The sequence below is a fragment of the Jaculus jaculus genome, chromosome 12 (assembly GCF_020740685.1).
Source record: "Jaculus jaculus isolate mJacJac1 chromosome 12, mJacJac1.mat.Y.cur, whole genome shotgun sequence".
NCBI classification, from domain to species: domain Eukaryota; kingdom Metazoa; phylum Chordata; class Mammalia; order Rodentia; family Dipodidae; genus Jaculus; species Jaculus jaculus.
The window spans coordinates 109,671,466-109,959,823 of record NC_059113.1 but is presented as its reverse complement, the minus strand read 5'-3'; the positions used below and the strand labels follow the sequence as shown (position 1 = coordinate 109,959,823).

The 288,358-nt window shown below is 38.5% G+C and overlaps 1 protein-coding gene across 12 annotated transcripts; it reads right to left on the bottom strand.

The window, feature by feature from the left end:
* Nucleotides 1-59,605: 59,605 nt before the first annotated feature.
* Nucleotides 59,606-243,998, bottom strand: Mbnl1 (muscleblind like splicing regulator 1). 12 transcript variants are annotated; one of them, XM_045131083.1, is made up of 11 exons: nt 243,980-243,998; nt 188,933-189,918; nt 96,352-96,522; nt 88,644-88,844; nt 79,199-79,456; nt 77,996-78,049; nt 76,958-77,111; nt 70,496-70,531; nt 69,725-69,819; nt 66,685-66,759; nt 59,606-63,048 (listed from the first exon to the last, which is right to left on the bottom strand). In XM_045131083.1, exons 2-10 carry the CDS (start codon nt 189,104-189,106, stop codon nt 66,703-66,705), a joined length of 1,200 nt encoding a protein of 399 aa, XP_044987018.1. In that variant the 5' UTR covers nt 189,107-189,918; nt 243,980-243,998; the 3' UTR covers nt 59,606-63,048; nt 66,685-66,702. The 12 variants fall into 12 exon arrangements, with proteins under 12 accessions (XP_044987018.1, XP_044987017.1, XP_044987016.1 ...); XM_045131082.1 differs by lacking the exon at nt 243,980-243,998 and adding an exon at nt 221,292-221,310; XM_045131081.1 differs by lacking the exon at nt 243,980-243,998 and adding an exon at nt 220,401-220,535.
* Nucleotides 243,999-288,358: the final 44,360 nt, after the last annotated feature.

Below are 288,358 nucleotides of genomic sequence, written 5' to 3'. Positions count from 1 at the left end.
AGAGAGGAATTTTTTCTGAATTTTGATAAAGATTCTGTTTGAATCTATAGCTTGACTTAAAGAAAATTGCCATTTTAACAACACTTACCAATAAATAAATAATGACTGGGAATGGGATGCTTATTGTAAGTTCTCTTTCATTCTTCTTGGCAGGTTTCTAATACACACTGGAAACTTTGCTCATTAACTTGGCAGAGTCATGTACGAATAAGTTCTTTGCATCTCCATGTGCTGAGAACATTTTTCAATGGAGGCTGGATTCTCACGAGTGCTGCTTCTGCATTTATCATAATAATTATGTACTTTGCCCTTCCCTCTAGTCGAGTGGTGTATTGCATTAACTGGCTTTAGATATGAAGCCAGTCTTGCATTTCTTAGGATGTGTTATATAGCCTGTTTTATGGTTTATATTGTGGAATTGTTTTGTTAATATTTTATTAAGGAGATGTGAATTTCTGTGATGCCATTTTTCTCTGTAATATCTTGCCTTTGGTGCCAGCATCATACCAACCATATAGGATGAGATGTGCCTACTTATCCTCTGTTTCCTGAAAGAATTTTTTTAATTACTTGATAACCTTTACCAGTGAATCTGCCTGAGGCTGGCCTTTCCTTTAAAGAAGGATTGCTAGTAACCAATTGAACTTTGGAAATATTATATTTCTTTCTGCTTCAATTTCAACAATGTGTCTACTAATAAAAACTTATCTGTTGTATTTAAATAATTTACATTCACAACTTTATGATATTCCCTTAAAATCCTTTTTAATTTCTACATAGTTGTCACTGTGATCCTTCATAGGTTAGGAGAAATGTGAGAAGCAGTAGGAATGGTATCAATTTGCAACAATTTGATACAGTACAAAGAAAAATGTTTTAAAATACATACTAGCAACTACACATATATCAAGAAAGAATTAAGCATTCACATCAAGGAGGTGAGGACAAAACAGGTATGGCCCTCAGCAGATATCACCCATCCACTCAGCTCAAGTCTCTCATCTCTGATTCATTGTCTCCCAGAGGCTGAAGAAAGCTGGAGAAGAATTTGCTGAGCAGTTGCCAATAATGTAAAGCAAAGCCAAAGTACCAAATGAGCTAGCAGACTAAATCCAGGAACTCTTCTTCCAGTTTCAAAAAGGAAGAAAAAGGACAAGATAAAAGACATACCTCTTCAGCCTGAGAGAAACTCTGGATAAACATATGGAAGTAACTATTGAATTAGTAAAGCAAGTGACAGGCAAGGGACTTACCATGGATTCAGAAAGAACAAATTATTCCAGACTACTGTTTTTCTGAAAGTTACTTAAATAGTAAGGGGTGACTTCTTGCCAAAATTGAAGTTAGAGGGATCATGCAATTCCTATAAAATAAATAATAAAGAAAGATTAATGACAATAATAAAAATGTCACAGATGTATTTATCAAATAAAACTTTTAATAAATACAGCATCAGGAGAAAATATGTTAGCATTACAATTTGTATTCAGCTATTTTCTTTAATTCTGTTTATTTTTCCATAAATTGTTCAGAAAAATATTCTCTGGTATTCTCTGTTGAGACAGGTTCTATCAGGGTATTTATGAATTGAATTTTTGCTCATTTCATTTTTGTAGGTTATATCAAATCACAAGAGACTGAAGTAAGATGACAGATAGAAAATTAATGCACAAGTTCAAGAACATTTGCAAAGTGAAATGGCATTCATTTAGAATCATATGAGTAATTCACAATAGCAAAAATCATATAATCCTCACACAAGGGGCTGGGGAGATGGCTCAGTTAGTGATGCACTTACCATGTGAGCATAAAGACCTACATTTAGGCCCCCAGACCCCAAGTAAATGCTGAGCAAGCAGGGAAGCATACTTGTAATCTCAGTCTTCAGGAGTTAGGGACAGGGGATCCCCACAGCAAGATGATGAGCCACACTAGCCAAGTTGGTGAGCTCTGGTTCAAGTGAGAGCCTTGTCTGAATAAATAGGCTGTCAAGGAAGATGTCTGATGCCAATCTCTGGCCTCCACACGTAGGCACATATATATGTATGGGTCCCCTACACACATGTATACATAAATACATACATGCACATATACCACACATGTGTACACATGAAAGAACCCTACATTATTACAATGAATCTCTCTGGAGGAGCTAAATACAATGATCAAGCATCCCAGGAGTCAGCCGTGCCCTAGTGAAGGAAAGCAGCGGTGTGCTTATGTTAACTGTGCTCAAGCTTCTATTTGTCTTTCACTCACGTCGGGTCCTTCCTTGTCACTTGACATAAATGTTCCATTGTACACCTGGAATTAAAAAAATATTTTAACGGGTTTGAGAGAAGGCTTAGTGGTTAAAACATTTGCCTGTGAAGCTAAAGACCCAGGTTTGGTTCCCTAGGACCCACATAAGCCAGATGCACAAGAGTAGCACATGGGTCTGGGGAATGTTTATAGTGGCTGAAGGCACTGGTATGCACATATTCTCTCTCTCCCTCTCTCTCTCTCTCTCAAAATAAATAGAGCAAATTTAAAAAAATTAAAAATATCTATATTTAAAACATGTAAGAAAATTCTATAAAGAAATAAGGAAAGGGGCTGGAGAAATGGCTCAGCAGTTAAGGTACTTGCCTGCAAAGCCTAATAACCCAGGTTTGACTCCCCAGTACCTACGTAAAGCCAGATGTACAAAGTGGCACATGCATCTGCAGTTTATTTGCAGTGTGTGGTGGTTTGATTCAGGTGTCCCCCATAAACTTAGATGGTCTGAATGCTAGGTTCCCAGCTGATGGAGATTTGGGAATTAATGCCTCCTGAAGGGAGTGTATTGTTGGGGGCTGGCTTATGGGTATGAAAGCCACTTTCCCCATGCCAGTGTTTGGCACACCCTCCTGTTGCTGTGTCCCACCTTATGTTGGCCAGGAGGTGACATCCACCCTCTGCTCATGCCATTGTTTTCCCCTGCCATCGTGGAGCTTCTCCTCAAGCCTGTAAGCCAAAATAAACCTCTTTTACCCAGAAGCTGCTCTTGGTTGGGTGATTTCTACCAGCAATGCTACCCAGACTGCAACACAGTGCCTATTCTCTTTCATTCTCTCTCTCTTTCTGCTTGTAAATACATAAATAAATAAATAAAAATATTTTTTTAAAAAAGAAATAAGGAGAAATTGCTCTCCAAGTTCCAGAATATCAACTGAGTTTTGAAAATATAGTAATGAAAACATTATGGTCTTGTGGTCAAACAGTTAAATGGATAAAACAAATTAAAGTTTAGTTTAGAGGTTTCTACCTGGATGACAATCATGAGTGTCTTCCTCCTTGGTACTGAGTTAGTGACTTTTTCCTTGCTCAAGGAAGGTAGAGTTGTTTTGGTTTACATTTCCAGGTATACAGTCCACTATGACATGGGCGACAGGCAACAGGAGCTGGAAGGTGCCTGATCATCTCAGATCTGTAGTCAGAAAGTAAAAAGCAAACAGAAAGTGGGACCAGGCTATGAAGCCTCAATATCCTCCGCCAGTGAACCCCTTCTTCCAGTATGGCTACACCTTCTAAAGGTTCCATGATCTCTCCAAACAGTGCCACCAGCTGGCATCCAAGTGTTCAAAGCCATGAGCCAGGGAAGATGGTGGGCATTTACATTCAAACCACAGCAAACCATCCTAGTGATTTAGGGTCTACTATGAGCCAGCCCTATTTCTGAGGTATTTATGCATAGACTCATTTATTACTCATGATAATTTTGACTCCTAGACCTAACTTTGCTTTTACCCTTCAGTATTCAGTATGATCAGCCCTGCAGCACAAAGTGAGTCTAATGAAAGACAAGAAAGAAAGATAACAAGAGCTACTCTGAAACAGAACACACTGCTTGAGCGGTGGTTGGGAGCTTCCATGTACCCCTTCAGTTTCGTCCTGGGAGACAAGCACAGGACTCCGTGGTCCACCCAGCAATGAAGGCAGCAAGATTCTTCCCCACAAGCAGGTTCATGTCTGAGCCCCAGCATCACTCCCAGAGAGGAGCAACAACATACATCCATGGGAAATCTTGATTTGTGGGCTAAATGCATAAAAGAAACAATGTGTAAAACAAGCTCAGGACTCCTGATAAGAAGCCCTAACTTTGTAGTAAAGTCACCAACACATTAATAAACTTGAGGAACCACAATGTAGGGTCAGCCTTTGGAGGCTCTTTCAAAGCACATATGTTTAAAATGTCTTGATATGGAATCATACATTATGGAACCTGAAGAATTTTCACTCATTAAAAGTCCTCCAGTGATAGAGTAATTTCTTCTGACCTGCCTTTTGAGTGGCCACAAGCTGAAGGTCTCTCAATACTTCTTATTTTACTGTCTGGACAGACTCAGCACTCTGCTGGAGTTGGTGGATCATGTAGCTATAACAATGCAAGTCTATAAGGGCCCAGACTCAGAGAAAGCATGTTGGGGTTTGTTAGAGAGATTCTCTTTGTGAATGAGATTTATTTATGGATAAGGACTGAATTTTACTTTCTTTCCTTTTCCTTCCATTTCCTACTACTTCAGGTGGCCAGAAGAGTAAGAGAATGTAGAGAAAGGAGCTCAATTCACAGGTGAGTGTGATCATTTGAATCAAATGTTCTCCAACACACGAGTATGTGTTTTGATGCTTGGTCCCTAGGCCATGGCAATTTGGGGAATGGGAGCTTGCTGGAGGAAGTATATTTCCGGGGATGGGTTTTGGGTGTTATAGGCAGCTCCCCCTTGCCAGAGATCAGCTCACTCTCCAGCTACTGTGACAGAGCTGATGTCCAGCCTCTGCTCTAACACATTTTCCCTGTTACCATGAAGCTTCTCCTGGAGACTATCAGCCAAAATAATCCTTTCCCCCCATGAACTGCTTTGGGCAGAGTGATTTGTCTCAGCAATATGAAGGTGACTAGGAGAGTGAGTGATAGATGATCAGCATGACATAGTAAGAACTCCCCAGGAACTGCCAGAAATACTGAGAAAAAATTAATTCTCTTCCATAATTAATCAAGCAAGGATTTTGGAAGGCTAGAAATATTAGTGCAACTTCTTATAAAACTTATTTGTCGTGTTGGAGAGATACCTCAGTTGGTAAAATGTTTTCCTTGAAAGCATGAAGACTGAGTTCCATCACCATGTAAAAAAAAAAAAAAAAACAGTCAAGCATGGTAGCATGTCCTTATAATCCCAGTGATGGAGTGAAGGGGTTCTCAGTGCCTGAGAAACAGTAGCCAACAACGTCCTCTGGTCTCCACATGCATTCACACGTGCATGCATGTGTGTGCACACACAAATGAAAACAAAATCACCTATATGTGTATGTGGGGCACTGCCCGACACAGGCTGGAGCCTTCAGACGATGGGTCTGATCTGCCAGGCAAGGTTAAGGACCCCAGGGCTACAGGAGGCCACTCCCTTCTCCAAGCTCAGCACACCTGAACTTAGGCTTGGCCCATAGCCCTGTGACCTTTGGTCAGTTTCCTGGGAAACTCCTTATCAACCAGCAGCCTTCACACAGCCCATCCCCCTTGGCCCTCTTTCTGCCACTATGGAAATCACCTGACTCTCTCCCTATGTGCTGAAATGAACCTCCCTAGGCTAGCAGCCTTTGAACCAATCCCCTTAGGACCCTCTTCCCACTCTCAACTGCTTATAAACCCAGTTTCCTATTGAATAAACTGAGCTGTTCACAGAGACTGCCTCCTGAAAGCAGTTCTTTCGTCCTGGTCACCATGGTTGCCTGGATGCCTTCAGGGAACTGTGGCCCCAAGGATACAGGGATCCACATGTGTACACCTTCTAGAAGTATATTATTCTATATGAACTAATGATGCAATTCATTAACTACCCTTTTATTACTCTTGCATCTCCTCACATTATATATTTGTGTTATTTGCTGTGAAAAAGTTAACTTTCTTCTCCACAGGCTCCCTCCTTTCCACATTGCTGGCTGGTATGCAGCTTCCTTCCCTAATATACTGTAGCTGATTTGGAGCATCCCCTCTCCAAAGTACAGCTACATATAAATATGAATGCATGCATTCAATCTAGATAATTCAGGAAGCCAATATCTAGAGGGAATTCAAATGCTCACCAACATTAATAAATTGCTTTAAAATGTGTTATGTACAGGCAGGTAGATAGATGATAGATAGATAGATAGATAGATAGATAGATAGATAGATAGATAGATAGATAGATCCTGAAGCATTCCCATCTGTAAATGAACTTCCAAAACCTTATGCTCAGTAAATGATGTCTGATGGAAAAGTCCTCATATTTAGTGATTTCACTTAACATGAAATGTCCAGAAGAAGGAAGTCAGCCCAGTGATTGCCTGCCTCAGGGAAGTAGAGAGGTCTGGTGGTAAAGGAACATAAGAGGCCATCCCGCAAGGACAGCAATGGTGTGAAACTAGATTGTGATGATCTGTGACAATTCAGTAAATGTACCACTGTCTTTAGCATACATAGAACACAGTAGGTTTATGTTTATGCTATATGAATTACACTTCAGTAATGCTGCTTCCCTCTAGATTCTCAATGGAATAGGACACCCTCTCTAGTAACAGAGCTCGCAGCATAATCCACAGACTTTTGGGCAGTTTAAATATTAATGCAAAGTGGGATAGTGGATAGGGGTGTCATTTTGTGCCCACTCAGGAATAGTCAACAACAGCTGCAATGTCCTTGGTAATAGTAAGTATACAACTTGTTTCAAAAATTTTAGTGTGCAAGAGATATCATACTCTTTTTCTCCCTCATCAAAATCAATTTCTATTTTTAATCCTCACCCTGAATGATTGCTGAAATAGTTATCCCTAGCACTTAATGTGTTTTTAAGTTCCCACTTCCTGCTAACCCCTGGAGTTAGGCTGTAGGCCAGAGAATTAGTGGTTGATAAACCCTTGTTCTTTGGTCACCAGCCTTCATATTACTGGGGCTCCTGCTACACAGCACTTTCATGGCCACAAGCCCCTGCTTTCCTGGTCCCTCCCTTGGGTACAAGCCTCTTGCTGTGTTGGTTTGTCCTCCAACCTAGACTAAGGGGTGCATGGAGGCACATCTGGCCTACACATGTGCTTTCTTTGGCCTTAACTACAGTTTTAAAACATTTAAGCCAGCTTTTAAGTAATGAAAGTTTACTTGAAAAATCAGTTTATAGTTTCTCTTGAACAGTCAGTCTCTAGTAATAGTGGGCTGCAGACACTAAGAATGCTGACCTCTCTTGTTTGCCATGGGCCTTTAGACACCACATGCCCCCGATGCTGAGGCTGGGAGTCAGCTGAACTTGCTGTAATATTTGCATGGATTCTTTATTGTAAAAGCTCCTATCCTTTAATAACTATATAACCAGCTATATTAGGTATTTTCTTATTGCTGTGACCCTAGCAGGATGTTTCACATTTAAACCCCATGGTTTTGCAGATACCTGCAGTGGGTGTCTGACAAATGGCCCAGCATTATGATGCAGCTATTCCCTTGACTGATGCTCCAAGGTCACCCAGACAGCTGGATGCTATGTGTCACATGTTTGGGTCCCTTCAAAATTCACATCTTGAACTATTAAGTACAAGCCTAAGAGAGTGGGGCCTCTGGGAGGTAATAAGTCCTGAGCATGGAACTCGCCCAAGAGAATTAGTGCTTTCCCAAGGAGATACACGAAAGAGCTGCTTTAGCTTTTTTTTTCCCACATGGACAGAGTGAACCCTCCCAAGACAAACCAAATATGCTTATACTGTGAGACACGAAAGCGTGTTGTGTGAGCCACTCAAGCTGTGGTAATTTTCTGTGGCAAACTTCCTTAGTCATCTTGACGCTATGAGTATGTCCTCAAATCTCAGATTCTTGCTTATATAGAAGGGAGAAGTGTGTGTGTGTGTGTGTGTGTGTGTGTGTGTATAAAATTTGTATTTAAAACAGAGAGAAAGAGGCAGATAGAAAGATAAAGGGGGTGCCAGAGCCTCCAGCCACTGTTCATGAACTCCAGATGCATGTGCTGCTTTGTGCATCTGGCTTTACATGAATACTGGGGAATCAAACATGGGTCCTTTGGCTTTGCAGGCAACCATCTTAACCACTAAGCCATCTCTCCAGCCTGTGGATATATTTTGAAAGACAGGTTAAGATTTCAAAATGTTAAAATGTTGGGCCTTGAAAGGCCCAGACGTGAGGCCTAGTGGAACTTCCTGAGCCTAGCCAAAGTTTGGCAATCTGCCTCTGGCCAGCTATGACTCAGCAAGATGCCTAATGGCCTCTGGCCTGTTATTTCTGCATAGGAGTTGGAATTCCCACCCGTGTGCACACTTAGAACCAATCATTTCAAAAGTCGCAGTATACTATTGGCCCTTACCTCTCCCCCCATCCTAGAATCCCCACCCTCGTTCTCAACGCTGTATAGGCAACCGCCTGTAACAATAAAGTGAGTTCCTGCTTCGACGAGACCCCCGGCTTGGTGGTGTGTTCCTGGCCATCGATGCTCATCCTCCTCCTCAACCCCTTGGGAGGAACCAGCGGGCCTGGTCCTTCCTCAGAAGTACCTGCCGGGAGAGCCTGGCATTAAAACACCAGAGTGACTTTGTTTTCAGATGTCTGATTACAAGAGACATCATTTGAACCACACAGATCATTATTAATAACACATCCCGTTTTTCATTTGGGGTCAAAGCATATTCTGTTCTGTGATATGATGGTCCCTGTACCCGCAGTAGTATTGTGGTGAAAGTGCTATTGCTGAGGAATGTGCAGTTATATAAGTAGATGCCGAGCTCTCCTGCCATTGTGGGAAGGATGCTCCAGCGGGGATCTTGACTGGGAATCAGCTTGCCCTGCCTATAAACCAACAAGCCAGGGTAGTGCTGGGATGCACGGAGAGTGCAGACCAGCAGGCAGGGCAGAGGTCTGCGAGGCTGAGGTGGCAGCGCATGCCTGTAATTCCTGTACTCGGGAGGTGGAGGCAGGAGGATTATGAGTTCGAGGCCAAAATAGGCTACATACTAAAACCTTGTTTTAAACACAAACACACAAAAAAACTGGGCTAGGGAGATGGCTCAGTGGTTAAGTCTACTTCCTGAAGTTTCAGAAACAGTAAGAGACTCAGTAGCAAGGGAAAACTGGCAGGGGAGTGGTGGAGTGGGACAACCAATGTTGTCCTGTGACAGGCAAGCCCATGGGGCACCACATACATGTTCCTACAGTACACACAGCATACCACAGCACACAGACTATGCACACATGCAATAAAAAAAAAAAAAGAAAAAGAAAACCTTAAAAGAGAACCAAACAAGGAAATTCTGTGCCCAGTGGCCATTCATGTCGCAGTAGAGAAATTCCACAAGACAGTATCAGGCTGTCAACAGTTTAGCCAAGAACACTGGTGACTACAGTTAGGGTGAACTTGGAGCACTTACATATGGGATGGCCAGGGTTACATGTCACCAGACATGACTGCCCAGAAACAAAGACACTGCTTCCCAGTAGAGAACATCACCAGGTCATGGGAAGGAATCTGCTGGGCTAACACTGACAAACAAGAATTCCATGCCAGAGTAGAGACGATCACTTCACCGTCTGCTAAGTTGAATGCCAGGCCCTAGCAGAATCTGGCCTGGAGGTTATAGGAGGTCCCTAAGGGATGTGCAAAGCTCTTATGCCAGGCTTAGGCTTTAGTGACCCTACCTATACCCATTGGCAGAAAAATACATAGACCGACCTCCTCTCAGCTACTGGAACAGGGCTTCTAATCTACCTACCCACAGAAGAAATTGCTAACTTTGTTTTGCACCTGTATTGGCAGGGCTCAGTTGTTTGGGAGTGGTTCAAAGTATTATGCTAGAGAGACAGGTGCCCACCTTCATATGACCTTCATCAGCTCACCTTCCCCCGATTAGCTTGCTCACCTGGGCGATAACCAGCAGTTATTCAGAAATTAACGTTTAAGCATTACCTAAGGTCAAATGTATTTTAACACTTTGCTCATAAAACGTACTACTTGTTCATGTATTTCTAATTTTTGACTATTCAGTGAAAGTGCCGATGAGTACCTGAACACAGAAGAAGCCACAGTTACCACAAGATCAGAGCAGTGGTGTCATCAGATGCAGCAGGTTTACTAACGGCTTACACTGCACTTCAGCTTCTTTTCCCTTAGGCTGCTGCTAAAAGCCGTCTTCCCACTTTTGGGTAGAAAAATAACAAGGGTTAGTCTATTTATTAGGCTCTGCTCCTAGAGGCAATTTGCCTACTTCTAGACAGGAAAATTCCAGAAGTTACTCTTCCATAAATTCAGAGCTGTGACCCACACTCCCCTCAACTAGGGCAACATGACACAGAAGAAAATTAACTCCAAAGCCCTGGAGCAAATAGAGACTCTGCACTGCGTTGTGACAGAGTGAACTCCTGTGTGCTTCCTTTCTTAAGCCAATGAAGAATCCATTATACAACAACAGCCAGTTAGGGAGCCAGAGACCACATCAGACAGAGAAGCCATAATTGAACTAATATCTCATTCACTTATCCCATTCCTCTCCTAACCACTCTTTTACTGGCAGCAAGGAAATGAATGTGAGGGTCTATCAGTAGCTATCTATTCCTGTAAGAAATGCTACAACTAGAAACATAACTGCAAACCGAATCCATGGGTCCACAATTCTTCTAGCAATATGGACTAATCCTCTCCCAGATCTTCTTAAATGCCTCACCCCAACTGGAGGACCTTGGGGACAATGAGACAGATCTCGTATTTAACACCCTTCAGACCCATGCTGTACTTTGGAAGGGAGTTACAGCCCTGCAAGCCTTGGAGATTGCACACACTGTTGCAAACAAAGCAAGTGTGCTGGAACATGGGGCAGAACCTCTGCTTCAGGACCTTTTGCTGTGTGTTCACCAGCTTACTTTACCTGTTTCTGCGGTGATGACCTGGCTTAATAGCTATTGTAGCAGCTATCTTTGAGATACTGGGACAAAACACACAATCAGAATCTGTTGATTTTTCAGCTTACAATTTCTTGTTTTAAATATTTTATTTTTATTTTACTTATTATTTATTTGACAGAGAAAGAGAGAGGGAGGGAGAGAATGGACATGCCAGGGCCTCCAGCCACTTCAAAGAAACTCCAGACATGTGCACCCCCTTTTGCATCTGGCTAACGTGAGTCCTGAGGAATCAAACCTGGGTCATTTGGCTTTGCATGCAAACACCTTAACTGCTAAGCCATCCCTCCAGCCCTCAGCTTACAATTTCAAGTGAAAGTTTCATGGTATCAGGGAAAGCATGGCAGAGCAGGTAATCAGGGAGTCACATGCTATCACACCATCAGGAAGGATGTCCTCTTAGGGTAAGATAGCTCTGAACACCCACTGAGGCAGACAAATATACCTCAAGGTCTGACCCCAGGGACAAGCAACTGCCAGTGGAGCTCTACCTACCAAAGGCTCCACAGCATGAAATCATCAACTGCTGGGGACCTAGTATTGCAAGCACATGAATCTTTAGACATCATTTCACATCCAAACCAGCACAGTCATGGTTTTGTGTTTTATCATGTGATAGAGCAGTTCACTTCTTTAGAAGTGTCTTGAATCTTCTGGACCCTTTGCTTTCCCATTTAAGTTTCACAACCAGCCTAGGAAGTTCTAGGAAAAACCACTTATGTGACTTGGAATAGTTTTTCTGCTGGGGGCCATTATGTATATGTAGAACAGCTGCTAAAATGATGAGGTAATAGAGATGGTTAAGAGAGGGAGGGGGTAATGAACATTAAAAAGAGGATGTAAGGACGGAGTCTGATCACAGGCATTTGTCTCTTCCAAGTTTTTACTGTTTTATGAAAAAATAAATTATATCTGTCCATATCCTTTAGGACAGGTTGTAAGGAGAAAGGACAAAAAAAGGAAATGTCTTGAAAATTAAGCTTGATGGTTGAAGAATGTTATTCATTTTTCTATGCTGTTGAACAAGGAAAACTGGAGAGTAGCTGTACTTATAGATTAAAGGGAAGAATCAGGCAATAGGATGTCTGTGAGAAAAAGATGACCAAGCTTAGCACAGCCCAGTGAGTATAGATGGAGTTGAATACGAGAATAAGAAAATTTTTTCTCTCTCTCTCCTCCAGCTCTCTGCACAATAGTATTCAGAAAACGCAATTTCAAGGATTTAAAATACTAAGAAGATAAAATATCTAATAAAAATCAGTGCCTTCTATTGCTCTTTGTGATTGCTCCAACGCAATGAAGAATCATTAGATTTGAGGAGATTGATAAATTGTAGGTTCAGAAAATTATTGCAGCCATCATGACCCATTTCAAAGGAATTTTCAGATATATGAAAAATTATTTATATCTTTACAATTAGTCAATGACTCTTGGGAGCATCCTGAGTTATTGCTCTGAGCCACTTTCATGATGGTTAACACAATTCCATAACATCTACTTTAATTTCTAGGTATAGGTACAGTTTTAGTTATTTTATCAAAACTATTCAAAGAAGCCGGGCATGGTGGTGCACGCCTTTAATTGCGTCACTTGGAAGGCAGAGATAGGAGGATCGCCATGAGTTCAAGGCCACCCTGAGACTACATAGTTATTTCCAGGTCAGCCTGGACCAGAGTGAGACCCTACCTTGAAAAACCAATGTGTGTGTGTGTGTGTGTGTGTGTGTGTGTGTGTGTGTGTGTGTTTTCAAGGAAAAATTCTCACCATTAAAATTCAAGAATATTTTCATAATTAAACATGTGTATTCTTTTTGTAAAAATTAAGAATGAAGCAAATAAAATTGTCAGAAGAATATTTTCATGATTAAACATTTGTATTCTTCTTTGGAAAAATTAAGAATGAAGCAAATAAAATTGTCAGATCACTCATCCTTCAAATGCAGAATTTTGCAAGTGTATAATAAATGGAACTTGTCTAACAATCAAATAATACTATAGAAATTCAACAAATGTTGAAAAAATTAGAAAAGTTTGGGCATGTTCAGAATGGTGTGGACATAGATAATCTTGAAATTAAATGACACTTTTCAGCTCTTTGGTCATAGAGCATTCAATTTCAAAATGCCTCAGCATGAAGAACATTTTTCTCTTGGTGCAGGCATGAACACAGAAAAGATATTAATAATATAATATTTATCTTATGGCATTGGAAGACGAAAACACTAAACTTAAAACAAATGGGATAAAAATTAGGCATCAAATAAAAGGTCCAGGACAACAAAAGTTGGTTATGACCAGAAACTTGACAAACCTGTATCTATGCTGATTGAAAAACATTTGCAAGCAGAGAAAAGAGGCAGAGAATATAGGTGTGTGAGGTCCTTTAGCCACTGCAAATGAACTCCAGGTGCATGTGTCACTTTGTGCTTTATGTGGGTATTGGGGAACTGAACTCAGGTTGTTAGGTTTTGTAGGTGAATGCCTTAACTGCTGAGCCATATCTCCACCCCTCCTCCAAGTTTTTTAAATCAACAATCTTATCCATTAGTTTCACTGCAGAAAAAATAATGTGCACTATATGTATTAGGTCTGCTTCAGGCTGCTCTCGGGTAATTAATTCATATCTTGTCAAATGCTGACTCCAGATGGTACATTAAATTAGCCTTTGAAATTATTATTCTAAAACTTCTTCACCTTGCAGTACTAAGACTTTAAGCAGTTTCCAAATTGAAACAAGCTATTCCATTATTTTACCAGGATTAGGAATACTCTCTACAGAACTATTCATTTTTTAAAATTTTCATTAGTTAATGTGCATTTGGGACCACTACTGCTTCAGCTATGTCTAGACATATAGATGGTTTTGACAAGTTCATTTTAAAGAGGCCAAGTTCAGGGAAATGACCAATTATTTTCTTAAACTAAGCATATTTTCTTCTAAAAATTTCCACAAAAAGGTAATCACTGAATTATTCACTTTTCCATGAATTATTCTGGTGCCATGTAGCTCAGCAGCCTCTTGTCCTATTATGTATAATGTTGAGTAAAGCAGACTTGGTTAGAGCCTGTTTTTGTTGGAAGTGAAGGTATCACTGGGTTAATAAATATATCTGATAAATAAATATATCTACCATTTTCTAAGAAAAAGCATATCAAAAAGTGAAGCAGCGTTTTATTTCTAAGGAAATCGGAAGGCACTATGGATATTATTCTTTATACAATGGAAAAATCCTTGTATAATAGATAATAGACATGACCAAAGGTGCATCTCTCTCACGTGGAAGAAACTCGGGTTTATTTACTGCCACAACGAGATAAAGGGCAGAAAATAACAAGTTGCCACAGCACACCTCTCGGCAGACTCAGACATGATTATTTCCTACTTCCTACATCAGACATGCTGCTGGGTTCCAAACTGAGAAAGCGTGTGCCTTGCCCACTCCTCCTGGCCTGAGGACACAGAAATTGGTGTTTCCTTGCTCTTTCATTTACTCAACAAATGAGGGAATAAGTATTTGGGAGCATCAACCATATGTTCAAAATCAGGTATACAACATTTCAAAACTTTCTGTAATTATAGGAGTCAGTCTGTGACATAAGAAACAGCATCTTGAATATTACACAGCTCAGCCCGGCATGCTCATTAGTGATAGAACCAGGAGAGATGGCTTGTAAGGATGAGGATTTTCTATTTTCTAATTTGAGGATATTTCTTTAAAGACATTCTTATTTTAATTTTCTAAATGATAAAGTTAGAAGTGATAGAAGAAAATAGTGCATTTTCTAACAGTAATGTTTTTAAACAATAAGAATTCACAACTTCTTCTTCACATCTTTCTGTACTCATACATCTTAGTCCATTCTTTCCCTGTTCAGCTTTCCCAGAAGCTCCCACAGCTCTGAAGACCAGCAGCTCATTCCTCTTATGGTGCTCGGGGCCTGTGCATTTTCACTACACCGCAGAATACCAGCTTTTGTGTTTAAATTCACATGGGTAAATTTATACATCTGCCAACTTTATTTGTATGTAGTGTGATGGGTTGATTCAGGTGTCCCTCCATAAACTTAGGTGTTCTGAAAGTTAGACTCCACAGTTGATGGCAATTGGAAATTAAATCTTCCTGGAGGCAGTGTATTGTTGGGAGCAGGCTTATGGGCATTATAGCCAATTTCCCCATGCCAATCCACCTGATATTGGCAAGGGGGTAAGGTCCACCCTCTGCTCATGCCATCATTTCTCCCTACCATCATGGAGCATCCCCTCAAGTGTGTAAGCCAAAATAAAACTTCCCCCCCACCTAAAGCTGTTCTTGGTAGCGTGATTTCTATCAGCAATGCAAACCTTACTGAAACATATGGTAGAACACTTATTATTTCATTTTAAGTTAATAATTACAGCAGCATGCATTTAAACTCCTATGCACAGATGTAAGGCAAATACAGACTCAGCTGTGCAGTTAACTGTCTGGGGGAGAAATGCAAACAGAACCAGCTTCTGACTGTAAGGGAGTCCTCCCCTTGGGACAAGCCCATGGCCCATTGCTAACAGGACCTGCTTCCAACTGTAAGGGAGTCCTCCCCTTGGGGCAAGCCCACAACCTTTGCAAACAGAACCTGCTTCGGACTGTAAGGGCAGTCCTCCTTTTGGGAGAAGCCCCCAGGCCTTTGGAGGCTCCAGTTCAGTTGCAAGGAGACAGTGATTTCTCAGGTGTGTGGGTCACGGTGTAGAGAAACCCCCCTTTGTCACTCCGTGTGACTCCTACAGCAGTGACTGCATACCATCCCAGGAGAGAACGAATTGTTAACATCAGGAGTCATCCTCAGTTCACAGATCCTTGGGTTGGAAATGGTGGACAAGAAGACAAGACTGTGAAAACCAAAGGGTACCTACAGCAGTAGGCTGGGAAATGCATGGGGAGAGAGTGAGGGGGTGTCCTGTGCACCGTGGTCAGGAGCAGATCTCATCCACCCGGGATAATCGTGGAGTTTGGCAGCTCTGAGGCCAAGGACAGCAGGTGGACCAGCCTCTCAGCCAACTTCCTACCTACCTACCACCCAGAGCGGGGGGCCTTCCACTGAGCCGCACGCCTCCGGAAGGGTGAGCTGGGTGTGGGGCAGGCCTGCGTCTGCCTGCGAGGACCCCAGTGCTCCTGCTACCCAGGCTCACAATGCGCTGGGAGGCGCCCCCACCACAGCTAGCCCCGGGAGATGGCGAGACACTGCCAGGATGTGGGATGCAGACCTGAGTGTGCTCAGCAGAAGTCCTGATACAAAAAGAAAAATCACCTTGCGTGTACACATACGCACCCACATCCAGATGGTTTTGACTTTATGGCATTTTGAGATAATATTATGATTTTAAATTTATTTTCTTGTCTTTGTCTGATTTTTGTTTTTGAACACATTTACATTTTTAGTTTGGGGAAAATATCTCTTTGCTTTACTGTGTTTTTCTTTTTTGTCCAAACTCTTGCTCTTGTCTCTTTTTCTCCATGTCGTTCTTATTTTCTTTTTCTTTTTTTCTCAATTTTTATTAACATTTTCCATGATTATAAAAAATATCCCATGGTAATACCCTCCCCCCCCCACTTTCCCCTTTGAAATTCCATTCTCCAACATATCCCCTCCCCATCTCAATCATTCTACTTACATATATGCTAATGTCATGTTTTAAGGTTTTTCCAATCAACATAATCATATATAATTAAATTTATATTGATACATGTTTCCATATTTAACATTGAAAAGTAGTTTTACTTATTCGCATGTAAAATGTACTATAAAGGTTGATGCTGCCAAAGAGGCCGCTGCAATGTGAATTTCCACCATTAGATGGCAATAGTTGTGTCTGTAATTCAGGAAGTGAAGTTTGGTAGCTTTGTTTCTTCACTTTAGAAACTTCACTTCAAAAGTCCTGTTTTGTTTTGGGTTGATTTGTTTTGTCTCGCTGTCCTTGAACTCTAGATCCACTTGCCTCAGCCTTCCAAGTGCTAGCATTACCAGTGTGTGATATTATGCCTAGCTTAAAAAACAAAAACAAACAAACAAAACCACATGGGTTTGATTTAATAGCATCCCACAAAAAGAGAAAATATCGATCCAAATTAACACAGATTGAATTAAGAGTTTTAGATGTCTAAACCAGAGACAGTAGCATGTTTACTTGATCATCTACAAGTCTTTAATAAAAAGTAAAACTGACATATGCAAAGATATGACAAAATTCTGAAGGTTAAATCTCCCTCAGTCCCTTGCTCTAACCCTCCTGCCTAGCGCATTCCCTCTCTCCTTGCTCTAACCCTCCTGCCTAGAGCATTCCCTGTCTCCTTTACATTCATCTGTTACTGAGACACTGTGCTTAGTGCCCTCTGATCATGCCCAGAGCACATTCCCCTGACAACTGGATAGCCTTGCACCAGCCCAGGGGTAAACATTCCATAATTCCAATTCAGGCCTACAGTCCAAGGGTTACCAGTTGCCAGTTCTGTAGTGGTTGGTGTTAATTTTTTACTAAATAATTTACTTTTACCTAAATTAACACACATATACATACTTTTCTTTTTTTAATTGCTGACTGTTAAAGTAATTGTAGAGTATTTAAAGTGTCACAGGAGTCTGCTTTTGTTAGAAAATAATGTCTTAGGGCTGAAGAGATGGCTTGGCCTTTAAGGTGCTGCAAAGCCAAAGAACCCAGGTTCAATTCTCTAGTATCATGGAAAGAAAAGAGAGAAAAGAAAGTCCAGAGAGCTCCTGCCATGTAGGGAGCTGGAGGGAATAAAGAAACCTTGTGGAGAGTAAGGGTTGGGGAGGGGGAGGTCCTACCCTCAGTTCAACTCTGGGCTGGAGCCCAGGCACAGCCAAGGGAAAAACACCCACAGCTGGAAGTTTCCAGGTGGTCAGAGAGCCTCCCTTCCCCTTGCAAAGATATTTATAAATTTTTAGTAGAGGTGGGCTGTCTTCTGGCCCAGGTGAACCTAGGGGCTATCTCAGGAAGATGTTAGCCCTGACACCAAGTTCCAGGGGCTAAACTTGACCAACCACAATGATTAAATCCTATAAAAGGCCTCCCTTCCAGGAGGGGTCCTGGTTTTTTGTGGAAAAACAGGCCTAGGGAACTAGGCAAGGGGTAAGAAGTCAGATAATATTTGATTTCCAACAAGTACAGACTTTCCTGCCTTTTCAGAACTTTGAGGGATTCAGTCACTCTAAATGTACCCCCTCTCAAAAGTGTGCTCTAAAACTGAACATTCTACCATAATGTGGTTTCAGACATGAATCAGTCTTCAGCAAAAATTTATGATCATCAGTACAATCTGGTATTTTGTCTTTTGATAACTTATCATACTTCCCACTGGAAAAGCATAAACCAGGATTCTCTGGAAGCCATGCCTTCTCCAGCTGGTATCACTAAAGCATGTCACTTGCTTGTGCTTCCAAATGAAGTAAGATGATGAGTTCATAAACAAAATAGATATTTGATTTTCTTTCCACTTCCTCACACTCATATGAAATATTTGGCAAACTTTGAAATAAAATTTTTCTGTGAAGGCGTTTGTCAGATGGTGTACAGCCTGAAGGCCCACACTCAATCAGGTGACAATATTGATCATGATCTGATTATTTCAGCATAATTTTGTCACTATTTTCAAAATATGTCTGACAGAAGTTTTAAAAGGAATATACAATGCCAATTAGTGAAAAGTAGATTAAAACTTTTCTTCTTTAATTGGTGACTATTTCTGAGGTTTTGAGTATGTACGTGTGTGTGTGTGTGTGTGTGTGTGTGTGTGTGTGTGTGTGTGATATAGGAAGTGAAAAATGATTAACAAGGTTAAAATATCAGAATGAATTACTACCATTACTACCCATCAGGTCTTTCCCATGGGTCAGGTACTGTATAAAGCTAGACTATTCAATTATCAAAATCATTCTATTGTTTTGCCAATTGAGTTGGATAGAAGAAAAAAATGTGAAGCATAGATTTGCCCAAACTCGTGAAGCTAAAAACTTGAGGAATAAGGATTCCATCAAAGCAAATAGTGTCTAGCTTAGGGTATCCATCTTCACTGAACAAGGCCTTGTGGAAATACATGATAGAGAAATATAAGGAGGGGCCGAGATGGTCTCTGTGAGTCATATGGGGATTTTGCTTGTCTGTAGTTAAGTAGGTCAGAAAAATTAAACCAGCCCAGGCCTTGGGTTGAAAATGATAAGTTTTAGTCCATCACCAGATCCTCACATTCCCTTGAATCTTTTTCCAAACAAAACAAGTGCATTTTTCCATATTTTTGTAAGAATTGTCTATTTATGTAGAAAGATGTATGTGTGGTATCAATGTTGTTTTGCACGTGTCTGTGTGGGGGGTGTAGGGGGTATGTATATGCTATGGTAGGTGTAATGCATACATATGTCTGTGCAGATATTCATGGTCCATGCATGTGTGTGTAGAGGTCAAAGGGGAACTCCAGATGTCCTTCTCATATCACTCATTTACACATTTTTTTCCCTTGAGATAGGGTCTCTACCTCAGCTCTGAGCTCTGGTCCCTCAGCAAACCCCAGCAATTCGCTGACCTCTGCTTATGTCCATTACAGACTACATATGTAGACATGCATGGCCATGCCCAGCTTCATGTAGAGAGTCAGGCTTAGCAGTTTCTGGTCTGAGAGGCCATCCTGCTTCAGCTGTAAGTGGAGTTAATGGCTGAGTTATCTCCCCAGCCTTATGGGATATAGGTTTACACAAAGGATGTTTTACTCAATTCTCCATATCTTCAGCCTTTCCATTTAGCAGTATACCTTGGAGATTGTTCCATATTAGTAAAACCAGCCCAGTTTTCTGCCTTTGGTTGAGAAGTTTTACTTACCATCGTGAGAATCAGCAGGATGCTTAGAAGTAATGATACATTCCTTCTAAAGATTGCCAACCAAGAAGAAAACTCCCTTCTCCTTCCAGTGTTGTTTGGGCACAAATTCTCATTTTGTAGAAATAAGACCTCAGATAAGCTAGAAACCAGGTAAAATTATGACAGTTCTCAAATTAAAATGGTTAGAAGAGTAGTTTTCAGTTTTACAAAGACTTTCATGTGTTTTATGACCATTTTACATTTTCTTTTTTTTTTAAAGATTTTTAAACCCTTTAACTTTTTAAAATTTTGTTTATTTATTGATTTGAGGGAGAGAGAGAAGAGACAGAGATGTGGATAGAGAGGGAATGGGTGCACTAGGGCCTTCAGCCACTGCAAACACACTCCAGATGCATGCACTACCTTGTGCATCTGACTTTACATGGGTCCTGGGGAATCGAACCTGGGTCCTTTGGTTTTGTAGGCAAGCACCTTAACTGCTAACCCATCTCTCCAGCCCTCCAGTTGCCATTTTCACCTCCACTAATGGTTAGAGAAAGAACAACTCCAGTTGGTTACAGGAGAAGTAACAAAATATTCCCCTTCATTCTTGTCAACAAACTATCTTTATCATGCCATCCACTATTTTACAAAAGGAAATGTTATATTAAAAAATACTTGGGCTGGAGAGATGGCTTAGTGGGTTAACCACTTGCCTGTGAAGCCTAAGGACCCCAGTTCGAGGCTTGATTCCTCAGGACCCACGTTAACCAGATGCATAAGGGGGCGCACGCATCTGGAGTTTGTTTACAGTGGCTGGAGGCCCTAGTGTGCCCATTCTCTCTCTCTCTCTCTGTCTCTCTGTCTCTTTCTCTCTCTGTCACTCTCAAATAAATAAATAAAAATAAACAAAATTTTTTAAACCTGTATTATTTTTCTATTGGTTATCCATGTGTTTGTCTATGTAGGCATTCAAAATCTTATTTATCTGATAGTGTGAATAATGAAGGATATCGATAATCAGATGTAGCTTTTCTTTATTTTGCTGGCTTTTCTTTGACTTAATTTTATTTCTCATATGCATTGTAGTTTTGGGTGGTGAGCTAAAGTTTATAAACTTCATAAGTGGATGTACAATGGTCTCTCTGGTGACTGGTCATCTCTCAAGAGAGTACTTTTCCCTTGCATGCATGTGGCAGATGTGGAACCATATAAGTCCAGCATGGGTTTCCTGGACCATGCAGGATGCAAGAAAGTAAAAAAAAAAAAAAAAAAAAAAAAAAAATGATAATTTTAACCCAGATCCTCCACCAAGATTGATAAGGCTTCTTGCTTTCTTTTTTCTGGTAAGCAGGTTTTATATGTCCACCATTCTCTGAAAATGTAGGAAGTCACAACTCTCAGGTGTAGATGGGTATTGAGTCTAGATCCCAGTTTATGTGCCCTAAAACCTTATTTCCTAAGGCTCTGGAACATCAAGATGTGAAGATATGCTTGACAGTGTGATTTTTCAAGAGTCACCATACTCCACTCAATGTTTCTTTCCTAAGAGATAGCTTCCATTGCATGAGCCAAGCTTTTCACTGAAAATATACAGTGTGAAGAGAGGAGGTGCTCAGTGGTCCAAGGCACTTTTTTTAAAATATTTTTTTAAATTATTTATTTATTTATTTGAGAGCGACAGACACAGAGAGAAAGATAGATAGAGGGAGAGAGAGAATGGGCGCACCAGGGCTTCCAGTCTCTGCAAACGAACTCCAGACACGTGCGCCCCCTTGTGCATCTGGCTAACGTGGGACCTGGGGAACCGAGCCTCCAACCGGGGTCCTTAGGCTTCACAGGCAAGCGCTTAACCGCTAAGCCATCTCTCCAGCCCCAATCTAAGCCTTTTTAATGAACCTCTTAGGTTCTGGGCATCAGAGAAACATTTAAATTTATAGAATAACATCACCTACATTTTTAAGAACAAAAATGAAAATAATAAATATTATGTTCAAGGCAACAAAGAAAACATGGGAAAAGGAGGTTGTTCAGATGTTGAAGGGTCTTATAAAAGGTATAGGAGGGTCATACAGATGGCTTAGTGGTTAAGGTTCTTGCCTGTGAAGCCTAAGAACTCATGTTTGAACCTCCAGGTCCCACATAGCCAGATGCAGTGAGGCAGGCATGCAATGTAGCAAATGCACCACAAGGGCACACATATCTGGAGTTCATTAGCAGTGGCTGAAGGACACCCCCCCCCAAAATAAATAAATGAGGGCTAACTCTACAATGCATGACCCATATACCTCAACAAGGAGGGGCTAACAATGGTACCAATTTGACTATATTCACTGTGTACAAAACTAATTAATAAAAATAAATATATAAATAAAGGCATAGGAGAAGGGAGAGGATTTGAAGTGAGAGGCTTCTTTGAGTTTGAACCTGGTTTCAGGCCACTGCCTTCAGACTTTGGTGAAGGAATTTACTTTTCACCTCTTTTATGGATCTATTCTAAGAAGTAAATGAGTCAAGTGTGGGAGTATCTGGCAGGGACCAGCTATTCCTGGGGCTGAGCTGAGGCATCACTTGACACCAGGAGCTAGGGACCATCCTGGTCAACATGGTAAAACAACACCTAAATAACCAACTGTAATAATTTACAAAAAAAAATTAAAATACCCAAATGTGAGCTGCTTACTGACATTGACTAAATTATGCACTTAGCCAGCTCTTTGTAATATCATTGGAATCAGAAAATTTGTGACTGATGTAAGAAAAAAAAATCCCCATGAGGCTACAGTAAAGTGGAGGGAGTTAGTTCTACTGAGCAGTGCTATGATAGGACACAAATGGCAAATGCCTCACAGCAGACCTCCCATAAGCAGTAGAGGGTCACTGCTTTCAAGAGAAAGGAACAGGTTTCCAGTGAAGGGGCATCAGAGATGTTCTAAGTGGTTGGTTCACAGCAAGAGTGGAGCATCTTTGAGCCAGACCTTGAGGAGCAACAAAGGTTAGCTTATTCTAAACACCATGGTCTGCCTCATCTATGGCTAGGAGAAGTTAGTGTGCAAAGCAGGCAGGTTTTCAATGGCTAATGATAGGTTTACTGGTGGTTACATTTAAAGTAATTGAACATGTCACAATTTTGATGGTGGTGTTGACAAGATCTGAGTGGATGGCCCTGCATTTGGTGAAGAAGGAAACCTAGGAGCTGACAGGGAGGGACTAACCTTGAACTGATACAGCACACACACACCCATATGTATGGACATTCCTGAGCATCCACGATGCACATGCCCCCCCCCACCACATGTCATTTTATTTTGTTTGGGGTTGGGTGGTTTGCTTCATGGTGGTGGTCTCATTTATCACTCAGATCCATTCTCTACCATCTCCACCTCTTGTTTGTCCAAAAACATGACATTTTGTAGACATGCACCTCATGTTTCCTTCAGTTCAGATCTAGTTAGAGATCAAGAGAGAGGAAGGATAGGTTGAGGTGTCTGTTATTTGTATCCATCTGTGAGTGTGATTGACAGTGGCTCTTTGCAGTACAGAAATCTAGTCCTCGCTGCACCTTAGCCTTCTCTTCCAAGGACTGTGCTTTCCTTCTGCCTCTCAGCACCTCTCTCCCTCCTTGATTAGGACTTTAGATCCACACTCCTCTGACGTAATCCTTCACTCCATTGTCCTCTTGAGTCTCTGCAGAAAAGAAAGGATCATCATTCAGTCATGCACATTAAATCAAATTTGTAGTGCTAGAATACAAGTTTCTTTCTCTTTGCATACTTCAAACTATGCATTTAAGACTAAGATATTTTGAAGTATATAATACATTCACATAGCTTACAACAAAAGAGAATAACTATAAAAGTTTAAAAGTATAAAAAAGAAAAAGTTCTTTTCTTCTAATTTTGTCCCTCCTCTAGCCACAATGTCTCTTCCTTCCACATTGAAATTATATTTTTTAGAGTAGTCTAGGGACCTTTCCAGAATAATGCATATATAAAAATATATAAATATAAAATTTTATTTTATCTTATTTTAAACAGGAGGTATAAAATATATACTATTCTGACTTACATGATTTTAGTTTCTGACTTCTTAAGTATAACATTTTAAAACTCAATCATAATTTCTGGGGCTGGAGAAATGGCTCAACAGTAAGAGTGGTTTCCACACATGCTTAAGGGGGAGCAGAGGCCATCTGGCTCCCAGCATCCACAACACCCACTTGAACTGCTAAGCATGGCCATGAGACTCTATAACCCCCATCCTATGGGGAGGAAAGAGTAGAGAATTATTAGGACTCATGAAAAATATATGTATATATATGCAAGCTCTGTAATCACGGATAGACTCCAGCTCAAGGGAACTGGGCGAGCAATGGACGATGTTCTCTGGCACACCACTGACACCACACCACCCGTATTACACACGTATATGCAAGCTGCCCCACAGTTTCCTTAACCAGTCCTTATTGACGTATTTTTAAATGATTATAGCCATTTACTGTTATGCAAGAATGTTACAAAGAATAAAATTGAATCTTGCCTCGGCCAGCGGGGAGTTGAACAAGGACCCGAAATTAACCTGGATGAGAGACAAGAGACACAAAGAAGGAGACCAAGTCTATATTCCAATCAAGGTCTCTGAATATTTATTTTTTACACAGTAGTTATATAGGGGAAGAACAAGGGGGGAATAAGCTGGCTGATGTGATTTAGGGCCTTGGAATTGTCAGGAAACCTAGAAGGGATGTAATCAAGTGTTTATCTAATCTTGCCTCAATGGCTTAACATCCTGACTGCACCAGGCTTCACAGCCTGACCATAAACTGGCTTTTTGCAAAAAAAGGTCTGCTGACCGACATTCCAGAAGTACCTAACAGAAAGCTGGATGGACCAGCTTTCTGAATAATGAGTCAACTTACGAACAGGCCCAGTCACAATGGAGAGGCTTTTGCTCTATGGCTCTTGACAGAATCTGTGTCATTTACTATGCTTACAAATATTTCTGTAAAATATGCTCCAAAATGTAGAATTACTGGATCAAAGATAATTAGCATTTGTAATTTAGCTGGGTATCATGGAGTTCCCTCTTAATAACTTACACTCTCTGCACCAGAGTGCTGTTTCCCTGTGCTCTCCCACATAGAGCAGATGCAAGCAGTCTATGTAGAAAAGAAGGCATGCAGTAGCCTAAAATGATGCCGGCTATACTGGGGATGTTTCTTTCATTTCCTAGGTAGTATTGCATCCTTATTTCCTGAGCATTCCTCATTGTTTTTGACCTTCCACATAGTGGCAGTCACTGGGTTAGTGAAGGTTTTCTTTTCTCATTACCTTTTCTCTTCTTACTTCTTTTACCTCCTCCTCCTTCTTCTTTTTTCTTTTTCTTTCTTTTTCTTTTTTCTTTTGTTTATTGTTTTTGTTTTTCAGGGTAGAGTCTCACTCTGGCCCAGGCTGACCTGGAATCAACTTTGTAGTCTCGGGGTAGCCTCAAATTCTTGGCGATCCTCTTACCTGTGCCTCCTGAGTCCTGGGATAAAAGGTGTGTGCCACCACTCCTGCCCAACTTCTCCTTCTTTCAATGAGAACCCAAACTGAACAAGATGAGAACAGATTTATTAGTACTTGAGGAAGAGCATGTTGAAGTTTTTCTCTTGTGTCTTTCTCATCTATAGTTTTGCCTGGCTTCCCAAAGGACTAGACTTTATTTTTTTTTCTCAGAGCTAAATGTCTGGTCATGTTGGTGGTGATCCCAAGACAAGGGTTGCAAAAGTATCAATATTAGTTTCATCTCTTCTAATGCTTCTGCATACAGTTATGTTAATGAGACATGAGTTGTCCCTACTCTCATCTCATTACTGGCCTTGGTTAGTACAGCAAACTTGTGGCAAGGAATTTGAAAACATTAGAAGGCACAATGTACTGGCAAATGTATAAAACCTACATGGAAAAAGATCCTCATCTTTGTTAACTAACTTCATGATACAAATACTTTCACTATAGACAGAGTTAAGGCTAGTCACTGAATGTAGAGTTGGAAAAAGATGTGCAGTAAATGCCATTGTATACATGTCCATTATGCAGTGTTTTTACATATTGATACATACAACAGATGCCGTGGCATGGTTCTCTGTGCATTCATCTGTGATGCTGTATTCTCACCAAATAAATACAATAAATGTGCATACTGCAACAGCACACATAATAGCAAATAGTAATTAACTAATTAGGGAGTGATCTAAGTCGTCACTATCTTTATTTCAGTAGAATTTATTTAATGCTCTTTAATTCAGTAGAATTTATTTAATGCTCTTTATTTTATTAAATTTAAAGGGAATGGCTACATTTCATCATTGGCTTGTAGAATTACCAAATATTATTCAAATGACTCTCACAAGCTGATATAATCTGGATGTAGCAGGATGCTAAATGGGAATTACTGAAGTCATAAAAAAAAAATCACTTCAGGGCTGGGGAGAAAGCTTAGCAGTTAAGGTGCTTGCCTGTGAAACCTAAGGGTGCAGGTTCAATACCCCAGGCCCCATGTAAGCCAGATGCACAAGGTAATGCAGGCATCTAGAGTTCATTTGCAGTGGCTGGAGGCCCTGGTGCACCCACTCTATCTGCTTCTTTCTCCTTCCCCTCTCTCTCACTCCAATAAATAAATAAAAACAGCACTTCACAGAAAGGCCACTAGTTTATTTTAGATCTTCAAACAATCACAGTCACAGTACTGACAAGGAAACAGAATGCTTATTTTCTTATCTAAAATCAAAAGGTTAGCAATTTTTCCACATAAAATATACTTTCCATCTTTTCTTAAACATAAAAGGAAACATAGGAACAAGTTCAGTCCAGTGATATTTGGACAAAATGAGGTCATTCTGAGGATATAACATTCTGTGATGGATGGCCAAGTAAGAGATGGAAATATTCCCAAGTATGGATAATACAATGGAGGCAATGTAACAGTCAGCCTTTGTACTTCAGTACACATGAGAAAAGTTAATGTATTTTTAGGTCATTTTGCAAAATCACAAAACATTCATAAATAACAGTGCATTTATTGAACACATACTATATGCCATATATCATCTTGATTGGCTAGTATTGTATTTTTATTTATTTACTTATTTATTGGTTTTTTGAGGTAGGGTTTCACTCTAGCTCAGGCTGACCTGGAATTTACTATGTAATCTCAGGGTGGCCTCAAACTCATGGCAATCCTTCTACCTCCGCCTCCCAAGTGCTGGTATTAAAGGTGTGCACCACCACACACAGCTTTTTGTGTTTTTTTAATATTTTGCTTATTTATGAGAAAGAGAGAATGAGATTGGGTGTACCAGGGTCTCTAGCCACTGCAAACAAGTGCTAGATGTATGCACCACCTTGTGCATCTGGCTTATGTGGGAACTGGGGAATCTAATTGGGATTCTTAGGCTTTATAGGCAAGCAAATTAACCATTAGACAATCTCTCTAGACCTTTTATTTTAAAAAGATAATAGCACTCTGTACATATTAGACAAAATTTGTGAAATCAACTAAGTCCTTTGTCTTCAGGATTGATTAACTTTAACTGTTCTTACTTCCCTTTAGCAGAAACCTTATAAAAATTCTAGAAGTTATATTTATTCTGTTGTGTCACAAGAAGAATTTAGCTTTTGCTAAAAGAAATAACTACAGAATACATAATGCGATCATATTGAGCCTTTACTCATCATTCAAGTACTCAGTTCTCCACTTGTAATAGCAAATCCAATTCCCAATGGCAAGGAGTTCCATTTGATCAAGTATATGAATGCTTTCTGTATATCTATAGCTGATGTTCTATACTTTCTTATAGAATTTAATGCTAATTTTCTTCCATTTCCCCATAGAGACTCAATGTTGTCTAAAAATTTATATGGAGTAGACATGTAATCCCTGCTGGAATTGTAGACATGAGGACTGAACATTTCGAGTTATTTCCAATGAGTTGGTGATAGTGCCTCAAAATGTTTTCACTCTTTGAAACCTGTTCTTGGATGGAGCAGTTGGGAATCAGTGAGCAGAATGGAATCTCAGGTGCTTGTCAATCATCCCTGTTGTTCCACCATGTGAAGGGTGGCAATCAGTTCTGAATCACATCTCTCAGGGAGAAAACTGGCTTTTATTTTCACTTATTTTTTTTTTTTTCAGAGGGACGGGTGATGGGGAGAGAGAGAATGGACATGCTGGGGCCTCTAGCCACTGCCAATGAACTCCAGATGCATGCACCCCCTTGTGCATCTGGCTTACGTGGGACATGGAGAATCGGACTTGGGTCCTTGGGCTTTGTGGGCAAGTGCCTTAACTGCTAAGCCATCTCTCCAGCCCTTACTTTTGGTTTTTTCGAAGTAGGGTTTCACTCTGGCCCAGGCTGACCTGAAACTCATATAGTCTCAGGATGGTCTCAAACTCATGGCAATCCTCCTACCTCCATCTCTTGAGTGCTAGGATTAAAGGCGGTACCACCACCCCCAGCTCTGGATTTTATTATAATCAATCTTTTCCTTAAATTTAACTTGTCAAAAGCACCATGATTCGTCTTTGCTGAAATACTAAGGATTTGGGGGAATGATCTTATCTCACTTACAGGTTAGATGATATTTTATGCTTTTTGTAAAGGCTGAAATTATTTGTTTTTGTTTTAGTTTTCTTTAGGGTTTTTGAGTCCAGAGGAAGGATCCATGAATATTTATTGCCACCTCACAATCTTGAACAGATGTCTCTATGGTCTCCCCTTCACCCAACAGCATCCCTCCAATTTATAGCAGTACAATAACATCCTGAGAGAATAAGAAAACTAAAGAAACTATGAAGACACAATCCAAGATTTCTGTTCATTTTCCCTTGTGTTTCTATGAAATGACTATTAAAGATCACCTTCGCTAAATTACTTCCATTCTTCAGTGCATGAAAATTTCAGGACAAAGACTTGTGAATTAATTATGATTTTCTACTTTGAATTATGAGAATTCTTTTCCATTGTGAGAATTTTAAGATAGTAAATGCTAATGAATAAATACAAAAGGATTTGCTTAATAGGTTTATTGGGAAAACAATTATGCTTGAAAAATCCCAGGTTTGCATGAGGTAACTAATACAAGTGAGAACTGTAGCTTTTCAGGTGCTTGTGGCAAGAGGAGAGTGGACTGAGAGAGAACCCTGGCCCTCTGGGGTAAGTTATGCAGTGCTGTTTTTTTGGGTTTTCACACAGTGTTGTATAATAATAAGCAAGTATTTTTTTTTAAGCATTGTATTTTTATTTATTTATGTGAGTGTATGTGAGAGAGAGACAGAGAGAGAGAAAGGCAGAGAGAGAGAGAGAGAGTGAGAATGGGCATTCCAGGGCCTCCAGCTGCTGTAAATGAACTTCAAATGCATGTGCCACCTTCTGCACCTGGCTTACGTGGGTCCTGAGGAATCGAACCTGGGTCCTTTGGCTTCACAGGCAAATGCCTTAACTACTAAGCAATCTCTCCAGCCCATAAGCAAGTTTTGATGCTAACTAAGTCCTTCTATATTCCAAGTACTACCCTAGGAACTTAATGATAATTTCACTTCAGCTTCAAATGTACCTAAGAATCAGTTAAAGTTATTGTCCTATTTCACCAATAAGAAGAAACAAGTTCTGTCACAACTGTGATCATAGTAAGTGGCAAAGGTTAAACTCTAGCTTTTTAATACCAAGGTCTTTAGAGTTGATTCTCAGTGCCATCCCATGAACATTAGGAGATATTCAATGTGTGCTTGAGAAATTGCATGGTGGAAAGAAAGACTGCAAGAAACACACCCACTCTAAAGACTCCATCAGGCATAAGTCTGCGCTGGGGGCACAGCCCCAGTTATAGTCAGTCATCTATCCTTGCACTACACGCTTGTAAAGACCGGCACTCTTGGTGTGAATTCCTCATATTTGATGGTTTCCTTCCTGCTTGAGACAAGCAGCCTGAGGTTCTAGCGACTTGCTAATGAAAGAAAGAAAGTGAAAGAAGAATGGAAGGTCACCTATATGCAGTGGCAGGCCTCGTGTTGAGATATCCCAAGGCACTGAGACGTGGCAGAAATAGGGAGAGAAGGAGAGAGACAGAGGGGGAGCAATCATCAGGAGTATGCATATTTCCCTCCCACCAAGGTCTGTTTGACCAAAGCAGAACTAACTGCTGATTCACATGTGGCTCCTCAGCAGTAGGTGCCTGGCATGTCTTCTGCATGTAGATAGGTAAACACATAATGCCATTTGAAATTACACTGTGTTTTTCTTTAAGAAAATCTAAATGATACTGTCCATGGTCTCCTTAAAGGTAGAATTTTATTCTATCAACAATTAAAGGTTGAGATTCCTATAAAACCAGCCAACACATAAACACAACCTAGGATACAGAAGGTGAGCAAATCCCTAGGAAGCTGGAGGTGGATGTGTTTGTGTGCTGGCTGCTGTTTACAAACAGCCAGCTCTGAGCTTGCTAGTCTGTTCTAGTTCCTGTCATGAGCTGTAATCATATTTTCACAAAGATTTTCATCTACTAAATATAGAAGTCAATAAAATTCATTCAACAAGTTTAAATGTTTTAAGCATTAAATAGGAAGAATATCCTTTGAGTTATTGAAAGTTTGTTGGCTTATAAAAACTAAAATAAACATAATCTATCCACAGATCATTTTTAATGTTTAAAAATAATACTGAAGAGCACAGGAAACTGGGGAAGGTATAAATAGGAGAACCATCTTAACCACTGAAAGGCAGCATGTTCAGAAAGAAAGCACATTATTGAAAGATTAGAATCTAATCAGAAGCTTTAGAGTTTGATCTTGGTGTCTTTTGTGGAGTTTCTGAATTACAAGAGTAATAAACCTACCAGAGGTGTGTTTGAAATTAATGTGCCATTTAGTTCACCTGTTTTCTGTTTGTTTCTTTCTTTCTTTGAGTATAATTGCAGTTAAGTTTCCTTTAAGGGGGATGTTCTATGGTTTAATATAAAATTAAACTTTAAAATAAAATAAAAATGAGTGAAATTCATATTTCCCACAAGACTCTTATTCAGTCTGCATAAATACTAATGAAGTGAAATACATTTATTAGAAATAGAAATTCCTAATGTTGGTGATAACCATGACTAATAAGAAGGTAGTAATAGGTAGTTAGTAATTATTACCAACTTAAAAATATGATTTTTAAAATAATATAGTTTAATTGAATGCACAAACTCTGAGATGACTATAATAAATAATTTAAATATATTTACATCGCTAATATTGCTATTATGTGTTTTAAAATATTTTATTTATTTTTATTAGAGACAGTGAGTGAGAAAGGAGGAAGATAGGGGTGAGAATGGGTGCACCAGGGGCCCCAGCCACTGGAAACAACCTCCAGAGCCATGTGCCACTTTGTGCATCTGGCTTTGAGTGGGTCCTGCAGAATCAAACTCAGGTCCTTAGGCTTTGCAGGCAAGCACCTCGTGGTAGTTTGAATAGATGGCCCCCAATATATTCAGTGCTTTATTAGTTTGCAGTTTGCATCTGCAGCCACCTGGCTGGGGGCAGTGTCACTGGTTGCATCTTGGGGTCTAGTCCTACAGTGTGGTGATGGGTTTGAAATTCCAGTCAAAAGATATGCAAACTGCCTACTTTCTCCTGGAGTTCCCGAAGTGTCCTGTGTGGCTTTTGGTTCGTGGCTTCTCTCTCTCTCTCTCTCTGCTTGGCCCTGTGAAAGCAGGGCCAGCTTCTTCTGCCATTATGGAACTTCTCCTGGATCATTAAGCTTCAAGAAATATTTCGTCCTCCATAACTGTGCCTGGTTTGGAAGTTCATTTCAGTGAACCTGAAGCCGTCTGCTACATACCTTAACCACTGAGCAATCGCCTTTTCTTTTTCTTTTTCTTTTTTTTTTTGTTTGTTTGTTTTAGAGTAGGGTTTCACTCTAGCCCAGGCTGACCTGGAATTCACTATGTAGACTCAGGGTGGTCTTGACCTCCTAGAAATCCTCCTAACTCTGCCTCCTGAGTGCTAGAATCAAAGGTGTGCACCATCTTATCTGGCCTATCACACTGTTTGACTTGTAGCATTTCATGTATGAATAGTGACTTGTAGAGCATTTTTGGACTATGTTGAGCCAAATATCCAACAAGAGTACAAATTCAGCCAGGTGTGGTGGCACATGCCTTTAATCCCACCACTCAGAGGCAGAAGTAGGAGGATCACCATGAGTTCAAGGCCACCCTAAGACTTCATAGTGAATTCCAGGTCAGCATGGACTAGTGTGAGACCCTACCTTGAAAAACAAAACAAACAAAACAATGACAACAACAACAACAAAAGAACACTTGTCTCCACAAATCTATCAGGTAGAAATAATAAAATAATATAAATTACAGCTTACAAATTAAACAATTGTAAAATATATTGAACTAATGCTATTGCTTGAATTCTAATTTAAAATATCTACCTGGCACACGCCTTTAATCCCAGAACTCAGGGGCCAGAGGTAGGAGGATGGCCATGAGTTCAAGGCCACCCTGAGACTACATAGTTAATTCCAGGTCAGCCTGGGCCAGAGTGAGACCCTACCTTGAAAAACCAAAAAGAAAAAAAAATGATAATAAAATATCTGCCTGCCTGCCTACAATCCCCATTTGGAGACTGCATGGCATACAAGAAAGAAATTTAAGCTTTAGCTTTTTTCCTGCATAAATTTACCACTCCCAACCTCCCCCACTTAGTAGATGATACAATCATTATTCCTGTTGTCTGAGGTCAAATAATTATTTGGCTGGATATACATATATACATATATTATATATATATATATATATATATATATATATATATATATATATATATATATGGTGTGTGTGTGTGTGTGTGTGTGTGTGTGTGTGTGTACTTTCTATACATTCAATCCAGTAATGAATCACATAGGCTCTTCCTTCCAAACATCTAGCATTAGACCACTTACCTCTGTTATCAACTTGGTATGTCTCCATCCCCTTTAGCAGGCTCACAAATGATCACTCTATTCCTCCTTGGTGGTATTATCTTTGCTATCAGAAATAATGGACATTTTCAGTCAGAGAGAGTTCCCATCTCTTTTTTGCTCAAAACCTTCCACCACAGACTTCAAAATCTTTCTATCTTGACCTTCTACAAATCTTCCCTCACTCTTCTACTCTGGTTCCATTATCTTGTTGCTACTATTTGCCCACACCCACCAAACTCATCTCCTCCCAAATCTTTTCATGTGTTTTCTCTTCCTGGGACTTTCAGAAGACAGTGTAATATAAATGAATATGTCCCTCTTCTTTCTGGGGTCCCAGATCTAAAGTTGCACAGGAAAGTAGTATTCATTACCCCTTTCCAATCTATCACTTATTTGATTTTTTTTTTTTCCTGTAGGTGCTGGGGAACTAAACCCATGACTTTGGCTTTCTAGACAAGCAATAACTTTTCCACTGAGCTAAATCACTAAGTAAATGTATTTATTTTGAGAATCTTTTGCTATGTTTCTGAAGCTACACATTTTTGTGGGTATCCTATTTAGAGACATTTTACTTTTTCTAAAATAAATATCTAGCATGTGTGTATGTGTACGCACATGTGTGTAATGAGAGGAGAAAAGGAAAATAATGTAATTTTACTGAATAAAGACATGTTTCAGTAATAGAGCCATCTGGAAGTAGTGATAAGCAGACAGCTTTTTCTTCTAGATGTCATCCTCCAGATGTCAGGGAAGCACCTGCAGGTGGTTGTATTCAGGACATTTGATCAGGGTTGCATGGAAGGAATCCCAAGGTCTCACAATACGAGTACATGTATTTCATTGGAATTTTAGTGATAATGGCAAGTCCCTGGCTTATGAGTCTTCGCAGTAGTGTAATTCATGCTCAGTTTGACTAGACCATCCATCTCAACATGCCTCACTGAGGGTATGCCAGCAAGATGTCTTTGGTAAACAAAGCAAAAGACAGATTTATCTTGAAGCATTCATTATGTGTATGAGCTCTTGATTAGAACTTTGGCAACGGGAAATAAATAATCTCTTGGAAGTTCATTACCAAATGATGCTATCATGTTCCAAACAAGCACAGTGTGAATTTCAGACTGACTAATTAATCATTTTAGACAACTCTATTCAGTGGAATGTGACTCAAACTTGATGTTGGGGCAACTGTAGTTGATTTAAAATAGTAGCCAGTTAAAAGAAAAAATTAAATGATTAGTAATAAGAGAGGAAAACCTTTAAATCTTAAGATAAATCTCAATATATGACTTGATTGTTTAAAATTGAATTATTTAAAACTTAGAGTGCTCTAGCTCTAAGAATTAAATCTTTCACTGTGGTGATCAGATGTCAATCTAAGTGTAGTAGAGACTGTTTTCTCCATCTTACTGCCGAAACCAAATCATACTGGGGCTATGATACCCTCTTGCCATGGTCGCCCACCTTCACAGTAGCTAGGTGACAAATTCTGAGTAGTGGGCTTTCATTACAAATGTTTATCAGAAGCTGGCTCTACTGGGAAGTGTGCTCTTTCTGCCTTAACCCTGCCTTCTTCTACTTACTGAAAATCAGATTTGACAGATAAGGTTCCAGATACTGTCTGGAAGGGGGTTATGAAGAGGGAGGCCAGCTAACTGTCAGATGATACTAGGCACCTAGCTCTTCAATGTGAGCGAGAAATAAATTTCACCTGTACTTAAGCTACAATGGTTCCAGTTTTCAAATGCATGGTATATTAGGCTCGATGGTACTATTTTGTGGTGCAAGATAGAAGAGAATTGCAACGAGTGCAGGAGTGATCTGTCTGTCATAATTACTTGGCTAGCATCCATCCTCTTCAATAACACTATGTCAATTTTTTACAGTCATAAAGTTTCTCTTGACCAGGTTCTGAAACAAGATTCCTTTGCTTCTGAGCAACAGGTGTACGTGTGGCTCTGACCTTGCTCTGTGAGCACCAAATGTAGAAAACATCTGAAGGCCAGTCATCTGCCATCTTCCCAAGAGCATATCAGGTTGAGATGCTCAGCAGTTTCAGGCTCTTTTATTGCATTTCAAATAAGAAAAACATTATACTTCTCTTGTCTGGTTGTTACATGAGCTTGGGCATACAGATAGTTAAAAAGCAAGCTCACAAGCTTACCTGTTGAAATGTCCTTCAAGGCCCAGTCCTTCTGATCTTTGTGCACTTGCAAGTTTGTGATCAGTTGGGATTGTCTGTACTTCATGTAACAGGGTCCTAGGGATTCAGGGATGTTGTTGAACCCCAACCCCTAGGTTTGTATCTAATTTGAATCAAAGAATTGAATAAAATCAAAGCGATAAGGATAACTACTTTATTATTATATTTATGGCAGTACAGAGCCAAGGGAAGAACACCCACGTGGTTTGAGAGCCTATGTAGAGGACCAAAAAAAAAAACGTGAAAAGGACAGAAAAGAAAGTTCAAAGAACACCAGCCATCAGGCCATGTGGAAAGCAGGAGGGGTAAAGAGCCCATGTGGAGAGTAAGGGCTGGGGGAGTCACCAGAAGCTGGAGAAATCAGGCAGCACAGAGAGCATGCTCCCATGCAAACATATTCATACCTTATGGTACTTGGCCCTACCTTCCAGCTCAGGTTGAGCCAGAGGAACAGCTGATTGGTTTGGGCTAGAGGCTGTCTCAGGAAGAGGCTAGCCATGATGCCAAATTGCCAAGTTCTGGGAGCTGAACTTGACCAACCACAATGTCAGGATTAGGAAAATGGACCTTCCTCCCCAGAGGGTCCCAACTTGTTTGGGGACAAACAGATCTCCTTCAGGCAAGAGATAAGAAGTCAGATTATCCTTTGAGCTCTCACAAGTTTATATTGTGGACCTTCCCACCTTTTTACTTTCAGGACACCCTAATTGCCTAACAAAACTCTCTGACCCACCCCGCCCCCTCCATTAACACACAGCAGCTGGTGTGCACTTACCTCAAAACATTTCTCTTGACTGCTCCTCATTGGGTTGGATAGGCTGTAGGTTTTCAATTTTTTCTGTTTGGCGGTCTTCAGAAAAGCATTCCATTTCTACCCTTTCTAATTGTAATCTTTTTCAGGAATAAAATCTTATAGGTTGTTTTGATTTGAGTAGTTGATATTGCTTTCAGACAGTTGTGGTTAACCATGCCTGATTTCTATACTTTGTCTATGGGGAGATCCATGCCACCATTCTGACATTAGCAGAAACCATGGAGCACCCACACAGGCCAGTTGCCCCACTGCCTTTGCTGCCCCTTCCACCCCCCACCCCCCCACCCCCCATAACAAAAGTGAAGCTCTAAGCCTAGAGGATTCTACTAGTGAATAAACTTTAAAAGGTCCACCTCAGAAACAGTCTGGAGAGCCATGGTCTGGTTTCATTTTACTCAAACAAATTGCCTAACTGCCCTGTATCACATTGTTCTCATCTAAAACTGAAGAAACTGGACAGGGTACACAATCACTTGTGCCAATAAAGTTCTAAATTGTTCCCCAAAGCCAAGTCAGCAAATGAGACCTCTGCCCTCTGCTCAGTGTAACTCTAGGCATGGGGACCTCTCGTGTCCTGGTTCACATTGCCCAGCATACCTGCTACTGGTTGGCGGTGGCGTTCTCGGGACTTGAATGAAGCACTTATTCATTTCTCTGCAGCTCTGTTTTCAATTTAGATGCTAGCATGGTCAATAGGCTCATTACTCTCAAGGTGAATTTTGCAATGTTCTCTAATTTCCCAGCCAGAGCATCTCATTTTTCTTCCTCGATTTGCTGTCAATTTTCTCCTTATCTTAGTATCTTTGCTATCACTCAACTCTAATTTCCAATTCCTTCTCAGGATTTTATTTCACATTGCATTGTTCCTACACAAAAGAAAAACTACTGCTGCCTGTCTCAGCCCAGAGAATTTTTATATTTTGTACAATTTAAAAGATGGATGCTGAGCTATATTTTTCTGTGCTGGATGGCAAAGTCAACAAAATAAAAATACATATCAAGAAAATGTCAGGTGTTCAAAAGAAATGGAAAATGAAAAAGTGAACAAAGTTTAGGGTGGGTTCTTCCACAAATAAGCTATAAGCAATGAATAATCATTTATTTTTGTGTTATAAGCATAATAAGTAATATTTATCTTGTTTGATTAACTTATTTGCAGAGAGGAAGAGCGGATACAGATAGAGACAGACAGATGATATATAGACAGGTGCCCTGACACATGATTGTTGCCAATTCTCAGGCCTCAGGGTAGCTTAGTTTCAGACTGCCTCTGTAGATTGGGTCATGCTCTCTCAGCCATACAGAATGGCAAGCTTGGATACTATTGTTAGTCTTAGCAGTTTAGAGGTGACTGAAGCCAAGTATGGAGAGGACAAATTACCAAAGTTCTCCGGAGGGATAGGACTAATGAGATACAGATAACTGATAGTTAATAGATAGATAGGTAGACAGATGGTAGGTAGAGAAACAAATATAAATATGCAAAAGGAAATTATTCACATGATTATTAAGGCTGAGAAGTCTCAAGATAGACCATCTATAGGCCCTAGAACCAAAGAATCTTAGAGCATGGTACAGTTCACTTATTATTAATATCAATTATTATTTATTTATTATTATTAGTAATAATTATTATTCATGGCCAGCCTGGGCTACATGAGACTCTATCTGAAAATTGAAAAGAATAAAATAAGTTCCCAAACATTGAGTAGTCAAGGCTGGAGAGATGGCTTAGTGGTTAAGTGCTTGCCTGTGAAGCTTAAGGATCCCCATTCGAGGCTTGATTCTCTAGGACCCACGTTAGGTTAGCCAGAGGCACAAGGGGCCCTGGCTGGAGTTCATTTGCAGTGGCTGGAAGCCCTGGCATGCCCATTCTCTCCCTCTCTTTCTCTCTCTCTCTCTCTCTCTCTCTCTCTCTCTCTCTCTCTCTCTCTGCCTCTTTCTCTCTCTGCCACTCTCAAGTAAATAAATAAAAATGAACAAATTAAAAAAAAAAAGACTTAGTAGTCAAATAACAGAAATTTAATGCTGACAGTTCTGAAGGATGGATATGTAGTAATAGAGCAAGACTCTCTTTCATTTCCTGGTTATGGAATTCTTACTAATTCATAGATGGCCATCTTCTCACTACCATCCTCACATGATAGAGAGAGAAAGTTTTCTGTTCACTGTCTCACCATCCTCTAGTTAGGGAATCCCATCTGAAGGTATCTACCTTCTAGACTTGATCTAAATCCACTTATCTTCCAAAGGGTCTACCTTTTAAATACCATTAAAATTGAAAGTGAGTGGACGGATTATAAATATGAATTCACTTTAATCCCAGCACTCGGGAGGCAGAGGTAGGAAGATCGCCGTGAGTTCAAGGCCACCCTGAGACTCCATAGTGAATTCCAGGTCAGCCTGGGCTAGAGTGAGACCCTACCTAGAAAAACCAAAACATAAATAAATAAAATAAATAAATAAATAAATATGAATTCAGAGCAGACATGAAAAGGCCATAGTAGGTATGACCAAAAGAAAAACAAACTGAAAAAAGCAAACCAAAAAAAAAAAAAAGATATATATACATATATATATATATATATATACATATATATATATATATATATATATATATATAGCAGAAATACTAAAAATATATCGATATGCACTTGAACCCACCAAGGATAGATTGGTTGAGTTGATGTTGGGTCTTGTATGAATCCTCATGCTCATTTATTATTAATCCACTGACCAACCACAGGAAATTATTTAAGATTCCAAATTCACAATGAAGAAAGGAGCTCTGAAGCTTCCCTTGGAGTGAGTGAGACCTATAGGCAATGGCACTTGGGCAGGGCTTGGTGTCCAGTGGGTGCTTAGCAGGTAGTTGCCATTTTTGTGTTTACTTTCCAAGACAGGATGGGTGTGGCATGCCAAGTGTCTCCAGGTGATTTGCTGAGGCACTGTCAGTCCTGAGAGTCACATAAGAACTTAAGTCTTGCCCAGACTTTAATTGGTAGAAGATAACTCATTACAGCACGTCTAACAAAGACTCACACCTTGGAGACTTTCCAGTTGGACGAAATTGCTCTCAGTATGATTGCAATCCTCCAAAATCTCTGTACCTTGGCGGCATTCATTGTGTAAATTCCTGAAATGAGCTTAAATAATTGATGGAGGAAAAGATTAGGGAACCTCATACTGTTAACAAGATTGGATTTTGACTCCTATGAGTCTAATTACATCCTGGAAAGTGCACTTTTGTCTTTGAAACTATCAGCTAGGTCTCGAATTTGTTTCTGCTTGTTATCTATTGGTATTTCTCCAAAGGAGGTAGGGAGAGTGGACCATGACTTTTAAATGCAGGATAGTTACAGCCTCATCAAGTGCTCTGAATACTTCTTTGGAAGTAACATGTTTTATACATTTCTGATTTCATGATTTTTAAGGAGCTGCCCAAGGAAACATATTTCTATACAGCAGTCCTATTTTCTTGTATTGTTATGCAGTAACTAAAGTGAAGGTATTTATTGTCCCTAAGAATGGATAATTTCCAAAGAATGCCACACTTAGGAATTAGAATGTGTTTATCTGCTCTTGTTCATTCACTTAGACATGGTACAAAAATATTTTGTGAGTGCTGAAGAGATGGCTTAGCAGTTAAGGTGTTTGTCTGCAAAGCCAAAGTACCAAGGTTCAATTCCCCAGGACCCACATAAGCCAGATGCACAAGGGAGCACACACATCTGGATTTCACTTACAGTGGCTGGAGGTCCTGGTGAGGCCTTTCTTCCTCTCTCTTGCTCTCTCCTGCCTATTTCTGTATCTCTCTCTCAAATACATAAATTAAAATAAAGTATTTAAAAATATTTTTTGAAATTTGAAATAATGTGTTAAGCAAAAATAGTCCAGGTTAGCTACTTTTTAATTACACAGTAATATTATTTAAAAATTCTTTGAAGTGGGCTGGAGAGATGGCTTAGGGCTGGAGAGATGGCTTAGCGGTTAAGCGCTTGCCTGTGAAGCCTAAGGACCCCGGTTCGAGGCTCGGTTCCCCAGGTCCCACGTTAGCCAGATGCACAAGGGGGCGCATGTGTCTGGAGTTCGTTTGCAGAGGCTGGAAGCCCTGGCGCGCCCATTCTCTCTCTCTCCCTCTATCTATCTTTCTCTCTGTGTCTGTCGCTCTCAAATAAATAAATAAAAAATGAACAAAAAATATTAAAAAATAAATTCTTTGAAGTGCCTCCATTCAGTTTTGATTAAAACTGTCTGGGTTTGGGGCAATCAATGGCCATGTAATTACAGTGATAACACATATTCTTACTGAGAATGTTTGATATACCGCCTTGTACTGTAAGGCATAAAATCATTGGATAAAGACATTCTTACTCACTTTATGATATTTCAAAAGACTTTCAAACTGTATTCTGTCAGAATTACTCCCTAGATATAATCCTTTTGCATCTGCTCAACATTTATATAGTGACAAGATATTGATAATATCTAAGCAGTTGTTTGGATTTAAAATATTTTAGAAGAAATAATTGTTTCTCTGAGAGACAACTATTTAAATTGGATAGTCTATCCAAGGAACTAAACCCCAGATCAGACACTTCTCGAGAAGTGGAATTATCAAGAAAAAAACACTTGGTAGAGTTTTGAAATTTCATCTTTTCTAAAGAAACAATATGGAATACCGGTGACACAAATATGATTGGAATGCTCCCTTCTCAAAAGACATACATTAAGCATGTGATAATATGGAACCTCATGTAATAACTAGTATCTAGTGCACCCAGTTATTATACTCTGTCCTTAGCAACCTATTACCTTACCCACTAGTGGTGAAAGAGATAACCTTTGCACATTTTTTAAAATTTATTTATTTATTTATTTGAGAGTGACAGACACAGAGAGAAAGACAGATAGAGGGAGAGAGAGAGAGAATGGGCGCGCCAGGGCTTCCAGCCTCTGCAAACGAACTCCAGACGCGTGCGCCCCCTTGTGCATCTGGCTAACGTGGGACCTGGGGAACCGAGCCTCGAACCGGGGTCCTTAAGCTTCACAAGCAAGCGCTTAACCGCTAAGCCATCTCTCCAGCCCACCTTTGCACTTTTTATCTGCATCAGTACACAATTCATGTCTTGACTTCACTCTTGTTTGGTTTATCTCTTCAGCCTATCTCTGATCTTGGTTTGAAGTGTGATGAGCATCACACAAAATCAAGAACCTATATTGATCCATGTCTCTATGATACCTATACCTGCCATAGGTATCAAAGACTGTGCTTCATGCATGTGGATGTGACTGGGATTATAAGCCTCATTGACATGTAGAGGAAAGAGAAAATAAGTATCAAGAGCTTATTAAAAGTGGTTATATTTTTCCTTAGAATCTTCATATTTTCCAAAATGACTTTTTGGCAATTCACTGTTCACTTACTGTGTGTAGTGAGTACAGAATCAAGATAAATATGAATACTCAGATCTTTTCTGAATTGCAAGTTTGATATTCTCTCTGCTGCTAAGTGTCTGTTCATATAAACTTACCTAGGTATGCATCTGCTACATATCTTCAAAGGAAATATGAAATCTGAGCATGCATATGCAGCAGTGCCCTTCTCATCACTGGGACAAACACCTGCTCAGAAAAAGCTGCTGGGAGGACAGAGACGCTTCAGTTCATAGTCTTGAAGGGAAGCTTCCTCATGGCAGGAGAGCTGGGAGGACAGAGACGCTTCAGTTCATAGTCTTGAAGGGAAGTTTCATCATGGCAGGAGAGCTGGCATCATATCTTGTCACATCTTCTGGTGTAGTACCAAGAGTGAGCTAGCTGTGGCAAGGGAGGGGTGCTGGACTGCAACACCCCCAAACCCACTCTAAGGTACACATCTCCACCAGGAAGCCTCTGCCTCCCATGTTGCTTCTAAACAGGTGCAGATGTGATTGGAAAGAGAAGAAAATGGACCCTCACTTGGAGTTTTGTTGAGTGGGTGGGGAGTGGGGTGGCTACAGTGAGAAACACCCTAATGCAGGCCTTTCTAGCAGCCTATCCAGATACAGCAAGAAGAAAAAGAGGGGAGAGACTTATCTGTCAGGAAACATAAAAAAATGGAACTACTTTTATTATAATAGCATGCTCAAATAATCACTTGCCAAGCAACTGAGTACATCTCCCAACACATGTTGCTTCCTGCAACCTGTATTCGGGGCATTACAGAACCCTGGTTACAGTGTTGCCTTGGAGCTTGTGCTCTTGCCTCATCCCCACGATGGTTGAGCCTTTGCATGTGGTTAATGCGGAGTTGTATTTGTCATGCCAGAGACAAAAACTAAAACAAAATCTTTACTTTTTTTTTTTAAAGATATTTGACATTCAGGCATGCTATTCTGAAATTTTGATAATTCAGAGGAAGGAAGCACTAAAATGATTCCTATTTTACTGTTGAGAGGAATTTTTCATTTTCATTTTTTTTTTTGTTTGATTCTTTTTTGTTTTGTTTTTCAAGGTATGGACCCACTCTAGCCCACGCTGACCTGGAATTCACTATGTAGTCTCAGACTAGCCTCATACTCACAGTGATCCTTCTACTTTGCCTCCCTTCTGAGTGCTGGTATTAAAGGTATGTGCCACCATGTCCGGCTTTCCAATTCCTTAGTACACAGACATGCCTACATAAATTTGGGCTTTACATAGCAAGTCATTTTTCTCTGTATGTTATAAAATCACTCATCTCCAATTGATTATATGATAAGTATCATTTAGGCTCAGGTTGCTGGGATTAACTTCCAAATGTGGCACAGTTATGAGAGGAAGGGATTTATTGAAGTTTACAGATCTCAGGGAAGTAGTCCCATAATGCCAGAGAAGATGGTCCACATTCACAGGCCCAAGAAGAGAGAGAAAAGCCACAAGCAAGCATTTTCCAGGAATCCTAGGCAGAGCTCAAGCACTTTTCATCTCTTTATACTGGAATTTCCCAGACACACCTTGGGCTGGACCCTAGGATCTGCCCACAGTGACAGGTGGCTGGAGATCTAAGTTGCAAGCTTGAACAAACTCCTGAATGTACTGGAGGACATCCATTCACACTACAACACATGCATGCACAAATAGATCTGTGAGGAAATGCTCACAGGTGATCTGCTGATCTGCTTTACATCCTTGATGCTAAATGGAATGTCACATGAGCTTGTTTAAATGGTGGGACTCAGGAACGCTGACAGTTCCCCTACAGAATAAGACTGACATTCTAAAAGAACTCTAAAAACTGATAAAATTAAATGTTGGTATTCGTATAGAATCCAGCATAGAATTTTTAATGTATCTAACCTCTAGGCCTATACCTCTTTTTCTTCCACTCAAGAAGGTATTTCAGAACAAAAATAGAGAAACATTGTGCTTGTTTCACTGATACCCATTTACATATTTGTTGTAAGGTGTGTCTTCGTCTCTCTGTTTGTCTAATGCAATGTGGGGCTGAGGGGAAAATTACTGTAACTTCATTTAGTTCCACTATTAGAATTCATTTGTAAGCATGAAGCCTCATTCCCTTGGCTGAGCCTTGACTCTGGTTTGCCATGTGACGCTTCTCTCTTTGATCTAATGTCTACCAAGGTTCCCACTGGAGAGACCAATATGATCAGGGAAACAGCTTGATATTTGTTACATAATTAATTTGGACAATTTGAATATAAACCTCAAGGTTTCCTTCTGTCTCATATACCAAGACAGCTGGTTTTAGAAATAGCTTATCAGCTTCTCTTTGGATAAGCTAAGTATTCTACATAATGAAGGTGTTTTGTAGAGTTAAACAGTTACAGAAATGAACTTGCCTTACTCAAGTTTAGTAAAGTTTTTATTCAGAGCTAGATTTATAGGTAAAAAGCTCGAAACATCAGTTTTACATACAGTTTACATACATAAATGAGAAATATAGGGGTCTTCAATAAATGGCTTATTTCCTAAAAGAAAAACAATATAAGAACTGGAATAATATATTTTATATTCTTTAAATTTTTTCATATATATAGTCACAATTATTTAATGATAGAAGAATCAATAGATATTATACATCAGTTTTTAGTCTTGGTATTAAAAAGGTTTTGTTTTGATATCAATTTCTTGTCTTCAAAGGAAAGTGTGTGTTACAATGCTTGCTTATACACACAAATCAGTAAGAGTAATTTTAATGGAGGAGAAACAATACTATCATATATAGATAATATAGTCAAGGTACTAGTTTAACTTTTATTTATTTTTGTTATTTTTAATTTTTATTTATTTATTTGAGCCAGGGCTTCCAGCCACTGCAAACGAACTCCAGATGCGTGCACCCCCTTGTGCATCTGGCTAATGTGGGTCCTGGGGAATGGAGCCTTGAACCAGGGTCCTTAGGCTTCACAGGCAAGCGCTTAACTGCTAAGCCATCTCTCCAGCCCTTAACTTTTATTTTTAAGGTAGGTAAAACTGATATGTCTATTTTTTAAACTATGTAACTGTGGTGGTTTGAATAGATGCCCCCCAATATATTCAGTTGTTTATTTGTTTGTAGTTTGCATCTGCAACCACCTGGCTGGAGGCAATGTCACTGAGTGATCTTAAGGTGTGGTGGTGGGTTTCAGGTTTCAATCTAAAGATATGCAAAGTGTGCCTAGCTGGAGTTCCTGAACTGTGCTGTGGCTTTTAACCTTTAGGCTTGTACTTCTCTCTCTCTGCTTGGTCCTGTGAAGGCAGGCAAGCTTGTTCTGCCATTTATGGAACTTCTTTTGGATCTGTAGGCTTCAATAAATATCCCTTCCTCCATAACTGTGTCTGGTCTGAAAGTTCATCTTAGTGAACCTAAAGCTGTCTAAAACAGAACTTGGTATCAAAGAGTGGGCTGAGATGAACCTGACCATGTGGATGTTGATCTTTTGGAACATTTGTTTTGGAGGAATAGGCATGGACTTGGTGCTTGCAACTGAAGATGCCTTCTGGAGTGGTAAGCCAAGTTTTATGGACTATTCTGATGAGAGTCTGAGAATGCTAAGTGCAGACAACATTGAACTTTGAGGCTTGGCTTATGAGCTTTTTAAGGGGAAGGAAAGACTACAGAGGACTTTGTTGGAACTGGACTACTGGCATAAGGGCTGGCTGAATCCTGCTGTCAAGGCTCCAAGAGTTTAATCAAGGTTAAATTTGTAATGGACTGATGTGCTTGGCTAGAGATTTTGGACTGAGAGATTTAAGATTTTAAGCTGGAAAACCTCAAGCAAGTTAAAATTACAGGCACTGAGACTGGTTTTAGGTTACTGAATTTGCTATTGTCAAACACATTAGCAATCTTAAAGGAAGATGGTCCAGTTGCTTTACCATGGAAAGGATGCCTGAGGAAAGATGATCATAGAAATGCAATCACTTTTGGGAAGAGTTGACTGGAGAAGGAACCTGATTTTCAAGGTTATGAATTATTTTGTCTGTGAATTAAGAATATGGCTGTGTCCTAAACACCTGGTATTAGTTTCAGAAGCATGAAAAATGTGAGCAGTGGTTGTGAATTGCACACGGTTCCAGGAGCTGCTGCTTAGATGTGGCGTGAGGTAGGGCCTGATGCCCTGATAGGCTGAAAGAGCTTTTGGAAGATGGACCATCGTTTGCATGAAGACATGAAGATATTTTGGATATACCAGAACTATGCAAGGGGTACCATAGAGCTCACTGTTGGCCTGGGATGGAAGTGTTTCCTGGCTACTCTGCCCAGCTCGAGGGGCAGAATTGGAAAATCTGTAGACTGTCAGTCTTTGGTTATATTGGACTTAAATTGCAGAAGTTTGATGTTTGTTTGATGGTGGTTGAGTTTACATTGTTTTAGTTTCTCCTTGCTATGCCTTATACCAGTTGAAAATATTTACTCGGTGCCTTTATATGTTAGAAATGTTTAACTTGTTTGATTTTACAGGTCTTAATGTCTTAAAATGGTCAAGACTGTAGGGACCTTTGAAATTTAACTAAGTATAATTTACAATGTGTGATGGCTATAAATCTATTGGGGGCCAGGGGCAGAATGTGGTAATTTGAATAGATGCCCCCCAATATATTCAGTTGTTTATTTGTTTGTAGTTTGCATTCTGCAGGCACCTGGTTGGAGGCAATGTCACTGAGTGATCTTAAGGTGTGGTGGTGGGTTTCAGGTTTCAATCTAAAGATATGCAAAGTGTGCCTAGCTGGAGTTCCTGAACTGTGCTGTGGCTTTTAACCTTTAGGCTTGTACTTCTCTCTCTCTGCTTGGTCCTGTGAAGGCAGGCCAGCTTCTTCTGCCATTTATGGAACTTCCTCTGGATCTGTAGGCTTCAATAAATATCCCTTCCTCCATAACTGTGTCTGGTCTGAAAGTTCATCTCAGTGAACCTGAAGCTGTCTGATACAGTAACATAATGAATTAAAGAAAAAAAGGAAAAAAAGAAAAAGAAATTCACCTATTTTTTATATTCTGAGACTGTTTTTCTTTTGGGAAATGTACAATTTATGGAGAATTTATGTTAAATAGGTTTTATCGTAGGGCATAGAGAAATAGAGTTGATTTTGAGAAATCAAACCTCTTACAAAAATTATGATAGAAAAGAAAAACAAATCCTATAAATAACATGTGATTCAGATGATTTAAAAGTCTTTATGAGATTCTGTCCCCCAGTTGTAATATGGTTGAGGCTCTTTGGGGCGGAGAACTTTGAGTTGTTATGCACAACAAAGGCATATCAGAAAGGGAGATGCCAAGGATAGAAAATTAGCATGTTTCTTCAGCCTGCCGTCCAGGCTTAACAAAGCATAATTTAGGAAGAGAAGGAGATCTCCTGAAATTTATTCTTTCGGCTTCCATCTGTATGCACATAAGATAAAACTCCCTTAAGGTTAGTAAGAAAATTCACAGCATTTGGACAAGAAGTGCTTTCTACTCTCTGCTTTGCATATTTAGTGCAGGAGGCAATTGGGTGACCTGCGGAGCAGCACTAGAACTTCTCATAACCAGGGAGAGATGGGTTTAATTACCCACCCCTGTTGGACTGTGGTGATTGTGAGCCTGGCTCCCTCCACCAACTAGTGTGGAAACTAGAATCAAGAAGCCTGTGAGGGATGCAGGCAGCAGCTTTGTTCCTACATATGCTAGAGTGTTGCTTAGCAACCATGACTTCATAAAAGTCAGAAGAAAGGAATGTAGAAGGTGGATAAAAAGTCGAGTGGTTTCTATAAGACTATGTGAACAGAACTTCCCAAAAAGTAGGGGAACCCTGCAACGAGCACCCTACAAGAATGCTGGATTAGAACTCCAATGATGGTGGAGCTGTTGTAAAGCTGTGTGTCCACAGTCAAAATTATTTTATTCTTTCTCAGTCCCTTAAATGTCCATTTATCATCCACCTTTTCATGGGACCTAACATCCTGTAAGTACTAAGCAAATCATTTTGCAATAGACCCCTCGCTTCCATCAGACTGAAGGTGCCATCAGATGGCACCTGGAGCTGAGAGCAGATATCTCCACTCTCTGTGATCTGCCTACCTGATGGAAAGTGCCCTGATGTATATGATCTTTTATTCTGTAACTTTAAAAACTTCATGAAACTGCCATTCCATTGTAACATGGCATTTGGGGTGATACAAAATCTGTGTTCTTGGGTTATAGTCACTCATATTTGGGTCCAGAATATGCCAGCTCAGATTCCCTATAAGTAGAGAGCTGTGTTTGGTGTGTTGACACTGGGAGTTTGTCCTTTTCCTGACAAAAGCAGCTGTGCACTGCTGTGGTTGCAGTTAACCTTCCCACCTGTGGGACACAACAACTGGCAGTTGCCTTCCCATCGCTGGGACCCAGTGACCTATTCCAAGCAGCGGATGGGAGGAAAGGCTTTGTTCCGACTAATAGGCTGGATAGCCAGAGAAAGATGGTAGAGCAGAGAGGCTGGACCTCACCTCTTCACAACCAGGTTTGGAAAACAGCAGCCTGAACAATAACCCAAGGTCTACAAGGAAGAGCTGAGCTCTGACACCTCAAAGACCCTCCCCTGCCAAGGCATGCCTCCTCCAGCAAGGCTCTCCCTCCCAATTGCCACCAGCTGGAGAACAGCCATTCAAAGAACCTGAGTTGTGGGGTAGGAGGGTGGGGGGCGAAGCATCTGACTCGTTCTATCACAGCTTTCCTGGTCTGGGATCAGTTCCAGATGTGTTGCCACAGAAGCAAGGCTCTGTCACCTAGTCACTAATTTATGTTGTTCTGAGAGTGACTAAACTCAGGTGGAGTTTGTGGGTCAGGGTTGTTGTACCATAGTATGTTTTAACTTTTTTCCATGTTCCTTTGTTATTGTCAATGAAATAAAGTAACAACAAAAAATAGCTAACTGAGGATTTACCATGAACTACACAGTATCCTGATTACTTTAGGTAGATTTTCTTGCTGCACTATAAGTATTTTGTGATAGAACTTAACTCTATAATTGCCAGACTTTATGCCAACTAAGCTCTTCTACTTCTTTGGTACTTATTAGTACAAAATATATTTTTCTAGGATAAACTTATTCGGATTCTTTGAACTGTATTCTTGGAAGATATTTAAGAGCAGGGATAGGAGATGTGTATTCATTTTGGAACAAGATAATAATCATGAAGGGACTTATCACATATCTAGATACTATTGGATAATGCTGAAGCTATAGCTATTATCCAATCAATTAAGAAGCAACCATTCAAAAGAACAGAATTCTCCACAGTGCCTTTCCATACTTCACAAGAATGGAAGTTTTGTGAAGTATTATGATTATCTTGAAGGTAAGACCCCACATTGGAGACTATCACATCACACACCAACACTGACATTTACTGGAAATGCATACTGTCCACAATTCCTACAACTGGTTAATAAACAAAAATATTCACAGGAACAAAATGTTAAGAAACTAGTTAAAAATCACCTTGAAATCCAAGAAAAGTAAATGTGCAACAATCTTGAGTATTTATTCTATTGAGCATATTATTCAGCAGACAAAACTTGAAGATAAGCCTACCTGTGGATGTATGACTATGAATATCTCTAACCCCAGTATGATCCAAACAAATGCGTTTGATGTTTTTCAAAGTAAAATGTAATGCATATACATTCATATGAGGGATTCAATTGATTTTTACTTCATGTTTCATAAATAACATGGTAATAGTGTGTTGTGATGGTTTGTTTTATTTAGCCCATTTCCATCAGTTTCACTCCTCCTGTCTCACTTGTAACAGTGATTAGGTATTTGGATAATAGTCAACTTCTTTCTACATAACTTTTAAGTATAATCAAATGCAAAATATTTCAATATAGATTTTTATTCACTAAAATATTTCAGTAAGGTAAAAATATCTGAGGCAAGGAAATTATTTTTTTTTAAATTCAGGAAAAGAGTATGTGTAGTTATCTGTCAAAGTCAGCTACTGGTTTCTGTGTTGAGAGGTTTCTATGTTTTCTTCTTAATTCACTTCAGCTCATAAGTTCTGTCCATGTTTGCATTATATTTGTCATTGGAGCTGGGAAGATGGTTTAGTAAGTAGAGCTTTTGCTGCAAGAACAAGGGCAAGAGTTCAGATTTCCAGTACTCATGTAAAGAGATTTGAGCATAGTGGAACATGCTTGTAATTTCTGTTCTGTGGAGGAAGAGATAGCAAATCCCTGGGGGCTTGCTAATCAGCTAGTCTAGTTAAATTGGTATGATCTGGGTTAAGAGAGAGAGGGAGAGAGAGAGAGAGGAAGAGAGAGAAGGAGAGAGAGAAAAGAGAGGAGAGAGGCTGTCTCTAGAAAATAAAGAATGATAGAATAAGCCATTCCATGTCAAACTCTGGCCTCCATGTACATATACACACACACACCTGCTCATGTACATGCACTCACATACATATGAACACATGCACACACACATGTGAATACCACACATATACATAAGAAAATGCAAAAAAAAATTCATTTTGTCTCTGCATAGAAACTTCAGAGCCATTCTGTGTACTCTTTCCTTTCTCCCTCCATGTCTAATCAATTTCATCGCTCTCTCTAGGTATCCCCACAGCAGCTCCAACAATGTATACATTATAGCTACAATTTCTGTACAATCAACTGGCAGTCCACACATCATGTCTCTTAATTTTCCTCCACATTCATCCCAAACACATACTCATGGACCACCCCATCAATGCCAACCCAATATGCAAGATGCTTTCTTCTGTAATGGGCTATTTTGGTTTGGAGATGCATTTGGGCATGGCTGACACTTTCCTTTACTTGCCTTGTAGTCTGATACTCTTTTTACTCTGTTACCTTTCCTCCCTGGTTCCTTTCACTCGAGGATTATTTTTATGTCATCTTCTTGCTTCTTTGATGCGTTCCCCACTAAATCTTGAAAATTTTATCCACTTTCTACAAAAATCCAGCTAATAGACATCCTAACTAATGCACTGATATCATATAACCAATTTCACAAATCCTCTGCCTGTGGTAACCAAAATGTTCTACTCATCTATAGCTACTTTCTGAAAATATGAAATCTTTGCAGTGGTGGTGGGTTGCTCAAGAAGTCTCTGTGATAATTGCCTTTCCCCTCTTAAGCGTCTCTATTCATTCCCTCCACTTTACATTTTTAGGATAATGAAATCACACCTGTCTAAGCCTCATTTTGCACTCGTTTCCTTTTTCCTTAGCTAAAATGGCTGCCCGTGCCTGGGATGATCTCTCACCTCCTTATCTAGATACAAGGATTCATCTGGTGTAATCATATCAAAGAGTATGTCCCATAATGCAGCTATAGTGCTGGATCACACCTGCCACCTTACCACCTTAGTACTGGTAAATCTAATAACCTACTGCCTTTATGTCTTTCTCTCCAACTGAGCTGTGGTTGCCATCCAAGTAGGAACAATACCTTAATCTCATCTCCATATGCCTTGGCTAGCACAGGCTTGTCTCAGAATAACCAACAAGTGTTAAGTTCTTACAATTCCTTAATTTAAGTTTCTATTCTAATAGAAATTATTTGTTCAAATATTTTTCAATCATTAAAAGACAAATTAATTGTACTTCAGGGAAATGCCAAAAATAGAAAAGTGATTTTCCATAACTTTATAATTTTATGGTTAAAGAAACAGCAACTAAAGGGTAAGTAGCAGAAGAAAAACAAAATCATTTTGGAGTGTGTCTATTTTTTGTTGATAAAGACGAGGAAACTAAAGAAGGCAATATTATGTAAGTCTAACATAAACTCTGAATTCCTTGGCTATTTAGTTTATTAATGAATTTTTATCAATATTTGAAATAAGACTAATGAATTAATAAAGTAGTATTCTCTTTTGTAGTGTGGGGAAATTTAATGAGTTGAATATTTCTTCATATTTTCTTATATGTATTTTTAATAGATTTTAATTATTTATACATTTAATGTCAAGTATGCATTTGATATTCACAAGTGTAAGAATTTTAAAAGATATCTACATGATGGCAACAAATCAAATCAAGTCAGAGTCCATCAGAGTTTCTGGGCTCAAAATGTGCATGATAATTAACTTTATCAGCTTAAGGTTTGGGTATTGCACAATCCCAGAAAGCATATAGCAGGACTCCCCTTACATTAATGAGCATGGTCATGTTTACGAGGTTCCATGGACATTGAAAACCATGGGGAAAACTGAAGCTTGGAAAAATTAATTCTGTAAACCCTACAGCTGATTTCCAGCTCTTTTCCCCACCTCTCCCCAGAGCCAGTGACTTCTCTCTCTCCTCTCCCTGGCCTGCCCTTCCAGTCCTACAGTGTGGCTGTTTTCAGTCGGTGGTTTAACTCTTTGTTGACACCTGTGCTTTGCGTACCCTTCTGCAAGTGTGTTGACACACACTTGAGTTCATCATATTTTTCATAAATGTGTGTGATAGTACATGTTTCCAGTTAGAATTTTGTAAACTCTAGAAAGAAGAGAATAAAAGGATAAAGATGTGGGATGAATGGAAAAGGAAATATAGAAAATTAAAATGAATTTAACCAATTTTCTACTGTTTCTTACAGTATAAAACATAGTTACTTATAAGATTACAAAAACTAATCCAGTAATGGATTATTAATTAGCAATGAACCAATGGGTACAGGGTAGGGCTTCCTAGACTCCTAAAAACCATATTAAATTAGAAATTCTCAACACCTTTTCAAAACAAGGATACTTCTAGGAATTAAGATATCCTAAAATAGTAATCAAAGCTTTGTGTTAATCTGTAAATGGAATAAAAAGAAAGAAAATTAATAAAACAAGATAAATAATAATTAAGAAGCACTGAGGCTGCAGGATGTGTATTCAGTACGAATCAGTGTCCACTGCAATAATTACATACTGACAAGTAGACTACATTTCTTTTGTGTCTGCTGTTGATCCTTCTCAACACAGGCTTGAGGTTCCTGCTAAAGAAACAGATCCATGAATGCAAACAGCTCAGCAGATGGCAAGGGCGGTTTTTATGTTCTCAGCAGCCAAGTCTCCATTTCAAATAGGAGAATGGGGGGGGGGGGAGGGAGGGAGAGAGAGAGAGGGAGAAAGAGAGGGAGAAAGGGAGAAAGAGAGGGAGAGAGAGAGATGCAACTGATTCCAAGGAGAGGTGGGGGAGAAGAACTGAAAGGCACATATATGGCTATACATCTCTACCCAGCTTCAGATGTAGAAAAAGTGCAAAGGAATGTCTCTTTTGCTACCAATTCTTTAAAAGAAAATGTTCATGATGTTTCTAACATATGACAGAATATCACACACAGACCTTGAGTTAGATTATCACATTTTTCTATTGCAGAAGTAAGGAGTTTTAATAAAAGCACATTCTAGGGCTGGAGAGATGGCTCAGCAGTTAAGGCACTTGCCTGTGAAGCCTAAGGACACAGGTTAGACTCCTCAGTACCCACATAATCCAGATGCACATGGGGGTGCATGTGTCTGGAGATCATTTGTAATGGTCAGAGGCCCTGGCACATCTCTCTCTCTATCCCTCTCTGTCTCTCTCTGCCTCTTTCTCTCATTCAAATAAGTAACTTTAGAAAAACCACATTCTAGATTATTCTATTTAGGATTCTGATAGGGAGACTCGGAGTGTGCATTGTACTGGGAATACCGTTTCATTCCTCTAGGCCATGTTTTCAGGTATGAAAGGTTCTGGGAACCTGCACTACTTCTACACATTCTTTGACCACAGTCTTTCAGCTGGAAAAGCAAAGTGTGATGATAAACTGCTTCCAATCGGCACTTTAAGTAAAGGTTAAAAGACAGGTTTAATTATGTAAACAACCAGTGATTACTAATACAAAATGAAACACTCGGTACTTGGGTATAGAGATTCCAGACTGTAACCAGCAATCCTGTAACATCACAGAGGGCACATTGAGAACAGAGCAAGAAGTGAAAGCAACGGAGATATTGTGAAAGCAAAGGAAGAGGCAGCCTACGTTGCCTTCATCACCACTTTCGGCAACAGTGGGACCACAATGTTGCTGTACCAACAGAGGAAACTCCCCCAGGCAGGTCTTGATTCTCAATGTTGAAAAATAATTCGTAATGAGTCAGTATTCAGCAGAGTTGGAATTTATTAAGAAAGAGTATGTTGTGTGTGTGGGTGGGTGTTTTGTTTTGTTTTAAGCTTTGTGTGGTGCTGAGAATTAAGTGCAGGGTCTTGCTCATGGCAGGCAAATGCTCAACAAAGTACTTGCTTTAGATTCAATTGCAGACATACACACACACACATACACACACACACACACACACACACACCTTTAGAATACAAATACATACATACACATATACATATACACGTGTGCATGTAGCCTTTTAAAGTTATACTGCTCAAAAGATATGATTTATTATTAGGAAAAATGATTAAGGAAAATTTAAAAGTCAAAAATATGAGCTAGAGATGGACATGATGACACACATTTTTAATCACAGCACTTGGGAGGCAGAGGTAGGAGGATTACTGTGAGTTTGAAGCCAGCCTGAGGCTACACAGTGAATTACAGGTCATCCTGGGCTACAGCAAGACCCTACCAAAAAAATAAAGAACTGGTTTCTTCTCTTTTCTTTTATCTTAAAGCACTTCATCATGTGAATAAAACCATAGGGTGTTTAATGAGGTTTATTGCTTAGGGTTGCAACCTTAGAGTGCTGACAGGGTCACACTCCGTGTACGTTTTGGCTTTAAGCATGGTTCATTAGCTTTTCTAACAGTGGTGTTTGGGGTAGAATAAAGGAGTATTGTATCTGTGAAGACACAATCAGATGTGCTGCTGCTCCGGAATGGGAGCCAGGAGGACAGCCACACTAGATCTTGCAGGTGAGGTGCTCCTTTCCTTCCCAATCTCTCTCCCTGCCTCTCTTTTTTGAGGTAGGGTCTCACTCTGGCCCAGGCTGACCTGGAATTAACTCTGTAGTCTCAGGGTGGCCTTGAACTCATGGCGATCTTCCTACCTCTGCTTCCCGAGTGCTGGGATTAAAGGCATGTGCCACCATTCCCGACTCTTCCCATGTCTCTTAGTTGTTCATCTTTTCTTTCGTGTGTGTGTGTGTGTGTGTGTGTGTGTGTGTGTGTGTGTGTATTTATTTGCATGTGGGTGCATGTTGAGGCAGGTATACCTACACATGTGTATTAGCCATGTGGAAGTCAAAGTTTGATGTCTTCAGTCTTCCTTGATCACTTTATAGTATTCCTACTGAGCAGGGTTTCTCACTTGAACATGGAGCTAACGGATTTGACCAGCCTGCCTACCCCGCTTGCCCCAGGGATCCCCCTTCTCCACCTCATCAGCCTCTATGCCCGGCGTTCAAGTGGGTAGGTGCTGGAAATAGGAACCCAGGTCCTCCCACTTGACTAATGAGCTCTTTGTTCATGTGGCCCTCTCCCCACTCTGTCCCTGTCTCTTTGTATTGCCCTTCAGGAATGAGGAGACTTCCTCTGACTGAGGCAGTATTAATTAAGCAGCATGGCTGAGCCTGTACTCAACCTTGTGATGGCCAGGAGTCTTCCACTGGGAAAATGCCATGTGCCCTTCACTTTACCCTGGACTTTGCCCAAATATCACCTGGTGAGCACCTTGTTATTTCTCTAGTTGCTATAATTAAATTACCTGCTAGCAAATCTTCCTACAGTCTTATATATACAATTGATTTTTTTTTTTTGGTTAAGGCAAGCCCAACACACTGACAATTTTTTAATGAGAGAGAGAGAATTGGGGCATGCCAGAGTCTCCAGCCACTGCAACCAAACTCCAGATGCATGTTCCATTTGTACATCTGGCTTATGTGGGAACTGAAGAATTGAACCTGGGTTCTTAGGCTTCACAGGTAAGCGCCTTAACCACTAAGCCATCTCTCCAGCCCAATGAAATGATTTTTTAAAATATTCTTTGTAAATACTTAATGTTAGAAAAACTTGAATTATCCTGGTTAGCAAAACATACACCAATACTAGATTTTGTTAAAACAAAAATGCTGCAGTTAAAAGTTCTTGCTTGCAAAGCTTCCTGGCTCATTTTCAATTCCCAAGTACCCATGTAAAGCCCAATGCCAGATGTACAAAGTGGCACAAAGATGCCTTTGGAATTTGTTTGCAGCAACAATAGGCCTGGCATGCTCATACTTTCTCTCACTCTCTCATATATCAATAAACAAACAAAGGAGTGAAAAGACCAGCACACGTGCTACAAGGCAACTGTGAAGTGCTGTGTCTCTTGAGACTGAGATGATACTGAATGTGTTCAGCATAAAGAAATGATATATGCTTGAGATACGTTTAATCTGACTTAGACACTACAGAATATACCCATGTTTCAAGCTATCACTGTGCACAATTTTTATCTTATACATTAGTAAAACAAATTTAATGAGCCTTGGAGGGCATTGTGTAAGAAGCATGAAAAGTGTGTAAGAGCCATGGGGTGAAAAGGAATTCTTTGAGGCATTATCCTCTGGACATGAGCTGACTGCTGCTATCAAGTCCTGTACAATTCTGAGCCCACCAAGAATTGACACAGAGGATGGAGGAGAGCAAGAAGATTGAGATCTTAAAACAGAAGAAAGCACTTGGAAAGAGAAGGGTACTCAGTAAATAGGAGTGGGAAGACGGACAAAAGAGGGTCATAGGAAAGGAATATGATCAAATTATAATATGTTCCTATTAAAATACTCAAAAATGTTAAAAAAATAAGTTTAATGAAAGAAATCTACCATGGTCCTTTCCCTCTCCCTCCCTCCCCTTTAGCTCTTCCTCTTTTCCTCCCTTCCTTCCTTGAGAAACTATGTAGAATGCCAGTGTTCTGACTTTGGAGGCCTTCATCTTAGACACAGAAACATCTTCCTCATGCTCAAGTGGTTTTGATTCTCATGAGTTTAAGAAAGTTTTCAGTGCACATTTTAACAATAAGCATTTTGGGGTTGGGGAGATGGCTTCATAGATAACAGCACTTACCATGCAAGTATGATGACCCAAGTTTGGCTCCCAGCATCTTCGTGAAAGCTGGGTGCACTGTGGTCTGTGTGTATAATCTTAGCACCCAGATGGCAGAGAAAGGCTCTCCCTGAAGCAAGCTGGCTAGGTGGCCTCAGCAAATTGGCAAACTCTGGGTTCAAATGAGAGTCCTTTCCTCATTAAATGCAGTGGATGGTCATTGAGAAAGTCCTGACTACAGTAACCTCTGGCTCCTAGAAGCATGTGTACATACATGACCACATGCATGTGAACAAACATGCACACACATGCATGCTCAGCACACACACATACACTATTGTTGTTTTCCTGTAGTTTGTTTCTAACCAGCCTCTGTGGCATGGGCCTCTCTAGGTCATATCTATCTTTCTGTGCACAAAGTGTTGAAACCAGACCTTCTCCATCTCAGCGGATCAACTTTCCAAATGCATTTGTTTATTCTTAGAGCTTGCACCTGGGAGTTGGCTGGATTTAAGAAAGGCAGGACCAGTGGTGAGTCAAACCAGCCAAGCATGGGATCCTTCCGGTCACCAAGGTCCCTTGTCAGCGTCGGTTTTAACTTAGACGTGACTTACTGAGGCTCCTCCACTGCAGGCTGTCACTCCAGGCTTCTTTGTGCCTTCTTCCTATACCTGAAGTCAGGTCATACTGCAGGATGGCAGAGGTTGAGATTTTGCCTAGTTTTTCCCACTCTATTATGTCACTACAGGAAAAGGAATTACAAATTTTCCTGATGAAAGATGTCATGCCACATCGACTTTGGAGAGCTGCTTGGCTAAACTTAGTTCCTTCAACAAAATTACATTTAAGCAGGCCCTTCTCCTGCCGACTATATGCCCAGAATTGGAGAGCTACCGTGCCAGCTGGTTTCTAAGTCCATTGTGACATGGTGTTCTCCTATAGCTATAGGTGATCTTGGTCACAGTTGTCCTCAGAGCCTGCTGGTCTAGTGACACTGGGCCACTGAGCTGGATGAGTCACATGGTGGAGGGGTCATGTCTTCCAACGGAAAGATTATAGTTTTAAATATATTTAAATAAATATATGATTATTTATTTATTTATTAGAGAGAGAGGAAGAAGGAGAGAGAAGGGGCATGCCAGGGCCTCTAGCCACTGTAAACGAACTCCAGATGCATGCACTATTGTGTACATCTGGCTTACATGGGATCTGGAGAATTGAACCTGGATCCTTAGGCTTCACAGGCAAGCGCCTTAACCACTAAGCCATTCCTCCAGCCCAGAAAGACTATTTTTATTCCCAGGGGACACACTTGTGGCCATTGTTCTCACAGTGACTGCCGTGATTTAAAAAAATAAGTCCTCACAGGAAACTGTCCATTGCAGATTACACAAGCCAATCCAAAGATACAGTTTACTATCACCATGGATCTATTCTAACTACCAAGTCCAACCAAGCATTCCTGAGTGGCCTCTGAGAGTCACATATGATCAAGGAAGGCAGCTGAGATTCACCTAACAACCTGGTGGCTATGTGCTTGGTCACCTGTATGAAGAACACTGCTACTGAAGTAGGCATCAGTAAGATCATAGACTATCTCATGTCACTTGCCTTTAGGGCCATTTCAAAGAGTAAAGTTTGTGAATCCCTAGGTGTGTATTGAGGTATAACGTCTACCAAATGATTTTGCACTGTGAAAAAAAAACAGACTTGTAGCAGATGTCCAATTTTATGGACTGAGGCCCCCTAGTGGGCCCTAGTAATAACTCCTGAACAACAAGTGTCTAAAGAAAACTACACTTCACTTTTTAGGTGCATTTATTTGCTTTCATGATCAATATGACAGGATTTCATGTAGAGTGCTGAAAAAATAATAATGGGTTTTTGCTATCTTTTTTATAATTTTGCTTTTAGGAGATACTAGAGACAGCTAAATCCTGAGCTGAGGTGATGATTCTATGGTTAAAGGAACTTGTTTGCAAAGCCTGCTGGCCCAGGTTCAACTCATGTAAAGCCAGATGTATAAAGTGGTGCATGCTTCTGAGTTTATCTGCAGTGGCAAGAGGCCCTTGGCATGTTCATTCTCTCTCTCTTCTCCACGCCCAGCATCCTCTATGCATGCACCAATAAATTAAAAAAAAAAAAAAAAAAGAAAGAAAAGAAGGACTTTATGCTCCTCAAAAATGTTATAAACCCATAATAGCACAGAATAAACATTCACACTGCAAAAGAAGGCACTGGGTATAACAAGGAAAAACTGAACCAAGACAAGATTTAAATAAACTGGGCAAATATTAAAAAAAAAAAAGATTGTGAACCTTTCTACTTTTGATCGGTGCCATGTAGAACACGAGGCCCCTGCTGATAATAGGAGCTGGCTCACCGAACTCAGCCAAACTAGAACTGCTGAACGTGAACAACACACTTGCTATGTCACAGTTTGAGTAGGAAATAAAAGGCATCAGCCTCCAAAGGGAAAAACAATTCAGACTCTGACCAAATGCTCAGGGCCTAAGTCAACATATACGACTGCTAGATGATAATTCACTGGAACTTTGCCTGTCTACAGCTATCTGTAGAGAGGATAGCGATTATGAAGCCTATTACTGGATTTTAGACCTCACTACAAGGGCTTCAGTTTAGCTTTCAACAGGTTCCATAGACATGCAAACTCAGGATCAGCACCGTAGCTTGAAGGGCTAGGGGCTAGTTGTGTATGCAACTTTACTCTTCTGACTCAAGGGCTAGTATCTGTGATAAGCCATGGTTTAGATGGTTTGGTTTCTAGTGCTAGTCAGGCCAACCAGGCAAGCAGGCCTTCCTTCAGAATTGATGAGACATTTTACAAACTGACATTGCTCTCTCCCCAGTCATTTCAACTAGCATTTAAATCATCCGTGGGGAAGAGGGAAGGATTTTCAGAAAACACTGGGCACTGATGACAATATCTCTAGGTTCAGATTCCTGCTATCAAGAGATAGTTGGTACCAAAGAGATCAATACTTTCCTTGCAATCTTTAATACCAAACAACAGGCATGGAGAGATGGCTTAGCAATTAAGGAATTTGCCTGCAAAGCCAAAGGACCTCAGTTCAATTCCCCAGGACCCACGTAAGCCAGATGCACAAAGTGGCACATGTGTCTGGAGTTCCTTTGCAGTGGCTGGAGGCTCTGGTGTGCCCATTCTGTCTCTCTCTCTTTCCCTGTCTTGTTCCCCCACCCCCGAAAAAAAGCAACAAACTCACACATCAATACATCCGTCAAAACACACGCACACACACGCACGCACACACACGTACACACATGCACATGAATCCATGAAATGCAAAGAAATAACTCATTACTCAACCTCAGATACACAGATGTACTTAAGAAAGAGAAGTTTTATTAGGGCATTTTCACTTTATTTTTTCCATACAGCAAAGTCAACTACTGCAGTAATAATAAAATAAGCATAAAACAAATCGCAGCCCTAGACAAAATACATAATTGTAAGCATCTACAAGCAGAAAGTAAGTTGTGATTACCTAATAGTAAAACCCAGCACATCTGTCCTTTCAGCAGGGGGCGTGGCAGGACTGCGTGAGGCGCAGCGTCCACAACCTGCCGCGGTGACTAAGTCTTCCACTAAGTGCCCATCGTCATGTCTCGCCTTTAATTTTTTTTTTTAGTGCTTCTGAATTGAAAATTAAAACCATGAAATTTGAACTATGTTTTGTTATTTTTTTTCACCTGCTGAAAGAACGGATCTATAGCAATTAAACAAAAAACAATCATATAACAACTATAGCTACGGTGTGCTGTTTGGTTTGCCTGTTTATGGTTTAAATTTTGTGAAACTCAATACTTGTTTTGAAGAATTCTTTTTTTGTGTGAACAAGAAACCACTGGAATTGGCAGAAATTGATTTGAATAACATGTGTCCTTAGTATAGTTCTGTCTTTCCATTTTTTCTTTTGTTGATGTTTTTGACATGCAGGAATTTTGTAAAAATGTGAGGAGTTTTGATCCATGATTTCACATAATGGTTGAAGTACCTGTTATTGTTTTTATTTTTTTGTTGCTTTTTTATTTTTTATTTTTTTTAATTTTTGTTTGGTAATGATCTTCAGGCAGATTTGGCCCAATGGAGTTTGTGTCAGTCATGAGGTCTGAAGGATGGCATATCTCTCCAGCTGAAAAAGTCCTGGCAAACTACAAGCTGACCACAGAAAAGCAAAGCGACATGTTTGAAGGGGAGGAGTGCTAACTCTGTGCCACGTTTGCAGCAATTTTGCTCAGTTTGTCATTTATTAGCCTTAACAAAACTCCTTGTAATTATAGACGTTTTTATTCAAAATAAGATCTTACTATGATACAGGTTTCTCTCTTTTGACTATATACAGAAGTGCAAAAAGTCAGCCTTCTCTTCAGACTTTCCAACACATTAAACTGCAGCATAATCAACCCTCAAGAGTTTGCACACACGCCAAAGTTCTCATTACGTAAACTTTGAGTATTTGGATTATCAACAAGTCCCTTGTTCTATTTATTGATTATGCAGCTTATTTATAACAAGGCCTGATATTCAGGGATTTCAAAAATATTAAACAATACTTTAACATTTGAAATGGATACAGTAGAAAATAAATTTTATTCTAATATCTAGGATCTAGATCTTCTCATAATAACTAATTACAAACAAAATAAATCATCAAAATATTACTCAATTGTCTGCCAGGATTGTTGCCATAGCAACAACTTAACTTCTTACTTAGCAATGATTATATATTTATAAGATATCCATATAAAAGATCTTTGTTCTTTTAATGAAAACTAGACAAGAACTAACAATGACTGACATTCTTACACTGTAATATTAAATCAGTAAAATATAAATCATTTAGTTAACAATAATACGAATATTCATATGACACTACATGTAATTTAAAACAGTATGTTATGAAGAAAAACTACTTTAATTTTTTTTTGTATTTTGAAAAATTCATCGGTAAAATCTAACAAAACAATAGTCTATAAACTGAAATGGTATTCAATTGTTAATAGAAAATGAAAATCTAATAAATGTAGGAAATGAAAAACTACATTTTAACAAGAAAAATAAGTAATATTCTATAATGGAACTAACTACAATAACGTGTGAAGTCACCATCACTCTCTTAACATGATTGAAATTACATTGGTATGGGTTCCAACCCGTAATGTAATAATCTAAGGCTTTGATAGATGTACAGTACAATCAGAAAATCAACACACCAGTCTCATACTAGAAAGCGTCTCTCTCAAGCATACAAACTTGCAGTAAACGTGGAAGTACGGGGAGTTCTACAACTGAACCGCCACTTCTCCCATTCCACACTAGAACGACCAGTGACCTGGCCCCTACTGCAGCAATTGTCAGAACTGCTGAACAGGGCAAAAATATCCTTCACCAGCTGCAACATCCAAACCACAAAAAAGGAACTCCTTTGGATGAATCCATTCTTAAAAACTGAATGCACATCTATTTTTAAAATTTTTTAAAAGGCTTTCTAAGGCTATAAGCAGTTAATCGGAACAAAACAAAACAGAAAGAATCACATATAAAATTCACCCATGTACGTAACCCACCCAATGACTAGGTTAATTAAACATTTCCCATTTCCATATTTTGGTTTATCATGCATCGGATGACAGCGCGGCTTTCTCCTTTGTTTAGAGTCACGGTTTTGAAGGTGACTTGATGAAGCGTTCAGAAGCAACGTGAACCCATTCTTGCAAAGCATTTATAGTCTTTTGACTTTTGACAGAGGCTATAAATAGAAGCAAAATAACTTCCTCAAACTTTTTTTTTGTTATTGTGTCTCAGAAATGGCATATCCCTTTTGAATAACATGTTATATAGTAGAGTATGCATAAATATTACACTAGAATGCAATTAAAGTCATTTTCTATATCTATTGTACATCTCCAGTATGTGTGAGCTTATCTGTACGGAGAGACTCGTTGTGCTGTCTATTGTTACTGTGAAGTTAAGTTGGCCATTTCTGAGACAGCTTTGGTTTCAAAACGAAAAAGAAAAAATAATGGTGCCCTTTGATTGATTAGTATGAGCAAATAAGCAACAAAGTGTGGCTCTGAAAATAATAACACTGAAGAATAACACTCTAATTTCATGTACAGTCTATGGCACTTCTTGAAAACCCTTAACAACATGGTACTTAAAGCCATGATGTGCTTTAAAATATACACAGTTGTGGTTTTGATTGGCACATTCATCTCTGTCAGACCCCTCCCTCACCACCTCTTACAATCTATTACATTAAAAATATTACTCTTAAACAAAAATGGCCGTGCATGCACTCTCTCATCTATAATGGCAATTTAAATACAAGGTGCACCTTTGTTATTTGTAAACCTTGAAAGAAATAAACTTATTTTTTTTTAAAAAATTATATCTTGGTCTACAGACGTACCAATACATAATAGAGTCATGATTACAGCACAGTCTGTCTTTTCAAGAGGGTGTGGGTATATCGGAAACTAATTAGGTATGCATCTTTGAATGCATAACTGTGCTACAAAAGAAACAATGTTGTTCTTTTAGACAGGAATACCACCTCAGCACAAATGTCAATTAAATGTACAAAGTGTATAGGCAACAGTGTGCAGTGGGTTCCCATGTTGTCTTGTCTCCTGGTTAACATGCAATATGTGATGTCTGTGGCTGAGGGACTTGTGTGTGTTGCTTGACGGTATATACAATATGGCTAATGACCTTGTCCTTTCCTCTAACCAAGCACACTGTCCTTTTTCTCTTTAGTATCATCTACAAGGGAAAAAAAAGACAAATTTTTGGTTAACATAGAATTATTTAAAGTGATTTCTAACACACTTAATAAAAAAAAATATACTTTATTTCCTGATTAAACAGTAGTTTTACACCATTGTTATTGTATCAATGTAAAAACAACAACAAAATGCAAATTAAAAGCACTAATGGACATATCTGTCATCTCTGTGAATAAAATAACACCATCACTTTAATAACATTATGCATTTTGAAAAGGGTAAAACGCATGGGGCGTAATGTGTTTGACACTTGCACAACTATTGTGGGGGTAGAAAAAAACTGGATTTACTTCCTTCATTTTCAATAGTATTTGTTTATTTGAGATAGATCAATAAGAGAGAGAGAGATCAAGAGAGACCCTTTAGCCACTGAAAACAAAATGCAGAGGCATGCGCCACCTTGTGCATCTGGCTTACATGGGTCCTGGGGAATTTGTCCCGGGTCCTCAGGTCTTAAGCCTTCACAAGTAAGCACCTAATCTGCTAACCTACCTCTCCAGCCTGTTTTACTGTCTTTCTAAAGTTTAATAGGCTTCAGTAGTGATTTGATCTACAAAATTAAAGTCCATGGGCTACAGTTTTTAGATGAGTTAAAATTTGTAGGATTTTATTCTCTCTAATGTTAAGAAAATTAAAACCATTGCTAGTGAATTAAATAATCTAATGAAAAATTAAAAGATATACCAATGTATGTGAGAATTAAAAAATAATTTCCCCACAAAATTTATTCTCATGAAAGGTTCTTTATAGTTCAAAAGTCACAGCTTTACATAAAAATGAGCATTTTAAGAAAAACAGAAGTTTGAGCTAATACTTGAATAGAGTCAAGTCCCCTGGTTTACTGTTAACTGATAGCTTACAGTGGGCATCATTCACTGATAGTCTCATAGTGATGGGTCTTGTTTTGTGCAACTTGGGCTATTGCTAAAAAGTGGAGCACAGTTGCAAATATATGATAATTAACTAAATATAAGAGCTGGAAACAGATTTTGTTTTAGGATAGGGTTTCTTTTCTTTCTTTCTTTTTTTTCTTTCTTTCTTTTCTTTTTTTTTTTTTAGTTTTCTATTCAGCAAATACAGGCAGTTTGGTACCAATATTAAGCTCATCCATGACCAACCCTCCCCATTGGCCCCTCCTTGTTGAGGTATATGTGTCATGCCTTGTGGAGTTAGCACACAGTTATTGGTATGATAAATGTCTCTGCATATCATGACCCAACATGTGGCTCAGACATTCTTTCTGCCCCCTCTTCTGCAAAATTTCCCTGAGCCATGTTGGGTTCATTTTTGGTCTGCTTCAGTGCTGAGGTGTTGGGGGCCTCTGAGGCTCTGGCTCTCTGATTTGGTAGGAGTTCATTTTTCTCTGTGTTGGTCTCCTCCCTTGTGCTGGTATCTGGTTCATCAGGAAATCAGCACCCTTGCTTGTTTCACTAATTTTCCTTAGTTTCAGCAGGGGCCCTTTTGAGGTGTGATGGGATTTCTTTATGCAGCCTGGGAAGTTCTGAAATCTTCAGTTCTCTTACCTTAGCATCTGACAGGTACGGTTAGGGACACATGGTACTAAGGCTGGCTGGATACAGTTTTTTTTTTTTTAAAAAAAAAACTATACATTTTTTATTTATTTGAGAAAAAGGGAGGCAGAGAGAGAATGAGCATACCAGGTCCTCTAGGCACTGAAATTAACTCCAGACACATGTGCCACCTTGTGCATATGTCTTATGTGGGTACTAGGGAATTGAATTTGGGTCCTTAGACTAAACCGTCTCACTGACCCTGGAGATATATATATATATGCCAAAAGAATTTCTTGTAAATTTATGTACTTCAAAGTAAAGAACTTGTTCTACAAATATGACTGTTGTTTAGGACTAGAAACCTTTCCATCAGAACTGCTTATGAAACTGAAAACAAATCAACTTTAGAAATGTGTGCTCGCAGCACGTTTTTGGAAGGAAGTATTTGATCATTTCCTTGTTTGGCTCTCAAATGTTGCCTGTCTTCCTTTACACTGTGTCTCACACTGTGAAGTCCTCCTGCTCTGGGCGTCTGGCATCAGGACAGCTCAGCTGGTCTTCTGAAATGTCACTCACATGAAACACCACACTGTCACTGCTTTTGCAAGGCCCTTGCTCCTCCCCCATACAAGATCTCCATTGTCCTAAATGCTTCTCTGCTGACTACTGGGTGGAGTTGCTCCTTCGCTTTTGCCCCAAGCGAAACTTACAAATCCCACATATCCCCATATATAAGCCTGAGATCATTTACGTCATTATGTTATTGGCATAGGAATTGATACAAAGTAGCAACAAAGTAGATATGTTGATGATAAAATTAATCACTGAGTAAATGTTACCTACAATCATGTTCACTAGTATTTGCTGGATTCAGGTGCAAATGTGACTCTCTGCACATGTGAAAAATAAGTAATTATCAAGATTCTGAACACAGGGTGTAACTTGAACTTGGATGTGTTGAGTAGATATGTCCTCTAGGCATGAAAAAAGGCCACTTTTGCAAGGACTTAAGGCAGATTTTCCAAAGGCAAAACATAAGACTTTTGTAGTGGTCTGAATGTGAAATGTCCCCCGCAGCCTCATGTGTTTGTGATTTGGCCTCATGGTCATTCCCCAGCTGGTGAAAATTCAAGGGGTGGAACCTTGCAGGATGAGGTGTGCTTCTTGGGGCAGATCTTGGAGGGTTAGGATCCAAGACCCCTTGCTAGAGAGAGCTCCCTCGTCTTGCTCCCTGTCGGCTGCTGAAGCAAACTGAGGTTCCCAGCCTCTGCTCTGTCATGCCACTACGACACTTCCTCTCAAGAGCATCAGCTGAAGCGAACCCCTTCTTACCATAAGCTATTTTTGGTGGAGTATTTTGTCTCTGCAACAAGGAGGTAACTTCTACAACTTTCCAAGCATTTCTGATGATTTCACAATTATGTCACCCTTTTCAGGTAGCTACTTAAGTACTTAGCCATTTGAAGTACCTAACTGTTCAACTGACATGCAAACGTGCACCCACATATAAGTGTATATAATAATTGAAAGCTGGACATATATAATCAGGTGTGTATGTTATCACTTAGGATATAGCCAAATCAAATTAAGGATCTATGTCAGTAGTCATGAATCTACTGTCTGAGAGCCAAATCTAGCCAATTCCATTTGTAAACAAAAGTTTGCTTAGAACACAGCCAGACTCATTACACGTCAGCTGGCAGCTTCCGCACAATGCCGAGAGTCACAGAACTGCAGTAAAATAAAACTAACTGGTCCACACAGCCAAAAACATTTATTTTTCTCTCTGACCTTTTGAGAAAAAAAGTTTGTCAACTGCTCAGCCATAACTTCTAATAACTTTTAAGTCATATTTTATTCATGCTTGTCCTTCTGGTGTGAAATAAAATGAGAATTTATTAACCTTTGGAGTTTTGTATTTTAAATGATATTAACATATACACTTTAAGTTGGTCTTATAACACTATTATTATTCACCTAAGATAAAAGTATAAGCTCTCTATAAATAATTTTTTTTCTGAAAAAAATCCAAAATGTTAATTGCTACCTTAAAGGGAAAACACTAACGACACAGAGGACATCTTCTGTCAGTAACTTACTGTTGGGTGATGACAGCTCTACATCTGGGTAACATACTTGTGGCTAGTCAGATGTTCGGCAGATATTATGGGTATCTAGCAAATAAAAAATTATTTAATGAATGATTCATGCAAGCAAGCCACCTGCAAGATATGAAGACATCTCAATATTAAACTTTTAGAGACAAGTGAGGTTGAGCTGTGAGGTAATAGTATTTATCTAGTCAGCATGACGGTAAATTAATGTAAACATGAACGCCAGAGAAGCAGATCACGTCTTTTAATAGTCAGGTTAAATACTATTCTATGAATGACACCAGGGACTCAGGAGACTAGTAAGACCGCTGAAAGTTCATGCAACGCAGTCACTGAAAGACGCCCGTTTTGTTGGCCTACACACACAAGCAAGTACCCTGTGCGTCCGGTTATTTACGATGGATGGAGAAATCAGAGTAGGAAATGCCTCACCTAGTTTCTGTGCAACCAAATTTCTAACATTTTCATTCAGATTAGGTTACTTCACTCTTCCCCCCAAATTAAAGAGACTAGGTAAGAATGTCACAGTAGGAATTCAAAAAGTACTGAGTATAAGTTTGCTCTGTAGAACTTCTGAACCCCAAATGTACATATTACTGTATTTTAAATGGGCAAGAGAATCAGAGAACTGAATAAAAAATACAATAAGAAACCAACATAGAAGTCATTTTTTTAATAATCCCCAAAGCCAAGAATTCAAATTTGTGACTCAGTATTTCTTCAACACAACAGGTATGGATGGTGTGGTGGTTTGATTCAGGTGTCCCCCATAAACTTAGGTGTTCTGAATGCTAGGTTCCCCAGCTGATGGCAATTGGAAACTAAAGCCTCCTGGAGGCAGTGTATTGTTGGGGGTGGGCTTATGGGTATTATAACAAGTTTCCTCTTGTCAGTGTTTGGCACACTCTCCTGTTGCTATTGTTCACCTGATATTGGCCAGGGAGTAATGTCGACCTGCTTATGCCATCGTTTTCCCTGCCGTCATGGAGCTTTCCCTCAAGTCTGTAAGCCAAAATAAACCTTTTTCCCCCACAAGCTACTCTTGGTTGGGTGATTTCTGCCAGGAAGGTGAACCTGCGACAGGAGGTAACACAGAAGAGGCAGTGGAGAAACAGATCCTGAATGTCTGAAAGTACATGTTCTGTCTGAAGCCCCTACTTCTTCTTTGGTTATGTGACCTTGAGCCAAGCAATGGCTTCTGGCAAGTGACACTAACCCCGTTTTGGCAATGTGGGTGGGGAAAACAATGAGTTTAGATACCTAGACTAACTCAACCTATTATAATACGTAGTCTGAAGGACAGATTAGTATATTCCTTTTTAGTTCTGTTTCTCAGGTGACATTTTCACACAATTTCACAGCACTGGCAAATGGCACAAAAATGTGCTCCAAGCATAATAAAGCTCCTCATACCATTTTTCCTGCTGCTGTAGGACAGGATGGTGTACTCAACAGTGTGGAAGCGTCAAGGATGGGGCTGTCGGAACATACCAAGGACCTTCAACACCATTCGATGCAGATGAAGGGCCACCTATCAACCTCTGCATGCATGCAGGATGCTGTGTGTGGAGCCAGCTATGTCCAGCATTGCTAGTATACTGTAGGCATATACATATGCATGTATATGTAGATATAATATATGTGTATATATATATCCATTCCCTTTTCTTTGATTCTAAAATAATACGAAGACCCAAGATTATGCATGAGATGATCACAGCACAATGCAAAAGGTAAAGTGTCCCCTACAATCCAAGTGGCCAAGGGCATGTTGAAATTTGCTTTGCTATAGTTCTGTTTACACCAGCAATTCTGTGGTTGTACATGGTACATCCAGGTGAATCCAGTATCATTGATCTGTGCCATAGAGGGATTGCACTGAATCCATTAACATATTTCTGCCAAAGATTACTGAATATCATGCCACATATGTACTACCCAGCATTCTTGTAAATAAGTCTGATGAAACTCAGGATTCCTTGCCAAGAAATGTTGAAAGATTTTAAACTTTAAAATAAATCCATTTAGAATTATGCTATTGATTGTTTTTCATAGCTGAAAATTAAATCAGCAGAATATGATATAGTGAAGAAACAATGGGTTGCCCCTGAAGAGTTACCACAGGTCTTGATACAGCCTATGGTTAGAGCTAATCTTATGGTCCTAAGAGAGAACAGTGGTTCTTATGAGACAATACACTGAGCTGTATGTATTGTCCTCGACTAGTGGCTCATCTGAAATCTGCCATAATGCTTTTTAACCTGACCGAATTTTGGTTTCAGAACAAACATATCTATAATTTTAAGTCCAAGCTTTTATAAAATTGTGATTAATTCAAACAGTATTGTTAGAACATACTATTTTAAAAAGGTCAGAAAATATTGATGAGATCAATATCAAATTTTGAATTTTGTTTTTGGTTTTTCAAGGTAGGGTCTCGCTCTAGCCCAGGCTGTCCTGGAATTCACAATGTAGTTTCAGAGTGGCCTTGAACTCACAGTGATCCTCCTGCCTTGATCTCCCAAGTTATACTCATTAAAAATCAAATTATAAAATTTCTTAATAAAAAGCTCTATTTACAAGAGTGGTCATGTGTGGCATAAGAATACATTTAATTATTTTCCTTTTTACTAAGAATTTAAATAAGAACTGAAGAATTTATATGACAAGTGTTTTCATAACAACCTTACAATGGTCTTCATTTTTGATTGACCAAAATATCTGTACAGTTGGTTAAAGGCAAATGAGAATTGCTTGTGTATGAGTTTAGTAGCTTCAGAAACGGAGCTGCGACAACTTTGGAGCATTTGTAAGTGGCATCAAAGCAATTTGCTGCTCACCATAGAGAGAATGTGTAGACCAACAAGAGGCGTCTCCGAACCCCCATGCCCGTCAAAGCGACCTTGACAGCTCTCACTACACACGGTTCCCACTGATCACATGGGAGATCCACGTGCGCTCAGGCTGTTGGATCGAGCTCTATTAGAATTTTTTTTTTAAGAAACAAAGCTGTAAATTAGCAAACCTGGTTGGCTGTGGCTGTTGCAGCGAAGGGAACACTTGTGGCAGATGTTGTAGCCGCGGACACAGTGGCTGGCGTAGCACCGTGCACCATGGGAACTTTCGGAGGGAAGATCATATAAGCAAACGTACAGAAGAGAGTAGCAGTATGGAAACCATGGCAACATGGAGGAGGTCATTGGGCATGGTATTTATCATAGCAGTAAGCCATGTGACAGGATATCATCATCAGCAAGTGACATGCAAGGGCAGCGCAAAGCAGGACAACATTCCAAGGAGACAAGGGGAGGCGGGATGAAAGAGAAAAAAAAAAGGGAAAAAAAAGCTTGTTACCATCAAATCAAGAAAATTGACATAAACAGGCTTAATTTGCTAAGTCAAAAACAAGAATTTTATATAGTGTTCATAGATATTCAAAAGTCTAAATCAAAATACAGGTGTTGACTTAATGTATATACAGTTATTCATTTGAGTTAAGATTTATTTACTATGATGAACATATACAGTTATTACTTTTATGAGATAGATTTGTTTTTACACACCAGAACTCACAGTCCAATCAAAATCCACCAAAGTGACTCAAGGAAACTGTCGTGTGCAAAGGAGACATTGATGTGAGCCCGTGTCAATTAAATAGGAAATGACATTTAATTGACAGGTGTTAGTAAAAGGGAAATGGATTTGCCCAACAGATCACAGCTAAACGTGGTGGTGGATTTTGAGGGGCTGTGAGGTGCACCATAGGTTTAAGGTAAACAAGAAACAAAGCACCTACCAACACTTGCAGCGGGTGTCATGCACAATATTGAGCCTGCCCATCATGCATTGCAACAGGAAGGTGGATTTGAAAAGGGAAAAGAATTAAAACAACCCATCACACGTGTAATTAGAAAATTCATTTGAACAAAGAAGAAAAATTGTTATTTCGGGAACAGTGGCATGTAACCGTCAGCACAATCAATTGGTAAAACAGCACAGTGATCAATTAGAACTGGTCTCGCGGTGAAGAATGAAGGCATTCAACTGTGTGCTGGTAGACTTTGTTTCTCTTAATAGATGCCTATCAATAGAGCATTTTGGCGAAAAGCTGAACCTGATTCATTCTTTTAAAAGTAATTTTGTCATTTCTTTTGTTTTCCTCAGACTACTAGCCATCTGGCTACTTTATGACTCTGACCCATGAGTATACTAACATTTTCTTTAGTCTGAACACATGCTACATGGCTAGTGAGAGTGTTTATTATTAGGATGCTAGACAATTCAATGCACAAAACTGAGAGAATAATGTAATGAAAGCAGAACCTCCATCTACTCCTTGGGCTTCATTTCTCTGTTCACGGTAGCAGCGACCCTGCATACACAAAAGAGGCTGCACCCATCAAGACAGGAATGATATTTGGAGTGATATGAAGCAATAAACTGCACATACAAAGAAAGCTTTATAAGTTTCATTTCTTTAGGATGAAGAAATAGGAAATAGTGGGGCATAATTTATCTCTTAAAGTGGTTTGGTTGGTATAGGTATCTGGAAAGATAGATTGATTTCCACTGCTGGTTTGGGCATTCAAGGATACTTAGAATAGTATATGTTTTATAAAAAAAATTACTTGCATGAATTTACTAATCAGAGGTCAATTAAAAAGCCTCAGGGGAAGATAACCAAGGTACAGACATCACAAATGGAGTTGTTCACAATTGTGTGGCCATGGGAAATAAAAACAAATATTACATATATAGCTCCTGGCTTTTTTGCAACATAAATATTGAAAATCTATTTTTAACAAGTATGGGACACTTTCACATATGAAAAATTACTGTTCTTTCTATGAGATTATTTTAGGTTTTTATGTTTTAAAATATCAAATAATTTTATGTTTCTATCTAAATCTACAAATCTTTGCAATCCTGCTTAAATGCCAGCAGCATCTGGGATGAACATTTGTCAGAAAAATATCTGCCAAATGAGTCTCGTTGCAGATAGTCTTATACAACAAAACTGAAGTGAATCTTAATTGGAACACAAGTCCCTCAATTGGACTGTGGATACAGCAGCCAGGGATTAAATTTAGTCATGGATCTAGGGCTGGAACCTATCAGGTCAACTAACTGCCAAGCATCACTTGAGATACTTGGATATCTCCATCATTTGCTGCTATGATCAGCCAAAGACTTATAAGAGGCAAGAGCAGAAACAAAACAATGAAAATAAGGAATTAATTCAGACAGCAAAGCAAGCAAAACTGAACACTGGATCTAGATTTTGTGAATCTATTACCCTTCAGGGTGGGAGAATTGGGAAAGAGGAAACGATCATACTAAGTGAGATAACCGAGAACCATAAAGACAAAACCCACATGTTCTCTCTCCTTTGTGGAGCCTAACTTTTCATGTTTCTACACATGTAAACGGATTTCAGAGTGGCTGGGTACCGACTAAGAAAGGAGACATGAGGGGGACAAAGGGTATTTAAAATGTTGAGGAAGAAAAGACCCTGGGAACCCAAAAGCAGAACAGAGGTGGGGTGAGTATGGGAGGAGCAGGTAGAGGAGAAAAGGAGGGAAGAGAAACAAAAGCAAAATTAGTATTAAAAAGTATGAAATGAAGCCTAATTCTTTATATGGTAATAAAAAAATAAAGTTGTAAATTTTTTTAAAAAAGTAAAGGTATATGAAAGAGAATAATGTGATACTTAAAGAATATCGAAGCCAGTGTAAATTTTGTATCTGTTAAAGGATTTAAATGTATTTATTACTCTTCAATTTGCCTACTGTATTTCATTTTATGCACAATTAAGCCTGCCTATGCTGGAAATGAGTTAACCTCGTACAATCTCTGTAAAACCCTAAAGCTTTTATAATTTGCATCTTAGCTCGAGTTATCTTCCTCATTTACCATTATGACCAATGCACACAGCTTCGAGAGGGATTTGTAGCAACTAAACATAAGGCAGCGATAAGAATACTAGCCAGGGTGCAGTAACTCACAGATATGAAGACATCATGCTGTAGGACCCACTCGCCACAAACAAAAATCACTTTGAAGTGAGCATAATATCTTCCTTTATTTCAAATAATGATGCACAAAGGGCCAATTTAAATGCTTCCTCCATATCTAGCACAAGGCAAAGTTTAAGTGAATGTATTTGTCAATTTCCAATTTCCCCTACAACGATATCTGCATGGCCGATAGTATGTTTCTGGGGAGCATTCTATGTTAAGTAGATGACTTTTTAAATTAAAGTTTTAATTGATCCATGTGAGAGGACAGGTGTTCAGTGAAGAGTAATTCCATTCTTTGAAATTTTTGTGTGGGGGGGTGTTATTTACATAATCAGCTCAGATACTGAGTGACAGACCCAGGTCCCCTGACCGGAGTTCAAGTTTTAGTTAAATCTTTAAAACAATGTAATTTGGTGACAATTTACTACAATTAACTAGAGACAATATTATCAGTTGATAATATGGACATACCAAGCCGAACTTTGGGGTTATTTTGAGGAAAACAGTAAGGTGACTGATGTAAGTCACTAGGGGAGCATGACACGTGGTGATTCCTCAATAAAAGGCAGCACTTGAAAAACATGTGGGGAACAGGCTTCCGGAAGGGGTGGAAACTAATGTGTATGTGATCTACCTACAGGGTTTACACCTAGATTTTAGTTAAATGGACTTAGATAAATAATATATTCCTGGACATTTGATTTTCCCCTAGAGCCATGAGTTTTGTATGCCTAGTGTAAATACTAGTATACATGTGGTACATAATAACTGAATTGATGCATGGATGGATGTAAAAAGAGAAGAATGGGGAGAGGGAGAGATGTAGGGAAGGAAGAAGGGGATGCGAAGAAAAGGGGGAGATGAAGATAGATACAAGGATGGATGGATTCCTGTGTGATGAGCTATATGGATAGATGTCATATTAGTCTATTCTTAGAAGTCAGTTAAAGAAGTTTTTATAGTTAGATATCTGGCTTGACAATGAATCCTAACATTTTGCCAGCTACCTAGTCCTTTTATAAGTAGGCATCAGCTCTATAGACCTAGTCAAGCATGCTTCACTGTGACATGAGTGAACTGTATCTACACAGCTCTGTTATTATTGAATCACTACATTCCAGAGCTATAAATACCTGAGCTGAGAATGACCCTTCTTTTCCTCCCAGAACTAGCCTTAGGGTATACCTTCCCAATTACTATATTGTGATGAAACAGGATGCTCTAATCTTACAATATAATATTATATGTTGATAGCTTAACCTAAATTTTGGGAAATGAACCTGGGTTCTCTGAGATATTATACATGATTACATGTGAATCTATGGTAGAATGAACTTCCTGCAGTTCTCACAGGTGGTTTCCTAGAAATCAAATTAGTTGACAAATTTTTTTTTTAAAACTTGGGGATTTCACATAGAAACACAATAAAATCCATAAAATCTGCAGAACATCATTGGATGTAGCCACTTGACCATGTATGTTCATGTTTTTCCAGTTCAAGAGGCTCAAATAGTTCTGTCTCCACACACTCTGGTGTACACAGAACTGCACAAGGCATTCCCTCAGTGCACACTAGGCACCATTTTTGAGCCAAGTCTCAGGAGATGCTCTAGACTGTGTCGGGGCTCCCCATGGCCTTCCAGAGTCCTCGGCTCTCTGCTGAGTTCCATCTATGACACAGTTCCTTTCTGGACCCTGTGCTGCACGTTTTGACTGTGAGAGTTCTTTCTTTTATGTCTTTCATACAAAGTGGCTTGGCAGAAATAAGGGTATTGTAGTGTCATTTTCATGTGAATGCAGACACATATAAAAATTAAAATATTTTTACACATTCATGAAGAGCACCCACTTCTTGGTTCTGTGGCTAGTGAGTAGGCCAGCCTGAAGTCATTCCCCTTAAAACTGGGCTGCAAAAAATGTTATTTCCTATTAGTACTTTCATAGTTTCATATTAGTTACAAAGATTAAGAACTGATTGTCTGACATAAAATGCATCATAATAGAAAAATATGTCTTAAAATGTCGAGCTATTTTCAAGTATTATAGCATATTTTAAACTAACAATGTTTGACTTCCAAGAGCAGAGGGGCAATTATATCTGAGTCACAGGTGTCCTTATTGTTTCCCTAAACAGACCTGTTTGTAGGATCAAATCCTATTAGAGGGAGATTGTGGTATTATAACTAAAAGTCACATGTTATGCAGTTGGTGATTATACTGTTGTAGAAAGGAATGCACTCATTTGAATGGTGGAGAAACTTCAAAACCTATTTGATGAGACAGGTCATTTGAAGTTTCCTTAAGTATCATGTGGTAGAAAATAGATTTGATTTTATATTTTAAATAAGAATTTACCATTTATCTTTTAAAAATATTTTACTGTTATTTATTTTGAGAGAGAGAGAAAGAAAGAGGGAGTGAGGGAAGGAAGGGGAGAATAGGTGCACTAGTGCTTTCAGCTGCTGTGAAAGAACTCCAGACATGTGTGGCCCCCTTGTGCGCATTGCAACATTGTATGCTTGTGTTGCTTGTGTGTCTGGCTATGTGGGACCTGGAGATTTAAACATGAGTTCTTAGGCTTCACAGGCAAGTGCCTTAACTGCTAAGCCATCCCTCCAGCCACCATTTCTTGTTGCAATGTTTTATTCATTGGAATAAGTTCACAAAATAATTTTTAAAAATTCTTCCAGGATATTCTGATAATACCTACAAACTGGCTAGTAATATGTCATATAAAAATTGATTGTTCAGCCTGAAGAGATAGCTCAGTGGCTAAGGCATCTGCCTGCAAAGCCAGATGATCTCCGTTCAATTCTCCAGTACCCACGTAAGCCAGATCACAAGGTGGCGCATGTGTCTGGAGTTTGTTTGCAGTAGCTTGACGCTCTGGTGTGCCCATTCTCTCTCTCTCTCTCTCTCTCTCTCTCTCTCTGTCTGCCTCTCTCTCTGTCTTTCAAATAAATAAAAAAAATTAAAGATATTGATTGTTCATTGAAAATTTAAGCTCATAGAAACTTACAAAAAGCAAAAAGAATATTTTCTAGAAGTCCCTAAGAAACTATACATTGAGAAGAAATTATCTTATGATACAAGGTTAATTTTTCCCTAAGAACACAATGAAAATGTTGCAGATTAAAAATATTCAATTTCTATTCTAATATGGACCAACCCAATTGGAAAGATGCTATCTTGAGCTTACCTATCATTTTATTTATGTGTCTGGCCACACACTATTTTAATGAAATATTCTAGCTAATTGAATTGAATGCTCTCCATATTTATTCTACTTTTGTTGCTGTTGTTGTTTTATGAAGGTAGGGTCTTGCTGTAGCCCAGGATGACCTGAAATTCACTATGTAGTCTCAGAGTGGCCTTGAACTCATGGTGGTCCCCCTTGTTTCCCAAGTGCTGGGATTAAAGGCGTGTACCACCACACTTGGCTATTCTACATTATTTTAATGATTGCATTTATAACATTCTATTTATAGTGAAGAGGGAAATGAAATTAAACTATGATTAGTTAAATTCAAAGTATATGGAGTTTAAACATTTCTGAAATAATTCAATATATAAAAGTAAATTTCTAAACATCTAAATGAGTTGTTAGTCTGTTTTTAATTCCTAAATCCTTATGAATTGATCTAGATTATATGTATGGGATTAAACTGAAAGTAAACTCAAATTACAAATGTTTGCTTAACAATAAAGGTGAACATCATTGGAGCACAGGGCTACTTAAATCAGTGTACAAACAGGAATAATGTTAAATAAAGTTCTGATTGGTACTGAGAGCACATTTTCAGAACTTGATGTTTTTGATTGTCTTTTCTCAAACAAAAAAATTGAACAGTAGTCAATACTGAATCATTTCATGGAATTGGGAGATCACAGAGGCCAAGGGGTCTTACAGCATGAAGGTGTCATAAAATAGCTTGACAAACATATAACAGTGTTGAAGAAAGAGAAAAGAGAGATGACTTAAATTCCATATAACATAAACACAAATAAGAATATAACACACCACTAAACCTTTCCCCATGTTTCCATAGGCTTATATTCTAAGCTTGTCAGGAAAAGCATATAAGAAAATACAGATGTTTGCACTGCTGACTACCTTACCTTATGCAGACCTTATCTATGATTCCCATCAAACCTGGGCTGTGATTGGTCCATCTGCTCTAATGACATATCTCTATACTGCTCAACAGATTCCTTAATTAGCAAGCCCAAGCCCTTACCTGGTGGGAGAAATGCTGTATGCTGTTGTAACTGCATGTTGGCTAGAGCCTGTTGGTACTGGAAAATACCAGTATTAAAGACTGCGGTGGCACCGTTGGTTTTTTCAAGAGCAGGCCTCTTTGGCAATGGGGGGAGTACAGCTTGAGGAATTCCCTGTTTAGTAAATGAGTATAAAAAACAAATACCAGTAAAAAGAGAAAAAGAAAAAAAAAAAGAAAAATCAGTTGAAGGCTAAAATTGTTAGGAAGCATAAGCCAGCAAGCAGTGGAACCCTGAACCACCCAAGGGAAAATCCAGTCCACAAAAAAGAAAAAAATAAATAAAGAAAGAAAAAAATAAAAGCAAGATCAAAGCTTTAAGGAAGCATTATTTTTGTCCACGCCAAACCCCACTAGTAGGAGAGCACATGTTATAATGAGTTAAGGTGTTTAATGTTTAATGTCCCATAATGCTTCAGGCTTTCCGTGAGAAGCCATTGATTGGGCAAGAGGAAAGAGCTGCACTGCGAGCTTCATGAGGATTGACAAGTATAAGCGATGTTAATCGTTAATTGTAAAGTGACTGAACCGAGGAAAATACAGACCTACCCGCTCTGCTCCTCCCCAGATCTGCCTACACATGCAATGTCCCAGGCATGCAAAGTTCCTTCTAAATACTGAACTAGACATATTAAGGAGTAAATAACTATCACTAAAGCCATGCTAACCAAACAGGTACATAAATATACAGTCAAAACCACACTTTCATGTCCTCCAAGGATTTCTTTAGAAGGTTTTACAATGTAGTTAAACTGAATGTGGGCTGCTGGGTGTTCAGTCTTTCACTGTACCATATCCATCTATGTTTATAGAACATTCTTTCCAGTCATTTTTGTCAGGAAGCCACACTCAGTTTTTCATTGTATTTTAGAACTTTATAACAGAAAAAGGAATATATGTATATATATATTTAAATTGCTATAAAAAACAAAACAAAACAAAAACCTTGTATCTACAATAAAGCTACATGCCAAGCTAAAAGGTGAAAGGTCATAGTACCAGGTCAAAGGTTGCCTCGAGGGGTCGCTTCAGTGATTTGACAGCCGACTGAGTCTTAATTAGCAGGCAGCGAGCACATGATGGCAATGGGCCAGTGGGGTTCAAGCGCATTAACATAAACAGCAAGCAGAGGTGCATCATGGGGGCAGCAGTGCATTTTTGGGTAGGTGAGAAAAAAACAAATAAAAAAACAAATCATCGGAATGCCATATACAACGAATAACAAGACTAAGCATGCACAATAAAGGCGCGACTGAGTTGTTATTGGGAGGAAATCTCCTCTTCATAGTTAATTACAAACAAGATACTCTAAGGAAAAAAAAAGAGTGAAGGGAAGAGAAAAGGAGAGAGTCTGCCTTCTGTATTTTTGCTCAAGTATCCATGAACACAGAAAAGGTCTCTCTCATGATCATTTTACTGTGCTATGATAGTCTACCCAGTGATTTTTTTTATAAATATATAAGGAATAAGTCATATATTTATATAAAAAAGGATGACATTAACAGCTAAGCAAATAAGAAAGCATGGACTCATAAACCCAGCTATTAGTCACATTAAAATTTACCTCATGACTATCACTTAGTATCTATTTGTAATGACCCAAATTCTTCTAACCACTGTCATTCTCCCTCCTATAAAATGGCATAGTTAAGCTTCTGAACTTTTATACTTGTTTATGCCACAGCATTATTTCAGAGTATCTGGATAGCATACAACTCAAACTCCTGTAGCTAACATAGAAATGGCTTTGTGGAAGCAATTCTCTTGAATAGTTCCAGATTACGTTATTGTTGAATGTAAACTATTAATGGAGAGAAGACCCTTGATGTGTGAAAGAACACACCCAGGAGAACAACAGCTGAATAGATGACACATGGAAGTGAGAGACCGAAAATGGCAGAATCACTAAACTGAAAAAGAGACACGTGGGTCTTCATGAAGCAGAAATTTCAGAAACCCTACATCCAGAGTGAGGCAGAGGATTAGGAGTTAGTGAGAGGACAGAGGATGGGCAGCCTGCACCCTGTCCAGAGTTACCCCCCTTCTGTGAGTGGTAACGTCTTTAGCTATTTTTGAGGATACCTGAACAAACATATCTTCAGCAAGAGAAAAAGGTTAATGGATGAATAGCTTGTGGTCAACATAGTCGCTCAGTTTACTCTTCTGACCACTGACAAGGAGGGCGCCAAAGCATCCACTCACCATGGCAGCTGCGGTGGCTGCGGCCTGAGCTGCTGCAGCCTGGTTGACCTGGTATTGGGCAGCCTTGATCTTGGCCTGAAGATGTGCAGGAGGGTGAAAGTACTTGCACTTTTCCCGAGAGCATCTCCCCTTGATGTAATCCATACAGACTGTGACCGTGTTGTCGTTGGTGTCAATCATTGTGCTGTCGGCTGGGTGGGCGAACCGACAGTCGTTCTCCCCTCGGTTGCAGTTGCCACGCTGGTACTCTCTACATACCTGTGAGGTCATGGAGTGCAGGGCGTTTAGTCAACACTAGCAATGGTGTCTTCCCGAAGACAGTAATACATAATACCTAAGGTGGTGAGAGCGGTCAAAGATAGTTGCACAGTGTGCGACAGAATAACTTCGGCAATGTCCCATTCAGTAAAGAAACATGAATCCTATTTCAGTAAATGACCTTGAGAAAGAAAATATTCTCATGATAAGTGGAAAATCTACGATAAAATGTTTAACTTAATAGTATGTTAATAGGTGTAATTACCAAGGGAGAAGCTTACAGTAGAGAAAGCCGGGAGATATCACTTTAACCAAGTGAACAAAATTAACATTACTTGTTACAAGACACAAGGACACCTATGAATTTGACTCAGCAATGACACAGCCCAGCATTTGTTTTAAAGTTAATCATCTGCAAGCATCAGACAATTCAAATAAAATATGTTTTACAAAATCACCAGCAGTCTTTCAAAGGCTCAAGGTCATAACATATGATTATGTGGAGTCAAACAAGGATGCTGGTAAGATAAATGATGAGATATGGTGAAAGGCCATAGATACATATTAAAAGTAGGATGTTAGTATCAATTTTCTGGATTTAGAAGTGATACCAAAAATTACATTAGATGTTAATATTTAGTTCACTGAAGTTCAGGCAGGAACTTTTCTTTCATTTTCAGTAACTTCTGTGTAAATATAAAATTACTTCTGAGTTTAAAAGCATATATATGATTAGAAGTTGATAGATTCTTTTTACTCAAATGATTCCAGGAGTTAATTTTCATCATTACAGATTCACTTTGTAGCTACAGAAAACATGGAAAAGAGGGTAGTGTGTGCTATTTTGTACTTGTTTAAACAACTGTGAATTACTTTATGGGGCCAGGATCCTAGCAAAAAGTGAAAATGGATTTGCCCTCCTTCTGCTCCATATGATTTTTTGTTTTGTTAATTTTTTGTTTTTCAAGTAGTGTCTTACTTTAACCCAGGCTGACCTCCTAATGCTGCCTGCCCCCCCCCCCCCCCCAGTGCTGGGATTCAAGGCAGGCATGGGCCACCATGCCCGGCCCACGTGATTTTTTTTCTTTTCTTTCTTTCTTTCTTTTTTTTTTTTTAAATAAAAAAGTTTCCATCAGCTTTCCTTTGGGACAGTTTGATCTTTTTACCACAAGAGGGCCTTCTTAAACACAAAACATCTTTAATACTCGGGTGGTACAATTTCAAACCTCCCAAACCTGCCACAACACATGCTTCAGGGAAACATATTTCATGCTCCAAGAATTTTCTTTCTATCGCAGGTTGTGTAAACACAGAAACGGGCATTTTATTGTTTTTAGTTGAGAAAGAATCTGTAAACTTGCTATGATTTAATAAGTATGGATTTTCTTGAATTTAGATAAAAATGTTTATATTTAAATCTCTTGTCCCTATTCTATTGATATCCTCTTGTTGAAGAGAGTGGTTCAGAAGACCATTCTAGTTTTTTCTATACTAAAACTTCAAAAGAATGGTATACATGATGTCTTACATGATTTGGAGACTTTAAGCTAGCTAAACATGTATATACCACATGAATAACATATTTAATGACAGGCCAAGTGCACTTATCACCTGGTTCAATTAATTTTTAAGTATACTGAATAACTACCATGTATTAGACACATAGGGAGATCTAAAAATATAAAACCTATTTAGGAAGTCCTACAAGACTATTTATATTACTGTATTCTTCTCAGTGAGTGGAAGAAAAAAAACAAGCAGAAGCAAGAACTCATAATTAGAAAGCAAAAGTGACCAGGTTGTTTCCAGCACAATCTTCCTCCCCTTTGGTTTATCATCACAGTACTGGAATTTTCCAAAACAGATTCTGCTGCCTATACCACACTATTAGGTCATCATTTCCCCCAGGGAGAGAGACACACCTAAATAAGTGAAAATTAAAATTTTGCATGCATGCACCTAGAACTTACACTATTTTATACCAGCCTAGACAAAAGGCTATTTCTCTGTCTCAGCAAGTCTTTTAGTATGGTTTCATCAGACTGTATACTTGGGCCAAGATGTGACCGCTTAGTTTTCATAAATTAGTACTCCCCTGAGATTGCTCAAGAAGGAATAACAATAGGTGACCCAACACTCTTATCTTTCAACAAACTTACTTTTTGTCACATTGGCCGGAAGCTCAAGTCAATCTACGTGTAAGTCTTGTGTACAAGTATTTCATTTCTATAGATTAAAGACTGGCTTGTTACTATTTTATACCTTGCTCTTTTGTGGAATTAAATCAGTGAGACTTTTGCAAATATTTAAAAAGAGCTGATAAGTAAGAATTAGTTTAGAGTGTGTTATAAAGCCAGACTTCTCTGAGGTTTCAAAACAACTATGTAACTATAATGTGTACTCCTGGCTTTCATATGTTTTTTTTGAAGGCAATATTCACTAGATCATGTAAATTCCAAGTTCTATTTCCAAGAAAATTGTTGTGGGTCAATTACAAACTTTAAATAGTCAACAGATAAGTAACCAGAAAATGTTCCCAAAGATGGCTGAAGAGAGCTCAGTGGGTTAATCATTTACCACACCAACTTGAGGACCTGAATTTGGATCCCAAGCATCCATCCACCTCAAATGCCAGGCACAGCAGCATGTGCCATAATCCCAGTGCTGGGAAACAGAGGCAGAAAGATCTGCCTAGCTTATTTAGCCAAATGGGTTCAGTGAGAGATTTTTATCTCAAAAATAAGGTGGGAAGTGACAGAAGAAACCCTTCCCCCAATGTTGATTTCTGGTTTCTGCACATGTACCCACACACATGAGAACATCCCAACACACATAAACACCTAGACGTACACACATAAACACCACATGTACACATATATAGACATAAAAATTCTCAAAGAAATGTGAGTAAAAGGCATTAAATAGCAGTGGTTGAGTAGAAAGAGGATGCAGCTTAGAGTCAAGAAACTGACATTTAGTTTGCATCCCTTCATAGTTATAGAATCTTCAAAAGGAAAAAAAAAACTTAAAATTAAACAAAAATAACAAAAATGAAAACACTATGAAACCAATCTAAAACAGTTATGAATATTTCATAAGATAATGTACAGCTTGGAACTCAATCTGTTTACTTTAAGTGATTTCCATTTTTTTCAATCTTAAGAACATTTCACAATGTTCAAATTCACATCATACATATACATATACATACATATATATATATATATATATATATATATATACACACACACACACATACACACACACATACACATACACACACACACACACACACACACACATCACTTAATTTCTTCAAGTTAAGGGATCCTAAGAAAAGCCAGGTCAATGTTGGAATCAACTCAACTCAACTCTGACTGGAGAGTCACTGCATTTTTATTTTATTTTTTAATAAGCAATCCTTTGAAGTCCTTTATTTTGTGTTCACTGTGTTTGTGTAATTAACTCAGCCATCTTTGGAGAATAACATCCAAAAACAGGAATGGAAAGCTAATTACAGTGGGGACCGGGGACTTGGTCTAGTTTAACATTTTGGGAAATCAATTTAAAATTAAATGACCAATATTAGGCACTTACTGAGAGAAAGACACTTATGTTGTGCCATAATAAGGCCTCTTTTTCTATTAAGCTTCAACTAAAAGCAGTTTTAAGAATGAGACTGGACAGTCAATGATTTGATCACAAGCGTCCTTAGCATTTTTGGTCATGAGTTTATTTTCCAGTACAAAGAAATAACCTGTGTTTTCAATTGAAAATATGGTTAGGTAAACTGATCATACTTAATTTCTTTACAATTAATTGTATTCCTCGGCTAAATATCTAATGATGGCATTTCTTTTTTTTATTATTTTATTATTTTTTATTATTTAGTTTTGTACTCAGTGAATACAGTCAATTTGGTACCATTGTTAGGCTCATCCATGTCCTACTCCTCCCCCTGGCCCCTCCTTGTTGAGGTACATGGGTCATGCATTCTGCAGTTAGCCCACAGTTATGGGTAGGATAAAAGTCTCTGCATATCATGACCCAACATGTGGCTGTGACATTCTTTCCACCCCTTCTTCCTCAAAATTTCCCTGAGCCATGTTGGTATTTCTTATCTCGGTTAGTTATACAATGACTGTAAAATTGGATTCATTTTCCTCTAAAACAAAGTGAGATGCCTATTTTAAATACCTCGTAGGATTTTGGTTAAGATAAAATACGAATTTCATTGGAATAGAGATTTTTGGAAAAATTTAGTGGAGTGACAGTAGAGAATGAGTGACTCAGTCAAGATTAGAAATTGTTTTTAACATGCAAGTCTATAATTACTAAAGCAAAACTCAAATTAATTGTCGAAATTAATAACTGGTCAAAGAAAGCATAGCATTAGATATTTTAGAGGGGCCTGTAGCTGTATTTTTAGAAGTCATTCAAAGGTTTTCACAGACTTAACAAACTGAAAACTACTTGTACATAATGTCTAAATAGTTCTTGATACTTTTCCAGAGAAATTAAAATATTACAAAGCAGTAACTGTACATCCTCTACATAAACACAAAATTAAAACTACCAACAAACAATTTCTGTATCATTAGAAATATCTATTTAAGCCAGGCATGGTGGCACATGCCTTCAATTCCCTCATTTGGGAGGCTGAGATAGGAAGATCACAGTGTATTTCGTGCCAGCCTGGGGCTTCAGAGTGAGTTCCAGGTTAGCCTGGGCTACAGGGAGCCATACCTCCAATTTCAACAATTGAACAGTATTGATAGAATCTCAGAACCACTAAAAATAAAAATGTAAAACATCAAAATATTTCTGCTTTTCTAAGTATTTTAAATATACATATTTAATTTTTCTCTTTCTAGTTATTTTTCTTCATTTGTAATAAATAGAAACTTTATATACTATGCAAATTCATTAAGCATATAAAAATCCTAACCTAGGTACCCCCAATTATCCTGCTCAGCTTTGGAATGCTACTTTTTGATAGCTTATAGATTTTATATTAATTTATGCCTATATACAAAGGGTTACTACATACTTTCATTTCAATGAATAATGGTTACTGGGACAGTCAACAGTAGCTTGAAAGGGAAGCCTGATTCACCTAATAAAAAAAAATAATAATTCCACAGAGTAAGTACTTAAAGAAATCCCAGCTTAAAATATAAGAAGCAAGGTGGTTTATCTACCTTGCCTACAGCATTCAGTATGTTTTCTCATGAAGACAAAGGATGTAAGTAAACAAATAGCAATAGGATGTCTTAATAATAAGCATTTGGGCCAGGCATGGTGGCACACGCCTTTAATCCCAGCACTCAGGAGATAAAGGTAGGAGGACTGCTGTGAGTTCGAGGCCACCCTGAGACTCCATAGTGAATTGCAGGTCAGCCTGGGCTAGAGTGAGACCCTACCTCGAAAAACCAAAAATAATAATAATAATAATAATAATAATAATAATAATAATAATAAGCATTTGGAATACATGCACTTCTGTTTGGTCACTACTCTGTGATATCAACTACCTTAGGATATGCTTATTTATTTATGAGACATAGTGAAAGAGACAGACAGAACAATAGTAAGTATGGGTGTGGTAAGGCCTCTTACCACTGCAAATGAACTCCAGATGCATGCACCACTTTGTGCATCTTGCTTTACATCGGCACTGAGGAAACCCCTCCAGGCTGTCAAGTTTTGCAAGCAAGTGCCTTTAACTACTAAGCCATCCCATCAGCCTATTAACTGCCTTAAGAGTTATGGCCATTTACCTAAAATTCTTCATTGGTCTGGGCATAGTGTTCCCATCAAATTAGCAGTAAGCAGAATGTGATATGCCTTCATATAGGCAGGGTTTCATCTCAGAATAACAAATAACTGTACATGAAGTGATCATGAGCAGAGAAAGATTAAATAGCAAGTGTAGCATTTTCCAGAGCACATGTTCTGTTGACTGTGTGCATTTACAATCACTTCACTGGTCTGTCAGGAAAAGATTCTGAGCCCTCCTAAACACCTGCCATATACGACTTCTAAGCAAGGGATGCATCTTTATGTGATCAACTAACTACCTTAATAAACAGCTGGTGCTTGAAAATTGTAAAATAGATCATGAAGCCACCAAATAGAAATTTAAAAAACTCAACATGTGAGTGCCCACTTTAGAAAAAACTACAGAGTCTTAATATTATAGTACAGAAAGTATATGGCTGTGCAGTCTTGGTGACAATATTCAGCAATGAACATTTATACATACTGATATAAACTCATCCATGTACATGTTATATGCATATACTATATACATATCCATATATATAATTATAAAATAAGTTTCAACATCTTGTAGCTGGTACTAAAAGCATGAAAATGAATTAAATGTCCCTTGAATCTGCTAACTGCTAGAGATACAACACTCAAGATTTCTATATGAGTAGTGTGACATCAGATCCAATCTGATGACCCAAGCCTGTGTGTTCATATGCTGGCTGGCACATTTGTGTAGGTATGCATGTGAGTGTGAAGGTCAGAGGTCAACATTAGGTGTCTTCTTAAATTATTCAACACCTCCCTTTTTGACACTGGATCTTCCAGTGATCTCAGAATACAGCAGGTCATCTGCACAAGCTTGCCAGCAAGTCCAGGGGATTCTCCTGTCTAAGCCTTTCCAGCATGAGGAGTACAGGCATGTGGCACCTCAAGCCCAGGCTCAACGTGGTTCTGAGGGTCTGAACTCTGGCTCTCATGATTACGCAGAAGTGTTTTACTGACGGAAATATCTCCCCAGCTCAAGTTGGTTCTTCCTTTTTTTTTTTTCTTTTGGTTGTTTTCTTTTAAAATATAGTGTCATATTGGTCAATATATATAGGACCTTTAGGATCTTTAACCAATGATATAAGACTCAGAAACATTTTAAAGTAATAAGAAGCTGTGGAGCATTGTGTAGTATAGTACATGTCTTTGATCCTAGCACTAGGAAGCCTTCCCTGTGAGTTCAAGACCAGCCTGATACTACAGAGTGAGTTCCAGGTCAGTCTGGGCTAGAGTTAGACCCTATCTCAATAAAACAAAACAACAACAAAAGAAGTTGTGGTAAAAGGGAAAAAAAAGTTGCAAGAAAAATAAACTATTACTCTACATTAGATAATTTTTACTTCAGAAGAAAATTGAAGTTCAAAATGTTTTAAAATCAAATATGAGTTTAAACTCAAAAAAGAACTGTGTAGATTCCTACACCCCAACTAGCATATGGGGAAGTAAACTGGAAGTACAACTATCAGAATCACATCACAGAGTATAGCAGAAAATGGTTGCTCACTGGTTGCAACTGTAAGTGTCTGGGGTCCTGTGAGCAGGGGCGGGATTCTACTCAGTTGTGAGGAGTGCAGAAAAGGGACCCACCCTGACAGGAAGGAGAGGTGACAGCAGCAGGGGACACCATTCTGACCACAGCAAACAAACAGACAAAATGCACAAGGCAGCTCTTTACATAAAAGGAAATACAACCCAGACAAAAGGCTCCATTTCAACTGAACACCACAAAATACAAAGATGATAAGCCACCTAACCTTTCAAGAGGGTTAAAACGTTCTGAACCCATAGCTTAGTCTTGTAATGTCCATTCGGACTTCCAGTGGACGCTGGCGTCCATTCGGGGTTTTGAATAGTCACCTGTTAATAACTAATTCATCAACACGCCTCCCAGACTGCCTCTTTGGTTCCCATTAATCAATCAGCAGTTATGCATTAAGAACCCAGAGCTTGCTTTTGGAATGCCAGCTTCAAATGCTGAGCACACAATTTAAAAGATTTAAAAGTCATTGTTTTGTTCTATGTTGTCTACAAACCTCACTAGGTAATTAGAGGAGCAACTACAAGTGCATAATGACAGACCACCTGAACGTCAAGGTGTGTATCTCTGAAACTAGGACAAGTCAGCTCACATCTCTTTCCCTAAACTAACTTCCTTGTAAAGTCAGCGGAATGACGGGCTTTTTCTCCAGAGTGTTCTGAAGGTTGAAGTAAGAGGTGTGAATTGAGAAGATACATTATTACCAATATGCTGAATTTTTCTTTAATATTGCAGTATAATTTAACAAATAAGGTATTGGTGCTTATTATTTAATAAATAAATACATTTTATTTAATAAATAAGATGTTGGTGCTTATTATATTATAGCTAAACTGAAAAATTATTAGAATTTATATTAATAATTATCTTCATAAACTAGCTTTTCTTGGCTACTTTTTGAGAGACCAGTACACACATGGATTGGCAGCCCAAAGTACTACCGAACCAGACAGACCAGGAAAGGCACTTCCACACCAGGCCCGAACTTTCAATCAATGCTTCTGTTGTCCCCACATCTACCATTTACCATCCATTCATTCTCACCATGCTGAAAGCCTAGAGAATCATTTCAAAATAAGTTTCATAACTTTTGTTTCTTTTTCATGTAGCCATAGTGAAGCTCATATATCTGTTCAATCTCAACTGTAAGACTTGAAACATCAAGGCATTTTCTATGAAAAATACTATTATGCTGAGTGTGATGCTGTACACCATTAATCCCAGCATTGTGGAGGCAGAGGTCAGAGGACTGCTGTGAGTTTGAGGCACACTGAGACAATATGGTGAATTCTAGGTCAGCCTTGACTAGAGCAAGATCCTACCTCTAAAAACCATGCACACATTTTTTATAAATATATCACATTTTACAAGCAAAATATTGTGTAGGTTACGGAAAAGAAACTTGCAAAAATAAGTTTTAGAATTTCTCATACACAGGAGGCCAATACTTAATACCCTTTGTGAGACTCTTTTGGTATCAACACCACGGTGTTTGCAGCAACAACAATCGACATTTAAGAAGCCATGCTCTGTGCCATACATCTTTTTTCTCATTCTTTGAGGTAAGTGCCATTATTATTACCATTTTGACTGTGAGGAAACTGAGGCACATTGAAGAAACAGCCAGCCTGATCACATAGTCCCAGCATTTATCCACTAGTCTAAATAAAAATACTGTGGTTTGTATAATCATTACATTCATTAAAAATAAAAAGGAGTACCACCATAACTATTTTGCAGCAAAAATACAACATAGACTAAACGAAATCTTGGCTTGAGTTTTTAAAACCAACTTTGAGAATTTGGATGGAACCAAATCATCACTCTTACCTCAAGTCTGTCCGTCCGCATTAACTTCTGGGCCGCAGCCGCAGCAGCCGCAGGAACGGGGACTCCCGGATTCCCTGTAACCAACATCGGTGCAGTCGGCAAGATCTCTGCTGGAACCAGGCTTGGAGAAACAGGCCCCAGGTAGGGGTTAAAGGCTGCAGATGCATTGGTGGCTAAGCTAGGTGCAACTGAAAACATTGGCTGAAAAATAAAACAAAACAAAATAAATTGGAGGCCTCAGTTAAACTGGATACCCTGCATTATACCCTTATCATTGGTTTATCCAGCCACCACTCATTCTTACTTTCTTCTCTCCTTCCCCTTAATCCTGTTTTCATTTGCGCTAATTGTAATAAGAATGTTTTAGTTAATAAGTATTCATTAAATCATCGGTTTTCTTAAGTCTAAACAGGTAAAATATACATTATGTCCTCATGAGCAAAGAGCAATGTGGAAAAGTTTTCATCTCTCCCCTAACTTCTACTGTGTCCTGATGTAACCCTAGAAACTCATATAGGATGAACATTTCATAATTGCTGGGTCAGATGTGCTTGATGTATCTGTTCACAAGTGTTAACAGATTGCAAGTGTCCTATTATCTAGAATATACACAGAAGAAATCCCAAGGTTTTACCAAAAATGTGGGCTGCTAATAAATCTCCTGGGTATGTGAAAGGTGATGAAGACACTGTGTCCTTTGAGCTCATAGGGAAAATGCCAGATTCACTTGAGGCCTGTTTTTCAGAAGCTATAAATGTTCTGTGGTTCATCATATTCCTATGAGATATTCAACACTGGAATTTGCTTCAGTAGGGAGAAAAAAAAAATCAAATGTGAAATCTGAAATGAAGGTATTTCCCAAGAAATATTTCAGAATTATTCAAGGAATGCATGCTATAAATTATCACCAAAATATCTGTTGTCAATGCTTTGATAGATCTTCTCACTGACTTAGAACTTTGCATGCCATGAAATAGGTTTGTTCTTGAATAATATGAGTCTGTTCAGTGCAAAAGAACATAATTTCCGACATTACTATTGTACATATTCAATAGTTTCAAGTCTTCAAGTTTAATGATTTTATGAAAAATATTTTATTTATTTATTTGAGGGAGAGAGGAAGAGGCAGATAGAGAACAGACAGGCCAGGGCCTCTAGCCACTGCAAATGAACTCCAGATGCAAGTGCCCCCTTGTGCATCTGGTTTATATAGGACCTGGGGAATCAAACCAGGGTTCTTAGGCTTAGCAGGCAAATGCCTTAACTACTAAACCATTTCCTCAGCCCAAGTTTAATGATTTTTAAACAATGCCTATTTATTGAACTCAGAAAATCTCATGAGGCAAATGTAAACTTCTCTTTAAGAACATTTCTAACAGTTAAGTTTCTTCATCTGGTAGTAACAAATATACTCACAGAACACTATTGTGCTGAGGGAACATTATAGTAAATTAAAATGTAGCCAATTCTTCCCTCTGATAGGAATAAGAAGTTAGAAGATGTCAGGGTATATGTAGGACCAAGAGAAATTTGGGATACAGCTTTGTGTGTTACTAAAGAAATTTTTATAATGTGAAATTAATAAGTTAGAAATCAAGTGTCCTTTTTCTAGTCTGGCTGTGGCATTTGGTACTCATAAGAATACATTAGACCTCATGTATTTCCTTTCATATTCAGCAGGGGTTCCCAGCTCAAGGTGATGATGCCTCCCAGGAAGCATCTGGAAATGTCTGGAGACAATCTGGGTTATCATAGAGGGATGGTCTCATGCTATCTCACTTAATGGAGAAAATACAGGGATTTTTTAAGGGTCCTACAATGCAGGGCAGTGTCCTGTGATAAAGCGCTAGGCCCCCAGGCAATGTTGCAAAGGCTGGGCATGTCTGTTCAAAGAGTCATCATTCTTTTGATCTCATACATGTTCTGAACATCTTTGTAGCTGCACACACATTACTACTAAGAAGAACATAGAAAATAGAATATTTAATATGGAATTTGATGCTGGGGATACATAACAAAACATGACTCCTAAACGTGTTAGTTTGAACGACATGATTAGGTGCTCTGCAAAGGTGGAGGTTCTGGCCTACAGAGGCAGGAAGATTAACACTGCACCTCCAAACCCCAAGCCTGTCCCAGCCCAAAGCAGCTGGGAGTGGACGGTGAGTCTCAAGTATTAACAGCTGACATGCCTGTCCCAAGTTAGGCCAGGTCCACTGCTGTCCACCAACATTACCTTGAGCCCCAGGGACCCTCCTGTCTCCCCCGCATCACCATCAGGATCACATCAACTTCCACGATGTAAAACATCTAACAATATTTACTGGGCTGGAGAGATGGCTCAGTGGTTACGGCATTTGCTTGCAAAGCTCAATGACTCAGGTTTGCTGTCCCACTACCCACATAAAGCCAGACGTACAAAGTGGTGCATGCATCTAGAGCTCAACTTCAGTGGCAAGAGGCCCTAGTGTGCCCATGCTCTTTCACTCTGTTTACAAATAAATAAAAAATAAATAATATTAGACACATTTATTTATGTGCATGTGTGGGTGGGTGTGACTATGCCTGTGTGTGTGTGCATGCATATGCATACACTGGGTCTCTCCCCAATGCAAACCAATTTCAGGTGGCTTGTGTCATTTTTTGGGTCTGGATTTGAGTCTAGATGCTGGGAAAATCTAGCTTTGAAATGAAGCACCTTTAAATCTAAGCAATCTCCCTAGCCCCAGTATAGAGCACTTTTATGTGACTTCTGGGGACCAAATTCAGGTCTTCATGCTTGCAAGGCAGACACTTTAATACTGAGCTATCTTCCACAATCCACAACGCTTACTTTTTTTTTTTTTTTTTTTAACAAAATAAAGCCAACAGGCCAAAAAAAAAAATCCAGTTTTGTTAAATCTGGTCAGATAAAATACACTGAACATCTATGATACACACAACACAGCTGTTATAAATTATGAATAAAATAATCCTTTTATGCTATAGAAGACTAATCCTATTAACTGGCACCAATCTTCCATCTGAATTGTTTCCAGAACCAACATTTGAAGGTTTTCCGATTTAAGTCAGCAGAGTTGATTCAACTCTGAAGCACTTCTGGCGGGCACTGTCCCCACGTGGAGCCTATAACAGCTTCTAAATACCCTACGCATGGATGGTCTAGTAAGCATGGTCTCCATTGTTCCCTTTCAGGTTAAGGGCACTACTGGCTGAGGCTGCAGACAATTCGTGATAATAGCTTCATGTTCTGGAACCTGATTCCACCTGCTGTAGAGAAAACGGAGGCAACACTTTCGAATTCTTTTCAGTTTGTGTACATTTGTTACACTGTTTTTGATACAGGATGTTTCAAAGAGCACTCCATGGGATGTGGGTCACTACCTGTCCCTCAGAGCATCCATCACTCAGATTAGGAAGGCACTAGACTCCTGCCGTCCATAGCCACTGCTCTGACTCCGAAGCCACTCTACAAAGGGCTCCACAGAGCTCAAAGACCGCTATTAATAGGGTGTTATTGTAAGTGGTACCCTACTTTGTCTGGAGTATTGACGAGATGATATATCAACATATAATAGGTGTATGTGGTACCAAGTGCATACTTCTGATAATGATATACAGGCATCTCTGTTCCCAGAAGGCAGAAGGAAAGTGGTTTTAATATTACCTGCTGCCCTTGATCATCTTCAGTAAAGACAAATTGCAAATTACTATTTCCTGTGCTGTTCATGGGTTAATCACCTGTTTGTTTTAAAGGAGATATTCTGCTTACATTTAGGTAATGAGGCTTCATTATAAGTGAATTTATTATTCAATTTCACGTAATGATTCTAGTTAATGATACAAACATGATCATTACCAGAAATTCCCCATTTGTTGTGTGTCAGCCTTTTGGTAAGCATTTTATTTATTTTATAGTTAGTCTTCTAACATAATTCCCTAGGTAGATTTTTATTTCTTTTTTTCCCTTTTCTTATTGGGGGCTAGGGTGAGTGGGGAAATATGTGTTTAGTTCCCTAACAAATCCCCAGATCGCAGAGCAATGTTTGGCTCACACGAGGCACTGCATGAGAATTTGTTGAGTCAATGTTTGAAGGATTGAGTGAGTGCACAAGTGATTCACAGCCTTGCGCCAATTTTCAGATAGCCATGCTCACACAGGTTATGTGCATCATGACATATGAGTGAAGGTAAGGACTGGGGTCTGGATCCAGATGGATCTCTTTATAAACAGTTCCTGGACTAGCTGCCCAGTGAAGTTACCTGGAGGATTTTTGTTGTTGTTTGTTTGTTTTTGTTTTTCAAGGTAGGGTCTCAATCTGGCCAATTCACTATGTAATCTCAGGGAAGTCTCAAACTCATGGAGATCCTCCTATCTCTGCCTCCCCAGTGCTGAGATTAAAGGCATACACCACCACACCCAGCTCACTTGGAGGGTTTTTAAACTGGGAAAGCCTTGGTCATTTCTCCTCATCTGAATCCCCAAGAATGGTGTGCAGGTGACAGTGTTCTTTGGAAAGCTGCTAAGTGATTCTGATTTTATGTATTTTGTAGTCCTGAATAGAAATAAATTCACTTTCCTGATTCAACATAAGGTCTCACTGAGGGATGTTCTGTTAGGGTCCTCTTCTTATGACCGCCCTACTGTTTAGTTTCTAGTCATGCTTCAGGAACCCACCCTCCACCGCCTGAAGTTTCTCCAATGCAGCACTTATCAATAAAAGCCCTGCATCCCAACCAGACTGTAGGTTCCCAAAGGGCAGCCTTTACCTTGGGCTGCAAGTAGCATATGCGCCAGCGCACTTGCACGCACGTGCACACACACACAAACACACACATGGATCCAAAGAGAGTGGCGTAGTACCTACTTCTTTCCTCGTGTGCTTTCATTTGCTTTGGGCACAGTCCACTAACTTAAATCTACTACCATAGTCCATTCGATGTTGCTGTCTTTCACTGGCCTTGTACTGAGTTATAGTTCTGGCTTTGAGTTATATTTCCTTTCATCCTCAGGGCAGAGAAACTACTCTGAACCTGTGTCTGAAGCTGAGATCTTTGAGAATCTCCTTCACTCTTTCTTTTATTTGCCAAGCAGTTAAAGACCGCTGGTCTCTGCCAGCACTGCGTGCTTCCACATCTCTCCTCACTACTCCTCTGCTCCTCATGCTGGATTTAGTTAGTGTCACCTTGGTTGGCTCTAGAGAACTACGATGTTGTTCCCTACTTGAACACAAGCCCTGCCACTCAGACGGTCCTCACACCCCTGGCGCCTTGGCTCTGCCTACAGGATCGGTTGCTTTGACACTGCCATGACCTGGTTTGTATCTTCAAACATCCCCATCTGCAATGGGCTCTGGCTGGGTGGCAGCTCTTCTTCACGATAGTACCTGACTGCTTCCAGCTGTTTTAATCCCCACTGTCAGCCCACTCTCAAGTCCTACCAAGCAGCTGGTTAGGACCATCCTACTCTCTCTGGAATTTTCAAGACATTATCCTCATCAAAATAGGACTGACTGCTACAAGGACCCAAAAGTCTCAGGTGGGGTTTTGAAGGCAAATTTATTGGATTAAAGCCTTTTCTACAGTCATTAAAATCTAAATGTTTTAAAACTGACTAATTTAAACTCTTTTAATACTTATTTCAAAACACCACACTGCAGAGAGTATATTTAGTTATGATCTCATGATGCCTGTTGTAGAGAAGAACCCACATTCAGATGTAGTGATGTGAAGGAAATCAACACAAAGCCTGAATGTGGCCAGAGCTAATGAAAACAATTCTTTTGTTTAAGAAGGGAAGTTTGTAACAAAAGATCCAGAAAATATTAGCTTCAGCAATTTGTGATTTAGTGACTGTGTAACCAACATATTTCAAGGAAGTATTTCAGAGTATAAAGATCATTTATAGTTTGCCAAAAGCTGTTCACATCATCACCTTGGATTGTCTTTGAGAGTGGGTCAGGAGAAAGGCCAAGACTATTCAGAAGAACTCAAGGCCATTATATGTATGGTCCACTTTAAGGTTGACTCACACTTGCCTTTCTCAGAGGCGCCCTGGGCCACAGAGGAAATACAGCCTCACAGTAAGTATACTATAAAAGCTTGAGTGTCTCTCAACAAGGAGAATCTTATTGGTTGGTACTAAGGTAGTAGCTACCCCAGATCTACGAAGATCAATATGAGGGCCAAATGCAATAGACATATTTTCTGTCATAGAGAATGGTTTTAACTAATGCTTTTTTAAAGACATAGTTCATGATGTTTATTTTTAAAATATTTTAAATAATAGCTTATTTATTTATGTGAAAATAGAGATAGAAGAGAGACCTGCAGAGAGGATGGGCACATCAGAGCCTCCTAAAACTGCAAATGATCACAAGATGCATGTGCCACTTTGTGCATCTGGCTTTACATCATGTGTACCAAGGAACTGAACCTGGATCATTAAGCTTTGCCTTAACTGCCGAGCTATCTCTCTAACCCTGTAACTAAGGCTTTTAGCCAAATGGAAATATTTTGGCTATCCCAACAGGCGCATGTGAAATGCATATATGTCATAAAATATCATATTTTCACTGAGCCCATAATAATGGAGTACAAGCATCCAGTTTAAACAGATACAGAATTAATTATCATGTTCCCTGTCCTTAGTTGTACAGTATTGAAGAGTAGTATTTTAACCACAGGATGGTGAGTGCTCTCACCTTGAAATTCAATTTCCCCCTCTCTTTTGGAATGACTGTTGCATTACATTCTGAGAATAATAATTACATTGTAGGTTTCAAAGTGTATCAGAAAAAAATAGCACACATACTACAATCAGCACACCAGACAAATGTGGGTCTTTATATTTCCATGACCACAAAATAGCATATATAATTCAGTGATTCATCATGGACACATAATTCTGGTCATTACAAATTTCATTATATTTTAAATAATTTAGAATTGCTACATAATAATTCATACAAATACCTGCTAAACCTAACATTAACTATCATGAAGGCTATTGTCACATACACATATAAAACTGCAAACTTTTAAACAAGTAAGTGAATTTCATGAGCAAGGGTTACCCACACGCACTACTAGGCAAACATTAACTTCCCAAGGCCACCCATAGCTTGTCAAATTTAATTCTTATTTTAAAAGCCCTTGGAGTTCTGCCTTTATGATGAGATTTCCTCAGATTTCCTAGTCCGTGGTAATGATTCACCCTATCAGAAGCTGCTGAGCATTGTAACTAGAAAATAATTTCAATTTAAGGTTTTTAAAAGAAAGTCTCCTTTTAAAGAAAAGAGCTGCAGGCATCTTTTTCAAGGAGGAGGAAAGGAAGAAACAGTCTCAAAATTAAAGAAGATATAAATACCAGCTTTAAAAAAATAAGTCATCATGATTGCCTTTCAAGGTATCATGAAAATGCATTTAATAAAACTAGTGGGTTTGACCATCTTAGCAAATAACCAGCTGATTTGTGTGGGTCATATGACTACGTCTGAAGAGCATTTGAGAGGATGGAATGCTAGAATGTAAACTTGATATTTCTTTAGCAAGAAGGGAACATCCCAGTGAACATGCTCCAGGGCTTGATATTAAATTTTACTAAAGAATGCTAAGTAACTGATACTGTTACCTTTGTTTACAGGCTTCAGAAGGAAAACCGCACAGGTGGAAACACACACGCATTTGGGGACACAGGCACGCTTACCACAGGCTGTAACGGGGCACCGGGCATCATGGCGTTGGCTAGCTGCATTTGCTGGGCCAACATGGCCATGTTCTTCTGCTGAATCAAGTTATTGCGCCCATTAATCTCCAACTGTGTTTTCAAGTGTGGGGGTGGGTGCAGGTATTTGCAGTTCTCCCTGGAGCAACGACCCTAAAAGAGCAAAAGCAACAACCACCATGAAGTTGGATAAAATCAGTAAATACAACAACAATGACAAAAAACAAGCACTTGAGCTTATCTTGAGTTTTTCATAATGTATGCAAACATTTATTATACCTTTAGGACAAGTAATGAATTCAACCAAATGCATTATTAAATTTAGGAATTAAGATATTTGAAAAGTTTAAAGTCTGATGAAAATATTAAATTCAAATTTAAAAGTCTAAAAACTTGCAAGATAATACTACAACTTGGAATGTCAAATGAAGAATATTGAACTTCTGTCATATTACTTTCTTTGTTAACATCATGCATCTGTGAAAATAAATAATGATCCTTTATCACCTATTTTTACATGCACTGAATTCTATAAAAATGATTTAAAAAATATTTTAGTTATTTATTTGAGAGAGAGAGAGATGCCTATAAGAGTAAGGAAGGCCTATATACACTGCAAACAAACTCCAGGTGAATGTGCCTCCTTCAGACTCTGGCTTCATATGGCTACTGGGGAATCAACCCTACCTAGTTCCTTAGGCTTTGCCAACAAGCACCTTAACCATTGAGCAATCTCTTCTGCCACTAAGAAACGACTTTTAAAGACTCATGACACACTATCTTCTTCAATTAAAATAAAAATTTCTACCAAACTTTATAAGGCCATGATACATTAGGAAATTACTGCTTCAAAAAAAAAGAGCCGGGCGTGGTGGCACACACCTTTAATCCCAGCACTCGGCAGGTAGAGGTAGGAGGATCGCTGTGAGTTCAAGGCCACCCTGAGACTCCATAGTGAATTCCAGGTCAGCCTGGACTAGAGTGAGACCCTACCTCGAAAATCTGAAAAAAAGCAAAAAAAAAAAAAAAAAAAAAAAAAGGCAGGAGAGATGGCTTAGCGGTTAAGTGCTTCCTGTGAAGCCTAAGGACCCCAGTTCGAGGCTCAATTCCTCAGGACCCACATCAGCCAGATGCACAAGGGGGTGCACACGTCTGGAGTTCGTCTGCAGTGGCTGGAGGCCCTGGCATGACCTCTCTGTCATTCTCAAATAAATAAAATATAAACAATTTTTTTAAAAAAGAAAGAAAACAATGCCTATGTGCTCCTAGTGCACAGAGAGATTTACTATATAGTGAAATCTTGATAAGAAATGCAGCCTTTAACCTTCTACAGATAAATATTGTCTCCACCACCCAAAAACTATAAAAATGATCAGAAATGGGCTTATTTGAACTTTGAATAACTGACAGTGAAAAGGAAGAAACAAAACAGTATTTTGCAACAAAAGTATTGGTATAGCTTTTTCATGTGATGATTATTGAACACTGCATATTAAAGTCTATAATATACATATAATACTCATATTGACAATAACTCATCAACTACTTTGACAACTGTTTTTCGCCAATAAATCTAAATAGAATTGTCAGGGTACCAGAAAGATTAAGCCATTAACCAGTTTCTATTGTTTATTTATTTTTATTTTTTAAACTTTCTATAGAAAAGTCAACTTAGTTTAATTTGACTTTATAATATAACTTGTCATAGAAAACTGATGGTTACATTTATAAAAAAAAAAACCAACCATCACAGTTCTAGTTTGAAGCCTCTGTCTTGGTTCTTACATTGTCAGGTTTTAGGACTAGGTCTGTACACGAGGCTGATCTAGGAGACTGCCTGGCATTTGAACACTCCTCATGTAATTCTGAAATTAGCGCCACACAGGTCTCCACACCTGAGAAGGGGGCTGGCTTTCCCATTATTAGTGGCACAAGTTGTCTAGGACAAGAATTTCTTTAATTATGAGGTACTTTGTTCTATAAACCTGTATTACTCCCACCACAACTTAAATAACAAACAGAAAAACAAAACTAAATCCTGGCAAGAAGTTATTTTTCCATTATCTACCAGCAATGGCTATTAATATGCCCACAGGTCAGCCATTCCTTACATATAATGATTTAGTACATATAAAATCACCACTCATGATATATGCTGAGCTCATGGGAACATTACTAGCAAAAAAGTGTTTAACTGCAAAACAACTTAGAACCATGAGATAACTCAATTAACTCATACGAATGGCCACAGAGTGTCCTTATGTCTGCAGCTGGACAAAGTTTCTTTCAAAGAGCGGCTTTGTCACTCACTTGCTGTGTAACCTCGTGTGCATTAGTGAGACCCTCTGTGTCTTTCCTGCAGACAACAGAGCCATCTGTCACGATGACACATGAGGTTGAGCAGGAGTGTGGTCCAACTTGACACAGGGTGACAAGTGTAATAGGTGCCATCAGTAAGTGGCAAATATTTTCCTCCTTTCTTACATTTCTGAACTGATAATAAGCCCACATTGCTCAAGTAAGCACCATATCTTTCAAAAGTACTAAAAATAATGCAGGTAATGAACCTTAGTGCCAATGTCTGTCAACCATTAGTGACAGAAGAGGGTGCCTCTTCTTAATCATCAGCAACCAAAGAAAATGCCTTTCCAGTGCATTCCTTAGGGTGTTAGGTTTCTCTGCTTCTGCTAAGTCCAGTGAAGTATTAGGTTCAGAGAACTGACTGACTAAATGATATAAGTGAATCAAAAAATGAAATTCTCATTTTTATAATGTTGAAATTTGTTCAGTTCTCAATTTAAGGGTGATCTCATTCAGCTTTTTAACTTGTAAGAAATTTTGTGACTTTAAGAGAAGGTATATGTTTAAACCAACTGATCTTCAAAGAACACCTAGTTCATTTTTAAACATTATAGTTAAAAAAAGGTTGTTTTAAAATAATTACACATGTATACAGAGTACATTTAACTAAAAATCATACGAACGTGATACAGACTATGATGGAAGTTAGGTAATTAATAGCAAGCCAGAGTAAGCCTAAAACTAACTGAACCTGCAGATGGTAACTTAAAGAAATGCTATGTATTTTTTTGTTGTTTGTTTATTTCTTTGAGAGCGACAGACAGAGAGAGAAGGAGGCAGACAGACAGAGAGAGAGAGAGAGAGAGAGAGAGAGAGACAGAAAGAGAGAGAGAGTGAGCAAGTGAGCGCCAGGGCCTCCAGACACTGCAAATGAACTCCAGACACTTGCACTCCCTTGTGCATCTGGCTAACGTGGGTCCTGAGGAATTGAACCTTGAACTGGGGTCCTTAGGCTTCACAGGCAAGCGCTTAACTGCTAAGCCATCTCTCCAGCCCAATGCTATGTTTTAAATTTATTTTATGAGAGAGGTGAGAGAGGGAGAGAGAGAGGGAGGGAGGAAGGGAGAGAGAGAATGTGAGTGCACCAGGGCCTCCAGCCAGTGCAAACCAGTCCAGACCATGCATCATCTTGTGCATCTTGGCTTTACATAGGTACTAAGGAATCAGACTGGTATCCTTATGTTTTTTTTTTTTTTTCTTTTTTTTCTGGCAAGTGTCTTGACCACTTAACCATCTGTCCAGCCTCCCTAGCTATTTTTAATACTTGTTTATAAATCAGTTAACAATTACAAACCAAACAAAATCTTAGAAGTTGGGTAAATTTAATAAAACAAAAGCAATCAAAAGTGCATATGACAACAGAAAACTGGTTTTCCATTTCAAGATACTCTTCCTTTGCCTAAAAGGGATTATTGTGATTTATGAAGTCAAAATTTAAAAAGGCATGCTGTTATGGAGCCAAATACTAGCTCTGGGTAGGATTAAAATTACCAAGTCCTATGTATGTAGATTCTGAAAATAAAGAGGTATTGAAAATATTATAGGATATCTCAATAGTCTTAGCCAGCCTTTCTGGGAATACTGGTTTTCCAGTAACACTGTTTAAACGGAAACCATTTACTTTGGCTGTTAAAACAAATCCAATATTTCCTATGGGACAGCATAGACATGCAAAGTCTTTAAAGCACTTTCTGGAGATTTTCATTGCTCAGACATTGGCCAGAAAATATGGCTAGGAAACTAGGTAGCTTCATATTGAAAATTCTTAGTTTTTTTTTCTAGCTGATAAAATTTTGGCCAAAAGAAGCCCCTTGATAACAGCATTAGCCTTCAAAATTCATTATTTTTCATTTGCAAAAAAAATGTCTTCTCATGGATATACCATAATATCCAGTTATTTGTCCTAATGGTCTTCCATGACCTATGGTGATATTAACATATATACTTATTTGTGATAGTATCTAGTAGTAGAAATGGATCTAGCATGATGTATAGTTATTCTAATGCTATTCTGTGACATGCTATATGATGTTAACATACATATTTACTTTTCAGTGTTAGTATATAGGAGTATGAAATTTCCAGCATCTACAAGGCGATTTACCTTAAGAAAAAATACTGTATTTTAACCACATAAAATGAGTCAAACACCAGGTGTGGTGGTACCACCCTCTAATTTCAGCACTTGTGAGGCTAAACTAGGAGGAATCCTGTGAGTATGAGGACAACAAGGGATACAGAGTGAGTTCCAGTTTAGCCTGGGCTAAAAAAAGACAAAGAAAAAGATTCTCTCTCACACACACACATCTGTAATCTTTAATTTGTTTATATATGGATTGACACATGTTGACTTAACTCTAGAAGTCAGTTACTGGATTTTGCAAGTATTGAAAACAAATCAATACAGGTAAAATAGATTATATCATAGTTCTTAAATGTATATTTCTAGTAGCACTGAATACCCACAGCTTCCCAACTGTTGGCTGAGGACACACAATGGCAATCATTACACTCATCCTCAGGTGAGAGCCAGTCACTGTTTGATCCCCAGTAAAACTTTATGGAGGCTGTATTAGTCAGCTAGGGATGCAGAAGAAAATATCAGACTGGGTAGGTTTCAAGAAGAGAAACTGATTTTCTCATAGTTTTAGAAGCTAAAGGCCTAAAGATGTAGGTTTTGCCCACTTCAGTTTGTTTGTTTATTTTTGTAAGGAGAGATTCTGAGGGTCCCTTTTAAAAACATTTATTTGTAAGAGACAGAGGGAGAAGGCAAATGGGGAGAGGGGGAAAGAGAGAGGAGACAAAGAGGGGGAGAGAGAGAGAACAAGAGAATATGAATGGGCACACCAGGGCCTCTTGCCTTCTGCAAACTCCAGACTCATGTACCACTTTCTGCATGTGGGTTTGTGTGGGTTCTGGGGAATCAAACCAAACCAGACAGGCATTGTAAGAAAGCACCTTTAACCCCACTGAGTCATCACCTCAGCCCCCCAGTTCAGTATTAAATCCTGTGTCCCTTTACCACCTTTACAATTATGGGAAGGGTGGGAGGTGGAAATGAGAGAGAGCTCCCATGAGTTCTCTTGAATTTCTTCTTACAAGGGCATCAGTAATATTGGTTATATCCATAGAAGGCCTATGTCCAAATATAAACTAGGGGTTAGGGTTTCAGCTTATTAATTCTTCAGGGACATAGACATTTAATTGATATTAGGGATACATATAGTTAAAAATAATTTATATTGTAAAACTATCTGTGTATACCTGCTGTGACTTTAGGGTGAAATGTCCCCTATAGGTCCTTGTGCTTAAGCACTTGCCCCCACTGGTGGCACTGTTTGGGAAGATTGTGGAATCAGTAGGAGGTAAAGCCTGGCTGGAGGAGGTAGGCCCCTCGGTGGGGGAGCTGTGAGGTTTTACAGTCCTCACTTCCTGTTTGCTTTCTGTGTCTATGCATCAGTGTGAGCATGGTTTCTCATTCCTGTTGCTATGGCTTCTATAACCACTGGAACTGAGAGCTGAAATAATCTCTTCTACATTAACCTGCTTTTTGTTAGGTTTTTGTTCCAGTAACAAGAGTAACTAATGCCATGCACCTGTAATTATTTTCACAATTTTAAGTGGGGGAGTCTCTTATTCTAGAAATTTCCTTAAACACACAGGAAATAAATATAGACAGGGTGGAAATCTTAATTTTCTACATATAAGTTGTGGGGATTTGTATCTTGTTTCTGATACAAGGTCTTGCTATGTCATCTGGAACTCACTATGTATTCCAAGCTGGTCTCAAACTCACAGCAATTCTCCTGTCTCAACCAAATGCTCAGATTACAGGCATGAACCATCACATTCAGTATAAACTGTGATTTCTTCATCCAATTGATATAGTTTGAATGTTCTGATCTCAATTCAACCTCCACAGCAAAGATACTTCTCCCAGTAAAGGAGATGAAAAAATTCATGAATATATTTCATTGAAAGAAATAAAATATGGTTCCAAATGAAATATAATAAAAGGCTAATTTAAGTTTTTCCTTTTTTTGGTCACATTGATAACACTTATTCACATGTACATACAAACATATTGGCTTAATTGCTGAAACTATCAATAAACACACACACATACACACACATACACACAAAGAGAAAGAGAGAGAGAAGCTCTTGACTTTCATCTGTAATTTATTATGGCTTGAAAGCATGAAACTGATTCCAGTACTGATTAGTATGTACTAAGGCCCCTTTCACTTTAATGTCTAATCTGATTTCAGGTTTTTGTTGTTGTTGTTTTCTCTAGCTACTTAAAGAGCTGTTTCCAGAATTCAATAGCTTTTCTAGGCGTAGTTTTGTAGAACATTCCTATGGTTTGATGATGAAGATTCTTGTATATTAAAACCAATAGTGACATTTACAATATCCCAAAATATCCTCAGTGCTGACGCCATCTCAAGGCGCTCTCACTCAAACCTGCAGATACTATGACTTTTCTCCCACAGAACTAAGCAGCTTTCCTTGCACAACCCTCATTAATCATCTTGGAAAAGGCGTAAGTGAAACTCAAAACCTCTCCTTAGTATTGAGTAATTGTGTAATGCATGGGCTCTGGGTTAGCTGCTATGAGGAGGGGCAGAGGAGAAAAAGGCAATAAAATAAAATAAAATATTCACATCCTTAGGACAAAATCCCACTTCTCTCTCCTGAAGAAATAATAACCCTTGCCGACGGGCCTGTCAGGCCTCGTGGGATCTCCAGAGACTAGCATGTGATGGGATGGTGTCAACAGAAACAGTCTTGCTTTTTTCTTATGTCTCCTCTGTCCCAAGGAAGTATATAGCAGACACCAAAACTATGAAAAGGCTTAACTAACACCTATTGTCTTCCCCTGTTTCATAATCTTTCTGCACTCCAAAATGAATGTAGCCTGAATTCCTGAACCAAAATCAGAGTGTCCATGACCTTGCAAAAGTCCAGTGACATTTGGTAGGTGCCAGCACCATTACACAGTCCAACATTTGCTGGCTGCGTTTTTATAGCATCATAAAACTGGAAATGCCAGATCACTATGTTTCTCTTATTTTTTAATTACTTTAGTATTTTCTTTTTGGGGGGACGACAACTGTCAGATGTCTAAACTGTAGCTGAAGCACGTGTGAAGTTTCACGATTTCCAAGTCCAACCTTTCAATCTTGGTTAATGATTAAAAGCCTTGAAGTGTACGTAATGAAACTTGGTGGTATGTTACTATCGTGTGGTTTTCAGCTGAGGATTAAAACAATGTTTTCTGGAGAGGGGGATCCTGAGGCACCTCCCCTCCCTAAGGATCTCTCTGGTGTTAGTGCTTGCTGTTGAAAAGATTGTTCAGTGGTGAAACCATACACACAAACACACACAAAGGTGCTCATGTTATTGTAAGCAATCTCTCACCCATGTTCCTAAAACAACCTTAAAGTTGACTTATTATCCTATCACCCAAAAAACAGAAAGAAAAAAGAAAAGACATGATAGTGGGATGGGGAAAAGAAAGAATTATAGGCAAGAGAATATGAACAAGATAATAGGTGTGTGGTGGGAAGTTATGATGAAACACATTATTAACTATAATATTAAAACTAAACAATGGTAAAACATGGTTTGTCCAATTCATCTTTATACTATTATAGATGGATTATAGCACAGAGGTCTATTATGTTTCTAGGGTTTTCCTGAGACACGAAGGAGGTAAGCTTTATAAAGGACTAATAAAGCCCACACAATGCTCTGTGACATTTTATTGAAATACAGATATGTAAGTTAACTTCCTGTCAGCACAAAATTGAACCCTGCAGTCTATCTACAGATTTGGTGCTCAGACTATAGCACTAAGGATACATATCACATCAGGCAAGCCTGCTTGGTCATCTGCAAGAACAACTATTTTCGAATCACCAACTATTCATACTAGAAACAGAGAAGACTCCAGCCAAATGAAAGCTCTAACCCCTTTGAGTCCTGTCAAGGAAAAAAAAGAATGTTCCAAGATGTAAGCTACTAATTTGGGAGATTAATCCACATAGCATTTCCAAAGTGTAATGGAAAAAACATTAGATGTGCTTCTAAATTTTAGCCTATCTTTCATTCTTGCCCCTTCCAAAGCATTAACAGTAAAAGAGAAAACTGAAGAACAAATGAATTAAAATCTTACTTCACTGTATCCATTTCAACAACAGAGTAGAGTGGTACAAGGTCACCAGATGCTTCCACTGACCCTGGTTGACAGGAATTATATAGTTAATGTACATATGTGCACATAAATGCGCATGTAATTATAATGTAGCCTACATAAAGGCAGCAACATACAATGGTAGTCTTTAAGGGCCATGCCTTTTATTCTTGAATATGAAAGAAAGGAAATCAGAGAGGTAACACATTGATAAAGTTAGCTATAAAATAATATTCCCACTACCTTGCATTGCATTTTTATGAAGTACTTAGTATATACTTGCTAAATCTTATGTATACCTTCAAATAGAGGGAAGAAAACCTTGTTTTCACATGACTGAAGTGGTATTTATTATTTAAGCCAAGACAAATTTCAAATTGCACTATGCAATGTTTCCAACAAATTATGCTAGTATTTCTACTGAACATCTTTAATCAGAATATAGTGGATGTGGGCTGGAGAGATGGCTTGGTGGTTAAGTGCTTGCCTGTGAAGCCTAAGGACACCAGTTTGAGGTTCGATTCCCCAGGACCCACATTAGCCAGAGGCACAAGGGGGCGTACACATCTGGAATTTGTTCACAGTGGCTGGAGGCCCAGGCATGCCCATTCTTTTTCTCTCTCAATCTATCTTCCTTTCTCACTCTGTCACTCTCAAATAAATAAATAAAAATAAACAAAAAAGAATATAGTGGATGCAATTGCATATCTTATGAACATAATTCATTCTTAAACAATTTCTTGAACTATTAACAGATACCTAATTATTCAGCTGCCATGGATATATGGACATTTTTACTTCACAGTATTACCCACTCTTTTAGACACATCATCTCAAGCATTGCAAATATGAGATTGTTTGTTTTCCTCAATATTGTAGTTATACTCCTTTGTGGGATTCCCTAACTAAAAACATGTTTATACCTTCTGTCCTCCCCAAATCCTGTTTCAGGTGCGGTTACTAAATGGTACTCTGCTTTGCATAAAAGATAATGACAGCGAAGGGAGGAAATGGGAGATGCTGGAAGTCTTCACCTCTTTCAGACAGGCCAGCGCTATGCTTGAACAAAATGTGCTCAGTGACTAACGGCAGCTCTCTACCCCTGTGGAGAGAGCCCTCCCCTTCTCCATATTCCCAGCACAATCTGCTACAACTGTGCACAGCCATCAGCTCTCCCTCAGCCCACAGCTGAGGTGGAGAGAAAGACAATTGGCTCCTATGACCAGAATACATCTCCAATGGATGCTGGTTACAGCAGCTTTCAGATGAGCAGAATGGAAGATTGAAGCCAGAGAGGCATATCAAAGAACAGGTTATTTGAGTCTTTCTCTTTGTGCTCCATACTCTCCTCACCCTCAGAGCTTCCACTGGCTTTCCACAAACATCTTCAGAAGCAAACACCCTTGGAAATGTCTTATGGGTAATAAAACAGGAACATGGCTGAAATTTTAGAAAGATTACAAAAATGCACCTCATATCCTTCTATGGGTATTTTTTTTTTTGTTTGGGAGGGGTTTGAATCCATATTAGCTAATGAATTGGTTTAAACTAGGGCTTTTGAAAACAGGTATAGAGGAATTCGTAAAGCAGAGGGATATGTAGTCCCTGTGTAAGGCCAAGCACTTGAAAATCCTTAGTCATGCCAAGGTGCTGTGTTGTAAGGTAGCCCACAGCTGCAGGCATATTACAAGTGACTAGGATGAGAAGTGGAGCTGTGAAGCCTCCTGGGAATGACAGCCATGGCAACACTGTTTTTAATGAGTCAGAACGTGTGAGAGGGAAAGCACAGACGGCGGCCACATGATGCTCTCTCGTGATATCAACTCTACAGTGTTCGGGCTGAAATCATAGATCGGCTGTCCGCCTATGTTGAGTGTCCTATCCTTGATTCCTTCACACACGACCTCTGGCTAACGCAGGTGGCCTGCATCATAGTTCTTTCATCTTCTGTAATGCTTGCACATGCCATTCCCCTCATCTTCTTTCCTGGTGATGATGATGACGTCATACTTTGTTTACTCAAGCCTTCACCAGGCCAAGTATCTGCCACGTCAGACACCCTGATGATATTTCAGAATAGATGTTTTGCACATTTCTCCAGCCTCATCTGTAGATTCTCTATTGACTCACATACCATAGCACCTTTTCTCTTTATTTAAACATAATTTCCATCTCTCCTAACCCACTATAGGTTCCTCTTCTCTTGCTTAACTTCTTGCTACTGCTACACAAGTACACCCTTGTAGCACCCAGGTAGGACCCACAGTCACTCCATGAACTTGCCTGTCCCCTCAGATTATGGTACTAGGAGTAGATACAAAAAAATTAGAACATGTCAGCTCATGGCTACAGTGACGTGGTTGAGAATTAGAAAGTTCTTTGTTCAAATTACCACTGTTCTATTTATTAGAAGAGAGACTTGGGAATATTTATTCAACCTCTCCATAAAAATGAATGTAAGCGTGCCCTAAAAATGATGGTTATCAGTATTAAAGGAGGGAATACATATATTTCGATTATGGTCTGCAAGTCAATGAACAGAAGGGAGAGTGCCAGGCGCTTTCCTAGCACAATCTCTATCTCCCTGGAACCTTACAACCTGCTTCCCATGGCTTGGGCTATCTCTAGGTGTACTTCAAACTCAAGTATCCACCTCTCTTCTCCTTCAGCCTCTTCCCTGATTCTTTTAAGCTCTTCCTCCAGTGAAAATCTCCTTTAATTAACTAATTCTCAATAAACCTTAAGCAGCTTCAGATGGCAGTGTGAAGAAAAAACCAGAGAACCAGGGAGTCCAGGGTTCACTGAAATCTGCCCTCATCAGTCACAGGACCTCATCTAGTACTTACTCAGGCTCTTGGACAAGTCTAGGGACCAACTACAGCTCCATGATCAAAAGGTTACTTCTCACTGGGCGTGGTGGCGCACGCCTTTAATCCCAGTACTCGGGAGGCAGAGGTAGGAGTATTGCAGTGAGTTTGAGGCCACCCTGAGACTCCATAGTGAATTACAGGTCAGCCTGGGCTAGAGTGAAACCCTACCTCAAAAAAACCAAAAAAAAAAAAAAAAGTTTATTTCTGGAAACCTTGTTCTTAGGAAGCAAAATTTTCAAAAGGGAAAGGAGGCCATCTGGCCCATGTACCCATGAGAGTCCTAAAGTATTGTTTTAAGATATACCCAGCATATATGGCACACTGAAGAGCATGACAGTAATACATATTGCAAAAAAGGAATTAAGAAATCCCTACACAATCTAGTTTCTTTAGTGCCCAAAGAAGACTGTAAGTCTTAGGTGGTTCTACATGCACTTGATAATACTGCTTTTTCAACACAATGAGAAGTTGCTGCCAGGCGTGGTAGCATACGTCTTTAATCCTAGTGCTCAGGAGGCAGAGGTAGGAGGATCACCATAAGTTCACGGCCACCCTGAGACTACATAGTGAACTTCAGGTTAGCCTGGGCTAGAGCAAGACCCTATCTCAAAGAACCAAAAGGGGGAGAAAAAAACTTGTGGGATGCGGAAATGGCTTAGCAGTTAAGATATTTGCCTATGAAGCCAAAAGACCCCAGTTCAATTCTTCAGGACCCACATAAGCCAAATGCACAAGGAGGCACATGCATTTGGAGTTCATTTGCAATGGCTGGAGGCTCTGGCACACCCATTCTATCTTTCTCTCTATCTGCCTCTTCCTCTCTTTCTCTCTCAAATAAGTAAAATAAATTTTTTAAAAAGTTGCCTAAGCTTAAAGAACCTGACATATTATAAATTCCCAAGTAAGTACATAAACCCCAATAAGATGAGGGCCATATGCTGTGGACAGCAACTGAGATGGGAAAGACAATCTTCTTGGAAGGTAAGTACAATCTCTATCAGGAATCCAACAATCTTTACCAGTATTCCTCTGACAATACTACAATATTTCTTACAAATCTCACCCTGCAAGTGGGGGGATTGAGGTTTCTGAAGGCTGTATATTACTCATAAGGCCACACCGTGTCATGTTGCGACACTGGGAGGTGTTGGCCATGTCGGGAGGGCGTGACTTCCACCGGCACATGAAGGTGGCCTAGCCACCATCATGACTGAAAGCAACTTGAATTTGTCATTTCTGCTTTTGTTCCTCAGATAATACAAGGTTTTCATACTGTATACACAGGAAATGAAAACCAAAACATGTTATCCCCTTAAGGCAATTAAATAGCATGTCATTCATTCCTTGGAATAGTATCTGTGTATACTGGCTATAAAATTGTTCTACAAAAGCTAGTTTTATATCTAGATTGAAAATGCAGGTTATGTACACAAAGTGTGTGTGTGTGTGTGTGTGTGTGTGTGTGTATGTGTGTGTGTATCATATACATGTGTCATACTAAATTGAACTGTGTTCAACTCCTTTTACAAGTATATCTGAGCCCACACACAACCCGATATTACATTACTCTGCATTCTTTCTCCCCAACCCATCCCATTTCTTTGGCTAATCCGCAGTATAGTTAAGGTCTTTAAGTGTCACCTCCTCCAAGAAGTTACCTTTAACTTTTCAAGTGTTTGTTAAAAGCTCCTTATGCTGGTTCAGTTCCCTCATTACATGCCCACAGTGAACATACTCATGAAGCACTTACTTTCTTCCCTGGATCAGTCCCATTAAGGGGATGAACCATAACTATTCATTTTTTATTCTTGTCCTACAAAACTGGGAATATTAAAAAATGTACAATGTTCATAATAGGTATCAATTATATTCTTTGACTAGTCAAGTAGATAATTTATTTGTATTTATTTGCAAGCAGATAGAGGCAGAGAGAGAGAAAGGGTGTCCCAGGGATTCTAACCACTGAAATGAACTTCAGATGCATGTACCACATTTTTGCATCTGGCTTTATGTGTGTACTGGGAAACCAAACTCAAGTCATTAGGTTTTGAAGGCAAGTGCCTTAACACTGTACCATCTCTCTAGTCCTCAAATAAATAATCTTATAAGGAAACATATATCATAGACATATATGTATGATATATATGTGTGTATATATGATACAAACAAAATGATATACATTAGATCTATGTCTAATTTGTAAACATAGAGAACTGTGCTCCTGTAAAAGTTGTTAAATCTCTCAGTGACTATGAATGCTTGTCCCCAAAGGAGGAAGTGACAATACTCATGCTGAGGAACTGTTGGGAGGACAACTTGTACCAGGGTCACAGAGCAATGAAAGTGACCAAGGCATCTTCTGTCTTCACAAGGAGTGGATGCATCAACATGTCTGTAGCTAATTCAGTCTAGGTACACCGCACTCAAGAAAGCAATCTTGGGCTGCAGAGATGGCTTAGCGGTTAAGTGCTTGCCTGTGAAGCCTAAGGACCCCGGTTCGAGGCTCGGTTCCCCAGGTCCCACGTTAGCCAGATGCACAAAGGGGGCGCACGCGTCTGGAGTTCGTTTGCAGAGGCTGGAAGCCCTGGCGCGCCCATTCTCTCTATCTGTCTTTCTCTCTGTGTCTGTCTCTCTCAAATAAATAAAAATTAAAAAAAAAAAAGAAAGCAATCTTTACAAGAGTTATTTCATCAGAGAAATATGTTCACACAGACCACTTGGGAGCTGTCACGGCAGCACACGCTGAAGTTGTGTATTTTCATTACTTGCCTGAGACTTTTCATTACAAATAATAAAGTTTGCCTCAAAGTATTAGTACTGCTACTAAGTGCTAACAGTATGTCTCTGTGGTTCTCATTTTGCATGAAATCAAGAAGAAAATCTGCATGATAATCTTAGCTTCAACAATAACTTGGAAAACAATGGAGGATAAACTAAATGTCAGTGATTAAAAAAAAAAATTGATGCTAATTTGGTTACTCTCAATGGCTACTAGAAAAGTTCCATAAATTAGGCACTATTTTTCAGTGTTGTTCTGCGAAAAAAATATTTAAAATAAATTTAAATATTAAAAAAATTAAAATAAATCATACCTCCTACAAAAAGTGATAGTACCCACAAGGACACTGTATTTATGAGGAACAAGTGAACTCTATAATATGACAACATGCTGTTCAACTTGCGGCAGGCAGGGAAGCATGCACCCATACTTTCTTCACACTGTCCATTAATAAGCGTGCATTTTTTACCAGCATACAGTTATGGCAGATAATACAGGACATGACAACTTCTGATTATACTGGATAGAAAAAAAATGCAGTCAGACATGTTGGTGCACCAAATCTTTAATCCTAGCACTCAGCACACGAAGGTAGGAGGATCACTGTGAGTTCAAGGCCAGTTTGGGATGACAGAGTGAGATCTAGGTTAGCCTGAGCTAGAGTGAGACCCAACATCAAATAAACCAGAACCAACCAAGCAAACAAAAGAAAACCAAATAAAAAGGCATACCCATGTGGTAAAGAGTTTAATATAGAAGACATGAAAGGAGGATGAATGCGTGTGAAATACACCCAAGATGTGGTACAAATCAGGGGCTCAGATGGTCAGCATGGTCCCTCAGACCTGAGTGCATTCATTACCCTGTCCCTCGTTCCCCTAAGCTATGAGGCCAGTAGCTTTCTCACCTAGTGATTCAGCAAGGTTCTACAGATTTCTAGCTCTTTGCTGACATTTTGTGGTAGGTTCAAAGTGCTGAAAGTGAGAAGTCTAGAATAATCACATGCACTCTGAAACACAGCTCACTAGTCTTGAATATTAAAACTCACTAAGATGCTACGTGCAAGACAATTTGCAGCTATGGCACGCACTGCAGACTTAAAAGCCATCCGGGGTCTCTGTACACCTGCTAAACACAAAAAAGGGAGCTTTAAGCTTTTTTACTCAGGGATATGTTTGTGTCCTATATGAAGTTTCCCTCATGTTACTGCAAGAAATAAAAGAGTAGCTGCCTTCCAGGGCAGTATTGGCAAAACACCCACAGACTCTGAAAGGCTGCTTTTGTGATCTGCCTTCCTTCTCAAGTGCACCTCTCTTGCCCCAAGATCATAACTTGCCTAATTAAGGCTATTACATAATTTGTCAGAAAGCACTAAAATAGAAGGGGTAAGGAAATAATGTTAAAGTAGACATTTATTATTCCACAGCTAATGATTCACACAGGGTGTTTTGAACTTCTTTTTGCTGCTTTACAAAGGCACAGATCCTGGGGTTGGTGTTTACTTGGAGACAGAAGTAGGATAAGTGTGAATTCCATTCATTTTTTTGGGGGGTGTTAAAACAGCACATAAAATGTAGATTGTACAAAAGGCTCACTTTAATGTCATTCAACTAGCTTCAGAGAGAAGCTATGAACATTTTATTAAAAGCATTACTTGGGGGGCTGAAGGGATGGCTTGGCCGTTAAGGTGTTTGCCGGCAAAGCCAAAGGACCCAGATTTGATTCCCCAGAACCCATGTTAACCAGATGCACAAGGGGGTGCATGTGTCTGGAGTACGTTTGGATTGGCTGGAGTTCCCTGGCATGCCCATTCTCTCACTCTCTCTCCCTTTTCTATGCCAAATAAATAAATAAAAATAAAGTTAAAAGGTATCACTTGGTAATAAAAAGTGAAATACATGTCAATGTAATATAATATAGCCTACACAGGGAATAGGATTTAGAAAGAACATCAAGATTTATCTTCTGGTACATCTGTCTGCCTAAGGTTTCTCTTAGCAGCACTATGTACAGAAAAAGGAGCCCTTGTACTACTACCACTTATGAAACTCAGTTGCTTCTTCATAGTGATCACTTGAATTTTCCTTAACACAAATGGCAGGACTCAATGATTCTCCCTGTATTTGTACTCAACGCTTAGTGAAAGAAACCTAGCCTTATAATTTACTTAGCTGGCAGAAGCTGAAACTTCCAATACTCCCTTAACAATTCCCTATAATTGTTAAGGGAGTGCCTTTCCCAACAAAATAGAGTTGGTATTGATTCACCCAAAATTTCAAAATGTACTGCCTTGTGAGCTTCCAAAATGAGAGTGTGAAGAGAATAAACACCTCAGCCAACCTTGGGAAATTATGCAATTTCCCCTTGCTTCCAATTGGTATGTGGACACTCTGGCAGGTCAAGTTTGCTTCTTTACGACTCACATTTATTCTAGAATGTCCTCAGTTGTGTCAGGGTGTTTTCTTGGGAACTGTCACATGCCTGGCACATGTTTAGCAGTAAATTGTGAAGACAAAACCGTAGAACTCAAACCAGAGAGCACATAAGCGCACTCCATTCAGTTCTCAAGTGCTGTTGGCCTCCCCAAAATGTGACTGGCTCTTTAAAATATTCAGAAACTTGTATGAATCAAGTGTTCAAATGCAAGTGACAAGGCCCAAAGTAGGAAGGAATAGAGGTATGGGAGCTGGAAGAACAGAAGAGGAGTTAGGCCAGGAATTTAAGTTCAAACTCCAGGCTTGCCACTTTCCACCCCATATCTGTGTACATATTACTTGAACCTCTGAACTTCCATCTCATCATCAGTATAATGGGAATAAAGCCATCACCTGCCTGCCAATATTACATGAGGAGATGCAAATAAAAATTTGTATAAAGTCCTTTGTCCAGAACTAGTAGACTATAGGAGCTGTTTATTATGGGTTTACTAGAACTAGTCCGACAGACTTACAATGTTGCTCACAGAACAATGCATTTCAAACAGCTGTGTGCATTTTTGATCAAGCTAGTTTATTTTTTATTTTTTTATAAAGTACTGGCTACTGTTCTCCCACTTGGTAGAATTCTGAACAAGGATATTCCTAACCATGCCCTGGGATTGTCTCTGTTTTTGCCAAAGTATTCCAATTCAGTGATGGTGTTACTGCAGTGTGAATGTATGTCCCCATTATAAAGGCCAGCATTTTTATTCTCAATGACTTGAACTAAATTACTTAAATGTGTGTGTATACATATATACACATATATGCATGTGTGTCTATGTGTACACTGAGATAATGAGATAAATGGAAAGGGTATCCATGAATACTAAGAACCATTTAAGACCTAAACATATACTTCATGCAAAGATGAAGAAACATGAAAACATGTAAATCAAGCATTGAAACAGAAACTGACTATTATTACTACTATTATTATTTTTAGGTAGGTTCTGGGGATGGAACTTGGGACTTCATGTTTGCATGGCAAACACTCTACTGACCAAGACATCTTCCCAGCCTGAAAATGTGTATTATTAAACTTTATTGTTAATATGTACATGCACATTTCCTAGTAATTCAGAAACTGATCATATACTCACCTTTGTTCTTTTTCCTTAGACTATGGTTCATTGCATGAAATAAAGAACATTCTTTACATAGATGCAAGGGAATAATATAATTGTGGGCTAGCAGGTGCACTTCAAGGATACCTACTGAAGATCATGGCAAAGGTTGCATATGTCTAGCTCTAGTTTTTTCAAAAAAGAATCTTCGGGCTGGAGAGATGGCTTAGCGGTTAAGCGCTTGCCTGTGAAGCCTAAGGACTCCGGTTCGAGGCTCAGTTCCCCAGGTCCCACGTTAGCCAGATGCACAAGGGGCGCACGCGTCTGGAGTTCGTTTGCAGAGGCTGGAAGCCCTGGCGCGCCCATTCTCTCTCTCTCCCTCTGTCTGTCTTCTCTCAGTGTGTGTCGCTCTCAAATAAATAAATTTTTAAAAAAATTAAAAAAAAAAAAAGAATCTTCACCATTTGGCAGAAAACATGACTCCTTATCTACTGAACTGGTTAGGAATCCTCACGGCCAGAGACCTCATGTTCCACAAAGGTTGCAGAGGAATTAGACAACTGGAACTGGAATGTACAGAAATGAAAAGCATAGGAAACGAAGGAGAAACAGAAGACAGCGAGATGATTTGGCTCAGCAATTGACTCAGGCTGAGCCCCTGACAGCTATAAAATGGAAGATCTAAAATCTATAGCTGCTCATACTTGCGCAATGCTGGCTTGAAAAGAATCTTGATATTTTAATGTTGTATGCCACCCAGACTTTTGCAAGTTCCCCAATGGACAAACTTTGCACCCCATCAGGGTTACTATTTATGTGACCAGTCAACAAAGACATATTGATGTTGCCAGCCAACTAGGTGCTCTTTCTTTCAGCTGAGTCATGAGGCCAGCTCAGAGCACGTGGTTTAAATCTCTTCTCAAGTGCCCTCACAGCCAGTGGCATGTCCTGTATCCTTGGGCTTGTGCTTCAGTATCCAAAACCAGAAAACTAAACTGTGAGAAAATAAAGAATCCAGTAAAATCCTATGGACCATAAAACATTATGCAGGGCCTGTGGTTCTGGGAAGGGATTTACAGCACAGGAAGTTATAGGCTGCCTAATCTCTATTTTTACTTTCCTTACTCATTTATGGAATGGCTTTATAAGCTGATTTTTCACTAATACAAGTTAAAAACCCTTTTAGTTTTTTTTTTCTTGTACTACTGAAGTACGTAGATACAAATCTACCACAACACTGTGTGTGTGTGTGTGTGTGTGTGTGTGTGTGTGTGTGTACACATGTGTTTTACCCACACATATATTATAAAGATCTTAGTCATAATTATTCAGAAACATAAATCGATTAGAAATGTATAGTGGATTCTTCAGCCTTCTATGACTTCTGGTGAAAAGAATAAAAGTCCAAAAACCAAAAGAGAACAACTTTAGGAGACAAAGTTCGTGTATGAGAAAGACACACTTCTGCAGAGCATCTGCAGTGGGGCAGGATCATTAAAATGAGTGACTAAACATATTTTGATTCTCCGAGTGAAGTCAAATGTCTTGAAGAAGGAAATCTAAGTTTTTATTTACACCTTTCACATTTTAATTTTCAGAAGACAAATTTAATTCTAATACTGCAAATCTTCCCTGTACACAAGTTCCTTCTTTCTAAGGATTTGCTTGGCTGTCTTTTAATATCAGTTTTATACTCCACACCGACTGCAGGACCGCCGTGCTTGCTGCAACATTATGCTACTGCAGGGATATAAAAATAGCAAAGACCAAAAAAAAAAAAAAAAAAATACACAGTAGACCGGAATAGCTTCAAATGAAGCTCTCTGAAATAATTATAAAAGACACAACACCTGATTCGTTGCTGTAAAATAGCTCTGCTGTCATTATATAATATTAAAATCACCTTAGGGATTCATAGTTCTTTCTCTTTAGAACTAAAGACTATTAAAATTATACTGCATCTTGGAAGAATTCAGAATCCAAGCTGCATTGGCCTGCTGGGTCTGTTTACCTAATCTATTTTTATAACACCGCAGTAGCTGAATCCAACTTACCAACACCTGCCTCAGTCCTCTGCACCGCAGCACTTGAAGAGACAAAGTGTGTGCGAAGAAACTGCAGGCCATGTTTCTAGTCAATCAAGCTACCCTACACTATTAAAGCCATGCCCATCAGAAGCTAAACCTACCATGAAGTTCTCTAAGTATCTGAAATAACGCCCACATGGATTTTAAGGCAGGTTTATTTTTCCTTTAAACAGTGTTTTTGTTTAGTTTTTTTTTTCTTTTTCTGTCACATGGAAAGGCAATTGTCCCATTTGACATAGATGAAATAAGAAAAGATGTCACCATCAGTCTGAGTCCTCAGTAAGGTGTGTACCTAGTCTCTACTGCAATCCACTCTCTGTACACACTGTCACAAAATTACTTCATGAAATAAATCCTGGGCTGTGAATAACTTTCATGCTGAAAAATTATGCCAAGTCTAACTTTTCTGCTTTTCTGACAATTTGATGTACCCAAGAAAAACAGTCTTGAAGGAGAATATCAGCAGAATGGAATTTGCCAATTAAAACTTGTTGCCATGGAAACAGGTTTTAATATGTTCTATGAAAAATATGAGCAGGTTATGCCATCTCTTCAGTCATTTACATTTGGACATAAAATGTGAAAAAAACAAATATACAGAAAGGTGTAAGTTCTCAAGGGAGCATCAAACACATTTTCGTTTTCATAAAAGACAAAACACAAAAGTCTCTTTTCTCAACCAATGAATGAGCAAAATGCTCTGTTCTCTTGAATTTTTCATAAACTATTTGACTAACATATCATTGCAGTGAGTGGTATGATTTTCTTCCTAAAAGTACGATAGGAAATTTATATTTTATAAGTCTTCCAGATACAGTGTCCTTGAAAATAACTTAGAATTAAATTACCCAAGGGGAAGAGGATGACAATGGATCCTTTGACATTCTAAACAAGCTACATACCACATGTTAAAAGTATTTCAAGTATATCACTGAATGATCCTGACTGTTGACTTGGCATGAACATGGGACAGGATGCACCCAGATGACCATGACCTATTTGGTAACTTTTATGACGGTTTTACTAACACAGGCGAAGAACTCACAGACAATTAATTCTAGATGCAGTGCTATCAGTATGAGTAGTGACCCTCAAGATAAATTTCATTTTTTTTAGCAATTTTATCATGCCATTCCCAGAGAGTACTCATTTAAGCATCACTCTAAAAAGCAAATGGCATATGTAAGCCTAGAAAGAATGGGTGTATTGTGACATGAACTGACTAATTATGTATAAAATGAAGTGATCATATGAGCAGAGATATATGTGATTCTAGAGATTTATAACACAGTTTCATAAAGCATGGTAAATACATTTAAGAGTATTATACATTTCAAAGCTGTAAGAGAATAAAGTAAAAATGTTCTCGTCACAAAAAAGATATGTTTTAGGATTGATGTACTATCCTGATTTCATCAGTCCATGCGGACTTCACATGATAAAACATTTCATTCTGCTTCCAAAAAAAACTACATTGTCATTTTATAGTTAAAAATATAAAAGTTAAAATTACTGCATCAACTAAGAGTAGAATTATTCATTATGGGTAAAAGAGGTGCTGTAACATTAGCATTTCCCATCATTAATTATCAAAATATCAAAATTATCAAAAATTATCAAATTTTGATAGTAAATATGAAATAGTATTTTTGTGATAACTGACATTTGGATTGATTTTACTGTGCTCCATTTTAGATAAAAGATAGTAATTGTTAGAAAGGTAGAACATTTACTCAAAAAAATTAAATAAAGCTGACATCTTGTCACATGTCTATAATACTGGCACTTGGGAGGCAGAGGCAGGAGGCTTGAGAGTTCAAGGCCAGCCTCAGCTACAAAGTGAATTTGAGACAGCCTGGGCTACATGATACCTTATCTGACCAAAAACAAATGAAAATATAAGTCCTATAATATATACAAAAGGACTTCCCTTCCTCTCCGCCCCTGGCCTCATTCTCACCCTTAAAAGGATGAAAAGAAGACCTCATTTATCTAAGGGAAAAATGGCTAAGATTTAACCCAAGAAATTCTTCTAAAACATACACATAAGTTCATGTCAAAAATACAACTGAGCCTTTGTAGAGAAATGGTCAAACTTGGAATAGATCATTCTAAGTAACCTCACACAATCACAGAAAGGTGACTGTCACATGGTCTCATTCATCTGCAGTTCCTAACCTGGATCAACCCGAGTGGCTGTCATACCTCAATAGCATCTCAAGGCTTGGACAATAGAGAGGGTAGGGCTTGGAGGAAGGGAAAAGGTGAGGGGCCACAAAGCTGAACCCAAATTGAACTGGTACCATAGGATCCTGTATCCTGGAAGTCAGACTAAAAGGTGCAACCTTGAAGAGGACCTTAGGGGGAGCACCCAAATCAAAGGGCCCTAGAGAGGGTCAGATGAACCCTAACCTCAAATTTCTCCTGTTTCTCTTTCTTCTCTGTCTTTTTCTTTTCCATTGGGGCTGGCCTGTAATTCCCTGTTTTGGATGTGGTCTACATCCACAACGAGCTGTTGATCATAGAGACCTACTCAGTCTCCTAAAACAAACAAGACATACTTCTGTCAGAGCACTTGATTACCCAACAGAGGTAAATGGGAAGACCCTATTGCTGAAGACACCATCAGCTATCTGCAGGGACCATGGAGAGACCTGGATGGAATCTGGAAGAGAGCCAGTTCCCAGACAATTAGCCCATCTAGTGCTGGAAGTCACTACATAAGCTACTGGGGGAAAGTGGCCAACATGTGTCCAAGCAACTCAAAGTCTAAGCGGCTCCGAAGCAAACAACCTGATGTGACTCTTATACAAGTGCAATAGTGCCACACAGCCGTGGTGGGTGACCTACTGCTCTTGGATTGGCTAACAGATCCACTCAGTGGAAAAGAAACCATATCTGGGACTGAGAGACAAGTCAGAGTCACACATAGATTCTGATTCTGCTTTCCACTGTCAAGCTCCCACTAAGCTTAGATTATAAGAGGGTCTACACCCTTTTAATTCTCTCTAAATTAATAATGGTTATCCCATTTAACCAGTGCTGACTTCATTCTCTGTTGGAGAATCTGCTGCTCTTTTTCAGACAGGAGCTGGACCTGAGGAGATAAACAACCCAGAGTACTCCACCCCAGCCCCAGCTGAAACGACTAAGGAATTGGGGAGATGAGCAAGGGTGCTGCTTTCTTGGTGAATCTGACATCAGCACAAGGGTGATGGAGATAGACACTGAGGACACTCGACACCTACCAAACCAGAGATCCAGAGGCTCCTAAGTGCCCATCACTGAAGTAGATTTAAAATGGTCCCAGCATGGCTCAGGGAATTTTGAGAAAGAGGAGGTGGAAAAGATTGTTAGCACCACAAGTTGGGACAGTTTGCACAGAGACATTGCCTCTCTCCTCATAATGCATGACCCACAATTCCCATGGGGTTGACCTGCATCCCCAATGAGGAAGGCCTCTTCAGAAAAGGGGTGGGGAGGATGGAAAGGATGGTACCAACATTTGTTGCTCACATACTAAATATGTCCATATCTAATAAAAAAGATCAGGGCGGGGTTCAAATGTCTAACAACCTGTCTGTATCCGGCAATCATGATTTCTTTGCACTGCAGCCTGCTGGTGCCTACTCACCTTCCTGCCAGTGACCATCAAGAAATGAGCTGCAGATCAGTTGCCCTATGGGGATAACAAACCTTTGTTGATCTTGTCACAATGGCTCCCTGAGACCAGCACACCCAAGGCAAGATAATGTATTCCCTACTCATGAAACAGTAATTCTCTGTAGCTAGCCAGATCGTTGTTACTGTCAGAGCCCTCTCAGGCTGGACACTGCTGACACACAGCTTTGGAACATTGACGGATCACAGCACGGATGCCTCTGAGTCCTGACCACCCAGAAAAGTAGCAAGTAACAATAAGAGATCATAGGAACTCTGAACATCCTTGAAGCCAAACTGGGGGCTCCTCATGGGTTTGGTGGGCTTTTTAGAACCCCACGTTTTAGACAGAATTCTAGTCTAGCCATTGCAGAAGCTGTTAAAAATAGGAATCAGCAACCTCTTGTCCAACAGCAAGGCAGTTCACACCAACCATCTGCTGCCAGCCTCCTGATGGACAGGGTGTCTGTGATTCATTAAAAATTTGGGAGGAAACATCAAAGAAACTGGTACTGAAACAAAAGCTTGATGCCACCTTGCAGGAACTTTCAAGTAGTTCTTCCCTGCCCTGGGCTGAGGCATCATGGTGCCTGGCTAAGAATGAGCACTCAAGAAAAAGTGACCAGGAGACAAATGTCAATTAGTGAGAATGGGCAATGCCCAAGAAGTCACATTATCCAGGATGCCAAAGCCAGCAATAAAATGAAGCTGAGTGGAATGTTTGGAACAGAACACTGGATTATTAAATGCGATGAAAAACAAGGGGGAGAGAGTTCCTCTAATGCAAGTGCTATAGTAAGAAGAAGCAAGAGAAGCAATTCTATCCAACACTCCTGTCACCTAGGAAACATACTGTTCAACTGAATGGACATTGGCACAAATGTAAACTGCATAATTTCCTGGGGTATATACCCAGCAGCTCTGATATATGTGAGAAATAGTATAAAGTGAAAATGAGTATCTAGAAAACCACACTTTCCCTCATTTATTTTATATTCTCCAAGCTTTCTCATTCACACTTCAAATTTCGTGATATTGTAGGGAAGGAGACCAGAAGTGGGCCTTGAATGTCCTCTATCATTTCTCTGACATGAAGGGTGATTTCTCTAGCTTTTGTCCATTTTAAATAATGGTTAATATAATAAAGGGACACATATTCTACCACAGATTTATAACATACACTTTTGTTTATTTATTTATTTTTACTTCTTATTATAGGGGAAAATGTTTCCTTTGTTTTAACAAAGCATCGAGTGACATTTAGCCTCAGCACTACCTAAGTCCAATGGTGAGTGCAGAAAGTATCTTCCATGTGGCTCTTGCTATTGCCAGGTAGGTTTAAAGGTACATTATGTTGTACTTAGCTCTGCTTACTTGGTAAAACATCACTGCGTCTACTTATCAACCAAGTCCAAATATACCTACCTTACAAGGTTAGACACACTGATGATTTAGTTACACTAATATGGTTAATAAGCTAACTAACAAATATTTTGTATACCTTATATGTCCCTGTGCTGAAGCAGGTTATGATGTAAAAAGAACAGTACAAAATGAATTAAGCTGATCAAGCAATCACTTGACATTGCTTTTAAATCTTTCACTGAATTGTGTGAAACAAAATAAAGTATTTCAGAGAAATACATTTTCTCCTTTTTTTTTACAGTTCCATATTACTTTATTCTTTTTCTGTTATAAATTGAAACAAATGATACACAAATAAGTTATCATTGCCAATAGTTCAAGCAGTTTACAAGGGGGCAATTACAGTTTACCTCACTCCTTAACTTTTTCTCCATGTTAACCACTACTGACAGACTCATTCATATCCTTTACTTATTTTCCCATACATATGTATCATAGACATATATATTTGTTGCACAGTGGATTTGAGTCCATTTGTTACTTTATTCCCCTTTTAAATCATTTATTTCAGAGAAGAAATGAATGATTATTAGCATTAAGGCACTTAGCAGTTAAGGCACTTGCCTGAGAAGCCTAAGGACCCAGGTTTGATTCCCCAGTACCCACACAAGCCAGATGCCAAGGTGGCCCATGTGTCTGGAGTTCATTTGCAGTGGCTTGCTATATTGTTTCAAACCTGAACAAACACTTTATAATCAGAGAGAGAAAATGAACCTTTCTCATAAACTCATGTTTAATTTAAAAAATGTGAAAAAATAATAATTTGCTCACTAACTTGAGACCATTTTCATGGACAGATGCACATAGGTAAAAGTGAAATACAAGTGAGTCTTGCTAACCATAGAATATCCTGTGTCATCACAGAAAAGAGTTTAGTAACAATGATTTTCCAGCAATAATGCAGTCCACATTTACCAATTTTGTGATGTTATAATGTTACAATAAGTAAAATATGTTCCTACACTCATGTTAATTTAAATTAATCAAGTAATTGGAAATGTTGAAATTATACATAAAAATTTCATTAACAGAGCAATACCCAAGGTTATAGTTTTTAAAAACAATTTACTGTATAGCAAATAAAGACATAATATTTTAATGTCCTCTGTTTCTTCTTGCCAGAAGTTTATAGACATAATTTGAGCAATGAATCTTATAAACTCCTGTCTTCACACAGACTCATATTTGACTGCTTTTCTCCAATTAGGCTTTGCTCCAATCAACTAGGAAGGTGGTTGGAATTTAGGCCTCCTTATTACATACATGTAATGTACATATAAATCTGATAATGAAAGCACATGAAAAGTTTGAAGAATATGTGATTCTTTGCAATTATAACTTCTCAAAAATGAAGGTGACTCTTCTGAAGCAAAAGGTAATTTATTCTACTATAATTCCTCAAAAGTCAATTTTAGCCACTATATATATTTCAAATCTATTGCATAAGGACTTGCTATATTAAAAATTAAACAAGGGCTGGAGAGATGGCTTAGCGGTTAAGCGCTTGCCTGTGAAGCCTAAGGACCCCAGTTCGAGGCTCGGTTCCACAGGTCCCACGTTAGCCAGATGCACAAGGGGGCACACGTGTCTGGAGTTCGTTTGCAGAGGCTGGAAGCCCTGGCGCGCCCATTCTCTCTCTCTCCCTCTATCTGTCTTTCTCTCTGTGTGTCTGTCGCTCTCAAATAAATAAATTTAAAAAAAAATTAAACAAAACAAAAATACAAAAATATCTTAACCTGGGATTTATTTGTGAATATTTTGGTTAATAAGAGTTCTCCTAATAAATAATGCCATATAAAAACATCAATATTAAGAAAGAATAATAGTAAAGTCAATGCTTAACACATGTGAATATACATTTATGAACATAAATAGAAATAACTAAAAGTAAATTCCATACAGAAAAATGTATAAAAATTATACTAAAGTATATCATGAAAAAAATGTAACTCCTATGAAGGGTTTAATATAATGAATGAAAGTGTGTGAACTCTTACTTGTTCAAGCTCTTGGTACCCTTGAACAAGGCCTTAGGATAGGAACACCATGTAAAAGCTATACAACATCTTTTAACACCTCATTAGAGGCTTCTACTTAATAATCAATGAATAATGTGAATGTTTTCCCAACCGTACTCATGATCTTCAATGCTTATTAGCAGCAATTATTCAATGTAAATGCCATTTAGAAAACTCATGTTCCAATAAACGTAATACCCACAACTGAGAAATTTGAACAGCTTCCAAGGAAGGAAACTACATCTTGCCAAAAATATAAACTACAATCAAAACAATCATCTGAGAGCAAAGCTAGAATAGTCTAAATATTTCATTCTCCCAGGAAAGCAACTATAACATGTGTAGGTGATTTCCATGTAAGAGCCACATGGAAAGTAACTGCCCAACATAAATGATCCAACTTGGTTGGCCGACCTTTTTCAGAAATAGCTACTTGGAGAGCACCTCAACTACATAAGAGCTGTGGTTTCATTGTGGATCCTGTCTATGTGCTATAGCCTGAGATTAATGATCAGAATGTCAGTGGTTACTTTAAATGACAACTAAAAATTTTTTTGTTTATTTTTACTTATTTATTTGAGAGTGACAGACAGAGAGAGAAGAGTGGGTGCGCCAGGACTTCTAGCCACTGCAAATGAACTCCAGATGCATGCGACCTCTTGTGCATCTGGCTAATGTGGATCCTGGGGAATCGAGCCTTGAACCGGGGTCCTTAGGCTTCACAGGCAAGTGCTTAACTGCTAAGCCATCTCTCCAGCCCTAAATGACAAACTTTTATATTTCACCATTACTGGATGAAGCTTAGCTAAGTTACTTAGTGCATATTAAGCCTTCTAAATAAGCACTTTATTATTATGGGTTTGTATGTACATATGTGTGAATGTGTGTGGTGCGTGTGTGTAGGTCTAAGACAACCTTGGTGTGTTTGTCCTCTCCTTCCTTTTTGCCTAAGACAGGGTCTTCCTTGTTGCCATTTTGGTTTTACAGCTTCACTTGTGCCAGTTTAGCTGGACCTCAAGTTTCTGAGACCTCCTGGCTTTGGCTTCGCTGCCATAGGTGTGCTGGGATCACAACTGCATACACCTCTCTCCATCTGACAATTTGTGGCTGCTGCTAAATCACACTCAATCAGAGGGTTTTTCAAGCAAGCATTTTTCAACTACTGAGCCACCTCTTCAGATTCCAAATAAGCATTTTATAAATGAAGATGTAATTGATAGAGTGTTCATCTACTAAAAGCATACACGATGTACTTCTAGTAATGATGGAACGGATCATGAATAGGATTTTCTGATATTATGTGAATTATAGACACTGTAGAAGATTATAAGAAGCAACTATTTCACTGGTAAGAGCAACAATATAAACACATTTAAAATACTTTGGGCAAAAGCTCTCAAGCTATGACAGAACTATAGGTCAGTGTACATGTAGTAACACGCAAGCAAATATAGAATACTAGTACCATGAAAATGAATTTGTGCGGATTCCCTGGCTGGGAGCATGCCCAATTTAAGAGCAGTCTGTCTCAATTTCTTTCCTCAAATAAATATATACTTAACTCCCAAAAATATACACTTATGTTCTATTGTTCTTATTTCATTGTAGTGATATGTAAATTTAGCTCTCATAAGAAAGAATAACTAGACTAATAAATATAAGAACAAATGTACTATTATATCGTACTGCTATTGATGTAGCACAAATAAAATATCCCTTTTGTTGTTGTTGCTTTTGTATTTTGAGTTAGGGTCTCACTCTAGCTCAGAATTACCTGAAACTCACTATGTAGTCTCAGAGAAGCCTCAAACTCTCAGTGATCCTCCTGCCTCTGCCTCCCAAAGGCTGGGATTAAAGATGAGCACCACCATGCCGAGTCGATAAAATATTCTTAATACCATGTGTCCATCATTTTCTGGCTGTACATTTCATCAAATAATTGACTAATGTGATAGGCCTTATCCAGAAAAAAAATTTAGGGCAATCAATGTCAAATAATTCTAAATGAATACATGTCAAGGATTCTGGACCATGCGTTTGACTTCCAAATAGTCAGATGTATACCACAATGTAAGTTGTCAATCAATCTAAATCTTTCAAAAGTTTTGCTGACCATGTCATGATAGCTGGCAGTTATTGTCCTATGCTGTGCATCAGGTGGTTCTAAATGGTTCACATCTGTCAGCTCATTGAAAATTGATGATTCTACTCAGGAGGCACCACTACAATACCCACAAGAGGATGAAGAGATAAGAAGAGAGAGACTTACCAATGCTCTGTAGCTAGGTGAAGGCATCAGGGTCCAACTGAACTGGGCTGTAGCTACCCTCCAAGGTCCTGACTACACTCCTTCTCACATGCTTCATATAGATAGGCTCGGGTCTCTGCAGACCATATAGTAATTAAGGATAAGGGAGTTTCAGATCAACCCAGATTTAAAGTCCCAGAAAGTCCAGGCCAAGCCAGTGGAAAAGCATTACATCTGAGCACAATTTTATTATATTATAATACCACCTTATGAAAAGATAATGCCATAGTTGAAGAAAGAAACTATTAAGATCATTGTTACTTACTCCATACGTACAACAAAACTTATTAAACTACTTAGAATAGCCTCATGGGTAATGCTACGGGGGATTTGAGTTTTTGTTTTAAACTACAGGAATCAGCGCCAAACCTTCAACCATAAATGCTAATCTGAATCACACTGAGTTTCTGGGAGAAGATAAGAAAGGGGAAACTAAGGGAAAGAGAAAGTGACAAAAGAGAAGTAGAAGATGGGGAGCAAGCAGGATGCATGCCCCAACAGCCACAGTACGCCAGGAAGAGACACTGAGCGGCGGCACTCCTCGGGCCCTAGAGGAGACACAAGCTCTGCATTCTCCACAGCAGCTTACATTCCTAAAAACGCACTAGCAGTCAACAAAACACTCTTTGCTGTTCCTCGGGTTTTGGCACTGCCTTCAGCAACAGCTAATATATGATTGTCTGCATAACAGTGTGTCACATGGAAAGGGTCCAGCAACCATTAGTCAGCAAGTCCAACCGACCAAAACCATCATATTTTGCTTCTAAAGCAGTTTCATATTTCAGGTATGCACCACAAAAACAAATAGCACTTTCAAATATCTATTTTTTTAATTGTAAAGAGCACAATTATCATTTCATTAGATAAAAGTTTAAAATAATAAAAGTAAACAAAGTGCAATTCAATTTGTATTTACTTCAAGACAATATGTCAAAATATTTTCTTAAGTCTTTGGAGTCAATACCTGTAAATATCTGAACATTTTAACATTTTGTTCTCAAGAAAGCCTTGCATACCAAAATACAATGTTTTCCTCTCATGATTTAAAAGTGTTTCTGAAATTGAAAACTTTTGCAAAATATTTCATTCAAGCTACTCATTTATGAAGATGTCATTATGCCCTATAGCTGAAGTTGTACTATGAAAGAGTGACCAAAATCACATCATAATATAAAAGCATGCATGATTTTTTTTGCATGAAACAGAGGACTAATATCAAAGTTTGGATGTTTTGAAGCCTCTGGGGAATTCCTGTGGCCAACGCTGTATCTCAAATATTTTGTATTAATATTAACTCAACCCCATTTATTGCTTGAGAAATATAGGTACTGGATCCTATTATTATAACTATTATTTCTTTTTATGAGCTAATTACACAAGATGTAAATATCTGTATGCACAATTCAATGATAGTCAGAACTGTCTATATCAACTAACTGATAATCTATAGATTGCAATAGGTTAATGAGATCAATGGAGTTAATCTTCCATTCTCTAAACTCTATTGTGATAATTGGTATAAACAGGTTGCGAAAAGAGCCTCTTCATATCCATGCTTTATTTGAAGGTGAAAAATAAACACCCTTTGGGCAAAACCCTCTTTATTAGAAGCAGATTAAAACAAGGCTTCTCAAAGAGGCTTAGCCCAGAGCCATACGACAGATATGTCATAGGAGCTCCCTTCTTTGCCATGTAAAGAAAATGCCACAATAAGAGACCAGCAGCAAGAAATATGATGACACAGTTAACTATTCTTTTGTGCCTGTGAGGAATAAAACAATCACTCCTTTTCAGAGAAGTGGAAATAAGTCTCTGAGTGGTGGGCTATGGGCAGGCGGTGGGGATTGTGGCAATTTATGTCTCTTTGTTAACCATTCAGACAACCTGTGCTCTCTCCTCTGCTTTTTCTAATTATTTTTGCATGCTTAGGTCCACACTGAGCACTTTTACCTGTTTGGTGAGTACAACCTGTTGTGTTCAATGAGCAAACCCATCAAGTTCACTCTCCTGGCTATCGCAGGATACCCATTTTTCAGTCAGTTTTCTTCCACTCCAAGTTGATACCTTGGTTTAAGTGGTCTAATGTTCAGGCCATATCAGCAATAGAGAGAAGCCACAGTAGTCATCCCTGACAATGCAGACAGGGGCTATTTACACTGTGAGATGGTGGAGGCCAACACTGACGGCTGGAAAGGGTACAACACTCCCAGTGGAGGACACCTCACACTCTTACTGCTGGAGTCCACTGGGCAAGCATGAAAACTTCCCTTCTCCAACCAAAGCCCCTATTTTAAAAACAAGCTAGTTTTCAACATTATACATAGTAAATTTAAAATAATAGCTGAATTTATAGATGCTCTTTTTAATTTTAAATTTAAATGCTAATTTATAATTATTTTTAATACAAATATTTAAGATACTGTTAAAATTATTTGTTTGAGAGGGAGAGAGAGAGAGAGAGAAGTAGATAGAGAGAATGGGTACCCCAGGGCCTTTAGCGAAACTCCAGATGCATGCACCAACATGTGCATCTGGCTTTATAAAGGTACTGGAGAACTGAATCTAGGTCCTTAGGGATTGCAGGAAAGTGCCTTAACTGCTGAGCAATCTATCCAGCCCCAGTATTTTTTTTTGAACACGAGATAAAGAGACTCATTTTAAGCATATCTTCTATGTGTAAAAGGTAAATATTGAAACAATTACATTGCAAATGATATGTCACTTAGGTCTTGCCTACTCCTACGCAGAACCAAAGTAAGTGGGCACATGGAAGCACTGAGGTCAACTGAGATTGGAAATGTCCACACCAGACAAGGGCCCACCACAGCATTCACCACATTTAATTTCTAAGTTTTCATGTGAAAAATATACTGAATACTATAGAAAAGTAGAGAGGTTTTCCATTAAGTTGCCATGTTCCCTGGGTTAATCAAATCATTAAAAACATGCCAAATACAGGCTATAGATAATGCATTTTTACTTTTTGATCATTACATGTGTTTAACTATATTTTGGAGTTATGAACACTGTACCATTTCATTCTCTTGACTATATCAAGCAGTAAATCTAGCTTTAAGCAAACTACTCCTTTGCTGTTAAGTGAGGGGCAATGAACAATACATTTATCTAGAGAAATAGCTGCCTTTATTCTTCATTCCAAGTAACTGACAGTTAAGAGCAATTAGTTTTGCCTCTCCTTTTCATAGTGAATAAACAGTAACAAAGAGTAGCTCCAGTACTGAATGGCTTGCTCGGCTTCCTAACGGGCTGTGGCACTGCTGCTTCACTGGACCGATGTATTTAAACTGCACCTGTTATAATGCGGGCTCCCAAAGCATCAAATTGCTACATTTCTAAACTACAACAACAAACTGAAAACATAAAATGCATCATGCCTCTGACACGGACCACTTACAAGTGAGGCATTAGCTCTTTCTGTTAAATTTTCCACAGCACCTATATTGAAATGGAAATGTATCTGTCAGCTTATTAGGGACTCAGGATATTGCATTATACTCTGCAGAGCTCAGCAAGATGACTCACGCTGCAAAATAAGAGGAAAAATGGATTGAAATGGAATAAAATTAAGTGCCATAAAAAGCAACTTGTAAATATCACATGTGATGAAAGACGTGTACTTACTCTAAAAGTTATGTCTTGAAATCAGAGCTACATTGTCTTTAGAACCAGAGTAACACATGTCTGATGGTAACTAAGTTCAAGGTTAGAATGCCGTTATTTAGTGTTCAAAAAGCAATAAGCCCCCTGGCTATGATTACCAGTCTACTTAACAGCTTTTTAGCTATACTGTGATCACTGAAATTGCTCTCTTTTTTTTTTTTTTCCAATTTGAATTTCACAGTTAATAGTCAGGGAATCTGAGAGTGCCCACAGGATTTTTATTGTATGAGACAACCATCTCGTTTTGTTGATGAAGAAGGAAGGCTCATAGAGCATGAGTCTTTCTTCTTTCTAGGCTTGTCCTGACACAGGAAACTTCAGCTTTGCTTCCAAGGATTTCACTTGGTTATCTAAAACCTCACTTGCACATACACATGAACACGTGCACATGTACACACACAGTTTCTCACTTAAGCTGATATTACATCTCAGGAAAGAAAGTATCTTTGGAATTTCTGGGAAAAAAAAAAAAACCCTTCCCTCTATAGTATTTCAGCCTTGCAAGGGACACTTAACAGACATTCATGATTAAAATAACCTCATTCCATTTATACCATAACAGTTATCAACTATACATCTTACAATAAAAAAGTGAAACTAAACAAAAGTTTCTTATGTCCATGTTCGAAGCTGTAATGCTTTTATTTTTTAATTTTTGTTTATTTTTATTTATTCATTTGAGAGAGACAGAGAGAGAGAGAGAGAGAGAGAGAGAGAGAGAGGGAGAGGGAGAGGGAGAGAATGGGCGTACCAGGACCTCTAGCCACTGCAAAGAACTCCAGATGCATGTATCCCATTGTGCACTTGGCTTACATGAGTACTGGGGAATTGAGCCTTGAACTGGGGTCCTTAGACTTCACAGGGAAGCCCTTAACCACCAAGCCATCTCCAATCCAGAAATTACAATGGCTTGAAAGACAGCAAAGACCAACAACAACAACAACCCTTAGCTGTAAGCCATACCAAGTACCCTCTAGCATTTTAACCACGTCTAAGTTAGTGAGGAAAGATAAAGTGATTTAAAAACACAGCTAACACAGAATCTGAGACATTAAAACTTGAAAATGAAAGAACTTGAAAGGTATTTAGGGCACTGGAGAGATATCTTAGTAGGTAAGGCGCTTTCTAGAGAAGCCTAAGGACCCAGATTCAATTCTCTACCACCCACGTAAGCCAGATGCACAAGGTGGCACATGTGTCTGGAGTTTATTTGCAGTAACTAGAGGCCCTGGTGCACCCATTCTATCTCTATCTGCATATCTATCTATCTATCTATCTATCTATCTATCTAATAAATAAGTAAAATAAGGGGAAAAAGTATTTTGACCAAGAAAAAGATAATGCCAACATTACTATGGAAGTAGCTTAGTCTGGTTGTGAGGCGATGTGGAAGAGGCTCTTTACTAAAACCCGAATAGAACTGTTTGATCATGTCACAACTTTTCACTTAGTTAAGTGATGAAATGGATTACACAATAAAAAAAAAAAAAGATCAGGAAATAGTTTGAACTGCTTGTCAACTGCACTTTCAAAATTTATTTATATATAAGAAGGCTCTGGAACCACTGGGTAGGAAAATGATTTCAATAGGAAGGTTACCAGGTATTAAATTTGCTAAAGGCATGACCTACATCTATTTCAAATCTCCAACAGTTAAATGCTTTGTAAATTGGCCACCTGTGACCACTCTGTTCAGTAGGATGATAAAGTGACTAAAATATCACCTGAAGAACTTTCAAAGAAAAAGTCACCCATCTAAGTATGAGCGTGGTGTGACGGGAAATCTGGAAGCTGGCTCACACAAAGCAGTGCATTACTGTGGAGCTCCCAGAACATGTGTGACGAGGGTCCTGCGTTTTCATCTAAAATTCTAAAAGGAATAAAGGTTAGCAAAAGGAGGGACAGGTGAACCAATTTTAAAACTATTCTTTTCACAGCTGTCATAAAAAGTGTCTCCTTTGGCACTCTTGTCACTGTGTCATGTATAGTCTTTTGTCAAAACCCAATATGGTTGTTCAAAACATGGACTAAGAAGTAGGGCTAGAGAGATGGCTTAGCTTTTGAGGCACTTGCTTGCGAAGCCTAAGGATCCATGTTCTACTCTCCAGATCCCATGACAGCCATACGCACAGAGGTGAGGCAAGTGCAAGGTCACACATACCCACCAGGTGGTGCAAGCAGCTGGAGTTTGATTGCAGTGGCTGAAGCCTTGGCAAGCCAATTCTCTCTCTCCCTCTCTCTCTCTCTCTCTAAAATAAAAATAAATAAATACAGAACCGGTGTGGTGGTGCACGCCTTTAATCCCAACACTTGGGAGGCAGCGGTAGGAGAACTGCTGTGCATTCGACGCCACCCTGAGACTACATAGTGAATTCCAGGTCAACCTGGGCTAGAGTGAGACCCTACCTCAAAAAGCCAAAATAAATAAATAAACAAATAAATAAGGACTAAGAAGTTATGTTAGCAGGACTGAGTTCAGAACAGCCTAGAGTTAAATGTATGTTCCTAATAAAATGTGTTAAACATGTAGATTTTTAACCCTACCTCAAATCTGTCCTCTACGACTGGGGTCATGAGTAAGCAGTAGCTACGTCTATGGCTGTGCCACTCAGGGCACACCTTACTGCCATCGGCAGAGACGGCAGGCAGCTGTAGGAGGTGGACAACTGGATGGATCCAGGCACGTAATCAGTGCATCCTTCTTGTCTCCACCCCAGTGCCACATGCCACAGCGTAGAACCACAGTGCTTTGTGAACTGCCACAAAGACAGCACTGTCCTCTGGCAAACGGTCAGCTACCAAGAAAAGAACACAAAGTTATTGTGAAGTCACAGTGTGGCCACTCTCTGTGCAGATGCCCCTTGCCTTGAGGAATTTTATTTATCTTATTTTTATTTTTTTATTTTTTTTTTAATTTTTGCCTTAAGTATTTTAAAACAACAATACATGAGAGGAAGACATGGACAAACCAAGATATGACTCCTTAGACATGAGATAGAGACATTACTATAAACTAAGGCAAAAGGAACTATTTCAGAGAAGTCACACATGCAGAATAAGGAGATTTTATAACATACTGTGGGATTAAAAAAAAAATCCATCTTTCCAATATACTTGAGAGTTTTGGATGGAATATGGCTACTATATCTATAAGAGTTCTATTCCCTTGGTCATTGGCTAGGTCAAGAATTAATCCCATTCTTAACTTCCTTCAGAAGCAGGATTAAAAATAGTGCAATATAAATGATATCTGAGGAATAATACTTACTATCTATCTATCTATCTAGATACCATATATATATATATATATATATATATATATATATATATATATATATATATATGTGGGCAAGTATTGACATTTTCTTAAGTGACTGCTATATTGTAGGTGATTGCCGAATACACAGAAGGCAGACATGAGTCAAGTGTTTGGAAGTATAACTCAGGTATAGGGTGCTTGCCTAATATGCTTAAGGTCCCGGGATCCCCAGCATGGTGGGGGGAAAGGAGATAGTGTAAAGAAGGGGAGGGAGAGAGAGAGAAGAAGGAGGAGGAGAGGGAGGGAGGAAATACAAAGATAAAAATTAGTTTCATTCACTTATCTATGACCTTCAGTCTAAGAAAAATACTAGTATTCTATAAATTGGTCTCCTATCATAGCTAAAGAATTCCGCACTATTAGTCAGCTTATTGACTAGCAAACAGTCACAGCTGAATCCTTTCTGCAACACCTTATCCTAGTGTCTTGGGGTTCAAGCTGTGAATTTAATTAGTTGATAATATTTAGGATAAGGATTATGCTCTTAAGTGTACAAAGTCTATAAAATAAAGTCCAACAATGACTTCACTTTATATCTCTCAATGCTATTTTCAGGTTCTATTTATAACTTTCAGAGTGTGAAAAAAATAACAGTTAATAATACAATAATAAAACAAATGTCTAATTTCAGGTACTAGACTGTAAACCTGTCTAGACAAGACTATCTTTCACCCATATTATTGAATTTATTCCATTTTTTTCTATTATATTAAGACACCAAACTTTTCTAACATGTTATGAGATACCACTCTGTGATTTAGAGACCTGACTTACTACCTTAACTCCAAAGCTATGAAAACCTCACATAAATGTTAATTTAGGTAGTTCCAGAGATGTCAGATTTATTCATTTTACTATGTATTTGCTAACTTTGAGCATTTAACAAAGTAGCATTCTATCTCTATCCCTATATAATTATATAAAATTAATTATGATAAATAAATACCATATAATGAACCCATGGAAAGGGTGATGGGATGACTTTCTGCTTGCTTTAGCTCTTGAATGTGGTTGTCAAGCAGTGATAGTTCTGTGTAACACAGGACATTTGAATGTAACTGGTATCACAGTTGAAGCAGGGGTAGGGAGTGTTTCCAGAGTCCTGGCGGGCAGTGGGTAGAGGCTGGAGATGCAATTAAGCACTCTACAACACAAGGGACAAACCCTGTAGCAAGAATCTGTTAGTTCCACATTCTTGACAGAACTAAGGGTATAAAAGCCAGGTAGCCTGAGACCTTCAGCAATCACATTAAAATATGCTCTTTGGGGAAAATAACAAAGTATGAACTAAGCTGATGTAAGAGTATAAAACAAACACAATCTGTTAAATAGAGCTAAGGTGTTTTTTTTTTGTTTTTTTTTTTTTTTTTTTTTTTAATAGCATATAACGTTAGCCACGTTCCAGAGATCTCTACTAATCATCTCTGACAGGGTCTGAGCCAGCTGCTGATTCTGTCAAACCTGCAATGCAGTGATCCTGGAACCCAAGTGGTGTGAGCCAGGGCTCCTCAGAGTTTTGTCATCTGTAAGTCAATGAGGCTTAATTGGTCGAATAAACAAAAACATTACATCAATTATAAAATCTCTAGGACCACAATCATGTTTTCACTGGTTAATTCCTATCCATTTACCCAACCAAACGAGTTTTGCAGCAAGAAATAAAATGATTTGAATGACATTCAATACCTCAAAAACCCAGGATTATAATTATAGCCAGCTTCTTTTCTCTTTCCTCTTGCCTGCTCCCTTGCTCTCCTTTATCTTCTGCAAAATTAGTAGCTGCAGAAAGCATTAGTTTCTTGATACAAGTAACATATTTTAGATGTTACTTTTCTCTGAAAAAAATATATGAATGAAAATAAAACGCTCAGATAAGAGAAATTAGGTGATGCATGAGTCATTGGCTAATTTATTAAACATATAATAATTATCTAAATGTGCTTTTGAATCAAGTTTAATATTTGAGCTTGCTCCTATTGAAGGGAGGCTTAATTTCCCTGAATTAAATACATCAAGATCAATCCTTTTCACAGCCTCTGTGACAAGATTATTTAAACACAAATCTGGTCGCTATGGTGATCCCATCATCCCATCTGTTTCACAGAGTCCTGTAACACAGATTTTGCATGCATAAACTCAACTTGAGACATCTTTCATCAGCTGGGCCCGAACCTGCAGCTTCTTCATGGCACAACTGCCCCTTAGCATTTGCCCTCATGATGTTAAACTGCTACAAGGTCTTGAAATAGCCTGCGCTTTTCTTTTCCTTGCTAGTCTGAAGACCTTCTCTGTCTCCAACATAAGATTGGGCTCTAAAGGGAAGGAAACTAAAGTCTATGAGCAGATCCTTACACAAAGTAAATGCTAAATGTTGGTTATTAAAGAAGGGGATAAGTGAAAACATGATAGAGCTGAGCATAGGGTTTCTCGTTCTGATATCAAAGGTAAAACTATATCCTCCTTATAATTGAGTCATAGTTATATCACACACATGCGCACACGCACACACACCCTGTAGTCAGGTTGTCTACATCAAGGCTCATCTTCAGTGCCCATTACACAATAGCTTGTAATTATTTGATAAGGCAGTGAATCAAGGGATAAATCTTCAAAAATTTCTAATTCACTATAGCAGCATCACTGGCTAAAGTTCACTCTCAAAAGGAGTGGGTATGCAACACTTATTCCTTTCAAAACTTCAAAAAAAAAGTAAGATTACACATATAGATATATATCTATAAGTACATGAGACAAAAACATGAAACAACGTAATGTGGCACCTCCATGTCTTGCATGAGGCCTTGCATTTGATTTCTTGAACTGAGCAAAAGAACAGAGTAACAAAACATGAAGAAATTTTTAAAATTAGTACATGAATTTGAATGCTATGGGGGATTTACTATATAGACAGGATAACTTTCTTTTGGGTTTGAAGTTTTATTTTTCAAAATAGCATATTTGAGGAAACTCCAGTGGTTATAGGAAGTCCAGAAATATTTAATGAGAAGTCAGCAGACTGTACTGGCAACCCCAGTTAGGAAGATCTCCCAGCGCCCAGCGAGGCCCAAGAGGCTGAGGAAACTCAGTAGAGAAGGCACCATAGAGAGAATGATTCCAGAGCTGTGTCTGGGAGAGAGGCAGGGAAAGGAAGAAGGGAATTAGATCCCAGGAGAGAATGACCTGCACGGCATGTGTTAATGAAAAAAACATTAAAATTTACACTGACTACAAAAGTCACTGGATAGACATAAGACTTTCACTCATCACCCACCTTAGACACCAGGCTCAGGGAAAGGGTTGGGAGCTTCTCTGTCGCAGGTATAATAACAGAAGCTACTTTTACTTCAAGTAAGCGTGAACAAGACAGGGTGAGGGAAGAAAAGCACCAAGTCTAATGTGATGATATATGTAGGCTGAAGATCACCCAAGACACATTAGGTACTGAAAAGTGAGCATTCAACTTTATCAGTAACTCTCTGTAATCATCTGAAAATGATTAGGGCCCTAGCCAATGAACTTGTTTGCATGATAAAGCCAAAAGAATCTACTAGAGATTTTAGAAGCCAGGATTCTGGGAGAAGCTGAACAAAAAGCCAGTGTTCTCAACAGGTAATAAAATAATGATTTTGTAAAACTCTCCTGGGACTATGTTCTATGCACTAATCTTCAAGTTTCATAAAATGAGGCTGGTCTGACTACAAACGAAGCCCAGTTACACATCGTAAACCAGGATTGAGTTACTCAGTGTCTGAACTCTCTGGCTTAACCATGATGAGCCCCGAAGGAATGTTCCACCTGGAGCCCCCATGCTTCCCAACAGTGTCCCACCCACTCACATCGCCAGAGATGCCAGAGCCTGACCCTGCGTCCCTTTAGTGCTGCTGCTGGGCTGGAGCCGGCCCACACTGCTCCACCAACAGACAGAGACATCCCTTCCCGTCTCCACATCCAGTGATCTCACTGGGTTGCTTGAAATTGGTCATGACATAGGTTTCCCCACCACCGAAATCAGCCAATCTGCTCCCCATTGCCCTTCTTCCTAGAGGAGGCTGTTAAACTCCAACACATCACTCAATCCAACCCACCTTCAATGACAAAAGCATCTTATAATAAATAATAACCAAAAAGCCTGATTTGACTAACACTGTAAAAACATTAGTGTCCAGGAGAAATGGAGACCTTGTTTACTTTGGGTGATCTTTTGGCAAGCAAATCCATTTGGATGCTTCTTATAAATCAAATGATTTAAAACCTTCAATGTAATTTGTCCTGCCCGAGTGACTAGGTCAAAATATATATAGTTTCTGCTAGCCACAGCAAAGAACAAAGTGAAAACCATTCCTTGCTTATACATGTAGTTGAGGTCAAATGACAGAACAGGTGCACAAGCTTTAACTGTGTTATTCTGGGGATATAAGGTTTTAATCTCCAGAGGAATATTAGCTATATTCAGAAATGGTGAGTCTGGTTTTCAAACGAGTCAAATTGTTCTCTCTTCAACCATAACTAATCAAACACATTTGATAATGAATTGTTTTAGCACATGGTATCTTTTGATATCATGTGTTAGTTTAAATATCATATAAAAAATGTCAGAAAGATGGCAAGTATCTGATATGGAGCACTCAATTCCTTTGTTGGGGAAGACATAACTCATACTTTCTGAGGCAATCAGTCACAAAAGAAGTAAAATTTCCTGTATTGTTATGAACAAGAAACAAAAACCCTCAAAATATAATCACACAAATATCTCAATTCATTGTTCCTAAAAGTAAAGTAAATAGGCACACTTAAGAAAATAAATGGGAATTGACTATTCTATAATAAATATAATGTATACTTGCCGTCTTTCTATCATTTATTCAAATGAGACAAACATCAGAAAGTAATTTTCTATTCTACTTTCCTCCTCTTTAATCATTATTCTCTTTTTAGTTTAGGAAGACAGTGATCAAAAATATTGTAATTATTTTCATCAACAATTAGCATTTAAATATGAACCAAATTTAAGCTCAAGTAAAATATATTTGTAACCAAAGAAGACGGCATGTTTATAAGGAGTGAATAAGCATTTCAACGGCTCAGACCTCTTATGACTAATCTTTTTTTCAGTTTAATGCTTCCCTTTTCACCCTTGGTTTTTCATTACATTCCAGAAGCTATGTTTACTGCTTCATTATATAAAATTCAACATTCTAAAGTTTAGAAATGCATTTTTTCTTAAATACAGTCAATATGAATATCCATTCCCTTCATACCTCACACACCCATCTGTCTTTATTTCTAGCTTCTCAACTGCTTTCTGTACTGTGGACCCCACAGAGCCCATGTATCTCATTCCAGGGTGAGGTTCCCTCCCTGTTAGGCTCCCACCCGCAGCCTGTGATGTAGGTGATGCTTCCCATAAGCCAACATTCCTTCTAACTCTGTGCAGCTCTCTGATGTCACCATTTTCTCTCATCCTAACGAAGTCTAGAACCCTGTAGCATTTTCAGTATTTCATGTGACATTCTAGCCATGGTTCTTATGGGACTAGTTGCCTAAAGAAGCAAGAATAAGATAGGAAAATAAAACATCCAGAATGAGTTTCAACTTCCTTCAATCACAGCATCTCCATATCCTTATCCCATTCTACTTCAGTTCCCTCACACATGCATAATCCCCAGAACTCCATGATCACATTATTTGAACTCCCTGCCTAACCATTCCTTCCCACACAACTGTCTGACTGATAACCCTGCTTGTACCAAGACTCCCTCTTAGGGATGGGAATCTAGTGCCAAGAAAGCAGAACAAAGTTACCACTGTTTATGCTTAGACAACACATTATTGTTTTCTTTTCTATAAACATCACAGCAGTCATTTGAAGTAATGAAAGCAGATGCTACCTTCATTTAGAAGAAAACCAGCTCCAAGACGTGATATGTCTAGTCACAGATCATATAAATTAATGAGTGGCATTGGCCTTGACTATAATCATGGACTTCTCAAAATTGGTCCCAGCTGGCTTCTGTCCGTCTACTGTATGAACAATCCCTAATGCCATCACTAACTGCAGCTGCATTTGCAAAGTTCTTGGTGAGTTCTCTATACTCACATTCTCAGCAGCCCAGAGAGATAGGTGAGGTGTGTTCTCTCACTCAGGACTGAATTATATGCTTAGAAAATGAGCAAACTGAATCCCAAGTAACACACCAATGGTAGATACTGAATATAGGGTTGAATCAGGTCTGTTCACTCCCAGAATGCCTGTCCAGTCCACGACCCTCTACAGCTGGGATTATAAGCATGGAAATATCTTAGGGAAAATGTTTGGCTTTGCATTAAGATTGATGTGGGACAATATAAACAACCTTGTACAAATACAATAAACACACACACACACACACACCTCCTCTGTACAGAAAATAGAGCTATTTTTATGATTTTAAAATAAGAAAACAATTTGCACCATAATGTTAAAAATTTGAAAAATGTTACATTATTTTATTCCATAAAATACTCAATTTTCCCAGTATACTTAAACATACTTTTTCAGAGTTACAAGTGGCAGCCTTAGCCATGCTGCTTTGTAGAGAAAGTAGATGGACTGGAGTAAGAGAGGGTGTGTATATAAAAATAAAGTAACCTATCAGGTTGACTTTTCAGGGTGGCTTCAGATAGAAAGTTTAGTGCTACTGCTGGCATATGGAGAGATAATCTCAGAAATAAACAGAATAATAAATTCTCTGGGCAATCTTTTCATTAAAAACTTGCAATGGAATATTTTTCAGTTTGATATCACAAACATTGTTTTGAATAATAAAAAATCAGGTAGAATACATTTTTTTCTCATTTTAATAATGTTTCCCCAAATCATGGAAACTACAGACTGCTCTTGATTGCAATAATCTGTGGTTTCCTGATGCGGTAGGACACCAAGTACGTAACTTCTACTTCACACTGTTCTAGAATTCTTGCTTCTCTTCATAAGGAACACGTGAGATTAAGGCCAAAAGCATTCTCACCTATCGTGTTTTGCTATTGTTGTTAGAGACAGGTTCCTCCGTGCTCTGGTAGGTCGCAGGGCTCTGCGGGCCACACCATAAGGGCTGTATATTCACACCCTTGGAACACCAGGTATCGGCTCCTATCAGCCCACTCCATAGTGACTCACTTGTGTCCTGGGCTGACTCAAGGGACCTAGTTACAAAACGATATGACACCTTGCACAGCTTTTCTCTGTACTCTGTGATCTTATCTAGTGGAATACTGCTGGAAGAGGATAAAATGATTGTTGTGGAAAAATTCATATTTGGTGGATAATTTCATAATTGGTTAACTTTGCAATGTTTACTCTCTTCAAAGCACAATAGATACACACTGATATGCTGTGTGCTTATCTAAGTTTTTCATAAGATCTAAAGAAAGGCCTAATCAAGCAGCATCACACATTGTATTCTAATTACAGTGGTGTTTTTCTAATTGGACGCTCAGTTACCAATTAAGGAAATGGTTAATTCTGTAACCATATCAAACCAAAGGTCTTTTAAACTTCATGGAAGCATAAATAACCTGCATTCAAATACTTTAGATGAAACTAAAATGTGAATTTAGTGTCAAATTACTATGTATCAAGTGCATAATAATAAACTGAAATTTAAAATATTTTTCAATCAATATTGAGAATGATTATGTGCCTCAATTTTTATTTTTGTTTAGCCTTTAAATATTGATGTACTACTTAGATGAGTATCTATGAGACCCACCTCAGTAATTAATATGCCTATGATAATGACAAGAACTCAATACACTTGCAGAGCTAATACTTTCCACTTGAAGCATTTGATTTTTAACAGCCCCTTTCATGTCTTCTTCAAAGAATATGTAATAGAGGGCTGGAGAGATGTCTCAGTGGTTAAAGATGCTTGCGAGCAAACCATGACTGCCCAATACCCACATCTGATTTAGATGCACAAAGTGGCACATGAATCTGGAGTTAATTTGCAGTGGCTAAAGAATCTGGCATGTCCATCCCCTTGATCTGCTTGTAGTTGCAAATACACACCACACACACACACACACACACACACACTCACACACACACACTTGCCATGCCTGAGCACGCAAAAGATGCGCTTACTCAGCCTCTCCTTCATCTACTTGTTATACCCCAGCTAAGACAAGCCGGGCATAAATGTTGGTCTGACTAATCCATATGAGTGGAATAATTGTTCTTCTCCCAACCCTCTCGGTCACACCCTCAGCCACTTTGAAAATCACATGCTGGAGAAAGAGGGAACAAGCTTAGATCTCTAAGACCCTGAATAGAGTGCACCATTGATATCACAGAAGAAAACCTTTGCAGGGATAAGCCACAGAGATTGGATGTGTTTTTGAATATAGCTTATTATCTCCAAAACCTTTATATAAGTGTGGAAAATTTACAACTGGAATAGTTTAAGTCTGTGCTTTAACTTTTTAAAAGAAGGGTTATAGCCAGCCTTGGTGGGGCACACCTTTAATCCCAGCACTCTGGATGCAGAGGTAGGAGGGTGGCTGTGAGTTCAGGCCACCCTGAGACTAAATAGTGAATTTCAGGTCAGCCTGGGCTAGAGTTAGACCTATCTTGTAAAACCAAATAAATAATAAGATGGTTACTCCTTGTATAATTTCCATGTTTTGATGTTATCAAACAACATAAAATGGACAAACACATTTACTAACATACTACATAATCAAAAATGTGTACGTTGGGCTGGAGAGATGGTTTAGTAGTTAAGGCACTTGCCTGCAAAGCCAAAGGACCCAGGACCCATTCAAAATAGATGCACAAGGTGGCCCATGCATCTGGAATTTGTTTGCAGTGGCCAGAGTCCCTGGTGTGTGCTTGCTCTCCCTCCCTCCCTCCCACCCTCTCCCCCCTCCCTCTCCCCCTCTCCCTCTCTCTCTCCCCCTCTCTCTCTCTCTGTCATTAAAAAAGTGGTTGGAGAGATGCCTCAGTGGTTAAAGGCAATTGCTTACAAAGTCTATTGGCCCTGGTTCCATTCCCAAGTATTCACATAAAGCCAGATGCACAAAGTGGGACATGCATCTGTAGTTCCTTTGCTGTGGCAGGAGGCCCTGGTGTGCCCATTCTCTCCCAATCTTTCTGTTTCTCTCTCTCTCTCTCAAATAAATAAATAAATAAAATGTATATGCCATGCGCTTCCAAAATAAATCAGCACACAACCTATTTTAAGGTTCTCGCTACATCTCAAAGGTCTTGGGGATATGCTCCCAGTAGGAATCCATCAGATGCTATGTGACATCTCCAAGGCCTGGGAGTGGAAGGGCTGCAGAGGCTCCTAGAGGAGCTGACTGTGACATGGACACCAGTCATTCAGCCAAGGTTCCATGAGAAGATGAAATGCTGTAAAGGCATGAGTGTGTGAGCGGGATGTGTTTTTAAACTGCAGGGAGGACAGAGAGCAAGGTTCACTCTAAAGAGTGAGGGTGGGAGCTGTGAACAACAGCAGAGAGCCAGGAGAAAGTGTGTCTCGCTTTACAATTATGATGCAGGTAGATGACCTGCTGATGTTCTCTAGGAAGCTTCTAGAAGGAAGCATGTTTGTACAAGCACTCATTATCAATCATCAATTAGTCTTTTAGGTAACTGATGGTAGCCACTAGTAATCAACACACAAAACAAACACGTGACTAACTCGGCTGGCTTTGACTCACCTTCCTTTTCCATCTCTACTTAGTTTGGAGAGAAATGAAGCCAAAATTTTCAGGAAAAAAAATGAATTCAAGTATCTAAAACTACAAACTACATAGCTTTGTATGATATAGAAAATAAAATGACTATCACTTTACATTGAAGGCTTAATGTTGAAACTAAGACCCAGAAAATAGTAGACAGTCTATCAAACTGTTCTTTAAAATCTAGATTATTGGTGCCAGAAAAAGTAAATCGTATCTGTAGGGAGGAAGGAGAGACTCCAAACAATGCTTGACATTTATTAAGTATGGACTTCTATAGCTCTGAAATATAACCTGACTATAACAATGCTCAAGCGATTCTTGCCATATGCCAAAACTTACTTGTAGGCTCTCTGTGCTTGCCAGGAAGTTTCCCAATAATCACTTCCAGGAAGCATTTTAAGCAGGGCATATTTACAGGTGAGACAACAATCAAGACTGTAACTTCGACCAAATCACATAGCCTGAGGCCAGAGTTAAATACCAACAGTGTGACTTTGGAGTGAGCTCAACACTAAAAGATTCCTTTCCTAAGCATTCATACAAATATCATGCTTTTAGTATTACGATACTATGTATGTACAGGCACAAAAATAATCATGATTTGAGAAATAAAGATAGCTGCGAAATTACAGTTTAATGAAACATTAACCTTTTAATTTATAAAAACCACAGCAAAGATAACCTTTGATTTTTAACTTTTTAGTTGTTTTTGCCATGAAATAACCTGAAAAATATTTCAATTATTGTACAAGAATGATTTATGTCCACAAGTTGTACATGTTAAAGATAAATGGTATTCATTTATCTGGTGAATATACTAAAAGTACGTAGTGACTATTTGCTTAGAAAAAATCAGTCTTATCCTATTTTCTTTGTAGTCAATTGTTTCTACTTTTTACGATGAATTATTCAGTTTTGGATTAGCCACTTCTGGGCTGCATGAACCTAACAAGAAAAAAATATATAAAATATCAAAATAATTTGATATTATTTCATATTTTTCTGGCTATGCACTCATTTGAAATTAAGGATTTGTTTTGGAAAGTGTTTACGGAGTTCACTTATGTAGCTAATTAGCTTTAAGTCTCTCATTATATTTTAGTTTTGCAAATGACCATATTTTTTTGGGGGGGTGCTGAGGATGGAACCCAGGGCAAGTGCCTGGCTGCTTGGACTTCACAGTCTGCCAGTTAGCATTCGCTGCTGCTGCTTCTTGCAAACACACACCCTGTAACTCACTTTTCTGAGGCCTTCACAAACTCTCTAAAATACAGCTTCATCCCTTAACCCTACTTTAGCAATTTCTCATTCTTTCCCTCTCTATTAATTCCTGCCTGCTGCCCTAGTGGGGAGGAAAACAAAACAAAACAAATAAACAAAAGTCACCATTCCATTTTTCTCCCAGTTTTCTCTTCTGCACCGCATTGCCATCTGACTCCACCCCCTTCTCTGTTACGCTGTTTCTTATAAAGTCCTCTTATGAGTCCTCAGGCTCAACTCCCAGCACATGAATGCCTCGTCTTCTCAGAATATGGTCCACAGTTCAGATTTGGCCCCTCCTGACTGATTCCTGTGACCACATTCAAAGGCTACCTGTGACTGTTTTCCTGCCAGTTAGTGACCTTTTCTCTTTTCTGTCATCTCTCTTCCTTTGGTGCCATTAAGCACTTCCTTCCTCAATGAAAGTTTTCTCTTTTGCTTTTTGATAATTTGCCTTCCCCATAGTCCTGCTATTTATGGACTGGGTCTCTGTCTCTGTCTCTGTTGGCTCCCTCTTCTGACTGCTGATTGAAAAGACTGCACTAAAGTCTACATACAGACCCTTTCTCTGGCTATGCACTCTAATTATTCTTCTTCCATAAACTGAACCCCCAAACTATTATCTACACTGTTACCCTGCTAACTTTCTTTCTACACATTGAAATGAGCGACAGTGGTGTAGTACCAAACATTTCCTTTGGCATCTTTTCAAAGCAGCATGTCAGTTTTCGTGAATTTGAAGTATAGGTTGGTAGGCTATGTGATTTTATTGTTGAAGAAGATGACCATGAAAATAGGGACTAAATAATCTCATATTATTAGGGTGATTAATAAATCAGTCAGAAGTGATATCTAGATGTTTAGTTTACTTATTTCCTGCAGGCTGTGTAGAAAGACTAAATACTTTCTACAGCAGAAAACAAGATAAAAATTGTAAGCTAGAATTTCGATAAGCTGTTCAAGTAGTTCAGAATTCTGATTTTTTTCATTATTCTCTTTTAAAGTTAAATGTTAACTATTCATTGTATAAAATATCAGAAACAAATTTCCAGTTGATCTTTTCATTAAGCCCTGTGATATCTTGATTTTTATTCAGTGTGTTTAAACATTTTATTCAACTATAAAATAAGACAGTATAGGTAACTTACATGAGTTAAAACCTAGCATTATAAATTGACGTTAAGAAAAACTGATGCAATAGCTGGAAAGAATTGCAGTGAAACCCCTGAAGAACTGTCATCTGGGTGTCTCCAGAGCTCTTTAGTGACACTCCAGTTAGTGTAAACAAATGTGCAACAAGAATGAGCCCCAGAGGGCATGACAGCCAGCACCCCTGATGCTAGATCTTGATAGGCCCTAAGCAGAATCTCTTCCTTTCCCCTCAAATCCCAGCTTCAGACTATTTATCCAACCACTCATTTCTATTCCAAGGTGATAGAAAGTTTGGTCTCCACAATATTCTGTGATTTCCAACAAGCCTTCCTCTCTTTTTATTTTTTTAAATATTTATTTATTTGCATGGAGAAGAGGGGAAGAGAGAGAGAGAGAGAGAGAGAGAGAGAGAGAGAGAGAGAGAATGAGCATACCAGGGCCCCCAGTCACAGCAAGCTGACTCCAGATGAATATGCTACTTTGTGCACCTGGCTCCACGTAGAATTGAACTCAGGTCCTTAGGCTCTGAAGACAAGCACCTTAACTACTTAGCCATCTCTCCAGCTAAAAGCCCTCCTCTTATACAGATGCTTAACCTGCTTCTCCGACCTAGCTACAAGACCTTATACATGAGGGTCTTTTTCTACAAGGAAACCCAGTGCACTGTGGGTCTTGATGCCTCTGCTGACATTGGCTCTGTTTGAAGATAGGTAATGCTTAGCATTCCTTACTAATGGTGACCATCAAAACCAATGAAAACAGGGATAGCAAACACAAAAATGTCTTCCAATCTACTATAATTTTCTTAATGAAATTCCATTTATTTTATTTAGGATGTGATCACATGGGCCAGAGTTTACTTTTCTTACAAGCCCTGTTCATGTGTGATTAGTTTTCTCCCTGATAACATGCCCCTACAAGTGCAGTCAATCAAATCACGTCAATAATATCTTCTAGCCACAACATCCAGATCCAATGGCAGCAGCCAGCACAAGGAAACATAAAGAGTTTCACTCAGCTCCTTCAATAAATTCTTTGTAGTAGCTTAAAATAAGTATTGTTTCCTAAAAAAAAAAAAAAAAAAAAGAAGATAGCCTAGTAAATTCAGCCATTTATTTATTCACTCACCCATTGACTTTTAGAAGGACAAACTCATTTATTCAGTAAATATGCATTGGTATATCCAGCTATTTAGGGAAACCATTGCTGTTTATCTAGTACATTCTACATTCTCTAGCGTTTGTTAAAAATACATTTTATCCACAAGGGGCAGATGGTCCTGGTTTCTATTCCCTTCTTCCTCCTATTATATTCAATTTCTCACTTGGAAAGTATGTGTGAAATTCTTTTGGACTAAATTTTAAATATCATTGAATATACATATCACACACACACACACACACATCTTATCTTAATGGCAAATATGACTCCATGCTCTGGTTCATTACCTCACTATTCTAAATGGATTATATTTAAGCCACCAATTATACTTATAAAGAACTCTGTACATTTTCAATTCTAATGTCAATTACATAAGGTCAGTGTGCAATTAAAGGCAGAGCCCAGGGAAAGACTGACTCTTTTAGTACTCTTTAAGCCTGCACTTACTATGCTTACTGTATTATATACACCACCCTTTATAAGATACAGGATTTTCAAATAGGGCTGGACTCTCCTTCAGTACCTTCATGCTGCTCAGATGAGGCAAGATGGAGAGGGAGCTTCAGAGAGAGAGAGAGAGAGAGAGAGAGAGAGAGAGAGAGAGAGAAGCAGAGAGAGAGAGGCAGATAGACAGAATGGGCACACCAGGACCTCCAGCCACTGCAAACGAACTGCTCACCCATGGACCACCTTGTGCATCTGGCTTACATGGGTCCTGGGAATTTGAACCTAAGTCCTTTGGCCTTGCAGGAAAGTACCTTAACCACTAAGCCATTTCTCCAGCCCTTAGTCTTCTTACTTGAATAGCTCTTGGCTTCCATGGAAAATACCACACATGTTAAAAACCTGGAGAAAAACTAACCATTCTCCAAAGGGATCAGTGAATTTGAGCTACAGACAGAAAGTGGCCTGCCAAAACGACACATTCTAAATGTTAAATCCTTAAAATGGAAAAATATACAATATACATGTTAAAATAATGATGCTAACCTGATTTAGAGTTCTGTAAAAACTATTGTTTTTACAAAATAGCATCAGTAGCATAAAACAATCAAGAAGGGTAATGTTTCTGCTTGTGGTTATTGCACTTAGTGAAAGCTAGGCAAGTTCTGCCATAGTACTATGAACTATATGCCTACTGCTTTTAATTAATTGTTTTCTTTTAAGACAGCCTCTTGCTACCCTGACCTGGCTGACCTTAACCTCATTCTGTAGGACAAAATGAGTCAGCCATCCTCCCACCTCAGCCTCTCAAGTAGTTTGGATCATGAGGGCTGTAGCACTGGCCCAGCTTCAAGGTTTTTTGGTCTTGTGTGTTTTGTTGATTTTAGTGCTACTTATATTTTAAGTCTAGAGAAATTTTTTACTAGAATATGGATAGAACTTAAGGGAAGGAAGGCAGAGCTCCTAGACAGTTGGTGGGCATTCATGGAAATGGAAAAATTCCAGTGAAAATACTTTAAAAATAATTTTGGTTCCAGAATGTAAATAAATCAAACTTCCCTCTTGGTCAAGATGTTCTCTGGAAGGGAACTGCTTACATACAGTCATCCTGCCTTTTTTCCATGTGTGCATACACGAGGGAGTTTCTGAGTGTGTATTTGTGTATGTGTGTGTGTGTTGTGTGGTATGTGTGGTGTATGCACATGTGTGTGCACCCATGCAATGTAACACGAGCTTGCCTGAGGTTGGATGCACTTGCCTAAGAGTCAGGTATCCCACACCATCAATTTTCTATCTAGTCTTATTTGAACTGTAGTCACTGACTAAACCCAGAGGTGGGAAAGTTTTGCAAGTTCCGGTGAACCTCAGGTCTCTGCTGCCCTACAGAAGCAGAGACACAGATCAGAGTGGCCACATGCAGCTATTAATGCAGGTCCTGGGGAGCAAACCTGGTCTCTCAGGTTTCCTCAGGTCCTCATGCAGCACAGGAAGGGCCTTTAACCACTGAACCATCTCTCCAGCCCTGGCACAGCAGTCTTAATACAAATATAGTTAATATTATTTGGTGGTATAAGCTTATAAAATGTTTGTCTGCAAACACGTTAGCTTAATTTAAAAAATTGTAATTACATAAAAGAAAGTATAAACAGCTCAATTTCCAAATATGAGATTTTGAAAAAAGCAATCTAAATGACTAATTTTTTTAAGGTGATTTAAGCAAAGTTTGGTGTGGAGGCTGGATGGACTGTGACCGAAAACCACAGCATTGATTAGGACAGCAGAGGTCCCTAACCTCAGGTCAGGCATCATGAAAAGCATTTGTGAAACCTTTGCCATTTTAGTGTTTGTAACTGTAGATGCTCTGTGTTTCCTTCCTGGGCCCCCTGCAGTTTTTGATGTGTGTGATAATGGTGGCTTCAAAGATCTTCAGGAACACTGCTCCAGAGCTGTGCTTTCCTGGTGAAAACAGTATCCCAAGGTCCCAGCAAAACCACCAACAGAACCAACTCGTGAAAAACTGTCATGATCCTGCATCTGGTCAGTATGATGGACACCAGACTTAATTCCTCCACAACAGTCTTTGCCTTCACCCCTATGGTATCAACTCTTCTTAGGAAAATGATAGATGTTGTGAAAATAATCAAGGAGTAATGTTTTAACAATAGCAAATCTGGCTTCTATATGTGGAATATATAAGTACTGAGGGATCTAAGGAAATAATAACTGGCAAAAAACATATGACAGACAGTAAAATGCAGAACTGAGGATGTTCCCCTGTTTTCCAAAGGGGAACTAACACACACACTAACTGCTCAGGGACACACTGTAGCACTGTCACTTTTGCTGTTGATAACAAGACTCTAACTTAACCACTAACTTGCTTGATATAGAAGCATATTAAAATTTCTCACAGGGCAAAACAGAACAGACTAAAGTCCCATGAACACATTCCAGGACAAAGAGTTAGGAGGAGGAAAGCTGGCAGCCTAGATATTTAAGTTAGTTATTTCAGGTATAAAAGGTTGCTTCCACAGGGTTGTTTTGTTCCCTAACACATGTTTTTTAATAATATCCCTAAATTACCAACTAATTAAAACTCACATGATAAATTGCCAAAATAAACAAAAGTAGGCATTAGGAAGAAACAGAATCAAAAACTACAACAGCAAAAAAAATACACTTCCATGACCACTTTTCTAAGACCCAAAAGTAATTCAGATCTCACAGCCAGGAGAGCAAAGGACACAGAGAATCAAAGTTAGTAACTAGCCAATTCCTGTTCTGCCTTCTTTACCAATAAAAGTAGAGCTTGCCTGTGGTGACTTTGGAAAGGGGGAGGCCTGTTCGTAGATGCATTTGAAAATAATAAAAGCTCAGGTAACCCATATGTTTTTCTACTAAACAAGTGTGTTAGTAATCACTTTCTCCACTCACACCTCTGCTTACATGGACGTCCACATATCAATGTTTTCGTGTAAGATCTTGCAATCACTCAGCCCTTCAAATAAGAGCCAGCTCCTGTGATACTCTAAAAGCACTGCATGGTCTCAGTCCTCCAATAGTCATGTGGCAACACAAGGTCTTTTTCCAACTAGGAAGAAACACATGCCCATGGGACATTTGTTTGTTTGTTTGATGTCCACTCTCAACTAAAGTTTTCTGAACAACTTCTTTTCAGGAGATAGCACAGGCTGGAAGGTATGTGGCCTCAACACACCTAACACAAGTCTCTGGCACCAAGGAACTCCCTGGCATAGGCCAGCCTTACTAATCGTGGAAGGTGTGATTAGAGCCGAGAGTCAGTGTTAATAGTCCAAGAGGAGTGTTATTTTTGCCTTGCAATTTTCATTGTCTCAACACAAAACATTTGGTTTCACATAGAGCCCAGGTTCCAAAAAGACTTTGGGTGAGAGCTGTCTTGATCTTACTCCATCTGGGAATAAATATCAAGGCTGCAATAAGATTTGCAGGGTAGAAAAAACTTCAGTGTTTATCAATTATTCCCCACAAATACACATAACTTCTTTACTTCATTTATATGTCAAAAATTAGCATTTAATGATACCGCAAATTTAAAATCATATTTAGGTAACTATTTTGTAAGGATATGTGTCAATGAGATATTTCCAATACATTTATTTCCTCAAGTCCTTGGCATTCAATTGAGTATCTAGTGCCAGCAATATTTTTCACAGTGTAAAACAAAAATGTGTGTAGATGGAGTCCTATAGCTTTTGGTTCCTTGAATATGTCATCTGTTTATAAACAGTTTGGAGTGCTTTAACGTGCATTCACATACTACACTGACAGCATTAGCTCTGCCAGGTCCCTAAGCAAGTAACTATAAAGTTACTATGGCATCCTCCCTCTGCCCACCCTCCCCCTGTCCCTTGGTCCCTGAGGTACCCCAAGGTGCCTATACCTCCTGCACTCCACCCTGGATTTCCATTCCCTTTGATGCCTTGAGACCCTTCAGTGAGTCTTCTGCTCTGTTTCAGGAATCTATTTCCTTTTATTTACTGGTCAGTCATATACCATGTGTCCACTGTGTTGAGACCACAAGAACTTTACTGAAGAAACAAAAAGCCAGGACCTGCTTTGACTAGAGTTCAAAGCTTAGCTCTGTCAGTCAGTTTAATGTAGGTGAGCCTCTCCCCCAGATGAGCCTTACATTCTCAACAAATATAAAACCACGTAACCATGAGCTGGAGAGATGGCTTAGTGGTTAAGGTGCTTCCCTGTGAAGCCTAGGGACCGAGGTTCAATTCCCCAAAGCCCACATACATCAGGCACACATGTTGGTGCATTAACCTGGAGTGTGCTTGCAGTGACTAGGGGCTCTGGCATGCTCATTCTCTCCCTTTCCCCCTCACACTTTTTCTCTTTCTTTCTCTCTCTCTCTCTCTCTTAAATAAATAAATGATATAAAAGGTCATGTAAATACTAAGATTTTAATCTATATATAAACTCCACAGTTTTCACTAACTATACCTCTCACTTTATAAAGAGGTATTTGCATCTATATCAACTATTAACAAAAGTCAAGTTATTTGAGCCCTTCAGCTGCATTTGCATCTCTTATTGTCCTTGATGAAATTACACAGCACTTCTTGAGCACTTATCTAACCCTGGAGGTAGAATTCCAACCCTCACTTTGGAAGTTCACCCCAGGACACTGAACTATGCCTGCTTCTCCCTTCTGCACACAGAACAGGGCAACACTCATAGTCACTCTTGTGGTGAGGTAGGGCCCAGTTTTTGCTATTGATAGGAAAGTGTGTGTGTGTGTGTGTGTGTGTGTGTGTGTGTGTGTGTGTGTGTGTTCTAGTTTTATTCAGTTTCCTAGTCAGATAAACTCTAGTCTGAATTATGATTCAATCACTTTCTGGTTGTCTGACCTTGGAAAAATTACATATTAACATCAACAATCCATTGCCTATTTTCTATACAGTAGCCACTGTTATAAGTGTTTGGCACAAATTGTCTCATTAAATTAAGTCTTCATTAAAAAAAAAAAAAACACTGACAAAGATAGTATTAATCATTCTTTAGAGACAAGGAGACTACAGCACAGAGGATTTTAGGGAAACTTCCCAAGGTCAAAGAGCCAGTGACAGAAGCAGCCTCAACTGAACGGGGAAGATGTGAGTAGAAACCCCTTACAGCACTGAGCTATGGAGAGGGTCACACTGAGCACAGGGCTGTCACCCACTACCCAGGACAGTCAACTAACCAGAGCCCCAGTTCAGCTACGGAGCCATGCTTCCTGGGTTTCAATCAGTGTACCCAATGGTGAAATGAGACCCTGACAAGTTATTTGGCTTTAGTTTCCTAACCCATTATAGTGAAATAATAATCCTATTCCAGGGGTTTTGTTGTTGTTAGCAAGTTCCTCAATGGGACTCAACAGTAGGAAATAAATAAACAAGAAAACCAAAGAGATTACCTTACTTCTCTAAAACTGGTACAATAAACTTTTAGTTACACATAATGATAAAAATAAATAGGAATGTTTTGGTTTTGAACAGCAAAACTCGCCCAAAATATCAAAATTATCAGTGCCTGAGAGTATGCTTATATCTATCTTTCAGTTGCTCTGATCAAACACACGGTTGTCTCTTGTGGGACTATTATCTATTCCATCAGGAAAAAAAAAAAAATAATAAAACCCTTTCACCTGACTTTCCTCAGTATCTGTTTTAAAGACCTGTCCTGGTCCTACAGCATGGAGAGCACATGCTGACCAGGCCAGAACAGACCAGACCAGACATACGAGGGAGAAGAAACATGGACTATAAGCGGCATGGATCTGTGGATCCCAGGTATGTTCAGTGACATAGAAATGCTCTTCTCCTTCTCCTTCTCCTTCTCCTTCTCCTTCTCCTTCTCCTTCTCCTTCTCCTTCTCCTTCTCCTTCTTCTTCTTCTTCTTCTTCTTCTTTTTCTTTTTTTTTTCCCAAGGTAGGATCTCCCTCTAACTCAGGCTGACCTGGAATTCACGATGTAGTCTCAGGCTGGCCTTGAACTCTTGAAATCACAGTGATCCTCCTACCTCAGCATGCACTGCCACACCCAGCATGAAATGCAGTTTTTTTTTTTGTTGTTTGTTTGTTTTTGTTTTTGATTGGGAACTTTTTTTGTGCCTAGAACTTATGATGAGTAATTTGTTTGCTTTCTGAAATAGTAATCACTGATTATAACTTGAAAAGTACTTTTTTTTTAAGAGTTTAGTCTCATTTCAAGAGAATATAAGTTCTGCAGAAATACAAAAGGGAAAATATATTCCAGGCACACTTGAGTATCATGCAAACACCAAGGTTTGGAATGTACACTGAGCTATTTTTTTATCTTTTGAGCCCTAGTAATAGTTGTAATTCTAAGTTTCCATCTTAGTGGACAACCTTAACTTTTATGCTACATAATTATATTCAAGCTTTATGTAGTTTTGTTTATAATTACACAGTAATTATAAATGTTTAGTACCAAACTGATGACAAACACTATTTTGTTGAAAAGGTCTGGCATTTAAAAAGAAAAATATGTGAATCCCAAGGCATTAGGCCACAACCAATATTAAGGTCTTATGAAAAATAAAATTATGTTGGGGGTGGGGGCTAATGAATCTCATTTGAAAACACAGCATACTTGAATTAATCCATCTGAAAACAACACCAGAACTCAACATCTTCAAGACAGGAAGTAAAACAATACATTTATATGCATATATAGCTTTTCAATTTTTTCCATAATTGAAGTTCCTCTTCATATTTACAAAATCAAATCAGGAAATACTGAAACAGCAGGAGTCTTCTTTTTTCTTTTAATAACCAATTCCTGTAACTTAAATAGAAATTTACCAATTTTTCTTTTGGCAGAATTACATTCTTAAAGTTATGATTGAAATAATATTTTTGTAAGATAAGCTTTCTAGGCAGTTTCAAAATCATGTGAATACAAAAGTTTTAATATGTCATTGTTTTTAAAAATCATTTCCATATCTGCATAAACTGTACCAGAGTACATTCCTCTGTTAACTTCCCTACTAGGCCCTGGGGAGGTTCTGGATACACCATCAAAATCTGTTCCTGCCAGAATTCAGCCATCCAATACTCCAGTTCACTGTTACTGAGCTATATTTCTAATGGCAAAGATTATATTTTGAACAAATGTAAGCTCACTGCAAATGTTCAAAATGAAAACCTCAAAATTTCACTTTGTTGTCTTTATATATGAAACCAATTATCCGCTTTGCCACACTATAAGGACTTCAGAGCTGTCACCTAGCTACTCCTTGAGGTCCACAGGGATTATAACTCATGTATTTTCAGCATAAACAAAACTATTTCTTTAATGTGTTGCTTAAAACAACACTAAATATCTCTCACTTGTGACCCCTAAGCAGTCAGCCCAGAGTTGGGGAAAGGTGTTTGTTGCTGGGTCACTGGACAGAGCAAGAAAAGAAAACGTGGAGGAGCACTATCAACATGTGCCTGACCAGTGATTCACCTTCGGTCCTCCAGCAGTGGACTTCTGGTGAGATCACTGGCCATGCAGGAATAGTTGTCTGGGGCTAGTCCTTGGCTTTGGATCTCTGTCTGGTAGTGCTTCTAGCCTCTGTTCATATCAGCTGCCCTGAACTCCAAGGAGCATCTGGCTTTTCCCAGTGACATCTGGGACCTAGACTAGCATTCTGGCACTAAGACTCTCCTGGTAATTTAACATCTGTGAGTTTAACTGTCGATACCATTTTTAAGTGGTCACCAAATTTAGAATTATGAATGTTGAATGGATTCTGTCATTATACTGAGGTCTCAGCTTTGACACATTAAGAAGTAGAAAGCATCAAGCAGCATCCACTATTAAAAAATAAATATAGCAGTTTAAAACATTCCAATATTCTTTTTTTAAATAAAAGCAAAAATAACTCTGAACTTAAAAGGAAAAATAATGGTCATCACAGCACAAAAGAATTTCAAGTACATAACACAAGATCTTATTATGCAACATTCTCATTTGCTTCATTTCTTAGATGGATTATATCTCTTGTTTATGTAAGTTAGATGAGATCTTGAGAGTTAAAAACTGGTTGTCAACACTACAGGCTCCAAAACCTCATGGTATAGGCCAGAAGAAAGAATAGTGTGAAATCAATTATCTTATGAGAGATTAGAGTACCTGTCTCTCTATTCACCTAACAGCATGAGCCTGCTGAGAAATGAAGTGTAGTGGTTTGATTCAGGTGTCCACCATAAACCCAGGTGTTTAGAATGCTAGGTTCCAAGATGATGGAGATTTGTGAATTAATGCCTCCTGGAGGGAGTGCATTGTTGGGGGCAGGCTTATGGGTGTTATAGCCAGTTTCCCTTTAAAAGTGTTTTGGCACATTCTCCTGTTCAAGTTGCCCATGTTATGTTGGCCAGGGGGTTATATCCACCCTCTGCTCATGTCATCATCTTCCCTGCCATCATGGAGCTTCCCCTTTGAGCCTGTAGGCCAAAATAAACCTCATTTTTTTCCCACAAGCTACTCTTTGTTGGGTGACTTCTACCAGCAATGCCAACCTGACTGCAACAGTAAAGTGGTACCGAGAAGTGGGGTTGATACTGGACACCTAACTGTGTGGCTTTGGCCTTTTGGAGCTTATTTTCAAGAGGAATGTGGAAGAATTTGAAACCTCAGCCTAAGAGATGTATTGCAGTGCTGTAAGTACAGTTTGATAGACTATTCAGGTCAGAGTTGAAAGACCTGAATGCAGTAAGACCTACGGACTGTGAGGTTTGGCTTATGAGGGTGAGAAAGGGCTTTGCTTGGACTGGGCTAGAGGCAGTTTATGTGAAAAGCTTGCTGTTATGCCTGTGTCCTGAGAAGTTGTGCAGGGTTGCTTTGCGTAGAAATGAACTGGTGTGAGCAGAGGAATATGGCACAGAAAGAAATATCTTTGGGTGAACTTCTACCTGTTCAGCTGCAGTTGAGAGATTACAACCTTTGAGATTGGGCCAGCTGACCAGAATGTAGACTCTTTTGAAAGGGCCTAAATCCTCAATAGGTATTCTGTTCTTTAAAGACTGGTTTATCCCCCTCTGGATTAACAAACTGGCACCCCACCTGGTATTGTGGAGTATAAGAAATGCAGTAAAGAGAGGGTCATTGAGTTTGCAACACAGTCTTGTGTTTTGGAAGTGGCCATGGGCAGTGTGAAGCAGAATTGCTGGATGCCTGCATGGGGAACCCATGGGGCCATGAGGTTGAACCATGGCTTGCAGTGGAGACCTGGTGGAAAGGCCAGGACCACAAGATGGCTGCCAAAGAGAGCTGTTGGCCCTGATGAAGTTTTCCAGGACTGTTAGTAGCCTAGCTGAAGGGGCAGCATTGGAACTCCATAGACTTGTTACTGGTTAGAATTATTGGATTGGAGATTTGTCACTGACTAGAGTTGTTGGCCTTGGAGTTATAGAGTTTGATGTTTGCACTGTTTAAATCTTGTATTGGTTGAATATTTCTTTGCTATGCCCAACGCTGTATCTTTTGCAGTGTGAGTGTTTATTCTGTGCCATTATGGGTTTGGGGGGTACTTTTTGGTCTTATGGCTCAATTATAAGATCATGGACTATGGGGATGTTTGAACATCATTGGGATTGACAAAAACTATGGGGACGCTTAAAGTTGGATGAATGCATTGCATTTTACATTATGGATTGTTATCAGTTTATGGGGGTCAGGGGCAGAACATGGTGGTTTGATTCAGGTGTCCCCCATAAGCTTAGGTGCTCTGAACGCTAGGTTCCCAGATGATGGAGATTTGGCAATTAACGCCTCCTAGAGGGAGTGTATTGTTGGGGGCAGGTTTATGGGTGTTATAGTCAGTTTCCCTTTGCCGGTGTTTGCTGCACTCTCCTGTTCCTGTTGTCCACCCTCTGCTCATGCCATCGTTTCCCCTGCCATCATAGAGCTTCCCCTTCAAGCCTTTAAGCCAAAATAAACCTATTTTTTTTTCCCACAAGCTGCTCTTAGTTGGGTGGTAGCAGCAATGCCTACCTAACTGCAACATTAAGTTATAATAAAATAAAATGCATTAGAAACAGCCTGAGTAAACATTATCAAATGTAAATACTTTCACTGCATATAGTTACTGAGAAGCACTTCTCTATTTTTTTAAATGATATTGCATTTGGGGATATTGAAATTAAGGAGTTCCAATGTGCCCTTAAGCTAAGAACAGTGAGTCAAGTATAGAGAGTCAATTAGGAGATTAAGTTGATGTTGTCAAGTAAATGAAGAGGTTAGAAAAAGACACGAATTAAGAAGAAGGCTGACAGCATCAGTTCACAGACCAATGTCTGTGAGGAGACAGGGGAAGAGTGAAACCGTATAAATAGTAACAGTGGCAGGAAGCTGTGATGCTGATGGGATGATGCATACTGGTCCTTCGGATGTGTTGGCCTCCTGCCAAACACCAGCCCCAAGCACCAGCACACCACACAGAGCCCTCAGACAAGACAAATCTTTGGGGCTGTTTTTTCCTTAATAAATGGAGGGGTGGGTTAGTACTTTAACTGAAAAGAGTCAGGTGTGATGGTGCACACCTGTAATCCCAGCCCTAGGGAGAGAAGAAAGGGGAAGGAAGGGAGGGAAAGGGAACCTGAACACAGCTCTCAAGGAGAATCGGCAACTCTATTAGCATGGGAGTCAGTAACTCTGACTAAAGACAAGGATGTCCTCTGGTACTACCACCATTAGAGCTGCTTGCCCAGCTTCTCGTGAATTAATTATGAATTCAATAATGGGAGTTGGAAGAATGTAAGAATATGCTCATTTAATATTTTTTCATCTTAAATATTAATGGAGAGGTAAATGAAATAAGAGCATCTGGCAAAGTAAAATATTTCTATTTTATTTTTAACAGTTTTTAATCTCAAATTGGAACCTCTTAGATACAAAATGCATGTAATGAAAGAAAAAATTTAAGTTCTGCATGTATTCCAATTCAAAAATGAAATATTTTTAAATATGTCCAATATCAAAATTTAAATATAAGAAAATAGAAATAAACATTCAACAAAATTCCTCAAAAAGGGTCTTTTTAAGAAGTGGTTGTCCAATCTAGGACATATATTTTGTCTCTATTGTCAAATTCAGAGTTCTCTGAGTATTCTATTTACTGTAATCCATTTATAGTCAGTCTACTTCAGTAGGGTTTGTTGTTGCTGTGATTTCAGAATCTCAAATAGCTTCCTAGAGAAATCAGAATCTTACCTTTCCATATCTTCTGGAGAAGTTTCTTGGTGCTTTGAAAATTCTTGAGGTCTATGTCAACAGCCATTCTCTTCCTCCCAAGGTCTTAGGGAGTTGGAGAAATCCCAAAGCCTGCTGCTACCACTGAGCGGCAGTGAGGCAAGGAAAGTTTGGGGGTTTGGGCAGCACAATCAATGAGCCACAGCCAAAGCTTGGGAGCTTCAACAACTGAAAGCAAGTGGAGGGGCTACATGGGACCCAGCATGGGCTCAATTGTAGCAGCAGGGGAGGAACCTTCCCCACCCTCACCAGGGTTTAGAGCCAGCCATCCAAGGACCAAGGTTCTGCCAAAGGCCATGGCCAAAGGAATGGGACATGACCACACAGCACAGGACCCTGGGAGAAAGGGAAGACCAGGCACAGAGCTCAGGTAGCGCTTGAAAAAAGTCACCAACATTCCCAATCAGAACACAAGAAGCAATGGAAAAATGCAACGAGACATATGGGGCCAGGCCATCCACGTACCCACAGAAAGCCAGACCATGGACAGGAGGGTGTGGGGGTCTAGTTCTAGAAAGAGAAGCAAGGAACACATGTTATAGCATGTCGCTGTACTGAGGCTAAAACATCTAAAAGTGATTACTATAGTTTGTCCTGACAAAATTTATATCATAAAACTTTACAATTTTTTTAAAGTATATCCCAGAGAGCTAACCCACAAAGCAACAGGGACTGAAAGGCAAAGTTTTTCTGGAATTGCAGAAGGTAAAAGTGAAGAAGTTAAAATGAATGGGGTTTTCATTTGAAGAATAATTAGCATTGTTTTTACAAGCGAAACACGTCATTTTATCAAGGAATTCACTTTCTACCAGGATCAGCTGAAGACGGCGGAAGGAGTGTGACAAGAGGAGCGTTTGAAGGCGATGCGGCAGGGAGATGAGGGATGCCCAAGATGAGGAGAGCAAGGACGGGAGGAAGAGAAGGGGAGGACAACAGGAGGCAGAAGGGAATGAGAGAGCAACATGGATGAAATGCTCACTGTCTCGATTCTGTCCAAGACGCAGAGCCCAATACTGCTCAGTACCAGACAGCTACAGGGGAAAAATCCTAAAAGAATTCTGTTTTGATAAGCTCAGTGAAATTAAACTAGAAAATATGCATAAATTATGAAAGTTCTCTAGTAATCTGCAATAAGGGATTGTTTCCTTTGGGAATATTTAACAATCCCAAATAGAAATGACTAAGATCATTTAGGCAACCTTAGTATTTCAAGACTACAAGCAAATTAACCATTTTAGACATGTTTTAGAAATAGCAAGAAGAAATTCTATTACTTAATAGATGCTACATATATGTAATTTTTAACTTCACGTATCAACTTAAAATCCAAATCAACCAAAACAGTAACAATGAACTATTCTATTTGGTATGGAAAGCTCAAGAAATTTTATTATGTAAAATAAGATTTTTGATTAAAATCTAATTTTTCCTTTATGGTCAAACATATATTGTTAATATTATGAAATAAATGCAGCTGACTTTTAGAGAAGTTCACTTATATCTGATTAGTCATTTAACATCAAAAGTTGTGATAAATTGAAATGAACCTATGCTAAAATGTAGCAATTTCTACCTAAGCACTTTGCATTTTCATTTGGAAGAAATAAGAATATTATTTAGGGAGGAACTCTAAATTTGCCTTTAAAAACATGGCTCCAGTAGGTTTAGAGTGTAGTTTGAACTAAAACTTAAAAGTTTTAAAATATCGTCACTGAAACCAGTTTTGTCAATTTTTTTTTTTTAAAGGAGCTGGCCTTTCACTTAATGTGGTGATTTGACTTTCAGACCAACAAATGGACTTGCATTTGTATTTCTACATATTTGTTCTTAATTACAACTTAACAAAAGTAGAATGAAGCAGCAAACAAACTTGAAAATAAGTTGTGGTGATCTGAAATGGGAGGGACTCCATTTACTTTATAAGACTTTTTTAGAATATATGGTAGGTCACTGACACAGAAAAATTAGTAACTGTTTTGATTTAAATAAAAAAATATTTTGCTAATAAAATTTTTATATGAGGTTAGATCAGCTCTCATTCTAATCCAAGGTTCTCCTATTTATTCAGCCTCACAAAAAAAATCTAAGTTTTGACAAACATGCTTAAAATTGTATTAGTACCAGCTTTTCTTAGCCTCATGAGTACTCAACACATCCTGAGACATGCTTCCAATTCTTAAGGCTGTGTATGCAGTGAGGCCAAACACTTGAGCTTAAAGTGAAGATACAGTTCAATTACCTGCTTTCTATATAGTGAGCTTGAAGAGAAGATACAGTTCCATAACCTGCTTTCTGTATAACTCGTCTGGGCCTCTGTCACTCATTGTGCATGGCCAAACTGTTACAAATTTTATAGAGTATCTATTTATCACAAAATAATTATTCTGGGAAAATTTTGTCACAGAAAACTTAACATTCATTTTTCTTTCAATCTTCTAATGATATAGGTGAGCTGTTAGTTGGTACATATAAGTGGCTGATATTAATCATGAGGAAATATTTTATATATCTGTATTTCTAATCACATGAGCCTTTGCCAAAATGGGTTCTATTTGGAAGAAACAAAACTTAGAATAAAGCATCTTGAGAAAGCTCCAAGGATTGTTATATAAAACACATTAATGCATATACATGCATATACATATATGTATATGGACATATACAAGTATATACATATATACACATATATGCACTCACTCATTTGCTTACATAATTATCTCTATTTGAACACAATATTCCTGGAAGGAATCATATGTAACAGAGCAATTTAAAATGTGTAATCTAGCAACATGAATAAAGCAGGAACTCATTTAGAGATGGAGAAAAAGCTTCTTGGAGATTCTACAAAATATAACTACAGATCAAGTAAGGGGCAATAGAGATTAAGTGGTGAAAACAGATAAATTATATAGGAAGCTAGCTATACTCCACTGACTAAAATGTCAATCCAATCTCAGGATCAGTTTTCTGAGCAAAAATGGGTATTGATATACAAACTGTGGTGCATTTCTAAAGCAAGTTGCCAATGTCCACAAACTCAGAGGCCATTTTTCCAAAGACATCTCATCAGTCCTGCCAAGACATCTTGGTAAACTGACTCTCACTTGCCTCATTCACTCACCAGCATCCATTAGTCACCTCCAGGCTTTGTCTTCAGTAGGTGAGACTCAGCTTCTTCTTTCCATGGTGCCATGAAAAGGATCCAAGATCGTTCCCTTAAACAACATCTCCTGTGTGCCTATGGCTGTGGCTGTGGCAGCACTGAGAGGGAGGAGGAGGCTGGTCAGCCAGGCATCCATCCCGCAGGCTTAGCAGCAGCAGCAGCAATGGCGGCGGCAGAAGCTAGAGTAGACCACTGAGACCCACCTCCTGCAGGATGCTAGCCAAAGCATTCTCGTTGACTGCATTCCCACAGACTTCCCTGCATGTTTGCACCTTCCCACAGTGTCAGAACAGGTGTTTCCCCATGATCATACTTAAATCTGCTCCTGAAGGAGGTGATGCTACGCACGTAGCATCACTGGGAAGTGCCACATCTCCAACTGTATGGAGAAGTCTGTTCTTATTAGAGCATTGGGAAGGCTCAATGTGTCCTTTTCACTCTTCTCATCCCCAAAATAACAAGTGAACTACCCTAAAATTTCCTGTTAGTAAAAGAATTCCACCATGTGAAAGGATATCCACTCTGAATTTTTCATCATTTCTTTCATAATACTTTGCTGCCCTTCCTGGCATTAGAGGTTTTTTTTTTTTCTTTTGCAAATGCTAATGTTTTCATAATCCCATAGATGAGGTAAAATAGCTGGTCTTGTAATCTTTACAGAATGATAAAAACTTGTTTACTTCTGTATTTTATTTCCATGTTGATGTTATTGATCATTCATTTTTCCTTACTAATATTCAATTAACAAGTAACCTAGAATATGGTTGGACACTAGAGTTAAGTGTGCAACAATATAAATAAAACATTTACTTAACTGATTTATCTAGAGCTACAATCCTATAAATATATAAGCATCTAGATGGGTTTTTAATGTAAATAGTTCATCACAGGGTAAGACTACTATTTTCTTAAAGGTTGATTTACTAGAGTTGTAAATACCTAGGAAAATGTTCATAGCATTGTAAAGAAGAATAATGTTCATTAGCAAAACTGAAAACCCCAATACAAATATTTGAGTAAGTTTCTCACATACATACATACATACATACATACATCATATATGTATAGACACACATCACAGTGCTTACTTCACCATCAAAGAAACAATGCAAACAATGGTAACTGAGGAATCAGGAAATGCTGACCTTCACTTGACCATCTCAAAAATCTTACCGGCACTCCACTTTGCAGATGAGAGACTGGGGTTCAATGAGGCTATGTAACTTCACACTCAATGCTACAAGTCCCAGATGTACAGTCTCAGAACTATAGCCCTATACCCTCTCATTACAACTGAAACATTTATTCTGATTTTCATGTGTCTGGGCATTGTGAGTTTACCTGTAACAAGATGCATAGTATAAATGTTTATGTAACATTAAGATTTAATGGTTGTTACACATATCTGTAGAACTGTATGTCCTAAAATTCTGCAACTCCTTTACAAGTCTTAATTCATTAAATACAGTAGAACATGTCTACTTGATGGAGTCTGTCTTCTGAGTTGGAGGTTTAAAGTTAAGCAAGTTGCCAAAGACATATAATGAGGACAAAGCTAAAATGTGGTCTCTGGTACACACGTGATATTATGGTCTTATCTCCATCCCTTTTGTCTCTTGGAAGCTAAGGGAGTATTAGAATTCCATAATAAAGGGAGAAAGAATTGTTATGTCTGGCCAGAACCCTGCTGAGGAGAACCTGATATGGAATACTCACTTTTGAAGCTGCACATAAATATGTATTTAAGCTTTTGCTAAATGCACACATTGCTTTTAATGATATTTAATGGCTGTGGGAATTAACATGTTTTAAGCGAAGTCAAAGATAAATCCAGTTCCTTCTTTTTAAGTGTGTCATATCTTCAGAGACATGAACAGCACTGGAATTACCATCACAGTTCTTGTCATTCTGTTTGGGTGGCTTACCATGCCTGCCCACCACACTTGTTTTCCATTCCCTTAATGGCACATAAATTTAATTATGTGCAAGGGTTAGACAATAATTATAAGTTCACAGAGAGCTTCAGAACTCCAAAGGTTATCCCATGAGATATGGGCTGGACCAATACTTAGCAGCTGAAATGACCTTTGTGAAATTAGCTGTTGCAGTCGCAAAGCTATCAGACTGTTCAAATCAAGAGGCCAAGGCCCTAAATGTAAGGCCAAGAAACCAAGGTATAATACAGAACCTAACTTATGTTTTACATTGGCTGAAAGACTAACTTTGGATGAATTTTAATGATCCTTAGATTGATTAGGTCTACCATAGTAGAAATTGAAACAAAAAAAATGCATCAAGACTATAAATGGGGAACACTCAGACAGTAAGGACATTTTCCTTCTGTTACAAGTTAGTCGTTATGCCTCCAGAAACACAGCTCTGTGCAACCAGAAGAACTTACTGACGCTTCTATATGGACTAGCTTGGCAAGCTGTGTCACTTAGAGTTTATTTACTCTCAGCTGTTCTTAAATTCGTAAGAGAACACACAAGGAAGCTGACAGTTCTGTGCTGTTCCTAGCCAGCTACCCCTCAGCGCCCCTGGGTGGTGGTGTGACACACAGCCCCTGCCTAGGCTAACATCACATTTAACGTTGTCTTGAATTTACACAAAACTACTCACAATTGCTAAGAAGTACATCCTGACATCTTTTGGTGAGACAAATAAGATACGTTCATAGATTTTTACATAAAATGAATCATAACAATTTGTGTGGGTGAATGAGGGAATCTCGTGACAGCCCAGGCTTTGGGACTTGTTTTATGACCACAGCCTTACTAACTGACAGCCAGGGAGCATCAGGACATATGCACGTACTCATCCAAACAGGTCGAGATACAAACTTAGGAATATAAATTCTGACTTCTCACCTCTTCCAGAAATGATAAGATTTTCAATTTCAGCTTTTATTTCTTTCAGTGCCATTAGTAAGAAACAAGTGTCTAATACTTTAAATTTTTATTTTAAAATGTCAGTAAAATCAAAATTTTTAGATAACAGAGCTAATCACAGTTTATCCATAAACTATTACTAGGTTTACCTCCTTCCTTCTTAATTCCTCATATAAGGCTTTATCAGAAAACAAATGCACTAACACACAAAATCTGAAGAATGCTTAGGGTTTTAGTGGGCTTCCCCTGTGGATAAACAGTTCACCTGTCTTTCGCTAACCCTACATGATCTACATAAGAACCAGTGCCCTGAGACTTTGACATTCTAATTGTGAGGTGCATGCTTCTGAGTCATTCAGTCCTCACAATTTTATGTTTTTTTTTTTTTTTAAACTGTCTAAAATCCTCAAGTGACTCAGTATGACATGGTGCTTCCAAAGCAGGAAAAGGAAGGACTTTCTGAGTTTGTGATAACATTTCTCTTCTATAGTTTAGAAAATAAACATTTCCTATTCAGTTATGTCCTGGATTTGGGGGTGTGGAGAGGATGCAAGGGGAAATAGGGTCTTTTGTTTGTTTTTACAACAGCACTTGCTATTTGTACTACCTGGTTATTGTATAGGAGCTACTATTTTATCTCAGCAAAATTTGTTCACATGGAAGAGGTATAATTCATAACAAAATAATAAACGTGGCTAACTGTACTTCAAGAAACTTATGGAGATAGTATATTTCACGTGGTTCCATGAAATCAACCATAGGTTGCTCAATTAGATGAGGTTTATAACTTTATTTCAATATGTGTCAACCATTTTCTAACTTTAATGGAAACGTGTGAGTTTTCCTAATAAAGAAATGGTGTACTGGTGTCTACTTTAGTTAAAATACATTTAATATTATTTGTACTTACTGAATTACTAAAGGATGGACAACAGAAATAAAACTACTATAATTTCATGTATGTATACATATATTACCATTAAATGGTATGATGAATAACCAAAGGTTATCAGGAAGAGCTTCCTTTGCAACTGCTATCAGCAGTTCACCATTCAAGTATGGGTTCCATACTCAGCAGAAGAATTGGTAAATAATGAAACAAGTTATCAGATAACTAAACTATTTCACTCCATTCCAATTACCTAGTTGTGAGGCAAATATATTATTGCTTCCATTTTATAGATGATTACACTCAAAGTGCTTGAGCATGTGTTCAGCAAAACCATTTTCTTGCATGTCACTGGTTGAAATTGGAGATAATGGGATGCCACCAGCATGCACATAATGGGATGCCACAAGCATGCACAGGGACATACACACATACATAATCACACACAGCAGACTTAACTTAGGAACTTCCTGATTTTCAGTCATAAAAACTGATGGATTATTTTTATAGGATATATAGAGTTCTAATTTCTATTGCTGATAATTCACAGAAATTAATCTTAACCGGGCATGGTGGTGCATGCCTTTAATCCCAGCACTTGGGAGGCAGAGGTAGGAGGACTGCTGTGAGTTTTAAGCTACCCTGAGGCTACAAAGTGAATTCCAGGTCAGCCTGGGCTACAGTGAGACACTACCTCGAAAAAACAAAACAAAACAAAAAAAAAAAAAAAAGAAAGAAAGAAAGAAATCTTAAGATATTTGGAGACTGTTACCCTTTAGTTGTTAAAAAAAAAAAAAAAAAAAAAAAAACTTGTACAAGGAAAACCCACTTCACACTAAAGAGCATGCATAGTCAAGACATCCCAAACTTGCTTTTAGTTTTAACACTTGAAAATAACAAAGCTCATTTTGAAATGAGTATATTTCACTTGCTTTCTTCACATTGGACTCTGCTATATGATTAGCCTCATGAACTTTGCTAATGAGTAAACATCATGCTTTATTTTAACAAGCTTTTTTTGTGTGTGTCTTTTGTTTTTATTTTTATTTATTTATTTGAGAGCGAAAGACACAGAGAGAAAGGCAGATAGATAGAGAGAGAGAGAGAATGGGCACGCCAGGGCCACCAGCCATTGCAAACAAACTCCAGACATGTGTGCCCCCTTGTGCATCTGGCTAACGTGGATCCTGGGGAATTGAGCCTTGAACCGGGGTCCTTAGGCTTCACAGGCAAGCGCTTAGCTGCTAAGCCATCTCTCCAGCCCTTAATAAGCTCTTTTAAACTCTAACAGAATTGGTTTTCTATTCCCATTCTGCTTACTATTATTTCAAACTTCATTTTTTGATACCAAAGGCTACCAGGATTCCCTTCTGAAATCCAGTTTCACTAGCACATGGCCTCACATCTGCACCATGACACCAACATGTCCAGTACACACTCCAGTTGCAAATACTCCTCCCACTCCACCAAACTCCCTCCCTTCCAGAAATGACTAACCTTCCTGTTATTCTACTCTGTCAGCTTTCCCCTGGTATTCTTCTCTGGTTGCATAACATTTACTTTTTACCAGCTCTTTTTAGAACATTACCACAGTCTCCTTGGTGTTAGCCTTCCATTTTCAGTAGATGAAAATTGTCAAGATTCATATGTTAGTAAATCACTATTTCCCCAGGTGAAAATGCAACTAGTGTTCAATAGACATAAACAAAACTCCATCAGTAAAGTTAAATTCAGCCTAATCCTTAGATTTCCAGAGACCATAATTAAATGGATTAGCTCTCCCCCCCCCTTTTCAAATTTCCTGATAAGGTGCTCCAGTAAAGCAAACAAAATACCACTCCTTTTAGAGACCTCTTAGAGGTTGCATGTTTTCTAATATCAAAGCCGTGTTTTGGTAATCTTTACAAGATACACATGATAATGAACAATAACATGACAAAACTGTAACCCTTTCTTTCTCAAACCAGAAGTCAAGTCAAGCTCACGTATCTGTCTATTCTACAGGAACACTGGAGCTCACTATCTGTGTTTCGTCTCAGGAGACTTCCCATTATTCTTTCTCCACTTTTACTTCTCAACACTGTGAAGGTAAACAAAACTCCCTGTACTGTCACAACAAGACCCAAAACAGTCATCGATTTTCCTTGAGTCAACAGGAATAACTCAACTGCCATCCTATTATTGCCACTACTGTAAACAGTAAGGCCATGAAGAAGGGCTGGCCTAAATCTAGGTATTTATATCCATGATTATCAATGCTTTGTGTGGAACATAGAAATCCTTGTTTACTTGCTGGGAAAAAAATCTTGTATATTAGAAAATAAAATATACACTAGAACATCTAAAAATGTAAGTGTATTGAGTCAAGTATAAGAGGCAAAAGACAGTTATTTGCATTCATGTCTATAAACTGAAACAAGAGCATTTATCATCCAGACCCTTTTCAGCCCCAAGGTAAACGCAAGTGTCCCCATGACTGGCTGGCACACTGAGGCACAGAAGGGCTGAGTTACTGGTCCACCCATTCAGTTGGCAAGTAGTACAAGCAGTAATGTCCTGAGTATTTCAAGTAGTGTGGAGGGAAAACATCTAGAAGTAAAATCTTGGCACGGCTATTGAGCATAGAACTATTTTCTTAAGAACAGACAGCACAGTGTAGATTGAGTGCTAAGGGTTTTAGTGGCTCCTTGAGAAAGGAAAATCTCTTGGGTTATGGCATTTGCCAATTTCCATGGTGCAAATATTCCCTGCATGGATAATTTTAAGCTGCCAACTAAACCTCACTGACTTACGTGAGATAGTTCCTGAGACATCAGTAAATCATACAGGTAGAGAGTGAGATTAAAAAGGGATGACAACTCCATCAAAGAAAGGGTATGACTGCTATCAGGAATCTATGGGAGTAATAGTAAATTTTTATGTGAAAGGAATGACCTTCTCAGGAAAATAAGATGATGTGGGAAGGTCAGTAAAAATGAACAAGTAAATTCTTCAAGGAAATATACTTACTATGAATAACAGGATGACATTAAAAAGTAGTCTTTGGGCCAGGCTTGGTGGCACATGCCTTTAATTCCAGGACTCTAGAGGCAGAGGTAGGAGTATCACTGTGAGTTCGAAGCCACCCTGAGACAACATAGTGAATTCCAGGTCAGCCTGAGCTAGAGTGAGACCTACCTCAAAAAACAAAAACAAACAAACAAACAAAAATAAATAGACTGTAGGTGATTAATAAAAAGTGATCAGTGGTTTCTTCTAAGCTATTCCTCTCTCAGGGAGCAAAGATTTACTTCTGACTAGAGACAGTGAAAGCAAAAGCAAAGTTGAAAGAAATGTTTTTGTTCTGGGTCAGGGGTAGACATTAAAACCAAAGGCCAGGGAACTATTTTTCCTATCACTGCCATTCCATGGCACATAAGATGTTGAATGAATGCTGATCCAAAGGAAAACAGAGAACAAAACAAATCACAGATCTACATTTCCTCACTTTCTATGTGTATGTCCTCTTAATTATTTATTTTTATATCATTTAAAATATTTTGTATGAATGTACATGTGTGTGTGCATGTATGCATGTGTATGTCCAGCCTACCTTTGTGGCTTGGGAATTGAAAGCAGGCTGGCAGGCAAGTCCTGTCAACCCAGGAGCCATCGTCCTAAACCCTGATGTCTACTTTTAATGTAAGATATATACAGGAATATGCATATAAAAGGAAACTTAAAATATCAATCTTAATAAAGAACAATAATAAGAATTAAGAACACTAGTTATAAATGTAATAGCAGTATAATGATAAGCACAGTTAGGTAAATTTTATAACATCACATGGAATATGAAAATGAGGCTAAAGACAAGTAATTGGTGATTAAGAAAGCAGTATAGACAAATGCTAACACAATTGGGTCAGCAGTAAAGCAAGAGCAATATATCCCCATTTGGGATCCACTATTCCTGAATGTGGCTATCAGGAACCTGTGACTTATTAACAGAATCCCTGATTAAACACAGTTTGTAAAACAAATGCAATTCATTAACACTGTAGTTTGCTTATAAATTCCATATGAAAAGGTGCTTTTGAGTCTCATTAGCGTAAGTACATGTTTATTTCAGTGCTCTTATCTGAATGGTAGGATATATAAGTCTCTTATGGGGTCAACTCTTGGTTTACTAATAAGTGGCAGGAAATAATAATTTTTATTCCTCTGCCTAGGGAGAAAAAATTCACAGAATCAGTTGGTTAAAATGGAAATAAAAATTAATTAACACTGTTATTTGTGTAGTTCATAAAATAATTCAACCATTGATTTTACTTAATGAAAAGGGTATTCTCCAGCCCAAACTGAGCATAGAATACGTATGTATGATTTTATCTCTGTGATATCATCACTATCTAAATAAACTCAAGTCAAATAACTTCAACATTCTATATACATGACTACTTTCCATATCTTTACATTGTATTTTAAAATATGACTGCTTCAATATTTAATAAAATATATGACCTAGTTGACAACTGTTGTGGCTACAATTAGTTAAATAGTTGTTTTAAACTGGGCGATGGGGATAAGAATCAGAATGGATTCAGGATGAATTGGTAGCTACTAATTTTAGATATAGTACGTAGTCTATTTTAGGCTAAATTCAATACAAGGCAAGTTACATATACCTGAAGCCTACCATGTGGTAGTCCTATTGATAAGCAAAATTACAGCTAACTAAAGCACAAATTTTGGTTTTAGAAGCTTCCAGAAAGGAGACCTGGACTTTAAAAAACTAACAACCACCTATAGCAGGCATAGGGCAAAGTTGTAATGCCTCTCTCCACTCCCTGAATTTTTATACCATAAAGTAAAGCAATAAGGAAATCACTTCACTACTTTTATTTTTTTTAATTCTGTATCTATATTACCTTTCTTTACTAACATAAGAAGGAGTAAGCTCTGAGTTAGGGATTAAAAGATTCTCTTGGGAGCAACCTGATAGTTCTAGATTTTTCAAAGAAAGAACAGCAAAAATCCTCAGGAGTTTAAAAGTACACTTGATTGTATTCTCCTTGTAAATGAATACTACTGTGCATAATATAAGTAGGAAATAAGATGGAAGTACACAAGTGCAGTCACTTACATAAAACCCTTAAAATTCTCAGGAGAAAGGATGGCATGCCAGGCTCCATCTGCTGTCTCTTGAGTGTATTATTTATTTCCCAGCTTGGAAGATTAGAAATTACACTAGCCTTCTAATAACCAGCAAATTGAATGTAGTATGAAGGCTGTGTCTATACTCATTTCTCTTGAAATGGCTTATTGTTCAAGATACAAAATATTGCTCCAAAGGCAGGGAAATATATGCTATAATGTGCACATTTTATAAGCTTATTTTAAGACTTATCTTTTCTGAAAAACATACTGTTTGTAAGAGAGCAGGAAAAATCTAAAATAATGGCACAGTGTAACATTTGTCCAGTAGAAGACTTTTACAAATTGTGTGGAACCTTAAAAAAATGTCTTTCCCATGCTATGGTCCTCAAGTGAAGACGGAAGCATCTTTACCAGCTATGCACATGATTACTCCACCCTCACCCTTAATAAGACTCAAGTACTAAAATTTTCATCATTTTTAATGATCCTTCTTCAAAGTGGATAGATGTAGATTTTACCTAGACCAAATGCTGAATTGCCAATACCACTGGCACCAACCAAAACTAGAAGAGTTTTACTCTCTCAAGCCTTGCACTATTTTTAAAACACAGCTTCTGCCATACATAAAATTTCCTAGCGGGGAAAAAGTTATGAGTAAATAACAAGAAGCAAGGTGTGCTATGAAATATTCCACCTCAGAATATAAACAATATTTTTCTAAAATTAGAGTATGGGAGATTTTAAGTATAGCACAGTTACATAAACCTCTGTTATTGATATGGGAGATTTTAAGTATATTGATATGGGAGATTTTAAGTATAGCACAGTTACATAAACCTCTGTTATTGATATGAACTCAATAATAAAATAAATTATAGCTATAGTCTGAATTACAGAGTCTTCCTCAAGTAACGAATCAAAACCAATCAAAGCTTTTCTCAATGTTCTCAACAAACAAAACCCTCTGACAGGGAGTTAATACTGTTACCAGAGGAACTGTGCATCAGGCCACTGCACTAACCCACTAATAGACAGCCATTGTATCAGGATGTCGGGTAAGGTCCCTAATACTTCCTGTACAATATGTATTTTTAAAAAAATGGCATGGGTTCAAGGGAAAAATGGACCTGCTCAAAAATTTATTTATAAAGACTATAAACAATCCATTATTGTGTCAGTACCATTTAACTGGGTGAGTCTTACCATAAATGAAGGGTGCTGTATCCTTAGAGAAAAGTTTTATGAGGGGTTTCTTCCCAACAAATTCCCATTTACATGAAAAGAAGTTCTCTGAGGCTGAAATTAAAATCTACTCATAATTATTGCTCATGGTCAGGAACAAACATTGCTCAATTCACTAGACATTTAATGAATGTCAGGAATATTCAAAGCACAGAGGTGATTAATGTAAGTTTCCAATCCTTACAGAGCTTATGAAATAGAAAAAAAAAACACAAATTGACTGTAAAAGTTAGCACTATAAGATTTATGATTTATTCTAGGATGCATAAAAAATCAAGGTCATGGAGAGAAGAGAAGCTGTGGCTAAATGGTAGATCTCACTTGATGGCCATCAGGCAAGGGCGGGGCTCTTGGAGAAGAGCACCCAGAGGTCTCCTCATGTTGACTCAGTTGTAAGAGCCAGGCAAAAACAAGCACAGGGCTGGAAAGAGGACCTAGCATTTAAGGCACTTGCCTTAAGGACCCAGGTTCAATTCCCCAAGACCCACATAAGCCAGATGCACAAGGTGACACATGCATCTGGAGTTCATTTGCAGTGGCTAAAGGCCCTGACATGTCCATTCTCTTCCTCTCTTGTTCCTCCCTTTCTTCCTCCTTCCCTCCTTCACCCCCTCTCTCCTTCTCTGTGCCTCTTTCTCTCTCTCAAGTAAGTAAATAAAAAAAGAAACAATTGCCAAGCATGGTGGTCACATCTTTAATCCCAGCACTTGGGAGTAAGAGGTAGGAATATCACCATGAATTTGAGGCCAGTCTGAGACTACATAGTAAATTCCAGGTCAGCCTGGGATAGAATGAGACCCTACCTCAAAAAAAAAAAAGTAATAAAAATAAAAATATTTTAAATATTTACATAAAAAGAACAGTTTTAGCCGGGTGTGGTGGCGCACACCTTTAATCTCAGCACTTGGGAGGCAGAAGTAGGAGGATTGCTGTGAGTTCAAGGCCACCCTGAGATGACAGAGTTAATTCCAGGTCAGCCTGGACCAGAGTGAGACCCTACCTTGAAAAACCAAAAAAATTAAAAAAAAAAAAGAACAGTTTTCCCCAAGAATCAATTAACCATACAGAATTAAATATGGTAGGTATTATATAACTTCCTATAACTTTATCTCTCATCTTTTTTAAATTAAAAAATGGCTTATTTATTTATTTATTTACTTTTTTTATTTATGTGCATGTACGTGTACAAATGAATGGGTTCCACAGTCTCTTGCCATTGCAAATGAATGCCCAACTGGCTTTTAAATGGGCAACTGGGCAAATGAACCACAGGGCCAGCAGGCTTTGCAAGCCAGTACCTTTAACCACTGAATGGTCTCCCCAGCACTATACTTCCTTTATACTATGAAATGTTATAGTTAACTTATACTGCATATAGCCATGCATCCATCTGTGTGGAGAATTTGCTATGCTAGAAGAAAGAATGATATGGTCTTCAAAGCTACCAGTAACCTAAGAATCACATTAGTCAAGAAATCTTTTCCACTGGACTGGACACCAATGGCAGCATTCAGCTGTCAGGGGCATCCATCATGTGATAACATTCTTATTAAAATGGAGTCAGCACTTTTCATTACCTTTTTGTTTGGCTTATCAACTAGTCATGTATAAAAGGGCCTTATGGTCTGAAGATATTTTTAACTATAATGAAGATCTATGCTCATCCTCCTTGTTATCCCGAATGTGCAAAATGAGTATGTCACATGGCATCGTATTGGAAGCTTCTAACTGCACCTGCAATGCTCTTCGTATTTCTGTCATTCAGTGGCAAAATGGCAAAGGAAAATATCATATGTAAATACTAAACTACACCCTCTGAAAATTCATAAATAATCTTTTCACTATGGACAAACAAATCTAATACAGGCAAAAATATTAAATTTTATCTAGCAGCTCAGCTTTTAACTGAACTTCTTTTATGAAACTTTATTGGAAAGCCTGACTGTGAAATGATTTGCATCTATAAGTCACACTAGGAAAAGCTAAAGTAGAGCCACAACTGAACTTAGATTTATCTTCAATGGTACATGAAAAATGTTATCACTATTTCCCATACTGAAAATAAAAACAAGGTAGGACACACAAGAAGGAAAAAAAAAAAAAAAAAAAAAAAAAAACATCAAGAGACTTTAGCTAGCCCAGGTATGATAATGTGAGGCCTGGCTGACATCTGTGAATGACTTACAGAGAATTCCCTTTGAATCTACACTGACTTTATTTTTATTTTTCACATTGACATAATAGCTGGTCATGGCTTAGAAACAAGATTTGCAGCTTGTCCTTTCAAAGATCTATGCAATAATGATTAACCCAGGAGTTGGGATTCATCAAGCACACTCTAAGCACTATGTCTATGGGTGAACAGTCGCTTCTAGGCAATACATCTTTTCTAACTACCTTGAATCGAAATCTGTAAAACCCACCAACAAATGATTTCCCATCTATCAAGACCTGTTTTAATTCAAATGCATTACGGAACTAGGCTGTAGAATAAATCAGTGGTAATTTGATTAACCTAAAACTTTCTGTTAATGATAATGAAGTTTTATTTATGTCACTAGAATAGAAAATTGAAAATACACTTTGAAAAATAAAATCTCTGAAGTTCTACCATGATAACTGAAAAAATGTGGCACAGTGCCATGTACTTTTAGGTTGGATTTAATGGTAAACATCATTAATCTGTAATATACTAAGTAGTATCTTCTCAGGAATTCAGTCATAAGACAAATATTTTTCACTGATCAAACACTGTCCAGTAGGAACATAATTTCAAATTTCTCTCTTATTTTCCAATGGTGACCTATTTTTGTCTAGAACTGTTACTAAGAAAAATATTTTTTCCACTACTCATAAGAATGACTTCCTCAGAAGCCTTTACTTTGTACATTAAACAGTCTGGAAAATTGCATGTTTGACTCATTCATGCTGTCAAAATACACTATAGGCTAAATCTGACCATCAGATTTCTCTGTTCCCTAGAATGGCACACACAATTTCTGCAGGAAGTCCTCAAGTGGCAGCCCTTGCCATGTTAGGACCACTGTCATAAACTGGACACACACACACACCTGTTCATTCTGAGGGTTACCTCTGGTTATAAAAGCAAATGTAAACTTTTGAGCAGGGCGTGGTGGTACATGCCTTTAATCCCAGCACTTTGGAGGCAGAGGTAGTAGGGTCACCGTGAGTTTGAGGCCACCCTGAAATTACATAGTGAGTTCCAGGTCTGTCTGGGATAGAGCGAGACCCTACCTCAGAAAACCACAAAAAAAGGGGGGGGGGTGTAAACTTTTCATCCAGTATAACTAAAAGGTAAATTATAGATTACTTAAGTTGTGAGTTATCATCTTTTCTGATAACTTCAAGATTACAAATAAAAATCTATTAGAAATTAAAAGGCAAGACATTAGAGTTATTTGGAGGTAACTTCAGATGAAATTATTTGGAGATAATGAATTAAAATAAAAAAATATGGAAATCTATAAAAAATTGACTAGTGGTAAAGTCAAACTAGATAGCTGACACCCACATTTGTATGAAAACTTACAAGAATATTTTAAGTAAATACATAATTTACTCAGCCAAATGATAATGCTTTTATACTTCAGAGACAAATGCACTTTCTAGTAGAGTGAGCAGGCATTTAAAAAATGGCAAATTTCTAGATTTACTAAGTTATACTGAAGCAATGGTTGTTCATTTAAGCTTTTAAAAAGTCTATCTGTATCTGCTGGTTTAAAGATTTCTGATTACAGGGAATTGGGCTGGCAGTGGAAAGAAGAAACACATTTTTCCACTGCCCTTGACTTTGTGCAAAAAGCTTGGAAAAGTTCAATACATGGCAGACAATCATGACCCACATGCATGGAATGGATCCTGCTGTCCTGTCTCATCCTCAGGCAATGAGAAAGGAGTGGAGGGTCACTGGAATACCTGTCACGTGTTGATCTCATTGATCTCATTCCCCTTGTGATATCCTTTTGTATACTCTCTCTCCTGAGGACTTTCAATGGACTTATTGGTATAACCCATTTATAAGTGTGGAGTTATGAATACATCCATCTATGTGTGGAGGATGCCTCAGGACACTCCTTCCCACCCTTTGGTTCTTCCTGCCCCTTTCTGCAGTGTTCCCTGAGCCTTAGGGGGTGTGCTTTAAGTCTAAGCTCTCTGCATCCTCTGGATTTCTGTCGATGCCACTTTTGACTTTTCAAAGAACTAGAGAAGGAAAGCTGGGCTCTGTGCATCTGCTAACAACACACAAATTAACCATTAGTTACAGGATGGGCTAATATGCACCACTTTTCACATCTGCCAAAATGTTGAAAATAATTTTTGTGCCCCCTATTCACAGACGTTTTCTTGTTTCTCATGCTATAAAACTCAAAAGCCAAGTCAATTAAACACTCTGTAAGCAATTCTACTGGACACAATGTATGATCCTTCTTCAACATCAGGTGATGCAGTTCAGTGACCATCACAAACAAAATCAATACCCACAATGAAGAGGAGGCGATAACAATCCATTATTTATGCAGTTTTGTGGCTCACAAAGTCAGTCAAAGAACACTGACAATCAGAATTAGAATATAATGTCAACATTTACATAAGCTGTCCATATTCCTGGAAGAAAATAAAAGTCTATATTTTTCTACTAACCAAGTGAAAAGTCTCATATGTAATCTAAGCAAATGCCTTTAAATATCTTGGAGGAGAAGGGACTATTTCAGTGGACTAAGCTGGCCAATTCTATGTACCATAAACGGGAAACTTTGAGGCTATGATAATCAGAATACCAAAGGTTTGGGTGCTGTCTCTGAGAGAGTGAGCAGTAAGTATTTAACCACAGGCATAAAAAGAATAAAAGAATGACCGAGGAAATCACAGAAAAATGGATTTGTGACTTACAGTACTATCTAAAGATGCTTTATAGAATAAACATAAGTTTTGCTTTTTTTAAAGAAATTTTTTAATTTTTATTTTTTTTATATTTATTTGAGAGAGACAGAGAGAGAGAGAGAGAGAGAGAGAGAGAGAGAGAGAGAGAGGGAGAGAATGGGCGCGCCAGGGCCTCCAGCCACTGCAAACAAACTCCAGACGCGTGCGCCCCCTTGTACATCTGGCTAACGTGGGTCCTGGGGAGTCGAGCCTCGAACCGGGGTCTTTAGGCTTCACAGGCAAGCGCTTAACCGCTAAGCCATCTCTCCAGCCCTTTTTAAAGAAATTTTAAGTGAGGAAATGTACATGAATAATATTGAATGTAAAATACAAATATGAATTCTTCACTGTAAAGAAGTATAAGACTAAAGAGCCATTCACTTTAAATGGAATTAAAGTTGAAACACATGGCTATAACTATTTTCCATTCATGGATAACTGCACTTATTAAACAGAATTTAGGCATAGCATATACTGAAATACTGAATTATATTATGGATCCTACCATGTTAGTTTGCAGTGGTACACATATTAAGAGTTTATGAAGTATTTTCTCTTAAACATAAATAAAAAAGTACTGCATAGGACTGCAAACTTATATGTGTCCTATAAATTATTATCTTAAGATTTTATTTTTATTTATTTATTTATTAGAGAGAGAGAGAGAATGGGCATGCCAGGGATTTCTGCCACTGTAAACACACTCTAGACACATATACCACCATGGGCATCTGGCTTACATGGGACCTGGAGAAGCGAACCTTTGTCCTTAGGCTTCACAGACATGCATCTTAACTGATAAGCCATCTCTTCAACCAAGTAGTTTTTTTTTGTTTTTTTTTTTTAATTGTAGGGTCAGATTGTAAAATGCTTAGTGACATTAATTCTAACCTAAGGCAAAGTTTTTCTCATAACGTTAAAAGATAACTTAGATTGAATTCTAGTATATAGACAAGCAAGAATGATACAAATGGCTATCGTTTTCTGCTAGTTCACATGGCATTAAATGATTTAGATAATTTAGATTTTAGATTTAGATTTCAGTACTTCAAACATTAAATTTATGGAATAGATGAAGAAACCAATTTGGGTGGGGGGAAAGAGATTCTGGCACAAAGTTGCTAGGAAACCTTGGCATAAATGGAGATGCAGCTGAAGCCACAGTCCAGCCTCTTCTCTTGGTCTTGACTGAGGCCTTTGAAGTGGATTTTGTTGTTGTCTCATTTCTACACTGTATAATTTTGGGGGTACTTCTTTCACATTCTCAGACACTTGGGCAAAAGAGAATCCATAATTATTATATTAATATCATTTATTAAGATTGTATATAGTCCAAAAGTCTTAGTAAAAATGATGTTGATTTATTTATTTTTAGTGAACATACAGAGATCTGGTAGCATTTATTCTGGCATTTTCAAATACAATTTGTTTTAGTGGATGTGATAATGTGAGCTATTTTAATATGTGAAAAAATATGTGATTTGATTCTTTGGAATTACTGGTATGGTAAGCAAATATCACAGACATGCCAAGAATAAAATAAATAACTATTAAAATTCTATTATTGGACAATTTTTGAATGTCTTCATTGAAAAAAGTTATATAAATTTAACAAGTATCCAGATATAGTTTTTATTGGTAAAATGTACAGGCACATACATTAGTGCATGCCTATAATCCCAGCACTCAATTGGCAGGCAAGAGGACTGCTGCAAATTTGCTGCAAGTTTGGCCTGAGCTACATACTGTGTGTTTGTTCTAGGTCAGCCAGGCCATGTAGTGAGATGCAATCTCAAAACTAAATACATAGCCAGGTGTGGTGGTGCATGCCTTTAATCCCAGCACTGGGGAGGCAGAGGTAGGAGGATCAACATGAGTTCAAGGCCACCCTGAGACTACAACAGTGAATTCCAGGCCAGCCTGAGCTAGAGTGAGACCCTACCTTGAAACACCAAAACCAAAACAAAACAAACAAAAAATAATAAATAGATAAATAAATAAAGGTTTCAGAAAGCTCTGGGAAGAAGAGTACTTACTACATAAACATCAGGATCTGAGTTCAATCCCAGCACCCACACACAAAGCCCACGTTGGAAAGCACACACACGTAACCCCAGAGATGACTGGGTCAGGGATAGGAGGGTCGCTGGGACCTATAAACAACTTGAGAAACAGAGCGTCAGATTGAACGATAGATTCTGTCTCAGGGAAACAAGGCAGAGGAATGACTTAGAAAAAAACACTAGTCTAGCACAAACAACTGCAGACCCAAACCTCTGTGTGCGGCATGTCCTAACATCAAGACTTCACAGTGCCTGGGGTACAGCAGGTAAAGAGTAGTGAAATGGAAAAAAACAGATTCTCTTCCTGCAACTGAGCTGAAGAGCCAGCATAACCTTAGTATTTCAATCTATAAATGCTAATTAAAACTTTAGTGTAAAATTTAGACTTCTTATGAAAATTTCTTCCTTAACATTATTTATCCTTAATGGAAAATAAAGATCTATACTCAGTAATAATGACACTGAAACAAAGATCATTTTGCATTTATTTCATAAATATGTCTGCATAGCTTAGCCAGTGCATTACATGGTACATGTTAAGTTACTAAAATTTAATTATATTTAAAAGTGTTTAGAGCCTACCATAAAAATGTCTGCAAAGTAAAGAGTTCTTCCTGAATGTGGATAGTGACCTCAGAGCATCAAAGGTGGATGGTTTTTATTTTTTATGGCTAATTAGTTTTATTGTTGCTGTCGTCTGCATGCTCATTTGTATGTTTGCTTATTTGGGTTTTTTTAAATGTTTTTCAGCTTCTCATGTGAACACTTCCTTTCAATTTGTTACTTTGCGAATTCATGGGAGACAAAATTGGTCAGCAGAAGTTCATAAGATCAATGAAAAGAGTACAATAATTAAAGTCATTATAATAGTTTTCTTTTTTTCCTAATGGCTAGACTTAGATTTCATTAGTTGCCACTTAGCCATGAAGAGAGATAATATGAAGATATTTCATTCAGAACTCAGACCTTTCCTAACAAGAGTCTTCATGTAAACAATGAATTCTTTTTTTTTTCTTTATGCTCATTTCTCTACTGTCTCTCTGAAGGGAAAATATTTTATGGGTGAAAAAAAAAAAAAAGTATCATTAGCCAAAGAGGCTGTTTTACTCTACAACATTCTTTAAGAAAATGTGCACTCTTTGAAGGATGACACACAGGTTGTAAGAGCTTTCACGATTGGGACATGTCAGCAGATCATGAACAATTTTAGAATATGACATGAGCAGTGATATCTGGAAGCAAATTATTAAGTCTGAATACAGGGACATGGGAAAGGATGAATTACAGATGTAATTTATACATGACAAGCAGATTCGAAACACTGATTATGTTGGTATTTGAACAGAAATTGAAAATGATACAAAAACTCCCCAGCGTTTCTAATTTAAACTTTCCGTATGTGTGTGTGTGCGTGCGTGTGTGTGCGTGTGTGTGTGTGTGTGTGTGTATGTGTGTGTGTTTTCCTGTTAACTATAAACTATAGATGCTGTCTGACTTTTTTGAGAACAGCCTGGACTTAAAAGAAGTAAATGCTTTAATGCAGGAATTGACACTGTCTGGATTGAATGCAGACATAAACTCTAAGATGCTGTACGCTTGTGGGACCTGAGTGAAACAGGGCTTAGGATGCTATCAGTCTAGCTTCAAACTCTTATAAATGTAAACTACCATATAAACACTGTTAAATAAACTCAGATAACTTCAAGCAAATTATGTTGGCCCTAAAATTGTGATCTTAGGTTAAAATACACAGGGTTTTCAACTGACCAAGATGGTCCAGTGATAGTTATCCTGCCTTGGAGCCTGTGTCTTGGAAAATCAATTTTTGGGGGGTCTGCCTTCTGAGCTTGGAATTGGTAATTGTGAGAAGAGAAAAAAGGAAGGTTAAACCACCAGTCATTTTTCTCTCCCTTTGTCAAGTTCCTCTTGCACTGAGCCAGTACTTCCTGTTGAGCAGTACCCTCCCCTAGCACCCTCATCTCCACTCCACACACAGCAAGCAGCTCTTTGGAAACTATGTTTTTACTATCTGCTTCCCCAAAGTTGAGAAGGAAAATGCTTAAATTGTCCTCTGTGAGTTAGTGACTCTCCGACTGCTATCATCTCTTCAACATTTCTATTTCTCACACTTCGTCCCTTGATATCACTGGCATAAAATATCCAGAAAGTAAAAGAACAGAAGAGATGTGAGAGCTGGCTATTTCCACTATCTCCACCCAGCTCAGCATCCCTGCTGAGAGGTAGAAAGGCTCTCCACTAAAACAAGTCAATGGGACTCTCAAGAATGAAAGAAAGAGGAGGGCTGTATATTAATTCCAAAGTCCACAGTTCAAGTTCAGAACCAGCAACTTATACATGCAAAACGTGGGCAGAGCAAGGGTGGTCACTTCAATAAGACGGGCTCCTTAGCCTCAGGTGTTTGTGATTAGGCGTCATACTTGAACCCCAGCTGGTGGCAATTGGAGAGGCGGAGCTTTGCTGGAGGGGGTGTGTTGCTATGGGCAGACCTTGAGGTTGATTAGCCCAGCTCTAAGACCAGGCTGGGACTGCTTCCACCCCAAGCCAGCTCACTCTCTTGCAGCTTCCTGCTAGCTACTGTGGCAATCTACAATGCCCAGCCTCTGCTTGTGCCATCTTTTTTACTGCCATGATGAAACTTCCTCTAAAAACGGTAAGCCAAAATAAGCTCTTTTCTCTGATAAGCTGCTGCTGGTAAGGTGACCTGTCCCAGAAACAAGAATATCACTACAACAGCAAATCCTCAGGAACAAAGGAAAAGATAGGGTATTTGAAGACACAGTAACAAAGCCTTTCTGCCCTGGGAGCACACCCTTAGCTTCAAAGCTCTAGACCACAGCCTGCCCACCATAACCTATCTATCTATCTCCCTTCTTCGGAAGGCCAGCTGCATGAACAAGCTGAAGCTAGGCAGATCCCCTGAGCTGACTCACAAAAAGTGTCTGGGGAGATTGAAAAAGGCCCAGGTGAATTTCTGAATCCTAGATTGATAGAAATAGTTAGGCAAAAGCAATCCTGGCCTATGAAACTAGCTGTAGTCTAGCATTAAGAGAACAGTTTTCACGAAGTGTGTGTGTGTGTGTGTGTGTGTGTGTGTGTGTGTGTGTGTGTGTGTGGTCTCTTGAGTTTAACTAAAGACAAGCATTTCTGGCTATATCCCAAGCACCCTGTTGAGTTACTTGGACTTCTGGGAGTGGGTCTGATTACTTAAATCCAGTGCTTCGATGAGAAAAATACCCTACAAACAATGGCAGCACGAGACCATTTTCCTTTCTAAACATGATGGGGGCGTGTCTCCTTTATACAGCGGCACTTATATAAGATTCTATATTCATTTGTTGATCCATTCATTGAAATATAATTATGTTTGAGTGCTTACAGCCTTATGCTGTAAATTTCCCTTGGATATCCATTTTCATTCTTTATTCTTGAGCATTGCTAAGTGAATTCTTCGTTGAATCCTTACAACATGGATATAATGTATTGAGAAGCAATGCTTGGTAGGAAGGTGACTGGTACAATCTCAGAAGTGAGGCTTCAGGACCACAGGCCACAGGATGATCTAGCTGAGCCATCATTCACTTTCTCCATATTTCACTGTGCTCACTAGAAATGTGAGGTAAGGCCAGAATCATACCAAGTTGCTGTATGAATGGAATATTGTTTTTGAAAAGGCAGAGAATACAGTGAGCAACATAGAGTAATTTTCAATAGTTCTTAACTCATTTAGATTTTTACTCCATACAGAAAAAATAAAAAAGTATATTTATAACAGAGGTATAAATGGCAATTAGAATAACAGAATCTTTTGCCAATACAAAACCATTTAGGACCTGTTTGTAAGGCAGATATTCCTGTTATAGTCAAATTATAAGTATGGAACTGTGTATATCAATGCATACTCCTCTGGGGGAAGCTGAAGCTGTTTTCTTTTTATTTATAAGCAAAACTCAAACCATTTGTGATTTATTAGGTTTTGTGCACTGAATAGCCAGACTAAAGTCTCCCTTTAGCAGGGTTCTCCCCTCAGTAGCTCCCACACACACACATTCTTTCGAGGGTGAGTTATCTAATTCTGAGAATTTTCTAAAGGAAGTGAATCTGTATCTCTCTCTTTTCCCAGTGAATACTATTCAAACACCCATTCCCTCTCCCACCTTATCTATCGGAGGCCTATAATTTAAGACAAAGTTAAAAGGCTACCATTCCCCAAATCCTTGATGTCAAACCAGCCAAAGAGAGGGCAGAATAAATCACCAGTGAAGCTCACAAGACCTGTGTGAAGTAGGTCATGACCTGCTGGGTGTGGCCTCTGCTGCCCCTTCCTTCCCTTGCCTCCTGGACTCAGGGTGCGATGAGCAGAGGCTATACTACAATTCTAAATATGGAAGGCAAGTGCTTCTGGGGAGCTACGCACGAAGGAACATGGGTGTCTGTGCCTCTGGTATTGCCAAAAGGACTAAACAACTTAAATGCAAATGCCTTCATTGATTATGCCACATGCTGTGCAGTGGTACTCAGTGATGAATTGAATGCTTGGCATAGAATATTTGAAATATTTGCATCACGTCTGTGTGACTCTGATAGAAATACTCTCAGAGAATGATAGGAATAGGTCTAAATCTGGACATTTAGAAATTTGAAAAGATTTCAGCAGTCGCAAAGTAAGAACAGAGCTTAAACATGACCATGGCCCAAAGACATTCTGAACATACCCTGCCAATCAAGTGACAGTATAGCAAGGCATGGTGGTTCACACCTTGAATCCAGTACTTGTAAGGCAGAGGTAAGAGGATCAACGTGAGTTCAAGTCTTCCCTGAGACTACATAGTGAATTCTATGTAAGCCTGGGCTAGAGTGAGACCATACCTCCAAAAAAAAAAAAGAAAGAAAAAAAGGTGATAGTATATAAAGTGTTGCACAGCTTAAAAACTGTCAGTCATTTAAAAACAACTGCAGTCTGGGAAGTTTAATCTCTAAGAAGAAACCAAACTTGACCTCAAAGTGAAACTAAAAGGTAGGTACAAAGAGTAGAAGTGCTATTATAAGAAGTTGGGCATTTGTATAAAAACATATTATTTGATGAAATTTTGCAGTTTGTAATATATTATAAATTAAATATTAAAACATTACATTAAACATTATTAGATATTAAAATAAGAAGTACTTGCTGAACTTAATATTGTTTCCAGTGAATTACCAGAGAAAGTAATATTCAAGCAATACAATACACTTGAACTGTTTTAATGAAGCCTTTCCAGTCATTTTTTCTCAAGGTCCGGCATGTCAATCACTGAGTAAATAGGGGAAAGTTGAAGGTCGACTAGTTAGTTGCCCATTTCTACTGACTTTCATGAATTTTGGACTAAGCATTAACACAGAAAATTATTCCCTTATCCAAAAGCTCATAACATGTTTCCGTTGAAATTTAAAAATAAATACATATATATAAAGCCTCAAATTTTCCTCAATAGGATCTCTGTGTAAGGAAATAAGAAGCTTTGTCCAAGTCTAGGGGAAGGCAGAGGCATTGCTCAACATGAAAGGTAACAGATTAGTGATGCTGAAAGCTAATCCTCTACTTATCCCAGGCAAGAAATATGACAGGATAAACCTCCCAACCTAGGTCCCTGGGTGCCTTGTCAGGTCTGAGAAACATTCAGGTTTCACCTCTTGTGTGACTGAGTGCACATCACACATCTACAGCAGTCCATTGACCCTGCATTACAAAGACTCTTAAGTAGCTGCCTTGCACAGAATTTCTGAGAAACTATTGAGTAGAAGCCGAATTAGAGCATTTTCAGATGTCTGACTTATATCTAAATTTTGAGCTTGTTTATATACAACACTGCCTTGGGTATAAATAGTGGGGTTTTTTTTTGTTTTTTGTTTTTTTTTTTTTTTTTTTTTTTTTTTTTTGTCTGTCACAATTATACCCTGAAGCAAAATGTAATGGGAAAAACAAAAAATAATTCATTGTACAAAAATACTACAAAAAGGAAATAAAATAGTTGTAAAATTAGTACCTTAAGCTGCTTTATTCAAAACATGTCTCAACTGTGTTTGTCCAATAGTTTAAAAACTATTAGGAACAACACTAGGTAAATAAATAAGGTTAATGGTATTGTCCAGTGGCAAAATATATTGAAATTTCACTACAGGAAAGTTTGTGTCAGAACTGAAGACAGTGCCACATAGACACAGAGAAGTCTTTGCCAAGGTGTGAAGGCTCTGCTGAGGGGTTACAGCATGGGCCTGTACACCAACCACTACTTTACAAGTTACGCCTGACAGTTCATCTCTCAGGACACTAGTGGTGGACAAGGACACTTTGTGTCAGCTGACCAAGGGAGGGTGCAATAAAGGTATGTCTCAGAGTTCTGTGGCTGCAGGATGTGATAATCTATTGAACCTGTAACACCATGTAAGAGATCTCATCAGCAGAAACTTAAAAATAAAGAACTTTTGGAGCTTCCCCACATCACTGTGTCAGGATTATCAGTTACAATTGTTTGAAGAGGTGCTGGAGAGATGGAAGTTAAGGCATTTGCCTGCAAAGTTTTATGGCCCAAGTTCAACACCCCAGTACCCACATAACTCCAGTACCCATGTAAAACTAGATGCATACATGAAGAAGCTCACGGCCCTGATGCAACCATTCTGTCTGTCTTCTTCCTCTGGTTACAAACAAAATTTTAAAAAGCTAGCTTTAAAAGAAGAAAAAATGTTTTAAGGATATGAAGAAAAGACTGCCATTGGTGGCTTAGGCAAAAAGCAATAACAACAGAAATTTGGGGGATCAAGATGCATTGTGCTAATAATGGAAGGTCTTCTAAAAGTAACTGCAATCATCTTTCATCGGTTGTCTTGTGGGGAATGCTACACAGCCCAGATGTGGTCAACCAAAGGTTCGATTTAACTTCCTGACCTTGAGGCTTTCTGTTGTCTGTTTACCTGTACAAATGCGCAGACATGCTTTTTCACATCTGATTTCTCAACTTCACGTGTTTCCTTAGCCCTTGCCAAGCACTCAGTCAATGCCCTTGATTCTGGTGTGCTTCTCTGCATTAAATCTGATCTCTAATAAATTTCATAAGCAGAGCTCTGAGTAAATGAGAATGAGTAATAGTGACTGAAATTTAGCTACTCTAAAGCAAACTGCTTAACTTGGTAAGAGAATAAGTGCATACAGCCTTCAAAAGCAGAAGACTTTAACTAACTTCAAAGCAAAATAGATATCTATTTAAAAAAAAAGTCAACCATGAGTTGGAGAGATGGTTTAGCAGTTAAGCACTTGCCTGTGAAGCCCAAGGGCCCCAGTTCAAGGCTCAGTTCCCCAGGACGTGTAAGCCAGATACACAAGGTAGCACATGCATCTGGAGTTCATTTGCAGTGGCTGGAGGCCCTGGCACGCCCATTCTCACTCTATCCGTCTCTTTCTCTCTTTCTCTGTCTGTCGCTCTCAAATAAATAAAAATAAAGAAAAAAATATTTTAAAATCTCCCTCATTCACTCCTAGCACCTGAACAAAATGAATAGATACTTATTTGAAGGGGATGGATTCAATAAATATCATGTTTATTACTGTTTATTTATTTATTTATTGGTAAATGCTTCAATTTTGAGGACATAAAAAATTCAACCGCACATTAAAACATATTCTATAAGACTCTCCTCATGGATGAACTTTGAAACTAAAAGGCTATTACTGAAGAAAATGGATAATTTTCATTAAATATTATTGGAAATATCATTCCTATAATATAGTAAGTTCATTCTAATTGTGGCTTATAGTGTTGACATATTTCTTTTAATCTTCCTTTCCTTGGGTATCTCTTTCATAAACCATAAAGCAAAATAAAAGCATGTGACTTTACAAATGTCCTGGATTTCTAGAGCAGCTGGTCTACTCCAATCTGTAGTTTGCAAGCAGTTTGTGTCACAAATAGAATTTATTCTAGACTACTGTACATTGAAACTGTTAGTGTAAACGAAAAACAAATTAAACAAAATAGATTAAGTGCTTAAATACTATTTAATATTTACATTAGGCTTATTATTTCAGTTTTATGATTTTATTATGCTCATTCTGACATATTTAATGCAGATATATATACCTCCTTATCACACATTCTCATTTTATTTTGCAACATATTTATTATGATAGAGTTGTATGTTTCCCTGTACATTTAACCCAGGTTGAATTTTTAAAACCTTAAAATCACCAGGGTGTAAAGAAAAGACCACAAGCTAATTTTGTTCTTATCATTAGTAATATGCCTACTAATTTAATTTAGATAAATATGTTCTTCTCCTAAACTTGAGGGTATTTTTTTGTATGTTTGTTTGTTTTTACTAATGAAGCAAATTCTCCTCTTCTAACCAGAAGTCAGCTATAACCCCAAGACACCTGGGAGCCCAGCCAAAGTCTGAGACAGCGCAGCTGACGGGTACAGCCGCCTCACAGGGTCCCCTCTCAGAGTACTCAGTTTGCTTTCCTAACTTTCTAAAAATAGTACATTACACAAGCTACCTCCATCTCAGAGCTCAAGAACTAAAAAAAAAAAAAAAAAAATACCAGTGGGATAAAAATTTAAGCGATACGTAGACCACATTTTATTAAAGAAGTCAGGATATTACAAGTTTTCTAAATTCCTTCCGTTTACTCTGAGACAATGCAAATGATCTCCCTATTACTGGCAGGAAAACCTCAAAAAGCTTCCAAACTTCAGAACTTTCAGCATGAGTCACAGTTACTTTTAACTGTTTTAAGATGTGTTTTGGATCTTTTTTAGCCATAAAACTGAACACAGGAGACTACTACCTAAAAGTTGCATTATAAAGACTGAGGCATACTATATGGGTTGCAGATGAAACGCTGCTTTACGAATTCTGAATTCCATATTCAAAGCATGTTTGACTGACTCTTCATATAGTTATTTCAATAACAAATAAGGAGCTACTGTCCTGGGCACAAAACTCTATCAGAAATAAATGTGTGGCTATTTTTTTTCCTGTATTGAAATTCAAAATATTTTACCAAATTTTGGAAACTAGAAATTTGTGGTTTTTCTGAGCAAGTCAAAAGGGGGGGGGGGAGTTCCCCTGACTGAATGCTATCATAAATTCATTTCCTAAATAAATTTAATATCTTGATATTATTAGTCAGTTTAAAAAAATCCTTGATGTGGCAGTTGAACTCTGTTCACTACACACCAGGTGACTAAGCAATACAGCTAGGTTACTCAAAGGGGGACTGCTCTGCAGCCACAAGTAAGCTGCAACTAAAATAATAATAATAATCTTGCAGGCAGAAAAAATGGCAAGTGAGAATTAATGTTTCATAGTGTTTCCAAATACTGTGCTTGTTTCTATGAAGCCACTCAATGTCAAAGACAAATTTAATGTCCTTCATTTTGCAGCTACCCGTGCTCCACCAATTGTCTGTAGGATTAAAAAGTGGATTTACTAGTAATTGGGTCAAAAAGGGGTTACTTATGGGCACAGCTGGTTACCGACAAGAGCAATTAGCCCTTTGCCACTCATTTTATGGGTTCCCTCTCTAATCACACCTGCATTTGGTCAGCATGGATTCAGGATTACATGTTCACAAAGGTGCAACACTGTGCCCTTCACCAATGCAGTTCAAAGGAAATGAGGGGGAGGCCAGTTCAAGTTTGTAACTTCTATTCACTGTGCCTAGGACTATGACTAAATCCTTAAGACACACTCCTGTGTTTTGAACACTTCCTTCTTATACTGCTCTGAAGATGGTGTCCTTGGAATATTGGGCAAAAAACTTTAGCAAAGTGAGCAGAGAAGCAAGTGATTGGAACAGTTAATCTGTAACTCATCCTGATTATTTCAGAAAGCATTCAATTATTATTACATATCACCATTTTTTATTACACAATAGATCCGTGAGGTTTTCAGTTCTCCACAGAAGAAGCTATGACAATGATCCCATATGCAACTGTTCAAGAATTAACCTGAGGCATTTGGTACTCAAAATCAATTTGATTAAAACAAGTGGTTTGAGTGCCCCAAGAGCACACTTATATCCTTGGCCTTACATTTCAAAATAAAAGCATGCATGCTATCTTTTAAAAGACCGTGTTCAAACTCGTTACTTGTCTTTGAGAATGTGAAGAAATACTTCAGTATTCTTTTATTGAATGTTACAATGCCCAAAAGAGCTAACTTTTAACATGTCCATCTGAGGGCATCTTAGAAAACCTAATCAGAATTTAATAATTCCTTCATATTACCTCACACTAGTATATTAAGTCTGAAATACTCCAATAAGTAACAGCACTTTCAAGTTTGTACTTATTTACAAAAGTCACATTCAACAAAGTTTGGCCTTCAAATAAGGTGTTGTAGCAGCCATTAGGAAACACACTTCCGGATTATATATTTTTTCCCAAAATGCAAGGCTTTAGCCCCTAACACAATAGGCTCATATAATACAAATAAAATCCAAAATGTCAAACTATTAGTCCATGAAAGATCAGCTAGTTTGCAGTCAGCTGTTCTTTTCCACCAGTGCACCTTGACCAACAAAGCAAAGCACATCTCACCCTGCAACTCCTGTCAAGGGCTTTGTAAAATATATGAAAATGCTACTGTACATTTACCATTTCCAAACAAAGATTCTGACTTTGCTATTGCTAAGTAAAACCTACGTCTAAACACCAACGCTTTCTACTGCATAACACAATCACATCATGGAGTTAAAAGACGGACAAAGTTATTTATAACAAAGTTTGGCCAGACTTAGTTGTATGACATCTCGTAAAATGCCCCAATCAGAGCACACAGTAAAACTAAACTATGAACAAAACAACCCATACTTCCAAACTCAGAGGACTGTCTGTCCACATCCGTGATTCAGTCATTGCATATCCTTAAAAGTAGATAATATTTACTCACTTTCAGGGAATCAAAGCAGGCGATTACTCGTCCATTTTCGACTTGGCAGCTTTTCGAAGGATGTGCAAATTTACATTCCGTGTCTGGCCGTGAGCAAGTCCCCCTCTGAAACTCTCTACAGACTTCCAGTGTTAGCCATTTTGTGTCCCGAATCGGTGTGACACTAACAGCCATGTTTAGATTTTACAGGTAGTTAAATGTTCAGTGAAACCAACAAACCCAACCTCCCCCCAAAAAACCAAATAACAACCAAAAAAACTGATAAAACTGTAAAATGATGGTGAAAATGTCCCCTCCAAAAGACGTTCCCCCACTCCCTGATTTAAAAGTACATGGAAAATTGTGATTTCAATATCAAGGAAAAGGTCTCCCACTAGAAATTCACAGCATGAGACTGTTAATTCAAAGAGGTTTTGGTTTAGCAGTACTAGGACTGTAAGTAGATGGTGTTTAAGGTAGGGCCTGGAGTCAGCTCTGTGCTCAGGAACCTTTCCCAGTGCCAGTTTGGAGCCCACAGTGCAAGCATGAAAACGTGGCGGACCCTTTCACACCGGCTTTCCAAGCTGCTTTCAGCAAAGTTGTCTGAAAGGGAATCTCCTCTCAGCGGAATTTGCAATGGAGTTGGTGGTGCAATCGATATTGATTAGTTTGGCATAGACAGATGCAGCAGTTTAGAGCAAAATCAAGAAAATGATTTTTTTTTTTTTTTTTTTTTTTTTGGTTTTCTTCCTTGATTTCCTGGCAGAAGATATCTTACTTTTTTTTTTTTTTTTTTCAGCAAACTTTTCTTTTAAAACTAAAGCAGCCTAGGCAATGCCAGAGACTGAGAGCTTTTCTCTTGCTTGTAAGTAGAAATGGGGTGTCTGGGCTAGAGGCGGATGCTGTCGTCACAGTCTAGCTGGGAGCAAGCAAGGCAAAAGCAGAGACTGCTCTAGAAGCGGGTCCAAGCAGCAGAGACGTCAGGAAAGGCACTTCTTAGTACCAACCTGTAGAGAAAAGAGATAGGTTACGATTTACTAAGTAGCACTCCACTGCTGTCCTATAGTACAACCACCTCGCCATGTGATAGCAGCCTGAGGCACATTCAAAGTCAGCCTTGCCCAACACACACACACACACACACACACACACACACACACACACACAATACTTACGGTGAGGCATATTGCAGCCAGCCATCGTAGATTTATTAAAAGAGGGGGCCGTTTCCCCTTGTGAAGCAATGCATGATAGAGAGATAACCAATCACAGATAGTGTTGCAGCAATATTCTGGGCGGAAAGCCAATAGTGTGGGCTGTCTTATGAAAGGTCGCGCCTGTCAGACGTTCATTACTATGCTATAAGCACAGAAAACGTCCATCAGATATGACTTATTCCTCTGCAAGAGGACGGACATGTGGGTTTTGAATTTACCCAACATGCAGTGAGTGGACTAAACCATGTTAGTTTCCAGACAGCTCGTGAGGCAAGTCCAAACCCGGGAAGGTCACCCCACCCGCCCCGGGAAACGCAACGGCCAGCTTTCCAAACCGCTGCGGCCTCCAGGCTGCTCTGCGCAGGGACGGGCACCGCCGGCCTGCCCCGCGGTGCTGACACGTGAATAAAAAAGGAAAGGGGTGTTTCCAGATGGTACATTCTCCTGACCTATCCAATTCACTTCCTTCTCCAGCCCAAGTCCGGCCCCTGCACGGAGAGCGGCGCTCGCACGGTAGAACTGTCCCATTCAGCCGGCAGCCACTCTGTCAATATATCGCAGGCAGGCGATATGAACAAAAGCTGCCTTTATCCGCACGCTTTGAAAGCAGAAGCCGAGGTCTTACGGGGAGAAGGAGGGGAACAGTGTTGTCAGTGTGTCTGGTAAATTATGAAGTCAACCTCGAGGGGAAAAGTGATTCCATCGCAGCGACATTAATTATTAAGTGAGCTATTTGATTTGGCAACGTCACTGCACTTCAGAAGTCCAACCCCAGGGACACTGCATGCCGGGCACCAGTGCCCCAAACTAATGATTATTAACTCCACACCTTCACCCCAGTTCTACTTTTCACAGCTTATTTTTCTCTTCCAATCTGGATGAAATGCTTTCAAAAATTTTACTAGTTACAGGAATAAAAGTATGTGGTTTCTTTTTTCCCCCTTTTGTTGCCAGTTTAATTTTTTTTTTTTAAAGGGACTGCAGAACCTTTCACATTCCAAAGTAAGCAACAATAAATACAGCACAACCGTACTTGATTACATATCTTTTTGTAGTCAAAAAGTGGCTCACTGCTTGGAAATGTGAATAAAATGGCTATTGAGCAGGAAAAAAAAAAAATGGTCCACTGATAGATGGTACATATATAAGTTTAGAAATTCTAATGCAGAATATGAATCCATGTTCAAATGTGTGTTTAAATGTGAATGAACAGTATTTTTTTAAATGTTGTTGTCATTCTTAATACTATTTACTATTTTTTTAAAAGCAAACCAAAATTTTATTTCCCAAAACACTTTGGAATGCATTTTAGCAAGACTGCAACCTTTGATAGGAGCTAGAAGAAGGACTGGAGAAATAAATTTGCTTCCAGAATGATTTTGATTCTAAAACACAAATTCGATGGCAGTCACAGACAGAGCGTGTCTACTCTCTGCCCTGTACTCAGCGTATCTCAGCACTTCTGCAGCATGACAGGGGACCACATACTCGACAACACTCAGAGACCATCTTCCAAGGAGCCTCTCTTTTCAGATAAGATTTCACTTCCTTTAAGAAGCAAACATGATATCATTTCCACCATCTCCATTCACTAAAATGTTAATGTTGTTGTTTCTGAATTACCTTGGTACTTCAAGTCCTGCCCAGTGTTTAAATTATTTATATGCAGGACCACTAGACTACATGCTTCCTGAAGCAGAAACAGGGCTGCTCATCTCAGCAACCCCAGTGTCTAACTCAGTGAGGGAAAACAGATAAAGTTCCAAACATCTTGGCACAATAAATGAGCAATTAGTACACCAGGATGAGAATTCTCCACAGAACACAAAAATCACACACACACTCACACACAGAAATGCATGTGAAAATATTCAAACACACACTTGAATTCCATACACAAGTGCAGAGCACTCCCGCTACAAATCTCTGTTCCAGCGTCATGAGGGCCGGCCCTCTGTTTAGCAATCCCTGCCTGGCCTTGGGCAGCTCCCTCTGCCCTCCGCCCTCCCCCATATTTTACTCACTATCAGTAGCAGATGATCTTATATATCACAAACATTTCTCAGTTAAAAGTTGTTTGGGGCAAGAATTCTCTCTGCCCTTCCATCTCATGTGTCTTTAAAGTATCTGTATCTCTATTCCAGAAAGGTTTCTTTCCTCCTGCCCACAGCTAAGCTTCTCCAAGCTTCTACCTTGATATCTTTCTTCTCAAGATCCCATTTCCCTTCTACCCCTTCTAAACACACATTCCCTGCCATTCCAACTTTCTTGGTCTTAAAACATAATGAAAATCCCTAAAGTAGAGAGGGTGGCAGGGCAGGAAGTTCAAGTTGGCCTGGCTATGTATCATCATCCCCTAGTGGCCTTAGTGGGTCCTACCCAGATATCCCAATGCCTACAAGCCATCCATACATCCACAGCTGACTGTGTCCTAACTTCTACACCATCCACACATCCACTGATGACTGTGTCCTAACTTCTACACCATCCACACATCCACTGCTGACTGTCATAACTTCTACAGCCATCCACACATCCACTGCTGACTGTGTCATAACTTCTACAGCCATCCACACATCCACTGCTGACTGTGCCATAACTTCTACACCATCCACACATCCACTGCTGACTGTGTCATAACTTCTACACCATCCACACATTCACTGCTGACTGTGTCATAACTTCTACAGCCATCCACACATACACTGATGACTGTGTCATAACTTCTACACCATCTATCCATCCAGTGATGACTGTGTCAGAACGTTTACAGCCATCCACACATGCACTGATGACTATGTCATAACTTCTACAAGCCATATACACATCCACTTCTGACTGCATCATAACTTCTATAATCATCCACACATCCACTGCTGACTGTGTCATGACTTCTACAGCCATCCACATGTCAACTGCTGACTGTGTTATACCTTCTACAGCCATCCACACATCCACTGCTGACTGTGTTGTATCCTCTTTGGACATCCACATGTCCACTGCTGATTGTATTGTAACTTCTACACCAATCACTTCATTGCATGTGAAGGGCAATGGTTCTCTTATAAAGGACATTTCATCCTTGCCTTTACTAAAACCCCCAATACTATGTCCACTCTTTGGTTTCCAACTTTCTCTTTGCACAAGCCAACACATCATCTTTTAGCATGTGGTGCTATGTATCTGTGTACTCACAGAAATGAGTACTTAGAACCCTCAGCACAAGCCAGGTTGCTGGGACTCCCAGGGACTCACTACATACCATCCCATCATCTGGCTGGACACTGCCACCTAGGATATTACTTCTTGGTTACATTGTTATTCAGGTATCACTTTCTCTATGAGGCTGGACTAACTGCCCTGTATGTTCACACTCCCCTTTCTTCCTGCTCTCCATCAAGAGATATCTCTGTCAGCAAGTTATATCCCCAGTGACCCCACCCCCATATCAAATACAAGAAATGCTTTTAATTGTTTACTATGTTCAAAAGCTATATGCATATTAACAGGAATAAACATAGTCCTGAGGGTGTCTTCCCATGCCTAGAAAATATTTCACACTAATGTACAGAGTCCAAACAACATAAGGATCAAAAGTGGGTGCCATTAAAGTATCTGAATTTCTTAGTGGACATTATTATGGACTACTGTAAGTTGATAATTTTTAGTTATTGTTTTCCTTTCTCCCATTCCTCAGACCTAGGAAGTCCACTCAAGAATGAAATATACATTAATTACCAAAATATTAATAAATATTTTGGTGAATTTTGTTTTATAAATTATACTTCAAAGAGGTGTAATCAAAAGAATTACAAACATGTTTGTGAAACGACTGTACCACTTAGCCTGAAAGGACAAAGGCATGGTTAATGATCACCATAATCATGACTGCAATGGTGTAGACAGTGAGAGTGTCCGATCCAGTGAATGTGCACGGAGGCCAGGGTAGACAGTCAGAGTGTCCAATCCAGTGAATGTGCACGGAGGCCAGCGTAGACAGCGAGAGTGTCCGCTACAGTGAATGTGCACGGAGGCCAGTGTAGACAGTGAGAGTGTCCGCTCCAGTGAATGTGCACAGAGGCCAGCACAGCAGGACCCAGCAGAGCAGGTGCCAGCCCTCAGTATAGAGCACTACATGTAATAAACAAGATAATATCTAATTGAGCTGATGGAAGTGTCAATACCATATTAGGATTTTATGTTTCCTTATTTCAGAAAGAATTTCAGCAAAACTTAGAATCTTTACATTTATTGTACTTGAACTTATCATTGAGATGGATTTCAAATGACACTCATTTTCAAAATACAATATTAACTAATAATGTTGGTAGTTATTTTCTTTATCATTATTATTATTCTACAGATAAAAATGAATTTTGTAAGTGTGTGCGTGTGTGTTGCCACATGGAAAGCTCCAGAGGGGCACTGCCATGAGTTTGAGGCAAGTATGGTCTTTATAATGAGTTCCATGCCAACCTGAATTATGCTGGAAAGTTTGTCTCAAAAGTAAATAAATTGGGATGCTGGAGAGAAGTTTTAGCAGTTAAGGTGCTTGCCTGCAGAGCCAAAGGACCTCTGTTTGATTATCCAGGACTCACAAAAGCTAGATGTACAAGTTGGTGCATGTATCTGGCGTACGTTTACAGTGGCTGGAAGCCCTGCCATGCCCATTTTCTTTCTTTCTCTTTCTCTCTTTTTCCCTCTCTCAAATAAATAAATAAAAATTAAAACAATAAAAAAGTAAATCAGCTGGAGAGATAGTTTAGTGGTCAAGGAGCTTCTCTGCAATGCCAAAGAACCAGGTTTGAATTCCCAGTACCCAGATAAAGTCAAATGCAGAAGGTAGTGCATGCATCTGGAGTTAGTTTTCAGTGGATAGAGGCCCTGGTGTACTCGTTCCCCACCTTTCGCTTTCTCTCTCTCAAATAACTAAATATATAAAATATTAATATTAAAAATTAATTTAATTAGTTTCAATAAGGAGTAAGGGTAACATACAAAATGTGAGAATTTTTATAAGCATATTTCCCTATACATGTTTTGTTTTGTATAATTATTAAAGGAAATATCATTAGAGATATTCATTAATAAATAAACTGCACTATGTCTCTCACTTGCATTTTGAAACAATCGAACTTCTCTGAAAAGCAAAAAGATTACTGAGTTTGGTGTAATTTATGCTTTTTAAAACCTGTATAACTCTGATATGTTCTCATTAGCTCACTGATTGAATTCCAACCATTACATATTTGCTTGCATTATATGACATGTTACAAACAAGATTATTCTACAACAAGAACTACTTTTGCCTGTCATGACAGTAGAAATCAGGTGAACATTCTACCTTAAGTGAATTATAAGGGGAGGAGGGGGAGTAGTTGGACAAGAAGAATAGTACATTGAAAACCAAGAAAAGGGCTGGAGAGATGGCTTAGCGGTTAAGCGCTTGCCCGTGAAGCCTAAGGACCCTGGTTCGAGGCTCGATTCCCCAGGTCCCACGTTAGCCAGATGCACAAGGGGGCGCATGTGTCTGGAGTTCATTTGCAGTGGTTGAAGGCCCTGGCGTGCCCATTCTCTCTCTCTCTCTCTCTCTCTATCTGCCTATTTCTCTCTTTTTCTGTTGCTCTGCAATAAATAAATAAAAATAAACATTTAGAAAAAAGAAAACCAAGAAAAAAGTATCAAAGATGAAGTTTTACAAAAGAATAAAAGAGAATAAATTCATGAGAAGTTATCGATTATGTTAGCACCTTTGGAATATGTTAGCTGGATGTTGCTGGAGTGGCATGCTGGATGGCTGTGTATAGCCCCTCACAATACAGAGGTGCTGAATAGCTGTGCACAAGGTACGAGGTGACGTGCTCTTCTGAAGAACTGAATAAACCTATGTGCAAGATTAAATTTCTTATCCATGTGTATTTACTAGTCATTATAGTTCTTCTAAGACAAGTAACCCCCCAGAGTAGTTAACTGGAAACTTGTTGGGGTAGGGGAGACAATTTCAGAGACTTAGACTATTAACGTAGCCTCTATTTTGAGAAAGGAAACTAACCACTTGGGGCCTTTTACTCTATTTTTTTATTTACATAAATAGCTTTAAATCTACAAGGAAGATATGGCTAACTTCATTGTGTAAGTTTAGAGGTGACAAAGAAGAGATCCTTTGTACAAAACCAAACTTCTTCCCCTCTGGGCCATTAATGTCAGCAAGACCTACTTAGCAATGGAAGATTGCTCACAGAATTGTTTTATGGTGTGCTTATCCCCAACATTAACAGAGATCACTAAACACAACTATCAGTGAGTCTTCTCTAGTAACTGGGCAGACATTTCTCTACTCATGCCCTTGTCAATATGGGACATGGTGGCCTGTATGGGTCAATGCAGTCTGCAGCAACATTTTGTCTCTTACAGCAATAAGCTGGCCAGTGTTTCCAAGTGAATTAGCAGCGCCCATGGTGATGCCCGGTGCTGCACATGTACACAACACAACTTTTGTTCCTGTTTGTAATATACTTTGATGAAGCAACTGTACAGAGTGTTAGAAAAATTATATATTTGCCAAAATCAACATTTTATAAATGCATAACAATCATCAAAACTTTATACTGGCCTAGGGAAATGGCAGAGCGGCTAAGGCATTTGCCTATGAAGCCTAAGGACCCTGGTTCAATTCCCCAGGACCCATGTAAGCCAGATGCATAGGGGCCACATGTGTCTGGAATTCATTTGCAGTGGCTGGAGGCCCCAGTGTGCCCATTCTCTCTTTGTCTCTGCCTCTTCCTCCCTCTCTCTTTCTCAAATGAATAAAGAAATAACATATTTAAAAAAAATTTATATTAGACCATTTGTATGTGTTAGAACAAAGAAATTAATTTTAATCTATGCAACAGGATATTAAAAATCAGCTCAATTTTGTGATTATTACATCACTGTTCTAGCTTAGAGAAAAAAGCTACTTTTAGCCTAGCGTGGTGGTGCACACCTTTAATCCCAGCAGTTGGGAGGCAGAGGTAGGAGGATCACCGTGAGTTCAAGGCCACCCTGAGACTCCATAGTGAATTCCTGGTCAGTCTGGGCCAGAGTGAGACCCTACCTTGAAAAACCAAAAAAAAAAAAAAAAAAAAGGTACTTTTAATAAAAGTAATTTGAAAAGTATAATTAAGTAAGTACATTAGCAATAAACTCATGGTGCTATGCAATTGAGAGAAGTTTTAGAAATACTGCTAAGAAAAAGGTAACTTTCAATCACACATCCTCTGGAATGACACAGGCCGTCAATGTGGCCTGTTGTTCTGACACATTGCAGACAAGCTGTTGCCAAGAAAGGGAGGCTGTGTTTACTCACATAAATGAACTCAGGTCTGTCAAAGCTGACTTTTAAGATCCTCCTCCCTGCATAGACTTGGTTCCCTGACTCATCTGTGATCTGTGTTTGTACAGGTAATGAAGGAGGTGAGTTGATGCCTTCTGGTTAAAAAATAGACTTCCAGAGCTAGAGAGATGGTTTAACAGCTAAGGCACATGCCTGCGAAGCCTAAGGATCGGGTTCAATTCCCCATTACCTACATAAGCCACATGCACAAGGTAGTGCATGTGTCTGGAGTTTGGTTGCAATGACTAGAGACCCTGGCATGCCTGTTTTTTCTCTCTCTGTCTCTGTCTAATAAATAAAATAAATAAAAAGAATAGACTTTCAAAAGAGCCATATTCAAATTAGAAGAGGATATTTAAGATAAAATCAAAGCATAATGCCTCTATATACACAATGACTGAAAAAAATCAATTCTGAATTGACACCTATCATACTTTTCACAAAGATCACATAATAGTCATAGTGGTCACTAGCTTTGTACCTCAACAGGCTTTTGTCCAGTCCTTTCTGCAAAAAAAAAAAAAAAAAAAAAAAAAAAGTGGTCAATCTTCTATTCCTCCCCCCACTAGTCCAGAATTGCTATAAGAGAAGTGGAAAATATCTCATCAGATATTGCCTTGCACTAGGGAGAGAGGAAAGAAGAGAGGGCAGAAGGAAAGAGGGAAAGAGGAACTCATTCATATATCATGCACTTATCTCGCTGTCAGTCTTGGTTCTCTGTTGGAAAAAATAAATAAATAAATAAAACTCCAAGAGTGTTATGTTAGGCCATTGTTAAGCTATTTTTCCACCATTGGCACCAAGATATATTTAGTCCACAGAAATTAAACAAGCAACCATCCAGAGATAATGAAATATTTTCCTTATATATATATAAATACTAGTTTTGAAGTATATTTTGTCCATTATGATGTCTGGCCTCTAAGTTCACAGCTCAATTAATTGGCAATGTCACCTTTTATAACTAAATGATACCACCATGAAATGTGAGTGTGGCATAGAAGTTAAAATAGTACCACATGCTAAAACCTCCTGAATTTTGAAGTTCAAAGATTTTTTTTTTTTAATATACAGGATAATTCAAAACAGTCATGGGCTTTTGTAACTGTAGAACATTTAAATCATTATTTGAGGACTTCTAAAAGAATTGTTCTTCATTTCTGGCAAAAGAAGAAAAAATTTGCTTTTTTGTTTGATGAATGACCTTGAAACAGGCAATGATTTTTAATGTCTTTTTCTATTCTAAGATAAGGTACAATACCATAGAATACTACTATATTCCCCTTCAGCAGAAAACACTAACACACTGGTATTTCACTGACTTGTGTAGTACTCAGACATTAATCAGTTAGCCTCAGGTAGTATCACTGATCCCTCCATAATATTTAGGATTTCAAAATGACAATTAGAAATCAGGACACAGGATATAGTAAAGTAAATGCCATTAGGCCAACAGTGAATCATAGAAAGAATTAAGTGCTAAAAATGTTCAACAACAGCAACAACAACAACAAAAAAATGGTATGCCAAGTCAAGCAGAATCTATCAGTATGAAACAAGCATGGCAACACTGTGGCGAAAGAGAATGTCTGTGGTATCATCATCACTGAGATGTCTGCCCTAATACTGGACTCTGATTCTACTTGACAAAGCAATAAATGGCAGAGATGTTACATTTCAAATGCTGCCTCTCTACTCTACCTTTGAATAATATCACCTAACTACTTACTGAAGTTGGTGGCACCTCCAACTATTTCAAAATATGATTGACAATCCTTCAAAAATAGGACAAATTCATTTATGCTTCCCTGAAGACAGTATTACACAACTCAAAAGAAAAGAGTTGACTAATAAGAGGACTACAGAGAAATAATATTCCCAGAGCATGCTGTGAGTCAGTGAGAACAGCACCCGGGACCCTCCACCCCACGCTTGCAGCTTTCCTTCCATTGCTCAGAAGATATTCTCCATAGTTAAACATCCATTTTCCATTATGGCAAAATCAATTAATTTAGAAAATTCATGAGATTAACATATGAAGAAATTACAGATGTAATTTATACTCACCAAAAATATAAACTAATCTCTATAAGCACCAGATAATCTGTTGCCATAGTTTATGGGACTTCTAAAAATTTATTGTGGTAATTGTAATTGTAGTAATATCAGCCAAACTGGGGAGCAAATATGGTAACATATAGCAGGTGAATCTTGAATTCCAATGCTGATGTAAAACCTAACATAGCAAAATCCATCAGAAAAAAATAACGATTATTTATGTTGACAATTACTCAAATAGGTTGGTTAATTATTAATATTTATGAGAAGAGTGTGAAAACTCTACATTTATAATTAGATACAAAGGTCAATAATATTGTTTAGAATATAATGAGTGGAACCATTTATGAATGAATATACTGCATAATTATTTTAATATATCCAAAAAAGGAATTAGAATTCTCATGCTAAACCGCCATGCATAAAAATTACCTCCTTTCCATATAATCAGCAGTCTCCTTCTTCCCTAATGTTCTTATTCCAAACATTTACAAAAACTCAACCCCACAGTTACTACTCCATCCTACAGGTATTTCTGCTGATTTATATATTTGACTTTAAACTATCTTTTAACAAGTAATCTGAAGCATATTCAATGTCAATAGAATTTATCCCAAATGCCAGTTAAATATTAAGATTACCAAATGAATGACCTTTTCATTAAAAGAAATTACAAACTTGGGCTGGGAAATAACTCAGTGGGTGAAGGACTTGTCAGAGTAGCATGAGGACTAGATTCAGATCCCAGGACCCACACAAAGTGGCAAGCATTGGTAAGTAACCTCAGCCATCCTACAGCAAGACAGGTGGATGTAGTAGAACCCCAGAAGCTCACAGGCCAGCCTGCCTGGCATTCATAGCAGTGAACAAGATGGAAGGCGAGGACTGACACCTGAGATTATCCTCTGACCTCCACACATGCACTGCGGAATGTGTTTCTACAAAATCAATCCCTCCCTCCCTCCCTCCCTCCCTCCCTCCCTCCCTCCCTCCCTCTCTCTCTCTCTCTCTCTCTCTCTCTCTCTCACACACACACACACACACTAAAACATGCCACAAATTCACATGTGGTTACATATAGCAGGAATAATGTCTTCACTGACTAATAATGAATCAAATCCCTGTGGTTTCCCTGACTTAAAACAGTAAGATATGTCACAAAAACATACAAGCACACCTCATATGTTCACCTTATTGCTTCACTATATCTTAAACATTTATTAGAAAAGGTTCCACAGAACCTCACATACTTAACTGGGTCTAAACTGTTTAATGGAAACAAATTTTGTTACTATCCTACAAGTATACATATGAAATGTGTCAATGATCTATGTCAACAGAAACAGATCAATGTCATTACTTTTTAATAAATACATTTTAATACATTTTAGTGCACTGTATGTCCCTTTCTTGTACATTTAGCTGGAAGAGCTTGTATAAAAGTATGCCTAGGCATGTATGGTTTTCATAATGTAAATCCTTTGAACCTGAATGTGAAGCATATATTAAATAAAGACATCACTTTCTAAAACAACTTTTACTAAAATATATTTTTACCAACAATGACACATCTTCACTGTGTTTTTAAATCTAGGTCATATTTTAAGAAGACACAATCCTTCAATCTACATTTCAAGGTTAACTTGTGGAAACCTGATAGAAAGCATGAAACGCCTTTTACCTGTGAAAAGAACTTAAAGGCTGTCTTTATATCTGCAAATCTGTTTGCCTGTTAGCTCATATATGACAGGAAGTGAATGGAAACTTTTGCTACATGAGTTTTCATCTCATTACTTCATAATTAATTCCTGCACTGCGCTGCTAAGACAACCACAGTATTTGTAGTTCCTAATTATTTGTCAAAAACAAAAAGCTAGAGGTTTGGAAAAATGTTTGAATTGATAAGTATCAGAATATATATGGTTGGTTTCTTACTAATAGACACAAACTGCAGCATGTAGCTAAAAGTATCTACAGGCAAGTTATATTTGGAAATCTCTAACTGCATTATGTCAAATGAGTAAGGGAATGTTTTATTTATGTATTTGTGGTGGCTTGAATTTAAAATGTACCTCATATCCTCGTGTGTTTGGGACTAAGCCTCATACTGAATCTCTTAGCTGGTGGAGTTTGGGAGGTGGAGCCTTGCTGTCGGAGGTGTATCATGGGGGAGGTTTACTAGTCAAGACTACTAGGTGTCCAAAACCAGCTCACTCTTGCTGTTTCTTCCCAGCTGCTGTGACAGGAAGCAGTGCTCATTCTCTTCTGTGTGTCCCTGGAGACAGCGAACCAAAATAAACACTTTCCTCCTATCAGCTGATTCTGGCCAGTTACTTTGTCTCAGCAACAAGAAGGTAACTGCTACAACACTGTTTCTAAAAATGCCAGAAAATATCCTGCTACTCACTTCCTTCTTTAGATGCTAACTGACTAAAGGCAATCTAGCAAATGCTATACATAATAGAAATTGTTATCAAACTAGCTAACACACAAGAGAGCCTAGAAAACTCACTTAAGCCAACCCACTTTTCCTATGTCATAATTTCCCTGGGCTGAGAATCCACGTGCATATATTTATGAATCTGGAGTTGGGACTTCCTGAAGCAGCACACACTTCCAATGAAGACAAGCAAAACATGTATAGCAGATGCATGCAGGGTTCTTCTTTTGCACACAGGTCCCACTAGAAAATAAAAGCACGTGTCTCCCCTCACTTTGCCACTCAAACTCTGTTATTTGTTACAGATCACAAGATCAACAGGTTCCTGGAAGAAGATTTTTACAATCTGAAATGTTCAGAGGGCAGAATGTGGGCCTTCCTGAAGCTTCTACTCTCACTTTGATAAAGTGACTGTTCCCTGTTGTGAGAGTTAAATAAAGCTGTTTCTCAGGAGATGAAATTTTATTCTTAGGATTTTGTACATTCGGAAAGAAATACATATTAAACAGACTCATTAACAGGGTGGCTAGAGATTTGGTTCCTATGCTAAAGAGAAGAAAATATACTCTTCCTAATTATTTTAATTGCACATAAGATTCTATACAGTCTGGGAAAGCTGTAACACATGAAGAGACATGAAGAGCAGACAACACCCTGTTAATGAGACAGTGATGAAAGCCCTACACATTCCCATTAGCATCACTGGCTCTTAAAAAACAATGACCAGCTTTCCCCAGCGGATCTAAATACAAGCACAGCTAGGTAGTAAACTCAACAACTGCTGGTGTCTTCCTAAGCCACACTGCCTGTTCTGGGATGTTGATGCTTCAGAAAGATCTTGGGCTGCCTGATTCTGTCAATTGGGGTTCAGTGCTAAAAAGACATACTCCTAACTGGGCATGGTGGTACACACCTTTAATCCCAGCACTTGGGAAGCAGAGGAAGGAGGATCACAGTGAGTTCGAGGCCACCCTGAGACTCCATAGTGAATTCCAGGTCAGCCTGGGCTAGAGTGAGAGCCTACCTCAAAAAAAAAAAAAAAAAAAAAAAGACATACTCCTGGGGCTGGAGAGATTGCTCAGTGGTTAAGAAACTGCCTGTAAAGCCTAAGGACCCAGGTTCAATTCCCCTGTACCCACAAAAAGCCAGATTCACATAGTAGTGCATGTGTCTGCAGTTAGCTTGCAGTGTCTTGATGCCCTGGTACACCTATTCATTCTCTCTCTTTCTCTCTCACACTCTCTCAAATAAATTATATATATATATATATATGTTTTCTTATTTTTATTTTTATTTTTGTTTTCACAATTATATTAACATTTTCTATGATTATAAAAAATATCCTATGGTAATACCCTCCCTTCCCCCACTGCACTTTCCCCTTTGAAATTCCATTATCCATCATATTACCTCCCCATCTCAATCATTGTACTTACATATATACAATACCAACCTATTAAGTACTCTCCTCCCTTTAAATATATATATTTTTAAAAAAATTTATTGCTGTGGAACATACACCTTTAATCCTAGCACTTCAGAGGCAGAGGTAACAGGAGGATTGCTGTGAGTTGGGGGCCAACCTAGGCTAAAGTGAGACCCTACCTTGAAAAAGCGAAAAAGAAAATATACCCGAGACCTCCCTAAGCTTGCTGAGGCTGGACATCATGACTGTGCATTTACCAATCTCAAGAGATTTTGTTTTTATTTTTGTTTTTTGAAGTAGTGTCTCACTCTGGCTCAGGCTGACCTGGAATTCACTATGTAGTCTCAGGGTGGCCTCGAACTCATGGCAATCCTCCTACCTCTGCCTCTCGAGTACTGGGATTAAAGGCATGCAACACCACACCCAGCCCTCAAGAATATTTTTGACTGGTAATCACTGTCAACTAAAGTTAAAATATTATGCTCAGCAACAACTATTTACGTGTGTTTCTATCAGTCATTTCCTAAAACCCTAGAATATCTTCTCTGGAAACATGGCTAGTTGGAATTTCTTAGATTATAATCTATCATATACTTCAGAAAGTCAGTATGCTTATAAAATAATATAAATAGTCATTATTCAATGATTATTTCCTTAAATCACACATGTCTTCCTCCATCACGGTAATATACCATCTATCAGGCATCATACCACCTAACATATATGTTTTAATCCTGCCCCACAATCTCTAACTTATCAAGCAGGAGAAACCTGCTTTGTAAAATAGAAATAAACCAGTGTTTCTAAAAAAAAAAAAAAAAAAAAAAAAAAAAAAAGTACATGGGACATATCAAAAGGACAGTCCCACAGAACTCTCACCACTGTCCCTAATTTTCACTTAAATATCAGATGAATTACTATATAATAACACATACACTATGAAAGAAACACTTTAAAAACTGATATCTAGGCTCCTCTGTATAAAAGGAAAAATTTTAATAGTAAAATAATTTTGCAAATAAAAACAAGATACCTATTTACTCACTAAAATATGATCAAATAAATTGTTAGAACTGAATGTAAAATAGTAATTGTGAGAATGTATATGTTTGAGTGTATCCAACTTATAAGGGAAAGCACAAAAGAATCAATAAAATAATGCATGATTTGTTTAACAAAAATCTAGCCTATAGGATGGAGGGATGGCTTAGTGGCTAAGGTACATGCCTGCAAACCCTAAGGACCCTGGTTTGATTCTCCAGTTCCCACATAAGCCAGACCACATGGTGGTGCATGCATCTGGAGTTCCATTGCAATGGCTAGAGGCCCTGGTCTGCTCATTCTCTCTGTCTCTATCTCTCTCTCCCCCACTCTCTGTCTCTAAAATAAAAATAAATAATCTAGCCTTTTATTTACATCCAGGTAAATCCTCCAGGTTATATAGGAGGGAAAAGGTACAATTCTTTAATCATTTTTATAATAAACATTTTTGGTTTTGGATTAAACTAAAAATGTACACTACAACTAAATATTAACCCTTGAAGAGATTATCTCATGAAGAGCTAGCCCATATGACTCTCTATACATGTACTGGATTTTCTTTGGGTTCACATATAAAACTCCAAGGTGGTCATCTGGTTTTTAATTTAAAAAAAAAATTCTAACAGAGAAACCAAACAGAAATTCTTTGCCCCACTACAACTCATGCATTCTATTACTAGTCTATAATAAAAATAATATTTTATAGATTGATATACCATTTGTTTTCATCCAAATTTTGTTGTTTGTTTTCAATGACTCTAAGAGATGTCTATATTTATCACCTTGCTCATTTGTGAACAAGTAAATTGATACTTGCAAAGTTAAGTGTGTGACTCACCAAAGTCCCCTTAGGTAGCCAAATGAAAGAACTAGAACTCAAAATCAGATTCCAAGTGAGTAACTTTATAAAAGACACATGACTGGCATTTAATGCCAGACATGGAAATTATCATGGCAGAAAAAGATAAAGAAGCAAGAAAGGCAGGAAAGAAGGAATGGAGGAAGGAAGGAAGGGAGGAGAAAGGAAAGAAAAAAAGAAAAGGAAAGAAAGAGGGAGATAAAAAGAATATGCTGGATGCATAACCCTGTGGAAACTAAGGAGGAAGTATTCACACTGGAGAGGTTAAATCATGTGAACCCTTTCCAGAGCGGAGGGAAGGGTGCTACAGTTCTGTGTATCCATACGGCAGACATTGGACATGAGCCATGTGCATTTAGTTATATGCTCATTTCTTCTTCAAATTATGAATATGATATTTCAGAGTCGTGAGTACTCTATAGCTGAATGAAGGAATAATGTTGAGGAAGAGGTTTCAACAGGATCCTCCTCTTTCTCCAGAGCTTCCATTACAGGAGTTTAAAATGTGTGAACAGAAGACATCAATCCACATGGGCAAAACAGAGCACTGCTTTGAACATGTACACCAGTGATGCTGAGAGAGGACAAAGTAGGATGAGGTAAGTTGTCCACTCACATGTGTGTGAAGGGGCAGGAGACAGAAGGGACAGCTGTCTCAAACAAAGTGAGGCCATATCATATCAGACCAACATTTTGAAAGCTTATAAAGCCATTAAAAACCCATAAGTGTTGGTGCACACCTTTAATTCCAGCACTTGGGAGGCAGAGGTAGGAGGATCATGATCAGTTTGTGGCCACTCTGAGACTATATAGTGAATTCCAGGTCAACCTGGGCTACAGTGAAACCCTACATTAAAAAACAAAAAAAAAGAAGGCAGGCATGGTGGCACCCCCTTAATCCCAGCACTTAGGAGGTAGAGGTAGGAGGATCATCGTGAGCTTGAGGCCACCCTGAGGCTATATAGTGAATTCTAGATCTGCCTGAACTAGAGTGAGACCCTACTTCGAAAAACCAAAAAAAAAAAAAAAAAAAAAAAAAAACCTCTTTGAAAAGGCATAAATGATTTTTCCAAACCTGTTCTCCACTATAATTGCTACCTGTGGGACTAGAGAAATGATAACTATTATGTTGGTTTACAAAATAAAATATCTAAAGTAAAAGGAAAAGTATGCAAGACTTTTCAGGGATCCAAAATAACCCTTTGATTAAAATTGCACTTACTATTCTCTAATGCTGTTATTAATGCTGTTACTTTTTTAGTCCTCTTTTTCCCCTTCCTGTTCTAGAAAAAGAAACATCTTCTACTAAAAAAGATTCAAATACCTCAGTAAATATAAATAACCCCATTGAATGAATAAGCACACATCAACAATAACAAAACATGGAAGGAGTCATCAATTTGCACTAACTGTATTATTTACCCTCTGTAATCAGACTGGCATAAAGTTTTGGAGAAACCTGTTGCTTAACCAAGAACATAAAGCTAACAAGTGTATGAAGAAGAAAGTGAGGAGCGCACAGCAGCAATAAGGACAAGGATGGTGAGGTAGGGAGAGAGGATACGGGCTATTTCAAAATGCTCATCTAGAGCGGACCTGGAAAGGTGAACCCATGTCTGCACGTGATTGGCAAGCACTCTAGCACACCACCAACCCACAACAAGGACATCTATCTGGTAAGACAGAGACAGAAAGCAATGGGAAACCAGAATGAAGAATATAGACAGTTAGGTAAGGGTGTGGGAAGGCACTGACCAAGGATGGTGGGGAGGAACTGGTCCCTGATCTCTCTGGATTTCCCACATGCAACAAGGCTATCAAAAAAAGCTAGAAATAAATTAGTAAGGATTTAGGTTAAAGACTCCAGCAATGACAATCCATTCCTTCCAAGATTTAACTGAAGGACAGTTAAAATATTTAACTGAATAACCCAAGGGTTAAAAATACAACAGAATATGAGATAGGAAGAAATAATAGTAAGTGGGATTTTTTTTTTTTTACTTCTAAGCCTTTTTCTATTGACAGAAAGCTAATACAAATTTAGTATTCCACTTCATCTCAAGTACTTTTTTCTCATATTTTTCCTCTAATTGATTGGCTAGTTCTTTTCTACAATTGTATTGATGTTCACTTTGTTGTATTAACCCCACTCCCACCCTTTTTAACAGACTGTACTCTATATACAAATAATAATAAAAAAATTGTCTTGTTTAGCAGGACAAAGCTGGATGTGAAAAACTTAAACTTTCAGAAGAAAACACAGGATTAAAATTCACAAACCAAGTAAATCCCATCCCTCTATAAATATTCAATGTAGGTGCTCACAACCAAGTAGAACAACCAGTTACTGAAAAGGCAAGGCTCTGGGTTCAGCCCCTGTGCTCCCACCTGGATGTCCAGTCTGACCTTCCCCGTGAGTCAGTTCAGCATTGTCAATGCCAAAATGACCTTCTGCAACTTACAAGGCTTCCAGGGCTGCAGATAATCCCAACAGTGTCAGCTCTGCCTGTCACAGCATTCTGTGCGACACTGAGGGGCAAAGCCAGAGCCTCCTGCACCAGTCTGACCTTCTAAACACATAGAGGTCACTGTCACTCAAAATTCACTGTTCCCTTTGTGCATGGTTCACTGACACTATTTCTCCTTGGTACTAAGGTAGTGACTTTCATCCTAAAATTTTATTTTTGTTTACATGAAAATATTTCTCTTTTGTGTAGATAGCTATCCTTTCATTGGCACAGGTTTTAAAGACAATTTTAATTGTCATCTATAAATATGTTTGAAAGTACTGAAATGATGACCTAAACGTAATGGTAGTTAGAGCCAATGAAATGTAATTTTCCATGATGTCCATGTTAAGATTTGAGAGATGGCTAAGCTTTATACTCTATATTTAGTATTATGTACAGAAACCTAGCAAGATGTGTAAATATATAGAAACCACGTTTATTATTTAACCAAGCAATGTGGAATACATGTTTAATATATTTTATTTTCCACAGAAACATTACACCAAAATACTGATGTTTAACATTCTTGCCAATATATTTTATATTACCATTTCATCTTTAAAGCTAAGCTCATCTCTATTGATGAGTCAATCTTAGAATTTTTCATAAATTAAGGGAACTAATTTTTTAATCCACCCATGTTGCATCACTGACAGAAAACTCTTTGCTGAGGGAACAGGTTGAAGTTTTATGGCAATGAAAGGAAGGGAAATGGAAGTTAATTCATCAACACATGAAGGTTCTGAGTAAGAAGACCTATCAAGTAATTGATCGTGAGCCTTCACAAGGGCAGAGTAATTGTGTATTTAAAGTTCCATGTATATATTAGAATAGCTTTGATTTGTTTCTATTTTCAGTTTATGATAGACTTAATTTTCACAATTCCATACTAGTAACCAATGCAGAGAGCCACAAAATGACATTGAATATAATATTTCAGAGTAAATTTGTAAATTACCTATTTTTTAGAGCTAATCCCTTGCTTTTACAGATTTATTTCGTTCTGTTTTTAGCTATAACTTCTGCATTACTTCAGAATTATTTGTGGAATCTACATGGATGTACGTATATAAAACAAATATGTACACACACACACACACACACACACACACGGACAGTCTATCATTTGGAGAAGGGATGAGAAAGGTTAATCACTGACCTGCAAAGAGTTATACAATCATGTTGATTGCTTTTTATTTTAATGTTGGCATCAGATTTCTATTATTTAATGATGAGAGAAATGGCCTGAACTATCTTGATTTTCCAGCAATGTATCTGAATAGTGACTATACAAGCATTCACACCACTCTTTTGGGGCTCTAGATACTTCTTTTCAGGTCCCACTAAGAAGGGCATCCATCAGAGCAATTATCAGATGATTCTCTCACCCAGAAGTAAAGTCAAAAAGCTCATAAGTGGCAATGATTTTGAGTCTAAAAGTAGAATTTGCTCATATAGGTGAGTGTGAGGACAAGGCATTAGTGTGAGTAGAATGAATATGGCCAAAATGCATGGCAGATTAGGCTGTTTGATATATCCCTCCTACCAAAGCCAACAAAACTTCAGCCTGTCCCCTCACCTCTGCTATTTTATGACTGCAATACTCTTAATAGCTTTTCAATTAAACCTATACCTTCACAATGCCCAGAGTTTGGAATCAGGCATGGGGAAATCATGTCCGTGACCTCAGCATTCAGGAGACTGAGGGGAAATGATCCCTATGAATCTGAGGCCAACCTGGGCTACAGAAAAAAAGGCTGTCTCATTTTTTTAGAGGATTTTTAAGCTACTGAATCATACTCATGCCAATTAGTTCACATGAGAGTCACAAAGAGAGGTGGGGAAGGTATTGGGAGAAAAGACTTGAGTGCAGCTCCAGATGGCCACTGGTCAACTGTGTGAACTTAGGCAAGGAGGTCAACTTCTCTGAGTCTGAGTTCTAACCAATGTCAAGAGGATGTTTTCTGCCTCATAGGCCCATAATTGGTTATCACCATTATTAGGTTGTTGTTCCACGCCCAGCCTTATCTGAAGAGAATGTGCAGTAAGCAGTCCCATCAAAAGACAAGATGAGGGCTATGAGAGCAAACTTATTCCTTATGCCTGGCATATTTCTAAAAGCCTTCCAGCTGTGTCAGGGCCACCTCTGCCACACAGCACACCTGGGACATTCAAGTCCACAGCAGGCTTCCTTCCTTGAACATCCTTCCTTCCTTCTTTGAACTTGCTTCTTTTGTTTCTCAATTGTATAGTGCCTTGCTCAGTGAGCTGTTCAAGTCTTTTCCAACAACTTAACTATATGTTGAAAAAGGCTTCAATTATGGCATTCCACTCTATAATCATCTTTTGATTTAATTACATTTTTATTCAAATAGGTGCTCAAAATATGTTTGTGAATGATTCAGTCTTATTGTTCACATCATGAAGTAACAGTTTAAAGAAAAAGGCCTCAGCACTTAGTAAACTTTTACACATTACTATGAAAGAGACATATTCTGCTTTCTAGAAGAATTGTTCACTGTACAATCTTTGTTTAGGAAAAACCTCAATCATGAATACTATCTTTCACTGAGCTAGTCATTTCTCCAAAGGAAAGTTCAGTAAATGTGGTCCCCAGAAGCACCACACAGAATTCATTTGATGTATATAATTCTTAATAGTCTCAAAAATTATAACATACTTTTATTTTTTAAATATATTTTCTTTATTAAGAATTTTATTTATTTATTTATTTGAGAGCAAGTGAGAGAAAGAGAAAGAGGCAGAGAGAAAGACAGGATGGGCATGCCATGGCCTCCAGCCACTACAAACAAACTCCAGACGCATGCGCCCTCTTGTGCATCTGGCTTAGGTAGGTCCTGGGGAATCAAATCGAGGTCCTTAGGCTTCTCAGGTAAATGCCTTAACCACTAAGCTATGTCCCCAGCTCATCACACACTTTTCAACTAGTGTTTTAGAAAGGTCGTTAAATATCTCTGAGAGACTCCACACCTGGATCAAAGCCTTTCTTGGATTCCCTGTTGACATTTACTCTGTTCAGCAAATTTCTTTAAAGTCTTAAAGGTGAGATATAGAAGACCAAATGCCTCACTTGAATGCCATGACTTGGCAAGACAATTTCCCTGAATGCTACTAAACTGAAGTTCAAATAAATGTCTCAAAGTCATTTGAAGTAAATTTGTCTAATTACAATTTGCAGGCTGAAGGGATGGCTTAGCATTTAAGGCATTTCCTGCAAGGCCAAAGGACTCAGGTTCAATCCCCCAGGACCCATGTTAGCCAGATGCACAAGGGGGCGCATTCATCTGGAGTTCATTTGCAGTGACTGGAAGCCCTGGCATGCCCATTCTCTCACTCTTTCTCCCTCTTTCTCTGTCAAATAAATAAATAAATATAAAATATTTAAAAATTCATTCACAGAGGCTAGGGAGATGTCTCAGTGGTTAAAGACATGTGTTTGCAAAGCCTGATGGTCTGGGTTTAATTCTCCAACATTCATCTAAAGCCAGATGCCCCAAGTGGTATATGTGTCTAGATTTCATTTGCAGTGGCAAGAGGCCATGACATGCCAATACTCTATGTCTCTCTCTCAGGAAAAAAAAATATTTATTCATATATATATATATATATATATATATGGGAATGAATGAGCAAATTTTACAAGCACACACTTTAAAATAAGCGTCTGTAAGCATTATCTTTATAATACAACAAATAGATTTTTTATTGTTATAGCACAGATTTTAAAAACTAATAATTGTAAAAGGCTCTACTAAGTGTGCCTTATTCATAATACCAGCAACACACAAAAAAGACAAAATATTCCTTTAGTATTTTAGTTCTACATAACCCAGCTAGTTTAAAAACAAACAGCATAATTTATACTACTTTTCTTGGATATAATGCCTAATTAAGTAATAGTAATTTATAAATAGAACCTTTGTCTTAAGAAACTGTCTTGATTTCATGAAAAATCTGTAAACATTAAATACAGCATAGTCTATCTTCTTCACCATCTTCCACTTGAACTATATTAAGCCATTTATTTGTAAAATGTGTGCAAAACTTAGGTAAAAATAAGTAACAAAGCTTTGTATATGAAGCAAAACTATCCTCTTAACTCCAAACAACCAACTGCCAAATATAGCTACTTATGTTGTCCTACATATGAATCAACAGTTTCTAACAGTGACTAGTTATTAAGGATTTTTACTTCCAGGAGAAAGAATACCCCAGTCACAGCAATACCTTCCTTAAAATAGCAAGGTCTGAGAAGTATAAATGTCAAGCACATTGAGCACATTGCAAACTCATTCTATCATGCATCTATCACCTGCCACCTTGTTTGTCTCTGAGGATAGTTACACCGACATGTAAGAAGGGATCAAACCTCCTAGTAGACAGAGACACTCCCAGCAGACAAAATATGATCCTAACCATGAAATTATGTTTACTTGAGAATTACTGACATGGGATAACGTATCTGTTGGCCTTCTATAGTGCATCAGATCCTGTTCTTCAGAATTATTTGTGCAAGGATGAAATGATTGAGGAATTTGACATGAGTCATCTATTCTTATCCAGCTCTAATCCTAGTTAAGGCATAATTATGTGGCTTACTTTCTTACTGATATGTTAAAATATAACATATTATTCTTTTGATTCTTTTTTCAGACAGGGGTTTGCTAAGTGGCCCAGACTAATCTTGAATACACAAACCCCCTGCCTCAGTCTTCAGAGCAATGGAATTATAGGAGTGTGTTACCACTTTTTTCTCCATAATTCTACATTTTAACAGAGAGCATAAGTAGTAACATGGTAGGATAAAAAATTTAAATAAAGAATTTTTGACTGATGTGATAATTTTAAAAATTCTTAGTACATTTTTCAAATCTCTGTAATATCCCCCACATTTTTTAATGTCCATATCCAATCAGCTGCTATATACAGTAGACTGCACAGTCACATCTCCATCAGAGCACACTTCTCCCTTCTCATTTTTGTGTCACTATCTTCACTTAATCCCAAGCACAATCCCTCCTTCATCCCCTCTGAGTCCTGTTCTCCTGCTGTTAAGCGTCCTTGTGACCACAGGACTCACTAACCTCATCTCTTCTCCAGTGCTCTACTGTTACCAAGCTTCCAGCTGTTCTTCACTCACACCCAGGGGAATGGAAATCTTTCTTTCCAAACAGATCCTTTATTCTGCCTATCATACATCATAGTCCTCTTCATACCTTCTCTCTCTAAACTCTCATTTTTTTACCCTTTCTTCTAGTATTTACCCAAATTTTATACACAGTGTGCCTTCCAAATGTCTATGGTTTTAACCTATCAGCATCCAACACAAATATTTTAATGTGTTGATTCTTTTAAATAAGAGCATGTGTTGCAATGCTTAGCTACTATGTGCTACTTAGTAAGTAACCTTGCACATAGCAGGACACCCATGCCTCCCTTTCCCCAGCTAAGAACTCATGAAAGCTGTTCCTAGTACCTGTCTCATAAAGTTGTTCTGAAAAATTCATGAGTTGATTCACACACCTTAGCTTAACGCATACAAAGCACTCTCTAAAATATTAGTCATCATTATTATAGCTATTGTTCTCATCTGTTCTTTATCCAACATTGGAAGCAGGACAAAAAGGTTGGATTTAAAAACTGGACATTAGAATAAAGAACAAAATCTGTCACCTAGCTGTGGAAATAAGAATAATTTTTCCAGTCATTCTACGTAACCTTTAAGATAAAGGTCAAAAGTATTATTTGCAGCTGTAGAAGATACTAAATGAGATTGCATAAGGAAATGTATAGCAAGAAATAATTTCTACTAGTTTTATAATGTTTACTTATACATTTATGATTTTGCAGACTATGACATAAGAAGGGAATCTTTTCCTAAAATGTATTGTTCCTTTCAAGAAATAAACAAAACTGAATTAAATACATAGAGATAAAAAAGAATGTTGAAATGAACTCTTACATTTCCAGAGGATATTACTCCCAAGGTCTGAAGGTGTTCTGTACTAAATACTGAACTTTCAAAACAAACTTAGGCATAATATTTCTAGGACTTGTATATTTTTTCATTAGCTGTTTTTAAATCAAACAAGGAAATACACAAAGATCCATGTGTAAGCTTTACATATGAGGAATGATGAGTTCAGGGAGAACCAGAAACTTAATGCTTTGCCTGTCAACATTTCCCCAGGAGAGACCTAGACCCTCCTATTTTTCATACCTGTCCCTCATCTGACTAACTTCCTGATTTCTCTCTTCCAGAATAAAAGTGTTCTATCATATGCTAACATGTCATGATAGAGGTGTTTTTTTCTGTAATCAGACAAGATAGAAACAAAATGTTAACATATCCTTTTTAACACAAATACTAATAAATACATTATTGGATTATGGTTTGAAAATTTTTAAAAATTGCAAAATTACAACTGTATTTGAAAATATTAACTCTTGAATGCCTTGCTTTGCAGTTTTACTATTAAATATAGTTCTTGATTATGACACGCATCCATCATTGAATGCTTGTAAAATCGTTCCCTTTGCTTCCTAACACCCCCACTGCATACACAATGCTGAGTCCACTGTTTACAATTTTACAATGACTGTAAATAGATGTCAATATGCACAGATTATAAGAAGAGATGGTACAGTGTTACCATATTCCTCACACACTTTTTACACTGCTTGTTACATTGAAAAATTATAGGCACAATTATTACTTCTACCTGATTCTAAAACCAATGTCTGTATTCTTCTCTGTCCTTCTTTTACTTCTTTGATTGTGAGTCATAAGGAATTAGGTACTATGTAAAACCTCTTTGTTCAAATACATTTCTCTAGGAGTTCTTGATTATGTTTTGTGAGTGTAATTTCCTAAAATGAAATCATTTCTGTTTTTGTAGTGCTGTAGCTTCATATTTTTGGTACATATTAATGCCATCATTGTAACCTAAGTCATCTTTCCAATCTATCTTTCTCAGGTACAAATTCTATCAGCTGTTCTGACACCTCAGTTATTAATTTCAGTTTTCTGATACATTTGTAACTAGTCAGTCACATTAAAACCTGGTATGTTCAGGCATCCTTAATAATCTTAATAATACTAATTAATGTTCTGATGAAGATCATTTGGAAAAATATATTTCTCTAAGGTTAAAGAAATAAACAAATAAACTACAATGAACTCATATCCTGTGTGTAGATGTAATATGTAAACATTTGGAAACCTCACAGCATAGATTTAACAAGTTTGTTAAAAGTTAAGTTTTCAGTAAAGTCAGAAATTTAAAAAAAAAACTTAGGTTTCCTATAATTTGTTTTAATATACAGACATTGGCCAGAGCTGTACCAAGACTTGCTTTTGCTATATCAAAACTTGTATGAACACTTGCTCAGAATTTATTTAGTTTAATCCTCAGTACTACCAAAAAGAAAACAAAACCCTTTTATTTCATGCTTCACAGACAGGTCATGAATTACTACTAACTACTATGCAGTTATTTTCAAAAGTTTTTCCCTTTAAAACTGCTATTTCTTTGAGAACATGTTGCTAAAACCAAGTAAATTACCATAGGCCTATCTTGGTCATACATATTTCCACAATATATACTACCTATACATCAACTTTACAGAATTTTGTATGTGAGAATTTTGTCTCACATCAGCTTGCAATCTTTCTTTCACAGGATCAAACCTATCCCCCAATCCTAGAATTTCCTTGGTCCTTTAAAACAAACTCACTTTTAGTAAATAGCTTCCAATCTTGGTATAATGAAAATGTAGAGAAAATCCAGTGTCAGGTATAATTTTTAAATAACTTTGGAAGAAGAAATGTCTTCATTTTGTGATCTTTGGTAATAAAAGACTCTAATGGAGCAGATATCACCACAAAATGGGTAGTGGTATATCAGTTTCATATTTATCTGAATTTCTCCCAATAATCTATGGTATTTACTCTCCAGAGAATTAGAATATGTTTACATTGTTTCCAGAGCAGGTGTATGTCCACACATATGTCATATAAGTCCTATATTCATACCACACAAGAATCTGTATTCTATGAGCTTTCATTAACTTCTATTCATCTTTTGGGGTATGTAAATATCATTCTTTCAATTTCTTAAAATAATGTCAAAATATTTTTCTTTGGGAATATATCCATTTTTTGAACCATGATACTAATTTAGAAACAGAATTATGACTGTTTTGAAATAAATCCTCTCCATGGAAAAGTATTCTCCACCCTACCCAAAATAGCTTTAACCTTCAGATAATTTATCTTATGCTGTTACCAAAAGATAGTCAACAAAATCTAGAGAAAGGCTTCAAAAAGGGTGGGAAAAGTGATAAATAGATGTCTAATATGCTAACATAAATCCTTATTTTATGAAACATGTCACAAATCTCTCTAAAATCATAAGTGATTATCCAAGAGATAGACTCAAGTCTTTACTATTTATTTTTATTTATTTATTTATTTATTTTTGAGAGTCAGGGTTTCATTATAGTCCTGGCTGACCTGGAATTCACTCTGTAGCCCAGGCTAATCTTGAACTTATAGTAATCCTCCAGCCTCAGCCTTTCAGATGCCAAGATTAAAGTTGTAAACCACCAAACCTTGCTATAACTATTTTAAACTGATAATCTGTACACAACTATAATAATGCATAGGCAAGGTTTTTTTGCTCCCAAAGATATAGTAATAATGTTTACAAAAATATACATTTTATAATATGAAAACACCATGTAAAAACCAATTTCTCTGTCTCAAATTTAAAAATAAAAACATCTCCAGACACTTAATGCCCTGTGTAAATAGTGCCTCTTGAAACCTCTGCTTTTTGATCAATAATTCTCTGACCATTAGTGAATATGCTTCATGACTCATCAGAAATGATACACAAAGTCAACAGGGCCCATCCTCCCTTGTCTTCCACCAAGCTATTGATGCTAATGTTAAAATAAATAAATAAATACCTCCTGTTATCGCAAAACACAGATCAAAGGTGCCACCAGGCCAGACTCCCTACAGGATAAGTTCATCTCTACCTTATATCTTTTACATCTTTCATGAAAAAAGCAGCAAACATACTTTATATGACTATCAAAGCATCACCTATTTTGGCAAGCAAAATATCCTTCAGTTATGAAAATATCTGAAGGAATATTTCCAGGACATATGTCATTGTGGTTTGTTTATCTCATACATTTCACAAGAATAGGCTCCAGTTAGAAAGACAATTCCTCAAAGTCCATAACATTGTAACAGAAACATCATTATACCATTCCTAGCACTCAGAACAATGCCCTATTCCCCACACAGGCACACTCTTCATTCCTGAGAATCTTTTAGTCTTATTTGACCTAGAGTTTGTGTGGTATTATTTGGTGGTTTTATTTTCTATGGAAGGAAATTCAGAGCAAAGAAAAACAACTATTACCCATTTGAAGATAATTGCTATTTACTGAAAACTCTATTTTAAAATGAATTTTTGTGACATGTTTGGTAACATCAGGTCAATGATAACTCTCATGTCTCTGAAACATTCCAAGGTAGCAATCACATTCTAGTCTGGCCTTGGAGAGGTGTTAAGACTCATCCTCCTAATTATAGCTTTCTCTCTCTTATTACCACCTCACCATTAAATCTCTAAGCTAAATAGTAGTTTTACAGAAATAAAAATAGAAATAAGGTGGTACTTTTGCTCAAATTTTGGTTACAATGGATGAGAAACACAAGGTACTTTTACATATAATAAGTGTCTTTATCTTGTAAAAATAAAAGTCAATTTTAGTACACTTTGACTAACAAATAAACTCTTATTTTGGCTTTCTCTCAAAATATTTTCCTGCTTTATTTCAAAATAACACTAGTTCACATATATTGAACTCTATATGTTTTCTCTAGCATATATTTTTCTAATATATTTATGTGTGTGTGTGTGTGTGTTTCTATTAGCCATGGTTAAAAATAAATAAATAAAAAGGCATTACTATGGGATATTGTTTACAATCATGGAAGTTGCTAATAAAAAATTTTAAAAAGTAAAAAGAAAAAGAACTAGATGAAATGAATCCAATAATATATTCAACTGAAACCAATATCCAAAACATTATCATTCAAACTTATAGTAAATATAAATATGCTAAGCAGATATTTCACATTCTTTCCTTTGTACAAAGCTCTCAAAACCAAGGATTTCATCTCAGTTTGAGCTGCAGCAGTATAGGTGGCTGGTGGCTCCTATACCTGAAAGCACATCCCAGACTTGAGAAAACTGGGTTTTTGCTGGAAAAGACAGATACTCCCCAGGCTGCCTATGCAGGCTGTTGGGATTTTAAGTTGAGTCATTTAGTGAACACATTTCACCAACTTACTCTAGTCTGTTGACCCCCATATCTACTGCCTTCGTTAATGTTCTTAGAGCATAAAAAGTAAATGAATAAAAACCCCCAATCACCTCCCCTGCGGGGCTTATTCCAAAGAGGATGGGGGAAACTCTAACCTGCATCGTCTACCAGAAGCCACAGCCAGGTTCTTCCGTTTCCATAGAGATATCATAGCAAACACAGGCCTCATGCACTGTGGCAGTGAGCAACCCAAGGGCAGCATTTCTGCTTGGAGTACAAGGGGGAAATTACGTAATACGGTTGCACTCTTTTCTCTGTTCCAGGAGAAAATTGGGGATAATCTCTTCTTCCTTTAGAAGAGAACCTAATGCTTCATGTCATAGGAATCCTGTGCCCAGAGGAGGAGCCGAATGTTGGAATCCAAACTTAATGAATTCCACTTGGGGTCTGAGTTGGCCTCAGATGTGGAAGTACGCACTCAAGCACGGGTAGCGGAACCAGTGTCACATTTTGGTTGCTCTTTTTGCCTGGCTGTGGAGAATGCTGGGCTCAATGTGCAGTGTACACAGGGATGTGTTCTTAGACATAGCGGCTGCTGCCCTAACCTGTTCTCCACATATAAAGGGCAACTTTCACAGTTTTCAGTGAAGAAATCTCACACTAAAGAACGAAAAGTAAATATACATGTATTGGAAGCGGGCCTGACAAGGTGATGAAACAAATATGTAATCCCCATGAAAATACACTAAGCACGCACACTGGGACACTGTAGGTTTCTTGAAAGCCAGTCCAGCTGTAGCTGTCACCAACTCTAAGTAAGCAGAGACACAACTGAGAGCAGTGTGTTCTGGGGTGCTCTACACTAACTTGTGCATACCGAACTAAGACAGTCTTAAAACAAATGTTAGAGTCGTCACATTTTTATTTTAAATTATCTTGGTGATTGTTGTGTTTTGTTGTTGCTTTTTTTTTTTTTTTTTTTTTTTTTTTTGTTTTTTTGCCAAACATAGGACAGGGTAACACGCGCACTCTTTAGGAAGCCGCAGAGAAGCAGCATGGGGAGATTCACTTGCGCTGGGAATCATTACGTCCTAAATGCATCCTTTGTATAAACATTGTGTTCAAACCCAGGGAGCAGGGAAGGCGGTACGGGGTGTCCCACTGGTGTACTATTTCACAGCATGGCTGCTGAGGCTCTGCAGTCATCTTGACCGCCCTGCGCGGCGCTGCACTAAATCCAGAAACTCTTGGGATCATGGAAGAGTTTAGTAATCATTTGCTAGGGTGCCTGCCTGAGAGGTGGGAGCCGTACACTGAAGACAATGGTGACGCCTTCCTGGCAGCTTTGCGCAGTTCTGAGCTGAGGCCGGCCAGTGTATGGAAATGAAAAGCCAGCCAGAAGCCGCAGTCTGCTGGCCAGAGAGACTGAAGAACACAGTTAGTTATGCGTCCATCAACAACCCTGTGGGTGGAAAGTGCTATGCATGAGAGCTCCACCTTACATTATATATAAAGACATATACATTCTGCTCGCTTTACAGGCTCGGGAACCACAGTCCTCTCACATGACACATTACTACCAATAACAGATCCAAGCTCGAAAAGGAAAAGAAGAATTAGAAGAAAAGATAAGGGGGAGACTACATATTTGTCCTGCTTTTGTCTAAAAACTACAGTCCAGACACCAACTACTTTTCATTCCTTTCTGGTAAAAGTCATTCAATCAAGCCACCGCGGCTCCACCCAGAAAGCCCTCTATACTTTACTTTCCCTACAGTTTTTGGATGACGCACTAAGAAAACGATTTAAAAGAAGCAGCAGCAGAAGAAAAAGCAGCCTTGCTCTCGGGCAGGGCGTCTTCCGCCCTGTAAACTTGGCAGACGGGCAAATCCTCCTGAAAGCCAGCGCTCTCCATATAAGGCGGCCCAGCTAAACATGCCGTGCGTAATTGATGGGCGGCCGGCGGCGGAGTTAACCTCTGCGAGCTCGGGCTGGGCCCTCGGAGCCCGGCCGGGCGGATGCGGGGCCGCCCGCGCGGAGGTGGGGGGACGGCGACGCGGATGCCCGCCCGGGGAGCCCGCCGCGAAGCCCCGTCCTCGCACCTGCCCTTGCGCACCCCCACCGCGCCCACCCGGCCCCGCGCGAACAATGAGCCGGCGGCCCGGGACGTGGGGGGGGGGGGGCGGGGGACTCACCTCTCACATGGCTCTCACATGGGCACCCAAGGCATGGTGGGCTCCGAGACGCGCGGGGAGGCCGACGGAGGGGGCGGGGGCCCGGCCAATCGGACGCCCCGGGGGTCACGGGAGCGTGGCGAGCGGCCCGGCTCCGCGGGCTGCAGGGAAAGACTGGGGCATGTCGCCGAGCCGCCTCTTATCGCCGCGCTGGTTTCCGCCGCCCGCCCGCCCGCCCCTCCCCCGCGCCGGCCCCGCCAGGACGCCGCGGACGCCGAGCTCGCTGGGCACGCCGCGGGCCGCCCCTTCCTTCCCGCCCGCGCGCCGCCCGCCCGCCCGCGCCCCCGGCCCGCCGCCGAGGAATCGCCCATCCTCCGCCGCTCACTGCGCATCCCGACCTTGGCGGCCGGTCGTGGAGCGGGGGGCACCAGACCGGGACCTGACAAGGTTACCCCGAAGGTTACCCTCCCAGCAAAGCGAAACCCCGCGTCCCTCCGACCTGCCTCGGAGGGCGGGAAAAGAAAGGACCCGCGCGGCTCCTCCGGGAGGATGCCCTCACAGCCTTGACGCTCTGGGGAAAACTGATCTTCGCCCAGACCCATGCAGCTTTCCCGACGCATGGGCGAGTAGTCTTAGAGATTTCCCAAGCGCATCTTAGGGACAACTACACTACGTGGATTTGTGGCCAGCAGAGCTGGACCTTTTGAAATGTCATGTCATGGACCGAAGGACTGAAATACCTATCAGTGGCAAAAGCGGAAGAAAACCCAGCCCCAAGGCCCCAGTTCCCCGGGTACCTTCAGGTAAACTGGTCCTCCCTTTGAAGGGAGAGAACCAAGGTGTCTACAGAGACAGCCTCTGCAGAGCGGAGACAGGAATTCCTTTGAATGGTAAGGAAGCCTAGTAACTTACCCAAGGATGATTCCTACCAGAAACGTCTGCTCGGTGTTTGGGATATAACTGGAGAGAGAAAATGAAAATGGGAGAATATTGTGCATGCAATATCGTCTCTGCATGCTTGTGAAGCTGGATTGAAGTGGGGAGGCTGAGGGAGCCTGGGGAAGGCGTCAGCAAAGGGCTGAAGGACAGGAAGGGTTTGCACAGACACCCTGAGCAGACCCAAGTTCCTGACCCTTGCCTAGACCCACAGAACCCCGAGCTAAGCCTGTGCGCTCGTCCCTCCCAGAACCAATTAATTGATTAATTAATTGGTGCCACCTCTCAGTGTTAATCATTCAAAAGTCCCCACAAGGTCAAAACGAAGTGACAAGAGGGTGGGCACTTTCTCACAGATCAAGCAGGGGCCACCTAGCTGTCGCTGAAGGTCAGTAACTGCTCGGCACTAGGGGACTTCCTCTTTCCCTACCAAGCATCCACTTCTGCAGCTGCCCCAATGGCCTGTGGCCGAGATGCAGGACTAGGTAAGAGGTAGGCGCTGTACTCGGGCCACGCCCTCAGGAAGGACACTTGGTGGAATAGAGACATCCCGACCAGGGCTAGGATGGTAAGGGAGAACCCAAGATGGCTCTGAGGAGATGGAGGGGAGGCTTCCTGGAGGAGTTTCATCGAACTGGCCCCTGGAAAGTTTGTAGAAGTTTACAATATAAAAAGAGTCCTAAGCACTCGGGAAGCAGAGGTAGGAGGATTTCCATGAGTTCGAGGCCACCCTGAGTTCCATAGTGAATTCCAGGTCAGCCTGGGCTAGACTGAGACCCTACCTTGAAAATCCAAAAAGAAAAAAAAAAAAAATAGAGTCCTGGGGGAGTGGGAAAAAAAGAACAGCAGAAAATGTGCAAAAGGCCTATCTGTTCAATCTATGTAAAATCAATACGTTTATCTTTTCTGCTTCCTTTTCTGTGAGAAACAAGGGAGGGATGAAGTGGGAGGAGAGGGAAGAGGCAGGAACATGAAGCTGTGGAGTTTCAACTTGACTCTGAAAACCACGATAAGTGACAGAAGTTTGCCCAGCTAAGGCACACGGTGAAATTGCACTTCCATCCCAGAAAGACCCTGTGGCCGCAGCTCGGAGGGGAATGGGAGTGCAGGGCGTGGCGAGGCGAGGCAAGGCCGAAAGGGTGTAGACACACTGGAAAGTGATTCAGCAAAGAATGAGGAAGGGAGGACCCTGAGAGACTCCCAAGTCTCCAGCCATGTCAACTGGATCGTTTGGCACTTGCTTTTCCGCTTCTTCAGTGTACCTCACAGAGACCCGACTTCCTGTCAACGCAGCCCCCAGCAAGCTGGGCACCTACTAGTGCCCGTGGCCTACATGCCCCTCTGCTCCCATTGTCCGGTGAAATGCCAAGGCCCAATCCTGCCCAAAGGAAATAATGTTCAATTGTTCTCTCACTCTCACAGACTTCCAACTTAGAGAGTTAGAGTTCTTTCCTTCTTGTGTTAGACAATTTAGTCTTTGCAGTAACATAGTAAATAAGCAGGACTTTGAACCTGTGTACAGTAGGAGAGGGAAAATTCTCTACTTTAGTGCTACAAGAGGGGGAACTTTGGTGAACATAAGAGAAATTGAAAGCAAGACACATTTTCTGCTCTGTCAAATGGAACACAAAAAAAAGTACAAGAAAAGCCTTGAATGTTACAAATGATGAAATAAACCTTTTAGCAGAAAACAAGAGGAAAAAATAGTGTTTTACAGTGGAAAAAAGGAAACACAATGGCTGTGATTAAAAGTATGGTGGGCCTAAGTCTCAGAAATGAACCCAAATAAATTGTGATGTAAAACTAAATTGCCCTCAACTTGCCCTAATCTATTATTATCAACACTCCTGTAACACCCATCATGATATTTAATATTCTAGGTTGAAACAAACACCAAACCATATGTTAAAAAAATATTAAATCTACCAACAGCATTTCCAACCACATTTCAAATTGTGGAAACTACCAAATGATTCTTATAGTAATAAAAAGGTAATAGTCCTTCACTTAGAATTCACTGGTATTTCCTCAACGCAGAAGAGCATTAAGGGTTCTTTTACTGTGTGAGGTGTAGTTATAGTCCACAAGGTCATAAACAAGGATATCCACATGCATAGAAGGAAGGTCATTTGTGGGCGGAAAGGGAAATTATAGAAAACAATTTCAGATGAAATAAAACTACATTTTCAGATAAAGCCACGAATGTTCACTGCAGGTTGCTGAAATATTTCAGCCTCTTACATCTTAATTATACCAGTGACTCCAAAAGGAACAGAGTTGGGGGATCTTTTTACAGATATCATCAGCTCCCTATTGACCAATGATACAGATAAAGGAAATGGGAGCATTTATCTTTTTCAGTCAGATGGAAGTCTTTGAGGCACTCATGTTAACATGTCTGCCTATGAACTTTCTGTCTCATCCTGAATAAAACATTCACAGCTCAGTGTGCCTTCCCTGTTTCTTAAATATAATGTGTCATTTCTGATTCTTTCTTCCACGTAGCCTGAATGAAAATACCTCAAGGAAGGGAGTTAATAAAAATAAAAATATGAGGGCTGGGAAGAGGGCCCAGTGGACTTGCCATGCGAGACTGACAGCTAGGCTGACCTGAGAGCCAGCACCTCTAATCTCAGTGTGCCGCCAAGGAGAAGAGAGGTGGAGACAGGAGAGGCCAAGACCCTCACGGCCCAGGGAGTCTAGAGAACACAGTGCTGAGCAATGAGAGACACCGTCTCAAACAAGGTGGGTAGCCAGACTGTACCTTCACCATCTGTGCACCACAGCACGCGTGCATCTACTCATACACATACACACATGCACACACGCACTAAAATCAGAAACATGAAAACGTTTTGAAACACTGCTCTAGACTTGTTTTATTATACCAGGATAAACATTGGTTTCATGATGTTGTCAAAGCTGGGACCGAGTTCAGTCCCATGCTTCCTTGAGTCATGTTTATATAAGGATGGATAAAAGGGGAGGCTTCTAAAAGGCAATGAGCAGTCAAGCACTATTGTATGGAAACCACCTTTAAAGATATGCACTGCTTGTGCCTAAAATATATTTTGTAAGAGGGCAAGAAAAGGTATTGATTTCCTTCTGTAGACTGATTTCAAACCTGTTCAGCTACTTCCTACTTGTCCTTGATGGAATCATATGAATTAGTTCTCAAGGATCTTTATTTCATACACAACCTAACTTCTCTAGCTTATGGCTAGTATACAAGCATAGAAAATATGCATTCTGTTATCTAATAAATAATGTCCACCACATAACACAATGTATAACATACATAAAACTTACTGTATAAGTCACATAAATGTGCAATGTCATATAAAATCAATACAATATTTTACATGTTGTAAAATTAGCACAGCTAAATATTACTTTAATTTTGTATGTCTTAGGCTATTTTATCTAAATGTTTAAACTGTCTTCAATAAGACTGAAGATCTGGAAACACAGATAGGAAGCAAATGCATTTCTGCATGAAGAGCTTAGAAGTGTGGAATGCTAGTATTGAGTGGGTGCTGGAGGCCATTGGGCTGCTCTCTGATTGGATCAAAAAACAGCAGCATGGGAGAGCCATGTCACTGAAGCAGAGCAGAACTGGCATCCATGATCTCTTCAGACTATTGGTTTTCATTGTCTTCCGTCTTTAAAACCATGAGGACAACCTGAATCCCTGGTATTTTCCCTCAGTTGAATGTGAGGAAAAACTGATTTAGATTTCTTTTTTATTTCTTAATTTTTTTATGTTATTATATATATTTGTTTCATATATATATGAAAGAGAGAAAGAGAGAGAGAGAGAGAGAGAGAATGGGCACGCCAGGGCCTCTAACCACTACAAATGAACTCCAGATGCATGTGCCACCTTGTGAATCTGGCTTATGTGGGACCTAGAGAATCAAACGGCTTTGTATGCATGCATTTTAACTGCTAAGCCATTTCTCCAGCCCCTGATTTAGAGTTCTAAAAGTATGGTTCTTTCCATTATCTTTCACCTTTACTTTTTCCTAATCTCAAATTCCATCTTCTCTACATGCAGAAAATACCTTTTCACACAATGTGTCCATTCATTCCACAAGTGTTTATTGAGGTTTTTCTAGAGCTAATAACATTTCTAGGTCCTGTAGTTACAAAAGTGAACACAGAGAAGTTATTTCCCTCAAGGGGTTTACAGTCGCCTGGGGAAGGGGGAGACAATAAGCAAGTAAATATAAATAAAAAATGAAAGATAATATCTGTGGTGATTCTCTAAATATATAGGCACTTTTAAGTGAAATACCAGAGTTGAGATGATGGAGAGAGAAGGTTGTTTGTTTAGTCAGAATGAGGTGGCCATTTGTAGGAGTGTCCCAAGACAAGTGAGGTTGGCCTGAGGAAAGAACATTCAAGGTGGTGAGTGGCACTCTGGGCCAGGAATCCTGAGGCCCAAACTCACCACAGGGCTAGAGATCCAAGACTGAGTGAAAATAAATGGACTACCTAACCACAAGGAATAAGCAGCTGAGCAAGAGAAACAAAGAACCTTAAACTACTTGTATTAAAATCACATTTTAAAATGAAGAGCTGTGATCACAACACTCGGGATCAATGGTAAACACTGACACATCTGTTTTTATGAGCAGCAAAGTGTGGCTGTACTACGGATGTGTTTGCTTTTCATAGAAATGACAAAATTGTTCTCTACTGGTATGTGGAGGCTGTTGGTCTAGTCTTGGATCAGCAAGCATAAGTGAACCACTGCAAAAATGAAGGCTCATTGAGAAAGCTGTGCTGTCCAGGAGGGCAGGGACAACAAGGGACTGGAGACAGGGCAACAGAAAGGGACTTGGTTACAGGCCTTCAGGAGTAAGTACTGCAAACTCTGCAAAGCCTTCAAATCAAAGAGGATCCTCACAATGTCACCTCCATGCTTTGAGGCATGTGAAAACATGGTGTTCTTACATGTACCTGGATTCCTATTTAAAATTCAGAATACTCAAGATAGAATATTGAGCCTGGTTCCAGTTCCAACACATGGTCACTGCTTGATACTAGTATATGTTTATATGATTTTGTGTCTTGGTGTTATAATATAACCTTATAGAACAAGGCACAGTATTATAGAAAACAAAGTATGTTATAGTGCTCCTTAGTAAATAAAACATAATGAATACAAATGTGAGACAGCAGGAAGGTCAGAGTAGACATATTACCTATTTTTGTTTATCATATAATAACATGTAATGTGTAAAATTTCATACAATTGTGTGTTGGGGTATTATGCAGAACTCTCTTGTAATCATTTAAAATAGTAGCTGATAGGTATTTTACTAGAAATATTATACAGCATGTATATTATAATGCTTACATATTCTGCAATCCAAATATTTCTATTAACTTTGTTCCTTGCATTTAGAAAGTCTAAGAAAGTTAAGATTATTGCCTTCTCATTTCTTTTTATTAATTTGTATTTGTGTGTGGGTGCATGTGCATGCATGCGTGCACACACACAAGCCAGGTTTCTCTTGCCACTGCAAAGAATGCGAGATGCATGTGCCACTTTTTGCATTTTGCTTTCATGTGCTGGGTAATTGAACCCAGGCTATCAGGCTTTGCAAGCAAGCATCGTTAACTACTGAGCCATCTCCCCAGGCTTTTTCTTGCTTAATCTTAAACAATGTTATTAAAGGAGTTAATGGTCAGGTTGATTTTCATTTCCATATTTCTGTTGTATCTACCCATTTAATTCTTGAGGTTAAAGCCTTTAGGATCTTCTGATATTCTATCTTTCTAGCTCCTTACATTCCATGTTAAGTTCTCTATCTATCTATCTATCTATCTATCTATCTATCTATCTATCTTTCTTTCTTTCTTTCTCTTGATCTTATCATTGGAGCCTCTTATTCATTCTTACTCTTTGTGATTGCTGAAATAACTACTAATCAATCATGTGTCACAAGGTGTCTTAAAGAGGCATTGAATAAAATGAAAACTTTTGTCATATTAAAAATTGATATGAGGACTGGGAAAATATATAAGCACCTAGGAATGCTTGATGTTTTAGCAAAAGGGTCTTTCTGGCTAGATGCCGCCATACTTGACTCCCCAGAACTCACATAAATGGCTGGGCATGGCCTACCAAGATCATATCTATAAGCCCAGTGGAGGGAGAGACTGGGGAATCCTTCGGGCTCCCCAACAGACAGTCTCTGGTCTCTACAAGTATGTGTATGTGACTCACATAATTGCTTACATAAACTACACCACATTTTACACCCTCCACACTACACACACACACACACACACACACACACACACACACACATGCACGCATGAAAAATAAACCCTGGCATAAATTTATTATAGGCGTCATTCTCTCTTCCATCTTTACCTACTTTGGCAGTGTAAAATCTGAGCAGTACCAGTGCAAATTAACTTTTTATGCATATACACATGTGTGTTCATGAGCACATGCGTGTTAATGTGTGTGTATGCACATCTGCACATTTGGAGGTGTGTGGGCTACCCTGAGGGTTGTCCTGGGGAAGGCCACAGAGCTCCTTTAGACAGGTCTCTCATTGGTTTGGAGCTCACCAGTCAGGCCACATGGGCTGGCCAGCAAGCCCCAAGGATTCTCCTCTTCTACTTCCCCAGTGCAGGGATTGCAGTCTTGCACCCAGAACCCCGGGCATCTTTACATGGGCTCTAACCATCGCAGGTCCTCATGCATGGGTAACAAGCACCGTGCTGACTGAGGTGGCTCCCCAGCCTTGCACATTGATTCCAGTATCTTTTCTTAAATTTATTTTCCTTATTAATGGTTATGCTTAGTATGTAAACAACACATGTTGGTATCATCCTTTCCCTCATCCCTGCCCCTTTTCCAAAGGGCCCCTCCTCATTTGGGATGCAGGTCATCCCCAGGGGGACTGTGGGCTGTACATTGTGAGGGCAACAGTCAGGTATGGGGGGAGAGGCAGCATCTCTGTGCATAATGTCCCAGCTTGTGGCCCTAACAATCTTTCTGCTCCCTCTTCTGCAAAATTTCCTGAGTCATTTTGGGATCTGGGTTCAGTAGTGGGTTCTTAGGAGCCTCTGGATCTCTGGTTTGGTAGGTGTTGAGTGTATTCAGTGTCTATCAACTTCACCCTGGTGCTGATATCATTGCTTCTAATACCTTAACTTAGCCATCAGTTCACTGGCTATTGCTTCTTAATTTATTGAACAAGTATTTACTGAGCTCTGACAGTATGCCAAGAGCTGGACCACGTGAGAGACAGAAATTATTGCTTCCTCATGGTGTTCACAGTCTCGACTAAAGGAGGTAGGATTGGGAGCAGAAACATGGGAAAGCACATGGTGAATGACACTGTTCAGTTAAATCCTACAAGCCCCTGCACGTTTCCCATGTGCCAAGCAGATGGCAAGGAGGGCAGGGCTGGGCAAGCCTTGCTTCTCATGGGCTCCCAAGGAGCTGGCAAGTGGTGAAATTACTCAACACATGTTAACATCTTCATGGCAAAGGAAAAGTCAAGAAGAGCCCTCAGACAGACAAGAGACTTGATCGAGGGAGCACTTCCATTCTATCATGGCCCTGGCAAGAGGAGGCAAAAGTCTGGTTTCAGCGCTTTAAGACTGCCGTTGTGGAAAGCCCTACCCTTGTCAGGTCTTACTTCCCAGGCTACCAGGCAGCAGGCTTCTTCCACAGCCTCAGTAACTCCCGGGGTTCCTGCAACTTTCCCTCTTTGCCTCCTAGACCTTAGTCACAATCCTTAACTAGGTGATAGGAGATAATCTGATTAAAGTCATTCACACTAAGATAAGAATGAAGCTTAATGCTGGAAGAGTGTTTGCTCTCACAGGGACAGTTTGTTAACCCTAATCAACTGCTACTTGGTAGAGCTTGGTGCACCCCTAAGGAAGGGTACATCCTTTTCTGCTCCCCAGGCTCCCACCCACATACTGCCCTTTCTACTTTCCTTCCAGAAGGAAAGGAAGAATAAAAATTGGGAATCAAATTTCACATATCTCTTCCAACCCTCACTATAGGTATAGGAGGTGGTAACTAGGATAGAAATTAGGAGGCTGGAATTAGCCCAGTGGCTCTAAACTCTGGGGGCATTTTGGAAAAATAGACAGCACCCCAGAGCCACACTTGAATCAACATCTAGGAGTAGCCTCTGTTAAAGTTTGTCAGGTGAACCCCTTACATGTTGCTGACATACAGCCAAGGTTTGACATTTCAGAGCAAGAGTTTAAAAATTGGGTGCAACTCAGGATCAAGGGCAATCTTGACTTGCTCTGTTGGCCAGTCAACTTCACTGGACTTGATAGAAATGGTATTATCTGGCAGAAAATCTGTCTCTAATAGAGCTAGGTTTGGGCAGACTGGAACTCCGGGGGTTCTAGTAATGTGGGAGTGTGGCTAGCTGGAGGAACAAGAGAACACGCTGCCCTGTGCCTGTCTGCATCTCATGTGAACAACACATGGCTTATTCCATACCAGACCAGTACTGGTGATTTGCAGACTTAAATCCAATCTAGGCACATAGCAGGAAGCACCCACTGGATGACCCTCCATGTTCTATAACCCACCATTGCCTCTGAATCCTGTACTTTATTTCTTACTTAGGAACTGGGACCATCCATGCCCCTTGAGAATGATGTCAGCCTCGGAGAGAGCAGGAATGTCCTGGGCTACCTCCATTGTAGGTCAGTGAATTCAAAAAGAAATGCTTAAAAACAGGTTTTTTAAAAATTTTATTATATCTTATAAATTCATTAAACATATTTATATAGTTAAGTAATACACACAAATAAACAAGATATGCTCCACTTGAACATTTTTTTGAGGTTTATAAATATGAATTTATGGTCTTTGTGAATTTACAGTCAGTCCAATGGACCTAACAGCCTCACCTGGCTGGAATGAGTGTCATGTTTCTGGGAAGGGCTTTAGCAATGAGGAGCTGCATAGGCTTATCCCATCTGCCCTTCCAGGAATAAATATCCTTAGACAACACAACCTGTTCATTTTCTTTTCTACTTTTCAGCTCACCAACAGCTGAAATTGCATACGAAGCCTTATGCTATTAACTCTCCTCAGCCCATTCTGTTGAGCAGATGACCCAATGCAGACTTTCCCAGAGACTAGAGAGTAAGTTGGTCAGGGGTAAACCAGGAGTCTCTTAAAAGGTACATTCTAGCAAGGATAGTGTGTCTGAGGGCATAAATTATGTCACACAAGCATGAATGTGGGAAATGTAGTGAATGAGAAGTATATCATTGAAGACTCTAAACCCAACAAATACCTACCTACCTACCTAACTAACTAACTAACTAACTAACTGTGTGTGTGTGTGTGTGTGTGTGTGTGTGTGTGTGTAATCTTAACCCACCTTTTGTCATCAAGTACAAATATCTACCAAGCATGTCCAAACTTTTGGTACTGCAGTAGGACATTGGCTACAAAATTTGCATTTCAGTATAGGGCAATTAAATTACATAAAAAGAAAAAAAGGGGGGCTGGAGAGATGGCTTAGCGGTTAAGTGCTTGCCTGTGAAGCCTAAGGACCCCGGTTCGAGGCTCGGTTCCCCAGGTCCCACATTAGCCAGATGCACAAGGGGGCACACGCGTCTGGAGTTTGTTTGCAGAGGCTGGAAGCCCTGGCGCGCCCATTCTCTCTCTCTCTCCCTCTATCTGTCTTTCTCTCTGTGTCTGTTGCTCTCAAATAAATAAATAAATAAAAATTATAAAAAAAAAAAACTAATAGTGTTCCAAGTGAGTTTACAGTTTGTGCTAAACTGTATTCATAGCTATCCTCAGACGCATGCAACACATGGGCCACAAGCTGGGCAAGCCTGACAGACAGACATCCATGTGAGAGTTATTAAAGTGCACGGTGGTTTAATTGCAGAATGTCTCCAATAGCCTGTGTTTTGAATGCTTGTTCTTAACTGCTGTGAGTTTGGGAGGTAGAGTTTTACTGGAAGAGAAGTGTCAGTGGGGGCCTATCTGGAGGTTTATTAGACCATTCCACTGGGTGTTCAGAGCTTCTTACCTCTTGCTGCTACCTCCGAGTTGGTGTGGCAAGGTGTGATGCCCAGCCTCTGCTCTGCCAAGCTTTCCCACCATGATGGTGCTTCCTCTTGAAATTGAAAGCCGCAATAAACACTTTCCTCCCATAAGCTGCTTTGGGATAGGTGTTTTGTTCCAGCAAAGGGAAGGTAACTGCACTGTTTACCAGACATTTCCAACCGCCATACTGCCAAAATTCCTCATCACTTCTAAAGGCAGAATTCTGTTTTCACTTGAATGAAATTGTGACTTTATTTCTGTTAGGTGGAAGGGTGTCCATCTTGCCATTCCTGAAAGCAGAGTTGACAGAAATCTGTGGTAGACCATTGGTACCACTCCCTTGCTATGCGATTTGGTGTTACTTCCATTCACTTTGTGGGATGGAACTTTTAAGGCCGGGATGTCATCCCACACCCAGCTTTGCCTTGATATTGTTAAGGAGTATAACATTAAAAATGACCATCCAAACCTATTCTCTTGTTTTCTCATATATAAATGTGCTTTTCATAATCATTTCCTGAATGTGAAGTTATTTTTTTTCTGCACAAAGTTAATATGTAATTATTTTAAATAACGTACGAAATGCCTACAATAGAAGTGCATCCCCCTCAAGACAGCATTGGAGAGATGTTTCAACATGATTTTTCTAGACTAGCAGCACATTGGTAGCCTGTAACTGCCACCCACAAGCTTCCTCCCACACACAGCGTAACTTCCTTCCAGCTCCTGGCTCCCACACTCCTCCTACAAAAAAACACTTTCCTGCTTGTAGTTTAATCTTCACAGTTAAGTAAAGAAAAAGCTAACTGTGTAAAAGACTTTGGCCACCTCTCCCCTCTCTTCACGGGCTTGCACCTCTCTAAAGATAGTCTAAATTACAGACAGGACACTGTTTCCCCTTGGAAATACTTTGAAGACTGTTTATCTTTGGAAATTTCTGGTAGGTCTGTCTGCTAGGACCTGAGAGTAATTTGTCAGGGTCCCCAATACCAAGCACTCCACGCAGGCACTGGAAGATGTTAGCTTTAGTTAGATTAGTGTTAAACTTACCATAAAGAGCGTGCTTGGCATGTAGAGCTGACTCATAGCAGCCAGAATTATTAGGAAAACACACTATGCAGATGATGTGTGGTAGAAACAGACATTTTACACAGCCAGAAAGAAGTAGTCGACTAGTGGAGGTCTTATTCATAGCTAAAGGCCGCTAAAGGAGCACTCTCAGCTTTGGGGTTATTGGCCACAGGTGTGCACATGCCAGAGTCAGCCACTGGGTCAATTGCCACAGGCAAGAGTCAAGAGTCACTGGCTAAGTACGGCCTTGTCTGCCTCCCTTTCCTTTAGTTAGGCTATTCCTGCTTTCCACATAGACCCATACTCCTACCTCAACTTGCATCCGTGCATGAATGCACATGTATCCACAAGAATCAGGCAAGTAAAAGAAAGAAGTGATATTTTAAAAGATTAATGTTCTACCCGGGGATTGGCTCCCATGAGGCAAAGGCGTGAGTTTTCAGACAATCTCTTCAAGCTTCAGATATTTATGGAGTTAGGACAATGAATGACATCATGAGAATTGTCCTGGCATTGATCGGGCCTTTGATAAATTAGACCTATTGTTAGAATTTTAAAACGAGGAAACAATTATGAATTTTAAAATATGAACCACTTAAAAACTAATAAATGCCTATTATACTTCAGGTCTATTTGAAATGTAAGAATTCAAATCAAATTACAGCACTGAAAATATGCAGGTCTTGAGTATAAGATAGACTAATTATGGGGAGTGAGAGATACCATTACAGTTTGGTTTTTGTTTTTTAACTACATCATGAGTTGTAATTAAAAAGGAAGCCATGGGGCTGTGTCTAGAGGCCCTAGTGTGCCCCTCTCTCTCTCTCTCTCTCTCTCTCTCTCTCTCTCTCTCTCTCTCTCTTTCTCCTTCTTTCTCTCTCTCAAATAAATGCACTAAAATAAAATTTTAAAAAGGAACCCAGAATGTCTCCTAGAGTAACAAAGAAGTATTTGGCAAATATTAGTCTGTTATTGTCCCCGTCCCAGTGCTGAGAATCAAACTCAGGGCCTTGGGCCTGCTAGGTAAAAATATTAGTCTCTATTACCCATCCAACTTTCTTCACATCCATTTCAGGGGAAAGCCAGCCATGCCTAGCAGAAGATGTCTCCAGTTTAAGGAGAGTCTTGCAAACAGTTGCTTGAAACCACTTCCTGTAAGGCCCCTCAGAGCCATATGTGTGTATGTGTATCTATCTATCATCTATCTATCTATCTATCTATCTATCTATCTATCTATCTATCTATCATCTATCTATCTATCAATCATCTATCTCTATCTTTATATCTACATATTTCTTTTGTTTTATCCAATCAAAAAGGAGAAAATGAAAAAAACCCTCCTGCTTTCAATAATACAAGTCAAGTTAATGCTCAGAAATCTAAGGGGAGAAAATGACCCTCTGTGTTTCTGAATATGTTTACTCACAAATGCCAGGGCCTCAGGGATGATGACATCAGCTACAGAAAGATGAGCACTTTTATCTTTGATGGTTACCACGGAAAGGGGCAAAGCCAAAAGAAGTAGGAGAGGCCTCTTGGCTCTGGACAAGGCGTCCTTCACATATGCTCCCGGAGGGCCATCCTCAGCCCCAGGTAATTCAATGGGCTCAGATCCAGGTGTTCCTCTCACATTCCCTTCTGGAGTCTACTTTATTTCAACAAATCAATTTATTTTTTAAAAAACAAATAATTTATTTTTAAATTACTATATCAAGTTATATTCGTGTATTTACCACATACAACATAATGTCATGAAGTACAGTACACATACATGGTTGAATTATGGCATCTATCTAGTGAACGGATGTATTATTCACATTCTTGGCATTTTTGTGGTAAGTACACTTAATATCCACTCTCAGTAATGAGATATCCCATCTCTCCTGTTGCAAGGGCTATGGTAAGAAGACACAAGATTGCAACAGTAGGCAGAGTTCTGTACAGAAAGGAACCCAAGTGCACTGTTGGTGAGGAGGTAAATTGGTAATGGCCACTGTGTCAATGCCACTATTTCATGTGCATGCCAAGGAAATTGCATCAGTCGTTTGAAGAGATACCTGTGTTCCCATATTCACTGCTGTATCATTTGCAATGATGAAGCAATAGGATAAGCCTTTGTATTTATTAACAGAAGCATGAATAAAAACAAAATGTGTGCCACTCATTGCAGAATCTCATACCTCTTAATTTGTCCTCATGAATCAGAAAGCAGCTGTTCTGTTCTACACAACATAGATATGGGCGGGTTTATTCTACACTCGTGAACTTGGGACCACATTCACCTCATGTTATGCAAAAATGTGATAAAACTGTGGGTTATGACACCTATGTATTTACATCATAGGATTGGATGCATTGCTTAAATGGCATGTGAATTACCTGTATCTCTGCTATACCTATGCCACACTGTGGGCTCTCGGGGGTTCAAGACTGAGCTTGTAGCTCCTACAACATGCGTGCCTCTCTGTCTTCAGGAGGTCATGACGCTCACCTCCTTGGGCCACCCATTGTCCTCCTGTTGATGCATAGGGAATTCATAATTACTGTGGAAAATTGCTTAATACAGTATTTCTGCTTATAGAAAGAGCTGGCTAGTGTTTCCAAGGTCCCAGTGCTCCCTGATGCTGTGTTTGTAGAAGAACAAACACAGTGGCCTGGAGAGCGAGCTTTCCAAGTTTTTTTCCCTCTTGTCTGCTTCATACTCTTGCAGAAGCTAAGGTACTAGATGATGCTGTCACTAGACACTAGTGTACATATATTCAAATGCCCAGTGTGAGTCAATTATCCCAAAACAATTTTGTTGAGAATCCTAAATTGACAAATTTAAATAATATGTAAGCCATTTTCACTTTTATCAAAGTTAACCTTTTATAAAATGGAAAAGGCAAAAAAAGATGTACTTTATCTCTGCAAATAAACCTGTCTAATCTGAAATTCATCTAGTAGAATAATTCATCTACTAAGAAAGGCTTTTGACCTATATAGACTTCTGATCCTCTTCACACAATAACTTTCCTGACCCATTTAATCATAGAAAATGAAGTTTGCAGTTCACTCTTGCCACCAGTTCACACATGTGTGTGGCATTGCAAATGTTTCTTCACAATTTACGTCTCCATTTCATGGCCCAGAGCCTATGTGGCCCCAGCCATTTCTGAATCAAACTTCCTCAGCTTCACCCACCTTCACACTGTAAGGCTGAGCCTTCTTATGCCTCTCAAATATGCCAAGCTCACTCCTGCCCTGCACTTGGCAATCACCATTCTTAGGCCACTCTTCCAGAGTTTTCTGCCTGGCCCTGCTAATCTCATCATGTAGGTTTCCGTTGAAAAAGCATCCTTTCAAAGAGGCTATCTCAGGAGCCTACAGAGGCAATATCCTTTGTCTATTGTTTTACTCTACTGGGAGTCATCACTATCTGAAAGTCCTTTATAAAAATGCTTTACTTGCTGGTTTCCTCCCTGTAATCCAGTGACTAAAGGCTCCTCAAGGGTGGATACTTGATCATCAATAAATATTTCAACAAAATAAAAATCCAGACTGTGAGTAGTCCCTGATCACAAACTTGACTGTGGTCCATGGGTTTGGAAGCCAGACCTTCACTTTGTCATTATTCTGCCTGTAATAATTTTGTCTTAAATCTATAAAATTTGAATAACAGCTTTTATTTCATAGTGTTGTTGATGATTTTAAATTAATATGTGAAACATGTGACAAATAATAATACAGAAATGCCCCAGATGTAACAGTAAACCATTATTCTCAACATTATCATCATCACCACCACCACCACCACCATCATTATTTAGGCTCAGGAAACAGGTCATATATTTACATCTGTGCTTGATATTTGAATGCACAAGAAAGCCAAGCTCCCTAGAATATCTTTTAACCTACTCCAAAATCCAAACTAGATCCAGGAACTAATTGCAAAATAATATGTGAACTCTATGCATAGACGTGGGGCCAGAACCATCAGCTGGTTAGTCAGGAAAGCATTCTGGAAGGAGGCGATGCTTGTGGAGAGCCATGGCCTCGAACTGTCACCGAAAAGCTAGCTCATGATTTTGCTGGTGGTGGGGCTTGGGAGGATGGAGGGAGCACCAGGCAAGGCCAAGGGCTGCTCCCCAGTCTCTAAAATTTTAGTGGCAGCCACTGTTAACCTTTCTCTTTTTAGCTCAGTGGAAAACAGCCAACACAGGAAGCAAAGAAAAAAGAGAGAAAGAACTTCTTGGTCGATTTGTTGTCTCCAGGGAGCACAGTTTGGTTTCAGTTCCTCTGAGTCAATGTGAACAGAAGTTTCTCCACCTGACCGCTGCAGGGTAGCTTTGAGCACCACCCTAACCCAGGCCTCCTACAAGTTGTCTTGGGACAGAGTCCTGTTTATTTTGTCTGTTTTGTTTGTCTATGAAGCTCAGAAATGTTGAGATTGTAGCCTCTGCTCTATGCAGTTGACTAGAAGCTGGGGCTGTTGTATGAACACCATCTAAGTCTCCACTACTGTGAAGCTTCCCTTCTAGTAGAAAACACACAGAGCAAACAACTACATAAAAGCAGGAAACGTATTATGCAATATTAGAAGAGCTTAAGAGAAAGAATAATGAGCCAGTACAATGGCTGTCACTGTATCTTTCATTCCCACATTTCATATGCTAAGGCAAGAGGACTATAAATTTGATGCCAGCCTAGACTACATAATGAGATCCTGTATTAAACAAGTAATAATAACAAAAATAAAAATAATTCAAAATGATAGTTACTGAGTTAGACTAACTACAAATGCATATGTGGTTAGTCGTGGAAGGCACCACTGAGGAAGAATATTTGAGCAGAGAATGGAGAAAGTATAGTGCATTGCAAAGCACATAGAAGACATGCCTGAGAAAGAGGACTCGGCGAGTGCAGAGACCCTGGGGTCAAAATGAAGGTGCAGTCAGGGCATGGTGCACGAAGGGACGAGAAGTAAGTGTGAAGCGGCCCGAGCCGTAGGAGACGAGAACTCAACCATAGTGAAACAACTGGATTTCATCCTAACTATAATGGAAAGAAATGGGAGACCTTAGAGTATGAAGCCACATGATTTAATTGATGTATTAACACATCATGCTGGGAGGCTTGCCAAAGTAGAAAAAAGACTTTCTTAAAGGCTCCAATAAGAAAAGACAGTAGTTTGTTATATTGTGCTCAAGATGTGGGAAGAGAGTCTGGTCATCATTCAGGCACAGTTCGGATATGGAGCATGCATTTTCGCTGAGAGTGGGGAAGGGGAAGAAGGATCTGCTGGCCTCTTCGGAAGAGGGGAGCTTTCTATCAACAGTGACTGGGGATGCAGCCAAGGGGGCCAGGAATGAAGTTTCTTTCCAGTCATGCTGAGCTTGAGATTTCTCTAATATCTAAGTGAACAAGTTTAATTGTCATTTCAAAGTATAAGTTGGGAGACAGTTCAGGAAGTATGACTTCTGTTATTATTTAAAGTTATGCAAGCCAGGCGTGGTGATGCATGCCTTTAATCTCAGCACTTGGGATGCAGAGGCAGGAGGATCATTGTGAGTTCAAGATAACTGCTTAGTGAATTCCAGGTCAAACTGGATTAGAGTGAAACCCTACCTCAAAAAAAGAAAAGTGATGAGACTAGATATTTGAAGAGAAAAGACAACTTATTCAAGATGCACAGTAAGTGGAACTTGAAAATAGACATTGTGTCACCCACCCACTTTCTCTTCCTACCACAAACACTAGGGTATATTTACAGTTATGAATTCTGGAATAGACTATGAGGAAGTAATGGGGCAAGAATATTCTAGAATTATATGAAAAAGAATGATAATTTTTCCCATTGCTTATACACTGCACAAATTCATGGTTTCTACTTTTTTCAATTCATCAAATCTATTATTTTTCTGTAAATATGATGCTAGCTATGTGCACATTAATGCTTAAAAAGACTGTGGATGTTGAAATATCAATGTGATCACAAATATCCACCTTACATTCTGACATTTTCAATCTGTGGAATATTAAAAAGATTATTAAACTTCGAACTAAATATAAATTGATTGGAGTCTAAATACAAAGATAAAATTTTTGTGTGGTGATGCATACCATAAATCCCAGCACTCAGGAGGCTGAGGTATGAGGATCTCTATGACTTTGAAGCCAGCTTGAGACTACATAATAAATTCCAGACTATAGTGAGACCATACCTAAAAGAAAGAGAGGGAGAGAGAGACAGAGAGAGAGAGAAGAAGGAAGGAAGGATAAAGATAAATTTCAAGAAAGAATTCGTAGTTACATGCATAACGTTTAAATTAGGGTGCACCGAGTTGACTAGGACTGAGTGAGCAGTTTAGAAGAAAAAGGGAAAGGAAAACTTTAAAGTAAATGAAAGACATAAGAAAAATAAAGTGGAACAAATGAGCACGCCAATGGTTAAAAATCCTTAATGCTGGAAATTAACTGAAACAAACTATTCAAAAGCTAGAAAGGATTTTGAATACTTTATAAAGTAATAAGAAATATTTAACATTGACGTGTCTTCTCTGACTTAACCATTACACAACTTAAACAGGTATCAAAGCGTTGCATGCAAGGTCATTCATCAAGACCTGTCACACACGCACGTATGTTTCACAAAATTTGAAAAGGAAAAGAACGTGCTGATGCATAGGAAATAGTCCTCAAATTCATCATTTTCATGAAAACATAAAAAATTATATGGCAATATTCCAGGTTAAAACACATATGACATTCAAGAGATCTGTGGAACTGCATCATAATATGGCCAAGAATGTATGGTCTACCTGGAAATTTTTAAGAGAGTAGATCAGAAATGTTTATGACAGAAAAGGAAAGTATGTATATTTCAATTACTTCAAGTGCCTCCACTAAAAAAAAAACCTTCACAACAATTTGTAATACACAATAAAAAGAGTGTAAAAAATATAATTGAAGCCGGGCGTGGTGGCGCACGCCTTTAATCCCAGCACTCGGGAGGCAGAGGCAGGAGGATCGCCGTGAGTTCAAGACCACCCTGAGACTCCATAGTGAATTCTAGGTCAGCCTGGGCTAGAGTGAGACCCTACCTCAAAAAAAACAAACAAACAAACAAAAAAATATATATATATATATAATTGACTGGAGATTGAGTCAATTAATCAAGTTAAATATGATAGAGAATATTATTAAGCAACAAACCTAAATACAGGACACAAATTAGATAATAGCAGTGTATCAACATACATTTCTGAGGTACATATTTATGTCATTATAATGGAAAATTAACTGTGTTCTCAAGAATATACAAAAATACAGGGCAACTCAACTGAGTCAGGATAAAAAGGTATAGTTATAGAATGAAATTTGAATGACAACAAATTCTGGGGCTGAGGGGTAACAAATTAAGATTAAACAACTGTGAGTAAAGATCTACAAGTGTTCATTACAGTACTTTTTTTTTTTTTTTTGAGACAGGGTCTCATTGTTTAGGGCAGGGGAATTTACTTGGGAGCCCATGTTAGCATCAAAATCATTGCAATTTTTCTGTCTCATCCTGCCAAATGCAGGGACAATAGGCATGAGTCATTACACGTGGCTTGAAATTAGTTTCAAATAAAAACGAAAGGAAAATAAGTAAGAAGTATGTATGGTGGAGGTTTCAAAATGCCCATTGCCATTGGATCCATGGCCTTGTTTTACTTGGAAAGCAGCCTGTCCACTCAGAGAGGCTTTACTGTCTTTCTAACTCAGCCCTGTTTGCCACAACAGGAAAAGGGTAAGTTAACCTGTTCAACATTATTTTCCTTTGTCAAGCTATGTGAAATGAACTACAGGGTACACACAGGATTCTATCATTTTTTTTTTTCTAGGGATAAAACATTCTGTTATGGTGTTTTTAAAAATATTACTGTTCGTTTTGTAGTTGAACAAAACTTTAAGAAAATGGTAACAACTATACAATAATAAAAATCCAAGAATGTCTCAAAAATAATGTAACAAAGAAGTAGATGGGCAGTGGAATTCATTCCAACTCAAGTGGCAACACTCCTAGGCGAGCTTGATTTTTGATTTGTTTTCTGAAATTCCAGTAGTAATTACTGACTGTAATGCCATTTCCCCTTTATGTTTGCATTGAAAAAGACAAACCTTGTATTTCCTCAATAATATTAAAAGTAAAAAATATATTCAATAAAAATTAAAACTATTTTTGTGTTTATGTCTACAATGATGAAAATAAAACTAGAAATAATTTGGAAAACATGAAATTACCAAATTTCAGTTCATCCTACGTGCTAAATATAGGCTGTCAAGATGGAAATATAACAACTCTCAAATTCAAATTTACATTTTAAAGATTAACTAGAAAATTCCATTTTTAAAAAAAATCCTGCAACTCAGATGTATAAATTAGTCTGCATTTCATTAGCTTCTATAAAAAGGAAATGCTGCAAAACAAATGGATTCTTGCACAAATGATTTCATATAATTAAACAATAGGCATTTTTATTAAAGTACATTTGCTCTTAGCACACATTTATGCATATGATAATTTTATATTTCTTTAGCACATATTTTGAGTACATAATACCTATAAACATAGTACAGGTAACATTAATAAGTTATGTTCACTAAAAATGAGTAGGTCCACAGTGTCAAATACAAACTTGCTTTTGAAATGGTAGAAGACACATGGTATCCAAATGTAGCTAAGTTTTGTTTTTGAGTTCAAATCATGCCCTCACTTTTATGTTGACACAAACCATATTGTTCTCTGCTAGGCATCTGCCTTTTTCTCTGTTTTCTTACAGGTGAGAAAATGGCCGAAAGAAGCAGAAATCAAAGAACCAAGCATTGCAGTCAAAGCTCCAGGGTTCTTATGGAAGTCTACTCTTTCTGTTTAAAACAAATAGCATTGTTCTCAAGTAAAATGAGTTGTAAAGTAATGTGCTTGGCTGCTGTTAGGCTGGGACCAAGCTTCGCCAAGGAGATGGTTAACTCGGAGAAGGAAACTCTATGCAGAAGGAGGGGCACCCAGCTGCAATGAGCAGGACTGACCCTGGGATTTGATTACCTCTGGTTTCCTGACAGCCTTGTCTACATGCCAGAGTTAACCATTCGTTAAGACTTGTCATGCAGACAGCATACAGTTCAAGAGTTAGTCCACCCAACAATCATTTGCATCTCTGGTAAATGGTCAGATGAATATAATCTAAAGCACCATGGTGGTATATATGATTCAAAAGTGAAAACTTGCTTTCCAAAAGTAAATTAGTGGCAGTCACTGAGGGAAAATAATTCAATGCAATGTCAATGGGAATGTCCTGCAACATGTGTATGTCTCCTGGAAATGCTCATATAAGCACTCATTTTTTTCCCTTTTATTAGTAGATTTTGTTTTCAAAGAAAGAACAATTCTACACTTACTGTAAATTGGAACTGGGATGATCCTTCAGACTTTTAATAATTCACATCAACAACAAATCTGTTCTGCCAGTAAAGTAGCATATTCTCTCTGCTCTGGATTTCATTTCTGTGTAAATTGCAGTGATGACCAATATACAATATAATTGCTGCTTTCATTCGGGCTTTGTTTCCTTAGGATTGTTTTCCATTATTTACCATAATATCACATAGAATACAACATATCTGTAGCCTTTAATACTGCGTGATATCAAAATATTTAATACTTAAAATTTTGTATATTTAGAAGTACTTTTATTGTTAAAAAATAGAAAATAAAAGTAAAGTGACATCGTTGAGTGAACATAACCAAGTTCCTCTAAAATTTTGTTTAATTAGTTCATTAGTTATTGCTTACTTAGTTTATGTATGTCAGATGAACTGGTGCATTTTAATGGATACCTTATAACTATCAATTTAAAATTTTTATTTATTTATTTATTTATTTGAGAGCAACAGACACAGAGAGAAAGACAGATAGAGAGAGAGAGAATGAGCATGCCAGGGCCTTTTTTTAAAAAAAAAAAATTTTTTTTTCATTTATTTATTTGAGATAACTATCAATTTTAAAATTTGGATTAAGTTAAAAGCTTTCAACTTGTACTAACAGTCTACCTCCTGATACAAAATACTAGAAATATGCTTTTCTACCACCTAGAACCAAAGAAAACAATTGCTTCCATAATGCAAAAGCAGTCGTAACAAAAAAGTTACCAGGAACACAATAGAACCAGTATGAACCACTTCTTTCCAGAATTTATGAAAACAATGGATGGGATAGTGTGGGTTTTCTTTATGGAGAGGAATGAGATCAGTCTAACTGAAACCAACTTAAATATGCCTTGAGACATACTAGTTATTATTACTTTAGCCAACACGTAAGGTGTGTCCCCTTCTCAAATATGTATCTAAATACTCAGAGGTCACCTTCCCAAGCTTTGACACACACACACGTGTTACTAGAATAGCTCACTTAGGCCTTCCTTCTTTATAAAACTGTATTTAACACAGTGTAATATTTTTACTAAATTATAAAAACCAAATAGCTTTTAAGAAGATTTAAGAACTGGAGAGATGGCTTAGTGGTTAAGGCGCTTCCCTGCAAAACCATAGGGCCCAGGTTTGACTCCCCAGCACCCATATAAGCCAGTTGAACAAGGTAGCACATGCACCTAGAGTTCCTTTGCAGTGGCTGGAGGCCCTGGCATTCTCTCTCTCTCTTTCTCTACCATGCTCTCAAATAAATAAGATACCTTAATAAGAAGGAGACTTTAAAGTGGCTGTATTTTGAGTATGGTATTATTAGATACAGTTAACCTATGCAGACATTTTGCAGTATGACACAAACAAGAAGAAAGGTCCTACTGGGTCTGTATCATCCTAGAATTTTAATGATGAGATCAATTGCAACTCAGTTTGATTTCCAATTCTAGCTATCTTTATTTTAGTTCTTAAGCTTAGTATTGTAAGTACAAACTAATATTATTAGGAAAACAATACATTTATAAAGTTAGATTTGCTCATTTAAATTTTAAAATCATGTGATCAACAATGCAATTTGTTTTCAAAATTTAAATACCAACATAATGTGATGAGATGAAAAATAATACTAAAATGTTAAATTTTAAATAATAAGACAGGTTTTACAATGGGTAAAAAGAAATATATGCTATTTCTAGAAAGTGATAATATTATTTAAAATGAGCACAAAATATTGTGAAAAGATTTACAGTATGTTAGAAAGCAGATGACTATATGGCAGAGGAAAAGTTATCATGCTTATTAATCCAAAGATGTACTCAGGTTAACTTGTGTTCAGAATTACATATGTATATGTATCAATCATTCTTAGCAGCTACAATAACTGTGGATCAAAGAGAACTTTAAATCTTCTATAGCTTCTTACTGTGTGTGAAGCTGGAACTTTGTAAATTGGCTAAATTTACTCTACCATTAGAGGAGTACCCAGTTTATATAATCTACTTTGTAATCTGGCCAACATTCAAGTCGTTGGTATATAAACTACAATCCAAATATTGAAAGAAAAACATGTTCTTCTTACCTCTCACTTATAGTGGCTTGATAACCTGCTCCAATACGTGAGTTGAACTCCCAGCCCCTCAGAGAGGTCTGTTCTCTGCCAGGCTTCTTCACAAGTGAAAAAATATTTCTTTCTTTCCTTTTTTTTTTTTTTATCTCTACAGAAGGATATTCTACCAAAAGAGGAAGTTGTTAAGAAACACCAGTCATGCTTTATAACTTCTAAAGATAATAGAAAATTTTCACAAATATTGCACTTACAATTATGAAAACATACTATAGTAAATATCTATTTATGTATAATTAGTGAATATTCATTTATATGTAAATTTTAGACAAGTTCAGTTTTAAGCCTATGCAGTATTAAGTAGTACTCATTTTTGTGGCTAAATTATATCTATAAGAAACCCCAGGAAGTATTGTTCTATGTAGGAGAAAACTGTGGAACTGATGCATGGGTTATAAACTTGCTTTTACAAGTATCATTAATTAAAAGTCTATGTAAGATGATCCAAATGGTAATCTAAGTATTGGTATCTTGGGGAAGAAAGAGACTCTGACTTTATAATCAATTTCCTGGAATTTTAGTAATGGTTTTTACCTATAAGTCTCCGACTTCCTTTCTCACGAAGAGAAGCCTGTTAAATGTAGATAAGAATTGCAAAACTGAAACTTACTTATCCAGGCTCTCTCAGACCCTCAGCCACAAGGGTATAAACAGGTGCAGATCTTGCAATGCCAAACATTTAACTGTTTTTTTTTTTGTTTTTTTTTTTTTTACACCAGTTGGAACAGTAAATGAAATTTTCTAAAGCTAGGAAGGTTGGAAAGAATCATATGTTCATGAATGTTAGGAACAGTTAATTAAAGCAAATACTATTGCTATCTACAAATCAAGTTTCCTTCTCTGAAGATGGGTACTTCATACATGTACGTGAATACACGTATTTGTCCCCGGTTCAGGCTTGTGGAAAGCAGACAGTGAGCAGGCAAGTGATAGCAGTTTCTTCTGCCTTGCTTATTGGAGAGGTAAAGCGGGTGGATTGCCTGAATAACAGTAATTATGCAAACCATCCCATGTTGCAAGAACCACTTTATGAACTTTGGAAGCTACCATGTAAGTGTCACACTCGTTTTATTTAAATCCGAAGGAGCAATACACTGGAGAATGATTTACAAAAACTTTATGTGACTTGACAGGAAATAAAATCAAATAAGCCAAGCCAAGAAAGTTGCCCCAAAGAAATACCACAAAGGGAAAACCATAATAGAAAAACAAACAGCAACACATAGCTCAATGTAAGCAATATTAAATTTGATTTAAATTGTTTAGTTAAATACTTGAAGAAGGAAATCAGTAAATAAACAATTACTGATATGGCATTAGTTTGATTCTATGTTTAGATAAATTTTAGATACTATTTTATGTGAGTAAAACATAAGGATAACCTGACCCCAAAGACCCAGTTTTACTTCCTCAGTGTCTGAGTATAGTAGCACTGCCTTATCTGTTCTTGCCCTATCTGAGGTCTCAGTTACAAGTGGCTGACTACAGTCAAAAGACATTAACTTGAAAATTGAAAATTACAGAAGTAGAGCTGAAGGGATGGCTTAGCAGTTAAAGGCACTTGTTTGTCCTCTGACAGTCTGGGTTTGATTCCCCAGTACCCAAATAAAGTGAGATTTACAAAGTGGTACATGCATCTAGAGTTGATTTAAAGTAACACGAGGCCCTAGCACACCCATTCTGTCTCTCTATGTGTCTCTTTTTCTCACTCATGAACCATCCCCGTGTAGTGTGGTCACACTGAGTACGCATCTCATCCAGCAGTCATTTTCAGAGCCAATGTCAGGGCTTGTGTTCAAGGCATCTATATTTTACTTAACAATGGCTCTAAAGCACAAGAGATGTCATGCTGGTCACTCCTGTGTGCTGAAGGGAAACCATGAAAGTGATACTTTACAAGGAAAAGGTGAAAAGTTCTTGACAACCCAGGAAGAAAATAAATCTCATGCTGACATAATTAAGGTTCATGATAAGAACAAACAGGAGATAAAAATAATATAAGGGGATTTGTTACTACCCACTTGCAGGCCTCCCCTGTGGGTTCTCAGAACACAGCCCCTGAAATAAGGGGGGCCTCTGTGAATACCCTGTGTAAGTTTGGGGCTCCTCTCCTGCCTACCTGAATGACAGGGATACATGCCTGCTTCTCTGATTAACACTTTTAAATGCTAAATATGTTTGAGGCCACTCCAGCTTACAAAAACTCTTCTCTCTACCTTTTATTCTATATTCTTTCATCTGAAATTTTGGAGACAGTTGTTAAAGTTGCATCCCCCTGAGTCCTCATACCATTTTTACACACTTCTATCAGAATCCATGTAATGTAAAATTCATCATCTTACTCATGTTGTGTATACTGTTCAGATAAGCATATTCACTCAATTGTGTAGTCACCAGAACCATCAGCTTCCACAATGTTATTATCCTCCTAGACTGAAACTCGGCATTCATTAAACAGCACCCTGCCCTTCTACGGGGCGCTCAGTCCCTTTCAGCTACCATTCTACTTTCTGTCTCTAGGTGCCATATTAAAACCAAACCATGTATTTTCTCTCTGTGGCTGCCTTACTTTTACATAGGTTCATCAAGTTTGCAGCATCTGTCTGAATTTCCTCCCTTTCCAAGGCCAGTGTTCTGTTGTGTGTGTTCCCCACTTTGTTCATCTATCAACTGACAGCTGGTTGCTTCTACCATTTTGCTGAACAATACTGTTCAAGTATTCATTTGAATCTCTGCTTCAATTCTTCGGAGTATATACACAGAAACAAATTGGCTCATTTTAATATTTTGGAGGAACTGTGATACTGCCAAATCCACCTGTTTTCCTCCAGCATTTGAGTTTATGCTTCAACTGTTCACCAAGGAACCCCTGACGATCTCCTTGTTCTAAAAGTGAAATGGTATGTGGAAGCTCTTGTTGATGTCTTTTTTAAGCACATCCCCTCTGCTGGCCACTTCCTCCTCAACGAAGCCCTTCTGAGCTGTAGTTCAAGACCTCAACTTCGCCTTCCAACTGTGTGTCGATGTCCTGCCATTCTCTCTGGAGCCTCTAGCTCTAAACCCTTAGCCTCTGCCCCTTCGCAGGTCCCCTCTGGGTCTGCTCTTCTTGCCCCACAGTCTCTTCAGTGCATATCTACGACTTCCATTAGCAAACAGTACTAGATGATAATCTCTCCTTTCCACCAAGAAACCTTCCTGGAGAAATGCAAACAGCTGTCTTTCTTGCGATCCAGAGTTATCGGAGAGAAAATTCTTCCTACCAGGCATATATTCACAAGTAGGATAGTTTGGCCAGAAAATTTGTCTCAAAAATGTTAGTTTCTGCTATTAAATTACCGAATCAAAGAAGGTTTTACTGGTTTAAACTGCCAGAATTTCCTGATCTTGTTTCTTGTCAACATTTGATATAATCAGACATTCAGAGATTTGCAACTCTGACGGGTAAAGAAATGTTGTGTTAATAATGACTAATTTGCATTTATCAATTAAAATGGAGATTGAGCAATTTTTAATTCTGTATCCTTCTTCATAGTTCCCATTTTGTTAATTGATACACAATGTGTTTATTGGATAGTTGTCTAGTTAGTGATTAGTGTGTTTCAGAGTGCATTGCAATCTTGTTCTTTGAAGATGCTGTTACTATTCCATCATCCACTTTGAAAGCTTTTCATGTTCACTACATTAATCTTTTGAGATGACCCTCATATTCTTTGATGATATCCTTCTGTTCCTTCTCCTCTTCCTCATCCATTCATCTTTATTTTCTATTGCAAGTTCAGCATCTCTAGTAAGATAACCCAAAGTCTGGAATACATCAAAATCAGAAGCCTTTTGAGCACTGACCTAGAGCCAAAAGTAGAAAATTCCACACTTGACTTCATCTCACATGCCACAATCAAAAGATAATATAAAATTATCTAAATTACTTCCAAGTTTGGACTTAGGATATCTCATAACATGCATATCAATATTTTAATCTCCTTGTCAAAAGAAACCGCAATCTTATGTCTAAAATACTTCTCACCCTGGGCATTTCAGATAAGGTCAACACATATCACTTAAACGTATCAACAGTGCATATGTCCTTGGAATCAAATTTCAATTAAAATAGAAGAGACATATTCATAGTTGTAGCCACTAGCCCTTTCCCAAAGCATATGTTCATTAGTACTAAAGTAGCACCATTTCAACTATTATCTCCATAGCTCAGTGGGGAGAAATCTTCTTCTGGCTCACTGGTTTTATTTCTAACTTTTAAAAGAAATACTTTTCCATTCATTGGGGAATGGAAGCTCATTGTCAAGCATCTCTGACCTGAGTTTTCTTATTTGAAACGTGGATGAGACCTCCAGCTCCATATGGATGTTCTAGAGACTCATCAGCTAACATCAATAATGGCCCAAGAAGATGTTTCTGGACCAGTATGGCAGTGATAATTTCCAAATCTAACTTGAGACACAAAATTAGACCAGAACATTATTCTACTTTGTGAACTTGATTTTTGAAACATTGTAAAGAATTATAAATTACCTCTGAATTAGATATATATTTTTATTAAAATTACTATGCTTATTAGAAAACTGAATTAAGAGAAGCAGTAATATGGGAATTTTTTAGAGGCAATCATCCACTCCATATATTCCATCCACAATATGTAAAGAGACAGGAGTGAAATGGCTTTGTGGGCTTTGTATATCATTACTCATTTGTCTTGCCTTTTGAATCATTGCACTTTGGTTCTAGACTCTAATTTCTACATACATCACCAGGCCACCCTGACCTCTTCTATCTGGCTACCTATGGCCAGTGTAGGCACCAGCATTGAATAGAGAAGACAGAATGAGGAGTGCTTCTAATATCCCATTTTGCTTGTCAAGGCATGAATTTGAAAGTGGCTCAGTTCTTCCATCATCAGTTACAGATCCTCCACCTGCCCTTTTTTCTTAGCTACAGCTCTGACTGTTAACATAGCCTGAATCCTCCTTCGTGCTTAGGGATGTTGAAGTGAAAATAGTTTCCCACCACGGCACCTCGGTGCTCTATCAAAGTTCATTATCCAACAACTCTAATTCCTGAAGGAGACTGAAGGACTCCTAGAAAAATTCATCATTTAAACGACATTTGAAGAGTGTTAGGAAGTGGGAATAAAATTGGAAAAGGTATGGAAATCAGAGAAAGGGTATCATATTCATAGTGCTGTATGTGGCATGCTATTTTGGAAGTCAAAGCTGAGAGGGCTGGGAAAGAATTGGTGAAAGAGTCCACAGATCATATCAGAGAGAAGGAACATCAAAAGCTGATGAAAGGCATCGTCAGAAATAGTCTTGGAAAATGTACTCCAGGAACAACAACAAAAGCACACACACAAAGAGATAAAACAAGATCTGGGGTGCAGTTCAGTGGTTGTGGGCTTAGAATATGCAGCGGTCTGGTTTTAATTCTTAGCATGAGAAAGCAAAACAAAAATAAGAGTGTGGGCAACTGGATCTTTTGTGTATTAACTCTTTTTCACACCCATTACTGATTCTCTTTCTTGAAGAAAACCATGATATTCTGCAGAGGAACTTGCCCTTCTTAGTATGTACCTACACAGTGGTGACTTCTCTCACATACCAGCATTGTTATAAACATGTGACCACTAAGATAAATTAACTCCTTATGTCACAGTGATTGGTTCAAACACTTAATAACTGAAATGCTAAGCTCTAATTTTACTAGTAAGGCTTGATGTAAGAATTTTGTAAATCTGAATTTGGAGAAACACTGAACAGTGAAAAAAATATTTTAAAAAATTAAGAAGAAAGACAAAAGAAAAGTAAAAGTGAACAACAGAGAGGAAAGTGGACCTGAGAGAGTGACACTAAGGAACTAAGCTCAGACGATGTCATTTGAACCTCTGAGACATCTATGTCTTAATCTGTCTCTATCCTCTTAAAAATATATAATTTAATTTAAATATTTATATTGTTTATTTTTCTTTTTTTAGTTAGCATACAGAGATTTAGGAACTATTCATTGTGGCATTTTCAAGTACAATTTTTGTTAATTCTTGTCCACTCCTCTCATCCCCAAACCTCTTTCCCCAACAATCCCACACCCTTTCAAGAAACCTCCCCTCGTCTGTTCTTTCTGTTTTTTTAAATTATTGATTGATTGATTGATTGATTGATGAGAGGGAGAGAGAAGCAGAGACAGATGAGGCATAGAGAGAGAGAGAAAGAGGGAGTGAGAGAGAAAGAGAGAGAGAATGGGCACACCAGGGCTTCTAGTCACTGTAAACAAACTCCGGACACATGTGGCACTTTGTGCATCTGGCTTTATGTAAATACTGGGACTCAAACCTGTGTCATTAGGTTTTACAGGTAAATGCCTTAAACACTGAGCCATATCTTCAACCCTCCCCCCACCTCACCTCTTTTTAATGTTAATTTTCATTGTGGTTCTGCCATTATATGTTTTGTCCACATTTGCCCCCTGTGTTTACATACTTACAGATATTACAAGCTAGGATTCACATATCAGAAAGAACATGCAAGTTTGGTTTCTCTGAGTTTCGGTCACTTCACTTAATGATTTTTTTTTTCCAGGCCCATCCATTTTTCTGCAAATTTCACTATTTCATTATTCCATACTGCTGAACAGAATTCCATTGTGTATATGTATACCAATAAATTATTCTCTTCCCTGAAATGTGTTTGGGTTTTAGATTAGGAAGGAAACTTGGAATGAGACTTCTTTTATTTGAAATGTAAGATATCTAGCAAAACAAACCTTCCCACTTTCCCTTAGCTACAAATGGACAAGACTATCTTCTTAGTGTGTGGGGGCTCTGCCAGTTAATCAGACATCATAGGCAAAGGGTCAAGAGTGTTTCCTGGTAACTATAGTGATGATAACTTTGATTCACTGACAATGATTTTACTTACTATGGTAAAGAGCTGAAAATTAATTTAAAAAAACAAAGTGAATTTTTGACATATGTGTGTGTTGAGTGTACATGTGCATATATGCACACATGTGTGCATATGCATGTGGAGCCCAGAAGTTGACACTGGGTGTCTTCCTGAATCACTCTCCACCTTATTCATAGAGACAACATCTCTCACTGAACCCAGAAATCACAGATTCAGCTAAACTAGACAGCTAGCATGCCCCAGGGATATGCTCTTCTCTGCCTTCAAGTGTTGGGATTCCACACACCACCACACCCAGCATTTGGCACATGCTGGGAATCCACACGCAGGCTCTTCCACTTCATGGTAACAACTTCATTGGTTTCTTTATCCCCTCCTCTAAGCCTCTAAAATGCATTTTAGCATTTTGTTTAACATAATATATCAAAAAGTAACAATTTCAATATAAAATATCAAAATATTACTATTTCTACTCTTAAAAGTAAACTTTAGGGGCTGGAGAGATGACTTAGCAGTTAAGCGCTTGCCTGCGAAGCCTAAGGACCCCGGTTCCAGGCTCGACTCCCCAGGACCCACGTTAGCCAGATGCACAAGGGGGCGCACGCGTCTGGAGCTCGTTTGCAGTGGCTGGAGGCCCTGGCGTGCCCATTCTCTCTCCCTCTCTCTATCTGCCTCTTTCTGTCCCTCTCTGTCTCTCTCAAATAAATAAACAAAAATAGCAAAAAAAAAGTTAAAAAAAAGTAAACTTTAGTTACTTAAAATTAGACACAATTAAAAAATCACAGCTTGTCTCATACCGGTCACATTTCCATTGCTCAGCAGCATGGGACTACACAGTCCTCCACTATCAGTCACTGTAGATAGATGCCCAGCAGAAAAGAAGCCTAAGAATGAGGAACTGTCTGGCACTTTTAACATGGAAAAGAAGAGAAATGCTTCAATAAAAGTAATCGAGCAGCTACAACATCCTTGAAGCTGTTGGTGTTCTCAGTCTAGAGTCCTCTAGCATGCAGTCAGGTCTTATGGGGGCAGAAACACTTTATCACTTAGCGGATGGCAGCTGTAGAGTGAGTCTCTGTGGATTCCTTTGGGAGTCCTGGAGAGTCACGTGTTGTGCCCACTCTAACACGGAGTCAAACCCAAGCCTGGGGATCTTATGTTTAGGAGCATTCTTTCAATACTTTATTTTTATTTATTTATTTTTTTTTTTTTGCCCATGACAAGTCTCAGCACTTCACTATGGCACTGACTCTTTTATTTCTGCTTCTAGAACATCAGATAAAACAGAAAAAAAGGAGTCAAATACAAAATGTATGAAACATGAAAACATTTTTCTTAACTAAAAGATAAATCCTGATTTGAGATTTTCTCAAATCAGAAAACAAAACAACAACAACAAAAAAAACTTGAGCTAAGAAAAATATTGTTTAGTAATGTGTTCAAAAGTTCCTGCTCTATCTTAATTCCCTGCCATTGTAAGGTCTCAAAAGTGGTATTGTTTAAGGAAATGGTAACACAAAAATATAATCTCTCAACTTGTCTTGCAAACATAGTGCAATATAAAATACAACTTTTAAAAATAGATTTGGGGGCTGGAGAGTGGTTAAGGTGTTTGCCTATGAAGTGTGAGGGCCCAGGTTCAATTCGTCAGTACTCACACCAGCCAGCTACACAAATGTGCTGCATGCCTGGGGTTTGTTTGCAGTGGCCAGAGGCCCGGGCATGCCCATTCTCTCTGGGTATTTATCTCCCTCTCTCTCTCTATGTATGTATGGCCCAAGCAGAAGTTTTTTACATAGTGAGTGAAATATGTTGCCCTCCTGCCAACTGTGTGAGGCTGTTCATGTCATTCCTGCATTAAAACAAAAAAAGGATATTTTCCTCACAGCACACCACCTGTGAAGCATAAGGTTATGTGCGTGAGTGAGGGTTGGGCCAAAATAAAGTCTCCAGAGGGAAGGGATAATTTAGTCCCCAAGAAGGCTTGGTGACACCCACTGGTGGTGCCCACAGCACGTTTCAGCCATTGTGAGATGTTGGGATTGCTTTCATAGCAGAAGCTCTAGGAAACAGCCATTCCTGGTAGAAGCACTCACAACGTAGTCTATGAGCTTCAATCACTCGCTTTTGTTTGTTTGGAGATGTAAAGAAATACATATCTAGAAATAGGGTGATTCTCAGCAAGCATCAGAAGGAAAAGGGATTTCTTAGATGGGGGATTTGATCTATGGTTTGTTTTTTTTTTTTTGGAGGCAGCTGGCAAGATTATTTTTGACATTTTGAAGAACAACTTGGACAGGAGGTGGCAAGTACAGATCACCATCTGGCCACTACAGGCAGCTTTTGGATAGTCACACTGACATATTGAATAGCTTTACAATGTGCTGTGTTGTTGTAAAACATTTAGAAACTGAGCCTTAATGCATTTTTTTTTTCCAAAACACCAATCACAAGCAGTAATATAGCTTTGAAAAAGACTTCCAATTAACTCACTTAAGTTCTACAGTGATTGAAAATTCACAGAAAAAAATCAAAGCTCAAACCCATGGAACACACTAGGAAAGCCAAGACTTTATCCTGAATCTGACTAAATCAGTGACTTGTCAGGTTTTCTACCTGTCAGTTCAAAATATACTTTTGCCTCCTGGAGATATATTTTTATGGGTCTACACATAAAAATTCATGTAGATATATATAAAAACAGTATTTGGGCAGGAAAGATGGCTTAGCCTGTGAAGCCTAAGGACTCATGTTCTACACTTCAGGTTGCACAAAAGCCAGACACACTCTTACACAACAGTGCAGGTCACACGCACACACATGGGAGCACACACACATGAAGTTTGATTACAGTGACTGGAGTTCCTGACATGCCAGTTCTCTCTGTCTCTCTCTCTCGTTCTCTCTTACATAAAAAAGACTTGCCTCAAAAAAAACCAGAAAAACCCAAATAGCATATATATGTAGAAATATGCACATTATATACTTTTAAATGGCAATTATAACTATTATTATGTAATTATAATTGTAAAAATTACTAACACCTTGTGGTGAGAATTATAGAATGTGATTTCAAAAAAGGAAAACTGACAAACTGAGATTACAATGAAATTATTTTTTTAATCATTTATTTATTTACTTATTTATGAGAGAGAGAAAGAAATAAATGGGTGTGTCAGAGCCTCTTGCTGCTGCAAATGAATCCTAGATGCATGCACCTAGATGTATTTTGTGCTTCTGGCTTTACATGGGTACTGGGAAATAAGCCTGGGCCAGCAGGCATTGCAAGCAAGCATTTTTAACTGCTGAGCCACTTTACCAGGCTCAAGATTATTCTGTTTTTCAATCATATGGGGGTTATTACTATTCAATTGTGATGTAGATTCTTCCAGATCTATTTATCTGTCTGTCTGTATGTATATAATTTACTTCTTAAACTAAATCATAAAAATGTATGCATAAAAATCATGTAGCAAAAACCAGTATAACTGCCTCTCTATTTTTATTATTTTCAGAGTGGGACAGACTATATGCAATGAAAAGCAACTATAAATTTAATGAGACTTAAATTATCTTCACATCATGGAATCACAGCTCACCTGTAAAACACTTGGTTTTAATCCCAAAACACTGCACAAAAATTTTATTTTTAATTTCAATCAAGTTTCTGATCAGTAACACATATATTTTAAAATCGTAACATTTATTGATGTGTATGTGTGTGTGCATATGTAAGCGATGGGTAGGGTGTGTATGCACACATGCGCATGCATGTGCTTGCAAGAGCACTCCAGGGCTGCTTTCCATTGTAAATAAGCACCAGATGCTTGCATCACTTTTTGTGTCCAGCTTACATGAATGGCTTGGGAATGGAACCCAGGCCAGCAAGCTTTGCAAGTAAGCACCTTATTTTCTCTGCTCCACATATTCTTACAGAACACATTTATTCAGGATATATAATGTTTTGGAAATGATTTGAACAACGTTTGTACAAACTATAATTCACAGATTTAGAATTACTGATTTGTTTAATTTTTTAATGAACAAACCAAGTTTGAGTGGGTATGTTTATGGCTCTATGTTCAAGGCCATTCAACTACTCTGGCTTATGTGGTTAACAAACACATACAAAGTATTTGCTCCAATCCAGGACGAGCCTCAACTTGCAATAGGCAGCCTTGGAAATCAGTAATTATGTGCATCAGGAATTACAAAGGGCTCATGTATTAAAGTAAGGGAGATGCATCAATAATTTATTTCCACAAAAGCTTGGAAAGTTCCTAACAAGAGATAAGATCAGAAGAAGGCCTTAAAAGAAACATCTATAGTATTTCAGGAAGTCCATTGGCTAATGAATATTTCTAAGGGATGTATAGTCAAAACTTAAAAACTATCCAGTGAAATTTATACTGAAGATCAAGAGGTCAAAGTTCACAAAGGAATTTGTCAGAAACAACAGCATTATTTACAAAATGGTCAGGTTCTTTTTAATTTTGGGACAAAAATCTCAAAGTAACTCCAGAAAATAATATGACAAATACCTATGCACTTTATATCAGTGTGAAAAACTATTAACAGGAGAACTTCTTCATTAGATATTTCCATTCCCAGGCCAATTGGGAAATAAAAGCAAATTTGAGTTCCAAGAAGCAGTTGAACAAATTTATCAGCTTTATTATCAGAGATTGGAAAGCGAAATGTCTTTTTGGAAGAAGCAAGTAATATGCAATGACACATACTTAAAAAAACTTTTTAGGATAAATGATTCATTGAAATTATGTAAAATTGCATTTACTCATCAAAGAGAGGAAGTTAACTCTTGACAGGATTTAACATGTTTGAAGCAATTTGATCTCCATAGTCTTTTGATTATAACTCTTAAACTGATTAATTTAAAAATTACAGACAGACTCCAGGTTTTACTGGGATAGGATCCAAAACTTTATGTTAGTTGTTTGAATTCACATGCCCCAATAGTAAGAAGTTTATACTCTCTTATTAGTTTTCCTGACTGGCTCATGAAAACCTTCTGAAAATATAACATAGCAGCCAAGGCGGCCAGCTCTTAAACCTCATACATCAGACATAATAAGCAGCAATGATTAATTTTGTTATGAGTCATATTGGTAGGGTGGGTATGTTTTTAGACTAGATTAGTTTCCTATGGTTTCCTCTTATTTCATTTTATTTTACATGCACATATATAGTTGTATTATAGTGCTAATAGTTTTATTTGGTTTTCAAATTACTATAAACTTTGCAAGAAAAAATGAACTTTCAATTGATTGAGACTTGCACACAGCATAGCTGAATTCTCTGGTCAGGCCACACTTCAGAATCAAGGCAACAGAATGAGCTGCTATTACCTGAAGCCCAGAATTCATGTTTATACCGAGCAAGCTTGGTTCTCTGTTGCTTTAAGACTGGCATCCCCATTTTGTTTTGGAGCAAGGTCTGCTCTCAGGTCACATTCCTTGCCTTCTGGAGCCTTTAATCTCCCAGCTAGTAATGGTGACCACCTTGCTGTCATACTTCCCTCATGCCAAATATCTAGCTTCCTGTGTCTCTGACTTCTAGACCTAGATTTTAAGGGTTGGGTCAGGTCAACCCAACCTGGCTGACTTACTATCTTAATTCCTCTTCAACAAACCTATCAAGCATTTTTTAGTTAATGTTGATTGGATAACTTGGACAAAATGGTGTGGGGAATCTAGGGGACAGCCATAGTTTTTTTTTTTGTTTTGTTTTGTTTTTTGCCTATTCAGCCCTTATATCAGCAACATACTGTTTTATGTAAACAAATAATGATATGTAACATCTGTAAGACAGAATAATTATATGCACAGGGTTTGTATTTACCAAGATATAAGAGACTAAGTATATGAGTAATAGATTTAATAAAAAATAAGACTTGTTAATACTGAAAGATGGGTATTTGAGAGTTTCTTTTCCTATTATTTTTGATTATTTTATGTTTGAAAGAATTAACTAAAAGAAAAAATAAGTAAATAAATGAAGAACCCATCTCAGTCTTAACCCGTGAGCTTTAATTCCATTACACTGTAGAGTTCTTGAGCCTAAACACAAGCACTGTTTTTCTTTTGGGTCTCTGTGTTATGGATCCCTTGTCAAATGATTCTTCAGTTATTTGGGAGCATAAACATAATTGGGAATGATGGCTCTCAAGGCATGTAGCTGTGGGTGTGTGGATAAAGACTTTCTTAGATGACTTAGTGTGAGACAGTGATCTTTGGAAGAGAAGCTAACTGTGACATGGTCCCTAACAATGGTGGGAAAGAAAAGATGAGGAGGCCTGGCAAGCAGGCCCTCTATTTCACAGAAAGGAATGTTACAAATACATGTTCACAGAATGACAGAGGTAGAAAATGACTATCACATCACCTCTAATGCAATATTTAACCTAGATAAGGATGTTAGGAGAATTCAAACTGTTGATGAAAGCTTCCAGAGGATGGAATATTCACATGGATTAAAATATCACCCCACAGATAATGTTCTCAAATTAATGAGAGATCTTCTGATCAATTGTAGGAAAATATCGTTTCACCTGATTTCTAATTAGTATAAGATTTATGTAGGGTTTCTGCCTATGTTAGGTAAATGTCCAAAAGCAAGTGAGTAAACACAAAGTTGAAAATGCATGTACATGTGCCTGTTGAGGAAAAGAGCAAAAAAAAAAAAAAAAAAAAGTCCAAATGCTAAAACTGGTGATATAAGGGTTGGTTTTATGAGTTCAATGAATTTGCAAGATTAACATTTTAATACAAAGAAAAGGAGCACAAACCATTCTTGACTTCCATTTCACACCTGTAAAATGAAGAAGTGTGCACAAACTACATCCACACTCTTCATGATGTGCTTGGTATATGAACTGGAACCAAGGATAAGGTAACAGTTGTATAAGTCATGACTTTATTAAACTAGATGAAAGGAATAAAAAGTGTGGTACTGATGACAAGCACATTCAGTCAAAACCAGCTTTGCTAATTGCCCATACTCCATCTTGTATAACTAGTTTTGCTTTACTAAAACATGAAGCTTTTGTTGTCCTTATTCAAGGCATGGTCTCAATCTAGTCCAGGCTGATCTGGAACTCACTTTGTAGCCCCAGGCTAACTTCAAACTCACAGTGATCTTTCTACTTCAGCCTCAGTGCTGGGATTAAAGTTGAGAGCCACCATACCCAGCCTTATGAAGCCTCTTCAAAATTGTATAGAATATAACTATAAATTCCAAGTATACATATATATTGAAAAATCACAGTGACCTACATGGTTGACATACATGGAGAGACCTATCCTTTTCCTATTTGTAGCATATTGTTATGAAAAAAATCAAACTCACTTAAAGTGGAAACATTCAAAAATATGGGCAATGTTCAAATTAGTATGGATATTACTCAAAAGTATAAACTATTGACATATTTACTAGGTTGTCTTACCAATTACATCAGTTTCAATTGCCATGTGATCTGTTCCATTCTATTTATCATTTGTATATGTAATATTTAAATACATAACATCATCTACTCTTACTTTTTAATCAAGCATTTTTTTTTATTTTTGGCAGTGTGATGTCTTATAGCCCAGGAAGATTTTGAACTCCTGACTCTGTTGCCTTTACCTCTCAAATGCTAGAATTACAGCTGTGTACCACCATTCCCATCTTAAGTAAGCAATTTTAATTTTTGATTCAACTGGTTAAATTCTTTAACATTTTAGCACATAGTAAATTAGAAAAAATACTGAAAATCTGTCTTCCAAAGTTATATTAACTACGGGAAGACTGAGGAATAGAACTATGTCAAAGTTAAGTTACATGCTGTTTATTTAAAAGTCCAGAAATTTTTCATGAAGAGCCTGAATAACACTGACAAAGGTACTGATAAATCAGACTCTTTCTTTTGGGAAGATCAAATACAGTTTTGGCAAAATAATAAGTAAGCAACTTCTTCAGAATGAAAACTAAAACATATCTGTATTTAAAAAAATTGCCTACCTGTACCATAAACATTTTTTTCTGAATAAATAGTTTATCACTTTTCCTTTATTAATTTATAGTATAGCATTTTGTTAAAATTATTATGTATTTAAACCTATCCTAATTTTTGTTTATACTAGCTTGTTTAGAGATGTGTGGATAGAGAAAAAGAAATTTCTGTTATGATTTTTTACTCTATTTTACTGCATAGAAAATGATGTTTAAGAATAAAGATAAAAAGTATATGATAAGATATGACATCTCTTTGTAACTTTTAGCTTGACTACTAGTATCAAAAAGTTTGCCTAGAACACACACACACACACACGCATGTGTGCGCATGCCCCGAAATAGAAGAAAATACCTTTTTAGGAAAAGAATATTTTTCCCTCAGATTTTAATGTCTCAAATACTATTGTATGACTACTCAAAGCAGCATTAGTATGAGAACAGACCACACAAATTTCCTAGAAAAGCAAGATCTAAGTACCTAAGTTCATTGTTTTTCCTTTGTTCTGCTAAAATTGGATGCTTCCTCTATCAAAAGATCTGGGAAGGGTTAATTTTATATGCAAACTTGAATGGGCTAAGAATTCCAGATACTTGGGAAAACATTACATGTGGGTGTGTCTATGAGACTGTCCAGTGGAGATTACAATGGAGCAAGTGAACTAAGTAAAAGGACCCTCTCACTGATGTGTACAGCATTATAAAGGCAGATTCTCTCCCTCTCCAACTTTCAATTGGGACATCCATCCTGGGTCTCCAGATTAACACACAGCACATGGTGGGACATGTGGTGGGGTTTCACATCACATGAGACAGTTCCCATATGAATTTTCTCTATATCCTATTAGTTCTTTATCTCAAGATTCTTGACCAATACAATAACCTTCACACAAAAGCGCACTAGTTTTGTGAACGTTGTTAATAGCGGCATATTTTGAAATTCGTTTTTTATTTCTTGTAAAATACTATTATGAATGTATTCAGAGTTAAAAGAAAACAGACACTTTCACCCCACAGTAGATGTTAGCAGGATTATCACTGCATTTTCACTTAATGTAAGTATAATTCCATGTGTTGCTTAGCAAAACATAGACAACTATACACCTATAATGTTTGCTGAATGAGTGATAAGTGAATTAACTGTCCAATTATTCTGTAGAATTCCCAGATTTTACTATTGAATTTCTGCTCCTTTCTCTCCTTTCCTAATGCTTTGTCTATTTCAAATTTCAAAACTGGCAAAACTTAGCAGTTTTCATTACTGAAGTCCTACCCCTTATTCACAACAACAGAATGTGTTTAGCATTGCTTAACAAAACAATAAGGGAGAAATATTAATTCTACCCTCTGTCTACTTCTGTGCCAAAGTTCCATCTTGGTCTGGTTTACTTGAATCTGTTTTACTTTAGCTTGTTCATGAAAACAATAAAATCTTTAACTGTACTACAAAAGGCAAGAAATGTGGCAGTTCCTCTTGAAAGGGTTATTGTTAAGAGAAAGCCCTGTAGCTCACACAAGGGAGATGGTAAAGTGACTTAATGCACCTTCATGCACATAGCTTCATAGCTCTCAATTCAAAAATCCCATGCCACAGCATCCTAACTCCTTCCATGTAGTTTTCCTAACCATATAGGGTAAACTCACCACTGTGAATGTTGCCAGAGTTTAAAGTTACAAGTCACTATGAAATATATTGAAGAAAGGCCTTTGCTATTTAAATGAATAATTTAGCATTTTTGTTTAGCATGACTTTTTGGGTAAAGGTGGGGATTTAAAAAAATGTTCATCATCATATTTAAAGATTTATACTATATGATAATATTATTAGACTGTGAGTTGTTTTCAAGGTTTTTCCAACCTACAGTCTGGGGGCTATCTATACATGACTATATATGACCAAGGATAGATAAGAATTGGAACCAACACAAAATAGCAAACTAACTTTAAGCATGACATTTTTGTAATTTTGCTGTAACTTGATTGCATAGTTCTTGAGTGTGAACTCTGTATGAAATATTACTATCTAGCAATGTAAAAAAAATGAACAGAAGCCAGGCTATGGTGGCACACACCTTTAATCCCAGCACTTGGGAGGCAGAGGTAGGAGGATTGTAGTGTAGTGAGTTTCAGGCCACCCTGAAACTACATAGTGAATTCCAGGTCAGCCTTAGCTAGAGTGAAACCCTACCTCAGGAAGAAAAGAAAAAAACAACGCATTTAGCTCAATGCCAAAATTAATTTTGGTATTCTCTATACTATTCCTTTTCAAAATACATTAATCTTAATTTTGCATGTAAAAATTAATTTAGCTAACTAGAAATATAGACATATGACAGAAAATCAGTGATACAATATACTCTTTCAATCATTTACATCCCATAAATTCTGTGAATTCTCTGATGCAAAAGGTGAAACTGTAGTTTTAGTCTGCCATGAGAATAAAATTTAAAAGATCAGTGAGAATAAAAATCTGATAATTTGTTTTAATCATAAATAGCCAGAGATTTTCATTGTTGGTTGACTTTTGCTTCCTCTTTTTGAAGAACCATTTACTTGAGAGTTTTAGTTAAATACAGATTAACCTGACAGGCTTTTTGCATGAAAAATTTCATAAACGTGACTTTAAACCTGTTAACTGTTGGATCCATCATTATTCCATCATGGATGGTGGGGAGGTTCTTGAGCCCACTCTCCAGGAGCTATTGGCAATGAATGGTGCTGGTGGAAGGGGACACATTTTCTTCAGTAGTGTGTCTTCTGGTAAATCGCCCATGCTACAGTAAATAGCTACTGCCCAAACTCATGCAAATAATCCTATTTAAAGTCAGTAGGCCACACACATGCTCAAAAAATGAAATTAGGACAGGGACTAGCTGGAAAGAAGCAGCTCTGTAGCATTGGGATGGGAATAAGGGGGTATAATGGGGGCTGAATATGAATCATATACATGCAGGAATTTGTCAATAAATAATGTATTTAGAAAGAAACATAAAGAAAAAATATTTCAGATTTTCATGAAAACATGGTAAGGCAACAACCTCAGTGAAATCAGCCACTTATTTAGGAATGTTTTTCCTTTATGTACAAACACAGTAAGACAGGACCTTTTAGTTTTAAAAATGTTCAAAGTAAAATCATAAGAGTTCATACAATAGTCCTTTTGAAGCAAATGAGTTGAAATTCTTATTTGGAGTAAATTTCTGAGATGTATAACAGAGCCTTAAGGAATAAAATTAAACCAGGTGATCTCATTGAGTTTGGTGAATAATTTTCCTGATCTGAGGAGGCTGCAATATTTATAGGAAAAAACACCTGAGATCAAAACAACAACAACAAAAGACCACATAGAGAAAGATATTTGACTATGGAATTCAGTCATATTTTGGTTGAATACCAAATATGCAACTATATTATGAAGTAGAGTTCCAAACAGGAAATCACTTGGGAGAAGTATGTTGAATAAGTAACAGAACACATAGAGCCCCACCAACAGGCTGAATAGAGATGTCTAGTTGAACATACAAAACACTCAATGGCATGGAGAGAAATGTGCATATCCAAGAAGTGGAGATGAAATAGGGTAATATATTTTTAGAGTTTCCATAAAATGATTTAAAAACGAGCTGCAAAAAAGCAACATTCTAAAATGTTGTCACTCTGTAACAACCTTTAAAGGAGTACAACAAAACTTGGCACTCAGCAATCTAAAACTTGCAATATTAAAAATTATTCAAGAGGCTGGAGAGATGGCCTAGCAGTTAAGCGTTTGCTTGTGAAGCTTAAGGACCTGGGTTTAAGGCTCTGTTCCTCAGGACCCATGTTAGCCAGATGCACAAGGAGTTTGTTTGCAGTGGCTGGAGGCCCTGGTGTGCCCATTCACTCCCTCTCCCTCTCTCTCTCTCTCTCTCTCTCTTTATCTGCCTCTTTCTCTCTCTGTCTGTTGCTCTCAAAAAAATAAATAAAAATGAACCAAAAACTAAAAGTAAAAAAAATAATAAAAATTACTCAAGGTATGAAAAAGGGTACAACTTTTTAACTAGCCAAGAGAAAAATCACTCAACAGAAATCCTTCTTGAAATGAAAGCGATCATGGGATGGCAATGAGCATTTAAAGCATGTCCACATGTGAACATGCATGTGGAAATCAACAGGCAATGTTCAGGTATGTTCTTCAATTGTTATGAACCTTATTTTTTGAGCCACGGTCTCTTACTGAGCCTAGAGCTCACCAATTCACCTAGACTAGCTATCCAGGAAGCTATCCATTGCCACCCTTCTGCCTCTTCATCCCACATAATGGAATTCTAGGCACTGGGGGTCCAGAATCTGGTCTTCATGCTTGCATACTGTAAGGACATTACATGCTGAGCTGTCCTCAGCTTGTGAAATTAAAAGAGAATTTTACTAGATCAAATCAATAGCAATAATTTATTTCAGAAGAAAATATCAATAATTGTAAAAAAAAAAGTCATAGAAACCATCCAAAATAAAGCACAGAAGAAATAGTGGCTTAAAATATATGAACAAACTTCAATAATCTAGTGTACAATAATGAAACACTCTAATGTGTAAGTATTTGGAAACTTAGAATGAAATGAAAGAGAAAATAAGACAGAAATAAAAGTTAAAGTTTTCATACTTATTGAAAAACTATAAATGTAAAGATCAATAATGTTGATAATCTCTAAATAAACAGAAAGACAGTTCTCTGCCCACATTTTATAACCTGATTTCTGGGGGAGAAATTACCTGAGGATTGAATCATGCATGAATATTTGGGAGGAGGTGGAGGTAGGGTTATGACTAACAGAAGCCCTACAACACTGAGGGATCCTATGATCTTTTTCTAAAGCTGCATAAGAGGATTGGAGAGATGGCTTAGCAGATAAGGTGCTTGCCTGCAAAGCCAAAGGATCCAGGTCCAATTTCCTAGGACCTGCATAAGCTGGAGGCACAAGGTGGCACATACGTCTGGAGTTTGCGATGGCTAGAGACCTTGGTGTGCCTATTCTTTATCACTCTCTCTATCATCTATCTATCTATGTACCTACCTACTTATCTAAATAAATATCTAAGTGTCTATCTATATAACTCTGTCTGTCAAAGACATAAATTAATAAAAACAAAATATTTTAAAGATGCAGGAGAGGCATAAACTCCTATCATTTTCTTTAATTATTGGAATAGGTTTTTGATTGGGCATAAAATTAAACAAAAGCACAAAACTTCTGCTAGACATTTATAATTAAAGAATTTAGAAATATTTTATCATGAAGGTGTTGTGTACCAGGTCTTACAATTATAAGAATTTTTGTAACTTTCATTTATTGTTGAGCACTTTGCACAGGAAAAAATTTGTGTATAATCATCTATAAATTCTCCCTTTAAATGTTTGTAGCATAGCAATTATAGAACAGAGAATAGCTACAAAGTTTAGCATTTTGGTTCAAATAAAACTCCCTTTCAACCACAAAGATATAAGAGATACAGTCCTAGCATCAAAGAGAGGTACAACTTAAAAGAAATTTTAGAAACCATCTAGCACAGTGGTCCTTAGATACACATGAAAGAGATGAGGGGCTGCCCCAGGCAGGTAAGGCTAGTGATTGTGGAGATGTCTGCCACTTGACTGAGCTGGTGGCCTCCAGAGGTGACCAGGAAGGAGCAGTCGACTGCATTGTGGGGCAAGGATGGCTGGCTGACATTTGCGTATGCAAAGCCCAAATTATCTTTTACCTTTCTTCTTCTTGTCCCATTCATCTGTATGTGCAGCCGTTAGGGAAGAAGCCCACATTCCTGGCTCTGGTTTTGGCAGAAAGTACATCCTTCCTGTAATTCCATAATGTCCTATTGTGTTTTATGTAAATAAGCTTCATTTCATGTCTTTGAACAATTTTCATTAATGCATATTTGTGGAATTTTTTAAAAAATTTAATAATACTATTCTAATCTCCAAAATTAGGGATCTAAGAATGGAAATCTACTCTATAACCTTTGTTTTAGACTTTTCACAGGTTTAAACTAAGTCACAATACTTAGTAAAAACTAAACCTTAACAAAAACTCATTAAATTTGTTAAGAAAGCAAGGTGGAGAAATAATTTCAATTTCTGCTTTTCCCACTGTTCTCTTCTCTTCTAAATAGTAGCCAATAACCACATTAAGACTACTTATATTTCAATTAATTAAAATTAAAAATCAGGCTGGAGAGATGGCATAGTGGTTAAGCGCTTGCCTGTGAAGCCTAAGTACCCCGGTTCAAGGCTCGGTTCCCCAGGTCCCACGTTAGCCAGATGCACAAGGGGGTGCACGCGTCTGGAGTTCGTTTGCAGAGGCTGGAAGCCCTGGCGCGCCCATTCTCTTTCTCCCTCTATCTGTCTTTCTCTCTGTGTCTGTTGCTCTCAAATAAATAAAAAATTTAAAAAAAAATTAAAAAATGAAACGTCTTCCGTAGCATCTGCAACCTTTCTAGGCCCAATTGTCACATGTAGCTAGTACTTTATTTGTCAGCTGAGATGAAATTTTTTCTATCATTCTGTTGCATGCTATTGTGTTAGACAAATATAGTAAAGTAAAGAAAATTGCTTTATCATACACAGAAAGAAAATCTTACTTTCTCTGTCTCTTATCACAGCAAGAAACTGTTACTGAGCAAAAAGAAAATCTAGTATATCTGTCTTTCCTTTGATATTTCATCCAACAGGCAAGTTTTCCTGTCTCATACAGTCTCATTATTTCCTTCAACCGGCAGATCCCCATGTCTTAGGCTGTTTCATGATTTCATTCAACAGTCAGGTCTCCCTGTCTCAGACTGTCTGATGATTTCACTCAACAGGCAGATCAACCTGTCTCAGACTGTCTCATGATTTTACTCAACAGACAGATCTACCTGTCTTAGACTGTCTCATGATTTCATTCAATAGGCAGATCAACCTTTCTCAGATTGTCTCATGATTTCACTCAATAGGAAGATCAACCTGTCCCATACTGTCCATGATTTTACTCAACATGCAGGGCTCCCTGTCTCAGACTGTCTCATGATTTCATTCAGCAGGCAGATCCCCCTTTCTCTGACTGTGTCACGATTTCCTTCAACAGGCATATCCCTTGTCTCATGGTTGATTCTTCCTCTTCAACACACAAACCAGAGTGACATCAGCCATTGCTATCTATACCCATCTTCTATAGTAATAAACCAATTCCCACCCTGTTGCTAACATTGTCTGACTGTTGGCTTCTACAAATTTCAAGAAGCATATTTCCAAGGCTGAGGACATGACTCAATGGATAAAGCACTCACTGAGCAAGTTTGAGGGCCGGCATTCAGACCACCAGTACCCATGTGAATGCTGGGTGGGTGTGGTGACCTGACTGCATCTTAGCACTCCAGTTGGAGGAAATAAGGGGTACCTCTAGACAAGCTGGATAGCAATCTATGAGCTCCAGGCTCAACTGGAAGCCCTTGCCTCAGCAAATCAAAAAAATGAGAAGAACTCAATATCAACCTCTGACCTCTACACATATGTTCTCATGTACACAAGTGTCTATGTGTATGCATCACACACATGCATGCACACACACTATACTACATACACACATACATAAGCAAAAAAGATCCATCACTCTGCTTCATTGTATCATTAGCAAATAATTTCACCCTAAAATTATTTTCCAAGAATTTTATTACAGTGCTTGAAATTCTGGCATATTCCTGAAGACATAAGCTTTTTTTCCAAGTTCACTGTGAAAATGCTGCTGAATCAACCTGCTGCTGTGCACCAAACTGTTTTCCATATGGAGTGATTTGTACCTTATTTTTAGAAAAATGTTTCCGATTACCCCCAGACCCTAGAAGCAAAATGGCCTTGGACATTGGGCAGTTTGTCAGAGGGAGTTTTTATGAAAGTGTCAAATTGCTTTTGAAAAGTGAAAATATTCTTGTAATGACAAGCAAAACCAGGAAAGATGGTGGTTGGCTTTGCTCTAAGAAGTAGCACCCTGGAATGGGACAACATGCTTTGGGGCTCAATCTACAATGTTATTTCTGCCTTTGGAACAACAACTTCACCACTCTGGACTTTATATTTCTGCAATGAAAATACATCAAAAAAGTCTCTCACACTGAGAAATAATGAATGGGATGCCCCTTTGTTAGTTTCAGACTTATAAACATTTGGTTTCAAAGTGGAAAATGATGAACATATGCAATGTACTTTTCAACTGCTGTAAGAATTGAAGTGCAGGTAGTGAGAGATAGAGCTGACACTGAATTTGAAAGAAAATGTGAAAGAGAGCATGCATAGTGCATGTGAGAACCACTATGTAAGAATTCACTTATGGGCACTAGGAGCATACGAGAGGCAGAGCTCAGATATTAGTCATGGTAACTTAAAAGTGACTACCCCAATCGGTTAACTTCTTAAAAAATTAGCAACTACCTTCCATAAGTTATTTTTAGTATGTCTTTTAATGCAAATTATGTAGAATTAAAGATAAGTGTTTAAGTAGAGCTTGAAGACTTGAGTAGATTTCCTAACAAAACAGCTAGACAAACACTGGCAAACCAACTGAGAACTGTAGCAGCAGACATTATTCAGAATGTTGGAATAGACACTAATATACACTAGAGCATTATGACGGAGAGGCAGCATGTAGGACTGGACAGAGAAGTGGTGCATGTGTGTATGTGGGCAGGGGGAAAGAGAGAGAGAGAGAGAGAGAGAGAGAGAGAGGGAGAGAGAGAGAAAGAGAGAGAGAGAGAGACACTTAGCCAATTCCCTTGAGGATGGAAACCAGAGAAAATGAAATGAATTGGAATTATTTTTTCACTGTTTTCCTTTTTCACACATATGCCTAATTTTAAACTGGAATTTTTTCAATTACAACTTGAAAATTAGTGTATATTTTGGATGCTTATTTTTGGTCTATAAAATAGTCATATCTTTTCCCTTAAGATTTTGTTTTAAAGTCTAGAGGGACAACAAAGATTATGATAACAATGTTACAAAGCAACAAAATATCAATCATTAGAGGAGTGTTTTAGGTTGCCATGGGAGCATAAAGATAGCTGCTCAGTAAGGTAGCTTCCTCCAGTACAGTTTGCAGTCCTGAAAGGACCACTTTCCAGGCAGTTGTTCCGAGAGAAACAATGCTGCTATGGTTTATAATAAAATGCCCATCCATATGTGAAGTCTTGGCACTCCGGTTGCCAGATGATGGTCTTCTAAAAGGAAGTGATTGGGTCCTAAGGGCTCTGATCTGAACAATGAATTAGCCTTTTATGAGTTCATAAAATAGTCGTAATATGGTGGCTTCATTGGGATGTGTTAAAAATAAAGGAGGTGGAATCTAGTTGGAGGAAGTAGGGAAAGAAGCATTTTGCCCCCAGGCCCTCCTGGTTCTCAGCTGCCTGCTGGCCAATAGCAGAGACACTTCATTTCATGACATATCCCCACTAGGATGCTCTGTACCACCAAGTACAGGCCCCCAGGAAGCCATGGACTGACGCTTCTGCAACTGCAAGCCACAAGAAACCCTTCCTGCTTTAAAATGCCTCGGCTGGAGAGATGGACTAGTGATTAAAACACTTGCTTACAAAGCAAAAGACCCAGATTTGATTCCCCAGTACCACGTAAAGCCAGATGCATGAGATGACACATGTATCTGGAGTTCATTTGCAAAGGCTAGAAGCCCTGGTACACCCCCTCTTCCTCCCTTCCTTCCCTTCCTTCCTTCCTTCCTTCCTTCCTTCCTTCCTTCCTTCCTTCCTTCCTTCTTATTTCTCTCTCTCTCTCTCTCTCTTTTTCTTTCTTTCTCTCTTAAGGACATAAGTAAAAACTAAAATAAAATGTTTTTCTAAGGCATTAGTCACTGCAACATGTAACTAACACAAATGGATAATTTGTTAAATTTGGCTTCTACCTTCTATGTGATTGAATCAAACTTTCTTGCTCAGTTAGTGCTAAAAGATCTGAAGACATTAGGCACTGTGAAAATTAAAGTGGTCTTAGAAGGCCAACTAAAGAATCTGAATTTTGAAAAATAGTATTATGAAAAATTTTTACTATTATTGTGCTTAAAGCAAGGCAATATGGAATGCATTGTAGGAGATTTCTTTCAAAGTGGTTGGAACAAAAAGAAAAGGTTTCTAAAGTGATAAGCATCTACTGTGTGGATTTTCACTTATATGAGATACCTAGTTTCATAGTGATGATTGATAAAAATGTTGTAAACCTTTAGACATAGTTATTTAAAATATTTGCTTCTGAATGCAAAAGCCTGCCAAAAGAACCATTATAGACATTTCTCTCTAACCTGCACTTCCAATGTCAGATTAAAGCCTACTCTTTAGGAAAGATTTTTTAAGGAAAAATACAATCATGTCTTATAATCAGTTAAAGAAATAGAAATTTAGGTGTCTGCACTCCTTTGAATTTTACTTTATGCATTTAAAGAATGACTTGAATTTTCACCTCAATTGTGAACTGAAAGGAATGAATTAAGAGTTTAGGTCAAGGGGCTGGAGAAATGGCTTAGCAGTTAAGGCATTTGCCTGCCAAAACCAAAGGATCCTGGTTCAATCCTCCAAGACCCATGTAAGCCAGATGCACAAGGGAGCACATGCATCTGACTTCATTTTCAGTGGCTGGAGGCCCATTCTCTCTCTCTCTCCCTTTTTCTTTCTCTCTCAAATAAATAAATAAAATATGTTTTTAATAAAAGCTGAAAAGGGTTGTTAGCCAGACATTGTGGTACATGTCTTTAACCCCAGCATTCAGGAGGCAGAGGTAGGAAGATCACCATGAGTTCAAGGCCACCCTGAGACTAATTCCAGGTCAACCTGAGCTAGAGTGAGACCCTACCTTGGAAAAAAAAATGTTTATGTCAAGCATGCTTCATAGTGTGAGCCTACAGTTTAAAAACAAAACAACTAAAACCTACAGAAAAAAAAAATACCAAACAAAAAAAAACAAAACAAAATTCTTTTCAGGAAATCATTGTCAACTAAATACTATTCTAAAAAACCATCCTCCTGGAATAATCACTAAAGTTCCATGCCTTGTATAACATTTAGTTTTCAGAGAAACTTAAATTGGAAAGATCTGGGGTATTAGATCTAATATAAATCATAGCTACAGTGCCGTTGAGATTTTGAAATAGTCTTTTATGAGAAAATAGTGTCAATTTAAACTATTATGATAACTGACACCTCATCCATACTGAACATCATCTGGAGAACTAGTCTTGTGGAGCATATTAGCACCCATCTAATAAAGGGGTGGTTTCTCCTGTATCTTCTATTTCATCAAGTTCATTTTTAATACTAATCATCCTATACTGTGCTGCCCTATGATTCTGGAAAATCTTCAAAGAATCCCATATTTTTCAATAAATTAAATACAAACCTGTCTGAGTGCACCCCAAGATCCTCTAGCAGTTTCTCAAACATACTCTCTGGGCTCCTGATGACCCACGCTCTTTGGAAGTTCTTGAAATTTTTTGGAACAGATGTAATGAATGCCTGAACACAATCATCATAGGTTACTTGGGAATACAATATCTAGGTATCATTGACCAGAACAATGATACCACATTCACAAAAAGTTATAAAATATTAACCTATCTTATAAATGTATTCTAAATAATGGTTATTTTGAGATTTGTCATATAAGGGTTCTTCATAAACTGTTTATTGGGGAAAATGTTTGATGTAACTAAAGGAACTGGGATGCATTAGTTTGCAATATGCTCACAGTTTCATCATCCAACATGCCACAATTTCTTGAAGTTCCTATCACATGGGCTCTTCCTTCCTAGTTCCCATCTCCTCATCTCATTCCCATGTCTCCATGTTTAGTACTTCCAAGGCCATTATGTTAAAGCCTATATCCATCCACCCATCCATCCAACTTTTTCTTAACTTTTTCGTGTTTACACACGGGAGATAGACTTCCTGTTCCAGAAGAATGAACAAGAAGAATTGATTTAAACGCTTTGTCATCAAGTACGTAGGGATCAGACTTCTAGTTCATGCTATGGCTTGCTTCTTAGCTAAAGAATGTCATGAATGCCAGTCTGTTACAGAGAGCTATTGACTCCACTAACACAACCAGCAAGCCTGGATCCTATACACCAGTCCTAATTCAACCTTTCTGTGTTTGGCTGTCTCTGCTATCTGCTGTCTGCCCCAGTGTTAAGCCACTTAAACTGAAAAGCAGTTTCCTCATACCATGAGATTAAGCAATTCAAAAATTAACTCTCAATTGAGCTAAATTTTCTCTTTGGTGATTCTTGCACATAGAGTTTTTCTTAACTAACTTCCAGTGTCCTCATTTCCTTCCTAATTTTAATCTTTTACAATTTGAATCTCTAATTTACAAACAATAACAATAGCTGCAGTTTACTAAACCCCAGATATTTTGAAAGTAGCTCACGTGGATGTCCACCTGAGACAACTCTGATGTTCTACTTTAAAACCATCCATTGCGTACAGGAAGCTGAGGCAGGGTTGGTAGCAAACCCTAGTGAAGATTCAGTTTCCATTACCCAGAAGCCGGTTGTCCTGATCTGTATCCACTTCCCAAAAGGAATTTCAGGCCCTCCACTTCATTCTTTGAACCTATGTCCATCCATCATTCCCTTCTCATCCAATTTTATTTATATGAAGTATGGTTTTGTTGTTTAATGAGAAAATTTCCCCTAAATCAGAGTGAGAGAAAACATTTTAGACTACAATACTGTTAGAATTTTCATATAGGAACATGAAATTCTGCTTATAAAAAAAGATGATTGTAATTATATCTACTTATAAGATTTCACTTATATTTGAAAATGAAACAGCAATTTATATCTATTAAGCCAAGCCATCATCTTATTTCAAAATATAAAACCTGAAACACTTATGAAACTTCTCAAATTCCTGTTGTGTGAGACACTTGGCTAAGCATTTTCCATCAAAATTTTATATAACCTTCAAAATTAGAACCTATCAGAAAATATCACTGTTATTGTTATTATTTTAATTATTATTATACTTAATTAACTGATGAGGGAGTATTTGAAATTTAAAGAAATTAGGGAGTAGGTCCCATGTCCAGAGCTAGTACATATGCAAACTTATGACTTGAAACTATCCATTTGAAATGAAATAAAAATAAAGTTCCCTATAATATACACTGTTGTAGATTTTAAATTATGAGGGGGTAGGTTAAAGGTGCTTGCTTGCAAAACCAGTCAGCTTGGGTTTGATTCCCCAGTACTCACTTAAATCAAGATGTACAAAGTGACACATGTGTCTGGAGCTTTATTTGCAGTGGCAAGAGGCCATGACACATCCACACACTCTATCATCTATCTATCATCTATCTATCATCTATCTATCTATCTATCTATCTATCTATCTATCTATCTATCTATCTATCATCTATCTATCTATCTATCTATCTATCTATCTATCTATCATCTTTCTCAAATAAAGAAAAATTAATCCCAGTACTCAGGAGGCTGGAAGCTAGAAGGAAGGAGAATCCCTATGAGTTCAAGGCCAGCCTGAGACTACTTAGTGAATAACAGGTCAACTTGAGCCACAGCAAGGCCTTACCTTGAACTTCTCCCCCCCAAAATTATTTTTTAAAAAGAAAGATGATGATTTAAAATTAAATAATTAACTTTAATATATAACTTTATGTATTTTTACCCATGCTAGAGTTCATGAAGCTACTGCAACGTAAACTAAATGACAGAAAAAACAGACTAATCAGATTTCATAAAGAACTAATTTTAGTCAATGATAAGAGTCAGCTCCAATAAATTATATTTGTAATATATTTCTATATTGATTCTGTTATTAATTTCACTTTTTTATCCAGAAAAAAAAGAAGGAAAAATAAGAATTTTCTCCTAGGGTGAAATTATTCCCATAGTTTATGAAGCTGTATGCAGCAAGATCATTTGGAGAACAAGCAAATAGTAGATTTACATATAACACTGGCCTGACCTTTGGACTTTATTTTTGTGTGATGGTTTCAAAGAGAACTTACTTATTTAAGGTACTTTTATCAAGAACCACTAGCATGCAGAACCTTGGGCAAGAAAAAGGTCATAAATTCTTAGCATCAGACATACTGGTTCTACCCAGGCTCACTGTGAGGATAGACTCGGGTACCCAGATTAATCCCTTTCTGCCCCAGAGGGAATCAGATCAAAGGCTATTAGATCAAGGCCACTCCCCACACCTCATATGGAAGACAGAACATTTCTTCTCAATGTATAGTCCAAACTGAGCCATGCTTTGTAAACTAAGACACTACAACCTGCCCCATTGTAACCATCATCACTGCCAGGCCACTCATGCTGCTGCTGACCCACACACAAGCGACTCGACTCCTCTTGTCCTGAGTGCCAACTCACAATTTTCTTAGGACATATAGTTTTGCACATGAAGATTTTGGAGACAGTCCATCTACTCACAAAGCCGCTCCTTCCACAACAGCCCAAGAAGGCCCCACCTGTAGGAAGTCCCAGCTTTAGCTCACATTCATATAAATTTATTTATAGCAATTATCAGAGCCAGGTTGAACTACAAAGATCATTGGTACAATATCTTATTTAGATTGAATCCTTAAAATTCAAATGCAATAGAAAATTTTAATTTATTCTAAAACCCAATTAACCAAGAAAAAAAGCCAGTTGAAATAAAAGTACGTTTGTGAGATCATTTTTTTTTCCAAATTTTCATCATTCTTCACCATAACCTATGGCTACCTCTACCATACATACATCTATCTCTTCAAGGTCTGGCAGCTAGGTTTTTGTTTGTTTGTTTGCAAGTGATATGCATTGAGTTCAAAGCCTCACATATGTTGGGCAACTGAGGTACAATTCTAAGCCAGAGAGCAGCCTTATTTACTATCTTAGTCAAATTATCCAAGTCTTGAGTACTTTGTCCAAAGAAACTCAACTACTATATATGGAAAACCAAACTCAAATATGGTATAAGTTTTTCTAGACTAGTAGACCTAATAATGTGTGTATGTAGGCACATATTAACATGTACACATATGTAGATTATATACAGATATATTTACATATAGTTGTATCAACACACAGTGAGAAAGATATTAATTTGGCATTTGACAGATTTAAGGAAGTGAATGTAGGGACAATGCAGCCCATAAAACTGGGAGCCCTGGAAAAAGGAACCGCAGGGCAGCAAGGCAGCGTGGGGGCAGGGCTCCCTTTCTTTGGGGATCTCAGTCTTTCTCTCACCAGGACTTCAACTAATGGGTTGACTGATTAGATGATGTTCATTTCCTTTGCAGAAAATCATTGGCTTTATTCAAAAACCCCTTGCCTTAAATGGTAATCACTAAATCTCTAAACTACCTTTGTAGTGACATCTACACAAATTTTACCAAAAAATCCGAGTAGCACAGCTTTGGAAAATTCACCCAAAATTACCCATCACACCAGATGTTAACCCCAAATTCAGTGATCTTCAGCTATGAATAAATAAGAGTTTAGTACTTAATAGAAAAGAGAGGACATTCTTAATAGCCTGTTTTCTCTCAAGTGATAGAGGTTGCTTGTTACCCCACTTCTGTCTCCCTAACAAAACATTTTGTGTGAGAGGAGATGAGCTTATGTGAAGGAGTAAAGAGTCAAGTTCCTCCTAGAAGTGTTCAGAAGTGAAAAGTGAGCGGAAGTTGTTGATTCCGAGTCGGTGAGAGATCCTTGAAGAGACAAGCCTCTTCACCTGGTGCATCTTCATGTGGCCACTTTCCTGTCCGTGGTCTCGCCTGGAACTTGGACATGATCTCTAAAGATGCTTTGCTTGTCAAGGAGACTAGAAAGACCCAAGTCTCTGCCTTCATGTTAACCATCAGTAACTAGTTGTACAGTTCTTGTTACATTAGAAAAAAGAGGAAAAATAAATCCTTTCCTAAGCCTTGCTCATGTATGCAAACAAAAACCTTAATTGATATGGACAAAGGACAGGGAGCCAGGAACCCACAGTGAAGACATACATGGGTGAATAGTGAAGAACATGCTGAGACAACCTAAGGCAGAAATCAGAAGCAAAAGGGTTGCCAGAAATGAGGAGTTTCCACAGAGGCTCTGCATTATGTGTGGTTTTGACAAGGAAAAATGCTGGTCTTTAGTGATTTGTGATATGGTAGGTACCAAAAATCCAGTTTGATGATAGTCTTCACAGTGCAATCCTTTTAAATGGAAAACTTTTATTAAATCAATATATATATTTCTATCAACATTTGGGAAGTTAACAAGTATATATTTTAAGTATTCTGGGAGGAGTGATGTAACTTTATTGGTAAGCACCATCTAAAGGGAGAGATTTCTCAGTGGCTAAGGACTGCAAAGCCTACTAACCTGGTTGAATTGCCCAGTACCCATATAAAGCCAGATGCACAAAGTAGTGCATGTATCTAAAGTTTGTTTGCAGCAGCTGGAGGCCCTATTGCATACTTCCTCTCTCTCTCTTCTCTCTCTCTCTCACTCTCTCACATTCTCTCTCTCTGATTGAAAATAAAAATAAAAGGATTATAATTGGGATACAACTATTTATATAATGTTTCTTCCAATTTTCACTCCATGTTCCCATTCACAGTACTTTTGTGAACTTAATTTCCTTTAGTCAAGACATCAGTCAGTTAAATGGAACCAAGTATTGGTTAAGAATACACCTGGCAAGCTGGAGAGATGGCTTAGCAATTAAGATACTTGCCTGAGAAGCCTAAGGACCCAAGTTCAACTCCCCAGAACCCACATAAGCCAGATGTACAAGGTGACACATGTACACAAGGTTATACATGTGCACAAGCTGATGCAAGTATTTGGAGCCAATTGCAGTAATTAGAGACTCTAGCATGCCAATTCTCACTCTCTCTCTCATAAAAGTTAAAAAAAAATGAATCCATCTTGTAAATATGGCTTCATTTACATTTCACAACAAATATCTTAACCTTGGTGGGGGAAAACCTGGTTAACCATTTGTTCAAAGTGATTCAACTGAGACAGTATAATGATAGATAAAATTTGAAAAAGAGAGATATGTCAGGACACACTTGGACAAATTTATGAAACTGATTTTTTTGCTAAGTTGGGACCAGAAGAGCTTTGGTAGTGAAGCAATGACAGGGAGGGAGCCGTGAGAGTTTTCAGGTTAGCAATTTCTTTTCTTACTATGTGGGGAAATAGTGCATTGTGCAATAGGATTTGTAAATGGTGGGTTTAATTTACAGTGACCCAGTTAACAGAAGCAGTCTTAACCGACTTTCCCAGTGGTCCTGGACCACACCTGGTCCTAGTAGCTCTGTGGTTTGGCAATTGGGTTCCAATACACTTGTGTTTCCAGATGGAGAGAAAAGTGTAGAGCAACTGTCCTGTCATTGTGTAGTCATGAAACAGTGTTGCTGTATTTTATTCAATAGAAAAGCTATGGGACAAGCAAAATATTGCATTCCTCATTCACCACAATAAAGGATGACATTTCAAAACTGTTTTATATTTGATGGCTCAATAACATGTCCTTTTGACTTACAATATTTTAGGAACTAGAGGTAGATTAAATCTTCAGGTATCATGGTAACCACAGAAACTTATCCAAGTTACAAGTTTCATATATGACAGAGGTCTGCCCTACTTTCTTTCTAAAGAAAATAAGTTCTGATTATTTGATTTCCAAAGTAGAAAAAAATATAAATATGACAGGATAAAAGTTATAATATTTCTCAGTCTCTTAGAGCATAAATATTGACATTCAAAATAAAGAGCTTTAAATTCAAATATTTTAAACATCAGATTAAAACTCCTTGTATTTCTCTTATATATTGAAATAACATTATAATCTTTTAAAGTGAAAACTTTAAAAGACAAAAGATTTCATATTTGAATTTAAATTTTAGTGAGATTGTGTTCTTCAGATAGAATAAGGAAGTAATTTTAGAAAACCTTGATTTTTTTATTTAAAAAAAAACAAAAAATAAGTGTTTCTGTTGCATTCCTTTAGCTATAGCATAGATTGAAAATTATAATTAAAAAGAAATGAAAAAAAAATCCCCAAAGCCCTCATAGTTAAACTTGAAAACCCACAATTATGTAATAATATAATATAGTAGTCCACACAGAGAATCGTGGTTGTAAGAAGAAATGGAGTATGCATTAATTCTTATGTTAGCAAAATGTTCCCAAGGCATTACCAGTTTTAAAGTTCAGGTAAAGTAGCATTCTATTCTAACTTTCCATGCATTAGAGTTCCAAATACATACACATAATTGAAAGTTTAAAAATTTTACACAATATCTGTAACCTGTGTAATAAATTGCTGCACTTTAAAGGGTTAAATTATCCTACCCATGAGCCTCTTTTCAAAGAACATTAACACTGGAGGATCCAAGTAATTTCTTGTTATGCATATGTTTTACCTAAATTTCAAGTCACGTTTGTTTTGCAGGCTTGGGATTTATGAAATGAATTATCATCCATTTTATTACCATCTTGGATCTTCAACTAGAAAGAGACGTGCATTTCTACAAAGAAGTATTTATGTGCCTGACAACCATCATTGCAAACCCTCTTTCTAAGCTGAGAATGACACTGAAACTAAATGTAAAAATACTCCCCTATCACTGGGTACATTTGCCATTCCATAAAATCACCTTTCGCTCTAATTCATTAACAGCTGCCTGGTGCTTTAAGTTGATTTTGGTTCAGCGACAGTTTTGACTCCTCGGGAACACAAGCTGATATGATAGAAATAACAGCATTTTAACCATAACTTAGAATCTTCTAGATGAGTTTTCTCCACTCTTTTGGTTAGAGCTGGGGAATATGATTTTTCTGCTACTATTCTATTTTAGTTTTTCAGTAAGTGCCAGCAAACAAAATTATATTCCTTCCCTTTTATGGCTCTCTCTGAGGCTCTGGCGTGTAGAGGAGGCATGTGCGCCTGGAAACCTTAGTTAACGGCTGAGACTATAACCACAGATCGCCCGCAGGTTGAATTGGTACATGGTTTGATACTTTGCCTCACATTTATTTGAAACTATTAAACAATCATGCTTTCGTCTTTGAAACGAGCTTCTTTCAAGCCTTCGGGACAGTCAGTCCTTGTTAGCGACCAGAGTGAAAATGAAAGCATAAGCAATTGACACAGTCCCCTTGTGTTTTGGGCTTCTTCAGGAGACAGGAGCAAACACTGGCAGGGGAACAAGAAAGCTGCTGAGAAAAAGATGCAAGGGAAGATTTTGTTAGAGGACATGGCCTGCCATTCACAAAGGCTGCTGTTCCAAGGCTGTTTGCAGCTCATGCCGGACACTCCGGTCAGCACCGCAGGAAAGCGCACCGGCCTCACGCGTCCAGGGTTTTCCTGGAGTGTCTGAGTGGCCTTTAAAACCGGAGGAGGGTCCTGGGCCACGCTGCTTCGCACTGTTGGAAGGGTCCATGGGTGAGCTGTTGCTACTCTGGCCACACCTCCAGAGCCCAGCTGTGTGTGCAGCATTCGGTAAATGAGGTTTCCTCCACAAGATACTTTCAAAAGCTCTGAGTAGATTTCTGGTATGTTTTATTAGCACCACGCTATAACCAACTGAGCTAACTGGCCAGATTCTGGTATGTTTTAGACAACATATTGGTATTGACTAGAGATAAGTGAAGAATAGGAAATGGATTTAGGTAAAAGAAAAAACACCAGAGAGGGACAAGTAGTGAGCAAGTGTTTTTACACTGACCTTTCCTGGAACATCCTTGTAAGTGTTAGAAGTACTCCTCAAAATAATTTTATGGGAGACTTTTTTTAATCATCACAAATATTTTAATGGCACACATTTTAAACTATTGAACTTCCATATACTGCATCTTTCTCAAAGTAATTCTCTACCTGTTAAATAAAAGATTTTATTTTCCCCTTCATTGTGTCTTGCTGAAACAGCAGTCTCATCAACATGGAAGGTACTTTGATAACAGGGATTTTTTTTTAAATAACTAATCAAATCTTAAAAATATATATTAGGGGTGCAGATAGATAGCTCAGTGGCTAAAGGTGCTTTCCTACAAAGCCTCCTGGTCCAGGTTTGATTATGATTACTCAGTACCCCCATAAAGACAGGTGCACAAAGGGGTGCCTGCATCTGGAGTTGGTTTAAGGTATCAAGAGGCACCGGCTTATCCTTACTTTCTCTCTCTCTCTCTCTCTCTCTCTCTCTCTCTTTCTCTTTCTCTCTCCCTCACAAGTAAATAAATAAATTAAAATATTTTAAAATGCTTGTTTTTTGCCTATACAGCTGTATGTGATCAGCAAGGTTAGTTTAACATGGTATGTTATTCTATTATTTAATTTTTAAAGTTTTCTTGAGACTGACATGTAGCTGAAACTCTGAGAAGTTCATAGCCTGTGTGGGATAGTGATCCTGTCTGAACAAAATAGATAAATTAAAATGAAAAGATAAAATATAAATTCAGTGAAATGTGCCAGTGGGTGAGCAAAAAGGAAGACAGAACAGACAGAAACACCTTGTGGATTTAAACTTGAAAATTATTTAAAGAAGTGCCAGCCCATTGGATAGAGTAATAGATGAAATTGATAATATGCCACTACTAAGTACATTTCTTGGGAATACCAAGCTGCTCCAATATTGTAAATCCCTTCTCTTCCTCAAAGACAGGATTTCTCATACAATTTGGTGTTTGGGTCTTTGGAACCAGATGCTGTGATGTCTTAGCACAAGAAACTTGTGACTTTAGGAAGGACATGAAGCTCAAGGTCCTTCAGAAAAAGGGTTACTGAAAGGAAGAATTTGGCGATGTCTGTCCTGCAGCTGTGAGTCAAGACGAAGTAACATGACTATGAAGCTCAGATCCCGGTCCCTCCACTCCCTGTGCCCTCTGCACATGCTCTCCCTCTACTACTTCCTCCACTCTGCTCACTACTTCCGCTATTCTCAGTAGGCTCTCACCTCTTCTCTCAGCGGTGTACCAGCTGTGGGCTGTTCTAGAGCAGGATCTCAATATGTCCCTCCTGAAAAAGTATTTCATTCTCATAGGAATATAATGATATAAACATCTCCCTTTTTTCTGAGTTCCTGAACTATGTACATAAAACGATAGCCTTCCCTACAATAACAAAGGTGGTGCATAAACAAACATTTTTGCAGTAACAACTGACAGAATGCTCTTATAAAAATATCCCTCAGTCATGTTCTGATAGTGAGTTTCTTTTCAATTAAGGTAATTCTATAGAAGATATAGCCATAGAGTCACTACACTTCAGTTATTAAATGAATAATTATGACACTGGGCCTGCATTATAACCATGTCTTTTCTTGCCAGTTCCATGCTTCTGGCAGTGCAACTTAAATAGATATAGGGTGGCTCTTTCCCTAGGGAGAGTATAAACAAATAAAAAAGGAAGGATAGATTATGATGAAATATTATGAAAAAAATAAAAACCTATATTTTAAATTTATTGTATAATAACATAAAGCATATGGAGCATAGCTTCAAGTAAAATAAAATTGTAGTACAATTATAAACATAACATGCATGCAAACATGCACACACACACATGCACACACACACCCATGCACATATACACACACTCAGTGACATGTGTGGAATTATTTTTCTTGGCTTGTAGATATTTTTTAAAAATAAGTGTGTATTTTTAAAATTTTCAATAATTAGTATGTTTGTGTTTGCAATCAGAAAACATTATGCCTTTTCATAGAAATATTAGCATTAAAATATTTTTAGATATTAAAATAACAACTTATGAAAAATTATGCATGTGTGGTTCATATGGTGTTAGCTTCTCTCTTCAGGTATCAATTGCTTGTTTTCTCTAGAGAATGCTAGCATGCGCTCATTGTGCAAAGGGATAGTGAAACAAAAGATTAGAAGCTTTGCAAAACGGAAGAGACCAGTGAGACAGGAAACAAAACTCCTAGAACTGAGATAAGAGTCTGCTGAGAAACAAAGGAGAGTGGCTAAGAACTAGCAAAAATATTTTGACTGACTTTGCTTAACGTATTAACTTAGAAAAATGTAGAAGGAAATAATGTCTCTGTAAAATCTGTACTATTCAAGTATTTGGCCTGAACATTTTACTGACATTAGTAAATTTTGTGTCACCCAGGATTGCTTATCCTCAGGTTGCATAGATATGAGGAATCTCACCCTGACACATTACCTGGAAAACTAACACATGAGATCACAAAACCAGAATATAATCTAATTGGTTCTCCAAGCTTACACTTTTACTTTTTTTCCTCCACTTCTTCTGGAATATTTTAATGAAATATTTCAAAGTATGCTTTGATGTCAAGGATGATAATGGTATATTATTTGACTGTTAAAAGGGGGGGAATGTAGTAATATTTTTTTTTCAGATAGAAAAGTAGAGGCAAGGAGATGTTTACATTATACACAATTTTTAATATTCTTGGCTTTTCAGTGGAGCTTGGGAGGTCAGTTAAATAACAAAACTCAAATGGTCATAGTGTAGCCTGGCCTCTCTTCCATTCCTAGACTACTTGACAGACAGGTGATAAGGAGCAAGTTCCTAAGCGTTCTGAGTCACAGAAAGTCTTGGGGTTTCAGCAATGCCATGGTACAGGGCAACTGTAAAGACATAAGGGGAAAATACCACGTGGTGGCCTGCAGTCAATGCATGGCTACATCCTGAACTTGCGCCAGTAGTGCTGGCTTACTCCTGAGGTTCTGGGGTGCATGTAATTGTTTTCAAAATCTTCTTTCCCTTTTTCTTTGAGACTTTTCATCTTGTTGTTTTCATTATATGTTCTAATTTCTCCACAAACCACAGATTATCTGCTACTGAAATACAGGGATATGATTGTAGAGATATAATCAGGTTTGTACCTAGAGTATATGGAATTTTAACCATGTTTCATAGAATTAGAGAAGATCTTGAAGCTCAAAAATGGGGATAGTGAGATGGACCAGTGGTTAAGGCAATTGCTTGCAAATACTAATGATCTGAGTTCGGTTCCCTAGTACCCATGTAAAGCCAGATGCACAAAGTAGCACATGTAGCTAGAGTTAACTTGCAGTGGCTGAAGGCTCTGATGTAAAAATTAAACATATAAAATATTCTTTTAAAGTAGATAGCAGTGAGGTTTATATCTTTTAATTTTGTCTAGAACTGCATTGATCATTTTTCATTTTCTCCTAAGCTTTCATACTTCAGGGAGAGCCCGCCCCCTTCTCTCTCAGCTCTCCATCATGGCAGCCTCTCACACTGACCCTCTTCACCTGCCTCCTCTCTCTCTCTCTCTCTCGCTCTCTTTCCTCGGTCTCAGGTTTCCAACATGGCAGCCTCTCACACTGACACTCTTTACCTGGATCCTGCTTTACATCAAACTCTTCCAATTGTGTCATTAGAAAAAAAAAAAAAAAACCAGAAATGCCTGGGTCTTACTTAACCCCATGTGACTGAATCAGATGCCTCACTAATGTGGCCCACCAAATGTATGTTTCATTTGCTGAATCTTGGAAATCTATAGTGGAAATAACCACATCCAAATCAATGCTTGAAAATTCTCAGCTTTCTTAACAATTTCCCAGTTGCTCCAGACCAGTTTCTGTTCACTGCCCTATGTTATATTATTACCACTTTCTGGGGCATTTTTAGCCATTTTAGACCATGTCAGGCTAGTAGATAGTTCATTTTTGTAATTATCTCACAAAGCAACATGTGAAACATGTCTGTGTCTTAAAAACCTCCTCTTAATCCCCTCTGCTTCCACATCCTTAAGACATACATATAGGTTGGGGAGAAGTGTGCTTAACTTTAGTGTTCTTTTTAACATAAGAAGTCCAACTCTTCTCTGGTGTCAGGAAACAGTGAGTCACTTTATAGACTCAAAAAACTAAAAGTAAAACCCCAATCAAAACAATCAAAATAAACAGGAAACCCCCAAAACCAAAGGCTTAAAGTGGCAAAGATTTGAACAGTCAGATGAATGTGTCTGCCCTGCCCTGTTCAATGTGACCATTCTGTGGTTCTGAAGCAGTTTTATATGTCTGGTCACTCTTACACAGAACATCACCATCCACACAGCCGGCACATGAGGGGCTAAGTTTTGTCAATGTGGATTAAATATTCATGTGTGGGTAAAGCAGTGGTCAGTGGCTGTAGAGCTAAGATGCCATTAGATTTTTACTTATAAATGTTTGTTTGTTCACTTGATATCATTTCCCATTCACCACATTTCTACAACTTAGGGAAGCCGATGTCCACTCTAATGAGCAGCGCTGTAGTTTATTCAAGACAACCAATGGCTATGGGTTCAGCAATCAGAAACCAAGCCCTCTTGTGTGTCCAAAGGTGATGCTGCAGTGGTTGCCAGTGAGCCCTTTCTCATTTCACAAATTGTGACAAGCATTTCCAGTGGATTTTCTCATTTATCTAAGTGTGGGTATGTCTTTTAAGGTCAAACAGACCATATCATTACTTTATCTCAGTTCTTTAGGAGCATTTTTTTGAGGCAAGCCCAATAGGCTGCACCCTTTTTTTTAATAAGAGGGAGTAATAGTTTGATAGCCCACAGGCATGAGAGAGATTGAGAGGGAGAGAGAGAGAATCCTATGCCAGGGCCCCCAGCCACTGTACCTGACTTCTAGACATGTGTGCTACCTTATGAGCACAAGTCACATTGTGCACTTGCATAGCCATGTGTGTCTGGCTTATGTGGAACATGGAGAATTGAACATGGTCCTCAAGCTTTTCAGGCAAGTGCCTTAAACAGTGAGCCATCTTTCCAGCCCTAGGAGCATTTTTAAAAGTTATTTTCAAATACAATTATCAACAGCTAAATATGAAAAAGATGAATATAGTACAATTGGCATGATCAACACAGTGGAGTTCTTTCCAATAAGAACCTTTGCTCATCAAGTCTGTCCCCACCAGACTGTATAAAACCCAGTATGTTCCCACCAAAGGAATGAGGAAATGTCTAGGAACATTGTTTACATCGTCAGTCACACATATTCCTTTACTCAAACCTCAGGAGTAGAATCGATAATCATGTACTTGGTATGAGAAACAAAATATTTTTATGGAGCTACTGATTTACATAGTAAGGTCATGCATTTGATAATATTCTGAATAAATTATGCAAGTAGAAGATAAAGCAATGGAAATTATTTTGGAGTATATATTTTTTAATTATTATTTTATCATATGGACTCAGTGTAGCCCTTGACCCCTTCTAAACATGGCACATTGAAACCCTGAGTAATAACTACTATCTTACATCAACGTGATTAATAATCTGGAAAGTTGGGAGTGTTTCAATGAGCGAGGATCCTGGGCAGGGTAGGACTCCCCTTCAGAGGTTAGCTAGTAGAAGTATGCAAATTGAACAGCACCAAAAAATAACCCACTCAGGAATGACCACTGAGCTACAGACCCCTTATAGAAGACCTGAAAAGTTAAAGTAGGCATGGTAATCTTCAAAGTCCTGCCATCGCTTTACAGCCATCCACCTCCCCATGCTGCAGTCAGTAGAGGTGGGCCAACATGTGAGACACCCAGCCTTCCAGAGAATGACTTCATTCCCCACGTCAGTCTGTCACTCTGTTCCGTCTTCTTACAGCAGGCGGGCTAGCAGCGCCTCTGCTTTCCCGGCGCCAGAAGGCTGTTCCATGAGCAGACTTTCTTTGTGCTGACTGAATGCACAGACATTTTTATCTGGTATATCCAGTTTATAAAGAAGCCCTTTCCAAACATTTATTTTATTTTTGTATTTTTGCTTAGTCTCAAATATTTTTGATAAGGGGGGTATTTTACTTTTCTTAAACATCATTCCATCATTCCATCTGAGCATTCTCAGATCTCTATGAGTAATATGAATTCCAGAAAATAATAATCTTTTTGTCATTCACTTTGAATATCATTCTAAAAACTAAAGCAAATGAGAAATGTTGTAAAGCCCACTGCTATCCAGCATGACTGAGAATGAAACTGCATGTTAGTGTGCTTCTCAACTTAAGTTCCTGTTTGAGGCAAATGCACTGTAATTAATAGCTTCTCTATTAATTTAACAACAGTTTATAAAAAAGGAACAGTTATTTTTTTAAAATATTTCACAATATGATGTTTGATGTTTAAATTCACTGTCAGTAACATTTCAAGTGTTTCTCTTGTCTTCATGTTTTTCACCATATTTTCTCCCTTGATCCTCTTTTGAAGTCAAATCTGTCTATGAAACCTGTTATATCTCATGCTGGAACTCCAAGTGTAGCTCAGGCTGGTCTAAAGTTTATGACCATTTCTCTTTCAGCCCACTAAACTTCTGGAATAACAGACACAAACCACAACTCCAGGTCTAATTTTCTCTAAATTTCTTCTCTAGACAGTCACATCTTCTATTCATGCTATAACTCTATTCCTTTTTTTTTAAAAATTTTTATTTATTTATTTGAGAGCGACAGACACAGAGAGAAAGACAGATAGAGGAAGAGAGAGAGAATGGGCGCACCAGGGCTTCCAGCCTGTGCAAATGAACTCCAGACGCGTGCGCCCCCTTGTGCATCTGGCTAACGTGGGACCTGGGGAACTGAGCCTCGAACCGGGGTCCTTAGGCTTCACAGGCAAGCGCTTAACCGCTAAGCCATCTCTCCAGCCCCCCTTTTTTTTTAATATTTTGCTTTTAAGCTTCATTGATCAGGTAAAAGAAGGAAATCCATACCCACCCTCTCTATTACTGGCACACTTATACGCAGGGTGGCACTTGCATAGTGTGGTCTCTCCATCCAATCACACAAGCACCATGATTCCATGTGATTCTTCACTGAGCAGAACCCACAATCCAGCAAATTGGCATGCTTACTGTCCAGTAAGAACTTCAGGTTTGTTCAAATTTTTGTTTAAATTTCTGGCTTTCACCTCTTGTCTCTACATCCTATCACTACCAGGGTTCTTTATTCAATAGATCTCCATTTCACAACCATCTATGAACTGCCTCCCTGACATTGAACCTAGGCAAGATGGTCTGATGCCAGGGAATAGCAATGAAGAATGGACCCCATTGTTCATAGCAGAGATACAAAATCATCAACTTAAACACAAAAAAAATTTTGATAAAAATCTGGAAGGTAAGAGATGGGGAGACATACAAGCAAGTGCAGGGAGATGTGAATTAAATTTGTGATAGCTCAATTAGCAATACTGACATACATCCAGCTTGAACCAAGCATTTTAAAATGTAATATCTTCATGAAGAAAATGACAAAGGGTGCTTAATGCGAGAGATGAGCTATAGGGCAGCAAAAATGATGCACTTCCCCATGCTTTTCTCTAACCCAATTACAATTACTGAACTTTTTTTTTTTTTTCTTTCAGGGTCTTGCTCTAGCCCAAGCTGATCCGAATTCACCATGTAGTCTCAGGGTGGCCTTGAGCTAACTACAATTCTCCAACCTCTGCCTCCCAAATGCCGGGATTAAAGGCGTGCACCACCACACCCGGTGAATTACATATTTTGAACATGAACTAATTCCCCAGATTGCAAACTCTTTTAGGGCAAAAACTATTTCCTATTCAAGTTTCTATGCTCCCCCATTCCACAAGTTGTGCAGCAAACAGTGCTTCCAAGGCTGAGTTCGTGAACGCAGGACTTGTGAACTCTCTAACAATGGTGTTAGATTTAACACAGTGCACACTTGCTTTAGTGTTCTGTTCCTGATCTGATTTCTCTGTCTCCATACTTTTTTCTTTCCTTCCTTTTTATTATGGACATACTTAGAATGGGTACATCATGTGTACATACCATTTTCCCCTCCCCCTCCCACATTCTGCAGGGGGCCTCCTCAGTGCAGTTGCTTGCATTTCCCATGGGCGTATGGGTTATGTATTGTGGCAGCAACAGTCAGTTACTTGGGGTAGGCAATGTGCCTCTGGACATGATGTCTCAAACTGTGGCTCTTACAATCTTTCTGCCCACTCTTCCACAAAATTCCCTGAGCTGTGGTGGGTGTGTTTTAAATCTACTTCATAGATGAGCTCTTAGGAGCCTCTGGATCTCTGCTTTGGTAAGTGTTGAGTATCCTCAGTATCTGTCTCCTTCACCCTGGCACTGATTGTCAGATGTACCATGGAAACAGCACTCTTGTTCATCTCCCTAAGCCCTTTATGGTTTCACCTGAGGCTCTGCTGAAGTGCAAAGGGTGGTTTATCTCCTCAGGCCTTGCTGTCTTCTGAAAAAGAAGTCAGCACAGGTTAAATGGGATAAGTGTTGTTAATGTAGGGAGAATTTGATGGATGTAACCCCTCTTTTAGCCAAAGACCAATGGGAGCTTGACATTGGAGAGCACACTCTTTGTCTCTGTGGGATTCTGACCTGGTTCCAGCTATGGGTTCCTTTCCACTGAGCAGATACCTTAGCCAGGTAGAAAACTACTGGTTACCCACCAAGACTGCATGCCATGACTGCACTTGTGTGTACTTCTTGTCAGGCCAGTTCCTTCCGAGTAGCTTAGACCCCTAGTTTCTCAGACCATTGATGGCCACTTTCCTCCAGTAGCTCATGTAGAGCTTTCCAGCACTAGACAGGCTGTCTGTGAACTCATTCTCTTCCCAATACCAGCCAAGTGTCTCTGTGTTCTGTGTTGGCAGGATATGGTGTCTTCAGCAATAGGGTCTTACCTTCTACTCATACCAGTAATCAAGTGCTTTGACAGAAGCCTTTCTTGTTTTGGGTACCTCATAGGTCTCTCCAAAAAAAAAAACAGTGCATTGTGGGTAGCAACCAATTTCTGGTACTGGGAGTTACAGGTGAGAGTCAAAAAAAATAGGTTGATATTGTATATATGTAATTACAATGATTGTAATGGGGAGGTAATATGATTGAGAATGGAATTTCAAATGGGAAAGTGTGGGGGTGGGGAGGGAGGGAATTACCATGGGATATATTTTATAATCATGGAAAATGTTAATAAAAATTTAAAAAAAAAAAAATTTAATTTAGGCTTCATCACACCATCTGCAGGATGCTTCTTTCCAGGTGCTCCTGCACACTCCTGTTGCAGGTTAAATCTTTTAATCTACCTTCCAGGATAAAGGTTTCTATGGCATCAGTTCATTTTGTGTTTATTTCCCCACATCCTCCTCTTGCCCTCTTCTCAGCCTCTCCTAATCCTATTGTCTGGGCCTGGAGTTGTATATTAGATATGTCAGCAACTCTGATCCAGGTTAGGAACTTTGGTATGTGAGACCATGTGATGTTTGTCTTTTGGTGATTGTGTGAGTTCACTGAGCATGATCTGTTCCAAGTCCGCCATTTTCCTACAAATTTCATTATGCCATTTTTTTGTTGGTGCTGAGTAGCATTCCATCATATAGACATACTACAGCTTTGGTATCCATTCATCCAGTG

Bases quoted from the DNA above. Each gene is read 5' to 3' on its own strand.
- Mbnl1 (XM_045131083.1), bottom strand. From the start codon at position 189,106: ATGGCTGTTAGTGTCACACCGATTCGGGACACAAAATGGCTAACACTG. The intron at 96,523-188,932 runs GTGAGTAAATAT...TTGCTCTTTTAG, and splicing joins CCTGCTTTGATTCCCTGAAA to GGTCGTTGCTCCAGGGAGAA. The intron at 70,532-76,957 runs GTAAGGGCTTGG...CATGATGGGCAG, and splicing joins TACAGCATTTCTCCCACCAG to GCTCAATATTGTGCATGACA.